Source organism: Ixodes scapularis, unplaced genomic scaffold (genome assembly GCF_016920785.2).
Source record: "Ixodes scapularis isolate PalLabHiFi unplaced genomic scaffold, ASM1692078v2 PGA_scaffold10__122_contigs__length_95168666, whole genome shotgun sequence".
Classification (NCBI taxonomy): domain Eukaryota; kingdom Metazoa; phylum Arthropoda; class Arachnida; order Ixodida; family Ixodidae; genus Ixodes; species Ixodes scapularis.
Window position 1 is genome coordinate 9941671 of NW_024609836.1, and position 288358 is coordinate 10230028.

The window sequence follows — 288358 nt, forward strand, 5'->3', positions numbered from 1 at the left end:
TCGCGGCCTCGGAAATGCAGGAGTGAGCCGACGTTAAAAAAGATACGTTTGAACTACGAGAGTGTCAGCAAGAGTCACGCAAATACCTGTTCACACTCGGAGCGGACGCGTGCGTTTGATCGAAGTGCTGGATTCAGACTGCGTTTCGGTAAGCGCTTCGGGACCGATCTTCTACGATTGCAACTCGATACTGACGTGACACTCGGCAAAGAAAGGTTGGACCGGCATCACGTAGCTCCCACAAACTGATACAGCTCGACAGTTAAAAATGGCATACTAATAACAAAGTGTACATACCGTGTTGCGAAGGTAATCCATACGGCGTTTATTTGGGCTCTATATCACACAAAACAAGGAGATAGAATCGAGGAGTCCCTTTTCGACCACAGCGTTCGTCACCGCTGCCTCGGAAAACAAGGTGATCGAGATGATAAGGGGAATCGGTTGATCTCTGAAATTTAGTTCAGCTATCAAACTATTCACACGGGGAGGGTCCACAAGGGTCGCGCGGGCATATTCCATTCAGCAAGCCAGCCGGTCGTGGGCAGACGGTCTTGGCCAAGGACCGTCTGAGCAATGCTGCGCCGGAACGGGTCGGAGTGCCTGCTATAGGCCTATATATTCTGCCGAGCTCGCTTGGTAGGTGGGATCGTCGCCTTTGTTGCCTTTTCCGGGTGTCTGGATCCAGCGTTCATGTTCGTCGTGGTCGGTTTCAAGTACTTCTTCATTTCTTTCTTGCTGCTTGAAGTCGGGACGCGCAAGAAGAGCAGGTAGAAAAATAAATGTCCGTTGGGTCGTCGCGACCGAGCAACCGAGCGACGTTGTCGGCCATGTTAATTTGATCGTAGAAAGTACGTAAGACAGCTTCGGAGCTGTCGTAGGATTTTGTCGTAACCTGCGCAAAAGTTACGACAATTTCGTTTCGAGAATACGGATTTTCTCTCAAATTTGTCGTACGCATTTTTTTCGTCGTAAGTTCGCTTTGAGAATCTGGCCTCTGGCCTCTGAGCCCTAGGAACGTGCCCCCGTAAGCCTCGTCGTCGGCGCCGCTCGGCGTGTACTACTGTGGTTCGACTGGAGCTTTTCGCGACGCAGAACAATTGCTAATGTGAAAAATTGTAGGTTTTCCTTTGCACTAATGCCTCTAGAGTGTATGCTATCCTCTACGTTTATTATTCGCGTGTTTTCGATGGAGATCATTTGATTAATATCGACCCCCCCCCCTTCCCAGTACTGACGGGTCGTTCAGCAACGCTACCACTTGGGCTGCGCGCTTAATAGCTGCGAAAGAAACCACGCGATACTGATATAAGAAGGAAAAATAGACAAATAAATCTAAATAAATCTTTCACTTTTTTAATGGTAAAGCAACAATAAACTGGTGTATTGTTTTTTGTCCTCGTGTTGCTGATGCGGGGACCAGCGTGGTGTAAGGTGCAAGGCCGAGCGCGTTTGGGAACGGCGCGAAGCAGTGTGTGTGTCTGTCCTTTTCCTTGCGTTTATGACCGAGACGGCAACGGAACGGGAACACTCCCGACCACTACACCACAAAGAAAAGTGATACGGTGAAACGTTCGGGAGAAGCGTACCGCCTCAGCTTCGTCGTCTTCTTCGCTCATCGCACATCTGCCATCGGCCACAAATTCTCCTAGGGCCCGGAACTCCAGCGCCACTCGCGGCATCTACGTCGGCCGTCTTCACGCTCTTGCCACTACATCCTCTACTATAGTACTCTACGGAACACAGTTATGAAACGAAAATCTAGAAGGCGTTTCAAACGACGGGAGGCGGACTTAAGTGAGTGAGGGGGTAGGGGGGTACCCACAACACTGAGGTATTCTAGTAACGTTGGGCAGGACCCGGCATGAGGTCATGCCCAGCGACACCGGAAAAAGAACCCAATCCCGGACTGCCTTGCGCACCGGCGAGTTCTCATCCAACCTGGCGTTTGGAGCGCGACGGGATCGGCTTTTCTGGAGCGCGCCTATTTCACAGGGCGATGGGGTACGAGACGGACGTGTTCCACTGGTCGTTTTTAATCAGCTCCCTCTCAAGATCTCGACCCAGATCCAAGAAAAGTCGCTCCGCGGATTTTGGCGGATTCAACCGTGACTTCCTTTCTCGCCTGGCATCTCGCCTAGGAAGAATAGACCTGTTGCAAAACGTACAGCACCACGATAGCAGGGAGTTACGGGAACCCTCGGTATAGATCACGCGCTTTCTCGGTGCGCCTCGGCAACTGCGCGCGCGTCGCAGCCATCCGCCATCCCGCCCATCCGCCGGAACGTCGTGCGTCGTTGGAGGCGTACCGTATCTGTGGCAGCGTAAAAGCATATCGAAATGTGATTTGAGTACATTATTCGTCGTAACTTACCTACACGTCTTGCAGTGTCCCAGAATCCACTTATTTTGCATCGCGACCGTGGCAGGGTTCAACTATACGTTCGACAAAGCGTTGGCGCAGCAGACGACAGAGGCGGTGCGGTACAAAGGGGAGGGATAAAAAAAAGGGGTAGACCCTCTCCTCCGTGCGCTCGTCGCTTGTCCGACGATCCGACCAACGGCCCGACTCGGCTGCACGGCTCAGGGGTGCTCGAACGTTGTTGCTATGGTGACCTGCGCCTGCTCGCGTATGCCATGTGGTATACTGGGAGGAAAGACGATGGGAGAGGCGTACCGAGTACTCCCATTATTCGTCGCGCGGCGCGCGCGGGCTTTTGGGATTTTTGCATAAGGTCTATCGCACTGGCCGCTCGCGAAGTGCCGCCCGCTTTACTAGGCATAATAGCTTTACTGCTGCTGCTACTTGGTGACTGTTCGCCGTCAAGTTTGCTCGAGCAGCTTCTCCAGCAGCAGCGGCTCGAGTAGCAGCGCCGAAGAGGATCGCTTGTATGTCCCGCATGAACTCGACTGCCTTTTCGGACGTCCGCGGAATAGGCCGAGAATCGAGACCTGTTTGGACACCGTTCACGAGTATTCCCATGAAGAGGCAAGTGGGCTACGCTGATGCACATAGCTTATCGACACACATCTTTCATATCGTGATTAACTTCGCTCATGCGTTAAACAGGTGTTGTTAGCGTCGCGATTGCGAAAAAAGCTCGAGGTACACCTAAGCACTTCTTATGAGTTGTGAATGCGAAAGCATGCAGGCCGCTCGTCCGCTCCCCTTTTCGTCTGCTGCGTACTTTTCGTCGCCGGTCAGCGCACATGCTCCCCTGTGGGCGCTGATGGACACGCAGCGCCTAGGAGTGACTGGTCGTGGGAACTGACGAGCGCAGCGGCCAATGGGAGCCCAGTCGACGCGCGCCAGCCAATGGAACTGAAGGCGAAATGCATCAGCTTTACTTCGCTCCTTTAGGATCGGGGAAACTAGGTGCCGTTTTCGCGGTTCAAACTGATGACGTCAGCTCGCTCCGTGGGGCAGTTAATGCTTTCGCATTAACGTGTGCTTGGAGATCCGGGACCGGGGAAGGGAATTCCCGGGAAGGTGATAACTGGAAGGCATCTGCCGATCCCGGAGGGGTGGGCATGTTCCTCTGGGATCCGGAGGCGGGGTGACTCCGTTCAGATCGCATACCCTCTACTGATCCCGGCGCTCCAAAACGACTACTGGAATTTGCCATGCATCCAACCGAGCTCCAATTGACTGGTCGCAGCTCGATCGACTGCGTTAGGTTGAGGCTACGTCTGCTCCGTGCCTGCGGTCTGCATCGTCTGCTCGCAGCACGATAGCTCGCTGTCGCGGCTGGCTTTCGATGCGATCAGCGCACCAAAAAAAAAAAAAAAGGTTTCGATGCGAACCCGGATTGTCATCACGACGGAAGGAAACCAACACCTTCTGAAAGCAGCGCTTGTACGGCTTTCTCAACCCGCGGTACCATTCTCAGCGTTCGTGCGAAGACGCTCGCTTCCCAAAACGGCGCTATGACGACTCGCTTCAACCGACGTTCCCGGCGCGGTGTCGAGAGCGTCCACTACGCGACGGCTTCCTACTGGTCAGGCAAGCGTTGGGATCCAAATCTCGCCTGTTCGACACCGATTCAGTGGACGCCGCCACGAAATTATGGGGCAAACAACCGCGTTGTCACAGCAATGTCGTGGCGCCCCCCTCTCATCCCCAGGGCCTACCTATAAATCCGCCCTTGGGCTTCCTAGGGATTTTCAAGGCCCTAAATTCTGAGACAAAACCCTTCTAGCCCAGAAAATGTTGGGAGATATTTTCTCCCCGACATCCAGTAGAGTTGAACGAAAACGTGTAAAAAAGTTTAGTTTAACCGTCATTGATAGAAAGCCATTTTGATCGCTACCGTTTTGTGTCTTTGTCGGAGCCAGGTGTGGGCCGGTGTCTTCGGCTCCATGATGGCTCTGAGTCTTCTAGTGGCCCTGATCGACGCTCGCCTCAAATGCTCGGCGCTGGGCTTGGCCTACTACCACGCCTTTCTGGACCTGTTCAGCATCTTTCTCATGGAGGGTAAGCCGCGTCCAAGAAGCGGTTGTCGCTTTCGCTCGGCGTGAGCACTGCATACCGGCGTGGATTTGGTGGGAGCAGTACGGTCGCTGACAGCTCGAAGTTGCGGTTCCTGCGCTAAGGCATCGCACAAAAGACAGTCTGCACACACAGCCTGAGGCGCGTGTCTTCTTCCTTGTATATAAAGGTCCTGCCACATTGGTTGTGCGAAAAAGGACATGTTCGAAAAATAGAACATGCTCCGAATGTTCTTGAAGCGGGTCCGCAGATACTCGTGTTGTCGTGTCTGCAGCGAAACCGTCCCCTACCTCGTTTCCTTTTTTCTTTTTTTTTTTTATGGAAAGAGGGACTATTTGTGCGTATTCGGGCCGCAGGCTTGTTCCCTGGAGGTTTCGGAAATCCTATACCCGCATCCTGTTTTCTTCAACTAAACCCCCGAGAAACCCGAATTGTTTTGTCCAATACCCACCAAAACTTTACACCTAAAACACTAAACCTTCGTAAAAACAAAAACAAATCGCAGGAAAAAAAACTTTGAAATACGCGGAACGGTATAAAATTCCCTGTCTATTTTTGTGGTCTCTTCCAAGCGTCCCCCCGAGTGACACGATCTTCAGTGAAGCGCTGGATCATCGGCACCTGGTGGCTGGCCGTGCTCGTGCTCACCTCGGGCTTCACGGGTCACATGAAGGCCAGTCTGACCATGAAAGACGAAGGCGGCCGCCTAGACACCGTCCACGACATCGTCGTCAGGCCCGACGTGGTCCCCGTCATCATCAAAGGCACTCTCTTCGTCGAGCTCTTTCGGGTAGGCAAGCTTTGACCAATGCTCGCGCTCAGAGGTTTTCTGGATGCCCAAATTCGAATAAAGGGCCGTTCACAGACTTACTTTTGCTTAGGACTTAGGTCTTGTAATCTCTCGCGACGAGAGAACACATTGGAACTCTGACCCCATCTGTCAGGTGGCCCTAAAACTACAATTTACTAGAGCGAATGTTTTGCAGCATTTGCGAGATCCAATGTACGTTCTTTTAATAAGAAATTGTCGTTTATAACATTGTCAATAGTTCATCAACCCAAGAGACAAAGAATCATAAGCGAACAAAATAGAAACTAGATAAATGAAAGAAAAAAAAAAGTTCGAGGTACATCTAAGCACTTCTTATGAGTTGTGAATGCGAAAGCATGCATGTCGTTCTTCCGCTCCCTTATTTCGTCTGCGGTGTACTTGCGTCGACGGCCGAGCGCGCGCGCTCCTCGCCGCGCTGACCTTGGGCGTGGAGCCGCTGCCTCGCTCGGCGGCCAGACGCTCCATGTTACCGGCGCGCTGGCGGCGCGGACCCGCAGCGCCATGGGGTGGCGGTCGTTGAAACAGACGCGCAGCGGCCAATGGGGACCTCGTTCCTTGAAACTACGACGCGCGCCAGCCGATGGGACCGAAGCCAAAATTCATCAGATTTCGCCTTCACTGCGCTCCATTGGGAGCGGGAAAACTAGGTGCCATTTGGCTAAGCTTTTCGCGCGGCTTCAAAGCTGGGAGCCATCAGATCTCGGATTCACGTGGAGAAAAAAGTTTAGGTGCCGTTTGGCGCGGCTTCAAAGCTAATGACGTCGGCTCGCTTCAAGGGACAGTTAATGCTCTCGCATTAATAAAACACGGAGAGGACGAAACCAACGTTATTAGATTAGCTCTGTTACGGAGCTGCTCATAGACGCTGCTTGCACAAACAGTACCCCCCGCTCACTCAACACGATTCGTCTCCCATCGTTCAACGCGACGGATGGCTGCTATGGTAACTGCAGTGTTCTATGTAATACGTACGTTTCGAAGCGCAGCGTCTACAGGGTGTCTCAAATAGCGGCCAGGCTTTTTAAGTCGGCCGCCAAATCGGTTTCTTCACCTATCGCGCTACGATTTTGTGCAGCGTTGCCCACAGGTTGTGCATTGTTTCTATAAAATTTGCAAAGTGCGAACTTATCCTGAGGAAATAAAAAAAAGAAAAGAAATCCCTGTAGCGCCGAATTAGAGCGCAGCTCTTGAGGAGCAGGAGCGGAGGGTACGGTGAGGAGGCTATGCCTCTCCTCCTCTCCTGCTCGCCTACCATTTAGGGATAAATTTTCCGTTAAATTTAGCGGGGAAATTTTTCCGCTAAATTTAGTGGGGAATTTTTTTCCGCCAAGTTTACCAGAGAAACTTTTTCCGCTAAATTTGACGGGGAAATTTTTCGGCAAATTTAGCGGGGAGTTTTTTCCGCTAAATTTGGCGGGAAAATTTTTCCGCTATATTTAGCGGGAAAGTTTTCCGCTAAATTTTGCGGGGAAATTTACCCATAATCCACGGCGCGGTTACACCGACGCCGACCCCGCTCAAGCCGGAAACGGGCGCCTAAGAGCTGCGCTCTAAAAAAAGAAAAAGGCTTATAGAGACGCAGCGAAGTCACCGGTCTTCAAACAATAGGGCACCGTTTGGCTCGGGAGCCAAGAGATAGCGCAAGTGGTCGCGACGCCAACTGCCGCCAACGAAAGACCATACGGCTCCGGGAGCCGGCTTCGGCGCGAGCCTTTTCGATGTCAGTTGCCAATGTATTACTTTATCATCCTTACTAATAAAACACATTTAATGGGCACATAATCGATTAGGAAATGGTTTGTCAGGTTATTTTGTCTGTTTTTACGGGGTACTTATGTTTTTACGGGGTACTTATGCTTTGCAGTTCCTGTTACTGCACCTGTTTCCTGTTACTGCACCTGCACCTTCCGCAGGCGGTGACTGTCACCGCCTGCGGAACGCGCGCCGCTTTTAGTCGCAACGGTCGTCGTGCTAATGACGCCGGCTCTCGGCGCCGTGTGCTCGTTCGGTGGCGGCAGTTGGCGTCACGACCGCCTGCGCCATCGCTTGTCTCCCGTGCCAAACGGCTCCCTATCGCTTGAAGACCGGTGGCAATTCTCTGCGTTTCTTTTTTACAGCGGAGCTGCTAAGGGCTAATTGCCCCAGTTTCGTGTCCGTGGACAAATATATCTCGACACAACCCTCTGGACAGCTAATGTCATCTATAAGCGACCGTCATTCATAGATGGCGGCACATAGTACAGCTCCGCTGTAGGGAGGCTCAAGTGAGGGTGGGTGCAACTGCTAAATGGGGGATCACGGGACATGGACGCCATTTAATTGCTAAATTTTGCTGGGAGTCTATGGGGCAAAGGGTCGTTTTATTTCCTAACTCAGGTCATAAGAGCCCATTAAGGTGCTTGAATAATTCACACAAGGCATAAATGATTACTTTTACATAGCCACCAGTTTCGTTGCGATAGGTTAAGTATTTTTTTAACGCGAAACATGGTAAATTCCGCCATCTAAAACGTTGCTGCTTGTCTGGCAACCCTGCTTTCTCCTCTCAACATTTGCCATTCTCGGAGCGAGAAGGAAGAGAGAGGCTGCGCCAAGGCGTTCGTTGCTTGCAATGGGAGGCGAGAGGAGGAAAGGCCCATGGAGCAACAGAATTGCAACAGAGCGGGCGTCTGCTCTCGTGCAGGCAACATTGGCGCACATCCTTTCCTGAATCGTTTCCCACCAACGATGCGATCTAGTCGCGCGATAACTTTCATCGCAAAAGCGACCATCGCGGGCAAAAGCGACGCGATTTGAGCAGTGGCTACTCGACCCGACTTTTTTGCGATGCGATCTAGTCGCGGAGCGGCTGAGCCAATCAACGGCGTTCGGAGCGAGAGTTTTTGAGAAACGACTCGCCAACGAAGGCGTTGGACTCGCTCATCGCGCACGCCGGTGTGACCATCTATATAGCTTTTTTTTTTGCGATGCGATCTAATCGCATCGCGCGACTGCTTACATCGCCGGTGGGAATGCGCTGCCCCGCCGTTAAATTGCAAACGCTCTCCAGGTTTTGAGTTGCATCCACCCTCACTAGAGCCTCCCTACTCCGCTGCTCTTCCTATCTCATCAGAGTGGAAAAAGCTGAACGTTTTTACATTTTCCTGAGGTAAGTTTGCTTTTTGAAAATAATATCGAAAAAATGCACCGCCCGTGGGCAACGCTGCACAAAATCGTAGCGCGATAGGTTACGAAACCGAATTTCGCGGTCGATTTAAAAAGCCTGGCCGCTATTTGGGACACCCTGTAGATGGCGTTCGACCGTACTCTGTGGAACACACAGTTATGAAACAAAATTCTAGATGGCGCTTCAAACGACGGGAGGCGGACTGAAAGGTGTGAGATGGGTACCCCCTCCGCGTGAGAAGTTCACAACTGAGGTAATCGTGTAACGTTGGACGGAACACCGACAGAAAGATTATACTCGTCTGCCTTTCGTCTTCTCCATGTTTTTTTTTTTCTTCTGTTATCTACTATACTTCACCACACGCTCATTGGGATTATAAATTAGATAATATGCGGAAAATGTCAAGTGTTCCACGGCCGATAGATGGCGCCGGTGTACTCTCTCGTCGTAAGAGATTCTAAAATGTTTCAAGGCACACGGTCGTAAGCATTCGCAAGTGCGTAAGCCAGCCGTAATTCGATTTGATTTCGTTGTTTTTATTATTGAAAGAAAACAACACAAAAATCCTACGGAAGCGTATATTGGGATTAGAGAGTTTCTAGCCTCTAAACTGTTACGACGCTGCGCAGCATCTTAAACATTTCTAAGCTTGCCTTCCGAACCTTCACTTGCGGGCCTATCCGCCCGCTACGTAATCGCTTGATAGGAAACACAATATGTAGACACATAGTACAACATACAGACGAACAAACAAATATACACAAATACATAAGCGGTTACGAACTCCGCAGTCATTGAAAGCAATTAATAGCGTATATTATAAAGCACTGATAACCTTGATCTAACGAATACTTAACTACAAGTTATTCCAAACCATTTGAGCAATACTACTGTGTACCAATTCTATTATTTGACGTACGTTAAAACAAAACAAAAAAACATAGTGTTTGACAAGCATCAGTTCTACGGTATAAGTTTGTAATTTTTCGAGCAGGATTCGATTTTTCCTAAATAAAATATAGAGTTCACAAAAACCTACTTCTCTCCATTCTTGTTTTTCTGTAGTACATGCTATGCATTTGTCTCAACGAAGACATTTTCTAAGAAAATCCTTAAATTAAAGGTATTTCTTGATGGCACTGAGGTTTTTATCGTGCCCTTATACCTTCCTGACACAAATTTTGCAGGTTTGTTTAGCATTCTTTTATTTTGATGAATAAACACACGATCGAGAAAATACACGGTTATTCATGGATTGGTCAGATATGGCTGCAATAAACGGTTATTCTCGAGGCTTGTTCACACACTTGCGACTGCTTATAAGTTATAACCGAGTGCGCCACAGCCTTTTGCAATATCTTACGACAAGAGTAGAAGAAATATATATAGTATATATAGAGTACGTACATTGGATTTTGCAAAAACTGCAAAACCTTTGATCTATTAAAATGCAGTTCCAGGGTCACCTTCTGGATGGAGCCGGCGTGTTGGTGTGTTTTCTCGTCGTAAGATGACACAAAAAGGGTCGTAATGCACTTTGTGGTAAGCAGTGGCAAGTGTGTTGACCAGCCTTTACATCCAGGTGGCAACTCTAAAATTACTTTTCAAAAATCCTAATTTTCGGGTAGCTCGAGAGGTACTGTGCTGAACTTGCGCGTTCTAGGAAAGGGTTTCAGCTAACAAGAATACTTTACTTATTTATTTACGTATTTATTTCAAAATACTGCGACCTCGATGAGGTCATCGCAGGAGTGGAGAGAAAACACAGATATACACTCAAAAAGGCCATCGATTAAAGATGTTCACACCCTACGAAACAAAACTTAGAAAACCGTCAAAAATGCAATATAAAAAAGAGTACAAAAACAATCACATACACTTCAATTACAGATTCCAGGCACCATGCCAGAACACCCACTGTATTTCTAATACAAACCTATCAAAATCGAGACAACGAACTGATCCATTTATGTTATTCCAGTTTTCTATCGTTCGAGGAAGAAAAGAATATTTAAAACGGTTAAAGTGGGCTCTATACGGTACAAGATTTAATTTCTGAAAGCTTCGAGTGCGTGATTCAGTAACAAAACCGACATATTTTTCCCCGATTAAGTGCACAGTTATTATTCGCTCGAGGTACTCAATCTGCTGGTTCACTATTTATAGTAGAAGTACTAATGAATGTTACCGCTTATTTGTAAACCGTACGTGGTGGCACCTTGTAACGTTCAACGTCCTTCCCCAGTCATCACACCAGCTAAGAAAAAGATGATGGTCATCCTGTAGAACGGTGCACTCTGAAATAACGTTAATATTGCGGTAAACTATCAGACATCGACGTATACGTGGCGGGTTCGAATCCCAACAGAGGTGCCCGCAACATGACGGAGGCTTATTGCGGAGAAGGCGCCGTGTAACCGAGCTTTCGGTTGCACGTCAAAAGATCCCCAGGTGGTCGAAATTAATCTTCAGTCCGTCGCTGTGGCGTGCCAGATGCCCGTCGTAGGTTTGGCACGCAAAACCCCCAATTTTGATTTTCATCGACGTATAGCCAGGTGTTCAAAAATACCATTCGGAAGATTATTAATAACGGTAAAAGTCAACAGGGATCCTAAAGCAGAACCCTGGAGAACGCCTGATGCGAGGTCTACTGTTTCTGACTATCGTCACAAACAGTAGACCGCCAGAAACGCTTTCACGTCCACCAGAATGGTTCAAACGGATTGCAACTTACTAAAATTGTATGGTTGAGGGAAAATATAATTTCCCTCAACCATACAACACATTTCTTTCGGGTGGTTGAGTTATCTTCCATCCAATGAAATATAGTAATTCGAGCAAGGTAAAGCATTTACAATATGTGCGAGAGAAATATGCACGAAACCACATCAAAAGCATTTCTAAAATCTAAAACAAACAAGAAATAATGCCATCCTATCGAATATCCGTGACAACGTCACCATCAGACTCTATGAGTCGGGTTAAGCTAGAGCCACGGAATAAGCTGCGCTTGAGTGTAACGACACCTCAGCCATTTCGGTGCTTAAAATCATTGTTGCCAGTTATTATGTAGCTTCATCTGAAACCGTCGGAAACATTTTTGCGTCCACTAGAATGATTCAAATAGGTCGCAACTTACTAGAAAGGTATCGCCCGAGTTTTCTGACAACGTATCTGAAGCTCGGGAAAGTCGCCTTTTTCAATTGTAACACTGTAAGTGTTGCCCGCTCTGCTCTAAGCACCACAATGGCGGCATTGCCTTCAATCAAATCAGGAAACAGAATGCTGATGTTCTAAGCGTATTTGATTTAATGACTCTAGGTTAGACTGATTACGAACTGGTAGCCAGCTAATATGCGTTGTGTCCCGCAGGGCACTCTAGACAAAGACCAGCAAGCTGTGTGGGCCCGCGCTAACCGCATGAAGAGCATCATCCCGCCCAAGCAGGTCTTTACACGGGAGACTTTTGACGACGTCCTTCTTGGCAAAAAGGTACGGTAGGCTTTTTTATTTCATTTTTTTTTCTTTCTAAATTGCACTTGATATAAGAAAACTGAAGGCCGCGTTGTAGTTAATCCGAGATTGTGGACATATATGTAATCTAGTATGTCCTCCGACAGGCGTAGGTGAGCGGCACTAAAGGCCTGTTCACACATCCACCACGATGCTATATTTCAGCGCTACTTGTTCACAAATACAGCACACCGCGAACTCAGCGCTTTCTACCAGCGCTGACTTTGCGCTACATCAGGTGAATATGAGCGCTGCGCTGCATGAGGCACGGACTTTTTCTGTTCGAACACACAGCGCAGAGCAGTAATGAGTGAGCTTCGAGACCAGCGTTAATGCCGTGGGAAGGCGCCTCTGACTGGTGTGCTTACTGCGTCATCAAATCCAGTCCCTTGCCGACGACGTCGTATAGAAGTGTCATGCTGTCCTCTACCGCTACCACAATCCTGGTGATGACAGAGCAGAGGAGGTGAATACAGCAGGCGCCTGTTCCGCTGCACGTCTGTCTCCAGGGCCCCTCTATGGTATACACGGCGAGACCAAGGGACCGCGGGACAACGCCGTCTGCTGCAATTGGTCAGCGCCGCGCCACTGACCAATCCCAGCAGACGGCGTTGTCCCGCGGTCCCTTGGTCTCGCTTGGTCCCACCGTGTATAGCATAGGGCCCCAGCTTGACAGTCCACCGAAGCTTGGGCAGCCAGGAGTTGGGACGTTCGCCGCGACGACAGCGCAATTCCGGAATGTTTGCGGAATTCCGCTGTCGTCGCGGAATTTTCGGGAATTTCCGGACAGCGGAACTTCCGGAATTTCTGCGACCATCCGACACGATCGCGACATCCAACAGGATAACACAGCGGCACATGTGAAGCAATTTCTTTTCACGTGAGGACAACTTTCAACGCTTGGTCGGTGAACGACGCTCAACACGCGCAAGCCATAAATTTCCTTGATAAGAACTGCACTATGTCCTTCCTACAAGTAACTTCATTCTTTGAAGCGCCGACCGCGTGATGGTACAGATGTTAGGAAGCAAATGGCGAGGCACAGCAGCAGAATGAAAGCAAAATGCTCTGACGAAATGATCAAACAACCGGTGAGCTAGTTTCAATTCATCTTCAAAAAAGCCTCGAGACTGTGTTTGAGACTGTGTGTTGTGTCTCTTTTTTGCTTTCCACGTTTCAAGGTTTTTCAGATGAAAAAAACAAACAAACTTCATTTTGACCCAGCAGGTTGAGCTTCATCATGTTTGTCGGTTGTCACTACTGCAAAAGCAAGTATCGATGGACTTTAGCCAGTCAAAGACGCGTTCGAGGCCAAGCAGTATTGCCGCTGAGAAACGTAGGCAACTCTAAACGAAAGGTGTAGAGTGGTTTGTGATAGCGGTCGCTTAAAGAGACGCTGCTAAAAAAAAAAAAAAAAAGTTTTTTTGTTTTTTTTAAGGGAATAGGTGGCACACGTATTTTTTTGATAATTTCTCCACGAACACATTTTTTTTTTCGCGCAATATTACGCCGTTAGAAGCAATTTAGGTGGAGGCTACAGCCCCCTGAAAGCCCTGCCCACAGAGCAGAGGGCTCGCCCATTACCACTGGACTGGCTTGGCTGCTCGACCGAGCAGGCCAACGAGCGAAGTGTCCACCTTTCGCCGTCATCCGGTGCGTCTAGTCTTTAAGTCACCGCTTCCGAAGGTGCGTACTTGCGGCGGTTGTTTGCTGCACACTACGTCGGTTGAGGAGATCTTCCTCTAAACCCCTCTGTGAACTCAAAACAGCTCGCATTCATAAAAATTGACAAGCTGAACGCTCGTTCACCACTCCGCAGACGCCGGCAGCCATGTTTGTTAACGTTTCAAATCGAAACGGGAGAAGCAATCTCAGAATATATTTGAAAACAATAATGACTCTATCTCGATTTTTGCGTCTCAAACATAAAAAAAATAGCTGATTAAAATACTATCGCAGCATGGAGATACAAATTTACAACGAGCCTTTCACGTGTCAATCATTCCTATAGCTAATGAGAGATGTAAACGCCTTGTAGCACGGGGCGGGGCAAACCGAGCTGTGACTTCCACCTTTTGCACCTCAGTTGCGTCTGACAACGTAAATATTGCTCAATAAATATTCGTTTCTAGGGAAACAATTATTTAAAAAATTAGTGTCGAAACTTTTCTCTTAATTTTTTTTCTTTGGAGTGTCTTTTTAATGGGAAGATCCGGTATCAATTTTAACGTTTTCAGCTAAACATATTCTTTTTAAAGACAGCGAGAAACTAAGCCGAGTGCAGGGAGGAAAGTTCCGCGAAAATTATTGAAAATTTTTTGATTGTAGAAACACGATAAAACCAAAACCGATGATGTCAGATGTTGTACGAAATCAGACGTGGGTAGCTTGAGCCTGTTTCGCCCAGCGTCAGAAGCAGTCAAAAGGCCGTCGCATTTGTCCGCGGAAAAAAAATAAATAGATAATAGGAAATAATATTCATCAAGCTTGTCTGAGTCAAGCAATGATCAGCAAATGGTGTAAGATTTTCAGCACGAGATTTCAGACGATTCACCGTTCGCACATGATTAACACCACCTAGATAAGCAGAAGGCCTCCTTACCGTCATTCTCAGGGGTAGATATCTAGAGCACAGCGAGAATGAAATAAAGGTCAGTGTTTCGCCGGAGCTCCCAGTTGCTACCAGGTAAGCAACTAGACAAAGAAGGGCCGTAGTACTTTGCAATGTGAAATAAAATGCGAAATTCCAAGCTAGCGAACTAACTGCAGGTGGTGTTTCTGGAGCCGTCGCTGTTCTACTACGCCGTGTCCAACCTGTACAAGAGCCTGCCCAAGGGCGAGTTCTACCTGGCCCGAGAGAGGATCACTAACATCACCATGAGCATGTGGATCAACAGGGGCCTGCCTTTCAAGCTACGCAAGGCACTGCATCAGCGGTAAAGGGACGCACCTACTCATTTAGAACAGCCTATATTCTCATCCCCACAGCCAAAGCTCCGATTCGATGGAGACAATAGAGAGTTTACGCACATCGTTTCCGCTCTCCCGCAACGCCCTCCCGCAACGCTCTTTGCAACGCGCTACGTTACCCGGAACTCTAGAGTCAAGGGCGTCGCGCGCAGGCGCAGTAGCGGCTTCTTCGTTGCGGAGGCCTTAGCGGAGGGGGAAACGCGGTCTACAGAAATACGGAGTTTTCCAAGATCGTGTTTCCCCCTCCGCAACGAAGAAGTCACTACTGCGCTTGCGCGCCGATGGCCTTGACTGCAGAGTTCCGGGTATCGTAGCGGGTTGCGGAGAGCGTTGCGGGACGGCGAAAACGATCTACGAAAACTCCCTAATCAGACAGCGCCAAACGTGCAGTCACCGCGATGATCGTCTTTGGGTGTTTACTATCACCGTCAAGACCAATGCCTATAAAACACTTGGCTCGACAATCATTGTGATTCATCCGATGAAAACGCGTTAATATTTCCATCGGATTCGATTCAATGAACGCGTGGCCTCGGTTTTTTTCCGACGCGCTCTTGGTGTCATCGCCGTAGCAGTAAATGAGCTGGGCCGCGTTCCAAAGCGGCACGGCGCCTGCTCGTCTTTGGCTCCGCGCCAGCTGTGCGACGCTCGTATTGGTCCGAAGCGCTGGCGTTAGCACGTGTCATATTCACGTGTCATCTCCCTCTCTCACTGCCGCCGCCCTCCTCACCAGCCCACTGTCTTCGCGACGTTATGCGTGGCGCTGACACACGGACTGACAGCGGCTGATTTTCGTGGAAACGAGCGTTCTAATGCAAACGCATTAAAAAAACGGGTAGGCTTTGTATACGACACAGCCGCAAGTCTTAGGCGTGACAGCGACTACGTGTCGAATCTAGCGAAATGAACCATATGTCGCGAGTGTAACATTTATTTTGATGTAACGGAATTGGTGGAATAAAACCGAAGTATGAAATGAAGCAGATATATTTGTTAGCCACCCCAAGTAGCACAAAGTGGGCTCCAAAGGGGGGGGGGGGGGGGGGGGGGGGGGGGCGGCGGGTGTCACACGTGGGTCCCACGTCGGGCAGCTCGGGCCCATGTCGGCCCCACCTTGGCTCTCCTCTTGAAACCCAAGGGGGTCTACTTGGGAAGTTCCCACGGGCCCTCCTCGTGAGAACCACGGGGGACTTGGGTGGATAGCTCACAATAGGTTGCTCCAGGAATCTCATTTCGTTCGGGGTCATTTCATAATTTCCCAGAGGTGTGGGTACTGCAGAGCATACACCATTGAGCATGCACCACTTTCCTCGTGTGCCTACTGGAACTATTATAATTTTGATAGATCAATAAAACGTTTGAGCAAGCTCATAAAAAATTGGGCATTTCAGGTGTACAAAATGGAAGAAAAAAAAACCCCGCAAATTTTCATATAGGCTTTTGTTGGACAGATAATCATCCCGATGATCTGTCCAACACGATCTTACATGAAAATTTGCAGCTTGAGCCGTCTACGCACACAAAATTTGAAAACAGATATGACATTCTGACAAGCGTACTTTGAATTCAACCTCAAATTCAATACTCTGCGTAAATCAGAGTAGCGATGTGGGCGAGTTGGTTCATGCTTAGAAATAATGGAAACAGCGCGCAAACGACAAGGACGGGAGGAAAAGGAGTACACAGGACGAGCGCTGAACTGACAACTGAATATTTATTGAAAAGGACCCAACGAAGAAAACACCCACAAAAAAAACACACTCGCATCAACACGTGTCCATGAAAGTAATCTCCTTCTTATGTAAATACACAGAAGTTTGACTCACGCAGTTCTGTTCCCCCTCCTTCTTTATTCCATACGCTTCTAAAATTTCCCTGGCTGTTTTATCTACTCCCCTCCCCATGATTGTGATCTTATTGAAATCAGGATGACATTTGCATGTTCCGCAGTGCAGGGGCAAATGCCCTCCTGCTGTTGAATGAAGCGACCAGTCATGTTCGCGTGCCCTTTCATTTATGCAACGGCCCGTCTGTCCGATGTAAACTCTTCCACAGCTTAACGGGATCCTGTACACCACTCCGATCGCACAATCCACGTACTTCTTTCTATGGTTTACAGTGCATTGGTTCCCACCCCCCCCCCCCCCCCCCTCCTCTCGGCTACTTTAGAACAAAGGTGTGCCAGCTTACGAAACGCCGAAAACACGACAGGGACATCAAACCTCCCCGCCACCTTTTTCAGGTTGTGGGAAATTCTGTGCTGATACGGGATAACCTGAGGTCTCTTGCTAGGTCTATCCAGCCGCTGATGAGGTCCCCCCTTAATCTTTCTTAACAGCGTTTCCGCTACCGCCAGCAAAACAGAAGAAGGGTATCCCCCTGCTGCAAGCCGCACTGTCTGCTGTTCAAAGCTCTCTGCCATAGAATGGGGACAGGACTTATCAGGGGCAGCCTGCATACACGAAGACGCTATGCTTCGTTTGACGAGCTTTGAGTGGGCGGAGTCGAAGGGCAGAAGTCCCTTTTTCGTACGAGGATGGTAGGCCCAACATACGTGACTTCCTGTGAACTGTAGTTTTAAATCTAAATACTGGAGGCAGAACCCATCTTGGAGTTCATGAGTAAACCTCAGTCCCCCAGAGTTTTTTGCAAAAACTTCCATCACCTTTTTTACAACCTGATCCTCGAGGACCCCCCCAGACGATTTAGTGAGCACGAGGTAATCGTCCACATATCTGAACACTTTCCTAACGCTGTTTCCGTCCAAATTTTCTACAATAGCTCGATCGCACATGGCCAAACACCTAGGTGCCCTGGAACTTTTTGACCCGTTTTTAGTGCGCAATTCACAGGCGGTTGTGGAGTTTCTTAGCAATGGCGTACGCGCAGATGCAGCAGCGTTTTCCATTGATGTCGAGGATTTGTTTTAGAGCGCAGCTCTTAGGGGCCCGTTCCCGGCTTGAGCGGCGTCGCCGTCGGCGTCGGCGTCGCCGTCGCCGTCGCCGTCGGCGTCGGCGTAACCGCAACCCTCGTAACCCTCGTGAGGGTTACGAGGGTTACGAGGGTTAATCTCATGAGGGTTACCCTCACGAGGATCACGAGGGCCACGAGGGTTACTTACCCTCGTAACCCTCACGAGGGTTACGAGGGTTAGTTACCCTCAAAAGGGTTACCTTCACGAGGGTTACCCTCACGAGGGTTACTTACCCTTGTAACCCTCACGAGGGTTACGAGGGTTAGTAACCCTCGTGAGGGTAACCCTCGTGAAGGTAACCCTTTTGAGGGTTACGAGGGTTAGTAACCCTCGTGAGGGTAACCTTCACGAGGGTTACCCTCACGAGGGTCACGAGGGTTATGAGAGTTACCCTCACGAGGGTTACTCACCCTCGTAACCCTCACGAGGGTTACGAGGGTTAGTTACCCTCACGAGGGTCACGAGGGTTATGAGAGTTACCCTTACGAGGGTCACGAGAGTTACCCTCACGAGGGTCACGAGAGTTGCCCTCACAAGGGTTGCTAGGGTTACCCTCACGAGGGTCACGATGGTTACCCAGGTCGTGACCCCCCCGGGGGTCACGTGACCTGGGGATACCCCCGAGGTCACGTGACCCCCCGTTGACGTCATAGGCACTGATGACGTCGTCAGTGACGTCACTGATGACGTCACCGGCATCCGCATCGTCATCGTCATCATCACTGATGACGTCATTAGTGACGTCACTGATGACGTCACCGGCATCCGCATCGTCATCATCATCACTGATGGCGTCATCAGTGACGCTACTGATGACGTCATCGGTATCGTCACCTGGCCCCAGGTCACGTGACCCCCCGACGTCACGTGACGCCCCAAGGTCACGTGACTCCCACAAGGTCACGTGACTCACAAGGTCACGTGACCCACAAGGTCACGTGACCCCCCGCCCCCCGAGGTAACTTGACCCACCCCCCAGTACCCTTCCCTCCTCCTCCTCAAGAGCTGCGCTCTAATTCGGCGTTACAGGGAGTTGTAAACGGCTTTCATTTTTATTCCGTACCCCATGAGCGCCTCTTTGCTTCGGTGCGTGAGTGTATCGATAGAAACGGGGTGATTCCATTTCAGAACGCAAGTGGGGTGGGGGTTGATGGCTTTCTGGAACTGTTGGAGTTTTATTTACAATCGACGTTTGTCCTGTTTGACGGTGGTTACTATTTGCAGAACGAAGGAATATGTATAGGCTCAAGTGTAGCGCCCATTCTCTGCGACATTTATTTGGCCATGTGCGATCAAGCTATTGTAGAAAATTTGGACGGAAACAGCGTTAGGAAAGTGTTCAGATATGTGGACGATTACCTCGTGCTCACTAAATCGTCTGGGGGGGTCCTCGAGGATCAGGTTGTCAAAAAGGTGATGGAAGTTTTTGCAAAAAACTCTGGGGGACTGAGGTTTACTCATGAACTCCAAGATGGGTTCTGCCTCCAGTATTTAGATTTAAAACTACAGTTCACAGGAAGTCACGTATGTTGGGCCTACCATCCTCGAACGAAAAAGGGACTTCTGCTCTTCGACTCCGCCCACTCAAAGCTCGTCAAACGAAGCATAGCGTCTTCGTGTATGCAGGCTGCCCTTGATAAGTCCTGTCCCCATTCTATGGCAGAGAGCTTTGAACAGTAGACAGTGCGGCTTGCAGCAGGGGGATACCCTTCTTCTGTTTTGCTGGCGGTAGCGGAAACGCTGTTAAGAAAGATTAAGGGGGGACCTCATCAGCGGCTGGATAGACCTAGCAAGAGACCTCATGTTATCCCGTATCAGCACAGAATTTCCCACAACCTGAAAAAGGTGGCGGGGAGGTTTGATGTCCCTGTCGTGTTTTCGGCGCCTCGTAAGCTGGCACACCTTTGTTCTAAAGTAGCCGAGAGGAGGGGGGGTCGGAACCAATGCACTGTAAGCCACAGAAAGAAGTGCGTGGATTGTGCGATCGGAGTGGTGTACAGGATCCCGTTAAGCTGTGAAAGAGTTTACATCGGGCAAACGGGCCGTTGCATAAATGAAAGGGCACGCGAACATGACTGGTCGCTTAGTTCAACAGCAGGAGGGCATTTGCCCCTGCACTGCGGAACATGCAAATGTCATCCTGATTTCAATAAGATCACAATCATGGGGAGGGGAGCAGATAAAACAGCCAGGGAAATTTTAGAAGCGTATGGAATAAAGAAGGAGGGGGAACAGAACTGCGTGAGTCAAACTTCTGTGTATTTACATAAGAAGGAGATTACTTTCATGGACACGTGTTGATGCGAGTGTGTTTTTTTGTGGGTGTTTTCTTCGTTGGGTCCTTTTCAATAAATATTCAGTTGTCAGTTCAGCGCTCGTCCTGTGTACTCCTTTTCCTCCCGTCCTTGTCGTTTGCGCGCTGTTTCCATTATTTCTCTGCGTAAAGTCCACCTCAAGGTAAAATGGCCTTCCCAAATACAGGTTCAGTAAGCTGGTAATGAAGTTTAGCAAGTCTAAAATGTTTTACTCACGCTTAGACTTACTTCGGTGATTCGGTATCAAATTAAGCCTGTCTCCTATGTTGAATTTCCCAGAACGTGCAGAACATATTCCTAATATTAGCTGAAAGTGCCGTTTCGGAAGTTGCACAGGTAGTCCAAGTTGGGCCCGCCCCGGTTTTGCCTCCATAGAGCCCACACATTTGCTAACTTAACCCCCGCGGAGCCAAGGTGGGTCCCACGGGGGTTTTACATGGGCAGCCCAAGTTGTGTATGCCCACGCTTTACCACGGTGGAGCCCGCAGCATTGATAACAGAGCCCCCGCAGAACCAAGGTGGGACCCATGGTTTTTTTTAGTTAGGTAGCCCAACTCGGGCACGCCCACGCTTCGCCGCCATGAAACCCTCATATCGCATTTGGTCCCCCTGGAGTCCACGTGGGTCCCACAAGTGTTTTACAGGAGCAGCCTAAGTCGGGCATGCCCACGCTTGACTGCCGTTGAGCCAACATCATCGCAACGTGACCCCCGCACTGCCTAGGTGGTACCCACGCCGACCGCGGGTATTGCACTTCCTCCGCGGTCGGCTACACAGTTTACAACTGCGGCGGAAGTCACCTCACGACAGAAGCAAAGGAATGAAAATTATATTATAGCGGAGATCGTTACAGATAATATCGTTTGAGTGATTAATTGAGCGTACATAGCCGAACACGCTTACATTAGGGAGAAACGCTGTCAGTGCGATGGCACCTCACCGCGATCTGCTGGTGGCTCATTTAGAGGGGGATTCGAAATTCCGAGCCGGAAGTGCGTCACGTGAGGCCGCCTGATAGCAACGCCACCTAGGATAATCGAAACACTAGAAGTTTGACGTCATCACAGTGAGCGAAGACTCAGATTGGATACGAGTGTTGCGTCAGTGCTCGACTGGGCCTCGTGTCCAATCAACGCGTCGAAGGACTCTCGACATCGGGCTCGTGTCCAGTGGCCAAGTTGGCGCCATCCGAGTGCGACGACGTTGTTTGGAGCAAGAGTGGGGCTTCCGGAGGCCCTCATTATTCTAGATAAGGGGTGGCCAAGCTGCGGCTAGCGAGCCGCATGCGGCCCTTCGCGTGCTAAAGTGCGGCTCGCGGCTCCCTCCCCCCCCCCCCTTCTTCCCCCCCGCTTCTTCCCACTCCCCCGCCTCTCTCCCGGTCACACGAGCACTTCCCCAAAAAAGAAAAATGGAACGCGTTTTAAATCGAAAGACAGGTTGCGGTTTGGTAGTCTTGTGCTACTGTTACCTTATGTACAGTTGGACTGCTTTTGACTCTGATAGATTGAAAGCACAGTTCGAGTTTCGTTTATTGCTCTGTACAGTCGAATTCATGCGGGACATACAAGCGATCCTCTTGGTCGCTGCTACTCGAGCCGCTGCTGCTGAAGAAGCTGCTCGAGCAAACTTGACGACGAACTGTCATCAAGCAGCAGCAGTAGTAAAGCGGGCGGAACTTTGCGAGCGGCCATCACAAATTTCTGCGAGATGCCCGGCCGCCTGGCGAGAAAGGAAGTTACGTGTGCGCGCCGAGGGCTGGCCAGGCTGTTTTCCGGTCGAATCCGCCAAAATCGACGGAGTGACTCTTCTCGGATTCGGTTCGAGATCTGTTGTGGGAGCACATCCAAAACGACGAGTGGAACGTGTCTGTCTCGATCCCGATCGCCCAGTGAAATAGGCGCACTCCAGAACAGTCGATCCCGGCGCGCTCCTAAATGGCCATTTGAATCCGCCATTACATTTGGCAGCAGGGGCCAAAAACAACAAAATCTCGGCTTGCTCAAAGGGCAATTTTTATGCCTTTTGTCTTCCATTGTTTCTGTAGGGAGTCGCCTTTTTCCCCGCTATGGCAAAAAGGTTTAGCGGAATTTGGGGAATGTACTTTAGAGTCGGGAGTTGTACTTTGCTTGGAAAGTACCAGAAAAAAATACTTTAAGTAAGGTTCAGGTACCAACCAAGAGAATGTACTTCAAGCAAAGTACAAGCTTTCTAAATCTACTTAAAGTAGTATATTAAGTACAATGTACTTAAAGTGCTTCTCAACACTGGTCCAAGCTATGCCCCGCGCTGGCCTCCGCTGAATGACGTAGAAAACCCAACACCCCTACGGCCTTGTTCCTATTAAAGTATTGGCTCTTCTTACCGAGGCAGATCAAATGGCGCGTAGGTTGACGTTCGTCTTTGCTATTGAGGATTGAAGCATTCGTTGCTGTCCCTAGAGCACGGGGTTAAGATCCTGTGCTCTACTATATCTGCTACTTGAGGACACACAGCATGGTGAACCCAGTGACGCAATCGACCAGATAAAGTCCTGTCGCGTGCCCGAGTAGCCTCAGCAGACAGCGTCTCCGCCGTCCAGCTGGCACGGCGCAACTGAGGAAAAAGGAAACAAACGGAACAAGAAAAGTGTCTCGTTCCGGGGGCGCGCTCTTCCCACTCGGAGAGTCTGCTCTGACCTTGACGGACTGAACACCGTGCTAGAGATGCCTCCTCTTCGACACGTTCATAAAACTTTTATTATAGGCACGAAACGAGGGTCAATGACGATGTAGTGTCTAAGTAACTCGCGTAGCGTAAATGGTACTTCATGACGTGGCGCACCCAGAAAACTACTTTAAAGGGATACTGAACCGAAATTTCGAGCTCACCAAACAAGGCCGGGCGGATAGGCGGGAAGCTGCAAAATTAAAAAAAATATCACTCATACGGCGATATATTTAACGGATCGCCGTATTTTTTTGGAAAAGAACTGCGCGATTGAACCCGGCCGACGCGACAAGGCACTCCACGATTCCCATTCTCTCCTCCTCCATTCTCTCTCCTCAAGCTGGTGAACCGAAGCGAGGAGGAGAGAAGCGAGGCCGCTTCTCCTCATTCTCAAATTCTCCCGGAGGACAGTTACGTCAAAGAACTCGCTTGATCGCGCCATTCTTTTCCAAAAGTACGGCCATCCGTTTGAGATACCGATGTACGCGTGATGTTTTGGAGTTCGTAGCGTCCCGTTCAACACTTCTGCAGCCTTACTTTTCGAAATCCAAATTTCGGTTCAGTGCCCTTAACAACAAGCGTGTCTCCTATGGGGAAGCATGGGAAACCGTGCCCGCGACAGGCTGCTATTAGCCGCATATCGAAGAGTCATCTGGTGGCGTCGCTTGCAACCAAGGTGAGGAGAGGACTCTTTTTGGCAGCTGCGGCGGGCGTAGTGTATGCAGACCTATAGGTACCTTTAGAGATACCTTTATACCCGTGTCCCACTAGAGCGACATACAGAAACGAACGACAGCGACAAACCTCAAACCAGTCTTTCGCGATTTGGGAGGCTTTGTAGAATAAAGGAGGCTACGCTCAAACACGAGCATCATGCACGCGAGGGTATCTTTGGCAGGCTAGCAATCGCTCGCGCTTACTTCACGAGCACCGAACGACTAAACGCCTGCCAAAGGTACCATCGCGAGCATGCAGCATGGGTTTGAGGCTTGTCGCTGTCTTTTGTTTCTGTCTGTCGCTATAGTGGGACACGGGCATTAGAGTATCGGAACTTCATTCCCCGATTTTGTAGTGGGTGCTGCCCTTCTGGTGCTTTGTGGAAACGGCCGCACTAGACCATTTTCAAAGGTCTGCGCCAACGCCTGTCCGCCATTGATTGGACACGAGGGCTGTGTCAGCGTTCGGCAGGGACTCTGGTCCAATCATGCGCTTCGTTTCCATGGATGGACGGATGGATGGATGATACTGGCTATGCTTTTTGTAACGGGCGGTAGCTTGCGCCACCTAGCCTTAGCAACGGCGACCGCCAATGTTGCTTGAGAGACATTTTAAAGGGGTCTATTGGCGATCGCTACAGTTCAAAAATCCGACTTCCTGAGCTTTGCATAGGCTGTCAGGAAGCCCGGACGATGTCGTTTTTGCTTTGTCGATTTCTCGAGGATACAAGACAGTTTCCTTTCAAATAAAAGCTCGAGATAACTGGTAACAAGGATTGTGAGCACCGTGTAGCGGAAGAACCGTTGTTCTGAATCTTATAGATTATTTTAATGGTCCTATAGCTGACCCTGCAATTTCCGGAGTGTCAAAAGTGTCTCGCTCATCTTCTTCGACTCCTCCGTGTTTTCACCCAGGACCCGGTGGATCATCGAGTCTGGCATGCCCGAAAAGTTTCGGCTGGACCTCATCGCCAAGTTGTCGCGCGGGACCGGTGGCGACCAGGAGTTGGGACCCGCGTTCAGCTTCCACGCCATCAAAGTGGAGGACGTCATGGGCCTGTTCTACCTCCTCCTCGTCGGCTTGGCCTTCCCTGTCTGTGCCTTCCTGGCCGAGCTAGTCGTCTACCGTCTCACTCGAAGGCACGCTACTCGTACGTCATACAGAAGACACGGAGTTTCTCCGCGGACATGACGTAGTTATCCGCGGACACGCCTCAGGCACGTTAGGAGCACGCTTGCTTCATGCGTATGTATGCTTTGAACCCGTCTGCTGACAGTCTCTGTATGACCAATGTGTTAAAGTCCAAAGAAGAAACACGCATTTGAAAGTGTCTTATTTTGTATGATGTGTTCGCAACATGAGCCTGTACCACTGATGTCTACTACAAGGGACGGCACGTCGCCGCTCTCAGAGCCGAGTGAAGCCATCCATAGTTGGATGCTTTTCTCAGAAGTCGTGCATCCACTGGGTTTCTTATAGTGTATTCAGTCGATGTTTTGGTCACGCTTTTTTCTCGTTTCTAGGTGGCTTTTAAGAATCCCCATTGGCATTATAGATCAGTGCTCAAAAACTTAGCCTTCAACAAAAAAAAAAAAAAAAAAAGAGAGAAAAAAAAATTACGCTCTCAAACGCAGGCTCTTGCGAAGAGAGGGGAGCTGCGCATAAAACAAGTTTTTTGCTGTTTACGGCACTCTTGGCTTCGGTGTTGTCTTTGCAGTTTCGTGACTGTGCATTTCTGACGTTATTGCACTGGGATACGCGAAATAGTTTCTAATAAACTGAGTTTTGCAGAAAGCGCAGCCTCCTACTGTGTAATGGCGTCATCATAAACAAACATGGCGGCGCCGGTGGAACGGCAAGCAAACACTGGTATATAAGAACTGAGAATTATGTATCTCAATGTGGGACATGTAAACTTGATCAACTAGAATCTCGAAACGCTCGCACATTAGACGGCCTCTTGAAAGACTTTTCAAATCAGCATGCGCTTTATTGCGCAACAAGGAGGTAAAAAGGCGAGGAAATTAGCGTGTCGGACCATGTTGGTGCCAACGCTCGGTGGTACAGCCAGTCAAACGACCTCTGGGACAAGCCATTTACTTCCGGTGGCTTCATACCTGCGTGCTTAAAGCGACATCTACAAATCTAAGTGGTGCGAACCGTTTCAATTATTTATAAAAGTAGTTTTTGTTCAGTATTTTAGACCAGAAAAGACACAAAACAAATGCAGTTTATAAAGCACGGAAACATCAAAAAACCCGTCGACATAACCCCCACCAAGCGGTGGAAAAGGCGGCGCGTATACTAGAAAGGTGTCGTGGGATCAGTCACCGACGAGCGCCGAGCGTAGAAAGGTCCCGGATGTACGCGGCGGCGCTGCGGTCGTGTACAAGCTCTAGGATCCAACCGGTTCCGAAGGCCTTCGGCAAATAGATTTGGCTTTTGGTTTGGACGTTTGGAGCTATGGCAGCGCAAAGTGGCTCCCGTTCTGAGCTGATCTTTACACCGTGTTTGCTGTCGTTTGTGGCCAATGAAGTGTTATGCCGTATTAGTCTTTAATGGCTCAGCAAATGCAGTGCGAGCCGCCCTGGCCGCTCGCTTCATACAGTCTATCCAGAACATGTTTTAGTGGCGCCCTCTCAAGCCGTCGACACTGAGCGCGGCAGCCGTGAGCGCTAGCTAAGCTCACTACCCCTCTAGTTCAGTCAAGGAACCAAGCACGTCATGAAGGAGGTTATGTTTTGCTTGTTTTTGTAGTTTTATTTTGCCTATAACTTTTAAAATAAAGCGAAATTCAAGAAAAGAAAAGTTTCATTAAGTTACCACGCTCAGTGCGCTCAAAGTCAGTGCAAATTAAAAACCAGTAAAAAAGTCCTTGCAGAGCCCCTTTTAAATTTCATAATGTTCTCCTGCATGCTTTTTATTTCGATTCATATTTTTTTATCAGGATTCCTTTACTTTGCATAACTTTGTTCTCGTTTATATAGACCTTTTCATCTCAGTAGTTGCCTGACCGGCGGGTAGAGGGCGCTGGCGCATTCGGCGCCATTAGGTTGCTTCAATTTGGTCGGTTTCGGTTACATCGTACACGCGATTGTGATGCTGTTTCATGCCACTTTCAATTTATTTCGCGATATGATTTTTTTTTTTGGTAGCCCACAGCGAATGAAACAATAGTATTGAGCCACTTGGCCAAACACGAAGTGGGTTCGAGCCTAAATTGCGATCTTTTTTTTACTAACACCATATGCGTCTGATTCCGTCCATCATTAATTTCGGCCAGGTTCGGCGGTGAAACAACTGCGCTGATGCACAGGGAAAAGTATCATTGTCCACGGCCGTACCCGCGGACACAAATTTCAAGAAAAAAAAATAAAGAGCAGGACAAGCTCCGCCTGCAGCGGTCGTCCGCTGCCTGCCGCCGTGCTTTGGCTGTGCGTGCACCGAGCGGTACGGAAGTAGATAGCTCGCGCTCAAGTCATATATTGAAGTGATCATCTTATATTGCAACAGACTATACTGCATGAGTGCTTAGTGAAAAATCAGGTCGACAGCATGATTAACAATCTCCTGAATCACCAAGAACAGGTGAACTGACGAGTTTACTGTTCGATGTTTGGTTTCCGTACACCAACCTTTTCTAACTTCGAGACTGGAAACGTCTTTTATAATGACTAGAAAAGTTTAATATAATCACGTAGATAATATAAAAAAGTGATAATGTCTCGGCCTGTTTTATTTGAAGAAATTGAGCGCTCGAAAGATATTTTGATAGACCAGCCTAGGCTGACTAGAAAATTTCTTTAACTAAAGTGCCCATTTACAGCATTTCAAAATATTGGCCTTATGAAATAAACTTTTTGTTATATGGACATTTGCTTACGACGTTCTCAAGGTATCAAAATGGTAAGATAAGTGAATGCCAGACTTCAAATAAAGTCTAATATTCATCTTCCGCAAAATTTGCTGAATGAAATTGAAGAGTGCAAAAGAAATTATCTCCGATAAGTTTGGCTGAAGTCGAACGCCAGGCGCCACTCTATGTAGAAAGCTGTTCACTGATTTGAAACAATGCGCTTTGCACATTTTGACGTCAACATCTCCTGAAACTAAATCCCTATTCGCCGTCGACAACCGGCTGCACTCCGGTGATTTTCATGCAGAAGGATTCTTTTCGGCGTCACATTTTATGAATCATAGGCACTATCAAGCTGTCTGTGGCAGTTTCTTACGCGGGGAGTTCAAATATTTGTGTTCAAATAAATTAATTGATACTGCATGATTATATTAAAAATGACTTAAGCAACTGAAAAACCATGGACATGGGACCAAGCGCGATACACAATTCCGTGGAATTCATAAATAAACCGACAAAGCGAATCACACATGCGATTAAGAACGTAAAACAAATATAGGTGTGATATTGTGAACAAACAAGTTGCCTAATGTTAAGGTACCATTATTTCTAGCATAAAAAATAATTCAAACTAAATGTTTGTTCCCGCGCCTTGTCCACTAGTTCCCTAGTGTAATCAAAAGAAACTGTTTTCGATATATTGGAACTACCATGTTTTCAGGAAAAACACGTGGCTAATTACGCTGAGTGTTTTCGTTTTCTTCCTTGACACCAATGCGCACTCATATATATAAAAACACTGGGCTTCCTATTGTAAATGTTCCGCCCTTATCAGCAACCAAACCTCAGTTCTCACAAGTTATTGGTATTTGAACCCTCGAGGCTCTCTTCAAGTCATATATGTATTCAATGTACGCAAGTGCTAACGCTGATTCCTGTTCCTATAAAGCCTTTCACACGTATCCCGCACGCCGACGGTAAAAAATATTCAAAACGTGTTACAAAATCAACTACAAAAGTTGCGCGCATATTGATGTAATGCAATTGCATGGTAAGTATAATATCGGACGACACTTTACGGAGTAAGGCAAGAGACGCGGTGCAACGTGACGAGAAACACGAATTCAACGCATCCGCCAAGGCGCGGACGGGAGAGCGGAGCAACAAGTTGAAGCAACCTAATGGCGGCCGCATCACGTGATTCCAAGATGGCAGCGCCCATGCGGCGGAGGGTGAAAAGGTCTATACAAAGTTGCTCCTTTGATTGATTTTTAAGGCGCTCAGTTCAAAGGAGTCGCAAATGTGTGAACGGGCCCCACCTTTTCGAGTCCCTTGGCCCATCATATACTTGATCCTGTTTTCACTAGCAGGGATGGGTTAGCCATACAAAGGAACTGCGGAGGAAGCCTTTTTTGTTTCGCTTCCGCAATATGCAAAAAGAGGTATTCTCCTCTTCTTACTTCGAAATAGTCACCCTGCTAAAACAGCTCTTTCTCCCTCCTTTGCCGCGACCTTGCGGTCTATTGTTCTGGAGCAAAAGTTGCAGACTTTTCCCTTATATAGCAGGCTATGGCAAATCGCATTTACGAGTTTCTAAAAAAAGTCGACAGGAAAAGTCAAAGGTCAATAGTCAAACAAGAAAGGTATTTGCATAATTTTTCCTCCTAATGGTGCCAATATAACTGGACTAAGCACGTCCTGGTATGTTTACATATGGTTTTTCTGTAATTTCGGTATATTTCTATCAGGTCGTTATATCATTAAATGATTATGACGTATGTTTTATGTTTCTCGCTGTCCCGTACAGGGGTTCATATTTATTGTCTATACAGATGCTTCATTGTGAAGAGCCGTAATGAGAACGTTATTTCGATTTTGTTATACTAGCTTGCTGATGTAATCTTCCTGCCCGTTTTACTCTAGACGTGTGCAGTAGTACAAAAAAAAACTAATTAAACATACGTTCATCACAATTAACCACCTGCTACTGTACCAACATCCACGATTTTCATTCTATCTATACACAAATTATCTCACGAATAAATGGGTCTCCCGTAAAATAACTATAATCCAAGCATCATTGTTCTGCTTCGCCAACTCTGTTAACCCTTTATCAATGAATAGGTTAAACATTTTTCCATATTGTGCTGTTACAGTAACTGTAATACTGACAAATTTGATGACGTTGCAACGCGCCATTTACGTTTCACTCTGTTACTAAAAATGCGAACCTTAATATTTCTCAAAACATTTTTTGTTTTGTTTTGGACACATTGGGGGGGGGGGGGGGGGGGGGGGTGGCATTTGACAATACCATTTAGCCCGAAAAAAAAATCCTTGGGTCATGGTCATCAAGACCTAATGCTGCCAAGGCTTTGCAGGCTCTCCTAGTTTTTCTCAGATGTAGTGGCTTGACTTCGGGGCTCTGAATAACATCCATTGCAGTGACCAAAGAGAAATCTGAACATCTATGCTCGTCACACAAAGAAAAAAAAAAGGTTCGCAAATTATTTGTGCGTTTTGCGAGACTTGGCTGTCGAAGAGAAACAATGAATGTCGTTTACAACTCCCTGTAACGCCGAATTAGAGCGCAGCTCTTGAGGAGGAGGAGGGAAGGGTACTGAGGTGAGGGTATACCCCTCCTCCCTCTCCTCCTCTCCTCATTCTTCAATCTCCTCCGCGGGGGGGTCGCCCAACACCTCCTAGAGAAGAAGGCCAGAGCGCTCGGAGAGGTTACGTCACAATGGCGGAGGAAGGAAGTCCATGGCGCAACTACGTGAGAATACGCTATCGACGTGAAAACAATGTCCCTTGACAAGCGGCGCGGTGGTGTTCGTTCATGCGCGTTTATCCGACATTAATATACGTTTTAAAGGCGCAGTCTTGTACAATTTATTATATATATAATATAAACGTATCATATAACGCGCTACCAAGGTTGAGAGTACCAAAATTATATTTATGAGTATTCCCGTAACCGCGGGACTACGTGCAGTTCCGCAGCACCCCACACTTTTCGAAAGGACCGGCTGCGATGCTGCTGATGCCACATGGCTCCGATTCTGGTAAATTTACGTTGTGTTGGAGCTGCTGACTGTCTGAAAAGGAACGCTGAGACATCTCAGAAGGGAAGCAAACCGAAAAGAAATCCAGTCGTTGTCGCAGGGAGCGCACACCAGCAAGAGAAGGGTCGACAACGTTAAGCCTTTCGTCGCCGCTGCTCTCGTGTGTGGTACTTTTGAGACTTGTTTCCCGTTGTATTTCTGTCATCACCGTAGTCTCGGGTAGTTGTTTTTTTTGTGTTCGCTTGATACTACGGCATTTACGTGCATTCGTGAAACAAGTCCTGCTACGGTTTAATTGTGACGTGTGACAACTAGCCAACGAAGGCTCTGGTCGACTAATCGATAGACCTCTCTCTCGACAAAGAGAGGCTTCTTGGAGTTCGTGTTCAAATGTGTTCGTCACGGATATTGTGGGACGTATGGATACGATCGACAGGTGAGAAACAGCTTATTTACGGGCTTTCTTGTTCATGTAGGACGCAAGTAAGATGCTGCAATCGTTTTTTTTTTTAATCGCATGATAAATTGCAATTTTGTTCCTTGTCATTATTCGTATGCAGTTGCGTCGACATTTGTAAATATGCCCGCTAATCTAGTTTTCACTGGAAGATGAAAATCAAGTTTGTGTGATTATTGAAAGTGAGTTGTTTGTGGTTCTGTGTTTATTTATACTAAAGTTATTTTATTGCCTTTTCCGCGTTTATACTAGAATCTTAACTGTATTAAGGTGATAGTATTATTATATACAAAATAAGTTATGCTTTGTTCTAAGGCAGCTCGAGCCCATAGGGAGAAGTAAATTAGTAGACTAAGTAGTAAGTTTAGTACCCCTGCCACAGGGAAACGTTAATATCTTTTCATTCAGTGATATAGGATTTAATCAGCTCGCGGTCTTGAGTGATTATACGAGCGCCGCAAGCGGATTTGTCTACCCTATAATGTCATTCGATCGAAATTACATTAATTTTGCCATGTGGCCGGGGTATGATGCAAGAATTCAGTGACTGCACGCGATAACGTCGCTTACATGATCATGAGAAACGCTTGTCGTGCCTTGTCCGCGTTGACTATGTCTACGTGATTTTTAACTGTTCTGTTTTGCTGTTTCAAAATCACTGCGTGTCTCGCCATTTTGTCGAAGTATTTCTGTATAAAATATGCATTCCTACAACAATAATTACATGACTCAATGTTTTCGACTTAACACAATCACATTTTTCGATAGACGTCTTGTACGCATACCTCGTGCGATTTCGTACCGATTCTTTAGCGGTGTAATATTTTGCTCGTGTAATAAAATGTTTTCTAGACCCGTTGCTATCTGCAGCTTTCATTTGAGCTAATTATGACACGCGTATGTGACTAAAAACGCGTTACGATGGTCGATCTACGCGCGTTGCATTCGCTTCGACGCGCGCCCCCGATGGCCTTCCTTTGCGACGTCACGAGAAGAGCACTACGGCCTTGTCTTCTAGGAGATGTTGGTCACGCCCGGCGTGACCCCTCCCTCCTGTCGGCCGGCGCTGTCGGCCGGCGCTGTCGGCCGGCGCTGTCGGCCGGCGCTGTCGGCCGGCGCTGTCGGCCGGCGCTGTCGGCCGGCGCTGTCGGCCGGCGCTGTCGGCCGGCGCTGTCGGCCGGCGCTGTCGGCCGGCGCTGTCGGCCGGCGCTGTCGGCCGGCGCTGTCGGCCGGCGCTGTCGGCCGGCGCTGTCGGCCGGCGCTGTCGGCCGGCGCTGTCGGCCGGCGCTGTCGGCCGGCGCTGTCGGCCGGCGCTGTCGGCCGGCGCTGTCGGCCGGCGCTGTCGGCCGGCGCTGTCGGCCGGCGCTGTCGGCCGGCGCTGTCGGCCGGCGCTGTCGGCCGGCGCTGTCGGCCGGCGCTGTCGGCCGGCGCTGTCGGCCGGCGCTGTCGGCCGGCGCTGTCGGCCGGCGCTGTCGGCCGGCGCTGTCGGCCGGCGCTGTCGGCCGGCGCTGTCGGCCGGCGCTGTCGGCCGGCGCTGTCGGCCGGCGCTGTCGGCCGGCGCTGTCGGCCGGCGCTGTCGGCCGGCGCTGTCGGCCGGCGCTGTCGGCCGGCGCTGTCGGCCGGCGCTGTCGGCCGGCGCTGTCGGCCGGCGCTGTCGGCCGGCGCTGTCGGCCGGCGCTGTCGGCCGGCGCTGTCGGCCGGCGCTGTCGGCCGGCGCTGTCGGCCGGCGCTGTCGGCCGGCGCTGTCGGCCGGCGCTGTCGGCCGGCGCTGTCGGCCGGCGCTGTCGGCCGGCGCTGTCGGCCGGCGCTGTCGGCCGGCGCTGTCGGCCGGCGCTGTCGGCCGGCGCTGTCGGCCGGCGCTGTCGGCCGGCGCTGTCGGCCGGCGCTGTCGGCCGGCGCTGTCGGCCGGCGCTGTCGGCCGGCGCTGTCGGCCGGCGCTGTCGGCCGGCGCTGTCGGCCGGCGCTGTCGGCCGGCGCTGTCGGCCGGCGCTGTCGGCCGGCGCTGTCGGCCGGCGCTGTCGGCCGGCGCTGTCGGCCGGCGCTGTCGGCCGGCGCTGTCGGCCGGCGCTGTCGGCCGGCGCTGTCGGCCGGCGCTGTCGGCCGGCGCTGTCGGCCGGCGCTGTCGGCCGGCGCTGTCGGCCGGCGCTGTCGGCCGGCGCTGTCGGCCGGCGCTGTCGGCCGGCGCTGTCGGCCGGCGCTGTCGGCCGGCGCTGTCGGCCGGCGCTGTCGGCCGGCGCTGTCGGCCGGCGCTGTCGGCCGGCCGGCGCTGTCGGCCGGCCGGCGCTGTCGGCCGGCCGGCGCTGTCGGCCGGCCGGCGCTGTCGGCCGGCCGGCGCTGTCGGCCGGCCGGCGCTGTCGGCCGGCCGGCGCTGTCGGCCCGCTGTCGGCCCGCTGTCGGCCCGCTGTCGGCCCGCTGTCGGCCCGCTGTCGGCCCGCTGTCGGCCCGCTGTCGGCCGGCCGGCGCTGTCGGCCGGCCGGCGCTGTCGGCCGGCCGGCGGTGTCGCCCGGCGGTGTCGCCCGGCGGTGTCGCCCGGCGGTGTCGCCCGGCGGTGTCGCCCGGCGGTGTCGCCCGGCGGTGTCGCCCGGCGGTGTCGCCCGGCGGTGTCGCCCGGCGGTGTCGCCCGGCGGTGTCGCCCGGCGGTGTCGCCCGGCGGTGTCGCCCGGCGGTGTCGCCCGGCGGTGTCGCCCGGCGGTGTCGCCCGGCGGTGTCGCCCGGCGGTGTCGCCCGGCGGTGTCGCCCGGCGGTGTCGCCCGGCGGTGTCGCCCGGCGGTGTCGCCCGGCGGTGTCGCCCGGCGGTGTCGCCCGGCGGTGTCGCCCGGCGGTGTCGCCCGGCGGTGTCGCCCGGCGGTGTCGCCCGGCGGTGTCGCCCGGCGGTGTCGCCCGGCGGTGTCGCCCGGCGGTGTCGCCCGGCGGTGTCGCCCGGCGGCGCCGTTCACTCTAGTGTGGTGAGGCCCTAAAAGGGCCCTGCAATCATATTTAAGCGACTACTTTTTTTGCGGTTTCCATGTCTCTTGGGGTTCGGGCAAGCCAGCGGGCACGGAGAGAGTAACTAAATATCAGTGCGTGATATTTTAACCGGACGACGCGGAAACCTCCTCCACCGACGAGGGCGACCCGCGGTACCGAAAGCGCGCGATATGTGACGTCTTTGGTCCTGGGCTTACTACTGGTCAGAGCCGCTAAAAGCTTCTTTTAGTCGAAATACAAAATATAAGTGGCGCGAACCGTTTCAATTATTTATAAAAGCAGTTTTTGTTCAATATTTTAGATAAAGAAAGAAACGAATGCAGTTCATAAAGTACGGAAACAAGAAATGACCCGTCGAGATACCCGCCACCAAGCGGTGAAAAAGGCGGCGCATACTAGAATGGAGTAGTGGGATCAGGGGCCGACACGGAAAGGTCCCGGATGTACGTGACGGCGCTGCGGTCGTGTGGGCAGGAGGATCCGACCGGCTCCGAGCGTTCCGAAGGCCTTCGGCGAGAAGCTTTGCTTTGCGGTTTGGCCGTTTCGCGGTATGGCAGCGCAAAGCAGCTCCCATTCTGAACTGATCTTTACGCCATGTTTTCTGTCGTTTGTGGCCAATGAAGTGTCATGCCGAATTAGTGTTTAACCACGCAGCAAATGCAATGAGAGCCGCTCTGGCTTCCCGCTGCATACAGCCTGTCCAGAACATGCTTTAGTGGCGCCCTCTCGCCCTGTCGACACGGAGTGCGGCAGCCGTGAGCGCTCGATGAGCTCACTATTTCTCCTTTAGTTCACGGCCACTCTCAAGCAACCAAGGACATCATGAGGAAGGTTATTTATTGCTTGTTTTTGTAATTTTAATTTGCCTATAACTTTTAAAATAAAGGGAATTTCGAGAAAAGAAAAGCTTCCCTAAGTTACTACGTTCAGTGCGCCCAGGTTCGGTGCAAATTAAAATAAGTAAAAAAGTCATTGCAGGCCCCTTTAAGAGCTGCGCTCTAAAAACGGTGCTTTGGCAGTTGAAACGGGTACGTCCTGATAAAATAGCATAAAGCTAACCTAAGATGCACGTACGTACATGCATCTTAAAGGGGTACGGAAATGAAATTTTAGCGCCGATCTTTCTGCATAAATATGGGCTAGGGACAGGCACCACCTCGGAAATATCAATAGCGCGCTGTAAAACACAGAACTAATTTTAAACCTAATTAAACGATTTCAAATTCACATCTGGTGGATGGTGGGAAAGTTCTCGTGACATCACTTGTGGCATGGGAGCAGCGCCGTTCTGGGCAATACGGCGCGCCGGCAGAATTAGCCTAGGCCTGAACGCGTTTGCAAAGCTTTGGCGGAGAAAGCCAAAGCGTAGTTCGCCACAGTGAGCTTGTTCTCGTTGCGGCTCTTTGCACGACACGACCCGAGCATGCTTCTGGCACGGCCGGTATTAGTTGCTGCGAGTTGCGAGCTGCGAGCCGACGTTAAAAAAGATATGTTTGAACTACGAGAGTGTCAGCAAGAGCCACGCAAATAGCTGTTCACACTCGGAGCGGACGCGCGTTTGATCGAAGTGCATTCGCTCTGTTAGACCGCGTTTCGGTAAGCGCTTCTGGACCGATCTTTTCCTCGGAAAACAAGGAGATCGAGATGACAAGGGAAAAAGATTGACCTCTGAAATTTAGTTCCCTGCAGGGATCAAACTATTCATCCGGGAAGGGTTCACAAGGGTCACGCGGGCATATTCCATTCAGCAGGCCAGCCGGTAATGGGCAGACGGTCTTGGCCATGGATCGCCGGAGCAACGGTGCGCCGAGTCGGTGTTGCTGCTAGGCCTACTATATTCTGCCGAGCTCGCTTGGTCGGTAGAACCGTGGCCCTTGTAGCTCTTCTCGGCTGTTTGTGGATCCTGCATTCTTGATCGTCGTGGTATGTTTCAAGCAGGGCCGTAACCAGGGGGGGGGGGGGGTTCTGACCCCCCCCCCCCCCCGAAATTTTTTTCTGGGTATGGCCCTGGACGGTGCACTTGCAGCCAGCCGATTTTAATCTCCACCTCCGCGCACGCGCAGTGGCACCGGTCGGCTACCGGGTACCAAACCGGGACCGGTTCTTCGGTTTGCTATAACTCTCCATTGTATGCCACCGATGCACATGATTCATAGGCAAAAATAAGACAATAGACATTTTCAAAATGGCCGCCGTTGTCCCCGAAAACCCCTCCCCCGAAATTTTTTTCTGGGTACGGCCCTGGTTTCAAGTACTCCTTCCTTTTTTCTTGCCGGTTGAAGTCGGGACGCACAAGAAGAGCAGGTAGAAAAATAAATGTCCGTTGGTCGTCGCTACCGATAACTGAGCGACGCTGTCGGCCATGTTGATTTGATCGTAAAAAGTGCGGAGCTGTCGCAGGATTCTGTCGTAACCTGCGCAAAAGTTACGAAAATTTCGTTTCGAGAATACGGGTTTTCTCTCAAATTTGTCGTACGCACTTTTTTTCGCCAAGTTCGCTTCGAGAATCCGGCCACAGAGCTGGTTTTGTCAGTGGTGCCGTGGTTGCCGACTTGCCGTGGTGCAGCGTGCGTGCAGCCCTTGCTCATCTCAAACGGCCACGTTGTCACAGGTCGTAAATCGTCGACGCGCCACCAAGTGGCAACGCTCGTAACCACAACATCCACGCCGTAGCCTTTCCCGTCTGGCACAAGTGACGTCACGAATGTGCCCAATATCCCAAGACCAAGGAGGTTAGAAGTACTAGGAGGGGGCACGTTGCAATATTGGTGAAGCCTAGTCATAAAAAGTTAAAACGATTTTGTGCCCAGCGTGACCGCAGATCTCTCTGGCGATTGGTACGCGTGACATGTCACGTGTGAGGTGGATGGTTGATTGTAGAAGGACTCCTTGCAGGCTTGCGCGCGCTCTGTCCGGTAGGTTTTATCAGATCGAAGGCTAGACTGTGGTGTATTCTAGTACCCCATAGCAACACGAAGGCTAGCTACGGTCACGTGATGTGGTCACGTTGGCATGGTAAGTGAGGAGAGTAGGGAGGAAAACGAGAAAGAGGCGAGGCGTCAGGGGAGCATGGCTTGTGAAGGCTACGCGGCCGACGTCATGCCCTCTCCTACCCTTCTATTCTCCATGCCCAAGACGCATCCCAGGTGCAAATCGGTCCACTTCCAGCTGGGTTATGGAACTGGTCCCAGCTGGAATCCAGCTAAACTGTTTATTTCCAGCTGGGACCAGTTCCATAATCCAGCTAGAAGTGGGCTGATTTTCGCCTGGGATCGCGCTCTCCGATGGCTGATTTTTGATCGCGCGCCCAATCGGGCCCCTCAGAGTGAAAAATATAGCCATCCGTCGAAAATACAAACGCGCGATTATGATTTAGGGATATCATTGATCATATTGAACCTATTAGTTGACATTCGTCTTCCATGTTTTTCGTTACGTGGATGATTACTTAGTCACTCACCCGATCTCAGTTGCTTCTGTAGTTCAAGCCTTTTCTTCTTCATCCTTAGGCCTCAGACAGCTCAGGCGATGGTCTCCAGTATCTCGATCTTCGTCTCCATCTTCTTCCGACCGGTATTTGTTGGGCCTTCCAACAACGATCTCGGAAACCTATTCCATTCGGCAGTTCCCATTCTAAACTGGTAAAACATGGAATCATCCGGTCTCTCCTCTCATCTTCTCGCACCAAATCCTGTTCTCACTTTGCAAGCTTCAGCATTGCCAAACAACAAGAACGTCTCCTCAAAGCTGGTTATCCGCAAGGTCTACTGAGCACCATTCTTGCTCAGTTAATTCTAGCCACCCAAAGGCCCCGTGCTCCAAGTAGTAAGTCTTCACGTGTTATCTGCATTCCATATGTGTACAACTCGGCGCACAGACTGAAGGGAATTGCACCGCGCTTCAACACTTCACTTGTCTCCTCGTGCAAGTTGCGGATGAAACAACTGTGCAGGCGCGTGAACGATAACGAATCCCTCAAAAGATGTTCCATCAAACATGCCAATCAGACCGTTCTTTGGGAAGAGGGGGTGGTATGCCCCATTCCTTTCTCATGTGGTGACCGACATATTGGACAGACAGGGCGTTGCCTAAACACCCGCCTACGAGAGCTTGTCCTCGAGGTCTCTCGTGCTTCGAGCGATTCTTTTCACCCAATAGAAAGTATTCACTGGACGCCATATTTGAGGGCGATGTTTAGAGCGCATGCTCAGAACGAGCTCACATTAATAGCCTGCTAAGACCGGCAACTTTGATGATGCTAAATGCATGCCCCAAAGGGACTGCGGAAGCTCGCCGTCAGCACGCGCTCAGCAGCAGCGCACACGGATGTGGCCGCCGCGGCGAGATGTTTTGGTGGCGCCCTCCTATGGTTCCCCCTTGTGACGTCATTACCTTGCGAACAACAAGTTCGATGGTGTTTGTAAATAGCATGGTGGAAGCCTGAAATCATTGCGCTCTCAAAGCAACACTACCAATACCGTCGAAATTAAACTTCTTTCATTCCTCTTATTTCCGTCGATGGTATACCCTTTCCGACGTCATAGTCAGCTTTTGGGCCAATCGTGGAGGCCGACCACAGCGACGCTTTCGGTCGCGCACGTCGCCAATAGTTGTGCATCCACGCCTCTGCACGAACTGTGAAGCCCGGTTCCAGGCTATGTTCCAGGACACCAGCACGATTGGCAGACACAAGAACAAGCTCGGCCGAGAGATCATTGAAGCATACAAGTTAGCCGATGATGATCACAACATCGCTGCTCCCTCTCTCGCGTTGTCCCGAGTTGAGGTGAACTACCTGAAGCCAGAGCTGGATTAGTCAAAGGGCCCTCTATCTGAATTTGTCAATAGTGTTCTTTTTCTTTCTTTCAGAATTTCTTTATCTTCTAGTGTATTGGGGGTGATTTTGTGGGGTTTTTTTCCGAGCGTATATAAATATATTATTTTACGCATCTTCCTCTTTAATCTCAAACGTTAGGAGGGAAATACTACTATTGTCACAAAGGACAAGTGATGAGGCGGCGAATAACGGAGTAAAATGAACGTCTAATCGGGCGAACTCATGCCCAAAAAGTAAAAGGAGAAAGAAAGATAACAACAGAGCGTCGCGGGCGTCGAAGGCGGCGAATTAGCAAGATCGAACGCTGATGCGAAAACTGACTCCGCTCGCCTTGCGGAATCCCTTATGTACCCTCGTGGGTTTCTGGATCGTTCGGCGTAGAAGGTTCGGCGCGTAGAACATTCTAACCTCGAATCCGTACAGTCCGTCGGGAGTGACGAAGGCAGTTTTCTCCCGGTCGCGTTCGTCGACTTCAATCTGCCAGTAGCCACTCTTCAGATCCATCGACGAAAAATATCGGGAGTGGCGCAGTCGGTCTAACGTATCGTCGATGCGGGGGAGTGGATAGACGTCCTTCTTCGTCACCGCGTTCAGTCGACGATAGTCCACGCAGAACCGCAGGGTTCCGTCCTTCTTCTTTACAAGGACGACTGGGGACGCCCATGGACTTCTTGAGGGTTGAATGATGTCGTCGTCGAGCATCTCTTGGACTTGATCCTGAATCACCTTCCTTTCCTTTAAGGAGACTCGATACGGCGACTGATGGACAGGGAGCGCGTCGTCGTCGGTAATAACGCGATGTTTCGCCATTGGCGTTTGGCGAACTTTCGACGACGTGGCAAAACAGTCACTGTATTCGGCGAGGAGATCAACCAGTTGCCGGCGCTTAGGAGCTGGGAGCTCGGGGTTGATGTCGATAGGCGGCGGCGGCGGCGTGCTGTTCTGTTGTAACGACGAAGTTTCTTCGGAGACTGCCGGGTGACCACGGCTGGCGCCTGAAACTCCTCAATGTGGCCTACAGTGGTACCCTTCGTTAGGTGCTGCGGCTCCTCTCGGAAGTTTGTCACAAGAACAGTTGTACGTCCTTCTTGGAGATCCGTTACGCCTCGTGCGACGCCAATTCGTTTCTCAAGGAGCAGTTGGACGCTGCCTTCCAGAAGAGCTTCACCGTGCATGGCTGAGTCGGTTATGACGGTGACGAAAACACTCGACCGCGGTGGTAAGTTCACATGGTCGGCGATAACTCGGATCGCGGTTGACGTTGTGTTGGTCTCCACCGGCGGTAAAACAGGCTTTCGCAGCGTCAGCTGGTTTACCCCAAGGTCGATGACGGCGCCATACTCGCAGAGAAAGTCCATTCCGAGGATAACGTCCCTCGAACAGTCTTGCAGAACGACGAACTTCACAGGGCACGTCTCACCGTGGATCGCGACGCGAGCAGTGCATCTCCCGACTGGTGTGATGAGGTGCCCTCCGGCGGTTCGTATTTGTGGTCCAACCCACGGCGTGGTGACTTTTCGAAGGCGGCGGGAGAGTCTCCCACTCAAGACCGAGTAGTCTGCTCCGGTGTCCACGAGTGCTGATGCGTCGTGGCCGTCAATGACGACGTTTAGGTTATTGGACACTGCTGCAGGGGCGTCGTTTCGGTCTCTGGTAGCGTTTGAGCGGGGGCCCTCCAACGTTCTTGGAGGATATTGGCGTCGGTCGTCTTCGGCAACTCCACTTCCAGGGGTTGCCGCGCCTAGTTTCCCCGGCGTGGAGCCAGGGGCGACAGGCTTTCACGTCGGGGTCGGTGCATCGGCGAAGCTGGACGTCGTGGCGAAGGCGACCAGAACTCCCGGCGGGACGCAGGCTCGGGGGACTGAGGTCGTCGCAGGTACTCGTCGATTTCCCGAGGCCGTTCACCATAACGGGGTCGCGGGTCGTTCGGGTGGAACCCGCGCAGCCCGAGTCGACGGTATGGGCATCGGCGGTAGGTGTGGTCTGCTTCCCCGCAGTGGAAGCACAGAGGGCGTCGGCCGGGCGTTCGCCACACATCGTTCTTCCGGGGTGCACGGGGCTCCTAGCTGACTGGCGTACTGGAGCTGGTCGTCGCGGCGTCGGTCGTGCTGCGGCGCAGGAGAGTGACGTCGGGCGAACTTATGCCCAAAAAGTAAAAGGAGAAAGAAAGATAACAACAGAGCGTCGCGGGCGTCGAAGGCGGCGAAGCAGCAAGATCGAACGCTGAGGCGAAAACTGACTCCGCTCGCCTTGCGGAATCCCTTATGTACCCTCGTGGGTTTCTGGATCGTTCGGCGTAGAAGGTTCGGCGCGTAGAACATTCTAACCTCGAATCAGCCCAAGACGGTTCTCGAATTTGCCAGAACATCAAATTACACTGTCAACAAAAATGTGTAGCCGCGGCCAGGAATCGAACCTGGCCTTCTGCGTTGGAGGCAAGCGCGACAACCGTTAGGCCACGTGCGCGCTGCCTACTTGGCCAGCTGCGCGCGCGGCACTATTGAAGGAGACACGAGTAAATGTGGGTTGCTAGTTGAAAGAACTGTGCTGTCTTGTCCCTAAGTGTTTTTATTCTTACTTTGACTCTTGTATATTTTTCGAGCTGAAATATACATTCATATAAACCAACGTTTTAAATTCTGACCAGTTAGAAAACTCTAATTTTGTTTGCATCAGTCCCCGCGGGGCTAAGGACCGCGAAATTTGACTGTTTCTGATAGAAGTTTACTCGTTCCGGAGTTAGGCTTGTTTGATCTACAACAAATTTCTGACTGGGCTAGTCGGAGTATAGCTTCATCTTAGACGCGCCGAAAAGGGAGGCACAATCAGACAGGGCGCCTTACAGTGCGTGATTTCTCGTCCGTGTTTTAGAGCGCAGCTTTTAGGGGCCCGTTTCCAGCTTGAGCGGCGTCGGCGTCGCCGTCGGCGTAACCGCGAGGTCACGTGACACCCCCCCCCGAGGTCACGTGACTCACCCAGGTCACGTGACCCCCTGAAGTCACGTGAATTCTGGGGGTCACGTGACCCACCCAGGTCACGTTACACCCCTAGGTCACGTGACCCCCTGAAGTCACGTGACCCCCTAAGGTCACGTGACTTCTGGGGGTCACGTGACCTAAGGTGGTCACGTGACACCCCTAGGTCACGTGACCCCCTAAGGTCATGTGACCCCTTCACGTCACGTGACCCCGAAAGGTCACGTGAGCCCCTGAGGTCACGTGACCCCCTGAAGTCACGTGACCCCCTTGAGGTCACGTAACCTCAAGGAGTCACCTATCCCTCAGTACGCTTCCATCTTCCTCCTCAAGAGCTGCGCTCTAACCGGCGTTGCAGGGAATTGTAAACGGCTTTCATTGTTTTTAGATAGGTCTAAATCCACCAATTATTTAGGTAATCTTTCCTTTTGTACATTTTTTTTTATTGAAAGGGTATGCTTTTATTACCCTCCGCGCGCCTTTACCTCATTGAGACCGGAGTGGCTAACGGCTACATCGACTACATCCGCAGTGGCTAACGGCAGTTGGACACTTACTTTAAGTGTCCAACTGCCGGCTAGCTGAACAAAGCGAGATGTCCGTTGTGCCAAAATCAGTCTACTCCGTTGGACCTTACGATGGGCCGCAGCTGGATTGACTGGGATCACTTGTAGCGTACGTTACGCTCTATGTGAGCAGCATGGACTCCTTTTTACCGAAAACCAACGCGTCTAAAGAGAACTTACAACCCTTCCACGCTTTCTAGAAACGTGAAGATGACATGTATTTCAGTCAATTAAGAAATATTTCCTTATGTTATCTGCGGAAATTGGTACAAATTCTACTATACAATGCAGCACACGAACAGTACATACATAAACGTATATAAATCACACAAGATCACACTGCAGTGCCAGCAATTTTTTTGCGGCTTATACGCGGGGCCATGGGCTAAAGGTGCACCTAGTATAACTACGCTCTCCGGTAAATATTATCGATTTTGCAGTATTACATAAGCTTTCGTCTGTAACAAAAATTTAAACTACGCTTGCAAGACTCATTTTTCAGAACAGGAAAATTGTCTAACTAGTTCTTCAGGGAAAAACAGGAGTCTCCAATGAAAACAATATTTGTTGTTTGCTACGATTTGATGAAATGCATTTATATGGTTTCCGCACGACCATACACCACTTTTGGACGGACACTTCCTCTCCTCCCCTTCTACCCCTTACCCTTTCTTGCGTGAAGGCAATTTTTTCTTTCATTAAAATACTTGAGATTAGGTGAAGATATGCGAGGAAGTCACGAATCACAAACACTCCAGCTAAAGCAGAAACCTAATACAAATGGCACTTTGGACAAGAGCTCATCAACGTTTTATTATGATTATTTACTACCTGGAAACTGTTATGGGGAGTAATCACTGGTGTCCATAGCCGTGTGCGAGACTGCTGAGCGCGTGCTGACGGCAAGCTTCCACAGTTCTTTTGATACGTGCACTCCGCACCATCAAGATTGCCGGTCTTATCAGCCTATTAATGTGAGCTCTTTCTGAGCATGCGCTCTCAACATCGTTTTCAAATATGGCGTCCAGTGAATACCCTATACTGCCTATACTGATAAGGCGAGTGCGTTCAGCGCGTGTACCCTATATGTTCTCATGCTACTTGGTGCTTGAGTAATTGGCACGTGCTTCATCATGCAAGAATTGGTACATTGCAGTGTTGTAGTAGAATAAGTAATCGTAGATGCACTCTTAGAAAAAAGGGTATGGATAGTCCTCCCTTAGGGGAGGAACGGTCTTGTAACCTATGTTTCTTTAGAAAGGGAGCAACTTTCGTCCCTGAAGCAGGGGAGCAACTACAGGTTTTCCCGCCCATATTGACCCAAGCGATGGAAAATTTAACCCAAGTGCCACCGAATTTAATCCAAGCGCCACATACTTTAATCCTTGTGCCATTCAATCTAATCCTGCAGAGTCAGTCAATTTAATCCACTATATATATATGCACTTACTGTCTTCGGTGTTCGTATTTTGCTTACACATTTGGTAACTTAGAATAATTGTTTATCCAACCAGACTTTTGGGGGGCAACTGATCATTTGATTCCTATTGTGATTACTTGGAGTTACTATTCCCACTATTGACGAGGCGTAATTGATATGTTGATCACTCTTTTTGCAATCTCGAGTTCTTGTGGCGTGCTCGAATTTATTTTAGCGAAATGGACGTTTTCAACCGTTCTTATTACTCGTGATTAGTTCAGATGACATAAGTACAATTACAATTTATGATTGCTGTTTTGATTACTTCGTGTTATTGTTGTTGCAACTGATCTATAATGAACTCAGTTGACACTATTATTCCTCTTTTGATTACTTCGAGATACTTTTGACAGATTGGCCATAAATTCGAATTAAATATCATTGTGATGACTCATTACTTATAGCTAATGTTCAACGAATTGAATTTTTATGTGATGATTATTGACATTATAATTACTCTTGATTACTTTGAGTTACTCTCAATTCAATTGACTTTAATTTGGCCTAAGTGGCATTTGGGAACTCTTGTTTACTTTGTTTTTATAGTGCCAATTTGTCGGTTGTGAGCTCAATCATACGCTATTATTAGTTTTGATTACTTCGGATTACTTTCGATCCAAAGGACTTTAATTCGGCCTCTGATATTGCGATGGCAGTTTTGATTTTTTGGACTAATATTTAACAAAATTATTTATGATTAGCTCAATTGACATCACAATTACTTGTTTGATTATTTTGAGCTACTATTGACCGAATAGACTTTAATTCGGCCGAATTGACATTTTGGCTACTCTTTTCATTATTTCGTATTATTATACCTCCAATTGATCTATAATGAACTCAGTTGAAATTATTATTACTCTTTTAATAACAATAACTTAAAAATAATAAGAACTTGTAGTTAGTTCTAACCCAGCGGACTTGAATTCGTCCGAAATGACATTGGGATGACTCTTTTGATTACTTTGAGCTTATCTTGATACAAACTTATTTATTGTGAGCCTAATGCAGTGATGGAAGTGCCATTTAACCTTCTGGAGCAAGCCTCGTAACCGGCAAAATGTTGTTTTGGAGCAGGTGGTGGCCCTTTAGGAGCAGGGTCCGTCATATGCTGGCATGTTACTTGAAAATGAAATAATGCTGCATTGCTATATAAAGGCCATCTCTATTATTGGAACACAGCGCCTGTCACCTTTTTAAGACAGGGTATATAAAATTCAACAAAGTAAACACAAAAAAAAATTAAATAAAGCTTATCTGCTCGTCAGATAAAAAAATGCAATTAAATATGTCACACTGAGTTCTGATGGTACAGGATATTTAGTTTTATCAGCCTGCACTTCTTTTAAGGTATCTGCAGCAGCATCTAACGACCCTCACTGTTGTGGAATGTTTTAGTTCAGATTAGAGTTGTCTTTCGGGCAGCAGCTTCAAATATTGCGGTATCTGATATTCGCTTCAAGAATTCCGATTCATTTTCGATGTGCTGGCGAAGTAACGATCGGATCACGGCGAGTTAACCCGTTGAGTGCGCTCCTTGGCATGCACCGACGCGCTGCAGAGAAGCGACATCCGCGGAGCAGATGTCGCGCGAGTCGCGCAGTGCTTTGGGCTCCGAAAAGGACGGTGAGGCTTTACCAGCACTACATCCAGAGTTCGGTGCAACTCAACTACACTTCGTTTCAGCTTCGGTGCGAGCGCAGCCGGAGCTACAAGCGCCCGCATGGAGCCCCTAGCGGTGCCCACACTGCACGAGCCCACGCGCGAGTCAGGAATGCAGAACATTGGGCTCGCGCTAGCTTTGACTTCGCTGGTAGCTAGCGCACGGGAACAGGGCGGGCCAACATTGAATTCTTTTTTTTTTTTTTAAATAGGCTGCTCAGTGGGATGGTTCTTCGCTTATGGTATATTCGAGCACTCCAATCATCCGAGTCGTAGCTACCAGGGCCCGTTTGCTCGAACAGCTAACCGCGGCTAAAGTTAGCCGCAGTACCTAGGAGAGGGATTTTTTAGTCACGTGACTGGCTCGGTAGGGATACGGGGAGCTACGCATTGCCCCGTCGCGTCGTTCGACAAAATGGCTGCGGCGTACGCAGTTTCCGCGGTCGGGATCGCATTGGTGTTTGTCTTCAGAGCGATGATTTAGGTTCCGTGTTCTAAGTTAAGAGTGTACAAGTATCCTACGTGCGCCTTAAAGAAACTGACATTTCGAGGGGACTGCGACTGAAGTCGACGGCAGCAGCCCGTCGACAAACAGTGGCTCAGAGTCACCGATTTGTAGAAGTACAGTGGCCCGGAGTCGCCGACTGTCGAAGCTTCGCATCGGCTTCATTGAAGCACGGCAAGAATCATGCATCGCAGCGCCGAAATGTGGGATGCGTTCCAAGGAACACGATAGCCGAGTACGACAAGCGTTTTACGGTGAGCACCAAAACATTTCGCGATAGGGTTGTGATGAGGCCAGCCTCATACTCACGTTATGTTGAGCGCTGTGAAACTAACTTCAAGCAGGAGCAGGATCAGAATACGTTTATTGAAAGGAAGCATTACGGAGAGTTGCCTTTTGAGTAGCGATTGCGGTTTATTGAAAGTAGTCACGCCGGGAAAATTTCTGTTCAGGGTGTCCATTTTGTACAAAATCCTCGTATTCTGCTTACAGTGCGACTGCAGCTGCAGCATCAACCGTTCTGCAGATAAACGGCGGACAGAGGCTCAACGGTCCAATGGATTTTAGCAGTGATGAGTAGCAGAACTTTCTCTGGGTTTAGTGAAATGCTACGTTGTCCATAAAAGACCAGTGACCTGCCGATCGTTCAATTCACTCGCCCTCCAAGAAAGCCGGTACATGCAGTTTTTCCGAATCAACTCCGTTGTGCCGTCTGCGAAAGTTGTAGAACCGAGAAATAAACAATACTGAAGTTGTTGGAAATGCACTTGTTTGTTATTTCGCGTTGCTTCTGAAAAAATATTTTACGGTTAGCAGGAATAATGTTGCAATTGTGTAGATAAACAAACCAAGGTAGCAGACGATCATGCTCCTTCTGCAAACGAAAATGAACCGAGCGACTACCTCAAAGGGGACCGCGCCGCTGCGTCAAAAGAATTGGACCCTAGATGAAAAATTGGAATTAGTCCGGGAAGTTGAGGCTCGAAAATACCAAATCCTGGGAAAATTCGGCCCTACCGTGACTACTAAAACCAAAAGACGCGCCTGGGACCAAGTCGCCAATTCCATGACCCGCCGCCACCAAGTTCCGCGTTCAGTGAAACAGCTTCAAGAAGCATGGAGAAAATTACTTAAAAAGTGCCGAACTTTGTACAGATTGTACAAAGAACATGACCAACGGACAGGTAAGTTCCAATATTTGCGCTACAAAAACAGAAAAAAGGGCGATATTTGTAAAATCTTTATTGGAAACTTTGGGTGCACTGTACAAATTTATTAGAGAGTGATATATTAGCCCCTCAAATTTTTGGGGCAAATATCTCAACCGAAGACCCCATTCAATGCGCGACAACTAACATCTCGCTCAATATCATGAGAGGGCAAGCCCAAAGATTAATTAGCTCTTACTCGCACAAGTTTCAACACAGTGGCACTAACACAGAAATAGCCCCAAAGCACCTTGGATCCTGTTCCATGCAGTGGGCCTGCGTAATTTCTCAAAATTAATGTCCAAATTTTGCTTGCCAAAAACATTGTCTTTAGCACTGTAAACAATGTAGACACTATTGTTCAACTAAACACAGAAGAAAAATGTATGTAGGCAAGTAGCGTGGGAACAAGGGCAGGGGGGCTTCAGACCCCCTTCCCCTTCCCCCCCCCCCCCCCCCCCCCCCCCCCTTGAAATTTCAGACAGCTGCGGTAAACAATGCTGCAAAAGGGGGCGGGGTTAAGCTCAGAGGCCCCGTCGCCCCTCCACGTTTCAAACACTTCCGACGCAACCGATTCAGGCGCAGAGTGGGCCAGGCTAGCCGGTAGCTGGCAACAGTGAGTTTGCTGTCAAACAAAAAAAAAAAAGAAATAAATTGCCCAACATCACATATTACCCGAGACCGGATAATAGGAACCTGAGGGTGAAAAAAAAAACGAAGGTAAGAAAACAATCTTATCATTATTGGCAATTACATGTTTACGCGTTTTCTGTTCATTCGCACATTGATACTATGTTGAATAATGAACACCCTGTCTCCCCTCCCCCACCTTTAATTGTGCTTACATCCTAGAAAACAAAATAAGTGTACTTCAATTCATAGGTGCTGGTCCCAACCCCCATCAGCTGACACCACTTGTCGAGACTGTTTTAAATGTGATCGGGGACGATTCCCCGATGATCTGTGGGATTGACGTCATCATCGGTGACACCGAAAAGTAGGTAACACTTTATAGGCCATGCTGTGTATGCTATGCTCCTGTTGATACTTTATACATTACAATACTAAAGTTGTAGGTATGAGCACGTGGCTTCGTCAATCACCTTACTTGTGCTAATTGAATGGCCCACCCTTACGCCTACAAGTTTGATATCGTTGCACACTGTATGTAGACTGTGACAATGGAGGCGATAGTACAGTGGAAGCTCTGCACCCAGTTACAGCTTACTAGCCCTGACAGCACAAGGATGCACAAGCAGCAGAAGAGAATGAGCACGCGCTGAAGGTGCATTCTTTTTCTGTTCTGCTCGTCACATTATGAGTACTTCCACAAGATGATAGTTATGAAACTGATGATAGGGATGTTCTGCTGTCACTGATGATAGGTATGAAACTGAGCACAGACACAAGGCATATCAAAAGTCACCAATTGTTGGCATGCTCCTAGAAAACATTGATGAGCATAGGGAACAGTTTGGATTGTCATAAAAGAATATATTGGTTTTCCATCTCAAAGTAGACATGTCAGTTGCATAACACTACTGCTGCGTGCCCTTACATAGAGACCAACTTCATGAAGCAAAACGACAATATTAGGAGCACGAGTCAAAACCTGTCCAGTAGAGAACAGAACACAGCACAAGGACACCACCTTCACATATTTAGCCATTTCTGCACTGCTGAAAAAGTGCCAATGAAACCATTTATTAGGGTAAATGCAGTAAAACTCACAGTTTGAAACTATTTGTACCACAAAATTACAAAGAAATATTTACATCATAATCAACAAAGCTATGGTAGTCTTTCTCTCAAGTTGAGATCACCTATTTTCTTCAAAGTCAGGTCACTCAATACCCAAATTTTTCCACTGTCAGTGGAAATGTTTTTGCATGATCTTCGTACATGCCTGCTAACGTAGCAAAAATCCATTCTTTTTTGGTAACGCTTATGAGATTAAGTTGAGAATGCACCAATGACTTATTCGATGCTGATCTGTGCCAACAAAATCTGAAAAAGTATCAATGTCCCAGTTAGCCGGACAGTGCTTGGGTACACAATAATCACATATGACGGCTGGTGTGAGTGTGCCACATCTACTTGTTTTAAATCTTGTACAAATGTCTATGTGGCGACTCTACCAACCGCCAATGAAACAAAGTTGCGGGGTTAGGCACTCCAGTCTGTTGTACCACCAACATATGTGGTAAAATTATGACAAGTGTTACTGTCACATCTGGATTAAGGTTGCCGCACGTTGCACTCAGTTCTCCCACACATATATGTACCCTGATCCAGGGTGACGTCAAAAATGTCATGCACTGCAGCCCTCATGCATCACTTGGAGAGATAGAGGACGGAGAGAATCATGTCACGGAGGACGTACGTGCACGAGTATGGTGTCTAGTCACAATCCTTTGCTTCAATGCTCTGAGCAGCTCTCTGGAGCTGTAGCCCTTGCAGTTTGCTAAGTTATGCTGAAATTTACAAGTTCACTCCTGCCCAACAATAGCCCTCTGTGAGCTGCCATTTTTCTCACTGCGCATGCTCGGAACACGTCCCGAGCATTAACTTTATGCAGGACAATATTGTACCTCGGGCTGCCATCCACAGCCAGTCAGTGACCTGGGTTTTTAAGTTTGCTGATAATCGTTGTAAAGGCTTATGCGTTAAAGGGATACCTCAACGAAATTAAAAATATACCCGTCGTGTTCAAAAATAGGTTGAATATGATCCACTGTATCCCTAAATGACAATCGCACGTTTGTATTTTGAACCTGGTGGCTATAGTTTTCGTTACAAACGGCCCACCCTGACAAGCGCTCGGAGAACAGCCAGCGGAGAGCATGTGACACCCAACGCAATCGTGACGTAGTTCGTCTCGGGACGAGCAAAGCTGCGACGAGGCTGACGTCGAGAGGATGGCCTAGTCGTTCCAGCCACCAAAGCGGCTGCTTTTGTACGAATTTTGAGTGAAGGGTTAATCTTTTATAATCTTGTAGGGGGACAATAGCAACTTCTGGGACATACAAAAAGGATTCTTTGGAAGAGGAGAGTTCCTCCTTCCCCTCTTCTATAGTGGTAGCCGGAGGCGAGACAGTTACCGTCACTAGCTGTCAAGGTTCTTAGACTGGCATTACAAACGAGGCGTTAGCGACATCCACCTGGTGCTCTTTGCCAATCGCTTAATTCGTTTTAAAATTCCTTTTCGTGACTTTTTTAACAAGATATTGTTGTGTTCGATGTGATACTGCTCCTTCGAACACATATAGACCAAAAAATGAAACCCGAAATTTTGTTGTAGTATCCCTTTAACCTCAAACAATTTCCTGGTCATGCGTGTCACTACAGCAGCTGCACGGGAAGGGTGACGACGCCGCCACCCTCGTCATCTGGCAGCAGTACAGTTGAAGACGACGCAGCACAGAGAACACTGGCCTCTCCTGTTGTGCAGCACAACCAGCGCTGGACCCGTGAGGCTGCACAGCAGTACCAGAGAAGGGCCGAGCGACAGCAGGATCTGGAGCATGAGAATATACTCCTTGAGAGAAAGTACACAAATGGGGCCATACAGGCTGCAAACGCAACCCTCGCTGCAGCAGATGCTGCACGGAGTTTCTATGCTATAGGGGAGGAAGTGCTCAGGGAGCAAAGAGAACTCATTAGACTTGAAACCACCCGAGCACAGCTGCAAATTGAACTGATAAAAAGACAATTAGGACAAGATTAACTCATGTAATGAGCTACTTGCATTGTTTGTCGCTGTGTTGTATACATATTTTGCGTTTTTTCTGACCTACATACTTGGTTGCACGATTATAACGCTCACATTTTTTTTGCCAAAATGGGTGCCTAAAATTAGATGCACTTACAATTGAAACCAAAACTCAAAAGAAAAACGCAAGGCAGCTAGCCCAATCGCCTTTGTGACCGTTTGTTTACATTAGATATTTTGGTATCCGTATCGCGCGTTCTTTCGCCTTTATGTCATCACACTGACGGGAAACGATAACCACGGAGCGACACTGCGTAGCCTCGCAATCCCAGCGACCCAATGAGCTCGCGAAGTGTTGTATGAAAAAAAAAAAGTGAAGGCCGTTTACAACTCTGTAACGCCGAATTAGAGCGCAGCTCTTGAGGAGGAGTAGGGAAGGGTACTGAGGGGGAGGGGGGTCACGTGACCTCGGCGGGGGGGGGTCACGTGACCCCCAGGTCACATGACCCCGCAGAGAAATTTTTCCGCTAGGTTTAGCGGACAAATTTTTCCGCTAGATTTAGCGGGGAATTTTTTCCGCTAGATTTAGCGGGGAAATTTTTTCACTAGATTTAGCGGAGAAATTTTTCCGCTAGATTTAGCAGAGAAATTTACCCATCATGCACCGGCGGTTACGACGGCGGCGACGGCGACGCCGCTCAAGCCGGAAACGAGCGCCTAAGAGCTGCACTTATGGGTGTTCAAAGTGCATTACTTTACCTGCGCGGTAGAATCGGCAGCAATTAAATTTTTCGATATCTGGGAGCTAAAATTGCCTGCATGTAAGTATCGGGGCCACGTTAGAATCGTGCAAACATGGTATGTTTGACACTTCATTTATTTTATGCATGCTATCTACAAGGGAAGCTTGCACACAATCTTTTCCATGTCGTTGACTATCCCTACACTAGACCAGCGTGGTTGTTCTGATCGCAATATTTTACGCTGTGGTTAAGTAAGCAACAGAATATCATACTGGCAGTATGGCACCCAGGCTTTCGACGCCCCAAAGGTGGCACATAATTTACATGGATACCTAAAATAAAAATATGGGTTAAGCTCAAAGGCAGATGTATAATTCCTTCTTTCCTATATCCCTTCACATGTTTCCCTTTCATAACGCGGCTCCCCGTCACAGCTCAAGAGAGGAGGTCGCCAAGACGATTAGCCTCCCGGCAGAAGACCAAGGTCGAGTTTCTGTGTTTTAAGAAAATGTTCGAGTAATCGATGAGTGGACCACAGACACTTTCTGACTTGCATCTGCAAATATTCCTTCTGCTTTTAAGATAAAGGTTTTTTCTGCCTGGATATGCTCCTGCGACCTATGGACTGTGTGCTGCTTATGTACGAAAAAGTTCATACTAAGAATATCCCGAAACTCAGGAACAGAAAAAGGGATCAAACACAACACTACATCATTTTGTTGCGTGTGTCACCTTTTGGGGCCCCGGGTCTTCAACTCTTATTACTTTGAATCGTCACCACTTACCTTGTTCTTTAAGTATTTATTTATTTATTTATTTATTTATTTTATTTAAAGAGTACCTTCATCGCCTCGAGGGCATTATTGTAGGAGGGGTGGGAAATAACACACATACATAAAAACACAAAGTGATCACTTGTCCGCACAGAATAGATATACAACCGAGAAAAAAATACACTGTTATCCAACACAACAGTTTTTTGGAGCTGAAATCTACTTGCTGCTTGTACGTAGGCTCGCGATAATTCGAACTCGGATATTTCGTACTTCCAGTTAATTCAAACAGGTTTAAAAATTTTGGTTGTCCCGCTAAGCTTTTTTATGTATTTATAAGCCACTTAATTCGAATGGCGTTTTCGCTTAATTCATAGTTTTTTGCTCTCGCGGCCCTGTTGAGTGCGCTTCTTTCCGAGCACCGGTGCACCGCAGAGAAGCAATACCTGCGGAGCTTGCTTTTGCGAGTGTTGCTTCTCCGCAGTGCACCAGTGCTCGGAAAGAAGCGCAGTCAACGGGGCCGCGAGAACAAAAAACTATGAATTAGCGAAAACGGCACACATGAACGGAAAACGGCGTTCAAATTATGTGCTTCAAGACTAGCAATGATGAGCAAGACGACAACGAGGACGAGGCACAGCTCACTGGCATCATGATTTCTGGCCTTGAAACACGTAATGTGAACGCCGTGCAGGCGAACTATATTAGTCTTGACGACGATGTGTGTGTTTGTCATGATGACTCATTAGAGGACATAATACGGAAAGTAATGCCAGCACAGTGCAGCAGTGAGAGTGAAGATGACGATGAAGAAATGGATGGCCCACTACGAACTGTCACAGCCGCAGAGGCCTTTGAGCACATCGCTCAGCTCCGGAAGTTTCTGTCTGCAAAGGAAAAGTCCCGTAAAGAGCTACTTGCGTTGGCTGGCATTGAAAATTTTGTTTTGAGATCTCATGTGCTGACTAAACAGTCCACAATTGACGACTTTTTTGCCGGATGAATAAACTTAGTCACGGTTCTTTCACAAATGTGTTATGCCTGTACTTGCTTATAGTTATGCATTAACTATAAGCAAGCTACTGTGCTATGTAGAGGAAACTGGCCAAAATCTGCTTTGTATATATCGCTATCCAAGTAACAAATCATAATGTTCTCTAGTATCATATATATCCAACTAAAATATGTGACTTTCTGGAGTTTGAATTAATGAGAGTGTAGTATGTACAATAAAGCTCCTCTCTGGACAATGCCCTACTAAAAATAAATGTTTTGCAAATGATGTTATCATGCCAGCCAGGATGAAGAAAATATGAACTAACCCTAGGAGGTTTGTGAAAAATAAGAGAAAAGCTTTGCAGGTTGGAAAAACCTGTGAAAGGTGTTATGACTCAACACTCAGAAGCGTACACTATGTAAATCCTATGAGCTAGTAACCATGAGTATACAGTGAAAAATGAACATTCTATGGGGTAGTATATATAATTTGTACTGATAGCTTTGAAATTGGTATCAAATGAACATTGTTTCACTATACTCTCCTATTCATGCTTCTGTACCCATTAAATAGTATCGGTTTGTAGATATTGAATGGGAAAATAACTGTCTTCTTCAGTTGCCTCATTATAAACTGTGCACACATAGTCTGTTATAGGGCTGACTTCAGCACTTCCCATAAAGCATCCGTCGGTGTGGGAAATGTATTACAAAAAATAATGACAGTATAAAAAGAGAGCTCCAGAGAGTGCGAAGAAGTGCACAAATTTGAAGAAGCATCCCTCGTGTCATTAGTTAGAAGTTTGAAAAGTGCATTGTTATGAACTCCGGAAATCAAATTCAAAATCTATTAGTTTAAGAGAGCCCGTGTGTGCCTATGCTTGTAGCTCTGCGAGAGTGCAGGAGTTGATGGGGAGGAGACCAAAGCAGTAACAAGCAGTTGAGCTGCAGCGTGCGATTGCAGGAGTGTTGGACATTGCACTGCACTCCCGTTTGACCAATAGCTTCGGCAGGGATTTTTTTCGAGCACACTCTTTCCAACGAGCTAATTATAAGTGCCTCAAATGACACATTTCGAGCTTTGTAACAATAATGCGGGAAGTAAGAAAATTTTTTTTCATTACTTATTTCGTCGCTCATGCTGCAATTTACACATACTGCTATGGAAGCAACAGGTATAAGGGGATGTCCATCAATCATTCTTTACATTTCTATCATCCAAATTTCGAAACTCTATGTGGGATATCTGCAAGCACTACCCGAATTGATCTGTGCAAGAGTGATATATGCATTGCTGGAATGTCATTGTCATGTTGATAACACACTTTCAGCATTGTCACATGTGTCACACTCCTTTATGGGTTATTTTGGGTAGAACTTATGATAATCTTACATCCAGTTAGATCATACAAAAAAAGCTTAAAATAAAATTAATCAATATCTCAAAGCTGTTGGCTTCTTGCTAACTGTGCAGCACGGTTGAGCCCCTAACTGTTGCAGTTTCCAAAAATACAATTGATGTTTAAGTAGCAAAACAATAAATATTATTTCAAGCAATTATTTGATCTAGTTAGACAACTGTCTGACATAATTTTCTTATAATTATCTGCAAAGCCTGATAAACAAAAGGCGAAAGCAATAGCCACGATCATAACAAAGCATCTTGCATTAGAAATGGACAGCCAGAAGATACCTATCCAGACACTTACACTTAGCCGAAGAAATGGTTGACAATAAAGTCTCGGGCCTCGTTGCTCTCAGCACGGTTGGCTGCTACGGGCTCAACGGGAACCTCAGCGGGGATGGCGGCCACGGGTGTCCTGCAGGGGTACCTCTTGGCCAGGTTGTGGAGGGCACTGCACGCGACAATGATGTCGCAGCACCGTTCTGGAGCCATTCGGAGCTCAGCGTGAAGGCAATGGAACCTCCGCTTGAGTTGGCCGATTGTCCTGTACAGAGCGCATGGATCAAAACCACATGTTATTCCTTCCCAGAAACCCAATAGCAAAATCGGACAACAGCGTGGAACGCAAATACTCAAGAGGATGACACGCAACAAGGACAAATTTACAGCTGAATTCGAATCGCAAATTGGCTGCCGTGCCCGATATCACACCTCCTAATTTTTCCAGCCCAAGCTCCAGCCCATTGCTCCAGGATATCGAAAGCTGGGCATTATGCATACCATTTTATTTTCCTTCCGAATTATTTTTACACTGCGTTCACATCCGGGGTCACCTGAGGTTAGCCTGTGCAATGTATTTTATAGAAAGCAACAAGCAAAGTGCAGCTTTATTCAAGCGCTATCCTCAAAGGGTTTCGTGGATATGCTTCCAACCAAACACCTGCATATGCACAGGCCAATATGTTAGAATTGTTTGCTACCTGATTGCTGCCAACGCTGTAAGAATTAACTTGTAACCAAGCTTTATACTGCAACAAATACAGTACCATCAAAATTTCATTCTACATGTTACTTGTGAGACAGAGTGAAAAGAGAAAGAGAGCCAGACTCTTGTCTTGTTGAGCCTTTTCCCTTCCACTCTCCAGGAATAGATGTTCGTGGTAGCGCAACCCATCTACTTTTGTCATTGATCAATAAGAATCCGTCTTGTAAGTCTGGGAGATGTAAAACGTAAAGCACTTGATATAACGCCTTATCCAAGTACTCCTACCCTTTGATTGTGCCGCTAGTGTTCCTATTAGTTAGTGGTCCACGCACCGCCATTTCTGACTCAAGTGGAAGCTCCTGGACGCATGCAGCCAAAGTTTTGGTAGAGGGTCTTATGGCGCTTTCACAACGGAATCCCAAGCAAGATTTGCCTGAACATTTGAGATTGCAGCGACTCATCATCAGTCGTGAATGACGTGTAAGATGGTGTCTAGAGACTATTTGTGGAAACTTGTTATTGCATGCTCAACTTCAACATTGTCCAAAATGATGCCTTGGCACTACTCTTAAATCCATCGATGAGAGCAGAATAGGTCATGCTAGGCATGTACTCTTGGCCAATCGGTCAAGACGGTCAGCAACACACAATTGTTTGCGACTTACACCGATGTGCCGCTATTTTTGGATCACACGCATCTTAGCACGCACGAGCTTAGCTGTACTTGTGCACTCAATATGAGTACATACATATCTAGCACGTTTAGTTAGTTTTCATTAAACAGCCCGAAACTGACATTTCAAAAAGTAGACATATGAAAGTGCCAAGGCACAGTGTTACTTCCACTGCTGTGTCTAGGAAAAAAATTCCATTGTCATTAATGCTTCTTTTTGTCCAATTAACAAAATATCAACTTCTGTCCGGGTCTTGCGTAGCACTGGCACCTGAGGTGAGTTTAGTGCTTTTCCCCATTATTGCCAGTCCTGGGGACCTAAGACATAACTGAGTTTCTGCATTTTCAGTCTCAAGCGATAAAACCCAATAAAGTGTGGTGAGGTAAGTTTCGAAAGTTTGATTTTAAACCTAAATGGTCAGTACTTTAGACCATTACAGGTGCATGTGACCGAGTAAACAGAGTATAGAAGCATGTGACCGAGTAGTCAACTATCTTATCTCCGTGCTTTCAAACTATTCTGTTGGAAGCACACTTTAGGAAGTATTTGGGTTTGTCATCGATGCAATTTGCGTTCCTTTGTCCATCAAGTTTGCTGTGGTCGTCTAGAGGGCGGATTTGGAGCGTTTTCATTGTTTGTCAAGCCATTTGGTCTTACTTTTGTTCTGGGAGGAATGGAATGTCATTCTGTTCCCATTGTAGGGAGCATAAGAAAAAAACCAAAGCTGTTTAAACAGCCTCTCTCAAGGTGCTATCTGGTTAGAGGAAAGCAGCTTTAATAGTCCTCCACATGTGAAGAACAAAGAAGCTTGCCAAGAATTACGTTTGCAAATTTTGCGATTAAGAATTTGTCGTCACAGCACATGTATAACCAAGGTTACGTTTGCCATGTCCGCAAGTGTTGCCGCTTGACGAATAACTCAGATATGAACCTAATCTACTGCATTCTCGACAAACCTGCTTGAAAAAAAACGTAACTGGTCAATAGATATCGACCGGAAAAAGGCAGTAAGCTTTCGACTAAAAATATTCATCGATAAAAACTGAAAATTTCATACTCACAATAACAACTGAAAAAAGTATGCCGATTCCAGAAAAATAAAAACTGAAACCGCAGAACCCTAGGCAGCTATTATAAGTTGTATTGATTCGTAATCTCAGGATACTACTTTCATCTTGCTTACATAAAACCACGGTATCTTATGCTTCGTTAGATTAATATAAAAATTTGTATGAATATTTTTATGCCATAAAGAATAGCAACAGACGTAAGGAGCATGCACGTGTTGCACATATTACGTCAAGACAGCTAGTCGTCTCGAAATGTCTTGCATGAATATCTCTGTGCCCTTCACAATATATGGCCTAGATTTACCGTTCAACAATGCTTCTTGTCGTCGTGTGTGCCGTATTGTATGCGACCTCGGCTGCTGATGACGGCGACAGGAATGGCGTCATCAGCCAAGGTTGACAGGAGTAGCCGCTGTCACCAAGCAGCAGGCCGTCGTACTCTCCACTGGCCAGCTTGACTGCCAAGGTGCTCTCCGTGAAGATCCGAGAGTCGTGGGTGCTTCCAGGCCACCTTGCAACCACGTTGCGAATCCGAGAAGAGGCGTCAACGACCACCTGTACGTTGATGGAATGGTATCCATGGCGGTTGACGTACGCCTCCTCGTGCACATGGGGTGCCTGGATCCGGACATGGGTACCGTCAACAGCACCCACGACCAAAGGAAAGCCGGCCATGTCGTAGAACTTGTGCTGCAAGGCTGCCCCCTCCGCAGCGTCAGGCCATCTGCGTCGTTGATCCCCTCAGCAATTAAACCACATATAGTAAACTTACAGCTACAATGCTTATGAATACCTTTTTAATGAGGAATGCTAAGGACTTTGGCTGTGCCCTTCAAGTTTGTGGTAGCAGTAAAGTGCCTCAGTAGCACCTGTTCAATAGTGAAGTTTGCATGTTTTCATAGGATCCCTTTTTATTTTTGTTCAGTTACCAAGACCTATAAAGTGACTGTGATTCGGTGCAAGTCCTTACCAAAAGTGCAAACGGGTCGCTTTCTGAGGTTTCTCAGAAAAATGGCGTGCCCGGGCCCTTTCCAATCGGGCAAGTAGGACGCTTACGGCCGTAATCATTTTTTTTTTCTATTGAAAAGGGGGGGGGGGGGGGGGGGGGGGAGGAGGGAGGGCTAGTTACCAGTAGGTAGAATATTACTGCCATAAAAAGGCAACCTACAAAACATCCCTATCACCAGCAATTCAGATATATTTTTAGTGTATTTACTTTACTTCAATACGGCTGGCAAACTACAATTAAAAGGAAAAAAAAAAGGACCCTTACCGTATGAAGTCTTGTGCTCGACGAGCCAGCGCTACGGTGACTTGCCTCACAGCCCGTGAAGCACTTGACACATGCACGCGGATGTAGTCGCCTGCAGTGATCAGAAAGTTCCCAGTTGCGTAGAACTGCAAGGCGATGATCACTTGCTGCTCCGCAGAGAGGGCGCGGCTACGACGTGTACGGCGCTCCAAGTCCGGACGCAGTGTGTCGGCGAGAAACATTATGCCCGCTCTTCCAAATCGGAACCGTTGCTGCAGCCCATCCTCGTCGAAATCCTCAAAGGGGTTCAGGCGGTCCCGCAGCACACGCTGTCGCCTCATCATTGCCGCTGCGTACTGCGCGTCCGTGCGGTCTCTTCTGTGTCGGCGATTCCTTGCGTTGGACATTCTGCCCGGTAGCAAAGTCGGAAATCGGTCCGCAAATCTTATCAGTCAGTCCGTGGCCGGTCGGAGGGTTTGTCGGTGGGTCGGTCGGTCGAAGGGCAGAATACAGACAGGAAAACTCAGATGATAACCGAAAACGAGAAACGCGCGTTGCGTGCAACGAGGCGAAACTGGTTGTATAAACAAACGCCGTGCACGCGACACGGCACCGGCGACTAGAGAAAACTTCGGCGCGCACTTTATTGGATGAAATTTGGTGACGTCACAACCAATAGGAGCACGGAAACAGACGCGGTCTCCTCAGTCTCCTCAACGCCCGGAGAAACATCGGAAACATCGTTCCTGACGAACCGTCGTCGAACGAAAGGTGAGTGGTTTGAGTTTTCCTGTGATGTGATCTCTATGTGTGTTCGTTCCACGCGTCCGAGCTGTTTCTTCGTTTCAGATCTATTTGGCGCCGCTGCCTACATTGTTTGAGCCTGCGTTCACGATTAAAACAACCATCGCAGAAAGCTGAAAGCCCGCCGAAGAACGGCTGACTTGCGAGCTAAACCTAATTCAACAAAACTATTTGATCCGACAGAATAATGTGCTTGATCTTACATTTCATGTCGACAAAGAACTGCGCTGCCTGTCTTCGTCCCTACATGTTTTATTCTTTCGTGTTTTTCAAGTCTTTACCAACCCGCGTCCAATCGAATGCCCCGATCACAACAAATAGTTGGTCGTGCTCCGATGGCCCTTATCATCAGCCGGTAAGGCAGTTACGTTTTTCGTTTCTATATTTTGACCCAAGTAACGTCATATTCTCAAACTGTGAAATTCTATCACCACCTCTAGTGTTACATTCTGGTGCACCGTGCACTTGCAGCTTCCTGCACCCCTGCGAGGTTTCCTGCGATCGTACCTTGTATATGATGGATTTCTCGCCGCACGCGAGTGCTCGAAGGCGTGCTATACACTCTGTAACATAGGTTGTGTGCAGAAAAGGCACAGGCCCGAGCACAAAAGCGCCCTTTTTGCACGAGCAGCCGTGCAAAAAGAACATTCTGCGGAGCTACGCCCTCGCACCCGTGCCTCTGCTGCACACAACTTATTAATAACCGAGCCGTTCTCGTTTTTGTTTTGCATATTACTGTGAAAGAAGTGTCATTGTTGTTTTCTTCTCAAACAAAACTCACACGCTAGACAAAAGCAAACAGATAGGAGTCTGCACATTCACACCCTTTTCTCCCTTGTGCGACAGGTTATAGCTGGTCGCGATTCAACACCGTTTCTTTTGAAGCTGATGGGCACCACAAGGCGTGAAAGAGGTGACTTGCAGCTTTGCCAAGGCAGCAGCAGGACACTACAAGCCTTCGCATTAACTGGCTAGCCAGTGCCGCTCTGTTCTGAACAGCACTGCGTGCCATGCAGAGGGTTTGTGCAAGCTCGCTGGGTGGCGACGCTAGCCACGGTAAGTGCATCCTATGCAGCTTTCTTTTAGGGATATATATGGCTTGCAGGCCATGTCGTGCCTGTGCCACCCGAGGGACAGCAGTGCCAGTGGCAAGGCTGTGCTGATGGTAATCACCACTGCACTGTGTTTTCATTCAATAACTACTGAAAAGGAACCAAGTACTTCCGAGAGGTTCTCGGTTGTGCTTTGATGAACTTCAGCTCGCTTATGAACAGGTGGATGGCACAGCTGGCCTTTCCTAATGGACTTGATTTCTGTGTTAACAATGCAACGAGACTTCTTTTTAGTTTGGGGCGTTGTTTCTGCTGCGGATGACTAGCGTTGCAGTAGAGAAATATGCAAAATAGTGTAATGCTGGCATTAGTTACCTAAATTAATGGCGGGAATGACTGACCTACATTTCCACCGACTGCATTTCTCAGAGGAATAGCCTGGACTAGGTAGCTCGCTGCACTATGTCCTTCCTCCTTAGCCTGTACAACTCGGCATCTTTTCCTGATTGTCTTATATGGCTGCTTCTGTGTTTGCCTAGGCACTCGGTTGAAATAGTGAAAGCTGTCTGCATTGCACATAACTGCCATGAAAGCCAGTGTGGACGTAGCTGGGGTAGCCCCCAATATGGCTTCTCTAGCTCGACACAAGTAATGTTCCTACCACTGTCGTGTATGATGCCAATCCAAGATTGAAATATACTTGTGCTTTTCATTGCTGTGACGTCACGCAGGCACATAGCCAGGATTTTGTTTTTGGGGGCGGGGGGCGGCAGCGGCGGGGCGGGCCGGGCCGGGCTCCATGAACCCCCTCTAGTTACGTGCTTGTGTCACAGGATGACGGGCTCACGGTTCGAGCGGCTGTGTAGAAATGAACTATGCCGAGCATTTGTTTCGTGCTGCTGGGTGGGATTTGGGGCGACCTTCCAAAGCGTTCTTTTCACACCATGAAACTGTTTGTGATCAGTTGTGAACAAAGTCTACAGCCCTAAGAGTGAACCTTTGCCTCCCCATGACGTCTCAATTTCAATGTTGCCAGTAGAGCTTTTCACTTTGAAAAACACAATGATGACCAAAATTGTAAATTCTGTGACTTTGCGAAAAAAAGCTATTTCGGCAAGATATTTCGGTTACTATTTCAGCGATGTTTGTTGATGTGTTTAGCAAGTTTTTAGGCAAATCGGGGACAATGAAGAAAATGCCGGAGTTCCCCTTTAAAACATAGAATGCACATAGTACACAATGGAGAAATTGCTTGCCAATCATTCTCTTAGGAGTGCGAGTCGAGCCCCTTCGAGGCAGTTTGCTGCTGCAGCGTGCACTTTAATCTGCCCGAGAAGAGAAAACGAGATGAATGACGAGTAGGATATCTTTGTTCCAAGGCTTCTTGAGACAGGAAAGGCTAGGGAACCAGTATTGTTGCTTCTTACTACCCGGTACGAGACTCAAACCCGACATGCAAGGAAGTCGAAAGGCCTCTTCATGTGCCCTTTTCTGCTTCCTTGTGCTTTGAGTTTTAGCTGTGTCTACAATTCACGCTCGCCTGCATGCCTACTCTTTTGGTCTCTTTTTTGTTCACTGTGTTACTGAAGTTTTCTGTCCTTGCTGTCCCAGAATAGCATTGTGGATGCACAGAAATACAAGGTGCTCGACGCCTGCGGCTCTTTAATATTGCTTTTCCCGGTACCACGGCATGAGGGAGGTGGCCTCTCTCCCTTCCAAGCAGCTGCGATATACTAGAAGCACTGGGTTACAACTGCAGCTAGCCCATGGGTACCGTTCTGCGTCCTGCACTGCATGTAGTTCTGAGAGCCATGTGAAAAGGCAGGTGTGACCTTTTTAGGCACTGTCACTTTGTTTTGTGCATTTTCTGCCGCTTTTTCGGGGCAACTTCTTTTTAAGATTCAAGTATTAGAAAACGGACTCAAGTGAGAGAGGGGGTTTTCTGAGAAGACTGGCTTCTTTGCTAAACCATTGGGACTGGTATTATATCTATAGAGTTCATGTACACCTTACATCATGTACTTTTTCTTTAGTTTTATTTTACTCGGTACTTATACCGTATTTATTCGAATATAAGGCTAGGTTTTTTTCCAAAATCCGTAGTTTTAAAGTCATACCCCGCCTTATATTCGAAGCTCAGTATAGCAATATGGCAATTTTTTTTTCTTTTTATTGGGTCCTTCAACTGGCCCCTCGCCTTATAATCGTGACCGCCTTATATTCGAATAAATACGGTACTTCGATGTTACACGACAGCCACTAAAAATGAGGAAAAAACAAAAAAAAAAAAAATGTTGACTTGTCGGTTTTCTTATTTTGTTTTTTTGCAATATGTTGGAAGAGTAAATGATGTGGTCGGTCATACATGTTATTTTTCCTACACGCACGTCCAGCTTATGTTTACATAAAGCCCCAATTGCCCCTTAGCAACGGAAATAATCTGTGCGACAGACTAGGCGGCAGCATTGTGGACGGAAACTGGCCTGATTATATCTGCCATGTTTAGAAACTACATTTGATGTCAGGTTATGAATTCATTAGCAAATTGTCCCCAAAAGAATCTACATCACTCTGCCAGTCAATCGCTGCCGTCAGTTGTCGTGACGTCACGTCCAGCAAAGAAACTACAAACTAGTATTCTTCTTTTTTTTTTTAATGGCAGGCCTCTGCTGTTGATGCCACATAGCACGTCAACACTCAAGCAATTCTTCCGCTCTTGACCTCTCCGGTTTCACCTTGCGAAGTCGTGACGGTGTCTGCTTTTGTTTGCGGCATTTCCCATGTGTCGACGTGAGAAGGCAGCGGTTGTATCGCCAAGGAAGTAGCAATCAATCTGTGGATTTGCTCCAGCGGCACAGTGTTACAAACAGGACTCTTTCACCAAAGGCAAAGTCTAACGACTCACCCTACAGTTGCCAGCATCGTGCAGCCGTGAATGCGTAACTTGTCCGAACGCTTTTATGCTTTCGTCTGTGTACAGTGACAAAATGACTCGCTGAATGCGAAATGCCGTACAGCAAACTACAGTAGAGTCTCATTAATTCAAACTCCAGGAAGTCACAGATTTTAGTTTGAATTATCAGAAATTCATCTAAATATGATACTAGATGGCATTATGATTTGTTACATGGATAGCTACTCAGACAAAGCAGATTTTTGCCAGTTTCCTCTACATAGGCCTAATTATAAGTACAGGCATAACACATTAGTGAAAGAACTGTGACATTAAGTTTATTCATCCGGCAAAAAATTTGTCGATTGTGGACTGTTTAGTCAGCACATACGATCTCAAAATAAAATTTTCAATACCAGCCAATGCAAGTAGCTCTTTACGGGACTCTTCCTTTGCAAACAGAAAGTTCCGGAGCTGAGCGATGTGCTCAAAGCTATGGCTGTGACAGTTGGTAGTGGGTCATCCCTTTCTTCATCGTCATCTTCACTCTCACTGCTGCACTCTGCTGGCATTACTTCCTGTACTATGTCCTCTAATGAGTCATCACGACAAACACACACATCATCGTCGAAACTAGCATATTCCGCCTGCTCGGCGTTCACATTATGTGCTTCAAGGCCAGAAATCATGATGCCAGTGAGCTGGTCCTCATCCTCGATGTCGTCTTGGTCATCATTGTTAGTCTTGAAGCACATAATGTGAGTGCTGTTTTCTGCTAATGTGTGCCCGCTTGAGCTCCGTTGAGTGTGCTTCTTTATGAGCACCGGTGCACTGCGGAGAAACAACACTCATGAAAGCACGCTCCGCAGGTATTGCTTCTCTGCAGTGCACCGGTGCTCGGAGAGAAGCATACTCATCAGGGCCGCGAGTACAAAAGTATGGATTAAAGGAGTCATGGAACGCTTTTCCAACTTTTTCCTGTTTAGCTTTCCTCTTCAACTCATAAATCGCGCATTCTACCAAACAGTTCAAGAAGATGGAAACGGGGCAGTCCCCTCTTGCTCGGACTCTCGTTTGAGTACCGGGACACAGCCATTGTCCCCCCAGAAGATTAGCCCGTCGCTCAAAATTCAGACAAAAGTTGCTTTCCCCACCTCAATTACCCCGAAGCTGACAGTGCTGCGGAAGCTACGTGCTCGTTGGGCCAGCCACACTTGCCACGTGATCACGCTCTCTCGCGCATACCCACGCGCAGAGAATGAGGTCAGGTGATGAAAGGGAGGCGGCTGATTGTCCGGCAAGCACAAAGCTTCCACCACAATGTCAGCTTAGGGGTGAAGGGATTAAGTGAGACGGGAAGGAAGCGCCGAAAGACAGGGACAAAAGAAGTAGGTAACGACGACACGTGGCGCACGTGTCGTCGTTACCTACTTCTCTTGTCCCTGTCTTTCGGCGCTTCCTTCCAGTCATGAACAACCAACTAGCCCAACTTCACATTCGGGTTAAGTGAGGTCCGGTGCCGTGTGACGTGCGTTTGGACCTGGTGACGCGCTGGGGGGGGGCTTTGCAACGCGCTACGGGGACCGCGGATGTATCACAGTGAAAAGGCAGAGAGCTTACGAAGGGAAGGAGTTACGAAATAGTTCCTTGTGTTTTCGAATTTTCGTACCGAAAGTCAGGCTTTTGACTTTCTACCTTTTTTCTTTTGGCCCACTGAACAATGTGTTATTAGTAAAATCCCAATATAAATTGATTTATTCCAGCCAAAATTTGTTTCATGGGCCCTTTAAGCGAAAACGCCGTTTGAATTAAGTGTCTTATAAATACATTAAAAACATAGCGGGACAACCAAAATTTTCAAGTCTGTTTGAATTAACCTGAAGTACGAAATATCAGTTTGAATTATCACAAACCTATTGTATCAATTACTTTCTGCAGCAACCTTGCGCTTAAAATAGCAATAAAGTGATTTTTAGGCTCATGACGTCATCATTCAATTTCGCTCCGAGAAGTAAAAACAAACAAAACGTGAGAATGATGTAGTCGTGCCTCTGACATAGTGGCTCATTGTCGGCTACTCGAACTCCGTGGCATTGACTGCGCTAATGATTGCGCCTCTCGCCGCATGCTAGAGTTGGCAGATTTCGGCCACTTGGCTCACTTGTAGGTTTGCTGGCCAGTTTAATAAATATATAGACGGAATTAGATTGTAATATTTGACATGGGGTCTTCCTATATGATACTGAAGAGGGCTACATAGTTTTCTAAATATCGAAAATGAAGCAGAGTTGCCCTTTAACACACGCACTAATACACATTACTCAGAAACCTTCACAGAACCCCCAACGATCGACGATTTGGAAGAATACGAAACTACACCGACAACACCTTACACTTAAAACGAATAACCTAGTCTGTGAAATACATGTCCGCTACTTGGACAAAAAGTTCCGCCTCGTATGGACGCCTGGCCACCAAGGTGTGGAGGGTAATGAGACAGCCCATCGTCTCACCCTCGAAAACTCCCCGGGTCCCGTCTCGTCATGGCCAGCTATCTACTCGGTAGGCGCAACAAGGAACGCTCGCAGAGCCCTGCGGAAGTCGAGGTTAAAAGAACAATGTGAAGAGCGGACCTTTTACCCTCACCCTCCAAAGACCATGTCTAGGCAACAATCCTCCCTTGTCAGGCATGCCCAGACCAACTCTCTTCCATCGCACTACATCTTCCACCACATCTAAAAACGACCCGACTCCCCCACCTGCCCAAAATGCGGAGAATACCCTTCCATCCCTCATACCTACTGGTCTCGTAACCCACCCACCCTTCCCCCAACCCTCTCGCACATCATTTCTTGGGAGGAATGGCTGGCTCTACCCATAGGCACCGACATACCCAACGCACTAGAAGCACTAATTAATCACTCCAGTCCCCTTGCGGAATCCATCCGCGAGACGTGCGCCGGACGGACCGTCCGGACCAGGACGTAGGCCCTTAAACAAAGTAAAGTTTTGCTTGCGGTGCAAAATAAGTGGATTCGGTGACGCTTCAGTTACGACGAATAATGTATTCAAATAAGCTCACCTGTCGCGATGCCTTTACGCTGTTACAGATACAGTACGCCGCCAATGACAAACGACTTGGCGGATGGGCAGGATGGCTGCAACGGCTGCTGGCAGTAGCTGCCGGGACACGTGGGCAGTCGCAAAGGTGCAACGAGAAAGCGTGTGATCTGTACCGAGGGTTCCCGAAATTCCCTGCCGTCGTGGCGCTGTACGTTTTGCAAGGGGTCTATTCTTCCGCTCTTGGCCTCTCCGGTTTTACCTTGCAAAGTCGTGACAGTGTCTGCTTTATTTTTTTGCGGTATTTCCCGTGTGTCGACGTGTGCGGTATTTCCCGTGTGCCGAAATATTTTTGAAACTGACGTTCGCTCAAGTGAGAGTTTACTGTATACTCGACTACTGTGCGTTGCCCCAGAGCCGTAAATGTAGAGAGCTTGGCCATTCGTTGGGAAGTATAGGAGACAAATGAGGAGGCGCCATTGGCCGAAAGCGGACTGGGCGTGTTCCAGGGCGTCTTCAGAAATTTGAATGTGACCAACCAGAAGCCGGAAATAATACCCTGGCGGTGGTCGCGAGAAACAAACCTTATAACTGCATTGGAGTAACTCTCAATGGCTGAAAATATGGTACACGTGATGTCTCAATCACGTTAATCCAAAAAGATGGTGGAAGAGTGCGACTAGCGGAGCGATCGACATAATCCTTACGCCGAGCACCCAGGGCCGGGAATCTGCCGTCCGAACGGTCACACTCTGTCCGCGCAAAACAGAGTTGCGCGGCGCATTCGTTTCTTACATCTTTCTGCATGATCATGATCAAAACAACACGTGCACCCTATTTTCAACCACGGAGAGTTACTACCACTTCACTCTTACACGCTTATTAAAACCATATACGAACATAGACTTTTGATCAAAACTGTTTGCCGCTACCACCGCTAGGGGATTCTTTTCGGCTTCTGGTCGGTCAAGAGAGCATGCCAAGCCCTCTTTCCGACTCTGCCGCACGCCCCGACTCTGCCAGCGCCTCCCATTGACCAAACTCTCTACATATACGGCTCTGCGTTGCCCTACATGTTTGGATAACGTACTGTTTCTGTTCACCTGGTAGGCACTTTCATTCTCTACATACACCGTAGGTTGAAAATGCCCTGAATTATAGATCAAGCCTTGCAAGATGGAACTTCTCTTTAGGCCCAGTGCCTGGATCAAGTCTTGTCCCCCATCCCCTCAGGTCTTTCTGTCATATAAATTGTTGGTATTTCTTAAGACAATGCGCATCGCCTGCCGACCACATCTTACAGTCGAATCTTGTTAGTTTGAACCCGAGGGGGACCAAAACATTGTACGAGTTTAAATTACCGGAAGTTTCCTTTCTAGAAACATATAGGATGGGACCTGCATGTTAGCTTGAATTATTTGCGAGTTTGAATTAAGAGGGCTTGAACTAATGAGATTCCACTGTACAAAAAGTGTGGTTAATCCAAGGTTCAGATTACTCTGAAATATGTCGGGTGATTACTGAAAGGTTAAGATACAAAAATTTTGGTAGAAAGGAAATGAATCTCCTCAGTTTTTAATTTTTCTCGCCACTTTAACTGCTAGGCACGCTATGTCTGAAGGTTTTCAGAAGATCATGGCATCGATCTCCGCCCATTTACACCTGGAAAGAAATGCTACTGGCAATAAGGGCTACAAAGTTTTCTTTGTGTTTGAAGTTATGTACACTAGTGTGTATCACTTGTTTCTCTTGTGCTACCTTTGCGCAAGCTTGCCCGGCGAGTGAGGAAGAGCTAAACTCAACTGTACGTGGTGTGCTATCTTTTACACAAACTCGATATTCCTATAGACCTTTTCATCTTGGCAGTTACCTGACTGGTGGACACGGGGCATTGACACACATGGTGCCATAGAATGGCTTTAGTTTGGTTGGTTTTTGGTTTCAGCGGGCTCGTGGCTGTGTTATGTGCGATAAGAGACAAACCCGCCAATCGAAGTCTTGTCTTCTAGTGTATAATTTGTGAAATAAAATTAAATCGTGCAAGAGAATTGGCCTCCAGCAAGCTTGGCTCGGTCAAATACCAGGTACCCCTTCATGGATTTGTGTAGACAGATGTTATTTGTTTGAACATGTACTAGTGATTCAAAACTATCAATAAATTGACTATCAATACTATTGATAGTTTTGCACCACTAGAGCGAACACAGATGCCACACCGCCGCTCACCTCCCTTCCTTCTCTCCGCCCAAACTCCCGTCTTCATCATCACTGAAAGTTGAACCAAGTTGGGATGGTAAGTGCTTGGGCTAGTTGGTGTCCCATTTGAAAAAGATAAAGCGAGAAAAAGAAGAGAGCGACGCAAACTACTAGTGTCGCAAGACTATCGATAGTAAACCGCTGACAGTACTATCGATAGGTTTACGATAGTCGACTATCGATAGTACTATCCATAGCTTTTCGACAGTCGACTATTGATAGTAGTGTCTAGTTTTTCGATAGTCGACTATCGATAGTTTTTTTGCTATCGTGTCAGATTTCTGGCTACTTTCGCTACTATTGATAGTTTTGCATCACTAACAGGTACACTCTTTCAGCGGCGTCGAGGGTAAATCTGGCATCGACATTGCTGCACCCGAGCGATTTCCATGATGATGGTCTCTTTTCAGCGTCGTGCATCATGTGCCTCGGGCACTTTTGCCAGGCACTCAAGTTTTTTTCGACACGTTTTTCACCCCAAGAGGCAACCCTGTGTGTCTAAATAAATTATTTGTAGTTTATTTAAATTCATAAATAGATCAAACAAATGTTTCTACTACAACCGTGATTCCCCCATATAATCAGAAGTAACTTTTGGATTCGTTATGAAGGCAGAGCACGATGCTCTCAAGAAACAGCGACTACTTGCATTGTCTATATTTGCAGTCTTCTTTAAGATCGTAAATGTGTAAATATACCTTGTGCTTCTTATTGCACGACTAACATTTAAGCAAATTTCCAGTGTCATAAATAATTGGCCTCTCGACCCTTGTCCGACTTGGGGACCTCTCCATACTCTATGTGCGCCAGTGCTAACGCTGATTCCTTTCCCCGACGGTGCATATATACAATAATGTGCAGAAGTTGCACGCATAATGATGGCATGCAGTTAGGTAGTAAATATAAGTATCAGACAACACTTCACAAAGCAAGACAAATTAAAAAGTTGGGGCTCCTATTCACACGGTAAAGACAGTTAGTTCGCCAGCGAAGCTGTGGTATCGCCTGCAACGATTGTCCACTGCACTATACCAAAACGTTTTTTGTAAAGACCCTTTTCTTTGCAAATGCCACCAGGCGGTGCTCCAGTTTGACGTCCCAGCAAACTTCCGATTCACAGAAAGAATGAACAAAACCCACCTTGACATAGCTGCCTGAAATGTCAATGAAATGTTTAACCACCAGTTCTTCAGGTGAACGCCAAAAAAAGAACAACGAAGAAATGGGAGATGCTGTAACCGACTTATTTTTTGCGGGCTCAATATTTCGCAATTCACGTTAAAGCTAAAGTTTTGGAATAATTCGCGGGTTCTAATTTTCGCGATGCGGTGGAATCTCAATATAGATTCCAATGTATTTACGTTTTACCAGAATCGTTCGCGTGACCTATTTTTTACGAAATGTAGGCGGTTTGCAAAATTTAAGTCCTTTACAGTATGTTAATAAGTTTCAAATATTTTGTAAACAAACTTTCCTCCTCCAAGACATTAAATTGTACAGCCGAATGCTCTCATTAAATCTTCAACCTTGTTGTCCGTGTAGCATTTATCCTTTCTAGCATGGGTGACATAAGCAAGCTCGACAGACTTGCAAAGACTGTGCGATCAGAAGTCGCTTGGGACGCAAGCAGCAATTCATGTTCGTAAACAGCGAAAGGGGCTATGTGAAAGACTGTATGGTGCCGTTACCACGGCAACTTATGAAACCACAATTTTTACCGAGAGACGCATGCGGGGAGCACTATGTGTTTCGCATTGTGCACGCCTAATTTATCATGTGGTTCCGACACTTGTGGTTTTCTTATTTGAAAACTACAAGTGTCAAAACTACACGATAGAAGACAAGGAGCGCACAATGCTTTTCTGTCCACTACTGTTCATTTGACAGACACAAAAGAAAACTTACCAACGAGTCAGATACAGCTTCGCTGTAAAATTGCGGTAAAACTCAACGAAAAAACAAATGCAACGTGTTCGCGAAGGGGAGGGAAGAGCGACGATTTGAAGCCACCTTATGGCGGCTATGTGACATGATTTCAAGATGGCAGCACCCATGTGACGGGGTGAAAAAAATATAAAATTTTAGAAATAAATTGAAGGGATGCCATAAAACCACTTGCAGGGGGGATTGAATAGCTTGGGAGCCCAAGCTACTGTTGCATTGGTAGGAGACTACATTTGGAAGATGGAGTGGCGGTAGCTGGCTTCAATCGCTGCGTTGGCATGTGCATCTGTTGACATTTGGTGACCATAGCAAGCAGTATTTATTGTCCAGGAGGAGACTGGTGTGGCGACATCAGGTGCATGCTTGTGCTCTTTTGCAGTGCTTTTCAATAAGGCCGCAGGACATGAACATAGAGTAGAGTTCTCAATAAGGACAATGTGGATGGCTGATATTTTCCAGCACCTAATATTTTGACAAGCCTTGCATGAAAAACATTTTTTTTTTTTTCTTACCTGGAACATGGTGTTGAAGTATCAAACTGCCTCTGATGCTGTGAATGAAAAAAGATGCCACCAGAACATCTCTGTGCTAATAGTCGCCGACAAGATGAGAAACGCAGGGCATCTCTTAGCGCCCAGCCTCCAGCAAGCACTTGTCGCCTTTTCTCATGCTCTGTCTGCGTGTGCGTTCTGGAGGCTCGCAAGATGCCAAAGCATTGCCGAATGTAGGCGGCTCCTCCCTGCAATTCTTGTTGTCCTACATTTAGTCCTCCAAGTCAGTACAAAAACATACAAGTCTATTCAACACCCGAACACGATTTGGGCGATATGTTAGATATAGTCCCTAACGGAATGAGAACGTCTGGGCATGTCTTACAAATGCTTGAAGCATTGCCAAAAGTAGGAAGCTTCTCCCCACCGTCCTCATCTTGCGAGTTGCTAGAGTTATTAAACCATTTTAAATGTGACAATGCTACACCATACAATAACGGTTTTTACAAAACCAATTTCTGGTTGATCTTGTCAAAAGCTTGCGATAAATCGAAATAAATATAGACTTGCTTCCAAGAAAGAAATGGCACCGTGCATTCAAGTGTGCAGAAACTAATTTCTAAATCTGGGGATATGCATGCTTCAGTGATGGGGCAAACAAAATCAATGCTGTTCTTAACAATAAAAGAAGATAAATCTGGACCCAAAAACAGCCTAGCTTTAATTTCTTTATTGCTTTCAACATTTCGGTGTCAACTTCCTTGATTGCTGAAATGTTAGTCAATATTACTGAAGAAAAAGATGTGCTTTTATTGACCAACGTGTGAACGCTGTAAAAACATTTTTAGCAAACAGCAGATCTCCAACAATATCTGGACCCGCTTGGCAATGGTAGCAATGTGTGTACATATGTTCTTAGATCTAGGTCAGTTGACAAGCTTCGGAAAACGCCCGACGCCTTTTTGCGGCGCACCCGCTTAATGGCACCTGCTACACGATCGGCCCGTCATATGGACAGATCCGGTGAAACGTTGAATGCACGTTACCTGCGGCGGAAAGTGACTTTATTACAATAACACAATACGTTACAATAAACATAAGGTCTTCACAATACTTAATGCAAAAAGAGCGTCATTCAAAAAATGTTCTCTGTTGACCATGGAGGCATTGACGCTGTGGTGCTAGGAATGTTATCTACCTATACCTGCTTGCGTGCCAGCAACAGAGAACTGTTTTCGAACGCTGCTTTTCTGTGGAGCTTGTCAACTGATAGATCTAAGAATGTTGGCATGTAGGGCCTGAGTGGAGGCACCTATTTTCTCAAGCACCAGTTTAGAAACCCCCATTTTATTGAATCCTTTCAAAAAGACAAACATTTAAAGGGATACTTCAACGAAATTTGAAATATTCCCGTTGTGTTCAAAAATAGGTTGAATATGATCCACAATATCCGTAAATGACAATCGCACGTTTGTATTTTGATCCTGGTGGCTGTATTTTTCGTTATAAACGGCCCACTCTGGCAAGCGCTCGGAGAAGGCCCAGCTTAGAGCACGTGACATCCAACGCAATCGCGACGTAGGTCGTCTCAAGACGAGCAAAGCTACGGCGAGGCTGACGTCGAGAGGATGGCCTAGTTGTTCCAGCCACCGAAGCGGCTGCTTTTGTACGAATTTTGAGTGACGGGTTAATCTTCTATAATCTTCTAGGGGGACAATAGCGACTTCTGCGACACACAAAAGGGATTCTCGGGAAGAGGGGAGTTCCTCCTTCCCCCCTTCTCTCGTCGTGGCCAGAGACGAGACAACCTCCGTCACTAGCTGTTAAGGTTCCTAGACGAGCATCACAAACGAGGCTTTAGCGACATCCACCAGGTGCTCTTTGCTAATCGTTTAATTCGTTCTAAAATTCCTTTTTGAGACTTTTTTAACAAGATATTGGTATGTTCCATGTGATACTGCTCTTTTGAACACATATAGACCAAAAAATGAGCGCCGAAATTTCGTTGTAGTATCCCTTTAAGAGAAAATGGCAACAAACTTGCTTTTCGCAAATTCAGGAAAACGCAATTCACCGAGCTCGACTGCTTGCTCTGCCTTGGCCGACGGTAAAGCCGAGCCAGTCAGCGAATCGCTCGCTTGGGCGGCCAGCACATTCAGAGTATGATAGACATGTTTTGTGCATGTCACAACCCTGCCGTTTTTGCAATTACATTCTGCCTGGTTTACAGCCTAAGAGAGAAGAGCGAGTGCTCTAAGCATAGGCAAACACGCCTCAGTGAATCGCGCTAGCATTTAGGGGCTTCCAGATTTGCTTATGCCAATTGAATAGATTCACTAAATGGTAATCCTTTTTCAATAACTGATGTTGCTGTAAACTGAGCTTCGATAAAATGGTCCCGTTCTCGAAAACATGCTTCTATGGAATTGTGTTCGGTCAACTGTCGTAGACCTCTGCACGAGTGAAACTGAGCAGTAGTTGTAGGTGCAGCACATTCTGTAAGCATAAAATAAAGGCACCAAACAAAGCACCTCAGTGATGCCTAGCACACCAAACAAATAAATATTTAACACGGGGTACTATTCTGTTTCATATCTCCAACATTACCGTCCCGCTTCGGTCGCTTCGTCCCGCTCGTCAATATACTTCGTTTCAGCTTCGGTCCAGAGGCAGCGAAAGCGACAAGCGCGAGCCCCGGGCTTTCAGCATCCCTGCCAAGCACGCGCGCTCGTGCAGTGCAAGCACTGTTCTGGGCCACATGCTCGCGCTTGTAGCATCGGCTGCGTCTGCACCGAAGCTGAAACGAAGTATAGATTGTTGACAGCTGCCCCGCAAGGATGCTTTCCGGACATGGGGAAACATCTCAACAGAAGCGCTATCCACCCCTGCTTAACCACATGTTCTTTACGAACATAACTCGACTTCCTAGCAATATTTTAGAACGCCATAAGTTAAAGAATATTTTCAAAACAGTAAAAGCCTATCTTGCAATTGCGCAACATAAACAGAACAGTGCAGGTAGAGGGGAGGCACTCACTTGATCGAATGACGTTTTAGCGAACGCCCACGTTTCATCGAACGACACTTTAGCGAAAAGTCGGACGCCGCGACGCGGCGTTTTCGGGTGGGCCAAGTGAGTTCATATTTTTGTAATGAGCTGCCGCAGACTGTCGCCGCGAAGCGGCGTAAAGCGCAGCGCGACGGATGGGTTAACGCGCGCCCCGTTATTCGCTAAAACGACCATTCGCTCAAATGTCGCCGTTCGCTAAAATGTCATTCGCTCTTGTGATATGGACCCGCAGGTAGAGCTGCATGGGCACTTTCTACTTGTCCGGATTCATACAAAATATGATTGTCGTTAGCAAACTTTTAGGTAATGAAAACAGGAAAATGAACAAGAGTGTGTGATGGGTTTGGAAGGGAAGGAAACGTGGACAAAAGGCAAACACAAGCAATTTAGAACAGACGAGACGACCCACCGTGCTAATGCTGAACAGACGAAACGACCCACCGAGCTAATGCTCTGTACGAACAATCTCAACCTTAAATACTACTTTCTGTACAAATACAAGATACCCACGATATTACGCGATAAATAGCCACCAAAATTAACGTACCGATTGGGCAGTGCTGTTCGTAAATCAAGTAAATCGCCGAAGTCACATACGTTCACGAAACAAAACGGCCATCTTGGAAAAATAAAAATAGTGATGGTGATAGCGATGTGTTCTGTAAAAACTCCGAGGACAAATGTAGTCAATGTTTTTTCTTTAAATTTATGTATGGCACCTGCAAACGCTCTGGAAAACATACTTCACCTAGCAAAACTTCATTAAAATCATGGTGACAAAATAGTCTGAAGTTTAGGCATTTAGACGTGTTGAAATCCACTTGGCAATGTCTATGTGGAGTGCAAGTTCGTCCGTTTCTTTTGCAGGGGTTGTGGTGATGTCAGAATGCAGAGCTCTGATTGAAGGATAGTAGGTAGACCTGAAGGCAGCTAGCATTGTGTACCCACCATCCTTCAATCAGAGCTTGGCATTTCAACGTCACTACAACCCCTGCAAAAAAAAGCAGAACCTGCACTCCGCATAAACCTTTTCTCAGTAATTAAATGCAAACAGAACAGACCTGGGAACCCTTCTTGCTGATAGCCTTTCCTTGAAAGTGTGAATGGTCAAAAGTCAATGCCATGATAAGCTGAAATACTTCGGACATAGCATGCTAAGGTGGCAAGAAAAATTAAACGGGGACAGCTATCTTCTTTTCATCAAACTTTTCGGAGCTTCATCTTTTGTATAATTACTGTCGTATAAAGAAGACAAAGTCTGGCGGCATGTGAGACGGTGAGCTGGCCGGGCCACGCGTGAGGGTCCGAGATGCGCATGACTGGCAGATACGCTGAAGGTTCGATAAAGGACTCACGGGTATTGGTTTGCGGCCCCGGGCTTTGACCTTTTTCTCGCCTCGGAACACGACATGGTGGCAGCAGTGGGATACTGAACAATCCTCCATCGTTTCTCGGGACCTGATAAGCCGCACCAAACTCTGCAGTTCGACCGAATGGCCAGCAAAGAAGATTCGAGCCGCTGCTAGATCTACGCCACGACTAGCAATGCAGACGGTTCGAGGGCTTCAATCTCCCAGGCCAGCGGAGGACCTTCCTTCTTCAACCCCTTTGCGGTCGAGCTACCGGAGAAGCTGGATTTCAGGAATCCGAGCGACTGGAAGGGATGGATCATTCAGTGGGACCGCTACCGGATCATCTCGGGGCTTCATCTCTGCGACGCTTCGACTCAGGTGAAAACCTTCATCTAAGCGATGGGCAGAGGATGTCCTTTCTTCGCTCGAGATGACACAAGAGGAGCTGAACGACTTCGACATAGTCAAAGCTAAGTTCGACAAGCACTTCATTCCGCAGGTGGACGTCATCTTTGAGAGAGCGAAGTTCAATTCTAGAAAGCAAGAGCTGGACGAGCCTGTAGAGGTCTTTATCACGGCATTGCACAGATGGGCGGATACCTGTGACTACGGCCCTTTACGGGACGAGCTCATATAGGACCGCATTGTCGTCGGACTCCTGGACAGGAAACTAAGTGAGAAACTCCAGCTCGATGCTAAGCTTACACTGCAGCGCGACTACGGCAGCTTGAACATCAGACGGTAAAGCGCCAACAGACTGAGCTACGCAGCACAAAGACAGACGGCGACATTCTTGAAGAACTCGGAAGACAGCCGAAAACAAAAAGCGAGAACAAGGACTTTGGACGTCCGAACATGTTGCCTCTCCAAGCCCTGTCCAATAATTCGCCATGGACGTGCCGATGGTGTGGCAGTTCACGGAAACATGCCAAGTCTCAATGTGCCGCAAAAGGCAAGAAGTGCAACGCCTGCAAAAAGCTAGGCCACTTTGAGAGCGTCTGTTTTTCCAAACACACTCGAGAAAATTTCAGTATACAAGAGCACAGACAAGGACTGAATGAAGTCTTCCTCGGCGAGTTCGTACATTCAAGCAACGGGCAATGTACCAGGGGAAGCCTGGTACATTACAGCCAAAGTAAACAACCAAGACATCACATTCAAGGTGGACACGGGGGCAAACGTCACAGCTATCCCTCCCAATATGTGCGACGCGACAACATTTGCAACTTTGCAGACAACAGGGACGGATCTTTATGGAGCAGGCCACACTCCGCTGAACACGCTAGGCAAGTTCACGGCGACGGTAACCTGGAATGGGCGCACTACTAAAGAAATCATCTATGTGTCCGACCAGCTAAAACACCCACTGCTGGGGCGGCCTGCAATTGAAGCCCTTCAGGTGCTACCTAGCTTGAACGAAGTCAAAGCCGAAAGCAAGCCGGAGTATGACCACCTCCGTAAAAAGTACCCCTTGCTTTTCCAAGTACAAGATCGCGCTTCACCCTGACGCGAGACCATTCGCAATCACATACCCGAGACGGGTACCTCTACCTCTGCTACCCAGCACTCAACAGGAATTGCAACGGATGCAAGACATGGACGTTATTGAAAAAGTCGACCATGCGGCAGCATGGTGCGCACCCATGGTGGTGGCTAAAAAGCAAGACAGTTCTCTTCGTATCTGCGTTGAATATACACAGCTAAACCCGCAACTGGTGCCGGAGCGGATTATCATGCCAACCGTAGAGGAGAGCTTGGCAAGACTCGCCAGGGTGACAGTATTCAGCAAACTAGATGCCAATGCCGACTACTGGCAAGCACCACTAGCCCCAGAGTCAAAGGAACTGACTTTTATCACACCAGTGGGACGGTTTCAATTCAAAAGACTCCCGTTTGGCATTGCGACAGCGCCCGAAGCCTATCAGCGGGAGATGCTAAGGATCCTAGAGGGAATCCCAGGTCAAGTATGTCATATGGATGACATCTTAGTTTTCAGTCGTGACAAAAGGGAACACAACATAAATCTTGAGTTGGTACACCGCCGCCTCCACGACTCTGGAGTGACCCTGAACACCTCAAAGTGCGAGTTCTCCAGAAAGAGCATCAGGTTTCTGGGCCACCTTCTGGACAGCAGGGGCATTGCGGCAGACCCTAAGAAAACGGAAGCGATCGTCCAGATGTCGGCACCTGGAAGCTTGGCAGACCTGCGATCATTCTTGGGGATGGTCAACCGCCTTGGGAAATTTCTTCCCGACATAGCCGAGAAACCTAATCTACTTCGAGATCTGCTACACAAGGATGCTAGCTGGCTCTGGAGCGAGCCTCAGGAAGAAGCATTCCTTAACATCAAAGATCTCCTATGCAAGACTCCTGTGCTCACACTCTATAAACCGGATGCACAACTTACATTGTCGGCAGATGCGTCTTCGTTTGCACCGGGGGCGGTTCTGCTCCAAAAGGAAAACGGCAAAAGACGCCCAGTAGTATACGCATCGAGAGCCACGACACAAATGGAGCAGAGATACGCCCAAATTGAAAAGGAGGCTTTGGCCATCGTATGGGCCTGTGAACATTTCCGGACCTACTTGGTAGGAAAGAGATTCCACATCGAAACAGACCACAAGCCTCTGGTGCCACTGTTCACAACGAAACGTCTTGACGAAATGACACCAAGGCTACAGCGTCTGAGGATGCGCATCTTTGAGTATGACTTTGCAATATCCCACGTACCGGGCAAAGAGATGTTCACCACGGATGTCTTCTCCAGGAAACCCCTACCGACCACACGCCGGTCTACAGACTCAAGGCACACCGTGGAGATCAGAGAAAACGTTGGTTCACGAGTATGAAATGCTAACATTGGAGCTCCTTCCAGCCTCTACCTCATTTTTGTCCAGACTGAAGGCAGAGCTTTCCAAAGACCCAACCACATCAAGGGTTATGGAATACAGAGAAAAACAATGGCCGGCAAGGAACAAACTTCCTCCTAACTTAAGCAAATTCGCGAGTCTCGCCGCAGACCTTTCGGTCGTGCAGGGATTACCAATGCGTAACGACCGGCTGGTGATCCCGCCTAGTCTGCAAGGAGAAGTCTTGGAGCGATTGCACAGCGGCCATCAGGGTGTTGTCCGATGCCGGGCAAGAGCCAGAGACTCCGTCTGGTGACCTGGCTTAAGCACGAAAATACATGACTATGTGAGTCGCCGTCCTACTTGTCGGCAATATAGACGACCACATACAGAACCCCTTCTTCAGACTCCACTACCCGATCGTCCCTGGCAGGAAATTGGAACGGACCTTTTCCAGTTCAGGGGGAAGAAGTATATAGTCATCGTCGACTACTACTCGAAGTTCTTCAAACTTGAAGAAATACCTCGAACAACCACAGAGGACATTATCAAGGTTTTCAGCCAGAACTTCACTAGACACAGTTGCCCAGAAGTCATCCGCTCCGACAACGGTCCCCAGTTTGGCTCAACCAAGTTCCGGTGATTCGCCAGAGAGTGGGGAGTCGAACTGGTTACTTCAAGCCCGTATTATCCCCAGAGTAACGGAGAAGCGGAGAGAGCGGTGCAGACTGCGAAGAAAACCTTGAATTCAGCACAAGCTCTTCTGGCCTACCGAACCATCCCTGGGCCCAAAGGGTTTTCCCCTGCCGAACTTTTGATGGGGCTCAAGTTACACTCCACTCTTCCAACGGCGCCCAGTACCTCTCTGGCAACACTCCAGGAGGTATCGGCAATGATACAGGAAACGGAAGACAAGAGAGGCGTCTAACTATAATAGGCGCCGCCGTACAAGAAATGGCAGGGAGCTACACCCACATGCAGCAGTGTGGATTCAGGCGGGAGCGGCCGGACCACCTTGGTCTTACCTTGTAGAAACCGACCAAGGAACGATACGACGCACACGGCACCATCTCCAGCCCGCGATTCCCGACAGCGACAGCCAGCCGGCCGGTTACTGGGAGAACGATCCTCAAGCAACCATAACACGAAGTGGGAGAATTTCACGACCACCGGAATGCTATGGACGATGAGGCTGAAAGGGGGAGGCGTCGTATAAAGAAGACGAAGTCTGGTGGCATGTGAGACGGTGAGCTGGCTGGGCCACGTGTGAGGGTCCGAGATGCGCGTGACTGGCAGATACGCTTAAGGTTCGATAAAGGACTCACGGGTATTGGTTTGCAGCTCCGGGCTTTGACCTTCCTCTCGCCTCGGAACACGACAATTACCTTCTCGCATGTTTCACAGTAATCTGTGGCATGGATTTACCACACTCTTTTTGTGACGTTTACCAGTAGGTGTGCACTGTCATGAGAAAAAAATACAATTTATTTAATTACGACAGGGAGCCACGAGAAGGGAAGATGGCAAGTCCCGATCCATCAAAAAGGACAGGGCATAAGAGTGAAGTCTTGCAAGGCTTGGTCCACGATTCAGGACGGTTTGAAACCTATGATGAATGAAGAGAACAAAGGAGTCCATCAGGTCAACAGGAACAACATCTGACCTAAACATGCAGGGCAATGAAGAGCAGGGGTGAATTTATAGGTCAGGCTGGGTGGGGTGGAGAGAGGAGAAGGGGTAGTTTGCAAGGAGATACTTATTTCACGGGCAAAATGCAGCCCAGATGTGTTTTGTTTACCTAATATTTGTTATGTCACCAAAAAACTAATAATTTCTTCCTAAGAAAAGCTGGGGTATGTTGATTTTTCATTAAGAAAAAGTTAACCTGAAAAAAAAAACAACTCCCCCTCCTTTAAAAAAAAAAAAAATCTGCTAATGATGCAGAGCATTTGAGTATGCACCAAAACACTGAGAGAGGGGGAGACGAGAATGTGTGTGGACGTCAGAACACAGAGCTCTGGTTGGAATGACTAGTGGGTAGACCTAAAGGTAGTATACGGCTAGCAGTTCAAGAGGAGGAAAAGAAAGAACTCTCCTCTTGCTCACAGTGCTTGGACCCTTATTTTTGTACCCGCACATCACCATTCTTCCCTTGGAAAATTAGCCCCTTGATGCTCTTCGCTAAACATTCGGACGAAATTTGCCAATCCCCCCCCCACTCCGGCCTGTGGCTTCTACAGTACTACGCACAAATATCCTCCGTGGACCCCTAAACTGACAGTGCTGTGGAAACTATGTGCTCCTTGGGCCAGTCGCGCTTGAGAATCTTTTGCCACATGATCATGCTCCCTCGCTTATAGCCACATTCGCAGAATGGGGTCAGGTGATGGACAGGGGGGCGGGCGAGGTTTGTCAACTAACGTCCCAACTTTTCACCCCCGCACGGATTGCGACAGAGATCTCGCGGTAGCTGACGTTTGTTTTGAACCTATCCTTATCCGCTGATGTAATTCAACGTCTGTCTGGCAACGAAATGACTAAAAACTTGCAAATGAAGCACAGGTTGTCGATTGCTTGCTTCACAGAATGAATAGCACAGCTCGCGTCCGATTTTGTTGCCCATGGGACGTGCTTTCTTTTTTTTTAGGTTCTCTCGTCTCTTATGGCGGAAAAACCCCAGTTGTCTGCTCTCGTTCCTCTCCTGAGTGCTGCATGACGGGAGTGCATTGTGGTGCACACTTGACTCTCAAGGTGCAGCGAGTGCATGGACGCGTGGAGTGGCAACGGCGAAATGAACTCGTGAAGTACACCGGGCACAAGCACTGGGCACAAGCATGTTGCTTCGTCTTGCATCTTGTTCGCGTGCAGAAGTTGCTTCGACAGTATTGCAGAAATTACACTATCCCTGACAATGAAGTACAAAAAGGTTTGTGTTGAGTCCAGACACTGCTGCAAGATTGCCAAGCCAGGAAACCTCAACCGAGCCACCACTAAATGTGTTCCGTTTCAAAATGGCCTAATTGGCAAGATTGAACTGCCACCAAATGTATTCCGTTGTACAGCACCAAAGTACATCACCAGACATGAGTGTCAAAAAATATACTTACAATGGCTAGCGACGCCTCATAAAAGTCACGCGATGACCCTCTGCTTGGCCAGTTAAGCCACACGCAGTGCCGTGCAGGGTACAGGACAGCAGCCATGAGCCGGCCGGTGCGTCGACCCAGGGTCCCGCCCATAGTGTTCCGCTGCTGCCTTGAACAAGATCATTGATGTCATGGTCCTCGGGACCTGTGGTGTGTAACCATTGTGTTTAAGTTTGATAGTCACCGACCAATATTTCGGACTCGATAGGGATAGCGCAAAACTCAGAATAATCGAGCAGTCCGAAAAAATGAATTCTGCCTAAAAATCACTTTATTGCAATTTTAAGCGCAAAGTTGCTACAGAAAGTGATTGATACAATAGGCTCACAATAATTGAAGCTTGGATATTTTGTACTTCCGGATAATTCAAACAGATTTGAAAAATTTGGTTGTCCCGCTATGTTTTTAATGTATTTATAAGCCGCTTAATCCGAATGGCGTTTACGCTTAATTCATATCTTTTTTTTGTTCTCGCGGCCCCGTTGAGTGCGCTTCTTTCCGAGCACCGGTGCACCACAGAGTAGCAATACCTGTGGAGCGTGCTTTCAGTGCACCGGTGCTCATAAAGAAGCACACTCAACGGGGCTCAAGCGGGCACACATTAGCGGAAAACAGCGTTCACATTATGTGCTTCAAGACTAACAATGATGACCAAGACGACATCGAGGATGAGGACCAGCTCACTGGCATCATGCTTTCTGGCCTTGAAGCACATAATGTGAACGCCGAGCAGGCGGAATATGCTAGTTTCGACGATGATGTGTGTGTTTGTCGTGATGACTCATTAGAGGACATAGTACAGGAAGTAATGCCAGCAGAGTGCAGCAGTGAGAGTGAAGATGACGATGAAGAAAGGGATGACCCACTACCAACTGTCACAGCCATAGCTTTGAGCACATCGCTCAGCTCCGGAACTTTCTGTTTGCAAAGGAAGAGTCCCGTAAAGAGCTACTTGCATTGGCTGGTATTGAAAATTTTATTTTGAGATCGTATGTGCTGACTAAACAGTCCACAATCGACAAATTTTTTGCCGGATGAATAAACTTAATGTCAGAGCTCTTTCACTAATGTGTTATGCCTGTACTTATAATTAGGCCTATGTAGAGGAAACTGGCAAAAATCTGCTTTGTCTGAGTAGCTATCCATGTAACAAATCATAATGCCATCTAGTATCATATTTAGATGAATTTCTGATAATTCAAACTAAAATCTGTGACTTCCTGGAGTTTGAATTAATGAGACTCTACTGTAGTTTGCTGTACGGCATTTCGCATTCAGCGAGTCATTTTGTCACTGTACACAGACGAAAGCATAAAAGCGTTCGGACAAGTTACGCATTCACGGCTGCACGATGCTGGCAACTGTAGGGAGAGTCGTTAGACTTTGCCTTTGGTGAAAGAGTCCTGTTTGTAACACTGTGCCGCTGGAGCAAATCCACAGATTGATTGCTACTTCCTTGGCGATACAACCGCTGCCTTCTCACGTCGACACATGGGAAATACCGCAAACAAAAGCAGACACCGTCACGACTTCGCAAGGTGAAACCGGAGAGGTCAAGAGCGGAAGAATTGCTTGAGTGTTGACGTGCTATGTGGCATCAACAGCAGAGGCCTGCCATTAAAAAAAAAAAGAATACTAGTTTGTAGTTTCTTTGCTGGACGTGACGTCACGACAACTGACGGCAGCGATTGACTGGCAGAGTGATGTAGATTCTTTTGGGGACAATTTGCCAATGAATTCATAACCTGACATCAAATGTAGTTTCTAAACATGGCAGATATAATCAGGCCAGTTTTTGTCCACAATGCTGTCGCCTAGTCTGTCGCACAGATTATTTCCGTTGCTAAGGGGCAATTGGGGCTTTATGTAAACATTGGCTGGACGTGCGTGTAGGAAAAATAACATGAATGACCGACCACATCATTTACTCTTCCAACATATTGCAAAAAAACAAAATAAGAAAACCGACAAGTCAACATTTTTTTTTGTTTTTTCCTCATTTTTAGTGGCTGTCGTGTAACATCGAAGTATACGGTAAGTACCAAGTAAAATAAAACTAAAGGAAAAGTACATAATGTAAGGTGTACATGAACTCTATAGATATAATACCAGTCCCAATGGTTTAGCAAAGAAGCCAGTCTTCTCAGAAAACCCCCTCTCTCACTTGAGTCCGTTTTCTAATACTTGAATCTTAAAAAGAAGTTGCCCCGAAAAAGCGGCAGAAAATGCACAAAACAAAGTGACAGTGCCTAAAAAGGTCACACCTGCCTTTTCACATGGCTCTCAGAACTACATGCAGTGCAGGACGCAGAACGGTACCCATGGGCTAGCTGCAGTTGTAACTAGGGATGCCGCGAACTTTTTTCGAATCGAAGTTTCGATGATCGAATCAAGCGGTTCGAAAGGTTCGAAAGTTTTCGATTTTTCGAATTGTCTATATCGTAAAATTCGACGGAGGTCGAATTTTCGAACTTGTTAAGCTAAGAACTTCGACGCTTTTCGAACCGTCGAACTTATTACGCTAAAAAAATTCGATCTTTTTCGAACTTATTGCGCTGCCAGGTTCGATGCTTGTCGAACTTTCGAACTTGACTGACCAAAAAATTCGACGAATTTCGAATTTTCGAAAAGTTTCGAACTTTCGAATTCTGAAATGTCAGAAGTTCGACGAACTTCGAACTTTTAGGGTAAAAGTTCGACATTTGTCGAACTTCGAAAGAACGGCGGACGGTTTCATTTGATTTCAAGTAGTGGGGTACATTCGTAATTTTTTTTTTTCTGGAACTTTTACACGCGGTGCTGCGTTCCTTACAAAAGACAATGTCGTTTATTTCAATGTTCTGGCATGCTTAGGTTTAAAGAAATAAATCCCTGAAGGGGCGAGGAAGGACGACGGGTTTTTGACGATTATCATTTGTGCCAGATTTGAAGCACGCTGCAGCCGGAGCTATTTATGGTATACTTTTTTAAGGATAATCTATGTATAGCCTAGGTAAGTGCCGTCTTAAGATGTGATGATTGTTATTCAACGTGAGTTTCGAAGAAATGTCCAAACATGTATCTGCATGCAATTATGACCTAAACTTGATATTTATTTTCGTCTAAGTTGTTTGAGGTATTGCATTTAAATTAACACCACAGACAGTACATATCTAATAGTGTTTAAGTTCAGCACGTCATTAAAAGAAAACTTTTTTTTTTTTTTTTCGCTTTACGTTCCTGGGACGTGTTTCTTCTAGCCTGTACACATTTTGGTAAAAGAAAATTGTTTCGAAGTTCTGAACCTCTGAATATGCAAGAATATAACACTTCCGACGAATTCTTGATAGTTTTTTTTTCTCCTGCTTTTTATTCCCGCATTTATTCTTTTTTTTTTTTTACTATCCGCACAGGTATTTAGGTCGAAAAGACAGCTTTGAACTTCCGAACCACTAAGCATGTGACGAGTAGTGCCTTCTGACAACAAGTTTCTAACAATGACCATCGACGCAACCTTTTATGCAGTGAAGAGCGACAGTAGCTACACATATGCATAAATAATTTCAGATTAAAATAAGCTCAACCACGCCCTCTTTCCCCGTATTGTTTTCTTTAACGGTCCGAAATACCTGCAAGGGAGAGAAGGAGGCTGAAGCCCCCCCCGTCCGCTACCCTCTTTCCCCCCGTTTTTCCTCTTCCGACACCACTTGTATGGTAGAACGCTCCTCGACCTCGAGTAGTGTCGGCTTTTGTGCTTTTTGCGAGGCGATTCCTCCGTCCCAGAAAATAAACCTCCAGGACAATTATAAACTTCACCGGATCGGATTACTACCAGCGTGCAAGGGGTGGCGAGCTAGTTTGCCAGGTCGCCTCAAGGTTCTTCTGAGCCTCAACCTCCTGCTCGCCCCTGGCCGTTTCGAACTGGATGAGTCTCGTAAAACAGTGTGTTCGTGTAATCACTACTGCGTGATGCAGGTTAAAGGGGTTATGACACGAAAATTAAACGGATAGATTATTCTTGAAATGGAATGCTCATAGGCTACTTAGTATATACACCAAGTTACGCAATTTTTAGAGCTCTGATAATTGCAATATTCAATTTACGAATTTTTATAATTTTCATCTGGCGACAAGGCAACACTGCTCAAGTTAGTCACACCATGGTGTCCATAAACCACGTGACCATGAACACTCTCCCATTCTAGGCGCCCCCATGATCACCCAAGCTCTTCTCGTCGCGGTACGAACAAAACCGCTCAAACAGCTCGGTAAACTGTAAACTATTCTCGCTCTCGCCCCCCGGCCGGTTGACCTTCCACCCTGCATGCGTCTGCGAGACATTCCCGGACGACGGTGACCACGGCGAACTCGTCGTCGCTGGAGCTCGTCGCCAACGGGTCGCAGTCAAAATGAACAGCTTCCAACATCTCTTGATAGCAATCACTCTCATCGCTGCTGCGATCAATGTTGAACACTTCGACAAGGCGATCGATGCCGTAGACGTAATCGTCACGGACCAGATGCTGGAAACGTGGAAGGTAAACGAGGAAGCTGAGGCTCAATATGCCAAGAGAGCCAAGTCTGTGAGTGCGTGCAATTAGACACCACGCTGGAGGCTGCCTACGTCATTAAACCTCCAGGTCCGCCCGGATCTGCCCCTCCGAGGGGCGCGCATATAAATAGATTTATCCACGAAATTATCGCGCCTTTTTCAAAACAAATTTAGCAGGATTATAGGAACATAAAATGGATCCTAGCAGTATAGTTATATAATATTTTATTTTTGGCGTGTCATAACCCCTTTAAAGACCCCCCCCCCCCCCCCCCCCCCCCCCCGGGGCTGGCGGTCACAATTCTGCACTGACAAATAAATATTCTATCACGCCCGGGGCACTCGTCGTCTCATTTAATTGCCTGACCAACTTCGCAGAATCTAGATATCACACCCTAACTTTTCTAAACTTGATATTGTGAAAACCAATGAGTCGTGAAAACATTATTTGAAACTGAAACTGTGGAAAAACTTGAGAATCGGACTTCGAACTTTGAAAACTTGGAATAAAAAAAAATTTTAAATCTTCTATTTTTTTTTTTTTTAATTTAGCGTTAGAAAAGAATAGGAACCTTCGAACTTTATACAGAAAGAAATTTGAAATCTTTGAATTGTTCGAACTTCATGTCTATAAAAATTCGAAGCGTTCGAAGTTTTCGAATTTTGTTTCCAAAGAATTTCGAAATTTTCGAATTTATCGAACCTGAAGTAAACAAATATTCGAAATATTCAAATTCGAAATTTTAGAAACCGTGAAAGCTTCGAAATTTTCGAATTCGAAACTCCGCTGTGGTCAAAAGTTGCGAATTTTTCGAATTCAAACCTCGGTCAATACGAAAATATCTAAAGTTTTCGAAATCGAACCTCAGTTCGCTTCGCAAATATCGAAACCTTTTGAAATCGAACCTAGGGTGGTTCGCGACATCCCTAGTTGTAACCCAGTGCTTGTAGTATATCGCAGCTGCTTGGAAGGGAGAGAGGCCACCTCCTTCATGCCGTGGTACCGGGAAAAGCAATATTAAAGAGCCGCAGGCGATTTCTGTGCATCCACAATGCTATTCTGGGACAGCAAGACAGAAAACTTCAGTAACACAGTGAACAAAAAAGAGACCAAAAGAGTAGGCATGCAGGCGAGCGTGAATTGTAGACACAGCTAAAACTCAAGGCACAAGGAAGCAGAAAGAGGGCACATGAAGAGGCCTTTCGACTTCCTTGCATGTCGGGTTTGAGTCTCGTACCGGGTAGTAAGAAGCAACAATACTGGTTCCCTAGCCTTGCCTGTCTCAAGAAGCCTTGGAACAAAGATATCCTACTCGTCATTCATCTCGTTTTCTCTTCTCGGGCAGATTAAAGTGCACGCTGCGGCAGCAAACTGCCTCAAAGGGGCTCGACTCACACTCCTAAGAGAATGATTGGCATGCAAATTCTCCATTGTGTACTATGTGCATTCTATGTTTTAAAAGGGAACTCCGGCATTTTCTTCATTGTCCCCGATTTGCCTAAAAACTTGCTAAACACATCAACAAACATCGCTGAAATAGTAACCGAAATATCTTGCCGAAATAGCTTTTTTTCGCAAAGTCACAGAATTTACAATTTTGGTCATCATTGTGTTTTTCAAAGCGAAAAGCTCTACTGGCAACATTGAAATTGAGACGTCATGGGAAGGCAAAGGTTCACTCTTAGGGCTGTAGACTTTGTTCACAACTGATCACAAAGTTTCATGGTGTGAAAAGAATGCTTTGGAAGGTCGCCCCAAATCCCACCCAGCAGCACGAAACAAATGCTCGGCATAGTTCATTTCTACACAGCCGCTCGAACCGTGAGCCCGTCATCCTGTGACACAAGCACGTAACTAGAGGGGGTTCATGGAGCCCGGCCTGGCCCGCCCCGCCGCTGCCGCCCCCCGCCCCCAAAAACAAATTCCTGGCTATGTGCCTGCGTGACGTCACGGCAATGAAAAGCACAAGTATATTTCAATCTTGGATTGGCATCATACACGACAGTGGTAGGAACATTACTTGTGTCGAGCTAGAGAAGCCATATTGGGGGCTACCCCAGCTACGTCCACACTGGCTTTCATGGCAGTTATGTGCAATGCAGACAGCTTTCACTATTTCAACCGAGTGCCTAGGCAAACACAGAAGCAGCCACATAAGACAATCAGGAAAAGACGCCGAGTTGTACAGGCTAAGGAGGAAGGACATAGTGCAGCGAGCTACCTAGTCCAGGCTATTCCTCTGAGAAAGGCAGTCGGTGGAAATGTAGGTCAGTCATTCCCGCCATTAATTTAGGTAACTAATGCCAGCATTACACTATTTTGCATATTTCTCTGCTGCAACGCTAGTCATCCGCAGCAGAAACAACGCCCCAAACTAAAAAGAAGTCTCGTTGCATTGTTAACACAGACATCAAGTCCATTAGGAAAGGCCAGCTGTGCCATCCACCTGTTCATAAGCGAGCTGGAGTTCATCAAAGCACAACCGAGAACCTCTCGGAAGTACTTGGTGCCTTTTCAGTCGTTATTGAATGAAAACACAGTGCAGTGGTGATTACCATCAGCACAGCCTTGCCACTGGCACTGCTGTCCCTCGGGTGGCACATGCACGACATGGCCTGCAAGCCATATATATCCCTAAAAGAAAGCTGCATAGGATGCACTTACCGTGGCTAGCGTCGCCACCCAGCGAGCTTGCACAAACCCTCTGCATGGCACGCAGTGCTGTTCAGAACAGAGCGGCACTGGCTAGCCAGTTAATGCGAAGGCTTGTAGTGTCCTGCTGCTGCCTTGGCAAAGCTGCAAGTCACCTCTTTCACGCCTTGTGGTGCCCATCAGCTTCAAAAGAAACGGTGTTGAATCGCGACCAGCTATAACCTGTCGCACAAGGGAGAAAAGGGTGTGAATGTGCAGACTCCTATCTGTTTGCTTTTGTCTAGCGTGTGAGTTTTGTTTGAGAAGAAAACAACAATGACACTTCTTTCACAGTAATATGCAAAACAAAAACGAGAACGGCTCGGTTATTAATAAGTTGTGTGCAGCAGAGGCACGGGTGCGAGGGCGTAGCTCCGCAGAATGTTCTTTTTGCACGGCTGCTCGTGCAAAAAGGGCGCTTTTGTGCTCGGGCCTGTGCCTTTTCTGCACACAACCTATGTTACAGAGTGTATAGCACGCCTTCGAGCACTCGCGTGCAGCGAGAAATCCATCATATACAAGGTACGATCGCAGGAAACCTCGCAGGGGTGCAGGAAGCTGCAAGTGCACGGTGCACCAGAATGTAACACTAGAGGTGGTGATAGAATTTCACAGTTTGAGAATATGACGTTACTTGGGTCAAAATATAGAAACGAAAAACGTAACTGCCTTACCGGCTGATGATAAGGGCCATCGGAGCACGACCAACTATTTGTTGTGATCGGGGCATTCGATTGGACGCGGGTTGGTAAAGACTTGAAAAACACGAAAGAATAAAACATGTAGGGACGAAGACAGGCAGCGCAGTTCTTTGTCGACATGAAATGTAAGATCAAGCACATTATTCTGTCGGATCAAATAGTTTTGTTGAATTAGGTTTAGCTCGCAAGTCAGCCGTTCTTCGGCGGGCTTTCAGCTTTCTGCGATGGTTGTTTTAATCGTGAACGCAGGCTCAAACAATGTAGGCAGCGGCGCCAAATAGATCTGAAACGAAGAAACAGCTCGGACGCGTGGAACGAACACACATAGAGATCACATCACAGGAAAACTCAAACCACTCACCTTTCGTTCGACGACGGTTCGTCAGGAACGATGTTTCCGATGTTTCTCCGGGCGTTGAGGAGACTGAGGAGACCGCGTCTGTTTCCGTGCTCCTATTGGTTGTGACGTCACCAAATTTCATCCAATAAAGTGCGCGCCGAAGTTCTCTCTAGTCGCCGGTGACACGGCACACACGGCGTTGCCAGACTTGGAAGCGACGGTCGACGCACTTGCTTTTTGCAAAACACGACAACAGAAAACTGCAAAGCACTTTGACTAGGTGTCTTGTCTACGCTTCCACACTTCGAAAGAAAGAATTTCGATGCAAAAAAGAAACTATCCTTTTTCTTTTCAATTGAGCAAACGTTTCTTGCAAGTTACAACTAGATTTAGCCGAAAACGGTTCCCATAAAGCAAACGTTGTATCATAAAAAAATAACGATTTATTTTTTTCAGCACAAGGTGGCGCAGGCTCCAGCCCAATAATAAAGGACGGATTTGTTTTATGTCCAGCCATTAAAGTTTCGTAGTAGGTACAACGTAGGTACAACTAGGTACTTTCGGTACCTACTAGGGACTTTGGCCAACGCTAACCGCGGTTAGCTCTTCGAGCAAACGGGCCCAGATCCTGGAGCGACTCCGCATCGGAGCAAGAGAATCGGCGCGCCCTGCCGAACGCTCTTCAACTTTTCAGAGCGGCAAGCCGAGCGGATAGAGGGTGGCGTGCGCCACTAGAGGACGGCGCGAGCCGCCCTCTAGCGGAACTTTTGCTCTTTGGATTCAAAGGGTTGAGTAGTATTCAGTAATCCATCCATCCGTAAATCCTTGAAAAATGGCAACCGTCAACGCGGACGCCACTGATTAGAGATCAGTGGCGGACGCTGATAAGGTCATCGCAAGCAAGGAGGATATAAGTACTAGGAGGGGGCACGTTGCAATATTGTTGAAGCCTAGTCATAAAAAATTTAAACGATTTTGTGCCCAGCGTGACCGCAGATCTGTCTGGCGATTGGTGCGCGTGACAGGTCACAAGTGAGATGGATGGTTGATTGTAGGACTCCTTGCAGGCTTGCGCGCGCTCCGTTCGGCAGGTTTTATCAGATCGAAGGCTAGACTGTGGTGTATTCTAGTACCCCATAGCAAGACGAAGGCTAGCTACGGTCACGTGATGTGGTCACGTTGGCATGGTAAGTGAGGAGAGTAAGGAGGAAAATGAGAAAGAGGCGAGGCGTCAAGCTATGGCGTCAAGGGAGCATGGCTTGTGGAGGCTACGTGGCCGATGTCATGCCCTCTCCTACCCTTCTATCCTCCTTGATCGCAAGCCAGCCGTGCCAAGCGGAAGTTCCTGCGAAACTATAAAAAAAGACAACATTACAGCTTGAAAACTCTCGTACTCTTGTTCTTACCGTTTTGTCCGAGTAGGTTCGCACTATAAAAACATAGGCCGTGACCTTGGGCACCGTACAAGGCAACGTTGGTAGAAGGCAACGTTAGGTACAAGGTGCGTCAAACAACTCGGCAAACTTCGCTTCGCAAACACGGTCCTCGTCGTCGTAGTCCGAGCTGCTGGTGTCTATATGGCTGGTGTTGTCGCTGTCTGCTAGCTTCGCCAGCAGCACTGACGGTGCCACCACTAACATTAAACGTCTTCGTTTCAACGACATTTCACCTAATTTCGGGGAGCACAACACAACGGTGGCGGCGTCGAGACTGACGGCTGTTTTTCGCAGCCCTCTTTTTGCGGAGTAGCTGCGTTCTCGCCGTTCGTTTCCGACACAAAAGCAAAATGGCGGAATGGCTGGAGTCACGTGACCGGTCGGCAGCCAGATCTCTCGCGCGCTCCCACTTGCAAGTCAGAGCGCCTCAAACCATATGGTGAATTCGAGTGGTCGCCTTTCTCCTCTGACCTCGATTCAGCAGAGCGCCCCCTCCTCGCAGCCAGAGCTACTCGGGATCCTTTTCAGCCGATCACAACTGCTGGCTTCGGAGCGCTCCGAGATTCTCACACCAGTCACGGAATTAATATTTCTTGACATTGGTAATGCGTTAAAAACAACGCGATCTTACAGCGTACGGTGGACGATTGAGCAAAATTTACGCTCGCAACCTAATGAAATAACGGTTTTGACGTAAATTGTTTTAGGCATCTGCATAGAAAAAAAAAAAAAAAAGAAGAAAACAGCAGTATGCGAATTGATTTTCGCAGAACGGAATGAAAGCCAACGCTTGGAAAGAGTTGTCAACTCATCGCGTTTTCGTCAGTGAATGCGCTGCGATAGCGGTCATGCGTACGACAGAACAGACAAATATAAAATGGTTAATAAACCGCATTTTTCTCACGGCGAAATATCGTGCAAGCGTCGCCATGTGACACAGATCACAGTGCATTATATTCGGCTGTCCCTTTATTTTACAACACAAACCTTTGAACGCACTTTTACCAAACCTGAAAATTTCTTGAAGCGACCACAAAACCCGGTAAAACAGCGGCGAGCTCTGCGACCCGTTTCTTCGTCGGTTAGGCTTAGCGGATTCACCGCCGTGAGATGAACGATCTCGTGAAAGCACTGGGAATACATCACACGTCGACTTTTCCTGTTACGGTCGCAAAGGAATGTCGTCCCGTCCGTCGTAATCCTCGCACCGTCAAATTCACAAGCACTTTGTAGAACCACATGTCAATCGCCGTCATGCCGTACCCCGCACACCACCACCGACCACTGCCGGCCATCGTCAACAAAACCACGTGATCCCCGTCCAAGTACCACGTGACGCCTGCGCCGCTCCGCACTCCGCCGGCTGCAGACAGAGTGCCAGGGAGCGCTCGGAGAGGGAGAGGCGCCCTCGGAATGAACCACCCGATCAGGCCACAGCACTCTCTTTCAACCACCCGATCTCGCGCTCTGCAAAGAGCGCTCGAGAGCGCGCGGAAAGAACCACGCGAATTCGCCAATAGAGTGTAGGCTAGAGGTTCAACTGGCGCAAGTCCGAAATTGACTTCCGGTAATGCATTTCTATGGGAAAAAGCGAGTGCGTTTTCTCTCTGCGCTCGATTACAAGGGAAAATATCACGAATAATTCGTAAGTACTAGGCCCATTGGAACATTTCTCAGTCACGCAGACAAAATAATTGGTCACTTACGGCGTTTTCTATTTTAAATTCGTGGCCTGAAAAACGGTGCTAAAACCGCTTCGTACGTGTATATATGTGCACTGTCGGACACTGTTAGCGCGAACACGGCGTCGGCGCTTTCTAGCATCGGGGATATACGTGTCAAACGAACGAAAGACATCTGGAAAACCAAGAGACGGCAAGAACTTTGCAGTAATACTAGATAAGTAACTCCTTGTGCATGCAGACGATCAAAATAAATTGAAAGCCACGTAATATAGTCCGATTTCCATTAAATAAGTACTGCTTTATTCTTTCTACTCATGTGCGAAGATGCTTGTTCTGGGTTCAAAGCATCACCCGCACGCTCCAAATCTTTCCGAATAGAGAGAAGCCAGAGAACAGGTGCCCGATAAAAGCTGCCCGACATAGGAAATAATAAAAATACACACCTTTTGTGGCCAACATACTTTATATTTTATGTTCAAATGTTTTTTAACCGATCGTAACGATGCGCACGACCGAGTCATTCTCATATAATGACAGGACGGGCATGTTAGCAATATATAAGCGCAACCGGAATGCTAGCGAAGCTTGAACACACTCTGCATTCCTTTCGATCGTTATTTTGCTTAGAATCGTCGCTTGTTTTTACATACCTGCCGTGGAACAGAGGTTTGGGCCTGAAATATAGCGAAGTTTAACATCGTTCAGCGGTAAAGAAAAATGCTGTAACTAAAGCAATTACACTTTCACAATACCTATAAAGGTACACACTATTCGGTACGAAAGCAATAACAAAACTTGTTCATGTTGTTTTCCGGCGAGGAGACAAAATGCATGTAATGCACAGGAGCACCGCAAAAGTAGACTGGTTGCTGTCTGCTTCAATTTGCCTCCCGGAAGTCGCATAGACACTAGCGCCAGTTGAACCTCTAGCGTACATTATAATAACTCTATGCCTCAAACCGCTCCGATTCGGAGGACGGCGAGAGTCGGAGCTTCGAGAGCGCTCCGAAAGAACCCGGCGAATATGCTTGGAGCGCGTGGCATCAACCAGTAGAATGCACACCGGCTTTTCAGAGCGCTCCAAGAGGCCGAAAAACGACCAGCCGAATATACCATTAGCCTCTGCGGCTTTGGTCTCAGATGTTGCTAACGTTGTTCCTTTCAATGATGATGATGATAATGCGTCCTCGCAGTTTCGGTTTCCGTAACAGTTGCGGCACGGAAAATACCGCGCGGTACCGCCACGCGCTCTGATAAGACTTAAATTTTTATTTGCTACATCTCATCTCGGCGCAGGCATGGCGCAATTCTTCAGTAAAATGACAATTTGGCGCTACATGCAGCAGGATTGCGTCCTTGGCGCGTTTTGGGCGCAGCACTTCCCGTCACTGCTAATGTATATTATGATTACTTTGAGTTTGCTTGACCCAATGGATTTGTCCTATTTCACAACTTGGTAACTCTTCCGATTACTTTGAGGTCACATTCAACCAATTGGTGTTTTAAGAGCTCGATTCACATTTTTATTACTCTTTTGTCCCAATTAATTTTAATTAGGCTTAATTGACATTGCAATGATGCTTGATTATTTTCTGCTAATTCTTAGACGGCCTCAATGACATCCTGGACGACCTCAAGGACAATGTCTGGGATTTCCAAAAACAATTGGCCATGGTCTCCGCCTTGATAGAGTTCCACGCGGTGGCGAGAATGTGAATTGCACTGAGAAGATCAATGGCGTATGGCTTTTCGCTGTTTAGACACAAAAGCATCCTCTCCACGATGTGCCTTTGGTACAAGGTCTTCAAGCTCTGGATGACACCAGTATCCATCGGCTGCAGCACTGACGTCCTGTTCTTTTGCAGGAACACCAAGCAAATCGCACGTAAGGCTTGGACATCGTAGTACACTGTGCAGTTGTCTACAAAGAGCAGAATACTCCAACCTTTCAAAGCAAATTTTCTATCAAATGCATGAAGCCAGTTTGAAAAAAAATTTCATGGTCATCAATGCCTTTTTGTTTGCAAAGCAATCGACGGGAAGGGTCCTCACACCTTTAAAGCAGCGAGGCTTAGTGTAGACCAGTATCGCTCCGTGCCTGTCGCGTTTGTACACACCATCACCGTAAGCCTTTCTTTGCTCCTTTTCCCACCGGCACAGTCGTCGCCTTGAAAAGTGATTGTTTTGTTCAGGAGCAATTTGCAATATACCGCCGTCTCGTCCATGTCAAACATGTCATTGAGCGAGTAGGACGTAAGTCAATCCTCCAGCTCCCCGGATAGCCACTCTTCACATGCGGATCTGTCCACGTCCGCCTTCTCGCCACAAACGGTCATGAAAGTAAGGCCGTGGCATTCCTTAAAACATGACAGCCACCCGTCCGATGATGAAAATTCTTCAATAGCCATCTGGCTTGCGAACTCCATCGCTTTGGCTGCGATATTATTGGCCCACTCAGTGGAAGGTTTCTGCTACGAACCTGCTTTATCCACATGACGAGAGTATCTTCAAGCTGGGGATGTGCTGATGTCCGCAGCCTCTTTCTGGAAGGTTTATGCTCCTTCTCATATCCAGCGAAGATGGCCTCCCTGTTCTTTATGTATGTTGATAGAGTACTCTTTGTGATGCTGTGTTTCTCCACTACTTCCGTCTTGGAAAGGGTGCCTTGGTCAACTTCTTGCTGTGTCTTTACCTTCGTCTTGAGGTCCTTTGGTGGGTGATACGTGCCCCGGCTCACCACGACGCTTGGAATTGGGATAACGTCAGTCGCGCGCCCACCGAAAACCCGCCGAACCGCAGCAACGAGCGAGTGCAAGGCAAAAAACGTAACTGTTGCGCTTTCGCCGAAAACACGCCGAAAAGCAGCGGCGCAGCACCGTCACCGTGCAAGAGAAAGAGAGAACGACAACACTGCCGCTGCCAGCACCGCACTGCTCATTGCAGCACTCAAGGTCACAACATGATCGGATGTCGTGGTTACTTGGAACTGGAGACGGGAGTAGCAGCTGGTGCACGGAATAGCGCGGCCACACTGCAGGGCCCGAGGCGCCACCTTGTGAGTTAGCCCGCTCCTGAGGGCATGCTAGGCAGCGCGGGATGTTCAAGTTAACCGGCGCAAACGCTTATTCGTTCGAATTACCGGGCTGTTTTTCAGATTGAAATACATATAGCGTAAACCGAACCACAGCGCGAGTTCGAATAAACCGGAAGTTCGAATGAAGCGTGTATGAATTAACGAGAACCGACTGTATGTGTGTTCGTATATGTTCGAGCATTCGACTGTGCTCTGACCTAAATGAAACAAACTATTCTATGAGAAGAGACACTGAAATACATATTTGAGCACTTTTCTTTTCCAACCAATAGGTAATAAAATATTTTTATTCTTTTGGTTCGGTTGAGCCAATGTGGGCAAAGATGTGGCACAATTCTCAGAAAATGTGACACTTTGGTGCAAGATGCAGCATACTTTCATTCGTGGCACAATTTGGTGCAAATGGCACAGCACTTCCAACTCAGGGAAAGAGGTAATGTGTCGGGAGGGGGGATCGGGAGGCATTTATTTTCTTTAGATAATAATATTATTATATGATTTTTAATTTACAATATGGGGAGCAAGAATGCAGTTAGTATCTGCACATCTCAGCAGGACACTGTTGGGAGCATGGGAAAGAACACGTGCGGGACTCGCTCGCAGCCTGGACGCACTCCCTAAAAAATAATGCAACTCAGAAAGTTGTATGTACACAAAATGTGAAAAAGTGTTTAACAAAACAAACTAGAAATAGAAAACTCAAATCCCGGTCGCCTCACGCTAGGCAGACTGCATCCCTGTCTGGCCAAACACAAAATACCCGGGGTGGAATGCCAACCGACAAAGCAAATAAAACGCGGATGTCAGCAAAACTTGCCCACTTGTTAACTATATTAACTGAAGTGAATACCAGTACTACACCCTGTTTTACACTAAGTCCGACCTCAGCAGATGCCGCGATCCGACAGCGTTGTTAAGGGGAAACACTGCCTAGGAATCGCGATTTTTTCAAAAAAGTCACATTTTTGGAAAATAGGCTGACCAGCTTTTACAACTCGTAAAGAATGCTGTCCAAAAATTTTATTCCTGCAAGTAAAGTATTTACTCCGAAATAAATTATTTTTGAAGTGCTGGCGGCCGCACGTGTGCGCCGACGACGCGGCCGATTACGAAAATGTGCCATTTTCAAAGCACGCTCCCTCCGCGTTTCTTAGGACTAGCATGGACAGGCCCCCCTCGTTGGAATGAGCGTCTCGCCCTCTTTCGTTCTGTTCGCAGCATTGTTCGCGATATCGTGCTCACAGACCGTAAAACCCCGTAGAAAACATAGCTGTGCACGCTCTTATTGGTCAAGCTGGTGAAAAAGAGCTCTGATTCGCTAGGACGAGCCACGCGACGTGGCTTGTCCTAGCGAATCAGGAAGCTCTGTTGGAAATGGGCATACAGCCAGGGAGCTACCAAGCGTCATACGGAGAGAGGGCTACCAAGATGAAGGTTGCGAAGGCCCAGGTGAAAGCGCTCGAGTCCTCCAAGATGTCCCACAAAAAAAGGAAGATGGAAGCTGTGGCCAAGGCACAGGACCGTGCACAGGAAGGAGTGACATATGCCCCTGGAGCATTTAGATGAAATAGCAAGCCCCATCCAAACTAAAATACTGTTCGAACTTTCAAACCCTTTTTTCTCAGCTTCATGTTTTCACCATTTTTTTCACAGCTCTAAAACTATCGTTCGATGAGTTAAGTGCCCCCAAGTCTAATGTATGGCTTTTTTGGCATAAAATTTACTGGAGAACTCGGCTATGCGCTTACCTTTTGAAAATTGTTATTTCTTCACACAAAAATGTTGACGTTTGTGAAACAAGAAAAAATTAAAAAATTCCTACCATTATTGAAAGTTAATTTTTACGTGAAATATGGCCTTAAAATTATTTCAAGCCTACTACCGATTAGTTTAGTCATTCAGCGTTATATCCCAACAAAGAAATATTGCCTTTTTATTCATATTTTGAAACGATAGTTTTTTTCCTTTGGTACTGCTACATGTACATTTTTTTCAACGAATAAAGCTGTAACTTGTCAAAAAATAAACCTTTTGGGTTGAAAGTTGGTGTAGCCTCCTAAGTTTTGACGTTTAAAATACCCTAAAAATTTCATTGACCTGGCACAAATACTTAAAAAGTAGACCCTCCAAGGGAGTGCCTCCCCTTAAGTGCATTGACGCGATGCTCCTTGTCTTTGTGGGCTTGCTATCACCAACTAGACCAGTCACGCAAAAAAAGAAAGAAAAAAGGAAGGAAGGACTGTGGCGTATTTACTCAGTGCGATTGGTTCGGTACGCGATAGCAAATGCACAAAGACGACGGGCGCCGTCAGGACGCACTTTTGGCACCGCTTGATTGGCTACATCGGAAAGTGGCGCCAGCCGCAGTAGGAAAAGTTAAATGGAGTATGTACTTGGTGTCGATTATCTCGCGCTACTGCGTCGTCGAAGCCAGTGCAGCTTCCACCAATGCTCCAACTCTGTCGAACCTAGTTGTGCCGGCACACGCAAAACGAAGACACCCGCTCGTGGAAGCTACACCGCAGAAGCTACGCTGGCCTCGTCGACGCGGCGTAAAATGGCGGACACGGAGTACAGTACAACCACTAATGGAACGCTGGGGTTTGGGAGGGGAACTTGACGAGACCGTGCCAGTGCAAGGACAAGGCGCGCTACATGTTTGAGACGTCCTTCGTGTCGAAGAAGGCAGCGCAGATTGCGTTCCCGTGCAGGCACAGTTCGTCCAGCTCCTCCGCGCCGTCCCGAACGTCTTCCAAGGGGCTTGGGACAGAACCGTGAACCATGCGCTTGGCCTCCCGTTTGAGGAGCTCCAGCACCGACGGAGGTCGCACCTCTTCAACGGCGACCGAATCCGAGGCGCTGCGGGAGATCCTGTCAAGGATCTGGCCGAGGTGAGCGAGGTCCACACCGCTCGCCTTGCGCACGATGTCAGCCTTCTGATTGGGGTGACCTGCGACGCAAAAAATACGTTGGACCCCGATTCTCCTCGTGGTCTCCAACGAGGTTGGGACGACGTGGTTCAGCTTGGGTTGTCCCGCCTCCGGTGCGAGCTTCCCATCTTCGACGACCCTTTAACATCTTACGCATTTTGTGTGCGTGCACGCCGTTAGGGCACGGTGGAAGGCGTGGCGTGCGTGCCGAAAACCGGGCATACGAAAGACGCACCCTGCCGTTCTCACACTCTACTACGGGAACCCAAAAAAATATAGGGAGACTCGAGACCGAGTTGTGGTGCGAGAAACATCTTGAAATTCTCTTTCGAAATAAGCGTTCAAATCCGTTTCGGTAGAGAATTGATTCATCTTTGAACTCACAAAAGTGCCACGAGATTCTGCTGGGTCGAAACTGCAGCTCAAGTCTGCTTTGCTCAACCGAAGCAATGAGATGGAAGAGAAAGTTGGGAGCACATCCTGCGGCAGCTCGAACTCCATTTTGTAGTGAAACCTTCGTAGCAACGCTTCAGCAAATCTGGATCATAAAATTCAGCCACTTGGGTAAAAAAGTAACCCAAATGATTCGTTAAGTCATGGAGCTCGACGTCCTCTTACAATTACTTTTTTCTCAGACAGAAATATTACGAAAGAGCAGCCTGGTAGATAAACTGAACAAAAGATATAGGCACAATAATTACCAAATAATTTCTTCATTCACGGCGATGCAAGCTAGGAAAAGGGAGAACAGACGTCTGTTTACCATTTTTTCTCTCTCACCGTTTTTAACCCTTTTCCATCCACCTCGGAGAGCATCGTCATGTTCGATATAGACCCAGTTTGACTGAACTTTAAGCATTTTTTCGTTAAGCATTCTTTGTTATCTGGAGACCAAAAATACGCATCAGCAATTTGAATACACTTGCCAGGAACCAGCCTCAGGTGGAATCCGTTGGATGTCAGCAGGGGGTCCACGACGTAGGAAAAGCCGGACTGGTCTCGCCTTTCTTGCTTGAGTCGCCAGAGTACGCTCCACAAAGCCGGATCTGGAAGCATGCTGTGGGAACGACGAGCATAGTTTGTGTTAGCTAGCAGTAAGCCATAGATTTTCTGGTGCTCACTTAAAAAGAAAATCGGCAAACACTTTTCAGCATTCGTTTATTCTAAAAAAAATTCGGGGTACTCCTGCAAACTGAATTGTAAGGACGCAGAAAACTGTAATTTAGAAAAAAGAAAAAAGTGCAAACGACCACACAAGGCGTGTTGCAATTGACGGTGGCAACCGTCGCATCGTCACAAAATATGCTTTTGGGAGATTTTCTTTTGGTCGATGCGCTTTTGCATTTTGGATACCAATGGATGTTTATTGGTGTTATTTGCTTAAAACTAAAAAGTCTACTGCCTAGCTATCTGCAACGAAATCCCTCGGAGGTTTCTACTTCCAGGTCTGCTTGTAACGTTCCTCGTTACAGTCTGTGGCAACACAAGAAGGTAAAGAGAACTCTTCTTTCACAAACCTCTCTAGTTTGCTATGTATTGAGCACTGTGGCAAAACAATATCGGACGTGGGCTGAAATTGTGATTGGCAACTATTTCACGTCGGAAGCGACTGACAACCTACGATTCCTTTGCAAATTTCAAACTTTGCTGCTGTTTGCAAGCCAACATCCACCAACAGACAAAGGAGCATATGGGACAAGCGTATCAGGGGCTGTAAGATCTCTCACCATTAGTATGTTGGTGAGACGTTCTTACAAAACAAATACCCAATCATAGACTCACTAATGGGACAGAGTTTTCTCGTTTGCCAATAAGCCCGCCCAGCAGAAAGCTGCGATGCCACGACCGAAAAAGATGTTGCTCTCACCAGTACCAGAATCGAACCCCAGAGCCGGCTTCCTGGTAAATGTGGGTTATCTTTCTCAGTGGTAAAATTAGCCACAGGAGGAATTTTTAGGTCACGTGATCGTCTCCGTGAGGAAGTACTACTTAGCGCTTTAGCCGACTGCGCTTGGCAGACGTAAGCTTTGCACTCATTTTCTTCCATTCTCCCTTAGCACGACCTTTCCCAGAAATAACTTTACATGCCACTCCAGAAGTATGGAAATGTGATTCGTTTCACTCCCATTTCGAGTCTGTTTACTCGAATAATCGTAGTGAGGACGGACCGACGGCAGCCATTTGCCTGGAACACCAGGTACGTTTGGTTTCTTGTCCTCACAAAGTCGGTCAGTGACCTCCAAATCCCTCTTGCAGCTATTTAGACCGCCAGGGGAGATAGCCGCATTCACCAGCAAACCAGCCAGGAGGGTTGGCGGCACTGACCGCCAGATTGAGCGCACCTTGCCGTGACGACGAGTGGCGGTCGAAGCTCTTCCGCCGGAACAATGTATGTTTGCTTCAACTTGCGGAAAAGGGCCGCCTCTCGAAGGCAGGTGATGTTGAGGGTGGCGAGCTTGCCCTTGTGGCAGACCAACCAGACTTCTTTCGGTGCGTCGGGAAGGCGTCCGATGATGAGCGTTGTCTCTCGGCTCAGCGGCTGTTGGCTGCGAGAAACGGACGTGCGGTTGCAGGCCTGCTTGCACTCTCGAGTGCCTCCGGAATGCTAGCATTTGTGCGTTTCAGTAAGAAAACAGGTTTTAGCGGTGTTGTTTCCTCGAGACGTTGTCAACATCTCACGAAAATCCAGCCCATCTTATCCTCCCCAAAACAATGCGGGAGAATCAATGTTTGGACTCGTAAATGGTGTTCTCTGCGCTGGGTCAATGCGCAGACAGTGCCGTTTTGTTGCGTGTGGTAGGACATGAACCTGCTTAGCGCCCGAGTTATACCCTTTATTGTGGAGTGACTATCATACGGTCAAACGCCCTTACAACGAAGTCCGCGGAACCTGCAAAATCTTTCTTGGTACAAGTAAATACGGTAGCACCAAATATAGTATGATTGACTTCAGATATGAGGTTTATTATGTTGACAATTGACTTATCAAAAGGGGGAACGGTGGCCGAGACTGCTGGCGCACCATACGTCGGAGCATGTGAGGCGAAAGCTCGCGCTACAGAATCCAAGTATCTTACTCTCTATAACCACTTCCTTTTTTTTTCTATATGAAAAGTGTATTGGCATGCATTTTTGTACCCACCACTAACATTCTTAGGTCTATCAGTTGACAAGCTCCACCGAGCAGCGGCGTCCAAGACGGTTCTTCTCTGCTGTTTGAAAGTGAGCAGGCACGGATGGTTAGCTTTCCCAGCACCACCAGCGACAGGGCCTCCACGGGCAACGGAGAAGAATTGTTCTCGAACGACGCTCTTCTAGATTAAGTATTATTATGAGTCAAAGAGGATAGTTGCATGCTTTTCTAGAAGGCGTGTAATTTTGAACTTTCCATATGGTACATACATTAGATTCCACCAATATTATTTCTGTTGAGGTCATCCAATGATCTAGAAATTTCATGGATACTGCGATTAATTTCAATGATCACATAACTGCAATTACAAATGCCTCCCAGAGTTCATGGAGCCATTACATGAATAACACACAGTTTTTCTAAACTGTTTTTTTTTTTACATTTTTTTTCTTCAATGGTGTGTAGTCGTGTCGAGTATGCCTCAATTGTATAGAAATGTATTGGAGTGACTAATTCCAATGTAATTGAGCATGTTCGATGTAAAACTTTTTTTGTGTATTGTTCGATCATTATTTTCATCCGAATTATTTCTATATTTACGAAAGGATTTGTGACCTCGTGGAACTGGACATGTTGCACAACAGGACGATCAGTGGATTGATGCGTCTGTATAAGATCGTAAATGGTATAATTGACCTACCTGCGCTACTAAGTAACGTCTACTTGCACGTTCCTCGTAAGTCTAGTAGACGTTATTCTTTTGTTTTATCCTTCTGATTTATATCATGCAGCACCCATGACACACCTTCAATTGACAAGCAAATAGTACCATTTAGAACAGATTTCTGGGAATGTTAGCTTAGACATTTTTGATGAAGAGCATAAATTTAGAAAGTGTATGCAGAGTGCAAGTTTGTGTGCTTCTGGCACAGGGGTTGCAATGATGTCAGAACGCCGAGCTCTTATTGGCTGATTGAAGGAAATAGTGGGCGGTCCTCAAAGGCATCTAGAATTGAGGTCTACCCACTATCCTTCCAGCCAAAGCCAATCGGAACTTGGTGACATTCTGATGTCACAGCAACCCCTGCGCAAGAAGCAGATGGCTTGCTCTCTACATTGCTCCCATTGTTTTGTCCGAACTTACACTTTTCTTTCATCGTGTTTGAATAATTTGAACACTATCTGACATTGATAAGTGCACCACTAAGGAGGCATCAAGCTGTCTGTAAGTCACTCAAAATAAAATAAATAAATAAAACCACAATAGGATTACTTTCCATCCCAGGCAATGTGCATCCAATGAGATCCACCAGTGCCAGCCATGGGGCAGGCTGATGGGGTAGTGAATGCCACTGAGTGGACGTGCCATGAAATGATGCCAGGTATTCTAGGAAGCTTGTCAACTGACTTTGGTCTAACAACGTTGCTCACCACTGCATTACGTAATTTAAAGACACGGGGCTAGTGGTCGTACCGCCAGCCTTGCCAATGGCAACATTCGTCATCTACAGCAGGGAGACCAGGCGCTTCTTGCTGCAGACTAAATTCTCGTTGTCCAAACTTACACACAACACACTTAAAGGGAAGCTGAAGCGGTCTTGAATATGATTAAAAAAAAACACTCGATTAGTTTTAACCCGACTCCAAGCATCCCGGATATCACAAAAAGTAGGCTATTTTATGCCTGCATCGCCTAGAAAGACGCCTTCGAAGTTGCATTAAATCCACGCCCCTCCGCGGCAGAGGGCCGTAAAAGGAGAAAACATGACAACACGGAAGGTTCCCCGCGCGCGTGCTCCTCGAATCAGAGCCAGCGTCTGCAATTCATGCTTCTGAAAGATGCCAGTGGAATGTAGGAAGACACACGAAGAGAGAGGGAGAAAAGAGGACAAACACACTGCTGGACTAGCAACCATTTACTCAAGGTCTTCTTCTTCCACGCCCATCATTGTAAAATCTTGAGAGATGCCCCACCCCAAAAGGTAACCCACACATATTTTCGGTTCGATTTAATATTTTCTTTTAAACACCGATAGATAGCCCAGTCCTAGTAATTGTAGTGTTGGAGTCAATGATGACCTTAGCGTAAATGCGTCTCGTGTGTGGAATATAAGCAAACATTGCTGACAGGGAAGTACAGTCATCTTTGCGTTGTTGCCCCTCGCCGCAACAAGTATGGTAAAAACGCATCTAAAAATTTTTTTCTTAAACTTTCTTTGATTGCATTTTGAAAATTAGCCGACTCCTTGTTTTCACCAAAGGGCATTTTCAGATAAGATTGAACAACCATGTCCAGTGACCATCTTTAAATTTGATAAAAAAATACATATATATTGCGCTGGCTCCATGCCCAGAATAGAACCAATACTTGTAATTGTAAAACAAAATTCGTCTTTGTGAAAAAAAATTGTAAGCACCCTCTGTCACATGCATGTTTTTCGCATCGTGCAATCTTGGCATTTTGGGCAGCTTCCTTAAGAAAATTGTTCTGGCTACGGGTCTAGAAATATTTACAGGCAAATCAGGCATATAGGAAGTATTGACAAAAAGTATTAACCACCGAGTATGAGGGTCGTTATTTTGAGAAACAAAATCGCAAATACAGCACATTGTGCAATATTGCTCTGCGTTAAAGATTTTGTTTCTCCGTATCTATAAAAGCTAAGGCTTTCAATTTTGCCAGGGTGTTGCTCTGCATATAGTGCATCTGTGCATGAAATATTGTTGTCCTTGTTAGCGGGAGAAATTTACAAGAATTGCTCACACAGGTGCATTTAGCTAAATATGCATTATCTTTAAAATCATAAAAAAAAGGCCATCTTTATTATTCTTTAAACTTCCCGAAATTAACGTTAATAATATGTACTAAGAGAATCTGCAAAAACATAATGCAATATTTGTGGCCTTATACAGTTGAACCTCGATTTAACGAAACCCGATTTTACGAATTTCCCGATTTAATGAACAAATTCGGATTCCCCGTGCAGCCTATGCGCGAGGTCTCCCTTCCTCGATTTTACGAAGTTCCCGATTTAACGAAATATATAGCAGGTCCCGGTGACTTCGTTAAATCGAGGTTCAACTGTAGTGATAAAGCGAGAAATATGGCCAAATTGATGCTAGTGCGGTTGCCATAAATGTGGTGTGCGCATACCCTTTCTTTACAATTTCATTATTAATAAGTGTAAAAATGCTATGGGGTGGTCAGGAAAATACAAACTGACAGCACAGATATGGCCTGTAGTTTTGAAGCGAAAATTCCTAACACATTTTCTTACAACCGACCAAAAAATGCCCATGGGCCGGAGCGATTAACATGCTTCGCGGTGCCTGTTTCAACAGCCGGTGTGTAAATTCGAGCCTGGTTACATCACACCCGGGTATTTCGAATTATTGTATATTTCAAACAGTGCAAATATCCCCTTGAAGATCACATGTAATAGTATACACAAACTCAACTCTCCTACGTCACGCCGTGGTGGTAGCGCGTCGGATGCACTTCCGGTCTGGGGCGGTGGGCAGAAGTTGCCGTGCGAGACATGCATTCTTGTGTTCTTTTCGGAGAAACCAAACAAAAAACCTGCGTTCTCGTCAAAATGCTGCGACGGGGGCTGTAACGAGAGAGTCTGGAAAGGTTTGAAGATCAGTAAACATGTGTTTCCGCCCGCTCCGTTCGTCCGAGTACGTGGATAGTAGCCGTGAAAAGGGTAAACCAGACGCTGTCGAACTATGATTGCTTGTGCGGGCAACGCTTTGTGGTCGCCAGATGTATTTGTTTTGTTCCAACATGAACGAGAAAAAACCGCCAAGTTGTCCGGGCCACCCCCGGGTTCAGTGCGTCTTTAAATTTACACGGCCGCCCGATTGTATGAACTTTCGTCTGCTCTTTTCGAACTTGTCTACTTTTTGTCGTCTGCTCGCTCAAACAAAAGCGGCCGATAGACCAAACTTTGACCCGGTTATTGCAGTAAGAAGTAATTGCAGGCCTCAAACGACTTAAGTAGGCTCGGTGTAAACAGTACATACAAGATGTTGATCATTGGTACCAGTGGCCATCACCGACTTGTTATGCTTGGTCTGTTTCCGCTTCCGAATTTCAGTATCGACGTCGATCATCGCTGCTACCTCCTACACTTTTGCAGCACGAGTGACGTCGCAACCGAAAATATCTAGAAGAATCTCATCGTGGTTTTGGCGTCCATTCTGTGGCGTTCACGCGAATGAATCGCCACACGTCAAATTATTTACACAAACTTTAGCAGTGTAACGAGCCTTGATAGTTTCGCACAGGCGATTAAAGTGGTAAGACATTTCTATGAGGATGTAGAATCAACAATTCCAACGCGAAAAAGAGTATGCAGACTTACACAGACGCCGACAACGTGACGTTCCAATAGTTTGTGGACGCGGGACGCGGTGCTTCTTGCCTGCACTCCATTTCGCATGCGTTCGAACTGTCGTCTACTTTTTCAAACTTGTCTGCTTTTTGTCGTCAGCGCGTTCAAACGACAGCGGCTCGTATACCCAACGTTGACCCGGTAATTGCGATAAGAACTAAGTGCAGGCCTCAAAACACTTTTGAAGGTTGGTTGGGGTAAGTAGGCTAAGTGTAAACAGTAGATACAAGACGTTGATCATTGTTACCAGTGGCCATCACCGATTTGTAATGCCCGATTCCGCTTGCGATTTTCAGTATCGACGTCCACCATCTCAGCTAACCATCTCAGCTAGGGTCCACGCTTTCGCAGCCCAAGGGACGTCGCGACTGAAAATAGTGAGCAGAATCTCATCGTAGGAGTCAGGCTTTAGCGCCCATTCTGCGGCGTCCACGTGAAGTAAATCGCCGCAAGTCACATGATTCACGCAAAGTTTTGCCTCAATAGTTTTGCTAAAGCCGCTCAAGTAGCCAGACATTGTTAGGAGGACGTAGAATCAACAATCCCAACGCGAAAAAGAGCACGGGGACTCCCACCGACGCCGACAACAACGCAATGCAATGGTTTGTTTATGGGCGATGGCGGGCTTCTTGCCCACTGCGCATGCGCGGCGCCGGTGGCATCCGCTAGGGGCGCTCCGGTTTGTTTGTAAACATGAGTTGGTATATAGGAGCGTTCTTTTTCTGTACCGAACTCCCATGACACGGCTAGCCAACTTATACCGAGCATTGAGCTCTTCTTGAGCTACATACTGTTTGCATAGAACGAACGCAAACGAACGAACACAGCACATTGAATCTCCTTCTCCTCTTCTTCTTCCCGCGCACGCACAATTAGCAGACTACGAGACCCTGGAGGCCATTTTTTGCTTTTGTAGTTTTGTTTTCTCCCCTGCCGCGATACCATGAAAATGACCTTGAGAGTATTGCGGACCGCCACGCCCGGGAAGTAACTTTTTAGAGCACACCTCTAAGGCGCCAGTTTCTGGCTTAAGCAGTGTCGCCGTCGGTGTAACCGTGCGGTGCATTATGGGCAAATTTCCCCCCGCTAAATCTAGCTGAAAAATTTCCCCGCTAAATCTAATGAAAAAATTTTCCTGCTAAACCTAGCGGAAAAATTTCCCCGTTAAATCTAGCGGTAAAATTTCTGTGGGGGCTCATGTGACACCCCCCGGTCACGTGACCCCCCCACGTGACCTTGGGGGGGGGGGGGGGGGGGGGGCGAGAAAATGTGACCATCAGTACCCTTTCCTCCTCCTCCTCAAGAGCTGCGCTCTAATTCGGAGTTACAGAAAGTTGTAAACAGCTTTCACTTTTTTTATCTTCTCTTTCTTTTTTTTTTGCGCACAAGAACTTTTTTTCCTTTTTTTCTTCTTTCGAAAGCGGACTTTGTGTTCGTTGTAACAGTATGATGCCTTGAAAAACTGTTGTCTTATCTGAACTAATTTAATGGGTAGGGCCTTGAATTCATATATTTTTTTAAAGTTAGTCGTTATAACCGATAGGTCTTTATATGCGGGATCGTTATAAGTGGGTTTGACTATATCACTTACCTATATCTTTGCGACCGTACAATCCAAGCAACCTACATTGGTATCGTTATGTACAGGAAAGGAGCCATTGCTCGATCATGCCTCTGTCACGTTCAGAGATGGCGCCATCGTCGTGCCACGCATGACGCAATCAATGCTATATGTATTCTCGTGCGCAGCATTCGCAGAGGTGTGGCTCGGCAGTACGTTTGCGCATCCGAGCGAAACAGGTCGCCGCTGAGAGAACTCACCCTGCCATTGTGGGTATAATTCATCAAACTCAAACCGGTGCTCATAGGGAGTTACGAGGCTTACGCTTCTGTAGTTTGTCGCAGAAATTTGACGGCTGTTCGGCTACGGGCATGTCGACCATGCAAGCTTTGTAATGCACGAATAAAGTAAGCTGTGTATTTGGTTACTCCACGCCTGTACCCTAGTGCCCATACACCCTCCACAGCACGCGCGAGACGTTTCACGTACTCCACAGCAGCTGCATCCTTGATACAGCCTACCTGATGTTTGCAATCCCCAACGTCTGCTGTGGCTAGCAGTTTGCTCCCGAAAAGAGCTTCTTTTCCTCTCAACCGCACTATTTGTAAGAGTTTTTGAGTCTTCGCAGAAACATCCGGTCTATATACGCGGGTGGGAAAAGCTCCAGGACTAACCGAGAAATGGGGCCGGTGCACAAGCGTGCCGACTTGCCACAAGCAGTTACGAAGGAACGCTATGCACTCGATCACTCCAAAACAGAAAGGTGTGAACCAGTCTTGAGTCGTACGCAGTACTGCACGGTCATTGCGTTAGACACGAACGCACTTGGAAAGCACTCCGCAGTGCCCATACCTGAGCTCGCAGTAGTCGCCAAGTTTCTCCCGGACCGACTTCATGCAGAACGGCAACTGGACAACGGCGCGGGTCGAAGTGGCCTCCTTGCGGCGGACGTCGGACCTCGGGCTTGGAACCACTGGCTGGGCCGGCCGAAGCTGGGTGCTCGTCGAACTTGTAGAAAAAAACAAAAAAACTTGGATATCTCGCTAAAAATTTATATACACATACAAGCTTTAAAATGGGCCATTTAGCTGCGTCACATAAGGTCATGTGTGGGATGTCACCAGACAAAGGAATATTCAAGTTGCTGTGAGGTCCTGGACATTACGACGTGACTGCAGTCAGACCAACACAAACAAGAAAGATCCGCAGAGGGTCCCCCATGAGATGCCATCACTTAAAAACGAATAGATGCAGAGACAAACGAGTGCCTCACAGATGTTAGACAACGAACGAAGAGTATGAGTGCCCGGGTAGACCGACTTTGAAAGGCAGACGGGCTTACCGTCGACTGTTCGGGGTTTCCACCACCTCACCTGTGGTTCCCTCGCGACCGCTTGGCTTTGTCCTCGTACTCCAGCCTCTGGTCGGGAGTCAGTGAGCTCCAGTCGTCTCGAAGGAGGTCGTCCAGCTCGTCTAGCGTCGTGTTTGGTGCCTGCGACAGGACTGTGCCGGGGACGAGGCGTGTCAAAACGTGGGCTTGCACGCACGTTTCGACCTGGGCCACCCTCTTGTGTTACGGTCGCAAGGGAAAAAACAAGTCGCTGGATCCCGGGAAAATAGCGACGCTGCCTCCCTGCCTGCTAGCAGGACACAAACACAAACTAATGTACAGACGACCAAAACCTCGCAAGGCGATCGGCTGATCAGTCTCTGTTGCCGTGGCTATCGCCCTTTTCGTTCTTTTAAATCTAAAGCTTCAAAAGAGTGGTTCTGAACTGGCCGCGCCAAGATCGCTATGGAGCGCCGCCGTGCCGAAAGCATTCCTCGCCAATATAAACACTGTTGATACTCTGTATGGAATCAACTTCTTGATAGTGCTCATCATTGCAGGCAGGGATGGGCAAAATACATGCCAATATGTATCGAAATACAAATACAAAATACTTCGTCAAAAATGTATATAGTTACAAATCTAATTACATTTTCAAAAAAGCATTTAAGTACAAGATACAAATACAACCAAATGTATTTGGTTTCCTCCAAATACTTTTCCAAATACATTCCTAAAAATTTGCGTCAGCGACTTCAGGGCACCTGCAACGGGTTTCTGGGTATCTCATTTTAATTTTGCATCGCACACTCGGGAGTTAGTGTAACGTAACAGAATTATAATCACAAAAAAAAAAAAAATGTAATCAGCTTGGATGTAATAGGTGGCAAAAGTACAGAGCTTCAGGCAGCTTTTTCTTGTCGATTACTTTTTGGTATAGAGCAACAAAAAACCGAGACGACCAAGACGCGCAGCGCTACCTAGAGAATGTTTTATAGTTGCAACTCGGATGTGGATGGAAATCAGGCCGGTAAGCATCACAAGTTGTCACAAGCACTTATTTAGCCAGTCTGCCTGTGAACGTCGATTTCGTCCCTATTCTTGCCCTGGACTAGCACCGTAATCACAAAGTCACTAAACGCTTGTGCTTGATTGAGAGGCACTGCATTCCGTGCAGAACGTAGTTTTCTTCCTGCTCTGGACAGTGTCAATAAATTTGAGAAATGTATTTTCGCCCTCAAAATTGTATTTAATTACAATTGTATTTGAAACACCCACATTTTAGTATTTAAATGCACACGTCAAATACATTATCCAATTTGTAATTAAATACAAATGCAAAATACACAAAGTATTTGAAATACATATTTCAAATACTTGTATTTGAAATACTGCCCATCTCTGATTGCAGGTCTGTCTTACCACAATACTATTTCTCTCACATCTATCTTACCACAATTTGTTTTTCTCGACGCCACCAAGCACCGACGCCACACGTGGTGGCAGTGCGAAGACATGAGCCTGTTTCGCCCGTGTGCAAATAACAAAGTCTCGGTATACGAGAAATGTCTTCATGAAGCAACTTGACACCCTGAATTTGGATTGGCTCAGCAAAAATGGAGAGGACGAGGAGAAATTGTCCCTTCCATAGACAGAAATGGCGACTGCACGGGGAGCTTGGTGCCACTTTCCCAGGATCCAGTGACCCCCCCCCCCCCCGAATTTTTTATTTTTTGCCAGGCGATTTATTATGGTGTCAGAAGACTACCCAATCAATATTTTGGTGCAGTGTAACATAGGTTTTTAAAGGGCAACTCCGCTCAATTCGGAAAAATTTAGGCTTCCTTGTGATTCACATTCACAAAGCACTACTAAACAACTCTACGTCTTCGGATTCGCGAAATGTGGAATATTATTTGTGTAATCCTAATTTAAACGTCAGCAGATACCGAAACCGAAACTTCGGTTGCGTCAGGCAACATCGGTCTCGGGTCGTCAAAGGCATGCGCGTCACGTCGAACCACGTGGTCTTGTGACGTTCGGGAGGGAGCGAGAAACAGGACACGCAAAGCGGGCAGGTTTTTTTTTGTTTTTTTTTTTTTATTGGACGCGGGAAGGTTGCATTGCGTGGCGTGGACGGTGATGGCCTGGGTGAGAGGGGGAAGGGAAAAGACGAAAGAGAAGTGGAGCGGAGAAACAGACCGATAAGCGCGCAGGGCAGCGCAAAGTAGCGCATCCGTGTTACGGTGATCACGTGAACGCCCGGTCAGCCAACACCGGGAGGAGAAACTCATGACGTCATCGTTGCATTTCGCTCTGAGAAATAAAAACAAGCAAAACGTGAGAATGACGTACATGCCTCTGACGTAGTGGCTCAACGTTGGCCGCTCCAACTCCGTGGCATTGACTGCGCTGATGATTGCGCCTCGCGCCGCACGCTAGAGTTGGCAGATTTCGGCGACTTGGCTCGCTTGAAGGTTTGCCGGCCAGTTTATTAAATAAATAAACGGAATTAGATCGTAATATTTGACGTGGGGTCTTCCTATATGATACTGAAGAGGGCTACATAGTTTTCTAAATATCAAAAATGAAGCGGAGTTGCCCTTTAATGAGTAAAAAAAAAAAACGAAATTGCTCGAAACCAAAATTTAAACTGGTCTAGGGAGGAAGAAGAAATATAGAAAAGAGAATTGCCAAAAGTCACGTAACTGTGCAACTTTTTTTTTTTTTTTTTTTCATTCAATCAACATATTTGCAGTTTTTTAAAAGCCAGAAAAAATGCGTATAATATTCTTTTTTATTTTTAATATTAAGTGTGTGCCTTTGATGACCCACAACTCCGATTATATTTGGAGTGTGTGCTCCACTTATATAGTTCACAAAGGGCGATCCGTGGACCCTTTGGGGCCCACGAAGGCATTCTAGGGGTCTGCGAAGCCTTGCCTCATCAGTCAAGCTTCGCAATAAAAGTTGTCTTTTTTCAGATTGACAAGAAACATTCCAAATTTCGAGTGACTTTTCTCGTATGTAAATAAAGATAAATCTACTTCACACAGACCTTAGTTATATCCATTTATGAAATGATTAACATTATAAATATATACTTTTCCCTTCCCCACAACACGAATGGGATCCTCCATCATTTCCGCCGACCCACAAAGAGTCTGTGAAACATCAATGGTTGAGAACCACTGGCCTAAATCATAGAAAACCGCGCATGACCGCGGAGAAGAGAGGGAGCATGGCTCAAACCGGCCAGTTCTCAATCGGCGGTTTTCGGGTGGAAGGGACACAAATTTCGAGCCGCCATTTGTGTTCTTGGCCAGTTGGTCTCTCGTACGTCATGTACCAATAAAAACCTTGGCGAGCATAAATACTCTGTCAGTGTCCCTTTAAGGCTGGTTCACACACCTGCGACTGCTTATGACCAAGTGCGTTACTGCCTCTTGTGACACTTTACAACGACAGAACACACCGGCATCCTGCCTTCCACTGGAGCAGAGGTTTTGCAGTATTTGTATGTTTGCAGTGTTGCAGAGGAGAGGCTTTGCAGTACCATCTAGGACAAGTGGTCGTTATAACATTGCCAAGTTTTTCAAACCACTAAAAAAAATGACGCACAAAAAAAAAACAAAGTTAGTCGGGAAATTGATTGAGTTTCCACGGCTACACCACAGAGGGTGCCGGTGGCCTCTCTCGTCGTAAGGTATTGGAAGAGGTTGTGACATACTTGGTTGTAAGCAGTAGCAAGTGCGCGAACGAACAAAAACTATTGATAGAGTCGCAGAACTATCGATAATCAACTATCCATAGTATTATCGATAGTTTTTTGATAGTCGACTATCGATAGTGCTACTGATAGTTTTCTTACTATCGATAGTCAGATTTCTGGCGACTATCGATAGTACTATCGATAGTTTTGCACTACTAGAGCGAACACAGTTGAGCATCGCCGCTCGCCTCCCTTCCTCCCCTCTTCGCCCAAACTCCCGTCTTCGTCATCACTGAAAGTTGAACCAAAGTTGGGATAGTAAGTGCTTGGGCTAGTTGATGTCCCATTTGAAAAAACAAAGTGCCCAACTATCAATAGTAAACCGTCGGCAGTACTATCGATAGGTTTACGACAGTCGACTATCGATAGTTTTCCCGATAGACAATTAACATTAATTTTCCGATATAGTCAACTATCGATAGTACTATCCATAGCTTTTCGATAGTCGACTATGGATAGTACTATCGATAGTCAGATTTCTAGCGACTCTTGACGCAATTGATAGTACTATTGATAGTTTTGCACAACTAGGGTTAACGCACACCAGCTCGGAGCACATGGAGCGAAAGTTTGCGTTGCAGAACCCAGGGATCCTGGGTTATATCCCCACTCTTGCCCGTTTCGATCTGGAAGAGATTCGTACTGGCGTGCGGCCGTGTATCGCTACTGCGTGATGCACAATAAAGACCCCAGGCTAGCGGCTGTATTGCATTGGCTAAATTTCTTATCTACAGTGGGTAAAAATGTCGCCATGCCTCTGGCAGACTAACCTCCAGCTGTATAAGCAAGGGACGACTAATTACATTTTACTTTCCTGGGCATGCAGCCCATGAGAGCCATGCGAAAGGACTTGTTTTCGCATTTGAGTGTACGTCCCTTGATAGACCGGTCGCCAAAGTGCTTGGCTCACAATTTCAAAATGTTAAATTCAAGTCCTGCTGGGGATTCTAGTCTTTTATATGGTTCCCCATAGGCACAACGCTTTTTGGTATCGGTCTTTAGCTAGAGCCAAATGAGAATCGGCTGATGGAACACACTCTGTGTTAGTATTATTCGGGAGACTGTTGCAGAAAAGAGGTTTCATCAGTTAATTGAGCTTACAGAACTGAATATGCCTGTGTATGTCACAGAAAAACACTGAAAGCGCAATGACCTACGTGTCAGCACACTCTAGGGGTGGCTCACTCAGAGTGGGGTTGAGGTTCCGACAACACTTTCGGCCACCAAACTCAAACCGTTGCAGGCTCAATTGGCAGCTCTCTGCCCCCTTGTCGATGCAAGCGCCACGTGTGATTGCGTACCAAGCTCTCTCGTAGCGTTACGAAAAAGTTTCATGACTGGTAAAACTAAGACAACGTTTGTCGGGCCATCCATGCAAATCGAATTCAGCTTCTTGGCGAATGCCTAAGAGTGTTAGTTATGTTGAATGTCCTCTCAAAGTCGCAAAGAAAAAATAGAGAGTAGGATGACAAAAAGAAAAGTTAGAGCATAGGTGCGAAAAACTTAAAGCAGTGCCCAAGATTGTGGCCCGTAAAGGCCCGTTCACACTCTTGCAACCGAGTACGACCGAGAGAGACCAGGCCGATTTTTAAGCCTCTTGCGACGTCTTAGGACAGGATACGCTGCAGCGGAGCTGGTCCTAATAAGTCGCAAGAGGCTTAAGAACTGGTGTGGTCTCTCTCGGTCTTACTCGATCGCAAGAGTGTGAACGGGCCTTAAACCCAGATGCTTGCACCATCTCCAAATTTGTACGACCCAAAGGTAAAAAATAGAAGAAAAAAAACAACCTTTTGCACAAATCTAGAAGGGTGATAGAGTGCCCCGCTTTGCTATACTAAAATGACAACACTGTCACGAGAAGTTGCATTGTCACATGATGTCATGGTGTCACATAGCGACTGTTGGGCTGATAACGTTGCATGAACGCCGTGATATCATTACTGAGGCTGTGTGCCACGAACCCGAAATCGCCAAGAGCTGTCTAAACCGCCTCAACTGCATAAATGCATTTAGAACATTCCATACCTTCCTTCTTGCGCTGCTCGCAGAAGAGTTCCCTGGCCGACTTAGGATGCTGCCCGAAGAGCAAATCCGTGAGCCGCCTCTGAGCTTTGGGGCATTTTGTCGGAGTAGTTTGTCTCTTGCTAGGCGTCCAGTTCTTCATCGGGCTGGTCAGCGGCCTCTTGGACGCCGGGCCGAGGACCTTGGTGGGCTCCTAGACCCGGAGAGAAACCACTTTCTTCATTCCTTTTATTTACTTATTACTACCGCGGACTAATCCATGTCAAAGCAGGAGTGTACATCGTAAAGAGACGCAAACAAAAAAGATTAAGAAAAGCGATTCAACAAGGCACGAAAATACAATATACAGTATAACATCGCTGCAGCAGATGTGGCAACGGCAAACATTCGGTTATACATAGCATATCGATTTGTGAAGTCCTGTTGGTCTTCTTATCTATGCCATTGAGCAAACTTTGCCTACTGTATATGGACCATATTAAGCAGACTCTTTAACAGCAAACATTATTTTGGAGATTAGGCGGGTTTGGTCCGATAGTGGTGGCGTCCATTTTGTGAACTGCTGTCATTGTGCCCGAAGCCTCGGAGCATCATGACCCAAGCACGCAGTGATGACGATCGTCAATACTGCCCAATAAAATGTTACTACCTTTTGAAGTTCAGACAAACTAGTTCTCTTCTAACATCCATTTACATTTCGTGGCTCTCACTGGTTAGAACAGACTCCAGTCATAATCCATATCAGTCTGCAATAAAAGTTTCTGCATTCTACATACTACTACTTTTAGAACAGACCAAAATCTTCATCACAATCAAGGTCTGTTATAATGAGATAAAACTGTACTATCACCTAGAAGAGATCAAGTTACCTAATTTAAAAAATTTTCACAAAGGCACAACTCTCAAGTTTGAAATTAATGTGTAGACTTTTGTACTGTCAACAGTGATTGTTGGCAAGTTAATCCAAGCAGTTGTTGTCCTGGGAAAATTTGCTTTTTAAATGTACAGTGGAACCCTGTTAATTTGAGCCCGATGGGGATCAAGTCTTTGTTTGAATAAAGCAAAGTTAGAAATACTGTGGGTTGTCTCCCAGAGAGACGCATAGGATGGGACCTACATGTTAGTTTGAATAAAGTTTGAGTTAACGAAATTCCACTGTATCATGATATGTGCGAAACTCCCGCACTGTTTCTCTGTCATTGAAATACGTGCTTGTTGACGACACTAAAGGTTATGCAAAGAGGGTGGTTTATTTGAATTGGATTGTTATTTATCATGTACAGAAAAATTTTAGCCTCTTTTCAGAGTGCTGAACGTGTCGTATGGCTGGGTCCTGGGGTCTGCTCTTGGTCAAGGCGAGAGCGAGAGTGTTTTCGGCCGCTGATTGGACACGGCACCATGGCTTGCATGCAATCAACCAACTAGATATTTTTGACCCAATTGCAAGTTCACGATCAAGAAATACTTTGATGAGAAAGTCTAACTAATATGCAAATAGCGAAAAAGGTCTTATGACCTTTAAAGTGCTTGTCGGTAGTACTCTTTCATCCTCCGATCGATGTCAGCTTTTGTACGGCGGCGGAACAAATTGAGATTTTTAAACAAGGCAGGAGTCGTCAATGGCTTTTGATGTGAAACGGCAGACGATCATACTCTGCCGCTGCACCCAATTTGCAGCAGACGATCAACAACATTTTTCTGGTATGTTAGCAGACGGCGTACGCTGATTTTTGGTTCTATTTCTGTCTGCAAATGGTGCTTTGTATCAGACAAACAACTTTCTTCACTTGCGTTAGCAGAAAAACCGTCTACTAATGTTATTTTCACTCACTCCGCAAGAGGCAAATTGGATCTTGCAGTGACCGAAACAGGATCCTGGCCGCTTCCGGTAACGGAAGAGTGCCACACTCACCTCAATGTGAGTCCCCTGGGAGCTTCGAAGCATGCCGAAAGACCACGGCAAGCTTCGTTTTGGAACGCTGGTGGTCCGAACGGGTTCCGCGGTGCCCACATCTTTCGGAGCTGGAGCTCGCGATTCGGGTTGGCCAAACTGGTAGGTTTGTCTCTCTGGTGGTATGCTGGCACCGGTGTTTGCGTTATTGTTGACCTCGAAAAATGCCGGCGTAGCTGCAATGCCGACGCTGTTGACGGCAGCCCCCCTATTTTCTTTGTTACTGCTCGACGAAGGTGAGACGTCGTCACACGATCCGCTCTCGATTTCTACGTCTTTGGTTCCGGAAACGGCGTCACTCTTGAATGCGTTCCTGAGGATGTTTCCTAAGGCTGCCAGGACTGCTTCCTAGAAGTAGAGAGGAAGAAAGATATAGTATTGCTTTTGGGTCTTTCTCAAGTAACAAAAAATTACACCATCTTCTTGAGGGGAACCATGGGGTGATGCGGAGCATCGTTCCATCACACTTCATCGGAAGAACGAAGTGAAGTGGAGTCAACAGCGGTGAACTGAACGCGCACAGAAATTGGTTTGCTCTTTATGTTTATACAGCCTTGATGGAGATGCGCCTCAACGGGTAATCGGTCTCTTAGCTGTAGATGAGAAATTTAGCCAGTGCAGTACAACCGCTAACCTGGGATTCTTAACGTGCATCATGCAGTAGTCATCAGACGAACGCGTGCCGGTACTAAACTCATCCAGATTGAAACGGGCGGGGGTGGCGGGGACTCGAACCCAGGAGGTTCCCAGCGCAAGCTTTCGCTCCACGCTCCGAGCTGGGACGCGTTAGTTCACTCGGCCACTTCCTCCCCTTGAACGCGCGCAGCGCGCTACCGCTGCTTATATTCAAACTTGAAGGAGAAGAAACTAGAGGAGGAGAGTTGCGCCTGCGCGCGCGGTGTGAGTAGAAGCGAACGCACGCGAAGTGCACGCAGCTGGTAGCTGCGTGCACTTCGCGAAGCTGTTGAAGAGAGAGAACGCACGCACAGCTGTTGGAGAGAGGGACGCAGCTGGTAGCTGCGTGCACTTCGCGCAGCTGTTGGAGAGAGAAAGAACGCACGTGCAGCGAGGAGAGTTGCGCATGCGTAGTGTGAGTGCGGACTACGACGCCGCGGGACATAGCCCGAGCAAGAGATGCTCCGCATCTAAAAGGGGCAATGCAACAGCTTTCGTACCTTCGGTAAATACTGCTTAGAATCATTCCTCGACATTTAGAGCCTGTAAAACATGCGTTAGTTCTTTCTTCCCACATGCAATGGCAGTTGTGAAAGAAATTCAAGAAAAACGAGCGGAGTTCATCCCGTCAACTCAATGCCAGGAGGCGATTATATGCCCCCAAAGTTTGACATGGCCACGCGCTGGGGTTGACGAAGCAAGGGGCATACGCCGAGTTCCTTGCATCATTAAGCTTTGGCTACTCCCGTTGTTGCAGCAATTGGGCATGATCCACTGCCAAAATGCAAGTCGAGGTGTTGATTGTCACGAGCACAAATCGAATGCTCACGCAATGGTCGTGTCCACCGTCAGAGTCGCATTTAAATATTGTCACTGCAGGAATCAATGGCGGTCTTTGAAGAGAGAACCCAAGGGGAAACCACGTGATCCCCCAGAGTACGTCACTTGAAAGGCGATGTTGAGAGTTGAGAGGCACCTTGACCTTCAATTTGTTTCATTTTTCTACATAAAAACTAGTGCTCGTAAGAAAATACGGTTTTCTGTTCTTTGATCCATGGGTGACAGATTAATTTCCGCAGTTAATTGGCCAAAGTCTGAAAATCGTTGCACCACCCCTTTAAATAAAAACCTACCTGAACTCGTGAGGTTATTCCCAAACTCCCACTTGCCCACTTCTAAAATAAGTTAATTTTAAGTTAGTACCTATATTTATAGGCTGTGAACTCAGAAAATTCAATGCCTAATTTGGGATGGCAAGTAAATGATGGCCTTAACATAAAAGTAAACTTATAAAGATGCCCCGCTATACCTAACTGAGGGAACTTATAAATTTTCTGGCTATAGTTTCTAGCCTGACGATAATTTTAAGTGTACTCTGTACGCCAAAAATTAATTAAACCTTTTTTTTTGTGGGGGAGAAGCACAGTTTTTCCCCGTACCAGCCATCCATAATCCGAACTGCGTAAGCAATGTAGGATCGTCTGCGGAAAGGTCGGCCAGAAAAACCTTTGTCCACAGGGTGGGACACGAGATGCCACACCCAGATGGTTTACTGCGAATCGCAGCTCACCTCTTTGGCAAACGCAACGGCCGTCTTGTCCGGCTCGAGGTTCACGTCGACGTCCGCCGGCGGAAGGTCGATGCGCACGACGCACACCGGATGCTTTGCTGATGTGTGCTGCGCACTGTCCACGGCCAGGGAGAACTCCCTCTGGAGGCACTGCGTGCACGGAGACCGCATCCGCCATTCAAAGGCACCGAAGCTACGTCTGTACCCCTCACTAATACCTACCCTAAAATGCCAGGGGAGCGCCAACCCCACTTTCCCTGAAAGCTGGATTCATCTAGACAAGGGCACTCGTCTGGTCAAATTGGGCACTTCACATGCAATTTGCTGCACAGTGCAATCCACTTATAACAATAACTAAATAACCCGAAAATTCAATTGTTATAACCGGTCATTGTTGTATCTGGACTAGAAGCTGAGCATTTTTAGTCTAGAAACTGTAGAAACTGATCGTCCGCTACTCCTAGCTATTGCCGTCCTGCATCTTGTAAGGCTTTTGGAAGACCGCCGGCTCTTTACGAACGATGACTGAAGGTCCGTTCGCGCGCTAGCAATTGCTCGCAACCTGGTTCTCACGATCTCTTATGACGACAGAAAGCACTGGCACGTTGGTGCCGTCTACGAGGTGACCCTGGAACTGCACTTCGCTAGAGTGAAGGCTTTGGGGTGTTTGCGTGACGAAATGCATGCACTACCTACGAGAAATGGACGTCTAATGTGTCATCGGAAGTTTTTCGAGCCAAAAAAGAAAGAATGATACACGAAGAATGTAGGAGACGTACGGAAACTGAGTGTGTTGCGCGGCTACCCGACATGTGGCACCGGCGCACTCTCCCGCTGTAAGAAATTGCGAGCGGTTTTAAGGTGCACTATCGTAATCAGTTGCAAGTATGCGAAACAGCTTACCCATCCAGAAAGGGGAGAGGAATCAGCTCTAACGGTTCTTTGATTCTAACAACTTGACATTCTAATGCTTAGTACGTCAACATGTTTATGTTGACATACTACTGTTGACATAGTAAGACATCATACTAAGCATGTTTATGAAAACATGCTTAGTACGAAGCATGGAGCTTCATCATATGCATGATCGCTCCCTCTCGCTACTCCTCCTCCCCTCCACTTGCATGCAGTATACAGGCACATAGTAACTCGAGTGCTTCTACAAGCAATTCAAGCAATACAAACAAGAGTCGTTTTACACCGATTCTTCTTTGGTGCATTCGTATCTTTACTATGGAATAATTTTCTACGGCATACCACATTTTTTTGGACTATAGTTCACTCCCTGCATATAATCTGCAAAAACAAATTTTGGCTGAAAAATTTTTTTTCTTTTTTCTCAGATAGTTTGCATTACATAATTTGCGCATAAAAAAATTCTGTTACGCGGCAAACATTAATAAAATGCCTCCTTTAAGGTGGGACTAGGGTACTTAAATATGTTTTTTTATTTATCGAGATACCTTGCTGAAAGTTGGCATGCATATGTATCACTGGATGGTGATTTCAAATCTGCAGTTGAATTTCAGATATCTCTTTTAGAACGAAAGATATGCAAAATATAAAATTCCAATAAGGTAATTTCTTACGGGTCGTTATGGTAATTTCACATCAAAACATTATATTTAAACAATATGCAGTGATTTCCAAGGGTTCACCATATATCCTAAAGCTAATTGAATGTTTATAAAGCCATTTTGTCTACCAGAAATAAATCATGGAATTTCAAAGCAAAAACTTGTCACTAGATAATCCACGTTTCAGCTAATTACTTTTGATCTATTGATTCTAGACGAAAAAGAAAAGCTTTAGGATACACCTCAGTTGTTACTGAAAACAATGATACCAAGCTTACTGAAATCCACCTATGCAAACATTATAAAAACTTCCGTAAGGCAACAGCTCTAGACAAAAAAGGACAAAGCTGAGAAAATCGCACTTGAAGTTTCTCCGATGTTGGCACTTTTACATATCAAGTCTAGAGAAAAAGAAAAGCTTTAGGGTGCAGTTCAGTTGTTGCTGAAAACAACAACACCAAATTTATTGCAATCGGCTTATGGAAACATAATCAAAACCTCCGTAAAAAATGGTACCTGACAAAAAAACAAACAAAAAAAACATGAAACCACAAAATCAGTTCAGTAGTATCCGATGTGCGCACACGGTCATAGCAGTCCTGGGCTGTAGTCCTGGGTCCTGGCAGGCTTGTGTCTCTTGGCCATCCTCTTCTTCACCTTTTCACTCTCAGAGTGAGCCTTGTTGGCCTTGCGAAGCCTCCGCCTGTCTTTCTCAAGACTCCTGCGAATCAGGCAGCTACCTGTGCTGTAGCCAAGCTGTGCTGCTACAGCCTTGCTCGTCTTTGCCATTCCCTGGTTGAAGCGTGACATGGCTTCAGCGACAGCCCTCTGCACTGACAGTAAAGAGTCATGTGTGTTCTTAGAGTTCTGGCCCCAAATCACAGAGTGTAGGCACTCTAAGCCGCTCTGCGTCATGCCATCACTGCAGCGCTTCAGGAGTGCCCGGTCGCCCAGCCTCTCAAAGACTGGCTCCAGCGCAGTGCGAATGAAGCCTGGCAGTGGGTTCTTGTGTGGTGGTGGCTCCTCGTGGTTGGCCAGTGCCCGGTGGTAGGAGCACCAGGAACTGTCCCCCTCGGGACAGTGGCTGTGGTCCGGAGCTTCATCTGTCGACGTCATGTGCAACAAAGTTGCTTGCACTGCCCTTTCCATCCCTGGCACATCATGCTTGTGGCTTCTCAAGGCGTACCCATAGTAGTTTGTTATTTTTTTTATCTTGTCCTGAGTCAGCTTTCCCTTTCCTCCGAGCGACTCTCCCTGTGCCTTCTTCTTCTCCACCAGGGTATGAAGAGCTGCTCCCATCCGCTTGTGTACAGGGTTCAGGCAGTCTTTTTTCTCAATGTCGAGGTATCCATAGACGCTGTCTTGTGTCAGGGCATGGAAGGTGCGGCTGTCACCATCGGAAAGGATGGTGGTGTAGCGCAGTCCATTCTTCGCCAGGGACCGCCTGAACAGAATGAGGGCTGCCTCGGCTTCCATTCGTCCTGCGTTGCAGTCTATGTTCTTCATACACTTGTGGTTGATCACCCAGTCCCCATAGCTGTCGTCATCTGGGTCAGGTGCACCCTGGCAGCCACGGCAGTACCTTGAGAGGACAACATGGTCCAGCACTAGGCCAGTGTACAGCTCGAGGATGCACCCCACTGCGACGTTAGAGTTGTGTCTGCGCGTCTTCAAAAATTATATCTACGTTTCCGGGAGGATTGAGGAAGCTCTCGTAGACGCCCTTCACCACCTCAACACTCGCTGCTTCTGTGGCTGTTGCTGCTGCCTGGCAAGCCTGCACCATGGTGTCCATCTGTCCCCTGAACGTCTTACGATGAAGCCCTCGGTGGGAGAGGTTCAAGGTTGCACAGAAGTCTGCAAGCGCAGTCGCCCCTTTTCCTATGCTCTGTATTCCCTTCATCGCCCTCAAGTTGATCTCGAAGGGCGTAATCTTGGCTTCCCCGGCGACTCGTGGAGAAGAAAATTGACTCTCAGCGAAATCGCAGCTCGAACACGTAAGGACCAACTTCACTGCCCGGCCGTATTGCCTCTCTTCGCGCTTCGAAAGTCCTACGGTAGCCATTCCGCACTTGCCGCATGCCGTGGACACAAAAGAGTTCTTGTAGCACTGTCATGTCCACGATGACGTACTCCGTGCCGCGGTCGGTGTCGTCACTCTCCATGCAGACGTCGAGGAGCTCAAACTTCCGTGAAGTCGCCGACTGATCTGCCAACGAAGCCTTTCTGTCGTCCGCACGTTGTTCGCGCTCCACGCACTCCTCCTCCGTGTAGAACACAGTGTCGATTCGATCCCTAGACGAACTTGGTCCAGCCACGTCCACGAGCGGAAAAGCGGCTTGAGGCATCGGCGAAGTTGTCGAACACAAACTCGGTCCAGTCGCGTCCACCAACGGTAGAGCGGCTTGCGCCATCGGCGAAGTCGAAGGTGTCGTTTTCCTCGATGCCGAGGTCTTCTTGTTCAAGGCACGTCTCCTCTTTGTGTTTAATCTTTGCGTGCTGGCCTTCAAACGGGCGTCCCCAGCCATCAGAACTCGAGGTGAACTCGAAGCGCGCAGACAGAACGAAACAAAGAACTACGACGCAGGAGGGCAAATATATACGAAAAGGGAAAGCTAAACAAAGTGGAGGTATCAAAATATTTACATGAACGATGCGAAGAAGACAGGGAACATACAAAAACACTGAAAATATTGATATAGAAAGTGGAGAAATGCGAAGGCAGCGTGCGTCTCGAACGGCGGAGCGAGCGAAAGCAGACGGCGCGGGAGCTTGCGGAGCGACCGGGACGACGCGCTGGGGAAGCCAGGAGAGGAGGCGCGCGTTTCGGCCAATGAGAGAGCTGCGCCTCGGAGAAGCGCGCGCTTTGCCCAATCAGCGTCTTTCCTAGCGCTGGTGACGGCCTTTTGTGCGGCATCGATGACGTCGTGGCCTTGAGCGGTACACCGCCTTGGAGCGCGGAAAAAATAAGCGCGGGAAACCAGCTTTCGAACAAGACCAAGATGGCTCCGATCGGACGAGCCGTTGCGGAGCTCCGACGGCTTGAAGTTTTAGAGTTTAGGCTTGAAGTCAGGTCTGTCAACGCTTACAAATTGTCATTAGTTTCATATTTAGAGATCGAATTGAGCATTTATATTTTGTGAGGACATACTCTGGACTATGTAGACCTCAAAATCGTGAACTTTGAAAAAAGAAATTTTTCGCGATTTTTTTATATTTTAAGACCCGCGTCCCCCCTTAATTGTACAGAAAAACCTTCTATCATACTGAAATTGCGCCAAACTTAATCAGTCGTTCACGAAACGCCAGCATGTCTCACCATAATGAATAATGCTGAAAAGAAAAAACCCCAAAAAACAACCCTGCACATTCCACACCCGTGTATAGTTCGTACCGTGTCAAATCTAAACTTTTTAACGAGCATAGTCCACGGGCTATAGACCTTTCCAGCGGCAGCCTCGAACGAAGCGATTTACAGCGCGCGTCCCTGGTTTTGAAAGTGTACGTCAGTGTTGCCCGACGGCGCTGAGCTGTGGAGTTTCTAGTCAGTGGGCTGTGGCAGCCTGCGTTGGCGGAATTCCGGACGCTGGTAGCGGCTGAATTGCCGCGTTTTCTTTTTTATTTTGTGTTCTGTGGCGAACATGATTTATAGAGGCATTTAAGAAAGCAGTGCTCTATTTTTGGGAACAAAAACAAAGAAATGAAAGTTGTTTTGGTGAGTCCGTGCACGACAGAACAAACGCAACTGGAATGTTTGTTTCATTTTATGTTCATCGTTTTACGGCACCATACACTCAGCCGTGTCAATCTATATAGGTCAAAATATTTGACCACACATGATATCCGAACTGCATGGATATTCCCCGCCCACAACATGAAATTCAATGAGTCTCATCAATCGAACAAGATATATTGTACGTACCCCACGGTGCCGCGTTATCCGAACAGGATTTGAGAAAGGTCTCAAATAACAGAGCATATCCAATATACAGTGTCGACGATGGTCACTTCACGACAATCGGACGGAATCCGGCGAGTTATGGGGAACATGCAGAAGAGAGGTGCTTTGTTCCACAGCTTCAAAGCAAATGACCCGACCCTATCAGCTATTTTTTGCGAAGAGCCGGAACACAGCCGGGTAGGCTTTTTGGAGATTATCTCAAAACGTCGAACTGCCTACGTCGCGGGCTGCTTGATGTTCGCTCTCTTCGTTCGTTTCCTGCGAAGGCCGAGCAGGCTACGAGCCCTGGTATTCTCTGGTTCTCACAGTGGAAGCTAACATACAAAGGGTAAGCATCCTAAACAGGCGAATAAAGTAAAAACTTCCAAGAAAAGCCGGCGAACTCCAAATGCAAAATGCACGCTGACTGGGTTTCCACAGCTCAGGCGGGAGCCAGACATTTCTGGCTGATAGGGGTCGCTCGATTCGCAAAATGGCGGTGGCCAGAGCGCTCTTTTTGAAAAGGTCTATAGTTCGGGAAATATGGTACTACTCATTTTTCGTTCGTATCTCCTACATTTGTATTTTTATTATGGTGTCAGTACCTCGAGTGGCTGTACCAGCATTATCAGGCTACAACCTTTTTTTTTTTTTTTACAGTAAAACGAAAGTTTTGGTAAGTGTGCAGTGCTCGTAGACGTGCAATACTGATTTAATCAGCTTTTTTTTTTTAAACTGACTTTACTATTGTTGAGAAGTTCTATAGACAGAAAGCAGACATAGCCATTCTTATTCCTTAACGAGGGCAATTAGTAATGTATGAGCAGGGTAAGCTTTTACAAAATTGCTTTTGGCAAAGCCCTGCTGGTGCCAATGCGACACGATTACGACCCTAACAACATACAAAAAGAAATAACGAATAAAAATAACCACAAAGAACCGACCTGCGATATCTTCTTCACGAAAACCGGACGCCCATTCACGAGGACAATGCTTTTGTCTGGGTCGCAAGCACACAGTCCCTTGGCCACACCCCTAGCCTCCACCTTCGGCAGGAAGCACTTTATCGTCATCTGTAAAAGGAAACAAGTCGGTTAAGAACTAACCAACGTAAAAATGCGGAGTGGCGTGATCTTAAACACCCTTGCTGTATGCCTAAGCACAAGGTGGCACCAACGGATCATACGCCGTAAAACTAGACGGAAAAGTGTACGCCTACACGTAGAAAGCTCAAACTTTCACCGAATGTGCTTTGAGGTGATGCAGCGTAGCCGATTAAATTTGAAGACATAGCTCTCTTTCTGCGAATATTAAGACCAAGAAACCTACCAGATTCAACGGCGGATGGGTTTGCAGACGACCAGGTCGGCGACGCTTGCGGTGCGTGGCGCCGTCTCCCGATGGGCGCAACAAATGGACGACGCAAGCTGTCGTCTGCTTGCCACGCTTGTCGGGAGATGGCGCCATGCGTTACAAGCATTGCTGATTTGGTCGGTCGCGAGCCCATCCGCTGCTGGCCCTGGCAAGTTTATTGATTGAATTTCTTGCAGAAAGGAAGCCACGCGCCTTGAAATTTGACCAGGTAATACAGTGAAACCCGTTTAGAACGAACCTATGTACAGCGAATTATTGTCAATATCAAACTCACGAAAAATTTAAATAAAAATACATGTAAAAAGTATTTTCTATATCGAACAACACATCGGCTATATCAAACTTTTTTCCCCCGGGAAGGCTTCCAAAATGCGCAAAAAATCGTCTTCTAGCCTGTCCCTTCCCCCAAAAAAGAAGTAGGAAAGAAAAAAAAACTCTGAAAGCACAAGTTGCGAACAAAATTGGGCGAAGAGAAGCAATTCAGAAAGGAAGAAAGTTAAAAAAAAACACTCTGCACGCACGCACAGAAAAAGAATTTCATCCCAAAGCGTTTGCCCACGATGAGAAGTGATGCAAAATGGCAGATAAATTAAAATAAAAACTCTGCACGCATGCAAAAAAAAAACATAGAGCGCGTTGTAAGGCGGGAGTGAAGAGATGAGAGAAAGAGAAGCTTTCGCCTTACAAGGAACTCATCGTGGAAGTTCGTTGTAAATGATTTTGCTATATCGAACTTCTTGCTATATCGAACTGATCGTAGCGTTTCCTGCAGTTCGTTATAAATGGGTTTGACTGTAGGCACCACCTCAAAGCACACTTACTGAAAGTTTGAACTTTCTATGAGCAGGCACTGATTTCTGCGGCTCATTTGATGGCGTAAGCTCTATGTTCATAGAGTAAAATCGCACTCGAGCAAATATTTCAGAATAACGAACTTGAAAAAAATCCCCGGCGGTTTTGCTATCCATTCTATGCAAAAATGTTTCAGTTAAACGAATTTCGAAATAGCAAATATTTCAGTTCAACAAACTTGATTGGTAAACCCAAAATTATTTTTGCAACCAGTTCAACAAAGTTTTGTGCTCTGCAGTGCTGGCATAGCCAATGCCCGCCGCCTCTGCAGCGGCGGCGTATTATCGCTGGCGTTTACAGCGTCGCCGAGGCAAAGCGGTGCTGCGGTAGACGAAAACAAACCATGTGGTGTGTCTGTTTTTCTTTGTCATCGCTTCCATTCGGCCATCTTAGTTTTGGGTAACAACGGCAGGACGGCAGTTTGTGCACCCACTTTCAGGGAACCCCGGAACTGGGGGAGGGGGAGGCAACGGCGGCTTGAGCACTCGCTGACATTTTCCGGGGGTGTTGGGCAGTATGCTGAACCCCCGTGCATTTGGCTTGTTAGGAGAGGCACGTAGTTGCATGCCTCGCCACAAGATGGCGCCACGGCGGCATCGCGAGGACGCCTTCCGCGGGACTCGGAGAGAGGGCGCGCGGGATGTGCGGCTGGGGGGGGGACATCGGGAGACGAAGGGGGAGCGGGACGATGAAGGACGGCGAGCGGTGCGCGCGGTGATGCCGCGAGTGCTTGGGAATAAAGGAGTTCCGGTTATGAGAGTCCCTTTGTTCTGAAACCGCAAGCGAGCTAACGTGGAAGCTCGCTGGGCCCTGACAAGTGGGGGCTCGTCCTCTGAACCCGAACTACCCTGCTAGACCAACGGCAAGTCCTGCGAGGCAGTTTTACATCCTCATCTCGCCAGCGCGCCGACATGAGCACGAACAACGTGGTCAGCGAACTGCTGGCCCAGACGGACGGCAGTGCCATGGACCGGGAGCGATTGTCTTCGTGTGTGCGTGACGTGCTCCTGAACACACCGTTACAACAGGACACCGAGGCGCGCACGCAGGAGCCGACGCCTTGGAAGTGCGGTAACATCCAGTTGCCGAAATTCATCGGCTATGAGGACAGGCAGAGCCCGATGGACTTCCTCGACAAGTTCGAGAATTTTTGCCTGGTTACGGGCGTTCCGGACAGCAAGCGCGTCCGGCAGATCCTCCCGGCCGCACTGGAGGGCACAGCGAAGCTTTGGTGGCGCTTTGCGGGAGGCTTTGAAGACTGGGAGACTTTCGTAAAGGAGTTCCACGCCGAGTTTGCGTCTGTCGATTACAAGCATCGGCTGAAGGAAGAACTCGACCGACGCACACAGCACCCGCAGGAAAACTTGCGCCACTTCATCCACGTCATTGCCGAATTCTACGACAGGATCGGCGAGACGGTGTCCGACGAAGAGAAGGTGAGACGTGTCAGGCGTCAGATGCACCGAAAATTTCAAGACTTGTGCGAAGGGCTCACGTTCGCGAATCTGCGCGAGTTTGCGAGGGAAGCCGGCGGCGTCATGGAGCGTGCATGGCACCGCCTCAAGTACGTTCCGCCGCCGCCAAGAACGGACCAAGTTGCCAAGGACCTCGCTTTTGCGGAGCTGCACCCCGCAGTGCCCAACCAGTGCCCTCCATCCACGCTCGCTGCCGTGAGTGCTGGGGTGGCCCCTCAGCCATGGTGGCCCCTGCATCCAGCAGCAGTGCAGTCATCCTACTGCAAGGACCAGATGTGGGTTCCAACCACAATGCCCTGCCAGCCAGCACCGCAACTGCCACCACAATGGGCAGTGCAGCAGCCCCAAACTTTGGCTACCTCATTTCAACCTATGCCGCAGCCAACACCACAGTGGGCAACACCGCAGTGTCCAACCTGGGCACCAGCTGTGCCACAACAGGGTCAACAGTGGCTTCAGACTGCACAGCAGGCCCTAAACCTGCAGCCTGCCTCCAACAGAGGACAAGTGTGTCAACGCTGTGGTGGGGTTGGACACTCTGCCCGATACTGCGCAACTGGCAGACAACGCAACCAGCAACGCTGCTACAGGTGCAACGAACGTGGACATCTGCAGGCTAACTGCCCGGGAAACGGGCGAGCGTAGAGGCTGACCCGGCCAGCATCTACGAGACTGCCTTGCAAGTTGCAGCAACAGCCGGAGGGAGGGAGCCCTTGCTCGAGCTCACCGTGGGTAACCAGGTATTCCTTGCCTTGTTGGACACTGGGTCCAGTGTTAGTTTAATGGGGGACCCAGCTGTGGTGGCTGCTCAGGCTACTGGTGCAGGACTCAAGCGGGAGACCCATTCCCTCAGGTTGGCAACAGGATGGTCAACCACAACTCAGTCCATCAGATGCCATATCCGTTGGTCGGGTAGATGCCGCAAACAATGATTCATCCACATGCCAGGACTGTGCCGTGACATTATCTTGGGCAGAGACTTCTTGATCGCAGCGGGTCTATCAATACATGTGGCCCTCGGAGGTTGGACCTTGGGGACGGAGATTCAGGAGCTGGTCCGCTTTGGCAAATCCTCGGAAGTTCCACCTGTGGCCCTGTCCGAGGAAGTGTACTCACTGGAGGAGCTGTTTGCAGCGCCGAGAGAGGTTGAGACCTGCCCGGAAGAAGCCATAGTCAAGGGGACTCCGGGAAAAAAGGCAGAAGGCGACCCGCGGATAGTGACAGTGCTCAATGACTACAAAGACACTTTCACAGTACGACCTGGACGCACCTCGCTAATCCAACACAGCATCGACACTGGTGATAGCCGACCCGTCCGTTGCAAGATGCGACCAGTAAATGCAGAGAAACGAGCCATAATAGATGAATGCATCAGGGATCTTCTAGATCAGGACTTAATTGAGCCAAGCACAAGCTCCTGGGCCAGCGCCCCTGTCCTGGTGGCCAAGAAAACTGGCGGCTACCGACTCGCAGTGGATTATAGACCACTCAACGCAAGGACTGATGTCCCAGTGCATCCGATGCCCCGAACGGACTGGATCCTTGCGCAACTTGGCAAAGCAAGGTGGTTTAGTAGCCTTGACCTGTCCCAAGGCTTCTTCCAAATTCCAGTGGCAACACGGGACATTCCGAAGACTGCGTTTCTGTGTCACCAGGGAACGTTCCAGTTCAAACGCATGCCATTTGGCGTAGCCGGAGGCCCAGCCACATTTCAGGCCTTAATGGACAAAGTGCTTGATGGAGTGAAACACAGGTACTGCATGGCGTTCCTAGACGATGTCTTGGTCTTTTCAGAGTCGTTTGAAGACCATGTAGTGCACTTACGGGATGTACTACACAGGATTGCAGAAGCGGGACTCACCATCAACCCCAGCAAAGTGCAACTCTGCAAGCAGTCACTTAAATTCCTAGGCCATGTCATCTCTCCGGGTAAATGCCAGCCGGATCCAGAAAAGGTTCGAGCAGTTGAAGAGTACCCCACCCCAACATCAGTCAAACAGTTGCAGGCGTTCTTGGGACTGGTGGGATACTACCGCACATTCGTTCCACGATTTTCCGACATCGCAAAACCTCTCACGACGCTGCTCAAGAAGAATGCACCTTGGAGGTGGGAGCAGCCACAGCAGGAAGCTTTCAAATCCTTAAAGTCTTGGCTTACAGAGGAGGCAGTGGTGGCCTTGCCCGCAGTGGCATTGGCATCGCTGCAGTCCTGCTGCAGGAGAATGATGGACATTTCAGGCCAGTGTCCTTTATAAGCCGAACGTTGACAGAAGCAGAGAGAAACTACACCGTACAGGAGTGGGAATGTCTGGCAGTTGTATGGGCACTGGACAAGTTTCGCCCATACATAGAGTTTGCCCACTTTGAAGTACACTGCGACCATGCATCACTCTCATGGATGTTCCACACGGAGCAAACCTCCAGCAGAGTGAAGAGATGGGTGCTCCGTCTGCAAGGCTTTACCGTATTTACCCGAAAATAGGTCGACCACGAAAATAGGTCGACCCCTATTTATTGAGCCCACCGAGAATAAAAAAAAATAATTCAAATATAGGTCGACCTTTCTTTTTTTTTCTTTTTTTTTTTTAAGGAACTGGGGAAAGTTAGGGCAAAAGAAACAAACCTTTATTTACAGCACTCTCAGCTAAATCACAGGGCGATGTCAAAAAAGCTTCGTCAGCTTGGTAGACATCCTCGCAAATTGGCAACAATACTTCACTGACAGCGTTGTAAAAGGAATGACGACAAGAAGAAACGAAAGAAGGTGGAGACGGGCGAGCGACGAAAGATCAAACGCAAAGACGCGAGCAACGCTGCCAGCCTCGTGAGCAACACGCGACCCGCCGAAAAAAACAAACTAAAGTACCTCCGTTTTTTTTGTTTTTTTTGTTTGCGCATTTGCGAGGAATGGAGCGCATAGGAGGGCAAAGTGCAAAGTGCATGGCGCATCGCGTTCCTCTCCCTCGCCTTCCCCCTTGCCGAGCGAGGGGAACGCTACAGGCGTGATGGCGAAACTCGACGCCCGAGGTATGTGCGCGAGAGCCGTAGTCGGCGGCCACGGGCTGTCGGCTGCTGCTGTTCGGTTGTTTTTGTGCATCAAAAGCTTTTTGAAACAAGAAGCCGCGCGGCTCTACCGGGACGCCGGCTAGGTGATTGATAGCTCCATACCCTCGGTAGGGTTTCAAATTTTGGTCGCGAGTTAGGTCGAAATTCTTTGGTCACGATTATAGGTCGACCCTTAATTTTTGACAACATTTCCGAAAAAAAAAGGTCGACCTATATTCGAATAAATACGGTAAGTGCACAGTCAAGCACAGGCGGGGCAAAGCTAACATCCCTGCTGATGCCCTAAGTCGCTGCCCAGTGTCTGCTCCAGAGCCTCCTTCACCGTCTACTGCGGAGGACTGGTTTCCAATCGAAGTGAGTGACCCCGTCCCTTCAATTCGATTTGAGGAGGTTGCCGCCTCAGAGTCTGTGGACATATCACTGCTGAGTGATGGCAAAAGGCTGGCTGCAGAACAACGAAAGGATGAGCTTCTGAGAACAGTAATTGACTTCATGGAAAACAACTCTTTACCCAGTGATATTAGGGAGTCGCGTAGAATGCAAGACCTGGCAGCAGATAGTGAGATTGACGACACAGGTCTCCTGCTGTATGTGGGCCAGAACAACAAGGTTCCGTGGCTACCGCTCCAACTGAGATCACTGGTGTTACAGGTGGAGCACGACCATCCGCTTAGTGCCCATGCAGGATACTTTAAGACGCTCCGACGGACGGAGAGGCGATTCCACTGGCTTGGAATGAGGGCAGATGTGTCTCGTTACGTTCGTGCCTGCAAGACATGCCAGGCCTTCAAGCCACGACAACAAAAACCGAAGGGCCTTATGGATAGTTCTTGGGCCACTGGCCCCATGGAGCACTTGAGTGTCGACCTCATCGGACCGCTTCCTGCCACAGCCAAACAGAACAAGTACATCCTGGTCATCCTGGACAAGTTCACGAAGTTCATTGAGCTCTGTCCTCTCCGGGCACCAACATCTAGAGCCATTGTGGAGCGGATGGTGGACATCTTCTGCCGACATGGGGTGCCCCAGAGCATCTCCAGTGATAACGGCCAACCATTTGTAAGCGGATTGTGGAAGGGAGTGCTCAAGCACTGGGGCATTGCAGAACGCCATACGGTACCCTACAGACCAGCAGGCCAGACAGTCGAGTGGCACAATGCCACAGTCAAGCAGGCTATTGCAGCCTACTGTGGCACCCACCGTGACTGGGACAGGCGCCTCCCAGAGGTGGCATTTGCCATGAGGACGTCGGAGAGTGTGGTGACCGGGTACACGCCAGCCTTCCTCTGCTACGGCCGAGAACTTCGAACCCCGTGGGAGTTTCGCCCACAGGGACACTCCGAGACCCAGCCGTCCACTTCTCACGTCTTCAGTGCAGAGCTGAGCCAACACCTTAAAGACGCCCTCGCCTTTGCGAGAGACCACCAACGCAAGGCGCAGGAAACACAGCGACGACACTACAACCGGAGGCGACAACAGTGCGAGTTTGCTGTGGGTGACTTCGTTCTGCGAGACTCGCACACACTGAGCAACGCCAGTCGGGGAATCACTGCCAAACTTGCTCCTCGACGCTCTGGACCCTTTGCCATTGCGGCCCGGACAGGGGAAAACGTGTACAGACTGAAGCACCCTACGACGGGCCGACGGTGTGGACTGGCCAATGTCGACCAGTTGGTGCGGTACTATGATTCATAGGCATTGCTATTCACATTATGCACAGATTAAGGAGGGGGGATCTGTTAGGAGAGGCACGTAGTTGCATGCCTCGCCACAAGATGGCGCCACGGCGGCATCGCGAGGACGCCTTCCGCGGGACTCGGAGAGAGGGCGCGCGGGATGCGCGGCTGTGGGGGGGACATCGGGAGACGAAGGGGGAGCGGGACGACGAAGGACGGCGAGCGGTGCACGCGGTGATGCCGCGAGTGCTCGGGAATAAAGGAGTTCCGGTTATGAGAGTCCCTTTGTTCTGAAACCGCAAGCAAGCTAGCGTGGAAGCTCGCTGGGCCCTGACAAGCTCAAGGCCTACTGAAAAATGCCCGCACCCCTCCCACCTGCCCTCTGTGTTCCAGTTGTTGCTCAGCTCCGCCAAGCCACGTACTTGGCTAAGGGCAAGCACGTGGTTCTGTTCTTGTTACGGCTGGTTGCCTACCAAATCAAGGTTCAACCTTTACCCACGAAATTCCAGAAAAAAATTACGAAGTAAAACAAAGGGCCAGTAAACCGTGGACGACGCAACAGCTTCAAGGAAATGAAGAGAAAAAACAAAACAAAAAGAAAACGGCGTTTGCGGCTTGCATGGCAGTCAGGGATATCCCCTCTCTTCACCTGCTTCATCGTTTTTCTGGGGCCTTCCCATACCGATGGTACAGTGTAGACCGCACATAACGTATGTCGCGGGAGTCGCGAAAATCCACACTATAAGCGGTACCGCGCTATAACCAAAACATAAATTTTTCAGGCCAAAATACATGCCATGAGACAACTTACCTTTGTAAAAGAATTTATTTTATGTTAGGTGAAAAAGAAAGCTTAGTTTGAGGAAAGTCTTTATTTCACCAGACTAGTACAGTTCTGTCTCAAGCGTGTCACACATTTTGAAAGAAATGAGCGGCTTTTGCCTGCGCAGCCTTTTAACGGCGTCGCGGGTTGCGAACTGACGTTGCGAGCGTTCAGGATTGCTAACCCTAATCACTTTTCTCCGGAGATGAAAACGCGTGAAAATTCGCATCCTTCATATGGTACGCGCCAGTAATACCTTGAAATTGAGCACACGCATGAAATGCGCCAAATAAGAAATCCGGGCGATATTCGAGGACACAAATGCTTAGAAATCACCACTGTAGTCGAAGTAAACAAATACGATGACACGGACGTTTCTGCCGTCTTGAGAGCGCCGCCACGACATCGCCACACGAGTAGGTGGATTTTCCCTTCTAGTACGTGCTGGGTTATCATAGCGACACACTACGAAAATTCACAGTCAAGGATAGCGCTTTTACGCGGAACGATGAGATGAACGCCGTCTACGAGGACAATCGCGATAGAAGCAGCCGGCCCGCGACCGGCACGCAACGTGCGCGAACACTTCTCCTCGATCTGCGATTGGTCCGTTGTTGCGGCTGTCTGTTTCCAACGCAGCGGACGAACGCACGCACGTGAACGACACGTGCGTGCGTTTCTCCGTCGCTATGGCAACTGAAGCCTCTCTCTTCGCTTCTCCCCGCTTTTTCGAGGAACCTCCTTGCCCCGCAAATGCCGCTTGCGGCTTGCGCCGTCAACGCCGTTATCTAGTGTCGCACAGGGAAGCGTGCTCGCTGCTCCGGTCGTCGGCGCGGTCGGCGGGCTGTGCCAGAAACCGCACTATAACCGGTATTTCCCTTCGCACGCCTGCATTTTAAGCGGTATGTAATTACATGGAGTTCTATGGGAGGCGAACCGGTGGTTTAAAAAAAAACGCGTTATACCCGGTCCTGCACTATAAGTGGTTACGTTGTAAGTGGTCTATACTGTAATCGGTTCATCAAACGACGTTTCATCCACAGATAGTTTTATCGACACGCAATGACTCATTGACATGCAGGGGAAGGTGCAGCGAACTGTTTCTGATCACCCAGCCAGCCGACTTCTCCGTTTTGCTTCTATTTCGAGCAGTTACGTTTCCCAAAAAAACAAAAAAATTCTTCTAGCTTTTTTTTTTTTTTTTTTTTTGCAACATTGTTTTTTTTTGGTGGTTTGAGCAATCACGAGGGTGAGGTAATTGTTTCTGTGGGGAGAGCGGAAGCGCGAGGCGGGGAGATGGTCTGCGCGAGAAGAAAGCCCTTCTTGAACGAGGGGACTGCCTGCAGATGTAGCAATAAAGGGAGAGAAGTGGGAGTTGGGAATAAGGTATCCCAACTCCCAAGGCAAGAGGAGATCTTAGCAGGCTACACAGGTTATCAAGGGAGAGATCGCAGTGCAGCCTTTGTCGATGCACCGCTATCACGGTGGTCGTCGGAGACATCAAAGAATCGCGGCATTCTCGCCTGCATTTCTGTGTCTTGTTTTCGAAACACCATGTGGTGCTTGGTGAGCCAGGCTGCTATGTTCAGGCGGGCACCCTATTATACACCCCAGACTGGTTTACCCTCTTTTCAAAGACGACCATAAAAACAGGAAACATGCAGAAATTAAAAAGGGCATCGCCAGTGAACGTTTACCGCCAAAGGACGACCGCATGCACCAATGGTAAACTTTTTCGGGAAATTTTCAAAAATGCATTGTTATAACTTTTCACAGGAACAGAACTGCACCGAAAACTTTTACAGAGATGAGTCCAAGATTAAAATACACCTTCATTTAAAATGTGAGCTTTATACCTACGTGCAGGCACCCGATTTTCCAGTGCATCCCACGTCGACACCATAGGTCGATGCCACTGTACAGCTGCGTACTACTATTGGATCAGATTGTGTCAACATTAAAAAGTAAAATCTTGGCAATGTTTTCTTGTTTTTTTTTTTAAATTTTAATTTAAATTTTCTTATTTTTCTCCTTCCCCTCCCTTTATTTCGATCTCTAGCCCCCCCCCCCCCCATATAAAATGCACTCCCAGGGTCGCTGCCCACTTTCGTAATGAGTATGACGAAACAGAAGCGGTTGTCTCTATCAGACGAGCTCAAAATTCTTCAGCGTCTCAACAACGGTCAAAGACAAGTGGACGTTGCGAAGGACTATGGGATTCCACCGTCGATGCTGTCAATGATGGTGAAGCAAAAGTTGAAGCTTGAAGGAGAAACTGCGTTCAATCCCAACAGGAAACGACACTGCATGGGACATTTTGAGCTAGTGGACGATGGCTTTGCAGTATGGCTTCATCACAGCAACAAGATGTGCCAGAGGAAGTGCACAAAAACATAGACTCTCTGGACAGCTTTTGTTACTTCATGCACCTCAAGAGCGCCGATGCAAATGAAAATTACAGATTTTTTATTCAAAATGAGAAAGGCAGCAACGCAACTGTTATGAATTTTGTATATATCGACGTACATGACTCCATAAATTGCACTTCACACTTTAGACTCTATGTACCCATGCTGTGCCCTATGCTGTTCCATATATATAGTGAACATTCAGTTACGTGAACTATTTCCTTAAGGCCCTTGAAGTTTGCTCAAGTGAGAGTTTGCTGTAGACTCCAATTTGAGAGTTTTAGGCTAAATTGAGACATGACAAATGCGGGTCGGTCAGATGCGAGCAAGTCCAGCACCACAATCTGCCTTTCAGGGCAGCTCGCTTCGTTGCTGCGCTTTCACCCGCTTCCACAAACCATGCAGGGTATGCAACATGTGCATTAATTGGCACGTTTGTTTCTACTTGTGAAACAAATGCAAACACACGAAGGCGCTCTATGATCGGATGGTCGCCTACACTATTTAATGAACAATCCTTCAAAACACTTTGCTCCTGCCTCATAATTCTCAGGTATGTGCACCACTCCCTTACAGCGCCCCTTTGTGAGCACAACCCCTTTTGCAATACACCCTTTCATCTTGTCCAGCATACATAAAAACACCGTGCTCTAACGTCTGACGAGGCTGGCTTGACAAGAACAGGGCATTCGGGGTTCTGCCATGCCCCTACAGTACTGCTCCTACACTGCTCCGTCAGAATCGAGCAAAGGCCTACCCTACCACGTGACCCCACTGCTTTCCCGCTCGAGGACCATAAAGAGCACCCATCCCCATTTTTACGTAGCCATCTATAACTTTTCGGCGGGTGCTTGCTGCAGTAGCTTATGGTAGGTCTCTTTGAACGACAGCTTTTCTACCGAGGCGGTTTGTCCAGCCACACTGCTCTAGCGTGAATGCATTTTAGATTCTTAGTTTCTGGATTTGTTTCGCCCAACTCGTATACTACGAGCCAGCCAGCTATCATCTAAGCTATGGTGCCTGAAATGTGCCTCTGATTGGCGTGTTCTACGTGCCATTACACCCACGCGTCCAAAGTGGTTCCCGGGTAATTTCACTGGATGTCAAGGCCTCAGCAGTTGGTTGTAGTAGTTCCGGCAGAAAAAAAGAATGGTCGCAAGTGTCAAAGTCGTTGCAGCTTCTTGTAGCTACCGAAGCATCTGTAGATCGTCAAGCTGGAAAACGACCCCCAGTGGAACGGACCTTTGCCACCACCACCTCCGTCACTGTGGTACCACCCGGATCATGGCGGGTGATAGCACGGCGCAAGTGCGACGTTGTTGGGGGAAACTCAAAGGGCCACGAATGAAGACGAGGCAAACGCACCAGCCTGAGACGAGTGCCAGGCTCCATATAGCACAGACACGGCTGCCCAAAGTTCTCGGGAGTAAAGTCGCCGGATCCTGGGAAAGTAGCGCCATCGCCTTCCCCGCCTGCTATCGCGACACAAACATACACTAACATACAGACAGCCAAAACATCACGAGGTGATTAGCTAATCGATCTCTGTTGCCATAACAATCGCTGATTCGGTTCCTTCGAAGCTTCGAGGGGGTCATTCTGAACCAGCTGCTCCGAAACTTCTACGGAGTGCCATCGTACTGAAAGAGATCCTCGCCGATGCAAACGCCTTTGGCAATGCATGTACACTTAACTAGTCAATAACGCTTACCTCTGCAGGTCTCCTACGACATTGTTATCCTCGCATATTTCGAGACGGGAGAGTTCTTTTTAGATGTTGCCAAGCATTGAAGCTACACGTGCTGGCAGAGAAAAGTTGTTCAGCCGATGTGCGGATAGCAAAACCTCGGTGCGCAAGAAATGTGTCTTCCATAAAACAACCTTCCACAGCAAATTTGGATCAGCTCATCAAGAACAGAGAGACCAAGGAGAGACATGCTCATTCCACGAACCAAAATAATGACCGTACGAGAAGTTTGGCGCTACTTTCCCAGGATTGAGCGATTAGACGGGAAGAAAAAAGGACGGCATACCGTTCCACTTTCGTCGCGGAACTCCGCATAGTCCATTGACTGCAGAACGGGAATTCCAAACACTTGGCAGACGGCCTCCCTGAGTGTCTTGGCTGGGGTCTTTGTCCAGATGACGCTTCCATTGTGATGGAGACTGATGCCCACACCTTAGACAAAATGAAAAGATTAACAGTTTTACATTTTTTTTTTGACTACTGTAGTCCACACATGGTACATGGTCAGCATAATAAAAAATTGTCATGCACAGCACCTTTTAAAGAATGTTTGCTTTATTAGTGCACAGCAAAGTATCATACAAAAATTGTCCATAAATTGTTATTTCAAACTCCACCTAAAGATTTCTTCATAATTTGGAGCGCTTGTATACCCACTTCTGTTTTCATGGCAGCATTTTATGAAACATCTTGAAACATTCTCTGTCATGGAACGTTATGAGTGTATATTTTGGTTGCCTTATTTTCTGGTATTTTCAAAACTGCGAGTGTTAGTGATGTTCTAGGATGCTACATGCTATCTTCATCAATGTGAGTGTCTTTGTTCTTGTTTTTTAAGGCTACTGTTTTGTCCGATCGACAAACAACTCTCGCGTGATGACCCTAATAATGGCAAACAGTCAATCGAAATAAATAAAAATATAAATATAAATTAACATTATAGCTTATTCATAAAATCTGTCGCGTCTAACCATATTGAACGATCCAGAAAAAAAGAAATCCTCCTATATTACGGACCGTGAAAAATTTCAACTTTAAAACATGTATACAATCTGTGGACCAGAGTGTGAAAAATACGGTAGGTATCTGATGTGGCACACAAGCTTGGGTACCACCCGAGTTTGGGTATCGCATTGCTGCACTCAGTCGTGCTCGGCGCCACGTGACAAATTGGTTGCTCCCGCTGCCCCAAAGCTAGCACTCCGCGGAAAGAAAAAAAATGCAGTCGCGCACTTCAGTTTGGTTACAGCGTTCACAACCTAGTGGTTTTAGTGTTTTCTAGAGGGAGGAGTTGCGTTTTGCGGATGGCAACCTGGGTGTGCTCCAGTTTGCTTTCAGTTTCGGTTTCCCCCTGCAACACCCAACTGGGCAATCAATTCTTTTTTTATGCGAATCGTCAGGTACGAGTGAGCAATGATAACAATGTTTCATCTTGTTGTAGTATCACTTTTAGATGGCATGTAATCTTCTTTGTTTAGGTAACTTCTAGTTTTGTATCATCCTTCGTCATACAATATGGCAAATCTATGTCGTTCAACCTTATGCTTTATGGCGTGCTTCAACTTAAAAAAAAAAGTTATGGTTAAAAAAAGAAAAAAAAATGAGTAAGTTTGTTTAGAAGAGTGATCTAAGGGTGTGAAATGGAGGCACCATTGCATATTACCGTGCCTCCATAAGAATAACATTAAAAAGTTGTCTTAGGTCCTAGCTTGGAGGCATTTAGACATTTCCCCTATAGAACTATGTGTCTTAAATAAACATTCTTCTGACTTTCTTTGCGTCGTTCACACACAAATGCTTGTCAGAAATTCTAATATTCCCATCTGCACAAACAGCTGAGTCAACTGACGTAGTTAACCTTCTCTATCGTTGGCCCGTGAAGCGTTCCCTAGAAACACATTGTGACCATCAGCACCCCATCCAAGGTGGCACAACACCATGCAGACCAAGTACGGAAACAACGGTCATCTCCGGTTTATCTTCATTTGTGTGCAAATCACGTGAAAAAGACTCAAGGTACACCTAAGCACTTCTTACGAGTTGTGAATGTGAAAACATGCATGCCGTTGCTCCGCTCCCTTATTTCGTCTGTGACGTACTTGCGTTGACGGTCGAGCGCGCGCCCTCTGCTTGCCGCGCTGACTCTGGGCGTGGAGCAGTAAAGCCGCTGCCTCGCAGACACGCAGTGCCATGGGGTGGCGCTAATTGAAACTGACGCACAGCGGCTTCATATCACTGCCATTTTGTGTGGCTTTCTCCGTGGTTTCAAAGCTGGGATGCCTCAGCGCGCGGCTTCGGGAATTTATCTGCCATTTGGCGCGGTTGATGATGTTGGCTCACTCCATGGAACCAGTTAATGCTTTCGCATTAAAAAAAAGAAGATTGCAGCATTCTCAATGTGAAATATGTCTCCATATTGTCTCATCTTCTCCAGGGTTTCACTTTACAACAAAAAGCATGTTAGTGTTACTAAAACCAAAATTTGCACTTGGCATGCAAAAAAAAGAAATGCGCGCACGATCACGTGATGTTATGCGAATGGACGGCGTCAGCAGGTGTGGTATTCCAATAAAATTGCGCGGTGACGCTTCACGTTCACGTACAGCAAAATCTTGACGTCGAATGCATTCCATCTTAACGTCCAGAGTGTGACCGCCGGTGCCTAAACGTTAATGAAGTTCTCTGTCACGGGCGCATTTACGTCACAAAGCAGCCAGTTGCTCCGACGTATGCTTCGGCCGCCACGTCCTTGCACAAAAGGCTTAGAGCGCCGTGCGGGTATCAAATGTTCGCCCACGACATCTAATTGAGGCTAACCCTCTGGTGTGGGCGGGTATGCATACCTGCAGCACGTGGCAAGGGTCAAAATATTGCCAACAGAAACACTGTGTAGGCACGCGGCACACAGCTTGGAGGTAGTCAGCTCACTGTCCGGGTATGACGACCGAAGAACCTCAAGACAAGCCGCTGGCAAACACACCAGGCCTCGCGTAATCACAATCGATCACACACAGAACAGCTAATGCGTTCCATCCTAATAGTCAAAGTGGGACCGAGCAATCGAGCAAACGGGCATTTGAAAACGAGAAAGAGCAAGTGGCACCCTCTCCCGACGCCAAAGCCAACTGTGGTGAGCGCTCGCATGCACCGTTCGTTTTTAACACGAGACTCATCCAGTACGAGCCTGATACAGCTAGCGCTGTAAAAAAACCTGACACTCAAAGGGTTTGCTGACCTGGACAAGCAATGGCCAGTGCCTGAAGCAGGCTTTGCACCTTCTTCAGCTCTGCAGCCTTGGCCTTGACATTGTTCATGTGCTTTCTCCGGACTGGCACCATCTTGAATAACTCTTCGACTGTCACCCTCGTCCCTGGAAAGAAGAACAATGGAGTCCATTTGGAGTCACAACGAGTGCATCATGCGGTAGGTTTGTACAGAGGCTCCTGATTTGGCTTGAGCAAATAGCTTTCTTTACCAGGTAAAGTACCAGGTAAAGTACCAGGTACTGATCCAATGAGACAAGGATGTCTAGAACTTGACAGCAACAGCAGTTTGTCAAAGCTAAAGGGGCCGTGTAACAATGTTTGGACTTCTAGTTGTTCCTTGTTACGTCTGAATTGGAGAACTGGAAACCAATTTTGTCTGTGCGTGTTAGTTCTTTTAAAAAGAATTTCAAACAATGGACATTTTTCGAGTAACAAGATTTTGCCGTCTGGAGAGTTGACTGCGATGTCAAACAATGGACCTTTTTCGAGTAAAGAGATTTTGTCGGCTGGGGAGTTGGTTGTAAACTACAAATTTGCCATCTGGGGAGTTGAATGTGAACTACAAATAAAGGGCTGCCCAACAGGATTCCACTCCTCAAAACACATTGACATTGCGCCATTGTATCAGTTTTCATTGCTTTTTGTTTCCCACGCTACCGATACCCAGCAAAAGAATCGTCAAAAAAGAATAAATACGGGGAAAGATAGGTACTGTGTTGGTCATGCGGGATGGTGCCCTCCAAAAACGGACACAGCGGGAGAAAGGCCAGGGGAGAAGCTGCGCACATGTGCAGAAGCTTACTGGAAAAATGTCCACCGACGTTTTGAGTGCCTCCAAATTACTCTGAACTCTTACATCGCGTTCCGAGTCACATGCCCGGTGACGTGTTCTCGGGTGCATGTGAGTCTGGTGTGAGAATCCAATCGGGTTCTCTTTCAGAGCCTCCAGCGTGCGCGGCACCTGCCTGCGATTCACATGGCAACCCTGAAGGTAGGTCTAAGCAATGTGGAGAGGGGAAAAGAGGGGGGGAAGGGGTGCGAAGCGCTTGCCTTGCCGAGAGGAAGTTGGACTGACGTAGTAGCAATGGGGTGAGGCTCAAGGCAGGAATAGTTGTTTTCACCTCGGGCAGATGGCGCTACTAAAACTGAATATAGCAACAACTTTGTCAATGATATGAGGTTTTTGACACATTCACTCGTGTTTAAATGACAATATGTACTTATAAATTACAGCATTAGATTATGCACATAATGGCACACCTTGCCAACTTATTACATTGCATCCAGGCGTGCGCCACGCCTCGGTTCCCGTGGCCACCATTCCACAGCTGCAAACTGCGAAATATTCCTGTTCTTTGCTTTGCTCCACGGCTGTCGAATACTGAATTCGTTAGCAATTTCTTAATCTCAGTGCTCACCATGAAGTGCAAAGCAGAACAGCATAGATCCACCATTCTGTAACAATGAAGGAGTGCTAAACCGGAAGCCATATAAACAAAACAAAATTACTAGAAGCCATCCCAAACTGACACCACAAGATAGAACATTGTTTTCATTGCTTGCTCGTATGTGTCTCTCCCAGTAAACAAAATCGACAGCTCAGTTGGGAGGGGCAGGGAGCAAACCGAAACTGAAACCCCACATACCACGCACGAGTACACGGCGAGTGATGAGGCGTTCATTTCTACCTACGGAGCGGACACGTGTGTTAGTGTCCCGTCCGTGGCTTTGGCGGATAACGAAGTGTCTTTCATCAAGAAATTCGGCAGATTTGTTTAAGTGCTCAAGCGTGCCTCAAGGGGGTCGACTATGTTTTATCTACCTTGCATCCTTTATGTTTTCCTTTCTGTTCCTTGCAGGAATAAACTTCAGTTGCCAGTCAGCGTTGTGTCCGTTCAATTCTCGTTCTTGTCCCTTGTTTTTTTCGTGCTGTTTCCAAGTTTGCACTATGAACCAACTAGCCCGACTTCACGCCTTGTTGCACGAGTACACTCTGGCACCGGTACTCGAAGGGTCAAAACTTTTTTCCGAATGGTAACATATGTACTCACTAAGAAATGAGGGGGCCAGGTTCTTTACACAAGCACATCAAAGAGAGGGTGCCAGGAAGTTAGCACTACAAATGGTCTGGAATTAGATAATTGTTCTAAGCGCAGTGTTTCGAGGAGGGAGCCTCGTGCACAGTGACTTGTAACGCGTCACCAAGACAGACACGTGTGGACACGCGCAATCGGTTTGCAGTGCAGGAGTTTGGGTAGCTGGCCAACTGCTACAACTTTCCTAGCTTCCACTGCGCCAGGCCACAACACACGATGGACGCGGGCAAACTCTGAGGCAAGAATGGAATTCGGTGTGAATACGATACGGACAGCGTCGAAGACTCCCACATGCCTTGGTCCCAGGGAAGCACTTTACGGGACACGATGTTGCCCCGGTGGTCGTAGACCAGCGACAACCCCAACTCCTGGTCCTTGGTGCCGCTTGCGACTGTCACCCGGGCCACGGCGAGGATGGCGGCAAGTGCCTGGCCTCGGAAGCCGTACGTCCGCAGCGACCGGAGGTCTTCCTCGCTGGCCAACTTGGAGGTGTAGCCAGGCAGAACGAGCAGCGGGAGGTCGTCCTGGGCAACTCCACGACCGTTGTCCAGGACATCGATCCGCTCCAGCCCATAGTCTACCTGCCGAAATCAGCGTCCCACGTGGACGTGGGCCCAAGACATAAAGAGTAATTGTATGTTAAGTGCAGCGGCTCTCAACCACTGATGTTTTGGGCATCCTTCTGGATCGACAGAAGTGATGGGGGACCCTACCCATTGGGGGGAGGGGTATTGGACGATTGCAGAAACAAAAGGTTAAACGTAAAAAAAACCCAAAAAACTAAAGGCATGCACAATTCAATTTTTGAAGCTCTGGAATAGAGATTAGCTAACCCTGGTCACTCAATGTGCAGGGTTTGTTCTATTTTTCTTTGTAGAACAGCCAGCATCAATGAACAAAAGTTTTATTGCTTGGCTTGACTGACGATCAAGGGGACCCCATGGTAGCCTCAGGGACCCCAAAGGACCCACGGTCCCCACTTTGAGAACCCCTGGTTTAGAGGATTATTGCAAGCTGTGGCGCCACATCAAATCAGCAGCCGAGAGTGCTCTCTTGCTCTCCCCTTGACCAAAATCGCACTCCAGGTCTGTATGTTTCTCTGACTTGAACCTCATCTTTTTTGCGCTGATCCGATCTCACTCAGCATGTGGTCTCCACTGTGGATCAGGAATTTAGCCAGTGCAGTACGGTCACTAGTCTGGGATCCTTATTGTGCATCAGAGAGTAGCGGGGTGGAGATTAAAAATCAAGATGAATTAAATTATGATTTAGATCATGATTTAAATCGTGACTTTAATCAGACCAGGATTGTTTTAAATCAGACTATAATGATTTAAAGCAATCCTTTCCCGCAAAAAATAATTCAGAAAAAAAAGTATTTATTTATCATTTGTTTTTGATGCTTTCAATGTGCTTTTGTTTTGTACTAAAATTTTTAAAAAATATTAGAGCAAAAAATATTTATATTATGCTGAACACCAGCGAAATGCATTGCTTTTTAGAGAAAATCAGATTATTAAGCTTTTTTTCCACCTTCCACCTCAGAACAAATCAGAATGTGAAAGAAAGAAAATCTAGAAAAGTAATCTTATTGCAAGCTAATCAAAGTGTGAAAAAAAGCTAAGTAAAAAATCAAGCTTGCTTTTGTTCTAGTATGGCTGGGGTTAGATCAATAAATATTACATAATTGAAGTTTTTTAAATTTACAATAAATATTTCTTCTGCACCGTTATCAGTGATTGGATGGATTTATTGATCAATCAATCTGCAATGTTTAAAAATACATGTGGCAACAAAGACTCACCGCTTTGTAACACAATGATTTAAACTAAACTACCATAAAATACCAGGCAAGCGCCCAGTCAAACTTTGGAGATAATCACAAAAAAAAATGGGCGATGGGCCCTTCTCCGGTCATCAATTTTACATATACATGTACTGTGTGAATTTTCGCAAATCCTACAAATTTGGGAATGGGCGCTTAGTGTGGTGTGGGCGGATGCACGGTATTCCACGATAATGTGATTTAAAACAAAAGTCTGATTTAAATAAAATCAACATAATAACATAATATAAAAAATCTGTTTTTTTTTGCACGGTTGAGATACACGATTGTTTGCCAGTTCAATGCTAAATCGAATCGAAACGGGCAAAGGTGGGGATCAGACCCAGGACCCCTGGCTGCATGAGCGCAAGATTTCACGCCACATACTCCGCTGGGGTGCATTAGCAGACTGAGCCACTGACCTCCCTGTTTGAGACGCCTAATCTGCACTATAAAGGGAACAAGAATAAACTGCCCTCAAATATTCTTTTTTCTGCAATTTGTTGTAAAACAATCAGAGCATCTTGCTGAATGCCTCTGTTCTGTTACACATGTGTTAGCGTCAGCATTAGCATGATGGACATCACACCTTTTTTTCTGAGTATCCGCCATATTGTGTTTATCGAGAACATTGAGGCGGTCGGATGGGCATCCGTCTCGCACCCAAGTTTCAAAGTTTGTACCAATGTATGTTTTAATAACTGTTTTCAAATAAACCATCCAGTTTTTCTATTACACATGTATTCCGAGAAGAGTCATTCAATGTGTGGCAAAGGGTATTGTGGGGTCGTTCCTAACTGCCCAACTCTCGGGACGACTCGGACGCTGCATATAACCTGAGAGCAGTGCGATTCGCTATGTCGCATCATTCCACATTCAGAACGGACAATAAGGTGTCAAGAAGAGGGTGGAAGCACTATATACAAAGTGTTTTTTCTAGGCTTTAAAGGGACACTGACAGGGTATTTTTGCTCGCCGAGGTTTTTAGTAATGCCCATCTACCCGGAACAGAATTTGCGACTCGAAATTTGTTTTCTTTCCGCCTGAAAACCGCCGATAGAGAACCATAGTGGTTTGAGTAGCACTCACTCTCTTCTCTGTGGTCACGTGCCGTCTTCTATGGTTTAGACACAACCACCAAAGATAATCAAAGTCGTGGGTCATGGAAGGCACACCCTCATTATTAAAAATAGACGTTAATAAGATACCCTCTTTTAGTGGCTTCTAAGAAACTGCAAATACGTTGACTGAAAAAAAAAAAAGGTGCACAGCCACGTGATTTCCGGTAACTTTCTCCTCTATATTTCTTCTTCCTCCCCAGCCCAGCTTTGTTTTCCAGGAGTTGCGTTTTTTGACTTCATTAGAAATATATGTGGCACTGTAGCAAAATATTGATTGGGTAGTCTTTTGACACCATAATAAATCATTAAAATCATCTGGTGGGCTAGTTGGATAAAGTTTGTGCTGCACAGCAAAGTTATACTGAGAGTGGGAAGAAGAGGCAGAAGAAGAAACAAAATAAATGGAGTCTGCGCTTTCACATGTACGTCGTGTCCTTTTCTGTCAACCATATTGCCCCCGTAACCTATAGTATACGTGTATGTTAAAGGGATGGTGAACCGAAATTTGGATTTCAAGAAAACAATGCAGGAGATGTAGGCGGGACGCTATAATCCCTACAACACAACTCGTAAGGTGATATCTCGAATGGACGGCCGTATTTTTGGAAAAAGTGGTTGAGATTGAACCAGGCCGACGAGGCGAGTGACGTGGAGATATCTCGTTTCCTCCTCTCTTTGCTTTGCCCCCTCAAGGCGGCGAGGCAGAGAAGACGCGAGGCCGTTCCCTCTCCTTCTTGGAGAAACATGATATAAACATTTCTGTCAAATGCGCCTCCTTTTTTTTAGAAAATATGATCATCCATTAGAGATACCGCTGTATGAGTGATGTTTCGGTGTTTGTACCATCCCGTTGCACGCTTTTGCGTGTGTTTTGTGAAATCCAGATTTCGGTTCAGCATCCCTTTAAGTGTAACTTTGCAGTGCAGCATACCTCATAAGGTTAGCTACACACTGGTGAAGAGCGTGATGGCTAAAATGGTGTCCCTGAACCCCAGGGCGCAAGTCACAATTCCTCGTAGAATGTCACACATTAACCCACACTTATTCTCGTTTGCTTTTGTTTCCTATTTCAACCCACAGAATTGAACTATACGAGTTGGATAGAGAATCAAGACGAGCAACATAGTGACGAATTTAGCATGCCGAAGAGCCCCGAGCCTTTTAAACATGTAAGCTCATGGCACTTTCACGTGTCTGGGTTGTGGCATGGATGATGACATTATGCTTTTCACGTCACGGTCGACACTATTAGGTTAGCACAATTGTGGAACTTCCGCGGAGGGTGGTACCGCCACTCAGCCCCATCGGTCCGCCTCCCGTTGCTCGAGGTGCCATCTAGATTTTCGCTTAAAAACTGTCTGTTCCATAGAGCACAGAGAAACACCATCTAGACGCTGTGCTTCAAAACACACATATTCCATCTATGGGAAGTTCCGTAACTGACCTACTTTAGTAAAGTGCCATGGTGTTCACGTGACAAGCGTGACTGTCGTCGCGACACTTGTGGCGTCACATGACATTGTGACATCACAAAACAACATGATGCCACACGACACTGTGAGGTCGCGGTGTCGACCTGACGTAGATGACGCACCATGGCGTCACAGAGTACCTACGCACCAAAAGCGCCCGCGGTTTTGAGCGATTTTCCGCGACAAGCAGCAAGACGTGACATAAGCGGGGAGATGCGCAGCTCAGATTTCATACGCACCCGCTTGGGTTTTAGAAGCGACGTGACCTTACCAGCTTCACGACGACGTTGCTAGCTCCGGCGTCGAGCGAGTTTTCGACGATTTCTTTGACGACTCCGTGTACCGATGAGACGGACTGCGTGCTGTGAAGCAGGCGAGCGGTCCCAGGATCCAGTTTTTTCAGATTTCGCGTCATTGTCGACCAAATGCTAAGAGTCCAAGACAGAAAAAAACCACAACTGATCAGGCGCTTGAAAGTATGAAAGATCTTACAAAAGGAAACAGATGTGGAGCGTTGGTGACCGTCTGCTATTATCGAGCGAGTTTCAAGTAGCAGACAAAACAGCTCATAAAAGGGGGGGGATGAATTGGGGATTGCACTTCTAGACACTTTATAATAAATGCATACCTAGTTCTAAGGTCTTAATGCGCCTAGCCGTCATGAAAAATGCACTTATGAACTTTTCGCGCCTCAAAGGTTCCAAAACAACGCTAGATTCGGCTGGATGGCTGGAGGGCTGCAAAGGAGGGCTGGAGCACAGTGGGCTGGAGCGGTAGGCTCTGGTGGTAGGGCACGACGCCAGGCGGCCAGGTCGCCAGGATACGCTTTAACATCTTTCTCGTGCTATCCCACTTGCTATCCCATGACCAACGAGGTTTGCCCATGGTATTGCTTCCTTTAATTCTCTAGAAGCTTAGGATGGAAGCAAATAATGTAATCTTAATGTAAACTACATATAGCTTGAGTAAAAACGTGTTTAAACACATTCTCTGATCGGACGCTCTCAATACTAACTAGGTGGCGCGAAATGCCGACTGATTTAAGGTGTTCAGCCGCATGCATTTATCCATATGAAATTAGTGGGTTTTGCACTAAACGTGATGAACGCCGACGCGCCACCGCTGCTCTGCCGTTGCCCGCGTAAAGATGAGTGCCAGTGCGAAAGAATGGTTTAGAAACGAGGTACGGTGCCATTTATCTCATATTGAAGTCTCTAAGCGCATCCACGAAATTAAGAGATCTTAGGACGTTCGCGAAAGCAGTCCTATCTCCCGTTCTTGTGTTGGGTTGGGACCAGTGGTTGGGACTCGCTTTGCGGGTCGTTGCGATGAAGACCACCGACCGCATGTCAGATCACCGTCTTTTTCAGGTTTATTTTTGGAGGTGCCTTCATTTCGCCAAGAATCTGCTGCTTCTTCAGGCGCTGCTAACTCCCGTGGCGCTCATCGTGCTCCAGTTCAGCGTGTGGCACCCCCTCCAAGGCCCATATCGTGAGCGTGCTGTCTCGATCCGAAGGTTCAGTCGGCCGTTTCGAAACACCGTGCCATCGGTGAAACCATTTCGCCGGCTGCTCTTTCATCTAAACCTGCTTGAATTATTTTTCGTCAATTACCTTTTTGCCGCGTTTGGTCAACTTGAAGCGACCCAAGTTCATTACTGCTGGGTTCACCCTACACTGTCGCTTCTTGAAGCGAGCTCGTAAAACGGCCACAGGAGCATCCCCTCCGCCGACGAATTGAACACTCTGCTAGTATACTCAATTTCGTAGTAGAAGTAGTGGTACCAGTCGTAGCAGGGGCCTGTCAACAATCTTCACAGTGGAAATGTCTCAGCAAATTTCTGCAAAGGAAAAACAAAAAGGCTGACAGCCTTTTCACGCAGGCTTCCAGTACTGCCTGCTGCACCCTGTAGAATTCACTGCCTTATATAGGGGTGGTGCATGAAAGCACCTGATGTCAAGAGCCCCGTGTTAAATACCCGCGGCAAACACCCTGTTTTTTTTTTCCCCCGCTTTCAAAAGTCTCAGTTTCAGAAGCCCATGACACGAATCCCCCGTGTCAGGTGGTCGGGTCCTCAACATGGCGGCGGAGCATTCTGCTTTTAACTAAGAGATAGTGTGCACGCTAGCTTGTGTGACGTAATCATGAGGTACCGGGGACTCAAGTAATGCGTTACTGGATAAAGCTTCCGTTCTTCTGGCGTGCACTAAACACATGCGTCTTACGACGTTAGAAGTGAAAGCATGCAGACAATATCATTCACTGGCAAAACGTTTGATGTTACAGATATTTTCAAATGGCATTGAATTGAAGCTTTCGTCGACTTTCAAGCACTAGGGATTCACAGTTCCAACGAATTGGTTTCTGTCAAAACTGTTAAACTGCAGCTTATAGCGCCATATTTATCACAGCACCAAACACCAGTTTCATTCTTACGTCGTTCTAAAAAGATACTTCTACTCAGCTAGGTAAATAAAGTTCATAACTCTGCGTCCGAGTAACCTTCTATGACAGCGGAGTGCATCGCAGGGGATGCAGATTTACGCAATTGGCCACTTGTACGTCAACCTAAGTTTTTCGGCAATTGAAGTTAACCTTATTTTGTTTTTTCTTTCAATTACAAGACCCTTAGTAGGCACTCAACAGATTAAGTTAAGACATGGAACAATGCTGGTTGAATCGCGAAGAGGGTGGTACATAGGTGGTACAGGGTAGTGAGCACTGGGCTTTTGAAACGCGGGGCTTTTGGCACGCGGGGAATGCGGGACAGGGCAATTGAACACGGGGTTTTCGAAACGTGGGGCTAATGAAGCGGGGCTTTTGTGACGGGGATTCTGCACACGGGGCAATCGTGCTACACCCCTTATATAGGTTTTGATTTTATGGTCTACACGGATTTCTTTAGCCACCACGAGCTTGTATCTTGCCTATGTAGAAGTTCACGGGTAGTGGATGGTTTTCCCAAAGCTACTTGACTGTGCTTACCACTTATCTAGACTGCTGATCAAAACACTGATGTGCCGGACTTTTGTCACAGCACCGAGGGGGTCAAGAAATGAATTTTTCGAAAAGAAACAGATGATGCTGGTTTCATACTCACATCTACATTTCATTGCTTTTTCAGAATGGCTAACATCCTACATGACAGCCTCCACCCTTTGGTACCACCTTCTGTCCATCATGGCCACACTGGTACTTTCACTGTACCACATTGCCAATGTTGAAGGTGAGTATAGTCCCTGCCCTGGTGGCTTGTGGTGTTTCATTATTTATTTTCTTTTCTTATTTATTTATTTATCCTCAAGGCCTGAGGCATTATAGAAGGGAGTGGATTACATAAGATAGTACAACATTGTGCAGTTATATGAGAGGCTCCTAGTCATACAATAATAGCTAGGCGTTCTTGAAAAGATTGTGATTTTCAATGGCTGCCATCGGTGCGGGAAGGCGATTCCACTCATCTGATGTGCATGGCAAAAAGGACAGAAAAAAAGCTTTAGTTTTGCAGAGTGGAATTCCAACCTTCAGAGCATGATCCAACCTGAATAAGATATGTGGAGGAGGTAAAATAAAATTGTGGCACAGATATGGGTGATGAAAGAGCTTGTGAAATAGACATAGTTGAAATAATTTACGGCGAGATGCTAGAGTCTGTAGGTTGAGGCTAGATTTTATTGAGCTTACGCTAAGAGTTCTGTTATAGTTAGATAGGATAAAATGAACTGTAATGAACGAGATTATTTTGAACCATATCAAGTGAACCTATTAAGTTTTCTTGGTAAGGATCCCCCACAGATGAAGCAGATTCATGTTTTTAATGGTTTAGTGTTTTCAAATAATTAATTAACTTGATCAAATCAACTCGATATTAGTTTTATTCAAACAACCGACAGGTCGTACAGTTGTCGGCCCTTTCCCGGTGGGGCATTAGACAGAGGGGGATATTGCAAAAATCATTTGAATAATTACACAAAATATATCGATACAAATATAAGAAAAAGGATCACTCTAAACCTATTATCGAAAGATAAATTTACAATAAATAATCGCAGCACCAACATTCACACACACATTGGAAAAAAGCATGAAAGAAAGATCGCGAGTGATGGTGCCAGGCGAGCGATAAGCATGCTTATGAGTTGCGAGTCATTGTGAGTTACGTAGCAGCGACATAAAGGTATTGGGATCTCTGGGTAGAGCTATTTCACTTGCCAACTCATTCCAGTCAGTCGTTGCCAGAATAATAGAAAGGAATGTAAACTTTGCTATGGGGATCACGAACCTTGAGTCAAAACATTGATTTTCTGCTAAGGACACTCGAAGAAAAGTAAATAGGAACTGTTGGATTTTATACTTTCGATAAAGTTAAAGGTCGATAGGGGTAAAATGTATTTCAGGTAAAAGGCACATCAGAGGTGGCCGTGCTTTCAATGCAACTTTTCTCACGTCGTTTAACACTCGAGACTGCGGTGCAGAAAGGGGAAATACTTTTAGTCGAAGGAACAGACGCAGAAGGGAACCTCAAGGTAGACCTCGAGGCAGCTTGCTTCGATGTCTACCCCCTATCCTTAAATCAGAGCCAATTGGAGCTCGGCGTTCTGACGTCGCCCCAACCCCCACAAAAGAAGCAGATGAACTTGCACTCTGCATAGTCACTGACAAGGGGAGAAGGGCAGGGAGGAGCTTCTATTGTCCCACCTCCAGCGCGAGCTTCCTACCTTCAACATGCTTCGGCGTCGTGTGAACCTTGAGCACGACCGCACAGCCGAAGCATGGCAGAAGGCATGGAGCGCACGCTGGAGGCAGGGCGTTCAAAGGACACGTGCCCTACTGCTCTCGTTCTGTCAGTTACTATAGCTGGCGTCGTCTGCGTTGTAGTTCAATGGCGTCAACTGCTAATGTATGCGGTATTGCACGTCTCTGCCTCGGGAAGGGGACACAAAAAAAACAATGAACCACAACAAAATTTTTTTTACAATTTATAAAAATTAATTTTTTTATAATTCCAATGTTTTGCTTGTTTTTCGCTTGAATTCTGAACTATAAAGTGAACACCTCTTTTTATTTTTAAACTGAGTGCTTTTGCAATGTGTTCTATGTTGCCATAGTCTAAAATTCAAAATTTTCTATTTGCTTTTAGAAAATAATGTATTTTTTCAAACTTAGTTCGTCTTTTTAGACAAACTGCATATAAGCGAGGAGTACTATGTATTTTTAGACCGAATCCTTTAGTTTTTTTGCTTTGAAAACTGGGTATTTTATAATATTTTTTATGCTGGTGATGAATAATAGTTAAACAAAAAATTGTTTTTTCACCTTTAAGAAATAGTAGATTTTTCTGACTTTGCTCGTTTGTTGCGTAGAATCCAGCATTGTGGCTTTGCTGTCTAGCAGGTGTTGCATATGAGCAATGTCTCTCTCCCTGTGCAAGTTTGAGTAGGCGAATTGTGCGAAGTATCGCCTAACTATGGTTGGCGCAGCAACCAGGCCGTGACAAAAAAAAACTTTGTTACAGGATTTTAGCTAAGCTAGTCGGCACGTAGTGGTGAATGGTTGGCTTGATCTTACAGAAACGAATGAAGAAAGGATGCAACGGGACAAAATGGCCGACCAACGGATTTGCTTTAGCACACTTCTTCTTTGTACTCGTAATCAGTATCTGCTGCGTGGGATGCAGCAAATACAGTGTTTTTCATTGTGCCAGACCAGATAACTCAAATAACATGCGGATGAATGCATTAACACCTTGTTCATTACCATACTCGCTAAAAAAAAGACAACAGTGTTTGCGGTGTGTCACGTCCGGATAACTTGTAGGATAAATTTCGGTAACATTAAATTTTTTAATTTCCTCGCGTAAATGTTTTTTGGAACTAATAGTAGTTGTTCTTTTGTGTATATATGAACAGCCTCTAATGAAGAAGGGGATAGACCCTTTCCGGAATTCAGTCTGGCCACTTTGATCACTATCATCATCATCTGAAAACGGCATATGTGCTATACTAATGGCGGCCTTCTGTTTACTGATGAAGGAAGAAGTTGAAGATGCTCCTGAGCAGATGATTCGAGGCCTATACATTCGAGGTGTTAGCGCGACGTGAAGCAGGAATCGGAAGCAAGAACTGCGTAAGCGTTCATTTATAACTCAGTCCCAGTCAATCTGTTAGTCGCAGTCAATCGGCTTCAAAGCCTCTTGATATATAGGACTCTATCAATGCGTCTATGTCGGTTGGCGCTTCGTTCCGACTGGCTGCATTTGTTTCGCCATCGACACTAAAAGAGATTGAAAAATAATTGTAGTGAAGTGAACATTCTCGTTTACCGTTGACCTTTAAGTGACGGTGCCCCATTAAATACTGCAGACCACAGGCTCATTGCCGCCATTAGTATAGTAAAAAATAAACTGCCTTTTGAGTCACCAGATGGCACTGAATTCCGGAAAGGGTCTATTACACATGTGAAGAAGTGTACTGAAGCAAAGTTGTTAGTCAGCTGTTTTGTCCTCTTCCCTCCTTACTTCGTTCGTTTCTGTAAGTTCAAGCCGACCCTTCACCGAAATAGAAAGGTTTGGAACTTGCGAGATGTAATTTGAAAATCGCACGAGCTCGCTCGTTGCGTCTGAGCCACGGCACTCTCTTCTCTCGGCGTGAGCGGTTTCTCGACGCCCGCTCTTGCGTGCGGGATGTCTGTCCAGTTGCCCTGACGGTCCACGCCAGCCGGCTGAGGCAGCTCTGGCAGTACGCCAACCCCAGGAGCCTGGCCCACGCGGTGCTTCACGCTTTCCTCGGCGGAGTCGCGGTCCGGGCCCTTCTGGGGCTGTCTCAGGGACGCTACTCTGAACTGGTCGTTGGCTGCGGCGGCGCCGAGAGGTACGGACCGTTTCAAGAAGTCCCCAGTTCTGGAGGTTCTGGTACAAAAATACGAAAGCATCTGCTCAAAACTGGCATGCACTCCTTCGACCAAGGAGGTCCGGTCCTGCTGGCTGTGTTAATCTGAAGTGACAACATGTGAACTAACGCTTTTAAGGCACTTTAGATGGCCTGCGAAAATTGGTTTCTCAACGTATAGTGCTGCGATTTACTACAGAGGTGCAAGCAGGTGGTGGAAGTTTACAGTAAAATAAATACCGTATTTATTTAATCTAGGCTGGCCCCGATTCTAAGCCGACCCAGAAAGTCCGAAGCCAGGAAAAAAAAGAAACTTGCCTCGAATGTAGGCCGAACGAAAAGGCGAGGACTGCGTTCACAAAATGAAGATATTTATTGAACATGAAGATGCCGTGCTCATTCTGAGTCATCATCGCTGCTAGCCTAGTCGCTGACTTGTTTATCACTGTCATCATCAAACAGTGCGCTATCCTCAGTACCATCAAGCGCATTTGATATGCTGCACTTTTTGATGGAGCGAACGATCGAAGTTCCAGGGATGTCGTCTCACGCTGCAGCTACCCAGCCCGCCATCCTTGTTGCGGCGCCCGCAAATATCCTCTCCCGTTGCCTCCTCCAACGATGGACATTTTTTTCATCCACGCTGAAGTCCCACCCGGCTTGAGCGTTCGATGACAACTCTGCAGCTAAAGCAACTTTTCTTTTAAAAGCGTAGCTATAGTGGCACCGCCTGTTTGGTGCAATTGTGCTGTTGATAAAAAGAAAACGCCACGCCGCACGCAGGCCACTACCAACGCAGGTCAAAATGGTGGCACCGCCCGTGTACTTAAGTGGCTACTGGCTCGGCTAGTAATGGCTACAATACTTTCTTTCTAGGTGGCACTAGCTGCGCGCCACTTTCTTTAATTTTACTTGGAAATTGGCGCGTATTTCAAAATCCTCGAATCTAAGCCATCCCTAGTGTTTGATGTATCGGTATTTAAAAAACCTTTCGGCCTAGATTCGAATAAATACGGTAAAAGTAAATTTACCTCAGTAAAAAATAAACAGAAACCTGTTCTGGGCAATCTACGCCTGCACTTCGCAGACGATGTGCATAGTGGGAAGTGCAGCCGACAGCTGGCGTACGCCGCATCGAGGGAGCACCTGCCGATTCGGGTTATGATAGCAGACGATCCCGCAAAAGAACCCGAATCGGTCGGTGCTCCCTCGACGCGGCGTACGCCATCTGTCGGCTGCACTTCCCACTGCGCGTGCATCGTCTGCGAAGTGGCGGCGTAGATTGCCCAGAACAGGTTTCTGTTTTTCTTTCTTCTGAACGAGGTAAGTTCATTCTTTGATATTTTTCACGGTAAACTTTCACCACCTGCGTGCACCTTTCTAGTAAATTGCAACACAATAAATTGAAAAACAGATTTTTGCGGGCCATCTAAAGTGCCTCAAATGCCTTAACTTACATTGCTGTAGATTTTGCTCCCCCAAAGTTTCTCTTGTGCCTATTGTGGCTCACCTTTTTACACTCAAGGTCCAAGATGTTTCTTTCTAATCGGCGCATTATTTTGTCCCCGGAATCCTCGAATCCCAAGTTTCTGCCAGATGGTATTTCTAAAATGGTGGATTCCGCGCAAATCTGCAGTGGTATGGTGCCTGAAGCACGTCCCCAACTGGTGCGTCGACTGCGTCCTCAAACGTGGTTCCTTGATTTTCGCCCGACGGCGTCACAAAAGTGCCGTGCCGTTGCTCGCCCTAACTCGGCAGTGTGTACCGTAATGTTCCCGTCCACCTTCAAGGCAGCTGGCACTGTTTTTATGGCTCTATTGGTTATATCAAATTCTTTTGCCGTCCCATTGACTTCGTTATAACGAGGGATTACTGTAGTCGTATCTTGCGGCAGCGTTTTTTTAAATTTCGAATTAGCTCAATGGAGTTGCAAGAAAACACGTGCACACAATGAATCAGGTACATTATCATGCATATACTACATATGTGTGATGGCATGTTATAAAATAACCTTTTTTTTCTCGTGCTGAGAATGTCAAATATTATAGATACATTGTTTGATGTATGAATGTGCGGATTATTTCTTTATCATTCATTTTCCTTCTCCTTAACTCAGCTACTGGCATGTATTGTGTTTAAAATTGAATATATAAATTTTAAGATGGTGTGCATTTCATAACTTATGTATTCAGCAAAATATTTTCTTTTCTCTACGTCCAATTTGCATCAAGTACAAACGATTGACTAACTCTGCCTCAAAATTTGCCTGGTACCATTTTGTCTGGGTTTGTCGTAAGAGATCACAAAATGTTGTAATGCTGTCAATAGTGAAGAGTCGCATGTGCGGCAGCAAGCATTAACAATGATGGGAAATAAACGCGAGGAAAAAGCTAGGGGTAATCGGGAGGGGAATTCCCGGTATATTGGTCCTTTTTTCTGCAGGCATCGGTGTCTGAACGAAGGGCACACATTCCTGGTCCTGCACGGCGTGTTCACGGGGGTCTTGCTCCACCTCCGCCGCCTCTCCGGCAGACAACACTGCCTCTTGTTCCCCGTCATCCAGGTGAGGCTGTCTCTCGGAGATTTCCTTGAGGTCTGTCCTTGGCTACTGTCTACGAGAAGGGTGTTCATGAAGGGCACTGGAGTACAGTCTTTGAGAACAGTGCTTGCGTCCTGGTCTTCATAACTTCCCTCGAGAAAAGCCCTTGAAAACGGCCTATGATGACTGTATTTGAAAGCGGTTCTTGAGAACGATCCCTGAGAACAGTGTTTGAGAACCATCTTTGAAAATGGTGTTCATCTTTGAGAAAAGTGCTTGAGAACTGGTCCTGATAACTGCCCTGGAGAAACATTCTTCAAAACGGTCTTTAAAAACAGTCTTTGAAAGTACTCTTTGAGAACGGTCCCTGAGAACAGTGCTTGAGAACTGGTCATGATAACCTCCCCCGAGAAAAGTTCTTGATAACAGCCCATGAGAACGGTCTTTGGCAGCAGTTTTACAGAGCTGTGCTTGAGAGTAGTGCTTCAAAACTGTTCTTGAGAACAGTGTTCATACATTGCCCCAGAGAACAGTCTTGAGAACTGTTCTAGATAACTGCCTTTTATAATAGTTCTTGAAAACAGCCTGAGAACAATCCCTGAATTCAGTTTTTAAAAACAGTGCCCGAGAATGGTGTTTGGGAAATGCCGTGGGGCCATAACTCGTAAAATACAAAGTTGCAGCCGAACGTTCATGGAGCGCGCCGATTGGACACCGGCGACATAAGAGCGAAATTGTCGTGATAGTCCACTCGGTGCGGTCCATGAACTTTGGTCCCAACTTTGTGTCTAACGAGTTTAGAGCCCCTGGAGAACAATCTTGAAAACTAAAACTGTTCTTGATAATTGCTCTTGAGAATAGTTTTTGAAAACAGTCTTTGGGAACAATCTCTGGAAGCAGTTTCTGAGATCAGTCTCAGAATAGTGATTGAGAACCATCCCTAAGAATTGCCCTGGGGAACTCTCTTTGAGAAGAGTAGCCAAGAACTGTTCTTATGGACTTTCTTTAAAGGGAGGCTGAAGACGTCCTCGAATTTGTAGAAACCTGTGAAAGTTTTCATGTAGGCCCCTTTGAAGTTATCTGTCTTAAAGGGATACTGAAATTAAAATTGAAATACACCTCTCACAATCAGAAATGAGTTAAACATGATAAAAAAAATTGTCTAATGACGATTGCTCCTTTGTATTTTGAACGTATGGCCATATTGTCACGGGTGGTGAGTCGTGACCAATAAACAAGAAATAAACAGAAATAAATAAACGTTTAATGTGGCGAACTTGTGCCAAAAATAAAGAAGGAAACAGAAGAAAGCAGAGCGTCGCGGGCGTCGAAGTCGGCGTGTCAGCAGAATCGAGCGCTGGGGCGAGACTGACTCGACAAGGTCGCGGGCGGCCTCTTATCTAGAGTGCGTCGCTATCTCGAAGATTCGGCGAAAGCGGCTCGAGCGTCGCGTGATCGGGCGAGAATGAACACGCACTTTCTAGAAAACAAAAGCAGGAATAAATGATAGAAGTTACATGCGGTACATGAATAAACGAGAACTTTCTGGAGGTCCGTGACCGAGCGTTGCTTTCTCAGCCCTGGGCGCGGCAATATTTTTCGTTCCAAACGGCCGATTTTAGCGAGCATGGAAGAGCAGCCGTCGGAGAGCTCAACGTGTCTCGGAATATCCAGCACCTCCAGCGCATTCGTGATGTCGCATTTACCTTTACGGGCAAAGCTACAGGAAAGCTGGTGTGGTTGTGCTTTTCGCCACTTGGTGGCGTCGATGCATTCTAGCCTGGCCGTTCAAGATGCCCCCTCCCCGCAGGAGTTGCATAAACGTGGGAGAGAAGGGAAATCTGGTTCGGCCAGGTTCGACAAAACTCGAGTGCACGCAGCTTGTTGCTGTATTCCCGCGGAGCAGCGCTGCCTTTATGGGTAGTTTGAAGTAACAACATTTGGTTAATTCGTTTAAAAAAAAGTCTTTTCGAGTAAAAACGTGGTTGACATTAGACAATAAAATAGGTGCTAGAATTTTTTTCCAGTACCCCTTTAAGTTGGCTCTCGATCTCGCTAGTATGAGTGTCGTAATTGTTAAATAAAATTTCTACATAGGCCTGCCCGTTGCGGTGTGCCAAGCACAGGAGGGCGCGAGAGCCGAGACAGAAACTAGCAAAAGTGACGTTATCGGTGGGGTCAGATGACCCTTGCTCGCCACTAAGCTGGGTTGGGGATGCCGACAATGACGTCACGACGCTTTAGATAAATAGTATCAGGCGGCAGAGATGCTCGCCGCATCCCCTGCTGCAATCGCTGGACATATTTTTTGAAATAAATGCGCTTTACGTTTACTTCTGTCCAAGTTATGTGCCATAACTGAATTAACGGGACAAAAAGCTACAGAAGTCCACTCCTAACCCAGATTTTTTAAAAGTGCCTCAGCTTCTTTTTAAGTGCCTTGCTCTTTCAGTGACCTAGGAGAATTGACTCACTGGCATTGGAAAAGTAAATGTGTCACCTTTGATGGCTGCTGTTCATCCTAAATTAAGTTTGAATATCTAACCTGCCTAATCGAAGGGAACTTTACCAAAATCATAAAAATGACCAAATTAAAATATTCAGAGTAATATTTTGGTCCATCGCTTTGGTATCATAAAGCCATTATACCATTAGATTTACCTTGCTGTATAAAGGTATGTTTAAGTCGACAAAACTTCGTTGTGTTAACTCAGGAGCAAAGTAAAAAAGTAATATTTTGTGCATTTTGGATTGTTGCTTTTGTATGTAGTATGTATTGCTAGTACACGGGTTATCTTTGAGATTTGTTGACAAATTTAAGTCATGTTTTATTTACAAATTATTCCTCAATCTACGGAGCAAGAGGTGGAACTACCACTGTGTTGACGTGCGGCATTTAGTTGTTATTCAGTGCAAAGTTTTGGTATAAACCAAGACAGTGACTCCTTATAAACTTCTATATATCTTGTCTTTTTTGGTGCATTTAAAATATATCCAAAGAGTTCCATCCCAGAGACCAGGGATGGGCAAAATACATGCAAATGTGTATCGAAATACAAATACAAAATACTTGGTCAAAAATGTATTTAATTACAAATCTAAATACATTTCCAGAAAAGCATTTAAGTACAAGATACAAATACAACCAACTGTATTTGGTCTCCTTCAAATACTTTTTCAAATACATTCCTCAGAATTTGCATCAGCGACTTCAGGGCACCTGCAACGGGTTTCTGGGTATCTCATTTTAATTTTGCATCGCACACTCGGGGGTTAGTGTGCGAGACTCCAGTAACGTGATAGAAATATAATTACAAAAAAAATGTAATTAGCTTGGGCGCAATAGGTGAAAAAACTACAGAGCTTCAAGCAGCTTTTTTTGTCAATTACATTTTGGTATAGACCAACAAAGAACCGAGACGACCAAGACGCGCAGCACTAGCTGGAGAATTTTTCATTGTTGCAACTCGCACCAGTTACAAAAATCTGGACGACCCGCGCATTTAGAATGTTCTAGGCAAAAATATGGATGGGAATCAGGCTGGAAAGCATCCCAAGTTGTCACAGGCACTTATTTAGCCAGTCTGCCTGTGAACGTCGATTTCATCACTATTCTTGCCCTGGACTAGCACCGTAATCACAAAGTCACTAAGCGCTTGTGCTTGAGTGATACACTGCATTCGGTGCAGAAAGTAGTTTTCTTCCTGCTCTGGACAGTGCCTTTAAAATAAAGCCGGAGGAAAAGAAAAAAGAAAAGAAAAAAGCCCCGTGGCCGAATAAAGGATGGAGACTATATCTTACAACCACATGCATAAAAACAAGAATTGTAATTAAAAGTTTAAAACAGCGCAAAAAACGACGGACAGGGTAAAGAAGGACACAGACGGAGCGCTGACTCGCAACTAAATTTTTATTGGACCCAACGGTGCAACACGTATGCACAATTGCTGTGTCTGCGTCCTTCTTTACCCTGTCCGTCGTTTTTTTGCGCTATTTTAACCTTTTAAAGTATGTCATACCAACTCGCCCAGGCTTCAACTTTAGCGAGAATTGTAACTTTGGTAATAATATTTATTTAACGTAGTAGAAGCAAGTGCCGCGGGCGCCCGGCGTGCTGGGGCGCCCGCGATGAGCGAGACGCGAACTGCCGCAGGACTGGTGTATGAAGTGGTGAAGAGTTTCTTGGTTGTCGTTGCCGTTGGCGTTGAGATGAAGAAAGAGCAGCTTTGGACACCTCTTCGGATGAGCAAAATGAGTCGTGACAATAAATTTGAGGGATGTATTTTCGACCACAAAATTGTATTTAATTACAGTTGTATTTGAAATACCCATGTTTAGTATTTAAATACACACGTCAAATACATTACCCAATTTGTAATTAAATACAAATGCAAAATACACGAAGTACTTGAAATACGTATTTCAAATACTTGTATTTGAAATACTGCCCATCCCTGCCAGAGACACATCGCGCCTGTAAGTGATGACGTCACAACATGGTGTTTTGCTCCAGACAAATGGTTGCTAGGGCCGTTGCTATGGACAAACGCACGGGGGCTTGACACAAGCTTAAAATTTGTCCGATAAAGAAGGGAAATATTTTTTGTTAGCATTGTGTCTTCTCAATATATAGTCAAGAAGTCTGGGGTCTTATTGAAAACGAAAGATTCGGCAGGATTATTTCTTTGTGTGATGTTCACAACCAGATATGAAACACACACCCATATTGCGAGCCTGAAAAATTAGGTTTGGAGTCTCGAACCGACCACGTTGGAGCCAAAAATAATTGCTCCCACAAAAAAGAGGGCCATAAGTGTGACCGTTTTTTGTCAGTTTGCGTCCCATGTCCCACTCAAATACAATTTGTTTTTATAAACCTGATGAGTTTTCTTAGAACTGCCATGCTCCCAATTAACACAAGATCAAAATCGTATCATTATGTTGACGATTCCAAATGTCACAGACGGCATACGTCAGTCATTCTGCATGCGTTTGTCGTCTGCAGCATTCATTTCGATAAGTATCGGTGACCGGAAGATCGTTGTCGCAAATATTTTAGAAACGGCCGATTCTCTGCAAACTTCTGTTGCGGTAAGTGTGAAATCTAGGCTTCCTATACCTATTCTTTTTAGATGTTTAAATTCCACGTCTGATTTCTGATTGAAGGTTGTTTCAGGCTGAAATCCAGTCCCATATATTTGTCCATAGCAACATCCCTAGCGACAGTTTGTTTGGAGCAGTTGCATCACAGATTCGGGGTTACTCATGGAGCAACATACATCAAGTTCTCGTTTCTAACGTGATATGTTGCGAGGTCTGGCACGAGTTTACACCAACTAAAACGACTGACAAACCTTTGTAACTTAAGAGCGAAGAGCATGAGGTGCTTGTTTGGAAAGCAAAATGGAAATCATGGGCAAATGTTATTTGCTAAATGCAAAACTGGCAGTGTTTGTGACAGAAGCCTAGTCTCCACTGACCTGATGATCTTACTGTTCCCTTTCCTCCTTTCCCATTGGCTGTGGGCAAGTATGCAATTTCTAAGCACTTTTCCTTGAAGCTATCTGAATGTGGTTTCCATGCTTACTGTGAAATTACCTCTTTCCCTGACAGAGACCCAGGTAGTACGCCAGAGAAACCCCTAAATTGGCACAAGCTTGGCAATCCTAGAGCCTAGCTCGGGTCTTCTACGGTTTTGCTCTAAAGTGGTTTTAGGGCTTTTCTCCGGCTCACCATGCAATTACCAAAGTAGCAGACTTGAGCCTAATATGCCTCGTATGAGCCGAAGAACGAGCAGTGAAGTAAAAATCTGGCACTTGCTGGAAAATTTAGGCCCAAAGTTGCCAAAAGAAAACTGAATAACCAAACGTGAAGCCTAACTTTGGCACTGATAAGGCAATTGAGGTCTAAACTTGTCAGATGACAGCCAAACTATCAGCAGGGAAGCCTAACTTTGGCACTTGTTTGTTCGAACTAGGGCCGAGATACGCAGACTCTGGCCGAAGAAGGTTAAGTTTTGCTCTACCTTAGCTTCTTCGGGCTTTTATAAGACCCTACATTCCCAGACAAAAACCAAATCTTGGCCGAAAGAACTATGCTGCCTGGGAAGAGAAAGAAAGACATTTAGCACTGTTGAAGGGATTCTTAGAAGTCGACCTTTGACACGCCCCAAGCTGTAAAGGTGCTACAGCTCTGAGTCAGTGACGCATTGACCCATGTTGTAAACTTACCGGCGGTCAGGATTTTCGTTTCGACCGGTTCTGATTCAAGGTCGTCTGTCCCAGGACGGTTGTCTCCCCTTTTGCTCACGTTGCTGCCACGTTCCTCTCCAGCTCAAGTTTGCAAACGCCCGCTCGCAAGTGAATCTGGTGTTCCGCAAGGCCGTGCTGGACTGCCTCAAGAGCTGCTACGTTTTCTACGGACTGTACTACCTCCTCGGTGAGAACCCTCCCTGCCTTTGAGAGAGCAACGGTTTTCTCTGGGTGCAATGGGGCAAAGTTCAGTTCTTTAATGAGAGGGATCCACTCACTGAATATGCTTAGAGCTTGGTGTAAGATACTCTTTAGCGAGGACACGTAGCCTGGTGAACGCTGCGACGCGATCGACCAGATAAGGTTCTACTCGCGCACGCTAGACTAGCCTATGCCGACAGTGTTTCCGCTGGCCAGATGGTGCAACAGAAGAAAAAACAAATAAAACAAAAAAAGCATTTTATTGCCATGACACCCAGTCATGTCAGCTTTCCGCTCAGCTTGTCTACTCGAACCTTGACGAACTCTGTCTCAAACACCGTATCAGTGATCTCTCCACTCCTTGAGGTCGTCGTAGACGACGTCTAGGGTGACCTCAAGGACGAACTCGAGGACAACGTCTAGGACGACCTCAAAGATGACTTCTAAAATGACCTCAAAGACAACCTTTCGGACAAACTGAAGGATGACGTCTGGGACGACCTCAAGGACAGCGTCTAGGACGGCCTAGAGGATGACTTCTAGGATGACGCCTAGAGAAATTCAGCCTTTCCACTTTGGTGAAAACCAGAGTGGAAAGGCTGGAAAGGTTGCCGCCATCTATGAGTGACGGCTGCAACAAGACAACCGGCAAGCTGGTTGGTTGTCTGGTTACCGCCGTTGGTCATAGATGGCGGTAGCTGTCCAGAGTTTTGTGTCGACAGTTATTTGGTGACGGACACGAAACCAGGGAAACTAGCCCTTAACAGCTCCGCTGTAAGATTGTACAAGTATGAATTTCGCGGCATCTCTACTCACCGTATACAGTGTAAGCTCATTACAACAAACTTGGTTACAACGGACATCTGGATATAACATACTGATTCGTGAAGTTCAATTGGTTTTCCTCTATATACCACTGACTCAAATTCATATGTATATGTGCCATTATTCTTTGAGTGATCACAAATATGAGAGCTACAAGGATCATCTGATTTGGTGTCTGATGGTGTTTCTTTCATATTCACCGAAAAAAAAAAACGGTAAACTTTTTTGGAAATATATATAAAAAAACAATAATTTAATTTTAAAATAAACACCGAAAAAAGTATGCCGAATTTTGAAACAATAAAAACCGAAAACGTGGAACCCTAGCCATAGCTCAGGAACTTTGGAGTCATAAGCAGTCGTAAGCAGTCACAAGCCACGCTGCGGTCCACTATCGTGGCTTGTCACACAGAACCGTAACTTTGTATCTTTTTTGCGCGACGTGAGTTATGAACCACGGGCCTTGCTTAGAAGTAGTACAGTATGTGTTTTGCCGATTTGACGCAAAGCTTTCCTCCTCGTTTTTTTTGCTCGGAAGGATCGATCCCAAAGGGCTGGATTTCCTACAATCTGGGACTGGATATGTGGTAAGTAAGCTTGCTTCCCCAGTCTGCGTGCATAACTTTCTCCGTACTGCTGCCTCTACCGGAATAAGTTTGCGGCTTCATCGAATGAGGCTCGAGTGTCTGCCTTTCTAGACCATGCGCGCGGCAAGTTGTCGCGGTTTACAAAGAGGGGAGTGCAGCGGGCGAACGACGCGAAGATGCCACTTTCGGCACCATGGCAGCGAGCGCAGCACAGGACCTGACCCGCCCGGAACTTCGCTAGGGTTGCAATTGTGAGAATGGCCGCTCAACGTGTGTGAAGCTTGTGACCGCTTACAACGAAGAGCGACGTGCAGCCTTTTTGATCTTTTGCGACGAGGGAACACGCTGTCACACTAACGCCATCTACGAGGTGGCCCTGGAACTGCATTTCACTAGAGCCAAGGCTTTGCGGAATTTGTAAGATAAAATATACATACTTTTTAGGAGTAACGGTCATTTAAAACATTCGCAAAAGTTTTTCGGGCTGACAGTGAAAGAATGATTCGCAAAAAAAAGGCAGGTCTAAGCAAATTACGAGGTTCCACAGCTACTCCATAAATGGCACTGGTCTGTTCTCGTAAGAGATTGCTAGAGGTTGTAATGCCCCCAATCGTAAGCTGTCGCAAGCGTGCGAGCTGGCCTCAATAATTTAATGGAAAGAATTGCCATTAAACCCTTAATAATAATAATCTGGGTCTCGCCATTTGCTCATCTTACTCCATCCGGCAAAGGCTAAATGAGGAAGACTGCAGCCACGGCGGTGCCACCCTCTGCAAAGAAGTCTGCAAGTTCTTAGTTTCCCAAAGGTTCCTTTCGAGAATGCCTTTTGCATTTTCGTCTGCTTGCGTTTACCAATTACAAACTGTGAATGACCGACTGCCATGCGGGTGAAAACCAGCTTCTCTGCTTGACAGCACCCCCTTAGTGGACAACGCTTGCCCGGCACGAGCCCGTGCGGATGGCGCTTGCGGAAAGCATTTGACCAGTCGGCCGACACTTGGTCGGTCCGGCGATTACGTAGCTACTGCACCACTGCCGGCTTAGCAGTCGGCAAGCTATAGCGCCGCATGTCCCCCACCAAAAATAGTCGCTGTGTTTTTTCACCGCACCGCAAAAATGATGCATGCATCGCCGAATGCTCTGTTTCAGACCAAACGGTTCGGTTATTCGAAAGTTTTAAGTGATTTTCTGAAATTTTCAATGGGAAAATGGGGTTCGTTCGTGTTAGTTTGCAATGTTCAACGTATGTACTCGTGGGCTTTGTGGGCCACCATTTTACCGTTAAAAATTTCAGAAAACGGCTTATAACTTTTTGCTAAGAAAGCGCTTCGTTCTGAAACTGGCACCTGGTTCAGACCGACAACGTTACATTTGGGCTGAGAGCGAGCGGTCGACGATGCGGTGTTTATTTTTAAAATAAAAAACAAAATTTTTTGGGGCAGAATGTTTTATAGAGGCATCCCACCATATGCATAAGCACTTTGAGAAAGCAGTCATGCGAATTAGTGAAAAATTATTTGCGCAAATAGAATACGGCCGGTGTTTCCTTTAATCCAGTTGATAGGGTAAACTTCGAGATATTTTTGTTTTATCACTGGATGAGTGGATGGGTGCAGCCATAACTGGCATTTCAGTGAAGACTTTCGGGAACAAACTGCCAACCACGGCAGACGTTGGAGGTTGCAAGAAAGCATACTAATTAGCTAGATAATGAACTAAAATTTAGTAATTAACTTTTTAATTGGAGAAAGTAAACATATGGTTTTTATTAGAAACTTGCCGAGCGACATCGAAAACCCCTAAATTAGTCAATTCTAGGATGACCAGAAGCATGTGGCAAGAGTGATGGTGCTCGAGGACACCTAAGCACTTCTTATGAGTTGTGAATGCGAAAGCGCAGAAGTCCCTTTGACGATGTGAATGCTAGAGGCGGCGCCATGTTCGTCGGTGGCGAGACGAGCAGAAGCACCGTCGAAGATGTGGATGATGGAGGCGACGGAATGTTGGTCGGCGCGAGACTCGGCAGCGAGACGAGCAGAAGCCTCGGAGCACGCGCCAACGTGTCCGTTTTAACTGGCACGGGGCCCATAGTGGCATGGGCTTGCGGTGGTTAGTTTTATCGGCACGCAGGCGGCATGGACACGCAGCGCCACATGGCGGCGGTTGTTGAAACTGATGCGCGCAGTGGCCAATGGGAGCCTCGTCGCCGCACGCCAGCCAATGGGACCTTTGGGATCAGGATAACTAGGTGCTGTTTTCGCACTTCAAACTGATGATGTCGGCTCGCTCTATGGGACCAGTTAATGCTTTCGCATTAAAACATTGATAATATTCTTATCTTCGTTTTTGCATTGGCAGCCTTGTGGCAGCTGCACAAGTAGGGAACTTCAGCGCACTCCCACCTTTCACACATGTCTTAAGTCTTCCAAAAATTGACTGATTTAGGGGTTTTCAATGTCTCTGAGCAAGTTTCTAGTTCGAGCCATACGCTTATTTTTTAGTCATTTGCGAATAGTGAACTTTGAGTTTGAAGTGAATAGTGGTTTTGGTTTCAAATTGAATATTGAATAGTTTCTCTAAGCCTTTCACTTACTGCAACATGCTCAAACGAACACCTAATTGAACTCATGAAAGTTGTTACCAAGCTTCCACTTGTCCACTTCTAAGCAAATTCTAATTTAACTATATTGACTGTGGCTTCCGAAAATTCAATGCCTACATTGAAATGTTGAGTAAACGGTGCATTTGTCGTAAATTTATACCTATAGAGATGCCCAGCTATACCTAATCAAGGGGACTTATAAATATCCTCGCTGTATGCAAATATATTTTCTGCAATCACGTACGATTAAATCAGGTTGTCAGGACATCTGTGCTTAACATATTGTCACGGGTGGTGACCAAAAGAAACAATAAATACACAGAAAGAAATAGACGTTTAATGTGGCGAACTTGTGCCAAAAATAAAAGGAAATAGAAAAATAACAACAGAGCGTCGCGGGCGTCGAAGGCGGCGAAGCAGCAAGGTCGAACGCTGAGGCGAAACTGACTCGACAAGGTCGCGGGCGGCCTCTTATCTAGAGTGCGTCGCTATCTCGAAGATTCGGCGAAAGCGGCTCGAGCGTCGCGTGATCGGGCGAGAATGAACACGCACTTTCTAGAAAACAAAAGCAGGAATAAATGAGAGAAGTTACATGCGGTACATGAATAAACGAGAACTTTCTGGAGGTCCGTGACTGAGCGTTGCTTTCTCAGCCCTGGGCGCGGCATTATCCCCCCCTTTAAAAGTGCATCGTCCCGATGCAGCACAAAAACGGAAAACGAAAAAAACAAAAGGACAGCAGAATTGCTAGCCGGAGTTCACAGTCCACAGTTCACTCGTCGACGAGAGTGGAGAGTCCTATCGTTCGTAATACGGCTTCAGCCGGACGACGTGCACTACCTCGGGTCGCGGCTGACTTCTTGCAGATGGGCGGGTTCCGTCGGGAAGGACTTCGTAGTTTAAGTCCCCGAGACGGCGAAGCACCTTGTAGGGTCCAAAGTAGCGCTTGAGAAGCTTCTCGCTGAGACCGCGGCTCCGTATTGGTGTCCACACCCATACCCGGTCTCCGGGTTGATAGTGGGCGTCACGCCGGCGAAGATTGTATCGGCCGGCGTCGACATGTTGCTGGTCTTGAATTCGTAGTCTTGCCAGTTGGCGGACCTCTTCTGCCCGTTGAGCAACCACCTGGGCGTCATCGCTTCCGTCGTCGACTGGATCGTGCGGCAACATAGAGTCTAGCATAGTCGTCACCTTCCGGCCATACACCAGCTGGAAGGGCGTCACTCTTGTGGTCTCTTGTACGGCCGTATTGTAGGCAAATGTGACGTATGGCAATACCTCGTCCCATGTCTTGTGCTCCACGTCGACGTACATGGAGATCATGTCGGCGATGGTCTTGTTGAGCCGCTCCGTCAACCCGTTTGTCTGCGGATGGTATGCAGTTGTCCGACGGTGGTCCATCTGGCTTAGACGAAGGATCTCCTGGGTTAACTGCGCCATGAACGATGACCCTCGGTCTGTGATCAGGACTTTGGGGGCGCCATGCCGGAGGACGATGGACTCGATGAAGAACTTCGCGACTTCGACAGCAGTCCCCGAAGGAAGGGCTTTCGCCTCGGCGTAACGCGTAAGATAATCTGTGGCGACGATTATCCAGCGGTTTCCCAGGGTCGACGGTGGAAAAGGGCCCAGCAAATCCATTCCAATTTGCTGGAACGGTTTGGTTGGAGGGGGAATCGGCTGAAGGCGACCTGCTGGCTTTGACGGCGGTTTCTTGCGTCGCTGGCACTCATGGCACGATCGCGTGTAGAGATGGACGGTTTTCGGCAGCTTGGGCCAGTAGTATTTTTCACGTATTCGGGCTAGTGTTCGGCTGTAACCGAGGTGTCCTGAAGTTGGGTCGTCGTGGCAGGCTTGAAGAATCTCTTCTCGAAGGCTGGTGGGGACTACCAGAAGCCACGACGAATTACTGGTTCCAAAATTTTTCTTATAAAGTACACCTCTTCGAATAGCGAAGGTCGGCAGGACTCGTGAAAAGACACGAGAAACGGTACTTCCTCGTCCTTCTAGATGCTCAATCAGGGCGCGGAGCTCCGGATCGTCTCGTTGAAGTCCTGCCATGTCGTTGGTGTCCACGGCACCTAGGAAACACTCGTCATCATCCACGTCGGTACAGTCTGGCGTTTCGACGGGGGCTCTGGACAAGCAGTCGGCGTCGCTATGTTTCCGTCCTGACTTGTAGACTACGGTCATGTCAAATTCTTGCAGTCGAAGACTCCATCGAGCCAGGCGTCCTGAAGGGTCTTTGAGGTTTGCAAGCCAACAGAGCGAGTGGTGGTCTGTGACCACCCGGAACGGGTTCCCATATATGTACGGACGAAACTTTGTGATCGCCCATACAACCGCGAGACATTCTTTTTCCGTCGTGGAGTAATTTTTCTCCGCTTTTGACAGTGTCCGACTTGCGTAGGCAATAACTCGCTCCGTGCCTTCCTGTAGCTGTACCAATACCGCACCAAGGCCGGAGTTACTTGCGTCCGTGTGAATTTCGGTTTCGGCGTGCTGGTCGAAATGTCCGAGGATCGGAGGTGTCTGAAGTCTTTGTTTCAGTTCGTCGAACGCCCGTTCTTGTTCTTCTGCCCAGTGAAACTTCACGGCGTCTTTCGTAAGATGTGTGAGGGGCGCCGAAATTTTTGCGAAATCTTGAACGAAGCGCCTGTAGTACGCGCACAGCCCCAGGAATCTGCGGATGGCCTTCTTGTCCGATGGTCGAGGGAATTCGGCTACGGCGGATGTCTTCGCGGGGTCAGGGCGTACTCCTTCGCTACTAACGACATGACCAAGGAACTTAAGTTCGGCGTAGGCGAAGCGGCACTTCGTTGGCTTGAGTGTGAGCCCTGCGGTCTTGATGGCTTGGAGCACGGCCCTAAGCCGTTTCAAGTGCTCGTCGAAGTCGTGCGAAAAAACGACGACGTCATCCAGGTAAACGAGGCAGCTCTGCCACTTCAGTCCCGTTAGTACAGTATCCATGACCCGCTGGAAAGTCGCCGGCGCCGTACAGAGTCCGAAGGGCATCACCTTGAACTCGTAAAGTCCATCGGGCGTGACAAAGGCAGTCTTCTCGCGGTCCCGTTCATCGACCTCAATCTGCCAGTAGCCACTCTTCAAGTCCATCGACGAAAAGTACCGGGTGTGGCGTAAACGGTCGAGGGTGTCATCTATGCGGGGAAGCGGATAGACATCTTTCTTTGTAACAGCGTTCAGCCGCCTGTAGTCCACGCAGAACCTAAGGGTTCCGTCTTTCTTCTTCACCAGCACGACTGGAGAGGCCCACGGACTGCTTGAAGGCTGAATAATATCGTCGTCGAGCATTTCTTGAACTTGTTTCTGGATGGTTTCCCTCTCCTTCACCGAAACTCGGTACGGCGACTGATGAATAGGGGGCACGTCATCGTCAGTAACAATTCGATGCTTCGCAACCGCTGTTTGGCGTAGCCTTGACGATGTGGCGAAGCACTCACTGAACTCAGCGAGAACGTCAGTCAGCTGTCGTCGTTGTGGGCCTGGGAGGGATGGGTCGATGTCGAGCTTTGACGGCGTGGTTCCCTTGTGGTGCGTCGGAGAGGCGTCTTCTGAGATCACGGCGATGGCGGCCGAGTCCTGAATTTCCTCGACGTAGCCCACAGCTGTACCCTTTGTAAGGTGCTGCGACTCTTGCCGGAAGTTGGTGACAAGGGCTACGGTACGCCCGTCCTGGAGTTCGGTTACGCCTCTTGCAATACCAATCCCTCGTCCAAGGAGAAGTTGGACGCTTCCTTCCAACAGTGCTATCCCGCAGGTGGCTTCGTCGGTCCCGACGGGGACAAAGACACTGGACTGCGGCGGCAGGTTTACGTGGCTGGTAAGGACTCGCACTGCAGCTAACGTCGCTTTGGGATCTTCCGCCGAGGGAACAGGTTTCCGAAGCGTCAGCTTGTTCTCCCCAAGGTCGATGATGGCGCCGTATTCACACAAAAAGTCCATTCCGAACGTCTCTCGAACAGTCTTGCAGAACGACGAACTTGACAGGGCAGGTTTCACCATGGATCTCAACGCGAGCAGTGCACCTGCCGACAGGCGTAATGAGGTGTCCGCCGGCGGTTCGTATCTGTGGTCCATCCCACGACGTCGTAACTTTCCGAAGGCGACGAGAGAGTCTCCCACTCAAAACGGAGTAATCCGCTCCGGTGTCGACGAGTGCTGTCGCGTCGTGGCCGTCGATGATAACGTTGAGGTTGTTCGACACTGTTACAGAAACGTCGTTTCGGGGCGTTGCGGCGTTAGAGTGGGAGAGCTCCGACGATCTTGGAGGATCTTGGCATCGTTCGTCTTCGGCAACACCACCTCCCGGCATTGCCGCGCCTAGTTTTCCCGACGGGACGCAATGGGTGACAGGCTGTCTCGGCGAGACCGGCGGAAGGGCGATGGCGAGCGTCGGGGAGATGGCGAACGGAATACTCGGCGGGGAGACGACTCAGGAGTTGAAGAGCGGCGGAGGTAGTCCTCGATGTCCCGAGGTCGCTCTCCAAGACGTGGTCGAGGGTCATTGGGCGCGAACCCTCGTAGGCCGAGCTGGCGGTAGGGGCATCGTCGGTAGATATGGTCGGCTTCCCCGCAGTGGTAGCACAACGGGCGTCGATCAGCCGTCCTCCACACGTCGGTCTTCCTTGGCGCAACTTGTTCTGGACGAACGTGTGCCCGATCTTCCTGGCGTCGGGAATGCTGCGGCTCTGGAAGCACACGTCCGGGAGGCGCCATGTACGGACGCGGTGCTGATGGTGCTCGGCGGAGCATTTCGGCGTAGCTTACGGCTGGCTCCTGCTGTGCTGCTGCGGTGACGGCAACCTCGGGATGGAAAGCTCGGTGAACTTCCTCTCGGACGACGTCGGCGAGTGAGAGTGAGGCTGGGCGATCTGCAGCAGGTAGAATCTTCCGGAGCTCTTCCCGGACGATATCCCGGACGATATCCCGAAGGCTGTCGACACCGGTGGTGCTCAGGTCCGGAAGTGTAGCTGCGACGGTTGGAGAAGTAGGCGCGCCGGCGAGTCGGTGGTAGTGGCTTGCTCGGGCCGTCAGTGCGCGCTCGATGTTCGTGGCTTCACTCACAAATGCATCGACGGTCGTCGGGGGATTGCGAACCAGGCCTCCAAAAATTTCTGCCTTGACGCCTCGCATGAGGATTCGAAGTTTCTTTTCCTCAGCGGCCTCCGGGTCTGCTCGGGCACTTAGACGCAGAACATCCTCTACAAAGCTGGTCAGGCTTTCATTGGGGCCCTGCACCCTTGTTTGAAGCAGGTCCTCTGCTCGCTGGCGACGATGGTGGTTAATGAATGTTCGTTTGAGTTCGGCGACGCAGGACTCCCATGTGGGGAAGGAGGCTTCGTGGTTTTCGAACCAGTGCCTCGCAGTGCCTTCAAGCGAGAAGTAAAGGTTGTGGAGGCACTGCTCAGTCGTCCATCCGTTGTGGCGGGCTACACGTTCGTAGTGTCGCAGCCAGTCTTCGATGTCTTCGTGGATCTCCCCGTGGAAAGGCGTCGGAGTCCGGGGTGCGACGGGCAGGACGACGACGCTGGCGGTGGACGGGTTCTGCGACGACTGGCTGTCCATCGTTGGTCTCGTTGGCTGCTTAGTCTTGGGCGGCAGAGGTCCGAATTCCGGGTGTAGGCCTTGGGTGCGACGACTGAACCGGATCTCGGAAGTGCTTTCGTTGGTTCTTCGTGGACTAGGCGTCGGACTTGGACTGCGGGCCCTCGGAGGGGTACGCGGCAGGGGCATGCGGTACCCCGCACCTCCACCAAAATGTCACGGGTGGTGACCAAAAGAAACAATAAATACACAGAAAGAAATAGACGTTTAATGTGGCGAACTTGTGCCAAAAATAAAAGGAAATAGAAAAATAACAACAGAGCGTCGCGGGCGTCGAAGGCGGCGAAGCAGCAAGGTCGAACGCTGAGGCGAAACTGACTCGACAAGGTCGCGGGCGGCCTCTTATCTAGAGTGCGTCGCTATCTCGAAGATTCGGCGAAAGCGGCTCGAGCGTCGCGTGATCGGGCGAGAATGAACACGCACTTTCTAGAAAACAAAAGCAGGAATAAATGAGAGAAGTTACATGCGGTACATGAATAAACGAGAACTTTCTGGAGGTCCGTGACTGAGCGTTGCTTTCTCAGCCCTGGGCGCGGCAATATGCTCATGCATGCCAGTTTAATTTTTTCAAGTTTACTGCAATGTAGATATTAACATTCACCAAGTCACTGTTTTTATTTAAATGCACCAAGCTCGCATGTCCACCATCCCGCTTTGGAAATTAGCTTTTCTCCTATGCATGCGGCGGCAATATTTGTACTTTTCGAAGTGTAGACGCAGTGCATCGGTGCTCAGTAAGAAGCGTGCTAAACCGGGCTCACCTGCCACGATTTAAACTTTGCAAAATATGAATACCGCAGTTAATTATGACCGGAATATTGATTAGCGTATTGTTCAAAACTACTATTCGAGTATTCTCAGAACACTAATATTCTTATTCATTAAAAAGTTGATTATTAAATTTTTGTTAAAGGGGCCCTGCAATGACTTTTTGACTGGTTTTTTATTGCACCAAACCTGAGCGCACTGAACGTAGTAACTTAATCAAACTTTTCTTTTCTCAAATTTCGCTTTATTTTAAAAGTTATAGGCGAATTAGAATTACAAAAACAAGCAAAAAATAACCTCCTTCATGACGTAGTAGGTCCTGGCTTGAGTGGCCGTGAACTAGCGGAGGGGTAGTGAGCTTATCGAGCGTTCACGGTTGCCGCACTCCGGGTCAACGGCTCGAGAGGGCGCCACTAAAGCATATGTTGGATAGGCTTTATGAAGCGGGCGGCCGGGGCGGCTTGCAATGCATTTGCTGCGCGGTTAAAGACTATTTCGGCATAACACTTCATTGGCCACAAACAACAGCAAACACGGGGTAAAGATCAGTTCAGAACGAGAGCCACTTCGCGCTGCCATGCCGCCAAATGACCTAATCGCCAGCAGGGCCCGCGCCGAAGGCCTTTGGAACGCTCGGAACCGGTCGGATCGTTGAGCCGGTATACGACCGCAGCGCCGCCGCGTACATCCGGGGCTTTTCTACGCTGGCCGTTCGTCGTAGCCTCATCCCACTAGTTCTTTCTAGTATGCGCCGTTTTTTCCGCCGCTTGGTGGCGGGTATGTCGACGGGTCTTCTCTTGTTTCCGTACTTTATAAACTGCATTTGTTTCTTTTCTGATCTGAAATACTGAAGAAAAACTTCTTTTATAAATAATTGAAACGGTTCGCGGCCACTTATATTTTGTATTTCGACTACAAAAAATCTTTTAGCGGCTCTGACCAGTAATAAGCCTAGGACCAAACACGTCACATTTTGCGCGCTTTCGGTACCGAGGGTCGCCCTCGTCGGTGGAGGTAGTTTCCGCGTCATCCGGTTAAAATATGACGCACTGATATTTAGTTACTCTCTCCGTGCCCGCTGGCTTGCCCGAACCCCAAGAGACGTGGAAACCGCAAAAAAGGTAGTTGCTTAAATATGATTGCAGGGCCCCTTTAAGTATTTAGCGAAATAGTATGCCTTTTTTCAGTCCCTGATGTTCGCTGTGGCTGCCTGTTTGTTTGTACCTGAAAAGAGTTGCTTTTTTCTCACCCACCCTGTTGGTAGGAAATTTTTTTTAAATCTTTGCTGAAACACTCGGTACTCTTTGTATTGGGCAGTACCTTGTGCGACCTTGAGGCCACTTCATTTGGTAGTCGAGGGGTTGTTGACCACTTGCCGTGACCCATTCGACTGCACTTTCGAGAAACGCAGGGTGCATTGCCATAGACCCTGTTTGAAATTCAGTCTGGCAACTTTGATCACTATCATCATCTCGGTGCATTGCATCTGAGCCAAACTATTGGCAACCCTTCTTGAGGCTGATTAAAGGTGAAGTTGAAGATTCTACCAACTGGAGGATACATCGGGTCCATGCGTTCGCATTGTCAGTACAACAGGACGTTTGAATTAGATGCAACGACTGCGTAAGCGTTTACTTTGGAGTGTGGCCTGGTCAATCTCCTCGTGCAAGTTTGTTCTCCTCGTGCAAGTCAGTTCTCATCTGTCACTGATGTGCGAAAGGAACAGTGCCTGAGGAAATACGGTTTCACGATCGTTGTTAGTTTGCCGAAAGGGAAACTGGTTTTCGAGCCACCAGACTGCACCAAATTTTGAAGAGGGTCCATTTCGATCATAATGGAGAAAACCTGAGACTGTGGTAAAAGCAGGGAAACGGTGTCGGAGAAGAAAGACAGAGGAAAAGAATGTCTCAAACTCAGCTACTGCGTTTATTTCCACAATGTCTTATATACCCACAATCTAACCACCGACCACCCACGTCACAAGGTCAACTTTTGTTATCTATACAGTACTACTATACAGTACTACCCACTTATAGATAACAAAAGTTGACCTTGTGACGTCGGTGGTCGGTGGTTAGTTTGTGGGTATATAAGACATTGTGGAAATAAACGCAGTAGCTGAGTTTGAGACGTTCTTTTCCTCTGTCTTTCTTCTCCGGCACCGTTTCCCTGCTTTTACCACAGTCTCGGGTTTTCTCCATTATGATGAACATCCACCAGCTCGCCTGCGCACTCACAGTTAGTCCATTTCGGGTGGCAGGGCTGAGGGGAGCCTTCAGTCCCTGGGCGTCCTCTTGGACCTGGGCCTGCTGTGGGCCGTCGTGTGCACCGGCGCCACCTTGAGGGCTGTCGAGGAACTGGCCCTGTACCTGCGAGACGTCTGCTTCACGGAGGTGCGTAGCACCACGCTCCGTGGTTCTCCCGACACGTGCTGCTACGGGAATTCAATGTATTGTATAGTGGAGACACTCATTTTTACGAAGATGTTTTCTCGAAAACCTGGCTGGTTGTACGAATTACTTTTTGAATGCACCCTAATATGGCTGGCTCCTACCAGTTTCCGGTTTTGCACTTCTGTCATGGCGGAGCATTGCCTGAGCGCCGTGTCGGCGTTTGGCTGGAACTGTTGCCCTCGCCGAACGTAACACAAGTCTCGGCCGATCGTCGATGCGGCTCTGGTGTCTGACCTTTGCCTCTTGGTCTGCATGTAGGCATACGGTTAATGTAATCATCTAAAGGGAAAGGTCTGGATGCATTTCGGCCGCTTTAAAACGGCAGAGCGTGGACACCGGTGGTTCTGATGAGACCACATGGCTGGCAATTCTTTGATATACTTAAAGAAGCAGGAAAGCACTTGCATGGTCTGTATTTAGTGTTTTTCTAGATTCGTTTAGGAGGAAAATAGCATTATGCATTGTATGAAAATTAGTCAGGGTGTCTAGCGACCGGGAAAACCGGTAATTGTCAGGGAAATTTGAATTACTGGGAATTGTCAGGGATATTGTCAAAAAGTGAGCCCAGTCAGGAAAAATGAGCCGAAAATGCCATCGAGTGCCCTGAGTAAAGACTTGGGGACAGAGAAATAGGCAATAAATTCTGCTTAGAGTGGACTGCTGTCTCTTCACCTGATATAGAGTGTGCTGCCCGACGCAAAGGGAACAGCCGACAAATCCGGTCCAAGCCATGCATTGCATTGGATTGGATTGGATGGGATTGAGGGTGTGAAACTACGCTAGATCCAGTTAAAGCCACTAGATTTAGTAGCAAATGGGAAAGCCGCAGACCCCAATCCAATCCATGCCTTAAGCCAAAAGTATCTGAAAGTGTGCATCTGGTGGCCATGCTGCCATTCTGTTATTGACGTGTATGTTTGAGCATCGTGTTTTCAGTGTGTTTCCGGAAGTGGCCTCTTCACTGACGATGTGGGCGGCAAGAAAGTGCTCGTTTAAGTCGGACTGGACGAACCCGAATATTTCGGAATACAGTAAACTTTCGTTAGTTCGACCTCGGTTAATTCAACTTTTCGTTCAATTCGATCATGTTCAAAAGTCCCGGCGAGCGCCTTTACATTTCTATGGAAGGAAACGTTCGATAGTTCGAACTCGGGAAGACTCCGCATTGGATAATTCCACTGATCTCTATGACAATTGCTGGATCGTGTTTGCCCGCTCCGCAAATACGGCCACTGGCGGCCATCTTTTTGGTAGAGCTATATTACCTCTAGCCAATGTAAGCTGCTGCAGCCACTATCATCCATCCATGGCAGACAGCATTGTGGTAGTTGTGGTGGCAGGCTGTTATGAAAATAGCGTGCGTGATATTTCGTGCTTGATTGAAATTGTTTGACGAAACATATTTTTGAAACCCGGCGTGAGCGGTAGCCCGATCTTTGAGGACCCAGTGAAAGTTTCACGAAATCGCAGCACCGGGGAAAAGCAGCACAGCACGCATCAAAAGTCGCATCGAAAGAAGCATCGAAAGCATTGAAAGCAGACGCCGGTACGGAGTCTGTTTTCGATGGGAGCTGCGCTGCTTTCCCCCGGTGCTGCGCTTTCGTAGAACTTTCGCCAGGTCCTCAAAGATGAGGCTACCGTTCACGCCGGGTTTCAAGGATCTGCTTCGTTTAACAACTTTACTCGAGCACAAAATATCAGCCACGGTACAGTGTACTAGATCTATGGCTATTTTATGGTAGCCTGCCGCCATTGCGCTGTCCGCCATATTACTATGATGGCTAGAGATGATATAACTCTACCAAAAAGATGGCCGACCGTGGCCGCATTCCCGTCCATAGGTGGAGCTGGTCAAACGCGATCCAGCAAATAGACATAGAGATCAGTGGATAATTCGTCCCGAGCGAATGCGCGCGGACTCACACTGCACTCCACCACGGCAGAAAAACCACCAACGTACAGCGAAACACGGGCCCTCTGCTGTAAAGCCAAACGTGCGCAAGTATGCGCCTGCTCTTCTACACTGTTGAGATGGATCGTAGCGAATGACACTAGCCAGCGCAACCAATCTGGCGTGGTGTAGCGCAAAGAACATAGCACGTGATCGGGCGTGGAGACAGCGCGCGCTCTGAAAGCGCTTTTCTGTAGTATCGTGTGCGGTCTACCTTGCACGCCAAAAAACGCAAATTCTATTTTCGTTTTCTTTTTTTTGTTGCGACGGTTTGGTTGTTTGGCGCCAAAGTCGGCTAGTAAAGCTTTCTCAGCGCGCGCTCTCAAAGCGTTTTTCTGTAGCATCGTGTCCAGTCCATCTTGTGCGTCAAAAAGCACGGGTTTTCTTTTCCCTTTTTTTTTTGTTGTTATTTTTCTTTGTCGCTGATGGTCAAGCTGCCGGCGCCGAAGTCGGCTCGTAAAACTTACTTTTTCTTTCTTTTCTTTTTTTTATGCTCCATTTTGTGGGGTCTTGACGTTTAGTTACGTTGCTCTCTGGAGCATGCCTTTGGACGTCCGTTTTAAGCGCAGACGGCAGCAGACCATCTGTGAGTACTTTGGACAATAAAAGAAAGTTTAATTTTAACCGTTTTTCTGTCCTTTTTTTAATTCGATCATTCGGATAATTTGACCAAACTTCAAGGCCCCGTCGAGGTCGAATTAACGGAAGTTTACTGTATACAAGTTGGATTAAGCGAGTGCAAAATGATCCTCAAAGTGCTCAATGCCTTGTGTTGATTATTGTGTTCTTTCTTTCTTCGCTTCTCTATGACTCCCCCATTTTCTTTCTTTCTCTCTCTCTCATTCTCTCTAATGTCGGCACTTAATATTTGTCGCTTTCTGCTCTCGTCTTCACCTCTCCCTGCCAGTAGATAACCTAAGAAAGTCCAGCACTACGGCATTGTTAAAGCACTTGCGCAGCAAAGGTCGACTACATTGCATTGATTGTGCTCTCAATCTTACTCAGGGGATCCAAGTTATTTCCACGGGTCTCCCACGAATGACGAGGTGACGAAACAAAGAATGACTGAGGAAATTGAAATGTTTAATGGGGCAAACTTGTGCCCAAAACAGAAAGGAAGCAGAAGATAACAATAGAGCATCGCGGGCATCGAAGGGGGGAGACTGACTGCGGCTTGCCATGCGGAGCCCCTTTTGTAGCCGCGTGGGTATCTCAAACATTCGGACTAGAACGCTCGGCGCGTAGAACATTCGTAACTCAAACCGATGAGAAAGTTCTCAGATTTGCAAGAATGCCAAGTAGAAAGAATAAATAAAAGAACATTCCGCTGACTGGAATCGACCCCAGATCCTCCGCGCGACAACCAAGCACGGTAACCGTTCGGCCACGTACACGCTCGCTCAGCGATGTGCATGACAGTACGACGTGACAACACAGATGGAAGGATGCTGGACGCCACTGGTTTAAACGCTTTTGTACAGTGTGTCCCCCCAAAATATTTACCGTTTTTTTCACTGCGAAAGTGAAGTGTGCATTGCCGAATGCTCAGTCTCCGGCCAAGTGCATTGCTAGCGGTCCAGACCAGGTGGCAAAGTTTCAGAACTAACTGTTATCTCATTCAAAAGTTATAAGTGATTTTCTAAAACTTTTAAGAAGTAAAGGGGTCCGGTTTTCGGTAGTTTGCGCCATTCAGCCCCACAAAAGTGCTCGCTGGCAAAATTTCTGAAATTTGCTCGTAACTTTTGAATAAGATAACGGTTTGCTCTGAAACTTTGGCATCTGGTTTCTATCGCTAGCATTCCATTTGGGTGGAAACGGAGCGTTCGACGATGCATAGGTAGTTTCATTTTGCAATTAATAAAGACCACGGAACAGTTTTTATAGGTGACACCCTGTACAAAGCCTTTACTCTGTAGCAAGACAGAATACATTTTGGAACGCGGTCCGTGCCGTCGGCTTTCGTTCGTTGAAGGCCGCCCAAAGAATCAAGCTTCCTCACTTCCTTCGTACGACGTCCTTCAGCGCCTGCAGTTCCCTGTTGGGGTGCAGTATGAGGCAGAGAGGGTGAAGCAGCTGGTCCAGGCCATGGGTTCCCAGGACTGCCCTCTCCTGCACGTGAGTAGTCGTCCCTACCCTCCGGCACCCTCTCGTCAGTACTCCCCTTTGCTTATGACAGACCGCGGCAGATGCTGCGAGCCGATCCTAGCCAATCCGGCGCCGGGAATGTATTCATAAGAATACAAATAGCATGGCAATGTGGAACCAAAAAAAAATGTTCCACGAAACAACCATCTGCCTAAAATTTTAATGATAAAAATTAATTTTCATCATACGGGTGAAGTCGGTATGCACTGAAAGCGCTTTCACAGCATTTTTTTTTATAAAGTTTGTCGCAGTCTTTGCAGTTTTTTTCATCTTTTCTGGTTACACTGATAGAACCTGAGGGAGAGGAGGAGCCAAGATCGCGTGGAGACGTCGGTGCGGCGAGCTCTGGTCAGAATGATTCCTGGGTAGCTGCAAGAAGCTCGCTGCTTTCGTCTCTACTCACTGTTCTAGCACGTACGAAAAGCAAGTCTAGACAAAGGTTTTGCATTTGCTTACTAATCATTGCAACAGAAGATTGACCACCTCGATGTTGCCAGTCTTGGCTTTTTTTATACCGGACACATAGTCTGGAACGTTCTGAGTGGGAAAGAGCGATACGTTACCAGATTCTACTAGAACGTTCTAGAAGAGTCGCGAAAGATAAAATGAAGAACTAGGCTAGTGGGGTTCAAACCCCATGGCTTTGCCTGGGAGTTGCACGCATCCCTTGTTGCTGTACTCGTCCCCAAAGTGGCGCGACAGTCAAGCAGCATTGGATTGGCTTTGACGGCTTGTGGCATCCCCTGCCGTTGGTTGAAGGCGAAACGGAGCACAGTTATGCCGCCACTCATGCTGTTGAGTCTTTGTTGATCCGTGATAGCAGTTTCTAATGTGTGGCGTTGCATTCGGTCCTACGAAGTGGACCGACAAGTCTATGAAGCAGCAGTGACGTTTGTTCTCTTTGACCTAGTACTAATTTTCCAAGCTCGCAACGAAAGCTTGAACGTGTTGTTACTAGATTGGTTGTTTAACTGATAAAGTTCCATGCTTGTAAATGTCCTAGCTGGCCGCTCTGTACTTGGGTTAGCCCGGTACATTCTCTAACTACTGTAAAACTTTTAATGTTCGCGAGCCCTTAATTTTTCACAAATTCTGCGAATTGAAAGATTAAAAATTTAGGGGCATGCGAAAATTTAGTCATTTAAGGGTTTCAATGCAGGCGTCTGGAATTCGCAAAATTGAGTGGCCGTGATTACGTATGTCGTCTGTGACTGATTCGTGAAAAATAGGGGACGTGAAATTAAAGAGTTTTACAGTATATGGGGTATGAGCCGAGCAATGATAGAGAGTGTTTGGAAGTATTTCTTTCCAATTTCTAGGGTTGTGCGAATATTCTAAATTTCGAATAGTAGTTCTGAATAATACACTATTCGATATTCGCTTCGAGAAGAACTGCACTATTCGCGTTTTTCGAAGTGTTGGTAGCGGCGGGTTATCCCCGTTGAGTGCGCTTCTTACCAAGCACCGGTGCGCTGCGAAGAAGCAATACCCGAGGGCGAGAGCTCTGCAGGTGTTGCTTCTCCGCAGCGCACTAAGCTCGGTAAGAAGCGCACTCAACGGGGTAACCCGCCGCGATAAACGCTTGGAAACGTATGAATATCGTAATTGCGTGCTTGGAAGTAAGGCATACATTCAAAGCGGGATGGTGCACCTGTGCCGATTGTATTTGAAAATAAATTAAAACTTTGTGAATGTGTATATCTACATTGCAGTAAAAGTTTTAAAATTAAACTGTTATGCAAGACTATACTATGTTAGGTAGAGGTGCCCTTACAACCTGCATTCATCATGCACGATTCATTCTTTTTTAATTAACTCGAGATTAAAGGAAGACTATTTTATAAAGCAAGATTTGTAAATTCACTCAGTTGGGCCATCTCTATAGGATTCATTTTATGTCAAATCCATCGTTTACTTGCCATCGCAAGACAACAGACCTTCTGAGGTCACAGTTCATAAATATAGAAAGATTAAACTTAGCTTATAAATTAGCAAGTGGAACAACCTTCACAAGTTTAGCTGGATTTTCGTCTAAGCATTATACAATGGTAGTGAAAGGCGTAGAAAAACTATTCGGTATTCGAATCGAAAATATTCGGCCGAAACCACTATTCGCTTCGAACTCAGAATCCACTATTCGCACAAGACTGCCAATTTCTTATAATCATTACTTTGGTCGCACCATCTGCTACGAATATACGAGCCTTTTAGAACAAAGCAAATGTTCTACTTTGAGTCCAAGACAATGTGACTAAAATTTCATAATTTTGTATAAATGCCTTCGTGAATTAATTTAGTGCCCCGGTCTCATGTCACTCAATCATGTTTGCGTTCTTGAACAAATTTTATGTCCTACTCATTAGGTTTTTTGTTAATCAAATAGTCCCATTCAGTCCCATGACCTGCGCACAACATTTGGTAGTTTGATTTTTTAGCCCTATGTTCCAAGAAAAACAACTGGTCGCCGGATAACTTGAAAAACATGCTTTTCGTGTAAGACTTATCAAAATATTGGGCACTGGATAAAATCAGCAGTTTGCATTAGGTCCTTATTTCAAACTCTTTGTTCACATTCTGCCCATTGAAAAGCATGACGAAAAACTTTTAGCCTTTCCACTCTCGTGAAGAAGGAAGACCTGCGAAGCTGTATTATGGTAGAAATGAAGTATTTATAAATGTAAGGATTAAGGTGTGGTTGGGTAATTGGTTGTGACAACCGTACTGTCCCTGGTTGTCTTTGTTATACCACATCAACCGCCGAACGCTCATGAACAGGAGTCGAGGCGCCACTAGTCGTTCCTCCAACACGTTCAACCTCGGTAGGTGCTTCGATACAAGTGGGTACTTGTAGCCGTTCACAGTCGCGAACAGGGGCACCGCGCCTTTGAGCGGACAATCTCGGCACGTTCTGCACACCGCTTTTTTGTAGACGTCCGCTGACTTCATACACTGCTGCAACGCACACGCGCTCGTTTCCCGATTCTTCTTGTCCGACACGCCGCCTATCATGGATACGTCTACGGCGAACCAGAGTCGGTCGCACACGGCGCACGTGACGCCAAACGGGTTCTCCACGAACTCCCTCCGGGACCTCGCCATCGCACCCGGGAACTGTTCAGCCGGCGTGGAGTGCTGTCGTCGCCGGGCCTCGCGCTTGCGCTTGGCTTTCGTGGCCCGCCGGCGCCGTTTTCATTGCTGGTTCTGTTCTCGGTGGCGGCTTTCCAGGCAAGCGATGTGCTCTTTTTTCGCAAGGGGTCTGAAGCGGTGGACGCAGTGGAAGTCGAGGCGACAGCAGTTTCGCATCGGTTGCGGACTCATTCGCGCTGCTGCGTACGTCGCCGCCAGTCTTCTTTTCCCGAAAGGGCACGCGCCCGACCCAAACTGCAAATATATCATCTATGCAGATGACACTAGCATATTGTTTTTAGACAGTTGTGAGCAGAGCCTAAGAAATAAAGCTAATGCATTTCTTTTAAAGTTGAAGGCATGGTCAGAATTAAATTGGTTAAACATTAATGTGTCAAAAACAAAAGCAGTCATGTGCCGACCTCGTGGTTCGGGTGAGAGACTTTCTACACCCCTCAACTTTGGATCTTTAAGTATTGAGTTTGTACACAGTATAAAAACGCTTGGAATTATTTTTTCTGAAACCTTGCTATGGAATGATCACATTAAATATCTTTGTGCTAAACTTGGAAAGGTAGTAGGAATTATGAATAAACATAGACATGTTCTTCCCACGAGTGTAAAAAGGGTGCTATACAATTCATTATTCTATTCCCATTTATGCTATTGTAACTTTGTGTGGGGCAATACATCGATGTCAAATTTAAATGCGATACATTTACTCCAGAAAAACGTCGTAAGAATAATTGCAAACGTTCCTTACATACATCCAACACAACCATTGTTTAAAATTTACAAATTCTTAACATACGTCAAATGCATGATTATCGACTGACACTCTCGTATAAGTATGCGGCACATGGACGTAACGATATAATTTTTGAACTCGCTGATTTAAAAGAAAAAAGTTACTATTACTCATCTAGACATCGCCAGCCTTGGCAGATTCCGAAATGCAGAACCAATTATGGTAAGCAGAAAATGAGCTACACGTTACCTATGTTATTAAATGATTATTTTATTCGGAATATAGATGTTATTCAGCTTTCGAAGAATAATATCCTCAAATTGTTTTTTCTTATATCTTGATCGTACATATGTTACTTATGATCATATACAAATGCTCAAAAAATGAAATGTTCATTGTAAATACATTTATGTGTCGTGTCGCAGCTGCTGAATGGGGGGTCTGGAGCCTTCCTCAAGCTGCGTTCATGCAGCTTTTTCTCTGGCCTCCCATTCACCACATGTATCTGTGGTGATGAATAAAGTTATTATTATTATCCTGAGTCTAAACCAAAACTGATGCTCGTCACGTGCATTTTTTCATCGTCCTCGTCTGTTTTTCGCACTGTTTCTTGCGATGAATTCCCACCAACATGCCCAACTATCCATTCTTTTTGATAGCTGGAAAAGTCGCCGCCATCTACGAGCGATGGCTGCAACCAGTCTGGTTCTGTGCTTGCCGCTGTCGCTTATAGATGGTGGTAGCTGTCCAGAGGTTTGTGTAGGTTTATGTCGACAAGTGTTTGGTACCAGACACGATCCTGAGGAACCTAGCCCTTAACAGCTCTGCTGTAAAAGCCCAAGCATTCACCTGGTTTCTCCACACCGCATCTCCTCCCACACAACAAAGTCCATCTGCTATGGTCACCGTCACTGCGGCAATGAAGCATCTGCTGGATAGACCCGCACATAAACTCGGCATATGAAGCCAGCAATAGCTGACGGCATTTGCCGAATGCCGTCTGCTAACCGACAATGGGTAAGAGGTTGGCGGAGTCTCTCCTTGGTGGTTCAAGCTAGGCCTAGAAATATACCTTGCTACGCACTGTCACCCCTTGCTTTGCTCCGCTCCGCTCAAGGAAAATTGATGATATTATCGGGCCCGAGCTTGCACCAAGCCTCATCAGAACCACTAAGGGTTTGTCAGACGACTGCTTCTCGCTCTCGGCGTCACCCCTGCACCGGTACGTTTGGCTTTGGCTTGCATCACCACGATCACTCTAGCAGACAATATTCTTAGAATGTTGTCTGCTTGCTGGCTTCAGTGTCTGCATTTACATGTACAGTAATCCCTCGTTATAATGAAGTGACGGCAAAAAAATTTGATAAAAACGGTAATTCGATAAAAACGTGAGAGCCCTAAAAAGCGTAACAGTAACCTTGAAAGTCCACAGCAGCAATGTGGAAGGCTTAAAGCAAATATGTTTTCACTGAAACAAACCTTGCTGATGATCCAGGCTTACAGAGGCATGAGAAAAGATAAGAGATCAGTTTGCCCGGCGTTTTTGCCAGGCATTAGAAAAGCCTCCTCCAATTGCCTCAAGCACCGCATAAGGCTGTCATCGCCGCTGCCGCACTCCACCTTGTTGCTAAGAAGACGAAGCATGTTTCGCATTTTTCCAGTCGTGGGTACCTCTTGGGGTTCCTCATCCAACGGCTCTTCGTCTTTGTCCTGGCCACACAAGGTCCACGATCTCCGCATCTGTGACGGGAGAGACAACAAAGATGTCCGCACCCCCCAGGCGCGAACGAGTCGAAGCCGTCTTCGAGAGTTGCACTGGTGATCTCGTGCACGGTTCTGTAAAGGTCGTTGCAGATCTCTGTGTCATCCGCTAGTACATCAAACATGCGCGTGGGAAAAGCCGTCGACAGCGTCGATGCCGGGATGTTGGAATTCTTTCGCAATTGCCAATATCTTCAGTTGACCACCTTTCTCCAGTTCTCAGATCAGCTTGACTTTCCCAGGGTCAAACACTTCTGCGCGGGCTTTGGGGGCGCCATCAGCGGTGAAGCAGGTTGATTGCAGCTACCGTACACGTGGCAGACGGGCTGTGCTGCCTTCGCAATGCAGAATACAATAACAAAGGCGCTGCCTCGACGCGCATGCGATTCGTAAATGCAGCATCGACTCAAGCTGGCAAACATGTGCATCGTGTGCGTCGCGACCAAGTCAACCGCAGTACAGCCAAAGTTACAGGGGAGAGGCCTCCATTCTCGTTCCTCCTTTCTCTCCTCTTGAACAGGTTGGCATGCACTCTCTCCCTTTAACTTCGGCTGTACTAAACGATTTTAAGTAAATGAAAGAAAACTTTTTTTTTTTTTTTTTGTAATAACTTGGGATGGCGTTTCCAAAGAGGTGGGTGCCGGCAGGGGATGCGCTTCCCTGGCTTGATTCCGACAAGCGCCGGGCCGCGGGCACCACGGGCACCGTGTGAAGTGTCGCAACTGTCGCTCGACACGCTGCGGACGCTGTACGCTGTCGCATTCCTCTGTGTGCACAGTGCTCCCGAAGGGGCGATCTCCCACCTTCTCTGCTCCCGTGACTCAACAAGTCGGAATCGCATAGATGGGCGCCAAGCAACAGGCAGGTGCGTCGAGGCTTGGTGGGTGCAACTGTCACTTCGCGTCCGAGGCATATGCTCTGCGCTCCTCGCGCATTTATAGCGGCAAAAGACTATATACCTTTCGCAGCTAATGGCTTTTTGCGCACCTCTTCGAAGTGTTGTGCTGGTTTACATGCTGTGCTTTCACCGGATCGTCTTTCATAATAAGCATGTCCGACCGTCAATACACTTCGAATAATCCGATTCAAAATGCATGCATTGCGATCGGGACCGCTTCAAACTTCGAAAAATGCGATAATTTGAAGGATCGTCCTTTGTAATAAGCATATCCGGCTGTCAATACACTTCGGATAATCCGGTTCGAAATGCATGCGTTGCGATCAAACTTGGAAAAATGTGATTATTCGTAAAAAGCGATTTCGTCATAATGAGGGATTACTGTATGTATATCCAAAAGATGCTTCGTTACCATGGCGACAGTGAGCATTGCTGACGGACTTCATTGTGCGGAAGGAGACGGCGGTCTGGCGAGATAAGCTGCATGCTTGGGCTTTTTCGCCATGCTTTCTGGCGAGTGGAACATGAACAAAAAGAGTTTGCAATAATGGCTAAATGCAGATGACTGATTTTTTTCTAGAAAGGTTTTGATGAGCCCGATGTGGAAAGCATGTTTTTCGCTCGGAGCTAGGATTAAGCTATCTTTATAGCAACATGAGGATAAACTACGATTCTGCCCAACATTGTATAACATCCTCGAAGTAGTGGATATCAAAATGTGAACACGAAGTGTGTGTCGTTAGCTTAGTGCCTGCGGTTACTAGCCGGCACTAAGCACTTGGCCGTGCTCAGTGCCCGCTGTGAAGCCTTCTCAAGCAGCTCAAGTGTCCTATGAACACTCACAGGACATCCCTAGTATGTCAGAGCTAAGTGTGACGCTAGGAATAATACTGGTCTAGGTGTTTGAAATACACTGATGTAGTGGATTGTTTTCCTGTAAGGACCGGCTTTATGACAAAGGTTTTACTCTACAAAATGTTGAAATTTGTCCAGACTATCGTCAAGAACGTTGGAAGCCAAGATTGGTGAATCACTGAATTTGCAGTTATTTATTTATTTATTCCCGTACCCTCAGGGTCCACGGGAATTAAAGAAAATAGATGGTAACTAAACATATAAAAGTAGACAAAAATATTAGTAAAGCACAGTCACGGGACACTTAGGCAAAAATAATGATCAACAGCACTTTTAAACAAATCTAATGTGGGTAATAACAATAATGACACAAGCAGGTGGTTCCACTCTAACGATGTTCTATGTATGAAGAAATCATTATAGGCTAGGTGTAATGATTAATGCGTAAAGAACTGCTGATTGATGCATGAAAAAAAAATAGAAAGGGTCAAAAAGGAGTTTTATTTTTCTTTTTTAACAGGATTAAGAATATGATCATGTAAAGAAAGTCAAAACTAGGTGATTTCCTCATTTTCTTTTCTTAGCGTACGTGTTTTGTTTTTGTTTTTGCAGTGTCTGGCCTTCCTGGACTTGCGACATCTTGCCGAGTACTCTCCCAAGAGAAGGGCCCAGGTGTTTGCAATCAGTACGCCCGGTGAGTTTTTATTTGGGAAACACACAAAGGGCTTTCACGTTATGAACCTAAGCCTGTTACGCAACACGTCACGCATCTTGCTTGGTGCATTTCTGGTTTCCACTTCTCGCCTCGCCATTCGCCGACCTCTTTGGCTTCTCCTGTGTCGTGCACGAAAGTTGAATTGTGGACTATTTTTTGGTAAGAAAACATTGACCTACATTTTGAAAAGATGCCATGTTGGCGGGTGCAAATTGGATGGACGGATGAATGTTAACGGCTGCACCCTTCATAACGGGCAGTGGCTCGCGCCACCTAACCTAACAACTAAAACGAAAACAAAATTTTTTTCTTCCCCCTTTTGAGTTATTTTTCCTCCCCTCTGCAGTTTTGTAATTATCACCAGGTGGTGTGGGATATCACCAGGATGACCTTTGGAGGATTGGGCAAAAAAAGAATATAAACGCACACCCCCCACTTCCTTCCCCCGGCGAGCGACTCGACCATTTCTCTCTGGTCATTTTCATTTTTCTCTGGTCGAACCTCGTCGGCGTCGCCCCGACACCAGACCCACCAGGGGACAGGGTCGTGAGCCAGGCAGGAGGGAGTCCCGATTTTCCTCTGTCCAGCCGATCCTTCAGCTACGATGGTTGTGTTTGCATGCATTGCTATCGAATGTTCCTGGCACATGCTTGGCTGGCGGAGACTGGCAGAATGTGCCTCAGACTAAAAATATCCATTTGTCCAGATCTTTTCTACGGCCTGTCGCGGGTTAAGAAAAGCGGGACAAGCCCCTTGTACAAAGTTCTCTGCTCGTCGTGGTTGGCGGTTTTGTTTTCTTCACTCCTCTCCAGCGTTTGCTCCGCCAAAGAAACACTGCCTGGCCAAAGTAGAAAGAGGGGAAAGCTTTTTGGGAGAAGCCTGTCCCACTGTTCTTAAAAGGGAGCTGCATCAGTTTCTTTAAAACACACTGAAAAGAAAAACAAAATACTGCAGATTGGGCGAGTTGGTAAGACATCATTACAAACCAGCGCACAAGTAGACAGTTATTCAAAATCCAAACACACAAAAAATACACTCACACAGCGCTGAACTATCAGCTGATTTGTATTTCAAACTTCCTCTTCTTCAACCCCAAGGAATAGGTTGCCAAGGAAGAAAAGGGGAAAGACAAGGCAAAGGGGGGAAGGCGAAAAAAAAAAAAAAAAAAGGAAAATGTTTGAGTGATGCAAAAAGTCCAAGAGTTACAAAAATTAGTTGTTAAATAATATCCGATGTAAACAAAAACCAGTGGTTATGCTGGCTTACTGTCTTAAACACATTCTGTCTAAATATTGCTGTTCTTTCTCCGATAAAGCGAAGGACGGAGTGCTAACGCACTGAGCTTCTCGTCTTGCAATGTTCTCCGCTTCTATAATTTCTCGGGTGAGCTGGTTTTTACTCCTGCCTAACACAGCACAGTTGTCCAGTCGCGCAAAACAGCCACAATCCCTACAGTGAATACCTAGGTGACCGGAGTTGGCATTGGCAATGTTGTTGTTGTGCTCTCGCAGGCGGTCGTTTAAACACCGCCCCGTCTGTCCATTGTACTCTTTTCCACAGGGAAGGGGAAACGAACAGACTACCCCTTCAACACATGGGACAAAGTTGGATCTGTGTATCTTTGCGCAGCTGACGGTGCTGATTGAGGAGGTGTTTACTTTTTTTGCAGAGGCTGTGAAGTTTTGTGAAGTTGTGAAGTATAACCACTGGTTTTTGTTTACCTCTGATATTATTTAACAACTAATTTTTGTAACTCTTGGACTTTTTGCATCACTCAAACGTTTTCCTTTTCTTTTTCTTTCGCCTTCCCCCCTTTGCCTTGTCTTTCCCCTTTTCTTCCTTGGCAACCTATTCCTTGGGGTCGAAGAAGAGGAAGTTTGAAGTACAATTCAGTTGATAGTTCAGCGCTGAGTGAGTGTATTTTTTGTGTGTTTGGATTTCGAATAACTGTCTACGTGTGCGCTGGTTCGTATTGAAGAAAAACAAAAACTTTTTAAGCAGTCTGGTTAAAGGCCGACGTACACATTGCGCTTTCCACTTTAGCCCTCCTCCTCCTTTCCTATATCCTCTCCACTCTTTACCTTGCCCCAACTTAAATCCCCTTGCAGCTTAGGAGAGGGGGAGCACTAAGAGGATTATCTTCCTTGCAGAAAACCGAGGTTGTACGTCGGCCTTTAAGGCACGCATGCCAAGAAATAAATTTTATGTGAAAAATTCTCTTTTTGTAGAGCAACATTGACAGCGCAAGATTTATTTTCAATTTTGCGCTCAAACTTCATGACGTCACGGAGTGGTCATACACTCTTTCCACCTCAACAAGATGGTCATGCGATCTCTACACCTCATCATGATGGCCAAGCTAATCCACCTCTCCTCTACACGCCCAAAATGCCAAAAGAGAAAACAAGTGGAAAGGAGGTGACTACTGACTAAATCGCATCTCGTGCTATCAATATTACTATAAAATTTTTTTTGCATAAAATGCAAAATTTTTTGCATAAGCTGTTATGCACTAGGATCTGGGAAAAAAAATTTGTCGGCGGATGTTGACAGAAGATTCCCCATTGATCGTGGCAAGTATGAATAAATAAAAATAAAAAGGGGGCAACCAGCGTGGGTCAGGCTTCCTTGGCATTATTAGATAGTGAGGTCCTGATCCCTTGTTATCATCCCTAGGCATCGTCCTCAAGGTCGTCCTAGAAGTCATCCTAGGCATCGTTGTCGAAATCCTCCTAGAAGTCGTTCTTGAGGTCGTCCTAGACGTCCTCAAGGTCGTAGCCGAGAGGTCGTCCTAGAAGTTTTCCTTGAAGTTGTCCGAGAGGTCATCCTAGGCGTCGTCCTTAGGCCGTCCTAGAAGTCGTCCTTGAGGTCGTCCTAGACGTCGTTTTCTAGGAGTCGTCCTCGAGGTCATCCTCTAGGCGTTGTCCTCGAGGATGTCCTAGAAGTCCTTGAGGTCGTCCTAGACATCATTCTCTAGGCATCGTCCTAGATGTCGTAAAAATAACAGCTTCACTGGTCCTCCATCTTCATGTGAAGTGGAAGAGCTCTGCAATTTTTTTTGACACGCATGTCCAAACCAGAGTGTTTGAAGGAGCATTTTTTTACTTTTCAGTGGCTCTTTAAGTTACCCAAACTAGAAACATGTTCGGGATATCCGGGTCTTACTATTGAGAAAACGGCAAATGGAAGTTACGCAATAGCCACCACCAAAAATTCCTGTGCTCTTTAGCATGCGACGTCGCACGTTGTACAACTTATGAGTCGAGCAGACAGCCTAAAAAGCTCAGCATTTTGCACATATCTTTTTGTTTTGCTGGCATGACCTTGACTGGCATTTGTTTCACACCGTCAAACTTCTTGTAACCCGTTTAAAACAAGCTGTACTGGCTTGTAATGCCTCGTATTACAGCACCTGACGTCACATTTTCAATCTTGCCAGTACAACCTCTCAGACCAAAGTTGTAACTTCAGTAACTTTGCAAAGAAGATAAATATTATTGTGACTTATAATTGGGGTTACTAGTGTTGATGTGGCTGTTAATGTGTTACCATGTTTGCTCGCATTATGAACGCACCCCCCACAACGGGTACTAATATTTTGACTTTTTTTTTTCCCTCTCATAATGAACGCACCTCCGATTTTCGGTTCCCCAAGTCTTGAATCGCATCCAACTCTGCTAACCACCGAGCCCGCCAATCCAATTTTCTTTTGCCGCCAAGCGGTCAGGCCAAGTCAAGCCAAGCCAAGCTTCTCTTAATGGCTGCAAGTCTGTAGTTGTGGAAGTGATCAAATGTGAAACCGAGCGGCATGCACATTTGCTGAAGCCTGGGTCGAGGAATTTCCCAGCCCCAAAAATTCTTTGCATATCACATGCATTGATGTCAACAAACATGCCGTCGTCTGTGGTCCGCTTTCCGGCAGTGTAAACTGCGGGACACCCGGTGGCGATGATTGTGGGAGTGGCTGAGTCCCTTATTAAGGTGTTCGGAGGTAGAACCAGTCCTAAGGCGAGGCAAAAACCGACAACCAGACCAGTGGTGGTGCCCTACATTCACGCCCTCTCACATCAAGTCAAGCGCGTGGCCAACAAGTATAAGGTGCCTGTGGTGTTTTCGGCGCCCCGGAAGTTATCTCGACTATGCTCCGCCGTTAACCGAGGGTTGACCAGGGATAACCACTGTGATGTTAAACACCGCGATCCGTTTGTCTCATGCGCAGTAGGGGTCGTATACCAGATCCCCTTCACATGTGGTCGGGTTTACATTGGACAGACAGGGAGGTGTGTGAACGTGAGGGCGAGGGAGCATTCCCTTGCTCTCCGTTCCTCACCCTCTGGCCACCTTGCGGTACATTGTAGTAGGTGCGGCTGCGTTCCCCTGTTCAATGAGGTGACGATCTTGGCGCGCAACAAAAACAAGACTGCCCGGGAGATTGATGAGGCCTTTTATATTTTATCAAGGGGGGAGAAAGAATGCGTCAGTGCTCCGTCGGTTAACTTGGGGGCTGACAAAGTGTTTTTTATCAAGAACTGTGGCAGACGTGTGTGATAGTGATATTGCGTGGTAGTGTCTTGTTTTATCGGGTTCTTTCCTTTTTTTGGCTTCTGTGTTTTTTCCTCTCCACACCCAGTGTTTACTTTCTGGTTCGCTTGAAAATAAACATTCAGTTGTTAGTCAGCGCTGTGTCTGTGCACTTCTTCTACTCGTCCTTCGTCGGTTTTTCCTGCGCTGTTCCCACCTATTAAGAAATTGTGAAAGTGGTTAGGCCTAAGAACGGTCGCGCTGCTCTCTGTTCTGAGTGAGCTTCGTAGGGCGCTTTTCCTTTGGCAAAATGCACGCCGAAAGTGCCCTAAAAAGGTTTAAAATTCATAAAGCACGGTTACTGTGGCGTGCCCTTGACCAGCAGTGGGTGCACCTCCATTAGTGGAGACGTGCTACAGTACCTTGCTGTGTCATATTGGCGCCTAATATGACATTTGCACAAAGTATGTACATGCAACAATTTTATCCCGCATAATGAACGTGCCCCTCCCCCCCCCTTCAAATATGTGTCAATTTTTCGGGGAAAAAAAGTGTGTTCATTATGCGTGTAAATACGATAATTCCAAACCTCCACCAGCCGTACGCACCTCTGTAGTAAATCGCAGCGCGATACATTGAGAAGCCAATTTTTGCAGCGTTATCGTACGTGCTCCACAGTGTGAGAGAAGGGAAGACGATGAAAAATCAATTGTTTTTGTAGGTTTGTCGGCACTTCAGAAGAAAATATAATTTTGCATCGCATGTTTTTTTACCCCATTGAGGTGGCCACCCCCTGCATTGGAATGCCCTCTGCGAGACGTGCCTGGGATTGGTGCGCAGCTTCTCGAAGGCGCTCAGCGACACAGAGGCACCGCCCCCTCTGAAAGCCACGCCCACCTTCGCAACACAGCGTAAGCCATTCAAGCCTGTGGCTATACTTTTGAGTCCTAGTGCTCGTTTATGGGTCTCTGGTTTGGACAGGGTATGAATCGTTCCCATGAAAAAAGGAACTGGGACAGCTCGGTGAGCTGTGCTAAGAAAAATCTCAGATCGGCAAAAAGAAGTTCATCATCATCATCATCATGTTTTTATTCAACAGTTGTCTATAATGAGGCACAACGTGCTGAAATGAATTAAATGCATATATAATCATTGTAAGTGCAATTCACTTATGATGATACCACATATAATGATCAGTTTCTAGAGTTTCTGGACTAGAAATGCTCTGTTTCTAGTTCAGATACAACAATAATTTGTTAGGACGACTGAATTTTTGCGTTTTCTCATTATTGCTATAAGTGGATGTACCATATAAAAGGAAACTGGGAAGCAGACAAAAGTAAAATTTAATGTTTAAGAAAAATTAGGTATCTCATTCATCTGCCTCTTAAAATTAGCATGACTGTCAAAAATATCAAGGTCTGCATGCCCAAAGTTATGTACACGCATCTGAATTCGCGTTATCGGCGATGACATACATTGATCGCGAAGGTAAAACGTAAGAGCATTGCTATAGTCCAGCTCCAAACATCCCTGCTTGCAGCATTACGCGCTTTGCGTCATGGTACCCCTCTGGCCATGGAGAGGAGCGGCACAGTTTTTGTTGCAATCGCCCTGCTTCCGAAGTGGTACGTCTCAGCACTTCTGAAGTAGTACGTCTCAGCAGTTCCGAAGTGGTACATCTCGGCACTTCTGAAGTAGCACATCTCAGCACCATAGCACAAAAATAAAGACGGCGCCTGCTTACATTGCACCTGTTCATCTTCGTGAGAGCCAGCATTGACACACGAACCTCCAGCGGCCGTGAGGACCTGCCCAGGCTAAGCGAGGAGTGAAAGTACAGCCGGCCGCGTCCCATACCCTTCTGGCGGCCTGGCTAGCGGTCAAGTGTGAAGCGTGACCCTTCCGTCAAATGGACAGTATAAGAAGCCCATTGAGGAGATTGAACAGAATGACTGGACCAGATTGTTCTTCTTCCATACGTGCCTTTGTAGTCCTGTCATCACGTGCACAAACTCTGCATTTTACTCATATTGGTGGGCAACTCCTACATGTTAATATAAATCTGAGGAAAGTCGCATATTCCAAAATGCAAGCACTGTGTTTGATCGTAACGGGGATGTCGTGAAGTGAGATTGGCAAATCGAAAGCGAACCTGTGGGCAGGAGGTGCTTCGCAAAGCAAGATGCTTCGCATGGCACTGTGCCGCTAGGATCACTTCGATTTTGCAAGATGTCTGTTCACACTGTAAGGAATGTGAGGAGTGTGTGGCGCCGGCGACAACCGGAACCGTGCGGGGACACTCCTTCCCTAGGGTGGATTCCTAGGGACAACACTTGTCCCCGCTCCCGCGAGTCGCGGGAAGGAGCGAGGGACGGCGGGGAGTGAAGGATGGCACTGGAGGAATAAAGGAGTGTAGCACGTATGTGAAAGTGTCCGCTCAGCCGAGCCAATCGTGACAAGTGGGGGCTCGTCCGGGATTGCACCATGGACTCCTTCACAGTGCCAGAGGGGCTAGTTCAGCAGCTCCTTCGACAGACCGACGGATCAGCGCTGCAACGTGAGCACGCTGGAGCACAATTGCGGCAAGCCGTAATGGCGGCTCCGATGCTGACCGGCGCCGAAGTGCCCGTGTGCGACTGTGGCCACAGTCCATCCCTCCGGTGGCCCTGTGCCCAGGATCGCGGCCCAGCTGCCGAAGTTCTCGGGCTTCAGCGATCTTCAGTCGCCCGAGGAATTTCTGGAGCGGCTCGAGAACTTTTGTTTGGTGACGGGAGTCGCCGCCGACAAACGACTGAGCCAGGTCGTGCCAGCCGCACTGGAGGGCAGTGCGAAATTGTGGTGGCGCTTTGTGGGCGACTTCGCCAGCTGGGATAACTTCACGTCCGCGTTCCGTGCGGAGTTCGCCTCCATCGACGCGAAGCGTCGCCTCAAGGATGAGCTGCGACTCCGTACACAGCACCCGGAAGAGAACTTGAAGGAGTTCATTTACACGATTGCGGCATACTACGACCGAATCGGAGAAGAGGTGCCGGACTCGGAGAAAGTGGACCGGGTCCTCCGGCAAATGCATCCGCAGCTGCAGGACTTGGCAGAGGGGGCGCAGTTCGCGAACCTGGCAAAGCTGGCGAAGGCGGCCGACGGCCTCATGCAGCGCGCTTGGCGACGGCTGCAGTACGTGCCGCCGCCTCCCCAAACCAACCAAGTGGCCAGAGACCTCGCCTTCAGGCCTGCAGCTGGTGCTCCGGGCCTTCCCAGACCGCAACCGGCGATGACGGCAGCTGCAACGTTTGCTTCCCCGGCCGCAGTTACGCAGTCGACATACCCCTGGCCACTTCACCCGGCAGCGATCCAGCCATCCTACCACTGGGACCAGTTTTACGGCCCAGCTTTACTGATGCTGCCCCCAGCCTCCTTCGCGCTGCCGGCAACCCAGTGGCAGCAGCCTAACGGAGGACAGGCTCACTGCCAGCGCTGCGGAGGAATCGGCCACGCCGCTCGTCACTGCGCCACCGGTCGGCGGGCTGCGTCAACACCCGCTGCGTCTCTTCTCTGCTTCCGATGCCAGCAGCCGGGCCACTTCCAAGCGCAGTGCCCGGGAAACGGGAACTGGTAGATGCTGCCCCGGCGGGCATCTACGACAGCGCGTTGCAGGTGGCGACAACTGCCGATGGGAAAGAACCCCTCTTGGACGTGCGGATTGGTTCGACGACCTTCCAGGCACTGCTCGACACGGGCTCCAGCGTTAGTCTGCTGGGACTCCCGGCGATGACAGCTGCCCAAGCTACAGGAGCCAGTCACAAGAGGGAAGTCCGCACGCTGCGCCTCGCAACAGGCTGGTCTCAGTCCTCCACATCGCTCAGGTGCAAAATCCAATGGGCGGCCGGTTCCAGGAGGCAGCGCTTCCTGTTTGTGCCCGACCTTTGCCGAGACATTGTCCTGGGGAGAGATTTTTTGACGATCACCGGCATTTCAGTGCACGTGGCACTTGGGGGGTGGACGATTGGCACAGAACCCCAGTGCATTGTTCCGTTTGCTAAGGGTGAAAAGAGGCCAACTGAGGAGCCTCTGGCCGGGGAGGATTCCTACTGCCTCCAGGGCATCTTCACGGAGGAAGAACCTGCCTGCGCCAGCTCCTCTGACCAGACCACCTCCAGAGGTGATCGGCCTCAGAGTCATGCACCGGAAGTGGACACTTGCATGGAGAATGTGCTGGTGGACTTTCGGCCGATGTTTACCACAGCTCCGGGCTGCACCACCCTCGCTCATCATCAGATAGACACGGGAAAGAGTCCGCCCGTGCGCTGCAAGCTGCGCCCTGTCAACGCCAAAAAGCAGAAGATCATTGACGGCTGTGTGCAGGACTTGTTGGAACAAGGACTCGTCCGCCGAAGCTACAGCCAGTGGACAAGCGCACCAGTGTTGGTGGCAAAAAAGTCAGGTGGCTTCAGGCTTGCCATCGATTATCGGCCACTCAACGCATGTACCAGGGTACCAGTCTACCCCATACCCAGGACGGACTGGCTGCTGGCACAATTGGGTCGAGCAGAGTGGTTTTCGAGTTTCGACCTGTCTCAGGGTTTTTTTTCAAATTCCTGTGTGCAAAGAGGACATTCCCAAGACCGCCTTCATCTGCCACCTGGGAACCTTCGAGTTCACACGGATGCCATTTGGAGTGGCAGGGGGCCCAGCCACCTTCCAAACCTTGATGGACAAGGTTCTGGACGGCATAAATCACCAATTCACCATGGCATTTATGAACGACGTCCTCGTGTATTCGGATACTCTGGAGAGCCACGTCACGCATGTGCGGGAGGTGTTGCAGCGCATCAGGTCAGCGGGACTCACCATCAATCCAGACAAGGTCCAAGTCTGCCGTCGGTCTCTGAAGTTCCTGGGCATCGTGATCTCCCCAGGGGAATGCAGACCCGACGATGAGAAGGTGCTTGCTGTGTTGGACTACCCTCGGCCCAGCACACTCAAGCAACTGCAGGCCTTCCTGGGGTTATCCGGCTACTACTGGAGCTTTATTCCTCAATTTTCCATTGTTGCCCGACCACTCACAGACCTCTTGAGGAAGGACCATAAATGGCACTGGACTCATCGTCAGGAGCAAGCATTTGCCGCACTCAAGGAGTCCCTGGCCCACGACGTGGTTGTGAGTCTTCCCGACCTGAATCAGCCCTTCGTCGTCGAGACTGATGCCAGTGGAGTTGGCATTGCGGCAGTGCTGCTGCAGAGGGGCCCAGACCAGCTACAGCCAATGTCGTTTATCAGTAGAGTGCTGACTGAGTCGGAGCAGAACTACACCGTTCAGGAGTGGGAGTGTCTCGCGGTGGTTTGGGCTGTGGACAAATTCCGACCCTACCTGGAGTTCACAGAGTTCGAGATCCACTGCGATCACTCCTCACTGGCCTGGATGTTTAGTACAGACCAAGCCTCACCAAGAGTCAAGCGATGGGTTCTTCGGCTTCAGGGCTTCAACTGCTAGATCAAGCACCGGAGGGGGCTTGCAAATGTCCCAGCCGACGCCCTCAGCAGAGCTCCGCTTCAGTGTATGGACACCCCTGGACACAGCCTGCCAGAGACGCTTTTCCCCATTGCTGCCCCGGAGACTGAGTGCCAAATCAGTTTTGAACCAGCTGCGACAGTGTCCATGATGGACGATGCCACAGCCCTGAGTGACCCGGGAAGCCTGGTCCACGAGCAGCATCAAGACGCCCTTTTGTCCAAGCTCAGAATGGTGATGCAGGGAACGAAGCTCCCAGACGACAGTACAGACCAACGCCTGCTGGACGACCTGGCTGAGACGACAGAGCTGGAGGCCAATGGGTTGCTCGTTCAGCACAGAGGTAACAAGAAGGTACCCTGGCTCCCGGACCAACTTCGCCAGTTAGTGCTCAAGATGGCACACGACCACCCCACTGGAGCTCACGCAGGGTTTTTCAAAACCCTCAAACGTGTTTCTGAACGCTTCGTGTGGCTGGGCATGCGAGCCGATGTATCCAAGTACGTCTGGTGCTGCCAGGTATGCCAGCGGACAAAGGCCCGCTGCCAGAGGCCCGAAGGGCTTATGAGCAGTCAGTGGGCCACTTCGCCCATGGAGGAGCTCAGTGTAGACATCGTGGGACCTCTGCCATCAACGCCTCGACGCCACAAGTACCTGCTCGTGGTAATTGACAAGTTTACCAAGTTTATCGAACTTTTCCCGCTGCGCGCGGCAACAAGCAGCAACATTGTGGAGTGTATGGTGCAGGTGTTCTGCCGTCATGGCACACCTGCGACAATATCCAGTGACAATGGAAAGCCCTTTGTGAGCACCGTATGGCAAGGTCTCCTTTAAGGGCAACTACGGTCCATACTTTCGATTTTGGGATTATGGCTTTTTTTTAGTGCAGTTAGCGCCCCTGAGTTGCAAGGTGTAATTTTTTTCTCGTTATTGTGCGTAGTTTTAAAGATATCGACGTCTCAAGGTTTTGTTTGGGCGCGGCCAACAAAACCGAAACTAGCCGCTCGAGGTTCCGGCAACACTGGAAATCAGCAGCTATCAAGAGCGGCACGGAGGGTCGACGCAAAGACTGCAATGGGAAGAGACGAAATCCCCATGTCACTTATTCAGGGTCTGGGACCTAGAATGCGAGCCTTGGTGGCAGAAAACCTCACAGAGATCCTCGCGGATGCCCAAGTACCGGAGACATGGAAAGAAACAAGAATGAAGCTCTTGTACAAGGGAAAAGGCGAAAAGGCTGATCTTGGTAACTACCGGCCGATTAGCATCACATCAGTGCTTTACAGAATGTGCACTCAGATTATCAGAACGAGACTGCAGAAATGGGCCGAGGAAACGGAAGTGCTGGGAGAGCTGCAAAACGGTTTTCGAACAGGAAGATGCATAGAAGACAACCTATTTGTGGTAACACAATGCATCGAAGTGGCAGTCCAGGAGGGCAGACCACTTTACGCAGCTTTCCTGGACATTTCCAAGGCATACGACACGGTGGACCGGAACATACTCTGGAGTCGACTTCGAGGGCTAGGAATAAACGAGGCAGATGTGAATCTGCTGCAGGCACTGTATGCTGGGGTCTCAGTGCGGATTGAGTGGGAGGGCCACATGACCAGGCGTCTACCAGTACCCAGGGGCCTGAGGCAAGGATGTCCACTATCCCCCTTGCTATTTATGTTGTATGTGGCACCGTTGGAGAAAGCGCTGGAGCAGTCGGGTGTGGGCTTCGACCTATCATACAGAGTGGAGGGAGCCTGGAAGTGGCAGAGAATACCGGCCCTCATTTACGCCGATGATGTGGTGCTCCTTGCCGGCTCGCCTGAGGAACTCCAGGTGCTTCTGGACATATGCGGGGAGCTCGCCACGCATTTTAGACTCCGTTTCAACCAGAGGAAGAGTGCGGTCCTAGCCTGGGGAGACCGAGATGGACCGAATCGGGAACCAGAGGAACAACGGTGGCACCTGCAGGGAGGGAGGTTGACAAGACAAAACACAGTCAAATACTTGGGAGTGACCCTGACTGCGGAGCCCGACTACCTGAAGTTCCATGAACGGGAGAAGAGATTGGGAGCGATAAGGGGGAAAGGAGTCCTGGCGAAGAAGAGCACCTGGACGTTCAACAGGTTCGAGGTGGTGAGGGGTCTATGGAAGATGGCCATCGTTCCGGGACTCACGTACGCAAATGGCGTACTCGTCCTCTCATTGCAAACAAGGGTCTTCCTGGAGAGAAGACAGAGGGATGCGGGAAGAATGGCCTTGGCAGTTTCAAGAACAGCGCCCAACGAGGGTGTCCAGGGGGACTTGGGCTGGTCGTCCTTCGAGGCCAGAGAAGCCAGCGCCAAGACACTGTACGAGAGGAGAGTGCACAGACTCCCGGATGGGAATTGGGCCCACCGCACCCTGCGCTACATGATATACCAGGGAAGAGGCACCAAATGGATGCACCGCCTCCGAAGGCTGCGGGACCGCTATGGTTTCGAACCGATCTGTCTGGAGTCGGCGGGCGAGAGCCGGGAGGGCCCAGCGGCAATCAGAAAGGGCATCCGAGCGGTGGAGACGGAGAGATGGAGAGCGGGAGTGGCGGCGAAGCCGTCCCTCGCGATGTACTACGCGAAGAAGGAGGCCATAGGGAAAGAGCCCTTGTACGACAACTCGACAGGCAGTGGACTCCTCGCAGAGGCCCGCATGGGCACATTACGGACCCGGGTGTGGAGGGCCAGGTTCACGGAGGGACAGGAGAGGACGTGCTCACTCTGCGGGCAGACCGACGAGACGATGGAGCACCTAGTGCTGCAGTGCCGGCACATTGTACCGGTCCCAAGTACAAAGGTGCTACCTGTAGCACTCGGTTTCCGAATCGGTGCAGAACAAGGAGAGGAAGAACAAAAGAACGTTCGATCGGCGGTAGACGTGACGAAGAGGCGGCTGGAGGTCTGGTGGAGGGAGACGCATCGGCGGAGGGAGTGCAACCGATCAGCGGAACATCAAGCGGAAGCGCAAGTCGCGGGAGGCACGACAGACTAGATCCAGTATCCGTTACTGTTGATCACCCGATACAAAGGGAAGAGCCGCAGACTCCAATCCAAATAAATCCCATGGACGTGACGCCAAGATCGTTCTCGTTCAGCGAGTACGCAGTCCAAGCGGTACCTACCTCTGTTGCGCTAGTCGTCTAAAGATATAAGGTAAACTGATTTTGTTTTAATTCTGTATATGTAATAGTTATCCAGCATATGTAGCAAGAGTTAGTGCGTATACCCAAAAGCTAGCGACTGGAAAACCCGTCAACTCGTTCGGTGGCGTACTCGGCGGCCGCCGCCACGCGTGCGCTATGCCGTGCCGTATTCGTCGCTTGTATACCCAAAAGCTAGCGACTGGAAAACGAGTGAACTCGTTCGGTGCCGTACTCGGCAGCTGTCGGCGTGCGTGTGGTCTCCCGCACTCGGTGTTAGGCCTAAATTGTCATCGGGGCTCCGTGAATGGAGCGGCGTTGCTCTACGCCGCGCTGCCAGTGACGTACAGTGCTGGCGCTTTCGCGCAGCGGGTCAGTCCCAAACACAAAGCTTTGAGGCTCTCCGGCGCGTTCCAACAACCGAACAGACGTGTGTCAAGGTGTACACGTCTGTTTTTTCGTTATTTTTTCCTCAGGCGCGTAAAAGCCGAATTTGTAAGCCACGACATTAATTCACCACATAAGTTCGTCCAGGTAGTGAATCTTTGTAGAAATAAAAAAACACTTCCCGCACTAAAAAAAAAAAAAAGTTCTTTGGGCAGTCATTTTCTTCTCAAAGCTAGCAAAAGTTTTTGTGGGTGATAAAGGAAAACGGAGAACGTTAGCAAGGTGAGAACACTTTCTTTCCCTTCCGCATTCCCACCCCCACCCACAACAATTTTTTTTTTATTAGAATACATGGGATTTTAAGTTTTCCTTCGTAACTTTTGACTAAGGCAAGTGTTTTTTTTTTTCATTTTTAAATATTTTATTTACCTCCAGCCGAACTCGGGCAAATTAGAGAGTTGTAACTTACAAATCCGAACTTTCGTGATTTCTTTAAAGTCCCTTGTGGTATTCACAAGCGCAATGTTAATTAATACTGCTGCGTAACGGGTTGGAACGATTGGGAGGCGAATGTTTATATCGCATGAGCTTCACGCGCCGGCTCTTTGCTAGTAGTCGTTACGGACCTGAATACTACGCACGAGATTGCGTAGTAAACAAGCAGTGACGCAAGGCACAACATTGTTTTCGTTTTCATTACAAACTTCAGTGTTTGGAGCTAGTTAGTGGTTGTACTCTACATGCCCACCATTCCCCATTCAACAGACATTCAATGGAGCATGAATGCTCAATCTTCAACACTGCACTTGACAATGACTGTTTTATTTATTGATCAGGATACTTTTATCATGTTTACCTTTTCTGTACATGTACGATGGGCAAAGTGCGACGGCACGGCATTCTTTTTAAGCCTCGACCCCTTCGCTGAGCCACAAGCAACCAACACCCGAAGGTTTCGTTCGTAACTCTCCGGCGAAAAATGATCGGAGCCGAGCTTCGATCTGGGAGTCGACGTCCAAGGCTTTCCAAAGTCCACTCGTCGAACAGCGTTCGCCCACACCTTCTCCAATTTCCGATCCGTTGGAAACTTGTGAAAAAGCACCTCCGGGTTGCGCAGCGGCTTGTTTGAGCAGCCCACAGCGCTTTAAAGGGGCCATGAAACGAATTTTGGGCTGGGATGAATGATTTTAAATTAGGACTTTACTAATCGCATATCGTTTAATTGGCCAAAAGAAAGAGGGTAGTAAGTCAAAAGCCAGCTTTTCGGTAGGAGCATTTGAAAATATAGCGGACTATTTTGTACCCTCTTGCCTTCGAAAGCTCTCCGCCTTTTCACTATGATACATCCGCGGTTCCAAAATCGCGTCACCGGCGCCAAACCGACGTCAGCAGAGCCCAGCTCACGCATTGGACACGAGAACTGCGTCACTCGGACGTATGCGCTCGTCAACAATCAATCCGTCGACGAATATTTGGATTCGCGTTCGTGGCCAACGAGTACCCTGACAGAACTTATTGCCACTGGGGAATGACAAGTTCTATGGTGTGCATAAAAAGCACGGTGGAAGCTAGGAGTCATCGCACCGGCGCCGAAGAATGTTACGACGACGTGATTTCACAATTCGCATTTGAGTTGAGGATTAAAGCTAAGGAGGAAGAAGTAGGAAAATCGTTTCATGACCCCTTTAAGTTATACTCGGCATCTTTCGAGGAACAGCTGGGCAGTCTTGGGCGCACCGAGTCGCTCGCTAAAACGAGTCTAGGAGACCTCACAAGCAAATAAACAAAAGGCTATACCGAAGCTACACGGGCTACAGGTAAAAGCAACGGCTAAACACGCAATTACAAGCCGAAGTTGCGGTAGTAGCGGCACAAAGAAGCGCGCGCGACGACTGCGCCGTGCTCCCGTCTGGCACGGAGGAAAAAAAGAGAACGATGTTGACATCACGGCCCAATGTTGCTTTAGCGATCGGCAGCCCGCTGGCCGCCCGCTAAGGAGCAGTGGCTCGCGGCGGGTCGCGTTTTTATTATCGGCACTAGTTGAGAATGCGGCGTCCCACGGACGTGAAATTTTGGCTGGGGTCGTATTTTATGTCACTAAAGCGATACCGGTAATTTAATTCATTTTGAGTTTTGGCCGGAGTTGCCCTTTAAGCACCGGGGCATCAAGGACCGCCATACGGTGCCTTATCGACCGGCAGGACAAATGGTGGAGCGCCACAACGGCACAGTGAAGGAGTGCCTCCGAGCCTACTGCTCCGACCACAAAGACTGGGACCGTCACATCCCCGAAATCGCCTTTGCCACGCGCACGGCTGAGAGCGTAGTGACGGGATACACGCCGGCGTTCCTGTGCTACGGTCGGGAACTGCGCACCCCGTGGGTGCAGCCAGGAAGCAAAGACGACACTGAACCGCCTGCAACGGCTTGCCATGCCTTTGCTGCTGAGGTCACCAGGTGCCTTCAGGATGCTCTCAGCTTTGCAAGAGAGCACCAGGAGGCAGCAAGGCAAACCCAAAAGGCCATCTACGACCGGCACAGGAAGCCTACAACAATAAAACAGGGTGACCTCGTCCTACTGGATAGCCACACCCTGAGTAATGCGGCCAAGGGCATCACGGCCAAGCTTGCACCGCGGCGCTCTGGGCCCTTCCGGGTGGCACATTGCTTGGGCGAGAATGACTTCCTACTGAGGGACCCAACTACCGGACGTCGCCGCGGAGTGGCTCACGCAGACCAGTTGACAGCCTATCACGAAGATGGACCAGATGCCACTCCTGCAATTTCACGAATGAAGGGGGGGAGACCTGTAAGGAATGTGAGGAGTGTGTGGCGCCGGCGACAACCGGGACCGTGCGGGGACACTCCTTCCCTACGGTGGATTCCTAGGGACAACACTTGTCCCCGCTCCCGCGAGTCGCGGGAAGGAGCGAGGGACGGCGGGGAGTGAAGGATGGCGCTGGAAGAATAAAGGAGTGTAGCACGGATGTGAAAGTGTCCGCTCAGCCGAGCCAATCGTGACAACACGAGCAACTTGATCTGTGAATAACATTTTTAAAAATAAACTTGCAACGTAAATAATTTTTGTTGTATTTCTAAGTTTTATTTTTTACGACAAGAAAATGACTTAGTACATGTCCCTTGGAGTAGAGAGTCGTAACACAAGTACACAGACGTCCTTTGTGCCTGTGTTCAAAAGAGATATTTTTAAATAATATGCTATTAAATACAGTGTAGACCGCATATAACGTATGTCGCGGGAGTCGCCAAAATCCGCACTATAAGCGGTACCGCGTTATAACCAAACATCAATTTTTCAGGCCAAAATACATGCCATGAGACTACTTACCTTTGTAAAAGAATTTACTTTATGTTAGGTGAAAAATAAAGCTTAGTTTGAGGAAAGTCTTTATTTCACCAGACTAGAACAGTTCTGTCTCAAGTGTGTCACACATTTTGAAAGAAATGAGCGACTTTTGCCTGGAGCAGCCTTTTAACAGCGTCGCGGGTTGCGGACGGACGTTGCGAGCGTTCAGGATTGCTAACCCTAATCACTTTTCTCCGGCGACGAAAATGCGTGAAAATTCGCATCCTTTATACGGTACGCGCCAGTAATACCTTCAACTTGAGCACAGGCATGAAATGCTCCAAATAAGAAATCCAGGCGATGTTCGAAAACACAGAAAGCACCACTCTAGTCGAAGTAAACAAACACGACGACACGGGCGTTTCTGCCGTCTTGGGAGTGCCGCCACGACATCGCCGCACGAGTAGGTGGATCTTCCCTTCTAGTACGTGCTGGGTTATCATAACAACACACAACGAAAATTCACAGTCAAGGGTAGCGCTTTTACGCGGAACGATGAGCCTGATGAGCCTCCATCACGCAATCTACGTCGACGATCAAAACCAACGCCATGTTTGCGGATAGTCGCAGCCGGCCCGCGACCGGAGAGGAGGAGAAGCGTTGTAATAGAGGTTGGGGGGAAAGGAGAGAGCCAATAGTGTGTACGCACTGCTGGCATGCAACGCGCGCGAACACTTCTCCTCGACCTGCGATTGGTCTGTCGTTGCGGTTGTTTCCAACCATCGCAGCGGAGGGACGCGCGCACGAGAGCGACACGTGCATGCGTCCCTCCGTCGCTATGGCAACTGCAGCCTCTCTTTTCGCATCTCCCGGTTTCTTCGAGCAACCTCCTTGCCCCGCGAGTGCCGCTCGTGGCTCGCGCCGTTATCTAGCGCCGCAAAGGGAAGCGTGCTCGCTGCGCCGGTCAGTGGGCACGGCCGCCAGGCTCTTCCAGAAACCGCACTATAACCGGTATTTCCCTTCGCGCGCCTGCATTTTAAGCGGTATGTAAATACATGGAGTTCTATGGGAGGCGAACCGGTGGTTTAAAAAAGCCGCGTTATACCCGGTCCTGCACTATAAGCGGTTACGTTGTAAGTGGTCTATACTGTATTTAGTTAGAAAAATGAGTCTCAAAAGAATGTTTGCTTAAAGGGTGATTTTGTTTTGGGCAGGGGGGGGGGTTAGCTAAATTAAACAAATTTTCGAAATACCCAGGCTTTACAGCATGCCGTTCATTATCTCTAAATTTAAAATAGCTATTGAGAAAACGAGAAGTGAAGGGGGTGCCGAAATTGCCATTCAAATTTTTCTGCGCTCTCTGCCGGGACGACGTCGCACGTTGTATAACTTGCGAGTCGAGCAGGGTGTCTAAAAAGGTTGGCATCTAGTGCGTCTGTTGTTGCTTTTTGGTGCGAGCTTCAATAGCATTGATTCCACGCCGTTAAACTTCCTGCGGCTCGTCAAGAACAAGCTGTACTGCCCCCCCATTAGAATATTCAACGTCACCTTCTTGGTGTTGCCAGTACAGCCTCCCAACTCCTCAGGCTAAATTTGAAACCTCAATAACTTTGAGAAGGATTATCACGGCTGGCAATTTTGCTTACCGGTGCAAATGCATCTATTGATGCGTCAAACCTATTTTGAGACGAATCGATGACTAGAGATTTTGTCAGAGCTTTCCCCTCTAGACGAATTGTTTAAGCCTCATACTGACCATGGGTTTTCTGTGGTCATGTTGCTGCTGCATGAGCATTCAGTTTGCGATGTTGTTACTCTATTATGGTTTGTCTTCCTCAGCTGCATTGCCGTCGGCACCGAACGAGTCATTGGCACGGATGCGCAAGCTGGTTCCAGAACGTCGTGAGTAAAACTTGCACTTGCTGCGACGCGATGGCTTTGTGGAAGCGCGGGTTTTGTCGAGTCGCCAGAGCGACCCGCACGAGAAGTCCGATAGTAGTAAAGGCGTATTCGCACAATGGATTTCTTTCTCCAAAGGGAGGATTGAACGTCGCCGAGTTTTAACACGGAACGTGTTTTGTGGATCTTTTTCTGCAAGAAAATCATTGTAAACGTGCGTCGTGTACGAACGTCGGAAATGGGCAACGGGAACTGTTGTCGTGGACGACCGACACGCTGGGAGCGTCGCGCAACATTAGGGTTGTGCGTAAAGTTTACGAAGGCCCACATAAAATCATTGAAGAAAGGCGCTGCAGCGGAGCTCAAATTCGGGGCGGTGCGGTGTCAGTCGGACACTGTGGCCACTGAGCTGCGTATGAACGCTGCGCTAATAGGGTAAATGATTTTATTTTGATGCAAACGTGCCAGCAAGAGCGGCACATTTTTATTAGAAACATAAATAAAAATTACAATTAAATAAAAAGTAGACAGAAAGAAATGTAGCACAAATGGCACACAGATTGTGGCTTGGTGGGACACATTCTGTGATCCCTGGTCATTGTTGGCATGATTGAGCTTGAACATTTTTATGTTCAGGCTCAATCATGGGTCGGGAAGCTCGACGTCGATTGGCTAGTGGAAAGGTCACGGGATCAGTGCTGATTGCCTGATTCTAGCTAGTATGGTAGGTTCGGGAAACTACCAGGCTTTAAAACCCAACCAGCGCCAGCATCTTTTTTCCGAAGAGTGCCATCAAGTTTATATGCAACGTGTTAAATTATTCGATGAAGAGCGCCGCGAGTGCAGGCGCTGGGCTCGACATCATTCCAGAGCGATGCCTGAATGTTTTACGGGTAACGTGATTGCCCAGAAATTTGCTACGCTATTTTTATTATTAGCCGTTTTGGACGGTTCGGCTACAGCCTAGAGTAACTAAATGGCGGAGGCAGAGCATCGCCCGCCTTTTCCTTTCAGCACCAACTCCTTATAGGCGGAAAAGGTGTTGTACGCACTTGTGGGGAGACATCCTTACGGGGAGGCGTCCCTATGGAGTGCTGGGTTTGGAGCGCGGTGTTCTAGGTCACGCTTGTCGCGTCACGGATGTTCTCTAATCCCCGGAGCCTGTGGGGCGCCACGGAGAATTCGTGACCGGCCCTCAGAATGTCCGCCGTCTTGTCGGAGCTTTGAGTCCCTTTCCTTTTGGGGAAGTTTTACGGTCGGCGATGTCGGGCTGCGGGGTGCCTTCTTTTCTTTCTCTTTCGCTGCCTTTTGTTTGATGAGCACCCAAGGTCGCACACACGCTTGCGAAAAGAAAGACTTTGCCGAGTCAACTACGCGCGACTCTGTCATGCAAACGCTTGTTCAGATTTTTTGCGCCGCCTTCTGCTCGCAGAGCTATGACATGTTTTTCTCTGGAGCCAAAAATCTGTTGTGCAAATACGTCACAAGGCACCGTTTGCTCGGCCGGCATAGCACAAGGCACCGCCTGCTGTAATTTCTTGAGGATAATAATTTTAGGGCACAAACTTTCCCTTCATGTGCGAGTTACCCGACCTATTGGCCCATCTTACGTCACAAAAAGAAACACTCAGGGCCACAGTGGCCAGGGAGTAAAACAAGTCGAGGAGATTGTCCTCCATCCCGGTGCTATGCTCATTCGCAAGTTTCTGATTTAATCAATAGGAGCTGTTTGTCAAGGGTTTTACAAAAACATGCATGGATCTGTCCCATTCCATCGAGGCTTGACGAACCGTCCATTCCCATCGGTAATTCTCACTGATATATTGATTTTTAGGGGAATATGTATGCGCAAATAAATTTACTTCCCCCTGTAAGTCAGTGTGACTCGCACCCCTTAGGCAACTGGTGGCCGCTGCAAAAATCCGCTTGGTCTAGGATTTCGTTCCAGGGACCTCCGAAACTAGCGGAGCATTTTTGATTGTGGCCACTGCAGGGTATAATGATTTTTAGGGGAAGTCCCCAAGGTGGAGAAGCTACGCTTTAGGATAAATGAACTTCAACCTGGAATCCTTAAGTCAGTCACTAACGTCCAATCTCATTGCTTCAGGGATTATGATGAAGACTGGTAGCAGCCGTTAACATCCGTTTGCTCTACTCACTGCCAGCTCCTGGTTAGCCGAGTTGGTAGAGCACTCCGCTACTCTTGCAGAGGTCTCAGAACCGAATCTCGCACTAGGCAGATTATTCTAGTGGCCACCGGTCGGCATTAGGGCGCGAGTGGCGCTTCATTTCAGGTGGAAGTCAATTTCTTTTTTAAGTAATTCTGGCTTTCATCCTTTCACTTCGTAGTTGCTGCTCTGAAATTTTCGCTGCACTATGCGGTTTTTCTGGCGACAGTGGCGGGATTGAGTCGCGGGTGTTGTTGCATTTCAGAGCCTCCAGGGACAATGATGAGCCCTCTGTCGCCAGGTGCCCCGAAGCCACCGGTGGTCGAGCCCCCCCTTCTTGTCAAGGTGACGGTTACAAGTGTACCATACTGATGTCGTTCACGCGACCGTGGTGACCATGTTAACCTTTTGAGTGCCACGCCCAAGCATACTGGGGCGCGTTCCTGTGCATTTTCAGTTTCGGTTTGCTCCCTGCCCCTCTCGAGTTGGCTGTCATTTCTTTCTCGCGTGTAGTGGCATGCATGAGCGAGCGACGAAAACAATGGGCTCATTCGATTGAACTGCGCCTCCTGCACCAGCGGCACTCAATGCACGCCGCCACATTCCATTTACGGGCGCAGCCTGTATCAAAACACAACCGGAAGTGCACTCCCCTGCCTTTTTCTGTACCGATGCGGGCGGATGCAGGTAAATGGAACGAGCCCAGTGTTGTGCCCTGTAATGTCACTTTTTGATGGCATGTAATTTTTTTTATTTTTAGGCGACTTCTGTTTTGGTATGCTCCTTCTTTGACTGAATGGTGAATCTATGTCGTTCAACCTCGCGCTTCGTGGCAAACACTGAGGTCTAGAAATGACTAATAAACTCGATATTCGACGACTAAAAAGAATCAGCTGGATGTTTGGTCATTCTGCCAAATGCGTTTAAATATGTTAGCTTTATAGGATGATGGGAGGCACTCTTAGTTTGGCTGGTGTTTAGGGCAGGATGGCTCTTAGTCTTCCATTGCCTGGGGTGGGTGGTGCTCTGAGCTTAGGTGACAATTAGGGCAGTGTTTGTATGGAAACATTACGTCACACCATTGTCTTTTTGTAGAGCTCTGTGCTCTTCCCTTTAGCATCACTTGGATACAAAACCCTTGCACTCATTTTTCTGGGTCAATAAGAGGGAAGTGCGTTTTCCTGCCCTTTCCGCTCCTCATTCCATTGGCTCTTTCTCACACCACTTTTTTCTGCTCCTCCCGTTCCTGCACGCTGGATCTGTAGCTAAGTCAGCAGCGCGCTTGGCTTCCATGCCGGTGACCGGGTTTCAGTCCCTGGCACCAGTTGCTGTTTTCTTCAAGATCGTTTAGCAATTACGGGCTGACTGCGTACACATTTTCTTGTGCAGCTTCTGAGGTTGGTTGGCCCTATAAAGCTACCGCTTTAAAACAAGAAAGTTACTGTTACGAATAAACTAAGGCCGAAAAGGCCGCTCAACATAGTGACTTCAGAGTGTGAAGTTGAGGTGCCACTGAATAACACAGTGCCTCGAAAAGTTCAACACAAGAAATATGTCGTAGGTTGAAGGCATGCAGGCATCAATGATCTCTTTGCCCATAAAGTCTGTCTTATGAATAAATATTCTTCACAGAGCATGCTACAGTGTTACCGAGACTTAAATTTGTGTTTGGCATGTGGGGAAAACAACTGCAACACTCAAAGGGCTAATGCCTGCCTCTGATAGTGTTCATTTGTACCCCATCCCCTAGCCAAACTGGCTGCAAGGGATAATTGACAGACAGGCATTATTGAAGTGATCGTTGAAAATAATTGTCTTGTTGTCTTGGGCAGCAGGGTTGTTGTTTTCAACATGTTTTGTACCATACTTGGTTTTGTTTACAAAGGTTGACAAAGTTAGTTTATGTAGAGAGGAAGTGCGGTACTTGAGATGTCTACTTAGGGAATGAAGGTGCCAGTCTTTAATCGGGAACCCTGGTCTAAAAAAATAAAAATTCCCAGACTATTTTTTTTTTTTTTTATGTTATACAGGCAATAAATGTTCTTATCACTACATTTGAAAAGTGCAGATTTATTTAGTTGATCCAAATTTTCATATCGAGACTGTTTACAAGCAAGTTCGGCATATCTTTTCCGATTTTCTCAGAATTTGCTTTTTGATTACCATAAAAAGATTTGCCCATGATATCTTTGAATCTAGAATTTTGATCTGAATACTTTTTTTCGGGATCATATATGCCTTATTTATCCGAGAGTGCAAAAAGACTAGGATTTTTGCAAAACAATAGCTACAAGAATTTTCAGTTGGCAAAAGCTTTGTTTATGCATTTCTAATTTTCAATGAATAAATTTGAAACATGCAATAACTCTTTCTAGAATGCTTCTAAAATTATAAGAATGGTTTTGTTGCACTTTGTACAGTTTGTGAAACTTGCAGACATAAATTGTGCCATAGATTTTGATTGGGGTATTGTAAAAAGGTTAGGCAGAAACTTATGTGATGAAGTTGTAATTTTCTTGAAAACTATAACAGATAGAAAAGGATCGACTTAATAGGATATAATATAATAATGGTTTATCATTCTGTTCCTCTGAACAACAAAAGTCTTGATATGAGGCATATTCATAATTATACAACTTACACAACACACAGATAGAAAAATATGGTATGTTTGTGCTTAGCACAACATATGTAGTAATAGAATTTAATATACATTTCTCTTAAAAGGGCACGAAGCGGTTTTTTGAGATGGTCTTTTTATGGCACAAACTCAATTTGTGCCACACCACCCAAGAAGGTCAACTTTTGAACCTATGGCTTTATATGAATGAAAATAGCAGTATATACTGGCAGTTGCAGGGCAGAATGCAGTGCAAAGTTTCATCTGGGTACATGAATTGTAGAATAAATTGTAGTTGGTTTTATTAGGAACGCACCGACTTTGTTTTAGGAAAACTATCATTAGAAAACTAATGTAATACCAAACATTTTTCTACTCTAGATCTGCAGCAGAATGCCTGGAGAGTGGAACTGTGAAAACAAAATTTCCATAAAATAGTTTTATGTTAACATCGCAGGGAAAAATCAAATAAATGTTTTGCCTTTTATGTTAATAATACTGCTGACTGGGCAAGTTGGTAGTTCTTGTCGAATAACGTAACAGCGCACAACTAGAGTTTGTCCTGAGTTTGCGAGTGTTTCTCTAGTTGTGCGCTGTTACGTTATTCAACCTTTTATGTTGTCGACAAAATCTTAACATTTTTAATAAGACACTTCCACAAAGTAAAAAAAACAACAGTTTCATTGCCCATAAAATTTAAGTTAGGAAAAACAATGAGTGGGTCTTTTCTCTTGTCTCATTATCATACAATAGTTTTCCTAAGGTGAAATTTCTGCCAAAAAGTTGAACAAGGAAAAATGTGTTCAAAGTGCCCCATACCCTACTTTTTTTTTTTGCTTCAGTGGACCGGGAATAATTTATAAAAAATTAACTACGCAGTGTAAACTGATGAAGCTTTTCTTGAAATACTCTCTAGATGTTGGTGAATGTAAATATGGCATTTTTCAAAATCAACTTTTTTTGCAAAAACTTTTTTTCTGGAACTTTTTTTTGCGTGAAATATTACAAATTCCTGTGACCTTTTTTTCTGTTAAAAGAAAACAAAAAACATCGTGATGCACCTTTCTTTTTCTAAATATTTCTGAGAAAGGGAGGGTCACAATGTTGGGTTGCATTTTTAAGAGAAAAAAAGCCAGGCTTGATAGTAATTTTGGGGTTTCTAGAATGCTTAGGGCGCTTAGACTGACTAGGACAGGATTGAAGAAAGAATAAACAAATAAGAGAAGGACAACACAACCACATCTTCCAAATGAAAGATGTGGTTGTGTTGTCATTGTCTTGTTTATTCTTTCTTCAACCCTGACCCGCACCAAGACGCTCTTCGGCCATCAATAGCATAGTCTGAGTTTATGCCATAGAAAAACAATTTCTAAATCCACTTTAATGTCACTTTAATGGGAGGCGATCATGGGACGCACGCCTAGTATATCAAGTTTTTCTCAGTTCACGGTTTTTATTGTCGCCCTCCCCTTCCTCTTTGTCTACGGTATGGCCTAGGCAGTGGAGGCGCTGAAGAAGAAGCCGATCGTGGCCTACTTTGTGGCAGAGCTTCCGGAAGTGAAGAGCCGGACGTTGTTCGCCCAGTGCCAGCCCCTTATCTGGGCCATCGAAGGTACGCAATTTTTCGCTTCTTCAACGTTGAGTTTGGCTATCGCATTAATTTTGTCAGGGAAGTCTACTTACCCGAGTATGGTACAACTTTTAAAAGGAAGGAGCCTGGGCAGTTTGATACTTCGGTGTTCTTAAACTCTTTGATCTCGAAGAATCCCTCAGCTGCCTTGAATGGCAGCTGAGGAACCCCTCCCAGCCTCGGCATTGATCCAGTAAAGCGGTTCACAAGCTTACAGGCCTAGTAAAGACCAGTGTACTGACCATGGAGTGTTTAACTTATAGCACAGTGTAAGATATGTATGGGTCTGGACACCGCACGCGTTGCAGCTGCCAGATACGGTAGAAGCTTGTTATTACGGAGATGAAGATTTCGGTCTGTTGTAAGAGGAGGGTATATGCAAAACACAGATACTCTTGCTACAGACTTTGACAGAAATGGCAACTTCGCGAAATTCGAAGAAAGCGCTTCACGCTGAGAGTGTGCTTCTAATTGTTTTCCGCAAAGACAATATTTTTTTTTTTGTAAAAGAGATTTTGGTTTTGTTCTGATGGGCATTGAGTTTACAAAATATATTAATTTCGTAAAAATTAAAAATGGTCGCCGGACATGGTTGGTCAAACTTCTCTGAAAACACCCTCTAGACAAAAGTAAGCGAACAAATCTCTGGTCTCATGGCGCAGTGCATGCTGCTTGGGTGGAATTAAACTGCGCGAAGTCCCCACACGTTCGATTTATTGAATTTCTTCCTCTGTACAAATGTATTGGTGCCCGCTGGGATTTTGGAGCACAGTCAAATTAAATTGTGAGTCGAGTTAACGCATGTTTACCGTACCTGTCGCCGGAATTGTCTAAGGTGCCTAGCAGACAGGAAGGCACAAATAATGTTGAGACTCGGAGATGCAATTGTGCCCCACTTGCCTTCAACTTATAGCCAAAGAACCCGTCTCGGTTATGATGCAATAAATAAGCATGGGAGCCTATAGACCTTGTGAACAATAATCCAGACGCTAAAGCATGTTCAGTGTATAAAAAAAAATTGCACACTTGTGTTTAGATAGCGTAAGGTTGGTCTGCCTTTGACGTTACTGCGACACTGGTTTACACCGTAGACAAGAAATTTAGCCGGTGCAGTACTACCGCCAGCCTCGGGTCATTAACGCTCACCACGCAGTGCTTATGCATGACCGCACACCTGTGCGATGCTCATCCACATCGAAGTATGCACTGGTGGGTTTGGCGTATGCTTGCATCAGTGAGTGGCCCGGATTGACTGAAACAGTGCTTAAACTGGGAAAACACATTGTTCCAGGCTAGGGACGATTGGGGAAAGCTTGGGGAACTCTCGAGGGTACTCTGGGGAGACACCGGGGTCCTGGGAACCCGGCTTGGGAGCCCGTGTGGTACAGATTGGAAAGTAGTCACCGGGCGCCATTCAAGACTGCCGATGTGGTGGCTGTGCATTTGTCGTTTCAAACTGTGGTGAACACAATTTTTTTCTCATAGACAAGTGACTCTATCTTCCGAGTTTCGTGCAGTGCCATCAGAGCTACAAGGGGAGAGAGGAAATCCTCTTTTGTGTCAGAAATTTGAGTGGCGGGCTAATCTCCGAAGGGGTGTGATGTGCAATGTCCAGAAAAAAGGGTGAGAGAGGGGCTCCTTCCCCTCCTTTTCTAACTGCTGACGTTACACCCTCGCCCTTTTACCTTTGGTGATGCTGCGCAAAAACCAGTGAGATACAGTACACCCGCTTTGCCAGACGAAAAATGAGGATGCATCTATGGCCGAAATGTCGTCTGTCTCCCGTGTGTTGCAGGGCTGTGCCTGCTGGTGTGTGCTTCCTACAAGGAGGACAAGTATGGGGTGGTGCAGGCCACGCTCCCCGACATCCTGGCCACACTTTTGGACACGGAGCAGGCAAGGACCCTTTCTCGTGTTCCGTTGACGTCTGCGTCGGTGCGACTCTCGGCCGCGCAGCGAGTGACAGGGAAGTCGGCTTTATAAAAATTATACACTGGTGTTTTTACTATACCCACTACCATAAAATTTTCTCAATGTACGGAACAAGAGAATAAGTAGTTCTGTACTCCTTCGGTATCAAAGGTGCACGAAACCACTTTCTGCGATAGTCTATTTATGGTCCTAGCTCAATCTACAAGCACTAAGCACCCTAAGACACCAAACATTGCATTCAATCATGACCGGTTTCTTAATTTAAATCAATGACAAAAGATTAATTACGTTAGGACTATTGCCGACACCAGGTGGCGCCATTGCACAAGGAAGAGGAGGTTTCTGTGCTCCTTGTTTGATGGCGCCATCTGGTGTCAGTTTTTTTATACAGATTTTAATAGAAATTGGTCATGCGTGCATGTAATGCTTGGCTTTTTAGGGTGCTTGGAACCCATAGATTGGGTTATGAGTACTGACGGGCCAAACTTTTGCCAAATCGAAAATTCGGCACCAAATCTTGGGATTCGGCAAAACCGAGCTTTTGCCAAAATTTTTTAAAGATTTAGCAAAAATACATTGTTACCAGACTTAACATCAATATTTAATTCTTTTTTGGCGAAAAAATGTTTTCTCTTTTTCTTAGCATAAATACAACACGTAATGCGTATTGACACAGTTATTACTAAATAAGGGGACATTCTACAAAATAATTGTAGCGGTGTCGTTTTTGTGTGTTTACTGGCAATTTTAGCAACTTCTTGCAGAAGTGGCACGACAACGAGATTGGGTTGTGGCGGACACAGTCACGAATCATGCTACGAGAGTTGCAGTTTTGAGGCCTCATCAGCGCAAGCCTGCAAGTGTGTGTGCATTGCTAAAATAAAGGTTATAGCACTGCGTTCCTACTTTCTCTAGGAACCGCCATTTCGTGCGCGAAAATGAATGCTATGGTTGCTGAGCGTTCACCATAAGAAATAACAATATTATTGTAGTATGCATGTTTTTAAATTTGAATCACTTAAAGTCAGCTTTGCATGACAATGCGCGTCCCATATTCGCAAGGTCTCGTTTTGAACCTCTAAAATGCCGGTTTCTGGTGTTAGGACACGCATGGACGTTTAGGAAGATGGAAAGAGTTAGAAATGTTGGATGTGTAACGTCAAGCAAGAGAGCTGTGTGTTTAGTTTTACAAAGTAGACCGCATATAATGTATGTCGCGGGAGTTTCGAAAATCCGCACTATAAGCGGTACCGTGCTATAACCAAAACATCAATTTTTCAGGCCAAAATGCATGCCATCAGACACCTTTGTAAAAGAATTTATTATGTGTTAGATGAAAAATAAAGCTTAGCTTGAGGAAAGTCCATTTCACCAGATTAGTACACTTATCTCTCAAACACATTTTGAAAGAAATGAGCGACTTTTGCCTGGCGCAGCCTTTTAACGGCGTCGCGGGTTGCGGACGGACGTTGCAAGCGTTCAGGATTGCTAACCAGAATCACTTTTCTCCGGCGATGAAAACGCGTAAAAATTCGCATCCTTTATACGGCACGCGTCAGTAATACCTTCAACTTGAGCACAGGCATGAAATGCTCCAAATAAGAAATCCGGGCGATGTTCGAAAACACAAATGCTTAAAAAGCACCACTGTAGTCGAAGTAAACAAACACTACGACTCAGGCGTTTCTGCCTTCTTGAGAGTGTCGCCACAACATCGCCGCACGAGTAGGTGGATCTTCCCTTCTAGTACGTGCTGGGTTATCATAGCGACACACAACGAAAATTCACAGTCAAGGATAGCACTTTTATGCGGAACAATGAGCTTCTACCACGCCGTCTACGTCGACGATCAAAACCGACGCCATGTTTGCGGATAGAAGCAGCCGGCCGGCCGGCCCGCGACCGGTATGCAACGCGCGCGAACACTTCTCCTCAACCTGCGATTGGTCTGTCGTTGCGATTGTTTCCAACCAACGCAGCGGAGGGACGCACGCACTTGTCGTTCACGTGCGTGCGTCCCTCCTTCGCTATGGCAACTGAAGCCTCTCTCCGCTTCTCCCCGCTTCTTCAAGCAACCTGCTTGCCCCGCGAGTGCCGCTTGCAGCTCGCGCCGTTATCTAGTGTCGCACAGGGAAGCGTGCTCTCTGCGTCGGTCAGTCGGCGCGGTCGCCGGGCTGTTCCGAAAACCGCACTATAACCGGTATTTCCCTTCGCGCGTCTGCATTTTAAGTGGTATGTAATTACATGGAGTTCTATGGGAGGTGAACCTGTGGTTTAAAAAAGCTGCGTTATACCCGGTCCTGCACTATAAGCAGTTGCGTTGTAAGTGGTCTGTACTGTATTACAGTTTTATGGAGATACATGGAGAACTGCGAAATAACGTTAGTTAAGAAGCAATATTATTTTGTTTTGTCACAAACTACTTGTGAGCCGAAAAGAGGATCGTTATTATTGCAAGGAGTGCTTTAAAGTAATGGTCAGTCAATGTTTCAACTACCTCGTTGCATCACTGGAAAGATAAAATCAAAATCACTTTATGGAGAATGTACCGCATCATTTTGTCACTTCTGCAGCGGACTGCGTAAATTGCTGGTCGATCTTCTGTTCTTGAGGCAGAAAATGTTGAAGGGAACCACTCTCGCAAAGGCTCACGAACGTACAGTTACTGTGTTACGTAATCCACACATCGCCGTAACCGCTGGTTGTACTACACTATACGATGTACGATAGTAACCACACGGCATCCATTTGCGATCCATGGCCCCGGCACGTTCTCGCGTGTGCACAGATATTTGCCCAATTTTCACCTAACTTTTTTCAGAAGTTCGGCATGTGCTGAACTTCGGTGAATCTGAAGTTCAGCAGATTCGGTCCATCACTAGCTATGACCATAAATAGAATGTTGCAAAAACGGGTTTAGTGCTTTTTTTAAAGGAAAAAAAAACATTTTTTTTAACATCTTGGTTGGGAAAAGGTCATAAAACGAATTTACAATGAAAAAGGAAAACATTTTAGAGCTATATTTACGGCGCGATACGAATTTGTATTTGGCGCCTGCGGGTGCCGCAGATAAGTGGTCTTTATTGTTCACGTGACATGTCTGTATTTGTCACGTGGTGCTTGTGCTTTTTTGGAAGTTTCCTATGGCCTCTAAAAGTAACTTATTCATCTTTGTTTGAAGTATAACAAAAAACAAATGTTAATAAGTAACTTTTAGAGCCCAAAGGAAACTCCTGCAAAAGCGCAAGCACACGTGATAGACCTGTGCGCCGATCACGAAGCAGACGAACTTGAGCGGCGGTGGCGGTGGCGATGTTGAGAAACGCGTTGAACCGGTGTCGTACCACGCTCAGCGTGCGGCGGCGGCATGACTTTGCGGCGGCGGTGCACAGGCCTACCACGTGACCACCGCGGACACCAACTGCAAATTTGTTCTGCACCATAAATTTTATTCTTCGTTGTACATTTGTTTTATAATATTCTTTTTTTATCTAGCCTGTTTAAAAAAAGTTTTTTTTCTTTGCATCTGTCCTTTAAGAGAAAATACAAATAGAAAAATGGCAGTATTTTGCAAAAAAGATTTGATTTTAGGTTTTATGGTGTTTTATTATCTTTGAATTTTCATACTTTGTGTATAAAAATAAGAAGTGCCAGTTATGATCCAGGCAACCCAGTTAGGCATAAGTTTGAGCCTTTTTTTGTGCGCAGTTCTTCAAATTGTGACGTCGCCCGCCATCACATCTATGTTGAGTGTGTCCATCATTTAATTAATTGTCAGTTGCTTATCGTGTATTGGCAGGTGTTGGAGAAGCACCTGAAGCGCTGTGCCAGTTTACGGCGAACAGCCAACGCTGGTACGAGTCGCGAAGTGTTGCTGCGAAGGTCGCTGGCAGCGTCATTGTCTTCGGGGCTCTACCAGATCGCATGCACGTTCAACAAGCATCTGGGGTAAGGGTGCGACTGTAATGTGTGCTTGTAAGACTTTGCACTACACATTCACATTCCAAGTACAGTATTTACCCGATTGTAAGTCAGCCTCCCCCCCCCCTTTATTAAACACCTCGAATGTCGTGCAGGTACGTCAATATGCGGTAGCACGAATTCGGTTTGGTGCGATTGATTTTTCGTGCTCAACTAGTACAACGAAGTTACATGTACAACAAAAATTTTCACTGGTTCCAAAAATCTTGTTATACAGTCAAACCCGTTTATATCGAATTCGCAAGAGAACGTCTACCAGTTCGATATAGCGGTTAATTCGATATAAAAGTTTTAATGAATGTGATTCTCAAAAATACACTTTCTGCTGACATATTACACAATGAAATAGACTTGCATTGTCTGCTTCTTCTTCATTGCATCCGTCATAAGGATATTTTTCTACGCTATCGACGGACTCGAAAATGCTGAGGCCACTGCTTTCTATATTAGCGCTGAACTATACTGGGAGCACGGTTCACGCCCGAGCAGGAGCACATTATCCTGGAGAGCGCCGTTTTGCTCTGCAAGTTGGCTTTTCCCCAACGCCAGTGGCAGCATTGGGGGAAAACCAGCTTTTAGGGGCGGTTGCGGTAATTGTTTGATAAAATTCTCTCTTGCGGACGGAGCGGGGAGAGGGAGCACGGAGCACCCTCTCCCCGCTCCCTCCGCAAAAGATTTTTTTTTTTTCTTCCGGGCAATCGACGCGGCTGCCCGGGAAAAAAAGAAAAGCCAGCGTGCTCTGCAAGCTGGTTTTCTCCCAATGCGCCCGTGCGCGTTGGGGGAAGCCAACTTGCAGAGCGAAACGGCGCTCTTGGCAGTTCGATATATCGGTAGCGGCTGCTATTTTTGTTCGATGCAACCATTGTTTTTGCTGTATATTATCACTGTAACGTTACTGTGCACAAGGATTATTCGATATAAGAATAATTCTATGGAAATGGGTTCGATATAGTCTGGTTTGACTGCACAGGCATTTGACCGTGTAGACCTGGGGTTCTCAAACTGAGTTCCGCTGAACACGGGTTCCGCGAGCTTGTCTCATGGGTTGTGCGAGTATTGAAATTGCAGTGGCCCCCCTCCTCCCCTAGTTTAACCTTCTACGGACTGAGCCATGGATCAAGCTCGCGTTGCATGCAAAGCACCCTCACCCTTCGCACTAATATATTTCGCATTGTGCCCCAGGTTAACCCCTCTGCCTTCTCATTTTGTTTGTAGTCCTCCATTTTGTGTTACTCTATTGTTCACTATCTAAATGTGTTTATTGCCCGGCATTTTCGGTTGGCAACGAAGGGAGGGGGTGGGGGTACCTTAGGACCTTTTGAGGCTTCCTGGGGTTCCCTGGGACAAAAAAAGTTTGAGCACCCCTGGTGTAGATCATTAATCGTCCGCGCTGGTGCTGTCGTGCTGTCATTCCCCCAGTTGTCATCACCACTACGTTCCCTAAGCACGTCGTCGGCACCGTCTCCAACGAAACTTCGTACTTCGCAAACGGCTGCATCGACCGCACCTTCCTCAGTTGCTCAGTGATCGCGAACCGATCGCACATTTTTGCGACGTACGTAGCAAGCTTGGCCTTTAACTCCAGAAAGCATCCGATCCCATCCACACTTTAGTCTCCAGAAACCTCTTCGTATCCATTGCAGTTAGAAGGTCCCTTGCTGCCGCAGATGCCATTGACGCACCACCCGCTCCGACAGGTCAGACTTCTGTCCAACAGCGCAGCTGTCGATTTCTCTCCGACAAAGAACGGCCGTAAACGAGCACCAAAAACCTGGACTGCCCGAACCACGCACGTCAATGTAGACAAACCTAGTTGTCCCTTTAGCACGATTATTGCGATCAACTTCTAACTCGGTTATTCTTGGAAAACTGACGCGGTAGCAAGAGAACTATGATTTGTGGACAGTTAGGTGTGTGGTTGGTGCTGCATAAGGCTGTTCTAAAGCACCGCACTCACTCTTTCGTTCCTCAACGTCTTTCCAGGGGCTTGAATCTTGCCGAGGAGCAGAGGAGGAGGCTCAAGCAGTTTGTCGACTTCAACCGATAGCATCAGTTGCCACTGCGATCGTTGCAGTTGCTGTTTTTGTGTTCATCATTGTCACTTTCAAATGGCATTGTTTTAGAGTGAATGAAGTCACCTCAATCATTTGTCTCTTGAGTGATGTTGAAGCAGTTTGTATGTGTGTTTGTGGAACCCAGAATAAATGTGTTCTGTATGTGGTTGAATGTTTTCCATGTTTGTTACATTCTGTCAATGTAGTTAGTGTGTAATATACTTGATTCCGTAAATGCGATAATAGTGTGTAATATGCTACTATACTTATTTTTACTTCAAGAAAAAAAAGCAAGTTTTGTGCATTGTTCATATGCCTTTTCAAGTAGTTATTACAAGATTTTATTGTCTGAGAAAGAAGGCATGTTTGAAGCCTGTACTTCTTTATAAGATAACTCATCTAATCTAAAATGCACCTACATACATCTTAACTCCACACACAGGGGAAAATTAGTAATGCTCTGCGAGGAGTCAAACTTTTTTAACTATAATTCTTGTACAGGTAAGACACATTGCACATGCCTGGCAGAGTTGCCAACACATGCACCTGCCATGCAAACGAACAGGGTTCGGCCCCCATTGAACCCGCTGCTTTTATAATTTTGTACCGTTTTGAAAAGCCCCAGCTCATTGAAGGGGGACGGGCCTAAATTTAAGATTTCTTGAAAAATTTTTTTTTTTTTTTAATTTGAGATTTTTGGTTTTAAAAATAATTATACTCCCTTGCACTGAATTTGATAACTATTTGCCAAATAGTGACGTTCATATAATTTATTTTCAACACATTGTTAAATTTTTCTCAGTTCCACTTTTTGCTGGAAATTTGATCTGAAGGAATAGTGAAGATGTTCTTCAAGATTGTGCCGGGACTCGACGACGGAGGCAGCTGATAGTCGCTGATGGAAAAGTAAAAGAGCCAGGACTGCAGATAAGGGAAAGGAAAAGGCGTCTATTTACAAGCGAAGCTATTTTCCGAATCCTTGCAAAAGGTCACCACACATGCTCTCCTTTCCTCTTCATCATTTCTAAAATGTCCTTGCGCCAGCCTGCGCGAGCGCCGCCAGTCCATCAACACACAGGGGCACACGTGCAAACGCAAACATGCAAAGAAAAGAAAACGAAACTTGGTCCCGTTTCCGCATCCATTCACGGCGATGGCGGGGCCGATTCTCACAGAAATCTTGTTTGAAGGTCTGATACTACAGTCAAGATGTTTCTGAACTGAAATTTGCTGAAAAAGAACAGGCTATTTACACTTTTTTTTTTTTAAAGTTTAGGTTTTCGGGGAAAAACTTTTCAAAAATTTACGTACCGTAGAATACCGTACATCTGCCCCTTCCACACTAAGCGCACACCCCCGAAATGTGAAACGCCTGAAAAAAAATATGCGAAGTACATATATATGTGAATTGATGACCTCACATGGGTGCCCATCCCCTATTTTTTCGTGATTATCTTCAAATTTTGAGTGGGCGCTTGCTTGGTATCTTACGGTAGGACAGATATGCATTTCATATTTCGAGGTAATAACTTCCAGAAATATTTACATTTCAGTTATAAAAAAAGATTTAGGTACACCTAAGCATTCCTTACGAGTTTTGAATGCGAAAGCATGCAAGCCTCTCGTCCACACATTTTTACAGCGGAGCTGTTAAGGGCTAGTTTTCCCAGGATCGTGTCGCCCGCAAAGAAATGTCGACGCAAAATTGGACAGCTATCGCTATCTATGAGTGACGGCGGCAACCAGACAATCGGCTTGCCTGCCTTGCTCATAGATTGCGGCAACCTTTCCCGCCTTTCACTCTAGTTTTCACCAGAGTGGAAGGGTGTATCTCAAAAAGTCCCATTCGCATTTGAACCTTGCACATTTCATCTCATTCTCATTTGGTCCTCGCTTAAACCTTCTCACAAGATCCGAATCGTGTTTTCGCAATTGGGCCCATTCTCATTTTTCCCATTATCTGAAAACGTCCCATTCACATTTTGACCGTGCACATTTCGTCCCATTTTTATTTGGTCCGCCTTGTTTGAACCTTCTCATAAGATCCAAATTGTATTTTTCGCAACTGGACCCATTCTCATTTCGCCCGTTCGCGCTACGACTAGTTCGGCGTGCTTGTAACGTTATGCCTTCGCGGCTTTGTTGATGAGCCTTACCTGGCTTGGGCCTCGCATATCACCAGATATATGTTATGTGTAGAGGTATGCGCTGAGAATCGTACAATGATGCCTGCTTCCCTTTCTCTAAGCAAACAAAAAAGCGCTGAATATTTAATTTGGAAACTTCGTTTGAACAGAAATAGTATATATAATAGCAGTGGTTTTTAACCACTGATGTTTCGCGAACCCCTTGTAGAAAGGCGGAGATGATGGAGGACCCCGTTCGGGGTGAGGGGAATAGAAAGGTATAGGCTATCATGATAATGATTTAATTAATGAAGAAAGACAACTAATATTGCCGTGCTTGACTGGGCTTTGCGGACCCCTAGGATGCCTTCGCAGACCCCCATTTGCCCCAAGTCGAGAGACCTCAAACAACGTGACATCTCGGAATATGGTCTGGCTGCGATAAATAGTTTGTCTGTTTTAATGTCAGCTAGTAGCGTTTCACGATGATCTCGACGCACTGCTAAAATCCTTAGCAGAGAGAGTATGCCTGTAGCGTGGCACACACACATGCAAGCACAAAATATATCAATGTACCGTATTTACTCGCAGAATGAACGCACTTTTTTTCGAAAAATCGATGCAAAGTTGGGGGCGTTCATTACGCGAAGTAAAAGTTTTGCGTCCGTATTTACTCGCATAATGAACGGACCTTTTATCCTGAAAAATCAAAGTAACTTCTTATCTCTTTGCGCGCGCGCCCGACCCCGTAACCAAACTAAGCTGTGCAAAAAAACGCTGTTTTCTTGTTCTCTTAGTTCCTTGGTTTTTTTTTTCTTTTTTTGCCGCCTTTCGCAAGCTGTTTTGTTTGCCTAGGGGTTGCTTAGCCAAGGGCTCTCCGCTAATCTTTCTTATCTCCTTGCGCGCGACGCACGACTCCCCGACGCCCCGGAACCAAACTGCGCTGTGCAAAAAGAAAAAAAAAAAAAAAAACTCCTCTTTTTCTTTTCTTTTTTTTTTCAGTTCCATGGGTTGTTCTTTTTTTTTTTCTTTTTGTCGCCTTTCGCAAGCTGTTTCGTTTGCTTAGAGGGCTTCTCCGCTCCTCTTTCTTACCTCCTTGCGCGCGGCGCGCGACCCCCGCAACCAAACTGCGCTGTTAAAAAAAAAAAAAAAGAAAAAAAAGCTTTTTTTTGTTTTCTCTTGGTTCCGTGTTTTTTTTTTGTTTTTTTTCTTTTTGCCGCCTTTCCCAAGCTGTTTCGTTCGCTTAGAGCAGTTCTCCGCTTCTCTTTCTTACCTCCTTGCGCGCGGCAACGTGCGAAAACCAAGTCCAGACTGCGCTGTGCAAAAAACAAAAACAAAAAAAAAAAGCTCCATGTTTTTTTTTGCTTTTGTCGGATCTTTGTGAGTTTTTTTAACGCCTCTTGCAAGGCGTTTTGTTCGCCCAGGCTGCCCATGCATTCGCGACCTCGCTGCACTAGGATGAAAAGTGCGTTCATTTCGCGCGTGTGGGGGGCATACCTCGGCAAACCTCACTCATGAGGGCCCTCACTCACCCTCACTCACCCTCACCTTCACAGGTGAGGTGAGGGTGAGTGAGTTTCTGAACCAGGAAAATTCATGAGTGTGAGGGTGAGTGAGGGCCGTGGGGGCGGTGATGGCGGTGAGGGTCGTGAGGGCCATGAGGGCGGTGAGGGCGGTAAAGGGTATGAGGGCCATGAGTGCGTGAGGGGCGTGAGGGCGGTGAGTGGAGTGAGGGCCATGAGTGCGTGAGTGGTGTGAGGGCGGTGAGTGCGTGAGGGGTGTGAGGGCCATGAGTGCGTGAGGGCAGTGAGTGGCATGAGAGGCGTGAGGGCGGTGAGTGCATGAGGTGGTGTGAGGGCGGTGAGTGCGTGAGGCCCCCTTCAGATCGAGCATCTTTCTCGGCAATTTTGGTGTTCATGGCGGGTTGTTCTCTCGCTTCCCCTAAATCGACACCAATTGTTGAGATCGGGTCCGGCTCGAAATAAGCAAGCAACTCGGAGCAATTCGAATACGTTTGAAGCGGCTGCATCTAATCAGGGACGCAAAATTTTAACGTGATACCTCGTGCCGGTGATGATGACACCGAAAGACTTGGTTCTCGTTTGAAATCGATCGTTTTTTTGGAAATAAACTGTTTCAGAAAGGTGCATTAGTATTCTTAACGAGATTTAAATGCATAAAAACACGTTTATAACGCGTAATTGTGTCTAAATAGTGCAAGAAAAATAAAATTTTATGATGACGATGGCAAATTGCAGGAATTGGTTGCTGCGTGTGATCGTGGGCGGCGTGTGTTGCTGGTGTTGCGACGTAAAGTTTCTGGGCGAAATTGCCCCATCTGAAGCTGGCCTGAGTGGCGTGAGGGCCATGAGTGCGTGAGGGCGGTGAGTGGCGTGAGGGCGGTGAGTGGCGTAAGGGCGGTGAGGGCTATGAGTGCGTGAGGGCCGTGAGGGCGGTGAGTGGCGTGAGGGCGGTGAGTGGCATGAGGGCCATGAGTGAGTGAGGGCGGTGACGGGCGTGAGGTTCAGTGAGGGTGAGTGAAGTGCTGAAGGTGAGTGTGACTGTGAGGGTGAGGGTGAGTGAGGGGCTGAAGGTGAGTGTAGCTCTGAGGGTGAGGGTGAGTGAGGGGCTTAGGTGAGTGTGGCTGTGAGGGTGAGGGTGTGTGAGGGTGACCTGAAATGTCGACCTCTGGTGGGGGGAGGGCGGCAAAATTTTGACGTCCGAGTTGGGGGTGCGTTTATTACGCGAGTGAAAAAAAAGTCGAAATTTTTGAGAGCCGACTTGGGGGGTGCGTTGATTACGCGAGTGTGTTCATTGTGCGAGTAAATACGGTATTTATTAATAGTACCGCCCCCCCCTCCCAAAAAAAAGATTTTGGTATGGAAAGAGTTAAGTGCGACAGGTCAAAGCGAGATATTTTTGAGGATGGCTGTCTTCAAAAGGACCAGGTGAGAAGGGCAACACGAGAACGGGCCCAAATAAGGAGGTTTGGAATGCGAAAGACGAAACGGGAAAGTGCCAAATGCGACGGGTCAAAGCGAGATCTTTTTGAGAATGGTTGTTTTGAGAAGGTCCAACTGAGAAGGGCGAAACGAGAACGGGCTCAAATGATAACCACCCGAGTGGAAAGGCTGAATTTCTCTAGGCGTTGTCCTAGATGTCGTCCTCAAGGTCGTCCTTGGAGTCGTCCTAGAAGTAATTCTTGAGATCGTCCTTGAGGCCGTCCTAGATGTCTTTGAAATCGTCCTAGACGTCCCGCAGGTCATCCTAGGCGTCGTCCTTTGGTTTGTCCAGATGTCGTCCCTGAGGTCGTCCTTTAGGTGTTATCGAGGTCGTCTTAGAAGTCGTCCTTGAGGTCGTTGAAAAAGTCGTCCTTGAGGTTGTCTGACCGTAGTACAGCTTTGCTGGTCTTCCTTCCACCCGAGTGGAAAGGCCGAACATTTTTTTGGTCTGCTGCATACTTTTCGTCGCCGGTCAGCATATGTGTGCCTCTGGGCATGGTGACCTTGGACGCTCTGCGTTAACGCCGCGCTGATGGACACGCAGCGCCATGGGGTGATCGGTCATGGAAATTGACGAGCGCAGTGGCCAATGGGAGCCCCGTCGACGTGTGCCAGCCAATGGAACCGAAGGAAACTAGGTGCCGTTTTCGCACTTCAAACTGATGGCATCAGCTCGCTTCATAAGACAGTTAATGCTTTCGCATTAATAATAGATAGCCCGAAGTGCCACCCCCCCCTATATTGAAGCAGTCAAAATGGTGCTTAATAGCTTCATTATCATATCATAGATTTCTTAACCAAGATTGACACATCTTATGGAGGTATGTAAAATTGTCCTAGAGTGCTGAAAGTTTGCACAATACACATACATCTTATGATCATGCTAACACTCCCCTGCAAAATTTCATTCCGATTACTTGAGTAGTTCAGTAGGTAAATCTAGCCAGTGTCCCCCTTAAAACTGTCTTCGTGTGTTCTGGTTCAGAAAATTCCCCAAGTTACCGCGTGTATAAAAGCAGCGGTAACTGGCTACTTCGCGGTGGTTGCATCGGCAACTCAAAATACTGGTACCTTTGAATTCATTTTTTTAATGTTTGTTGGCACAAGTTTGCCTCATTATACGTTTATTTTCAGTTTTTCACTCGTCCGCTAGTTTTACTCGTGACAATATATACTTGTCAGGTGCCTAAAGGCCCGTTCACACTCTTGCGACCGAGAGAGACCAGGCCGGTTTTAAAGCCTTTTGGACCAGCTCCGCTGCGGCGCATCCGGTCCTAAGACGTGGCAAGAGGCTTAAAAAACAATCTGGTCTCTCTCGGTCGCATATATGTGAACGGCGCTGTACAGATAGGCAAGAAGACACTTTGTGATGGTTGCTGGTACCAACAGACTGATGCAACATTAATTAGTGTAAAACTATGCTCGCTTGGTTCTTAACGGGGTACTGAATCGAAATTTAAAATATACAGAAAGCGTCAAAAAATAAGTGGAATAGGATCAGCTGAACTTGTAAATGATAATTGCATGCTTGTATTCGAACGAATGACTATTTTTCGTTCCAAATCTTTGACTCTGGCGAGCACTTCGAAATCGGCTGTCGAAGAGCGCAGTGCACTTCGGAATGTCTGTTGCTCCTGTCACTTGCCCACGACATCATCGGCTTCCGAAGGGCCAAGCATCCCACCAGACTTGTACGTAGTTCAACTACTCTACTCAAATTACTGTAGTTTAAAGGGGCACTGACACATCAAAATCATATTTTTTTTTATTATCCGAAATGATTGAAAACGATGCCGGGACATTACCCTCAAAATCCGAAACTTGAGAATTCAGTATTTGTGAAGTAAAAAAACAATTTCCAAAGGCCGAATTCAAAGTTCCTGCGCAATCCGCGTCAGTGCGTTGACGTCAAATATTGCAGAGTCCTGTGAGTCCACATTCTTTCACGACTCCGTGCTCCAACTTGTTACCTCGACCCGAAGCGAGGAGGAGAGGACCGGGAGATAAGGGCGCCGGCGGATCGGAAAAAAGCGGTTTTATTCCGTGCGAGTGGTGCCGCCTGCACAGGCGGCATGTTTTCCGATGGAGGAAACAAATCCAGGGGGCGGCATCTCACCGGACTCCGATTTTTGGCATTTCAAAAAGAAGGGCCGTAGTGCGTTCGCAATTGCGTTAAAAAGTTTTACGACTGCCGTTATTAAATGTTACAAACATGTTGCCTAAAAGCTTCTAAATTTCATGATTTTTGACGTCACAGATCAAAAGAAGCGAGGAAGTAAAAAGCGGGAAAGAAAGGCGCGCGCGCGCGTAGGAAGTTTTTTTTCCGCGATGCGGTATATTTTTGCGTGTCTGTGACTACAACTTGCATCGTTTTAGTCAATAAAAAAAATGCGACCCTTGGGGTGTCAGTGCCCCTTTAACTACTTTTCTAGGCAGTTAAGTAACTTTCAATTAGATTTTTATTTCGATAATTAGTAGTTTACTTTAATTACTTTTTCCGGGTAACTTCCACTTAAATTACAAATTACTTTCGAATTTAGTGGTACGTTGTTTATCAACATACACTCCTGCACAAAAAGAAATACGATGTTGCAAGATCAGTTTATATTTTCAGAGCGGGAAGCATGCTGAAAGATATGTTTGGGCTAGTTTGTTATTGAGCACATTGGTTTAAAACAGCGCGACAAGACAAGGACAAAGCGTGTGGCGTAGGCAGTGGTAGCAGCTTGGCGGTTCCGAAACCCCCTCAAATTTTCACGAGCCCCCCCCACTGCCACAACACTGCTACGAGGCGCGGGGAGTGGAGATTTTGCAAGTGAGGCCTGCTGGATTAGCGCCGACGACCGACCTTTCTTGGCGTCCCGAAGCTTAAAGGAGTCATGAAACGCTTTTCCTAGGGTGCCTTCATGTGCGCTTTGCTCACATGAAGGCACCCTAGCTTTTCCAACTTTTTCCTGTTTAGCTTTCCTCCTCAACTCATAAATCGCGCATTCTACCAAGCAGTTCAAGAACACGGAAAGGGTGGAGTCCCCTTTTGCTCGTAATCTCGTTTCTGTACTCGGGCACAGCCATTCTCCCCCAAGAAGATTAGCCCGTCCCTCAAAATTCAGACAAAAGTTGCTTTCCCCACCTCGTTCACCCCGAAGCTGAGAGTGTTGTGGAAGCTACGTGCTTGTTGGGCCAGCCACACTTTTGCCACGTGATCACGCTCTCTCGCGTATACCCGCGTGCAGAGAATGAGGTAAGGTGATGAAAGGGAGGCGGCTGATTGGTCCGGCAAGCGCGTAGCTTTCACTACAATGTCAGCTTAGGAGCGAAGGAATTATTAAGTGAGGCCCGGTGCCGTGTGACGTGCGTTTGGGCCCGGTGACGCGCTGAGAGGTCCGCGGATGTGTCACTGTGAAAAGGCAGAGAGCTTACTAAGGGGAGGAGGTACGAAATAGTCCGCTGTGTTTTCAAACTTTCGTACCGAAGGTCAGGCTTTTGACTTCGTACTTTTTTTGTTTTGGCCCTCTGAACGATGTGCTATTAGTAAAATCCCAATATAAAGTGATTTATTCCCAGCCCAAAATTCGTTTCATGGGCCCTTTAAGGAGACTTGACGCATTTGAAGAAGGGGCTTATCCTCACTTCTCCCCAACATATGAACTTTCGCCCACTACAGGAAGTGTACGCATTGCTTCCTCACTCAAAGGAAGTAACCAAATGCTGCACCCGCTCTGAAGCACATGCGGTGCTCCCAGTTAAAGTCTCCCGTAAGTTGAGGGCACTGCCTACGGGAAGGAAAGGGGGGGGGGGGGGGGGGGGGGGGGGGGAGGTTTTGACGAGATGTACTGGATGCTAGATGCACATAAAGAAAAAAAAAAAAAAACACTGCTGACTCTACCCACGCTGTATCTGCAACCCCCAAATGTCACATCCCTGAAAACAAGCTATTTTATTGCAATATATGATTTTGATTTCACTAATGTTGGGGCTGTGGAGGAGGGTCCCAGACCATCCTTTAAACTCACTAGGGGGTCCGAGGCCCCCTGAGACCCTCCCCCCCCCCCCCCCCTCCCCCCGACTTAAGCGCTGGGTGCTCCTGTAGTTTGTGCTGTATACCTTGAAGATTCGCGTACTAAACGGCAAAGCAAAGGTGACCTCTTTGCGTTGTCTTTCCTCCAAAGACTCGGAATATGAAGGTCTCCCAGATTCGGAGATTGTTAAAAAAATTTTATTAATTCCCCCAACGTGTTTACATAAAAATAATAATAAACAAGCAGTTTTGGGAACATGATACTTAAAGTACTACTTTAAGAGCTAGTGTTTAGAATACTCGTACTTTACTTAAAGTACATTCTCTGAGCATGTAGTACTTTACAAATATTTTTCCCGTATTTTCTGAGGACAGTACAATCCCCGATTTCAAACTACATTCCCCAAATTTGAAAAGAAATAAAATGGCGTGTCGTCACACGAGGGGAGGAAGTTTCCTTTCCTCCCTTTGTAGGGGAGCAACTTTTCCTCCTTAGCCGAAAATAGGTGGCAACTGTCGTCCCTTTTTAGCGGAGGAACTTTTCCTCTCCTTTTGGGGGAGCAACGTTCCCCTGTCCGTTTTGCTTGGTGTCTCTCAGACACTCTTGAAAAAAGTCTAGAGTGGTTCTCAGGAACCAAAAGTAAAGCATAAACAAAGGCCTCAGAGGTTTCACATAATTTAGAAAAAAAGTGGCTAACCGGTTCAATATGCCAATGTTTTTTTCGGCGCCTCGCAAATTAGCACAACTTTGCCCGCGCGTAAACCAGGCAAACAGTAACAAGAGGTCATGTACGGTTAAACATGTCAACAAGTTCGTGGATTGCGTGGTAGGTGTCATCAACAAAATCCCATTGTCATGCGGCCGGGTTTAAATAGGACAATAGGGACGCTGCGTCAGTGAGAGAATGCGTGAACATGCCCTTTCCCTGCGGTCAATGACAGGAGGACACTTATGCGTACACTGCAGAGACTGCTTGTGTCACCCCGTCTTCAAAGATACCATTATCATTGGCAGGGGGCGAGCAAAAGTGCGGAGAGGTGCTGGAGGCGCATGCTATCGAAAAAGCTGGCTCGGGGCACTGCGTCAGCCAGCCTTCGGTTTATCTTCACAAAAAAGAGATCGATTTTATAGATGCACGGTGAGCGACACGCCATTGGCTGTTTCGGCGTTGGTTGGCTTTGTGGTGTTTTCTTGTTTGAGCCGTTTTTAATAAAACTTCAGTTGATAGTCAGCGCTTGTCCTGTGCTCTACTCTCGTTGTCCTCGTCTTTTTTGCGCGCTGTTCCCAATTTTTCAAGTCTAAAGGAACATACGTGACACGGGCGTTCCTCCTCTAAAAAAAAAAATACTACTCCTTTTTTTTTTTAGAGTGTATCGGATTCAGTTTTAAACACGAACCCTAACCATAGGAGTGCAACTTCCTATTCACGTCTCCAGCTCGACGCTCGCCCTCCCGCGGCGGAAACGGGAAGCGCTCTAGTGAGGGTCCCCCGATTCTCCTGCTCAGCGGGCATGGCGGAACTGCTCACGATCATGGCTGGCGAAATGTCATTCCTGAATGCAAACAACACTCTTCACCGTCCCTAAGTAGTGCTGCAGCCGGTATGGGATTTTACCTTACTGGACAGTTTTAGTATTGCGCATTGAAGCAAACGAAAGCGTTGTGCGTTTGCGTTAGATTTGTGCCTCACGTTATGCGTGCGCCTCATCGCCATGCGCCATCCAGACCGCGATTTTGGGCTCCGCGCACGTGCAGTGTCGAACACGCAAAGCTATGGCAAATACACAGCGCTTGCATTCGCTCGTATACGCAATACTAAAACTCACTACTGTTTCACCGGCTTGCAACGGCAACGGAACGTGCTGCAGTGAGCAGACGTGCAAGCAGGCAGATGGAAGGGAAAAAGACTCAACAGGAAGCTAAGGGCAAGAATAGCCAGGCTAAACATCAAGATAGAAACTCACTGCCAGCATCTCAGCAGCCAAAAATGGCACCAAACATGTAGCCGGGTAGAAAGCAATCTGCATACCGCTAGCGCATGGAGGCTACCCAAGCATCTACTAAACCCGGAGAAGACCAAAACAGAACAACACACCAGGCTCACAACACTAGTAAACGAAGCACTTAAAGAAATAGGGGAAGAGGAACTCGTGCTGAAATGCGCAAAAACGTATCTAGGAACAGAAAGAACATGCCAAGAACGGAGGTATTTTGGGAACAGGAACAGACTTAGAAAGCGAATTCTCTACCTTTGAAGTGCGAACGGTACTGGTGAATCTCAACACGCGATCAGCAGCAGGGCCCGATAAAATCTCCAACAAAACACTCAAAAACTTAGTCGACAATTCGGTCCAAGCGATCACGGAGCTCTTCAACAAACACTGGAGGGAAGGAACGATACCAAAACGATGGAAGACCTCCAACACGATACTAATACCCAAACCAGGCAAGGAGCTAAGTCTCAATAACTTGCGCCCGATACCACTTCGTGCTTAGGAAAAGTGATGGAGCATGCTATTCTAAACAGACTAAACAGATATCTGAAAGAAAAAGAATATTATCTCATGGGCATGATCGGATACAGAAGCAAGCTCTCCACCATAGATGCCCTAAGGCAAATCAAGGAACAGATGATAGACTATAAAAGCAAAAACAAATGCAGAGCTATACTACCACTGGACTTAGCTGGAGCCTTTGACAACATAACATACGATTTCATACTCGACTCCATAAGCGCACTGAACCTGGGCGAGAAACTGCATAAGTTTGCATGCAGCTTTCTTTCTAACAGAGAAGCCACATTGAAGGTAGGCGAACTTTCAACCGAAGGCATAAAACTAGGAAACAAAGGCACACCACAGGGTTCAGTAATCTCGCCGGTCCCTTTTAACATTTCTATGATAAGACTGGCGAGAGAACTTGAACAGGTGGAAGGTATTAGTTTTAGTATATACGCAGATGATATCACTATATGGACGGAACAAGAGAGCGAAGAAGATGTAAGGAAGGCACTTCAAACCGCTATGATCGCCACATAAAGGTACCTCAAACCATCGGGGCTCAAGTGCGCGCCAAACAAATCCGAGCTTGTGATTCTTAAAAACAGCAGGAATTGGAAAAAGGAGGAACAGGAAACTGTAAAGGTTAAAATATACACAGAAGACGGAACCCAAGTACCTGCAGTGCCAAAAGTCAAAATCCTAGGAATGCACATCCAGCGCGACAGAGGAAACAAGACCATGCTAGAAACTCTCCTTAGCAGAGTCAGCAACGCACATAGAATGATCAAAAGAATCGCAAACAAACACGCAGGGATGAAAGAGGAAAATCTCTTGAAACTCGTGCATGCATGCATTCGTCATCTCACACTCAAAATACTTGACTCCATTAGCTAAATAGAAAAAAAAACGAACTGGAAAGACCAAATGCCAAAGTGCGAGCAATATATAGATCAACACTAGGATTACCCAAAACTACGAGTTTTGGGTATTCCTAGATCAACACTAGGAATACCCAAAACTACTGAACCGCCTAGGAATACACAACCATGTTGAGGAAAGAATTCAGGCACAGAAGCGAGCTCAATACAACAGACTAGCATGGACCAAAACCGGAAGGGATATCCTAAAAGAACTAGGACTAACAGCTAAAGATGGTCAATGCGAGAAAGAGACGCTGCCGAAAAATGCATATGAGAGAATCAAGATACTGCCAATTCCAAAGGACATGGACCCGAATCATGACGAGGAACGAAGAAAAGCTAGAGCCAGAGCTCTGCTAAAGAGCTACGGTAAAAGAAAAGATGTACTCTTTGTAGATGCTGCTTGTTACGACAATAAAAAGCTCGGACACAAAGTAGCAGTACCAATAGATACAGAAGGCAACGCTATAAGTGCCATTAGTGTTAGAAACGCCTCAATAGAAGAAGCAGAGGAGAAGGGCATCGCCATAGCAGCGAACTGCAAAAACTGCAGCCACATCTTCTGCGACTCGAAAACGGCTATTAGCAACTATATAAAAAAACTACGTACACAAAAGAACGACTAAAATCCTTAGGAAAACAAGCGGGAACTCGGAACGAATAACCATACATTGGTTCCCAGCACACATTGATCTGAACGAGGACGAAAACCTGCTTAACCTTAACGTGCGCGCAGACAAAACCGCGAGGAAACTGAGCCGCGGAATAAGTCAGGCGTCTACAGGGGAAGGGGTAGAAGAAAGCGAAACTCCACAAACTTTTCAAGAAATCGCTAGAGGCTTCAAATTAAATAGGAGAGTCTACGCTCCACCACATAAAACTCTCAGTAGAAGAGAAGGCGTTTTACTCAGAATGTTACAGACTAAAACAATCCCAACACCCAAAATGATGAACATCATTAGACCAGAGTTTCAAAAGGAACATATATATGCAACGCATGCAAAGTGAAAGTAGGAACTTTCAAACATATAATGTTCGAGTGTATAAAATCCAGGAAAAAATATCCGCTGACCACTGAGGGGGAGATGCTGGCTGCCTTTGCCCAACCTGACGAGCGAGTCCAAAAGTGGGCCATCCAGTATGCGGCTGACACACTTGCCCAGCAAGGCCTGGACGGGAGTCAGCCGCACATGCACTGAATAAGTGCAACAACTGGTTTCCAATAAAGTTTTTCTTCGAACTGGAAAGGCTGAGATTCGCAAAACGACGGAGCGTGAAAATGAAAGTAACTAAATGTTATGAAAAGATTAATAATTAAAAAGTGTTTTATTTTTTTATTTGTATTGTTTTTTTTTTGTTTTTTTTTTCACTTTTGGGCATTTAGTTTGGAAGGATATTCGCAACGACTTTGGACGTTTCCCCGATTGTCAGAAGTCACGACTTTGATAGCAAAATATACTTTACACACAATTAATGTAATTTTACATAGATTTTTCACTCTAGCTAGAATGTTTTCATTGATTTTAGACTATTTTATTTTATAACTTTGTAATTAAAAATGTTGCAATTGGCACCAGTGATGAGAATTAGCACACTTTTGATTGTCATATTTGTTCGCGCGTTTGAAATTAGACCATAAGTAACAAATTATATTAGAGCTTGAAAAATTACGTACTAAAATATCCGAATTTAATATTATTATTATTAATAGAAATCGCGGCAATGTATGCCCTCAATTTTGTTTTCTTTTTAGCAAATGAAAACCTCTGACATCGCTATCAAGATAACAAACAGTCAAACACTGGATGTAATATAAAGTCATATGCGTCACGCATACTATAAAAAAACACACACACACACACAGACTTCAGTTGTCTGACTCGGATTCCATCTTTGAATTGTTAATTATTCATTCATAATTTATACGTTTTGTGGACATATTGTCAAAATTGGATTTATTCTCTTATTCTTGTGCTGGGAATAATGTTAAAGCAATTAATCATCTAAATACCCCAAAACCCACTAAAAGGTCCGTAGTTCATTATTTCCCATGACAATTATCTGAGCAAGAGAAGGCATCGAGAACGCACAAATATCAGCACTGATGTTTTCAACAACAACAAATATCAGCCTGGATCGAACATGTATGTCACAAAATAATGTTTTCGCGAACAACTTCGCTAACTAAATAATTGTGATGTGAGACACATCTTGAGTTATGAAAGAATCCGAAATTAAGACCTATATTGAGAGGTTAAATCCAAAAAAGAGGTTAGTTTCAGTTTCGCTCCGGAATTAAAACGCGCATCCTTGCGTAAATATTACGCTAAACACCGTTCTTGTTTTCAGGGTAAAGAGGTGACCTGCGCTCATAACATCCTAGCTTTATCGTATAACTAGAAATAATGTGTGTAGCTCAGTGAGGCCAGCACACTAGACAGGCTCAACAGCGGCACGCATCTCCGACCCTCACTATAACCGCCATTTTGGAAAATGAGTGGCGCCACCTATAGTTAGTTGAGTCGCGAATACCGCCCATGAAACGCGAATCGGTAAACCCTGGAAGTCCGCAGCGCGATTTGAATTCCCTGTATCCGTAGGGCTGTACGAAAATCAACGTGGCGGCACAGCGAAACCAAAGCCGAAACCGCACGGCAGCGCCATTGTGCTTGGATGGATGGCTGGTACCTTGCGTCACCTCGAATCAAAAAATAAATATTGTAGTTTTTTTTGTTTTTTTTTTTGCCTGGTTGTTGTGTTGTTTTGCTAGGCTTCTGCTGCTTTTCGTCTGGTTTTCGCGTTTTAATGCTGGTTAATGTGCGTTGAAACGCACACAAGCCAGCACTGAAACGCGAGACCAGTAGCAAAGCAGCAGAAACCCAGCAAAGCAACAAAAGTGACTCATACACACAAAAAATATGCAATGCTTGTTCTTTTGCGTTCGTTTTTATTCAACAGGCAGTAGAAAATACAGAAGAAATTTCTCACTATTTCGCACACAAGAATCACAGAAATGAACAACAAAACAGCATAAAACGTTAAGGTTACGTGCGACGAAGGTGATGATATGCGTCCTTGCAAAAACACTTCGCTAAATTTACATAAACTCTTTGTAGGCTCGTGATCATTTTCGAGCTTCTTGGCGTATACTCACAAGCCTTGCGCCGTTCAGCCACAGACGAGGAGCCTAGGAAAAAAACAGTTGAATTACTTGATTGGCCTTTACGTGCCTGACATGGTGATATAAAAACAGCGAGCATATTCTGTACCTCCTCTCAAAAAAACGGCACTTAAGTTCAACACAGCGACATTAAATACCCGTGTCTCCTCCGTTTTTCTTCTCCTTGATCTAAATGCCTCCACGCAAAATTGACAATTAATCATTTCGATTTTGATTATATAGGTAAGTGTAAGTAAAGACCGACGACTGTGTCTTGCAACTAGAGGAAACTAAGCAATGAGGTTAAGAAAAAAGCCGTTTACAACACCCTGCAACGCCGAATTGAAGCGCAGCTCTTGAGGAGGAGGAGGGAAGGGTACTGAGGGGAGGGTAGATCCCTCCTCCTTCTCCTCCTCCTCCCCTCATTCTTTAATATGCTTCGGGGGGGGTCACCTGACCTCGGGGGGAGGAGGTCACGTGACCTCGGGGAGGGGGTCACGTGACCTTGGGGAGTAACGTGGCGGTCACCTTAGGGGTCACGTAACCTTGAGGTGACATTGGAAGGGGTCACGTGACCCTGGGGGTCACGTGATCTTGAGGTGACCTTGGGAGGGGTTACGTGGCTTTGGGGGTCACATTACCTTGGGGTGACCTTGGGGTGACCTTGGTTACTGTTATGTATCCCGGGCGAAGCTCAAGCCACGACACCGAGGAGCGTCCAGATGTGCTTTTAATGGCGCCTGGAATTGCAATGCCCGAGCACCCGTCCCGTGCCCAGGTACGTGCTCTTGAAAAGCGCGGGATAAGCGCGTGTGCCCGGTGACGCCATCTCTTGGCCGCCAGCTGATACATGACACTTCCCCCTCACTTGGCTGAGAAACCGAATCTTTCTTGCGGCCGTCGCACGCGAGTGCTGGTGCGTATGATCGGCTGGGTGGAACATGAAGGTCCTGTAGGTTGTGTAGGAGTAGTAGCCGGCCCTTGAGGGGTGATTGATACCTCGCAAGGCTCCATGGCCAAGTCCCACACAGGTGAAGGTGTAGTAGTCGTTCTGCGCGGTGGCATGGAACTTCTAGGTCGTATATGTTCCATGTGTCGCCTTGTCTGCCCCTGATCGGTGTCGATCATCCACAACCGAGGGCCCAGGCGTCTAGTGATAGTACCCGCCATCCATTTGCATCCACTTGGAAACTTGCGAATCCACACTGCTTGTCCCACCAAAAATGCTTCCGAGACTGTCGAACTCGTGGGTTCATAGTTGGGTCCGTGGAGGAGTCTCTCGAGCGGAGACGGCAACTCTCGGCCAAGTAGCGTCCATGCGGGAGTTTTTCCCGTCGCTGTGTGTACGATAGTGTGCTGCTTGTATAAAAAGCGTGCCAACGTACAGACCAACGTGCCTTTTTCGCCCTTCGCCAACGCCTTCTTTAACTGCTGGACCATTCGTTCAGCTTGGCCATTAGTTGCGGGGTGATAAGGGGCGCTGGTGACCGCTGCGATGCCGTGGGAGGAGTAAAAGCTCTTAATTTCTTCCGATACAAAGGTGGTCCCGTTGTCGGACATTACTTTCCGTAGTATGCCAAAGGTTGCAAACACGCTGCGCAGTTCTGAAATAACCGTCGACGACGCCATATTCCGAACTGCGCGAACTTCTAGCCATTTCGAATACGCGTCAACAATTATAAGGTAGACTTGCCCCTCGATCGGCCCGGCAAAATCTAGATGGATGGTGTCCCATGGTGCCGTAGGTCTTTCCCAGGTTAGGTTTTCGGCCTTTGATAGTGCTCTCTGGTTCACTTGGCACGTGTCACATTGAGCTACACAGAGTTGAATCTCTTTGCCGATCCCAGGCCACCACAAGTAGCTCCGAGCGTATGCTTTCATGGCAACGATGCCCCGGTGCCCCGCATGTAGAAGTGCTATGGCCTCAGATCTCATTGACGCGGGCATTACCACGCGCGATCTCCAGATGAGACAACCACGATGAACTGACAATTCTGCTGCCTTGAGCTTGTATGCGACGAAGCGATCACCGTCCAGCTTTCTCACTTCGCCGTGTTTGACCGCTTCGAACACCTTAGCAAGTACGGGATCCTTTGCTGTGTTGTCCGCCAGTTCTGTTGCAGTCATGGGAGGTTTCGTGAGCGCTTCCAACGTCAAGACATCGCCTGGAGGATGTTGCTCGTCGTCAGTTTCCGGCAATGGCAGTCTGCTTAAGGCATCGGCGTTTTGATTCCGTTTTCCTGCCCTGTAGATCAGATTATAATCGTAAGCGGTCAGCTTAACACACCAGCGTGTCATCCGTGGCGAAAGCACAGTTGGTACTGGAGATTTTTGGCCCATGATCCCCAACAGCGGTTGATGGTCTGTTGTAATCGTCACGTGACGTCCCGCGACGTAGCGATGAAAACGGTCCATGGCGAAAACAATTGCCAGTCCCTCACGATCCAACTGTGAGTAATTCTTTTCGGCTTTGCCGAGCGTTCTCGAGGTGAAAACGATTGGAGCTTCGTTGCCATCGGCATCGAGTTGAGCTAATACCGCTCCCACGGCGTAGGGTGATGCGTCACATGACACAATCAGGCTTTTGTTCTCGTCGTAATGCGCGAGAACAGTTCGCTGTGCGATGGCATGCTTCAACTGTCGAAAAGCTTGCCGGTGCTTTTCTTGCCATGTCCAAGGGACGTCCTTCTCCAGCATTGCATAGAGGTCCTTTGCAATTGTTGCCCGGTTTGCAAAAAACCGGTCGTAAAAGGCTAAAAGTCCCAGAAACGATTGTAGCGTTGTTCGGCATGTTGGCTCGGGCCTTTCCTTGATGGCTTTCAGTTTTTCATCTGTCGGGTGTATTCCAGCAACATCAATGGTGTGGCCGAGGTATTCTACTCGTTCAACTGCAAAACGACGCTTACATCTCTTGAGTCGAAGTCCAGCCTGAGCGAGTCGCGTTAGTACTGTGTCCAGTCGAGTCAGGTGTTCGGCTGCGGTCGCACCGCTGATGATCACGTCATCGAGGTATACCCCGATCCCCGGAATTCCAGCAAGTACTGTTTCCATGAATCGCTGGGAAATCTCTGGTGCCGCGGCGATCCCAAACGGCATCGTCTTGACTCTGTATAGGCCTTTTATAGTGTTAATGGTTAACAGATCAGCTGTATCTCTTGTCAACCGTAGCTGCTGGTACGCTTGCGTGAGGTCTAGAGTAGAAAATACCAATCCTCCTTGCCAATTGGTTAGGATTTCTGGAATTGTTGGCATAGGATACACGGTTGTTTTCGCTTCCTTGTTTACTGTACTTCGATAGTCACCGCATAGTCGAATGGTCCCGTCTTTCTTCCGGACCACCACCACAGGTGTAGCCCACTCGGAATGCTGTGTTGGTTCTAAAATACCTTGGCCCTCGAGACTTTTCAATTCGGCCTCTACCGCCGGACGTAGTGCGAACGGCACGGGTCGTGATTTGAGGAAATGAGGAGTAGCGCCCTCTTTTAGTTCCAGGTTTACTGGTGGACCACTATGCCCCCTGATGTTGGCGTCAAAAACATCCTCATGAGCCTTCAAAATATTCGCAACGCTGTCCTTGGTGCCTAGATGGTGAATTCCACTGACCCGAATCTTGAGGTCTTGAAACCAGTTTCTTCCCAGAAGACTGCAGCCTGTTCCGCGGGTGACGACCAATGGCAAGATGTAGTCTTTAGATTTATGTCTGACATGCACGTTCGCCGTTCCAAGGACTTGTAAACCCTCGCCTGACCAAGTATGAAGGGTCAGCCCGTCCTGGTTCAACGTTGGAGGGTTCTTGGGCCACAACCGACGGTACGTGGCTTCGCTAATGATTGAGCAAGCAGCTCCCGAGTCAACCTCCAATTCCAGCTCGCGGTTGTTGATCTTCAGGGTGACCATGAACTTTGGCAGCGTGCTGGATGCCCGTACTGCATTCAGCTCGTGCAGGTTCCATGACTTGTCCGAAAGATCATCATCAGAATGCAGAGTTTCCTCGTGTTGTTCCACGTGGTGTGTCGTCTGCGATTGGTAATGCACCCTTGACTTCTTGAAACAAGCCTTTTCGACATGCCCCTTCTTGTGGCAGAAGTTACATCGTGCATTTCGGGACTGGCACGAGACGGCCGAATGCTGTTCTAGGCATCGGTAACATGTCAGTGGTTTTGACTGTCTTTTCTCCTCCTGTTCCAGGTACGCAGGGGGTAATTGTGCTTTTTTAGCTGCGTAAATTTCCGATTTTCGGGCTTTCATGTCCCTTTGATGTTGTGCCGCACCTTCTGTCCTCACAGCCATGTCGTATGCTTTTTTTAAACGTTAGGTTGGTTTCCGCAAAGAGACGTTGCTGTAGGTGCTCATCCATTATGCCACACACGAACCGATCCCTGAGCATTACGTCCAGAGGCAGCATGGTAGGGTTGGGTACTGGTGGACTCACGGTGACCGGAGTTCCAGGGGCGTCCGCACTGGCGGGGTCGGCGGTCGTTCCAGTAGCGGCCGAAGCCACGCCGGTGGAGCTGGGCGATGGCGCAGCCGTCTGTGTCGCCAGTATCACGAAATTGCAGTCAGCGGCTAACTTCTTTAGAGCTGCCGCGTAGGTTGCAATGGACTCCCTGGGCTGCTGGTCTCTCCGCTGGAACTTCGTTCTGCTGAAGAGCTCTGACGGCCGGGGGTCGAAGTGCTTCTGCAGCATCTCCATGAGTTCGTCGAAAGGGACGCTTCCTGGTGTCCTCGGTGCAACGAGTGCTCGCACTACTTCGTATGTCTGTGCTCCGCAAAGCGTAAGCAGTAGAGCCCTCTTCTTTGAAGGCTCAGCTATCTCGTTTGTCTCGCAGTAGAAACCAAAACGATCGGCCGCTGTCAGGTTGAATTCTTCCAGCTTGCCTTGGGTGGTCATTGTTCCCGCTGTAGTTCTTGTATGTTGACCGACTCGTCGCCAAAAAAACGTCGGCGTCGCCGACGCCGCTCAAGCCGGAAACGGGCGCCTAAGAGCTGCGCTCTAAAACAGAAGCTCAGCTCTTTGGTATCGAGTCTTCATCGATAAGCTGCACTAGTTTTAGAGCGCAGCTCTTAGGCGCCTGTTTCGGGCTTGAGCGGCGTCGCCGTTGGTGTCGGCGTCGCCGTCGGCGTAACCATGAAGTCACGTGGCATCCCCAGGTCACGTGACATCCCCCAGGTCACGTGACCCCCAGGTCTCGTGACCCTTGGTCACGTGACCCCCCAGATCACGTGATCATCGGCCTCCGTCATGTGACCCCAGGTCACGTGACCTGGGGATCACAGGACGGATGCCGATGACGTCATCAGTGACGTCACTGATGATGTCATCAGCGTCCGCTTCGCCAGCGTCATCGTCACTGATGACGTCATCGGCATCCGCATCGTCATCGGCATCGTCACTGATGACGTCATCGGTGACGTCACTGATGACGTCATCGGTGACGTCACTGATGACGTCATCGTCATGTGTCCTCATAGGGGTCACGTGACCCCCGTGAGGTCACGTGACTTCGGTGACGTCACGTGAGGCCGTGAGGTCACGTGACCCTCGTGAGGCAACGGCGACGCCGCTCAGAGGGAGGAGTAGCAGACAGGATGAGGTGAGGAGGAGGGAGGAAGGACATACTTTCCCCTTGGTACCATTCCCTCCTCCTCCTCAAGAGCTGCGCTCTAATTCGGCGTTACACGGAGTTGTAAACGGCTTCCATTTTTTTTAATATTATCACTTGAATTTAGGAATGCGTCACTACTAAACGAAACGGGAAACCAGTACGGATCGCTCCATCGCTCATCCTCAGTTAATCGAAAAATATTTAGGCTCGTTTTCACTCCTCGCGAACAGACGCGTGAATCGCTGACAACAATCCCAAATAAACAGCTCACTGCAAAAGGTTTACCATTTCTTGAAGTGAGCATATGTGCTCGATCTTGATATTACATAGAAGTCGCTAGTTATTTGACAATGACATATTTCTCGCGGTGAGTGAAAAGGGGAATCCTAAACGATTATAGGATTTGGATTGTGATTTGAAACCACCGCAGCTATTGCCAAAATCAAACAATTAATACATGGGTTGCACATGGCATCATTCAAAGAGCGCTGCAATGACCACCAGAAAAGAGGAAAAGAAGAAGCTCCCCTATTACCAGGATCCTCTTTTGTGCCTCCCGAAATTGCACAGACGTCGCTATTCTCCGCCCAGAAGATTATAGAAGATTAACCCGTCACTCAAAGTTCTTACAAAAGCAGCTTCCCTCTCCTCCTCTTACATGGTGGTCAAAAGTATGCGATGAAACGTCAGTGCAACCCATGTATACTCACTACATGTGCGACAGTTAGGCTCTGTTGCAAACATTTAATCAGAAACTTAAGCAAGTTGAGAAGAGTAAAAGAGCGTACCTCACGTCCATTGGAATTCGAAACCCCGAAACCATTGGTGTCCCGGCTTTCGGCAGTAATTGTTTCCCCACTTGGCACAGCAGGTGGTGTGGTGATGACAAAAATCCATGCTTGACCACATTACAAAAACGAGTTTCCTCGAAAAAAGAAAAGAAAGCCGCGCGCACACGAACGCGGCACGAATTTCGCGCTGCGACGTACTGACGACTCCCAGAAGCGAAGCAGCTCGCGGGCTCGCGTCTCCCGCGCGTTCTAACGGCCCACTGACTTCACGGCGCCAGTGGCCAGCGCATCTCGACTCCTCGAGGCGCGAGGTGCGGGTTCGAAGAGAGAGAAAGCGCGCCCAGACACGTTGAACGAGTGAAAGAGAAAGTTACAATAACAAGCTTCAAAGCTAGTCATACCTTCAAAATAACTTCATCGTTATTTAGCATTATAAATTATATGAATCATATTTATTTAAAACAAAATAACGCCCGCCCACACCCGATGGGAGCGCGGCAATCGGAAGAAGTTCGCCGGACCGACGTACGTCATAAATATGCGCGGCCGGACGGAGGTAGCAGAGAGCTTAATCCGCCTGTTCTAACTGCGTGCTCGGAACCATATAATTTAAAACGACTCGGTGCCAACTGTCGAAAAGCAAACGCGCGCACGTACGCAACGCTTCACTTGTCAAGGTTGCTGTTAGAAGAAACTTAATATCGTCAACATGGACGGATTTAGACTTATTTACCTCTGTTAAAATAATACCCGCTAATGTGAAGACTCTCTCTGTTGATGCACTTGATGCTGGGAAGGCACGCCACGCAGGATCTGCGCTTCGAGAAGGTGCCGGAACTCGTGCTGGCGCGAGTTCCACCGCTCGAAATAATCAAATTCACGTTGTGGCAGCCTGGAGCTGAGCCAGTTGGTTTGACATGCTTTCTTGAATACCAGCTGAACATATAAGTTCAGCTGGTATTCAAGAAAGCAGATCAAAATCAGTCTCCTCGATCTACTTCTAGGCGAAGAAGCCACTTGCAGGCTCGTACTTTCTCGTATCTTGTGCAATTTGGGTTTTCTTTGCACAAAGGATGTTTTCCACCCTTTCCGTGCCAAACAAGAACACACTTTCTCGGGACTACTGATGCTCCTGCATTCTTTGCTGTTTGTAGGGACAGTATTTTGGCGAGATGGAACGTCCTAAAGCGATCTGCGGTAAGGATCAAATCTTTCTTGACGTAAAGAACAATTTTCTCCCCGATTTGAACCTTTTCATCTAAGGGAGTAGTTTGCTTCCGCAATACATTTGGTGATGCACTTCATATTACTCGTCCACTTTACACTGAGGTCTCGCACGTTTATGGGCCGCCTCGGCAAAAATGTAGATCCGGACCTGCGGATATCCGGTCCCCATCCGCAGCCCCTGGCATCCGATCCACGATCCACCAAATCTGATTCATTTTTATCCTCATCCGCCAGTTTATTGCGGATGTCTGCGAATAGGCAGGGCTCTACCTGTCTGTGACAAGCATGGCCACGATGAGTGAGCAGGTCTGGAAAATGTCCAGAAACCTTCTGAGGCCCTGTAACTCCATATGATGGCTTCTACCAGTTTCGTTGCTCGGAACTGAAATGTGGAATAGCAGAGGTGGGCTCCTTCCTTCCAGTTTATTATGCGCCACAAGTGAGTTAAAGGGATAATGAACCGAAATTTAGATTTCAAAAAAGCAATGCTGGAGATGTAGGCGGGACGCCACAATCTCTACAACACTACTAGTAAGGTGATATCTCAACTGGACGGCCGTATTTTCGGAAAAAGAAGGCGAGATTGAACCAGGGCAACGAGGCGCGTGACCGTCAAGATACCTAGTTTCCTCCTCTCTTCGCTTCGCTCCCTCAAGGCCGCGAGGCGGAGAAGACGCGAGGCCGTTCCCTCTCCTTCTCGGAGAAACATGACGTCAACATTCCTGCCAAATGTGCCTCTTTTTTTGAAAAAATACGGTCATCCGTTCGAGATATCGCTGTATGAGTGATGTTTTGGTGTTTGTAGCATCTCGTTGCACGCTTTTGCCGCGTGTTTTGTTAAGTCCAGATTTCGGTTCAGCATCCGTTTAAACGGGCCCTGCAATCATATTTAAGCGTCTACCTTTTTTGCGGTTTCCACGTCTTTTGAGGTTCGGGCAAACCAGCGGGCACGGAGAGAGCAACTAAATATCAGTGCGTCATATTTTAACCGGACGACGCGGAAACCTCCTCCACCGATGGGGGCGACCCGCGGTACGGAAAACGCTCGAAATGTGAGGTATTTGGTCCTGGGCTTACTACTGGTCAGAACAGCTATAAGCTTCTTTTTAGATGAAATACAAAATATAAGGGGCGCGAACCGTTTCGATAATTTATAAAAGTAGTTTTTGTTCATTATTTTAGATCAGAAAAGAAACTAATGCAGTTTATAAAGTACTGAAACAAGAAATGACCCGTCGACATACTCGCCACCAAGCGGTGGAAGCGGCGGCGAATACTAGAAAGGAGTAGTGGGATCCAGAGCCGTATATGTAGACATATGTAGGCGCCATTGGCCGAAAGCGAGCTGGGCGTGTTCCAGGGCGTCTTGAGAAATTCGAATGTGACCAACCAGAAGCCGGAAATAATACCCTGGTGGTGGTCGCGAGAAACAAACCTGATAACTGCTTGGAGTAACTCTCGATAACTGAAAATATGGTACACGTGATGTTTCAATCACGCTCATCCAAAATGATGGTGACAGAGTGCGACTAGCGGAACGATCGACATAATCCGTGCGCCAAGCGCCGAGGGCCGGGAATCTGCCGTCCGAGTGGTCAGACTCTGTCCGAGCCAAGGGGGGGGGGGGGGGGGGGGGGGGGGGGGGGGGGGGGGAGTGGGGAGTGGGTGAGGAGGAGTGGCGAATCTCGTGCGCCGACATCCGGGGTCCCGAGTGAAAGATCGCGATTGACTCTAATTTTCCCCCCGAATTCCACTTCAACGCTTACAACAACAACGCGAAAGAAAGCGACAGAACACCAGAGAAAGAAAGCAACGTTGCCAGCTGATGGACGACAGTCGCAATGGTAATCGCGAAGACTGAAAACTCTCAGCAATATAAACAGTGATAATTTAACGTTGTAAGCTAAATTATGAGCTATTCTAAGGTTTATAAAGAGCAGCATACTCATTACGCTGCATTAACTTTCCTTCTGTTGAAATCTCGGAAATCTGGTGTTTGCGCGGTTTCGTATTCCTCGGCCGCGCCCACTCGCGCCCTACCCGCGAAGTCGGTTATCTGGTTTAGTTTAGCGTTGACAGGAGGCTGTACATCTGCGCGCTATGCAAAAAGAAAACTTCGAAAAGAATGCAAATATCTTTCCACCGGTACGTTCGTGGATTGTTGAAGTTATGACACTGCTCTGATGATATAATTATATTCGCGAAATCGAAGACAGTTGGTAACCATGTGTAGGACCCCGAAGGTCTGCCTGCATGCTCCGCCGCTTGCGGCAGCCAGAATGCATGGGAAAATGGCGGACCTTTTTTTTTAGAGTTAGTATGTATGATCTCTATGGTCCTAGCAAAACAGAGTTGAGCGGTGCATTCGTTTCTTACATCCTTCTGCATGATCACGATCAAAACAACACGTGCACCCTACTTTCAACCACAAAGAGTTACTACACTTCAGTCTTACGCGCTTATTAAAACCATTTACGAACATAGACCTTTGATCAGAACTGCTTCCCGCTACCACCGCTAGGGGATTCTTTTCGGCCTCTGGTTGGTCAAGAGAGCATGCCAAGCCCTCTTTCCGAGTCTGCCGCACGCCCTGGCTCTGCCCGCGCCTTGCAAGTCCGGCAGGACACCGCCATCTTGCTTGGCTGGGGTGCGCTTGTACGAGCCATAATTCGATTACGAAGCCTTGCTGAGGCGTCGTAATTGGATTATGGCCGCGCCCAAGAGCGCACCCCACTGAGGAAGAAGGCGACGCTTTGAGACCGAACTTGCAAACGTGTATACGGCTCTGGTGGGATCAGGCGCCGGCACGGAAAGGTCCCGGAGGTACGCGGCGGCGCTGCGGTCGTATCGACTGGAGGGTCCGACCGGCTCCGAGCGTTCCGAAGGCCCTCGGCGACAAGCTTTGTCTTGCGGTTTGGCAGTTTCGCGGTATGGCAGCGCGAAGTGGCTCCCATTCTGAGCTGATATTTACCTCGTGTTTGCTGTCGTTTGTGGCCAATGAAGTATCATGCCGAACTAGTGTTCAATCGCGCAGCAAATGCAATGAGAGCCGCTCTGGCTGCCCGCTGCATACAGCCTATCCCACTGATCTCTATGTCTATTTGCTGGATCGCGTTTGACCAGCTCCGCCTATGGACCGAAATGCGGTCACTGGCGGCCATCTTTAGGTAGAGTTATATCATCTCTAGCCATCATAGTAATATGGCGGACAGCACAATGGCGGCAGGGTGCCATAAAATAGCCGTGGATCTAGTACACTGTACTGTGGGAGATATTTCGTGCTTGATTGAAGTTGTTCGACGACGCAGATTCTTGAAACCCGGCGTGAACGGTAGCCTCATATTTGAGGGCCCGGATAAAGTTCTACGAAAGCGCAGCACCGGGGGAAAGCAGCGCAGCTCGCATCGAAAGCAGACTCCGTACCGGCGTCTGCTTTCAATGCTAATTTTGATGCGACTTTCGATGCGAGCTGTACCGCTTTTCCCCCGGTGCTGCGATTTAGTGAAACTTTCACCGGGTGCTCAAAGATCGGGCTACCGTTCACGCTGGGTTTCGAAAACATGTTTCGTCAAACAATTTCAATCAAGCACGAAATATCATCCACCCTATTTTGACGGCAGCCTGCCACCACACCTGCCAAAACGCTGTCTGCCATGGATGGATGACAGTGGCTGCAGGAACTGTATCTTGGCTAGAGGTAATATAACTCTACCTAAAGATGGCCGCCAGTGACCGCATTCACAGAGCGGGCAAACGCGATCCAGCAATTGTCATTGAGATCAGTGAGCCTATCCCAGGGGGGTAAAGGTGGGTGAGGAGGAGTGGCAAATCCTGTGCGCGGACACCCGGGGTCCCGAGTGAACGAACGCAAAAGAGAGCGACAGAACACGAGAGAAAGAAAGCAACGTTGCCATGGTAAACGCGAAGAGTGAAAACTCTCAGCTATATAAACAGTGATAATTTAACGTTGTAAACTAAATTATGAGCTATTCTAACGATTATAAAAAGCCATAAAGTCGTTACGCTGCGTTAACTTCCCTTCTGTCGAAATCTCGGAAATCTGGTGGTTGCGCAGTTTCGTATTCCTCAACCGCGCCCAGCCGCGCCCCACCGGCGAAGCCGGGTATATGGTTTAGTTTAGCGTAAACGCGAGGCCTTACATCTGCGCGCTATGCAAAAAGAAAGCTTCGAAAGGAACGCGAATATCTTTCCACCGGTAAGTTCGTGGATTGTTGAAGTTCACGAAACTGCTCTGATGATGTAACCGTGTTTGGGACCCCGAGGGTCTGCCTGCATGCTCCGCCGCTTGCGGCAGCCAGAATGTATGGGAAAATGGCGGACCTTTTCCTCTAGAGTTAGTATGTATGATCTCTATGGCCTATCCAGAATATGCTTTAGTGGCGCCATCTCGCGCCGTGAACACGGAGTGCGGCAGCCGGGCCCGTGAGCGCTCGCTGAGCTCACTACCCCTCCTCTAGTTCACGGCCACTCGAGCAACCAAGGATGTCATGAAGGAGGTTATTTTTTTCTTTTTTTTTTGTAATTTTAATTTGCCCATAACTTTTAAAATAAAACGAAATTCGAGAAAAGAAAAGTTTCATTAAGTTACCACGTTCAGTGCGCTCAGGTTCGGTGCAAATTAAAAACCAGTAAAAAATTCCTTGCAGGGCCGCTTTAAAGGAACGGCAGTATAACCTGACACAGCAGGTGCTGAGACTGCAGCAGCCTTGGTGTATGCTGAAGGCACTTTATGCATCATATTTTACCTTTTGGCTGGCAGTAAGCTGTGCCAGCTCATATTGTCACGGGTGGTGACCAAATGAACAAGAAACAAACAGGCAAAAATAAACGTTTCATGGGGGCGAACTTGTGCCTAAAACGAAATAAAGGCTCTTTTATACTCCGGTGTAACGTGCGCGGCAGCGAACGCTGGCCGAAGTCGGCTACGTCACATCAGTCACGCCGCGCGCGTCAAAAATCCGGGCGACTCCCGCGGCTCGCGTCGGTGGGCCGCCAGCGCGGCGCATGCGTAGAATCTGACTACGAGGGCGCGTTTCCTGCGAGAGTGCGTCATTTTCGGCTACTTTTCGTTTTGAATAGCAGACGGGAATTCTCGCGCTTCTTGAGCGCCAAGTTTGAGCGATGGCGTGGACGCATCTTGCACGACGAAAACTCGCGCTTGCACTGTTGGTGCAAGTGCGAGTTTCCAATCAATGTACATACGGTACATCTTTGACAAGCGCACGGACTATGGGGAATACCACCGCCCCGTTCAGGAGCTGCGAGAGAGGGGCCCCAAATACCACTTCAAGTATTTCAGATAGCTGAATGCACGCTCTAAAGCATATTAAACTTAGGCGATTTTGGTGTCATGAAAGCGTAAAAAAATGATCCAGTTTGCGGAGTACTGTTTGGGAGCGCGAGCTTCCTTGCGCAAATAACACTGCACGTTGCTTGCCGTATTATTTTTGCAAAGCTGATGAAAGCAAGCTAGCTGTTCCGTTTAAAGCTGATGAAGGCAAGCTGAGAAAGTACGTATAGTTGATCAAGCCAAGCTTAGCTTCATAAGTTAGACGTACCGTCGTCAAATCCGGGCTGATGCGCGTTACGGCCAACAATTGTGCTCGAGGGACAGTGTGGAGAGCCGTTTCGTTGCAGTGGAGTGGCTTACAAGAGTGCTTTCTTCAGTGTCACGAGCTTGCTACATTAAGATCTAACAGTGTCACCAGTGATGACGAGCTTGCTACATTGAAATCTTGTAAAAAAATATTAGGGCTGTTTATAGTTGCCGTGTAAGCTGCCACGCTCAATCAGACAGCTGTCCTAGGGAACTTTCTGTCGCTTCCATAAAAAATATAAAATAGGAGGAAACTCTGATATGATGTGTTTAAGCTGGTATGCTGCCTAAAGCCGTATTTCAAAGTGTCGTTCATGAAAGCCTGTGCAGAGGAATACCTGTTCTGTTCATGTGGGGTTGCTGTGTCTTTGGGTTCATGCAGGATGACCAAGGCATCATTTGATCGGCTGTTGAGCCTTGTGTATCACCGAATCCTCCACGCACCAACACGCAGGAGGCTAATCTTCCCTGGAGAAAGGCTCGCAGTTACGTTGAGGTAAATGCGATCTGTTCGCCTTTCAGACAAAATTTTTATTTTTGCAATACTTTATATATTATTTTTAATACTTTACTCTAATCACTGTTCATTCCCTTGCGAATAAACCTGAGGGGACAGCAAAAGGCCTCCCACAAGCTGTGCTCCGTCTGTGAATGTATAACGTTCACATTCAACATCATGATAGAAAAATATGTTTCGCTTCACTGGCTTCACAACAGTCCTTAAATTTGTTTTCAACACAGTGTTATAGAACATGCCTCACTTCTATCACAAAGCACGTCAGGTCGTGGTTAATATGTGAATATTATTTTTTGTAGATTCCTGGCTACCGGAGGGGATTAATGCAGGACTTGGCCATGAGCTACCGAATGCACGCCTCGACTGTTTCAGGGACTCTGAGAGAAACCTTGCCGGCCAACTGGGACTGCCTGTCTCCTGTGGTACTGAGAAAGCCTACCACGTCGAAGAGGGAAAAAATACGGCGTGCGTTTTGTGCGAAGTTGAATTTCCCGAATGCCATCGGGAGCATTGACGGGAAGCACTTTTCTATTAAGTGCCCAGACAACAATGGGTCAAATTGTTATAATTATAAAGGGTTATATTCCTTGCTCCTGCTCGCTGTCGCAAACGCCAGCTACAGGTTTACTTTAGTCGATGCAGAGGCGCAGGGACGCATGTCAGATGGCTCTTTCTTTAGGAAAAGTGCCATCAGACGTTACTTTGAAGCCAACACTCTCGGGCTGCCCTCGGGTGTGTCTCGGTGGCTCGTCTGTTTACTCGGCAACGCTGCCTTTCCATTGCGCACGTACTTAACGCGCCCATACCCTCGAAGGAGTCTGGATGACAACAAAAAGGTGTTCAATTACCGTCTTTCCAGGGCGCGCCGATGTGTTGAGAACGTTTTTGGCATTTCAGTCTCCAGGTGGCGTTCGTTCCTTGGAACTGTTGAAGGTGACGTCGAGCTTGTCACTGACATAATAAAGGCTCTCCACAACTTTCTCATGGCTGACAAAACATATTGTCCCAATAATTACGGTGACAGGCCACAGGGGCGGACAGTGCAGGAAGGTCAGTGGAGGCAGACTGTATCGCAAATCGGCACTTGCAATGCAGCGGCCGGCAAGCGCCCTGTTCAAGCAGCCAGAGGCATGAGGGATGAGATCACGGACTATTTCATGTCTGCAGAAGGCTCTCTGCCATGGCAGTTGGAGGTTGTCAGGCGTAGCTAATACGTGAGCCTGTTTTACCACATTTCTTCGCAAATAAAATATAACAGAATTTTCCGCTTGCCTGCTCTAGACTGCTCTATTTGGGCATATTACACTGCATGTGCCAATCTTGTTAACTATTTGAGAGCCACTTGTGCGTGTCCAAATTTTTTTGCTTGGCTATTTCTGTTATCCTTGTTTTGTGTGCTAGAAGTGTTCATTCTTGAACCTGATTTGTTTATTGTTTTCGCAAGTATTTTTCTGCTGCAGTGGTTAAAAGCTAAAAGACATTCCGTGTCAGCCATTTGTCTTCTAGCTTAATAGGGAGGCGCTACATTACTTCTGTGTAAAGTTCTTACTGTCCTTAAAAAACGATAAATTTATAAAAACACAATTCTTACTGACTGGATACTACAGGCATGTCTCAACAAATAAATGGTCTTTGGAAAAATATTTTTTGCGCCATATTTATGCCACAAGAGGCATTTCTTTCTGTATCTCCACCAAAACTATTCCATTACAATGATGATTAGGAGTGTACTCTATATCCGCCTCCCCTCCGAGGCGTCTCTCTTCTCCCCGCGCTCCGAGAAGACGTGAGACGAAAGAGAGGAGTCGGAAATAGGGTACAATCCTAATCATCATCATTTGAATACCTCATAGTTTTACCATCGCCCTCAAAACAAAAGTTGCCCATTGCAACGTAAATAGCAAGCGCAAATTTTTTTCTTTCTTTTTTTTTTTTTTAGACGAGCGCGCGAGTTGTTGAACGAATGTCTCGGCATAATTTCAAAAATTGGAACGATACAAGGACTGAGTGTGGCTTTTTTCTTAAAAGTCCCATTCATGACGTAGCTCCAGGTTCAGTCGGAGCTGCTCGAAGTACTTGACCGAATTGAACATGCCGGTCCTATCCGGGCACTAAAAATGCTTTCTTGTAAGTTCAATGACCCTATATGATTTATTTGAGCTAGTTATTGCTTCGATGCCAGCCATTTGAAGGACAAGTCTCTAAGATGTTGCCGGCTTTTGGTATTGTTCGTGCGTCAGTCTGCAGCAACAATTGATCACTTGTATTACCTTTGATAGACTCACACAAGCTTGTGAAAGCTTAATTGTTATAAATAAGAAAAATTGCCATTCACTCTGTGTTATCTGTGATGCTTTTTAAAAGATTTATTTCGCATTGGATTCTGTGTTGTTTTATTCACTGTTCTGAGGCATCTATAGTAAAAAGTTGCGTTCCCACTTAAGTTTTTGTGCTTAGGCAGACATTCTCTTGAGGCTAGTAGGATTAAAAGTTTTTATAGTAGTGTTTCCACTTGTGTGGCACAAGGTGTTAAGACGCTAAAAGTATTACGCAGATCTTTTTAAAAAAAAAATAATTTGTTTATAAATTATTTTATCACAGTTTGAGTCACATGTCACTGCAGGTAGCATCATTAACAATAATAAAAAAAACAGCAGTAGCCTCTTCTTTTGTTATAAAAACACACAGTAATGGAAGTAATAGCAGCATTTGTCAACTAATTAGTTGTCATAATCTGCAATTACCTCCACTCTTCGTGCCTTGCACTTTGCTGCTGCAGGCCTGGACAACCTGTACAGGCTCATATCAATGGACATGCCAAAAGCCTCATTTTTCGTCATTTTCTCGTCCAGCTGGCAGAGCAGCTGCTGCTCAAATGCGTCACTTTTCTTACGCTTTTTTCGGTGCGTTTGATGGCACCTCCGTCGTCGCACGCAGAGCAGGCTCATCGCCATCATTATTTAGCTGTGATTGTCCCCATTCCATCTACTCCAAATCGACGCAGTTGTCCTCGGAAGGCGACGGTGCGCAACTTTGCATCAAATGAAAGAGGTCCTCTGCCACGACATCCCGTCCGCGTCCACTGCTATGGTCTCGTGTCCAGGCATCATGCCGTTCTTCAGGAACAGAAACATGATCCACTTAGAAAGCAAAACCATTATCACATGAACAAAATGCTTCAAATATATTTCATATTTCGAAAGGAATATAAAATTTCTCAATAATTTCATCAGGTTAGTAAGTTTCATTTCTGAATCACCGCGAAATTAGAGCTAGGCTATACCGCCCTGAATAAAAAGGGTATACACCAGAACAAACTAAATATTGCGCTTATCGACGCCATTTTATCTGGTTTTGTGGAGGGAAGGGAAGAAACGAACGCACATAAACGTTCTCATGACGGTGGTTTGTCCGCTTTAAAGTACGACTGAAGTTATTCTGTAGAACATCCGACCATATGCCTCAATTGGGAAATACGCGGTTTCACATGTGTATAAGCTTGGCTCCTGACCAATTAATCGGGGATAAATACTAACCAGTATTAAGCGTGTTCATCAATTAACTCACAATGGTACGCATTGTTCTGCATGCACAGCGTGCCAAGCTTGCTTGCAGGCATGGGAACTATTTTCACCCTTGTTTTGTTCGCTATTTTGGTTATCTGTGGTGATACCGGTGAACATACAAAGAAGGCAATGAAGGCGGACAGTTTTTTTTTATCTTCTTTACACAGTCAAACAAAACTGTCAGCAGTGCTGGGGAGCTCCCTCAATGAAAGGCCCACCTGTCTCAGCCACGTTTCACACAGACGCGGCTGCGTCCAACATGAACAAATAACTCCATCCACTATTCCATCCAAGAGGTCATTGGTGTCGAACTTTTTCTACTGCTATTATGCCCTCTGTGTGCAATCGAAAGAAAGAAAGCGGCATTCCAGAACGTTTTTGCCATTTCACTGTCGGTTCCGCAACTCTCGTCAGGCCTGTATGTATAATTCCCGAGAACAGGATTGTGACCAAAATGAGTAACTCAAACTAAAACACGCGTCTGTTTCAACGCTTGAATTTCTCATACCACGCTTCACAATGTTTCAAAAACTCACTTTTTAGGACGGTCACAGTTTTTATAAAATTCCATGGCCTGCATGAATTGAGTGCCTGGCGACGAACCCGCTTCCGCTTCACTTCGTGGGTTCTATCGGGCCCTGGTTTCGCGCGTGTAGCGGTCACGCAGCCTCTTCTACAGTTTTTGACAGGCTCCGACTGAAAATAAAAACAAATTGTCTGGCTTTGGGCAATCTGTCAAAAGATCAACTAAGGTGCGAAAGGTGCACGTCCAAGCCGGGCCCAATCGCCGTTCGCCAGCCGCCACTTACGCGCACGCTTTCCTTCATCACTACACATTTTCTTTGGGGCACATTGCATTTTGTTTACAAACTATATAAATACAAGTCGATCGCGCAAAGTCGCTGCCCGTGCTCACCCAGCCCTCAACTACCGCGACGCATTATCCCTAGCGAAGAAACTCCGTTGCGAACCCGCTCTCTTTTTATCCGGCCACGACCGCCACTGGAGGGTTTTCTTATAAAGCTTGCCCTTTAAAGCAAATTGCAAAACATGATCGCGTCTGCTGCAGCAGCGGAACTCAGCACTCCAATAAGCACAGACGTTACGTGCGGAGCAACGAAATAGTTTACCTGTGGGGAGACCGTATAGCTCCAGAATTGCCTTTCCTGTCCGTGTCACGGTTAAGCTTCCTCGTGTCGTAGACACAGGTAAAAACGAATTCCCTCGATCAGATTCTCGACGACCGAGTCCGGTTGTTCAAACATGACGCCACACGGAGTGGTGCTCCCGTCGTGCCGGGAGCCAGCGCGTGATGCACCCTGGTCCGGCGTCGCTGGCGCGGCCGGCGCGGAGTACGGCATGCTCCATTTTGACGTCGAGGCGGTCACACAGCGTCGAACGCCGACGGTCGCGCCGGTTAGGCCCGGCGCCGGAAAGTTTTCGCCGACATGACGTCGCGGTGACACGCTCGCACGCGCGCACGCGTTACCTTGGAGTATAACAGGGCCTGAAGAATAATAACAGGCGTCGTAGGCGAGCTCCGATGTCGGCGTAGTACCAGGAACGAGCGCTGGCAAAGAACCGCTTTGTAAAGCCACGCGGAGCACCTTTTGTTGACACACGGGTTTTGCGAACATTCTAACTAGAATGTTCGGCCTTCGAGCATTCTAAACGAGAAGCTTCTCGGATGTCGTAGAAACTATTACAACAACCCAATATTGAAATTTGCGCGGCCCTCAGGAATCGAACCTGGGGCCTCTGCGTGCGAGTCGGGTGTCATTACTCCCCCTTTTAAAACATGCATTTATTTTTATCACCTTGTAACCTCAATTTATTTTTTATCACCTTGTTAACTCTAGTTTGAGCACTAGAGAGTGGACTCGGGGCTAGACAAGAGGCTGGTGTTCCGCTGGAACCCCGCGCCGTCCTTGTCAAAACGGAAGAGCGGTCGAGATCCAGGTATGGGATACAAACCTAGACTTTCTTACTAATAACCTAAAATCAGTTCAAAATCGCAGTGCGCGTTTCATTTTTCATAAGTACCATCGTGCATCAAGTGTTTCATTAAGGAAAGCTACTTTAAACCTTCATCGTCTCGCTCTACGCAGAAAAGTGTCTAGACCAGGGTGGCCAGATGCGGCCGAGCGAACAAGCAGATAGTCGTCCCCAAACAAGCCCAAAAAAGCGGCGTGACCTTCGTGAAGAATCCCAAAACAAGCGGAAGTTCAATAAATGTACACATTCTTGAGAATAGTTCAATAATAATAAAATGGGAAAGAGAACTCGCTCAAATACGAAGGTGAATATTCAGCGTGCCATGCCACTATCCAAAGAGCGGATAGTGGCATGGCACGCTGAGTAACATGCCAGCTTGAGCTCCAGTTCTGGTATCGTTCTTGAAGGGGTACGGAAACCAAATTCTACGGCCCGTCTCTTTGCTTGAACATAAAGAGGGTTAAAATAGGACTTCACCAATACCAATATTCCGTAGGATAACGCGAGAAAACGAATTTTAAACTGAATAAAACGATAACCAAAAACCACCTCGTGGATGTCTGTGAAGCTTGATGGAATGTCGTGACGACAACATGCCCGTAAGAGCAGCGCCACAACGGGAAGTACGGTCACTCATAGGCATTACTTAGGCCTGAACGTAGTACCGAGGCGCTTTGGTGAAGAAAGCAACAACAGAGTTGGCCACCGTTCGTTTTAGTATCGGGTGGTCTTTCCGGCAACGCTTCTTTGGGCTGGTTTGGAGATTGTGTACGTGCGATGTAATATTCACGCTACGAAATGTCTGCTTAAAACGGGCCCGCATGCCCACCTTTCCTGATTACGAGATAGCTGCCTTCGTCGACCGCAACTGCTAACGAACTCGATCGCTCAGAAGTCAACACAACTACCATCGTTGCTAAAAGGAAACGGCCCGTACGGCTCTGCAGAGCGGCGCGCATGTAAACAAATCTCTGCGGCGCTTTTCGGGGATGCGGGAGAGAGCCAACGTCCAGGAAGATAAGTTTGGAGTAAAAGAGTGTCAGCGTTCTTGGTCGCCGCTTCGGGAACGGTCTTTTACAACCGATTTTATGAACCGCTGGGCCTCTAGACAATCGCAACTCGATGCTGACGAGACGCTCGGCAGAGAAAGATTGGACCGGCATTGAGTCGCTCCCAAAAACTCCTCTAACTCGACATGTGTTGGCGTATCATGTCGAAATAAAATGGACATCTAAAAAAAGTGTACGTACTCAAGTTGCGAAGGCAATCCATATGGCTTTTATTTGAGCTCTATAACACACACAGAAAAAAAGGAGATTGAATCGAGGAGAGTGTCCCTCCTCGACGAGATCGTTCGTCACCGCTGCACCTGAAAACAAGCTAGGTACGACGAGGGGAAAGACTGGCCTTCTTACCCCAAATTATAGGTCAGGGTTCAAACTATTCATACGAGGAGGGTCCACAGAGGTCGCGTGGGCGTATTCCATTCATCAAGCCAGCCGATCGTGTGCAGATGGTCTTGCCCCGGGTCGTCGAAGTGTTTTGCTAAGCCTAGCGTCTGTGGTGGTAGCTTGGTCGATGGGTCCTTGTCGTTGTAGCTTTTTCAGGTATCCGTGGTTCTAGCGTTTGTCTCCGCCGCGGCGTTCAGTTTCAATAACTTTTTTTTTCTTCTTTTCTCTCGTTGGGACGCGCACAGAGAGCACATAGAAATGTACGTTGGTCGTTGCGACGACGTAAGCGAGCGATGCAGCCGGCAATGTAAATTTGATCATAAAAAGTGCGTAAAGCTTTGTGGCTGTCGTAGGCGTGGTCGTAGGATCTCATCGTGCGAAAAACTTGCGATAATTTTGCTTCGTGAATACGGCACGTTTCTTAGGTTTTGCTGTAAGATCGTTATGTGAATAAGCTATGTTACCTGTTGCGGACGACGAAGACAACAGAGACGGGTCGCACAAATACGACTCTAGGCAGAATCGCTTCTCGGCCATCATGGCCTGGTGATGTAGCGGCGTGGCGGCATCTTCGTCCTTATTAATGTCATCTACCCACCGCTCTCGTATAACGTTGGTCGGCGACTATTTCACTCGAAGCCGCTCCGCCGGCTCCGCAATATGCTACTACAGCCGTCGGGTACTTCGACTATGCGACGGATGGATGGATGGATGGATGGATGGATGAATATGGCTGAGCCCTTTGGATCGGGCGGTAGCTTACGCCACCTAGCCATTTTGTTTGCGACATTGTAACACGCTGACGCCACCAAGTGGCAAGACTCGTAACTACGGTACGCTTGGCCCTCCGAGGCATGATGACGTCAAGACCGCGCCGGATCTCCCGAGATGCATCGCGCTCTTCGACGGCTGATTTTGAAGCGCTCGCCGAAATCCAGGCATTTAGAACGAAAAATACAGCCATCCGCTTGAAATATGACTATGCGATTACCAATTACAGGTTAATCTGATTCCACTTGACTTATCTCTAGGTGTTTCCTGTATATTTTAAGTTTCGATTCAGTATCCCTTTAAAGGCGACGACTTGGTGAAGCCCATGGTAGTCAAACGTGCACTGGAAAGTGGCCAAAAATTCCTCACGTGTTTTTTTTTTTTTTTTCCCCTGTGCTGAACGAGGTCGGCATGATGAACACGGATCTCGCACTTGCAGTACTTGCACGCTGCTTTTTTATCGTCTCCGGTGACTGGTCGTAGCCAGTCCTTAAGCTGTGTTTCCTTTTCCCACTCTTTACAATATCTTTTGCCATACTTCGACCACTTCGAAGCCATTTTGCGCAAAATACAATGGCAACTAGACACGACGACTGCAACTGCCGACTGACAAGATGGGCAAGGGGGCAAGGTGCCAAAACATTTGTGAATGGATGGTATTAGTTTTGCACGTTGTGACAGACGGTAGCTTGTGCCACCTAAGCGCTGCGCCAAACGGTCATGCTGTTTTTCGCGTTTTTGACAACAAATGAGCTGTCAGTGAGCACGACGAGCACTAAAATTACTATATTTGCAGGAAAAACGCGAATAAGCCCAAAAAACGCGACAAGCGACTGGAAAAATTTACCAGCGACTCAGTGAAGAAAGAAGCCAAAATCCACTTATAATTATAATAATAATAATAATAATAATAATAATAATGATAATAATAATAATAATAATAATAATATTAAGTTTATTTCGACATGCATATGTCAGGGAGGCTGCGGCAAAAGAAGACGCGAACTCCTCTGACCTGGCCACCAGCCCCCATTACAGCACTCGGCACGTACTTCTAAGGATACCGAACCGAAGGAATAAGCGGAACTGACCACCCTGGTCTAGACTAGCCCTTTATCATAAGATTTATCATCAAAATCATCCACTGAAAAGCGAGCTGCATTTAGAACCATCATACTCGTTATCCCGTATGATGTCATAAAGTAGGTGTTCCTCACTGTCGCACTAACATATACTCACGACCCGTATAACATATAAGGGTCGTGACCACCACCTAAATTGCATCTAGCAACGTAAATATTGGACAAAAAAAAATTAGGTCCTCGGAAAAAAAATTAATTTCAGTGTTTAGAGGGCTCCTGCGCATATTGGGACTAGCCCGGTCGTCCAGGTCGTCACGACACTGCGTCGACCGTGCTCAAGGTCTTGTCGATGGGCGCAGACAATACACGACTAGCTCGGCCAAAAAGGCCAAGGTCGTGGCGGCCAAGCTGTCAAGGAGGAGGTAGAAGAGGCCCATGACGTCCTCCGATTTTATGGTGTGGAAGCTGAACGCAGATTCTGACTCCTCGCCGCCGGTGCTCCCGCGCATCAACTTGTCGATGATGCTCGGCCGAAACTTCTCAGGCAGACCGGACTCGATGATCCAAAAATCCTGGATGAAAAAAAAAAAAAGAGTAAGCCAAAATTAAGATAATATATAAGGACTGCACTTATCGCGAGACAAATTTGGCAAAACGTTTTCCCGATATCAAACAAGGAAGCAATCAACAAGCCGGGTTTGGTTATCAATCTAGTCTAGATGATGTGATCAGATAGACTAAGCTATAATCAAGATAGTACATCATTACTGCGGTATCACCAGGATGAATCTGGCACAATGTTTTCCTGATATAAATCAATAAACACGCCAAAAGAAAGATACTATATCATAATTGCCATATAATTATTGAAATTCTGGCAAAGCGTTTTTCTAATATCAGTTAATCAAACAATCAATCAATTGTATATTTTTTAATGGGCAGAACACTCATTAAATGGTTCATTGATATGAAAGGCAAGACATGTCGCCTGAACAAGTACCAAAGGCCAACATTGGTGGTGAGATCTAGCAGCCCACATGCACACTAAACAAAAGATACAAAAACGTCTGCGCATACATAATTAAGAACAGCAATATCACAACACCATGAGAACATAAACAAAATAAAAAAACACAAAATAGCACAGCACACGAATTTAAACATTAACCATAGGAAACACAAAAGGAACACCGCCCAGATAAACCTTCGAAGAGATGTTCAATAAAACTGTCCCGGTTAAAAAATAGTACAAAATGCATAACATACAAATACGTAAAGCAATACAATATTGAAGAAGAAAAAGAAATGTAACTTAAAATTATAATTATCCACAAAAACTGAATATAGTAGGAGTCATCAACGAGTTAGCAAAAAGGAAGAAGAAGACGTGCTTCGAATAGGTCTGTGCTCTTTTCGTCTCTCATATTTCTGGCTATATTTTAATAGTATCAACCTTCTACACGTTTTTCTTTGAGCCTATACAAGTGCGAAGCCTGCCTCCAACTGCATGCGGGCAGGTGTGACGGTCGGCTGGGGATTATTCCTCGGCTTTCCTGAAACGACTCCGCTATGTCCACCAGAACTCCCTCACTAACGGCAAGTCAAAGAGCTGCAACCGACCGATACAGCGTGAGTTCCTCGATATGCGGTACATCTCTTGCAAAATCGGAGTACGAAGCTTCCGCTGCTGACTTGGCAGAAGACCTCGCAGCTGGTCAACATTCAAATATCAACGTATTGAATGCCGAAGAGTCACAACTCTGTGACATGGAGCTCAACGACGACGAAGAAGGCTGGCAGACCAAAGGAACTAAAAAACGCAAGAAGACTGACTCAAACTCAAGCAAAAGCACAGATACAGTTACCCACTCGCCGAAAGTGACAGAGGGGCTGACTGTCATCTTTGTATCAACGGTTGAAAATCAGCTCATCGCAACACTCAGCAGCCTTAAACTGTCAATTGCTTTGGAACAAATGTGCCCGGAGTGCATTCTTGAGGTTCGTCCTAACAAAAGACTCAACCTAATTGTAGTAGACACGCGCAATGGCCAGACGACTCGAACGCTCCTTGCCTGCTCCGAGCTTTGTGGAATGAAGGTCAGAGCATATGAGCCGGTTCCGCGACACTACGCCGTCGGAGTCATCACAGACGTTGATCCTGCGCTTTCTGAAGTAGAGATCGAACAGAACGTGAGATCTCCGGAAGGTCGAGTGGCAAGATTGCGACGACTTGGCAAGAGCACAGCAGTGAAGCTGTCCTTCTCTACAACGACACTGCCAAGCTATGTTTACCTCGGCCATGTCCGTCACCCAGTCTCTCTATTCAAGGAACGCCCCATACAGTGCCGTAAGTGTTGCGCGTACGGACACCGAGAAGCGACTTGCAAGCGACCTCCTATTTGTAGCCGCTGCGGAGATTTACATGAGAGCAACACCGAGTGTTCGGCGCAAGAAAAGTGTGTCAACTGTGGACAACCTCACGCTGCCACTTCTTCATCCTGCCCCAAATGGAAGAAAGAAAGCGAGACTCGCAACTACGCACGTCAACATGCCGTTGATTTTCGTGCTGCAAGGACAGCTGTCCGGCAGTATAAGACACCCAACGCAAATCAAAGTGGTCAGCCCCCTCCAAGCCCACCGAAAAAAGGGAATGATCCCATCAAGGAGCCTAATGTCAGTGCTGTAAATTACGCTGCAGCACTTCGGCGAAAAGGCAAAACGACGCAGGGAGCTTCTGAATTGAACAACCACCACACCTGCACTGTGGAATCGAAAGCCGACACTGTCAGACCAGCACTGAATGTGACGCCTGCACTGAAGCCGCAGCCTCCTCCCAGCCCGAATGCTGAACCTACAGCTAAATCTGCATGGGAAAGCTGGATTCCACTTCTTCAGAAGGCAACCCGCATGGCTCACGCTTTTCTATCTACTGTGGATGCGCAGTGGGCACGACTTCTCCTCTCATTCCTTAACATGATTCTTCCTCTTATGGAGTCATAGTAAAGGGAGGGAAAGCCAACAGGCCGTGTCAACGAAACCGGAACCCCAAATTCCCATCCATTCTCCAATGGAACGTGAACGGCCTTCGTACACGCATTCCTGAACTTCGGCAAATTCTACAGCAGAGAACCATAGATGTAGTTGCACTCCAAGAAACCAACATCCTACAAGGTGTTTTCTACAATTCTACTACAATTGACTCAAATACTAGGTCTCGAGTTTCACTTTTGGTGAGATCAAGCCTCCATCAAAGCGTCCTGGACCTTTCAGATCTCTGCTCATTAACGGCAGAGTATGCGGGAGTCATAGTAAGGCTCGGCACGCAAGACACCACAATAGTTTCCATTTACGTAGCCCCTGGGGGCACATGGGACCCAGATGTGTTGCACCAAATTCAACAGAGAGCTAAAGGTGAACTTTTATTGGCTGGAGATTTCAACGCGCACAACATGAACTGGGGTGATAGCCGAACCAACAGAAGGGGAAGACGCCTGGAAGACACCATTGCGGCCCTGAACCTCACAACTCTAAACAGCGGAGCGCCCACATTTATCCGTAAAGGGGTCAGAAAAAGCGTCCTTGATCTCACATTTGCATCGCCTGCGATTAAAGTATCGTGGGCAATACAACCAGACACATGGGGTAGCGACCATGTTCCCATCATTATAGCCTCGCCGAACGCAAGTGCAGTCGCCACCAGAACATGCAAAGTAGTCAACTGGGACCTTTACCGTGAATATATGGCAGCATCAGTAACTGCGGCTGACGCTACAGATCTACCTGCCATCATTGAAAACTGCATTCGACGAGCGACCCGACTAGTGAAGGTTCCCATCACGCGACCTGTCCCGGACCTAGAGTTTCTCAACCTCCGAGCGGCACGGAGACAAGCCCAACGACGGGCTATGCACACAGATACAGAATACGACTGGGCACGTTACAAAAAAATAGATGCGGCGTTCAGGAGGCACACGAAAAAATTGCAGCGCTATCAGTGGGCTCAAAAATGTATTTCCTTCGGGAATCCGAGGGGAGCCGCGCAAGCTTGGCGGTTAGTTGGCGCCTTGGCAGCTGCGAAGGTCCCTTGTCACCCAATTGCAGCACTCGCCATCAGGAACAACAAAACCATGACTGAAACGGCAGAACTGCTAGCTGATGAATTTGCGTGCCCCCTTCCTCCACCAGCCGTGGCTTTACCCCAAGAGCTGATAGGCCCTTCCATTTCTGAAGCATCCACAGCAGATGACGACTTCACCATCTTTGAACTGCAATATGTGCTCCGACACTGTAAACGCCGAAGTGCACCCGGGCCAGATGGAATCACGTATCAAGCATTGAAAAACATAGACCACGCTTATCATCCACAACTTTTAGAGACACTCAACTCAATATGGAGAACAGGCATTCTGCCTATGACCTGGCTAGAATCAATCGTAATTCCGGTATTGAAATGCGGTAAGCCGAGCCACTCCTCCTCATCCTATAGACCTGTGTCCCTGACAAGCTGCCTGGGAAAGATACTTGAGCGCCTGGTCTTGAGACGCCTGACATGGCACCTAGAGCAATCACATGCGCTGCCACACCAGCTGTCAGGATTTCGTGCGAAGAGGTGTACAGCAGACGCAATGGGCGACTTGGCATCTGCACTCGAAGAGGCAAAAGCACGCCGCAACATGCTTCACTGTGTGTTTTTAGACATAAAGCGGGCATTTGATACACTTCCGCATATTGTTATCCTCCAGCGCCTCAGACATCTCGGAGTAAAAGGGAAAATGCTTGAATATATTAAGGCATCTCTCTGGTAGAACGATTCGGGTCAGAGTCCCGGGAGCACTTAGCAGTCCACGTACTGTGACTCAGGGCGTTCCACAGGGAAGTGTCCTTAGTCCTTTACTTTTCAATGTGGCCATGGCAACGCTTCCAAGCTCACTTCGCCAGCAGGGACCGTTCCTTGTACAGATATCCATCTATGCGGATGATGTGGCTCTTTGGTGCGCTGGCCCAACTCGAAGGGCAAGGAAGATTCGTTGTCAACTCCAAAAAGCACTCGATACAATCTGCATTGCCATCGAAAAACTCGGACTGACACTTTCCCCTGAGAAAACAGCAGCGCTGCTTTACCGTCCGAGAGGACGCCCCCCCGAACGAGCGCTGCAACTCAAGATGGCTGGGATGCCAGTCAAGAGAGTGAGGACACATAGGTATCTTGGATTGTTGTTGGATGATCGGGTAACCTGGAGACCGGAAGTCCGCAAAGTTCTCTCCAAGTGCCGCAGCCTTCTCGGAGTTCTACGGTGCCTCCGCGGCCATGCCTGGGGAACACCACAACACGCCCTCCTTCAGTTATATAAAGGTTTAATCCTTTCCCGCCTACATTATACTTTGCCACTTCTCAACATCGGACCAGCACAACAACGTGATGTTGAAACATTTCACCGTGTGGCACTAAGGATGTGCGTCGGACTGCCGCGATACGCGGGAAACGTTGCCACACTCGTTGCTGCCGAGGAATGGCCTGTTTTTCTCCGGGCTGATGAGCGCGCCTGCCGTCACCTTGCGAGAATTCATGGTGTGTCCTCTGGGAGTTCACTAGTCTCACACATCCTTGACCGCCCCAACTCCCGCTTTGGCTATTTGGCTAGACAGTTCGAAGATCTTATAGGACCGCCCGGACACATCCCTCCACCCCCGCAGCCCCATCTAGAAGTACCACTGACGATAAGTGAAACTCTCCCTTACATGCATAGCAAGGCGAGTGTTTCTGGGACAATTTCTCGCCTTTTGACCCAGGAACTACTCTACACAGAGTATATTGGATGGCTGCAAGTATACACCGACGGCTCCACTAGTCCGGCGACAGGAACTACCACGACAGCAGTCTTCATCCCAACTCACAACGTCTGCATTGCAGACAGACTAAACTTCGCCACAGCCTCTACTACTGCGGAGCTGGTGGCTATTTGGCGGGCTTTGGAGCTCCTAGTGCGAAGTGGAACGCCAGGGAGAGCAGTCATCCTCACAGATTCGAAATCTGCTCTTCATCTTCTCCGGAACCCCGAGACAGGCACTCCATTAACTGCAACAACTGTAGCATCTGCCAGGTCGGCTGAAAGAAAGGGTTGGCAACTTGCTTTTCAGTGGTGTCCTGCGCACACTGGAATTGCGGGAAATGAGAAGGCGGATGCCCTCGCTACTGAGGCCCATGGACTTGAGACCCCAACCGTTTCCCTTCGCCGGTACAACGAAGCATGGCGATTTATACGAAATTTCTACCAGAAGCGCCACCCACACCGAGAGACGGCTGAAGGACGGCCCCCTCCAGCAATCCCCCGCAAGCTGTCAAGAGAACAAGCGTCAATGTTACATCGGCTGAGGGCAAACTGCGCAAACACAAGGTCAACTCTGCACAAACTTAAACGAGTCAATAGTCCTGATTGCCTACACTGTGGAGCCCTAGAGGACATTGAACACGTGCTACTAGTATGCACAGAATACGAAGAAGAGCGTAAAACCTTGTTTCAACGCTACACTTTCAATGGACTTCCTTCCTCCAACACTCGGGAACTCCTCATCCCAGAAGCCCCACGTCGGCTTGTCCAGAGGGCTTACAAAGACCTCTTGGATTTTTTGAGTGAGACTGGTTTGGCAGACCGCCTTTGATCAAATACCAGACACCGCAAACAGCAAGGTTGTTAAATTGAAACCCACACTTGTGCCAAACCCCCATCACATTATTGGACTGGTTTCCAAATTTCCACACTATCTCTTTTAGCCACCTACGGCTCCTCCCCCTTCCCCAAGCCGGGTAGCGACTCGCCCCGTACAGGAGGCCAACATCTCTCCCGGCTTTCCCTTTCCTTCTCTGGACCTCACAACAACAAGAAGAAGAAGAAGAACGAGTTAGCATATTTCACCAATAATGAGGAAACCCGGAGTTCTAATTCCGGCGTCGCCGAATTAGTCCCTCGGTGGCTTTCTAGCCTTTATTCTCACTCTAGCGTACGATACATATATATGCAACTTTAGAGCTTCATTAAAAGGCAAATCTGGTCAAATTTCGATGTTGAGAAAGCAACGCAGTCCTACGTCGTACCATCTGAAAATCACTTTAATTAGTGTAATTTACCGTTCCCCTCAAAAATAACAATAATGCCAAAGCTACCCCGGGGGGCGGGGGGGGGGGGGGGGGACGGGGGGGGGGGGGGGTTAGCTTTGGCATTTCGGGAGGGGTTTTGACCCCCCAAACCCCCACTCTGCCTACGCCACTGACTACACTGTTTCTTTTACGAGAACAACCTGCTATCAGACTCACAATATGGTTATTTAAAGTCAAATCGACTAAACTAGCCCTACTGAACATGACTAAAAATCAAAACAAGATTGAAATGAAGCTTGTTACAATGGGTATATTCGATTACCTAACAAAAGGTTTTGACTTACTAAACCACGCCATGTCACTGAAATAATTAGTGTAGTTCAGCAGCAATTAAACACTGACAGGCGTGGATTATTTTTTCAGAAAATAAAAATTGTTCTAATAATGGCAACCTATCATGTGTCACTGGTGCTTTCTTTGCTACACATTTTACTCCTAAAATGTCCAACACAGGAAAGTATGAATGAAGCCCCCACCCAATATTTGAAAATCTTGCATGTGGATTGGACATCTTCAACCTGAAAGAGAAATGAGGTTTTTTTATAAATCCATTCAACTGAAAATTGTCATAAGAATTCGGCTAAAATTATGTGCAGTCGTATGCATAGCAGACATTTATGCTGGAGATTTAGTCTAGGCTAGCCTCTTTTCATTTTCAACTGTTTTGCCCCTCTTTCTGACAGAATCTCGCGGCACATTATTGTTCAAACTCGCAGAAAAAGTACCATTAATCAGCAGGAGCAGGTCTCAGTAACTGCAACCTACTGCCTCGGTGAAGCGGAACAAAACTACCTGGTAATAAATCTACGAGGCCTTTGTTCAGGTCGTGCCCTGGCGTTTTAGTTCCCTACTGCTGAGGCAGGCTAATGCAAGAAGCGTGCCCAGCAATACTAATAAAATTAAGATCGTCGGCACAATGCTCGCACCGGTCCGCGACTCCAGCCCAGCGAGGACCTGTAGTCGCAACTGTACGCGGGGGTCCTATCGCTTCCCGGAATTATCAGCCTCTGCCCGCACGATCCCCGACCCGTTAGTATTTCTTTGACGTGGACGAGCCTGAAAAGCTACCCCACTCGTAGCCTCTAGTGCGAGAGCGTAGTCTGCCGGTGGTTCAACGATCCAAAAATAGTATCCCAACTTCGTGCACCAGACGCAGAAAGTGGGCTAGACATGCTCCCTTGGCCAACCAGAAGCCTAAAATCCCCTAGCGGTGGTAGCCAGAAACTGTTTTGGTCCAAGGTGTATGTTGGTTTAAGGTCTTCATAAGCGTGTAAGAGTGAAATGTAGTAACCCTTTATGGTTCAAAAAGGGTGCACGTGATGTTTCGATCATGATCATGCAGAAAGATGTAAGAAGTGAATGCGCCGCCCAACTCTGTTTTGCTCGGATAGTGTGTGACCGCTCGGACGGCAGATTCCCGACCCCCGGCGCTTGGCGTACAGATTATGTTAATCGTTTCGCTAGTCACACTCTTCCACCATGATTTTGGAAGACCATGATTGAAAAATAACGTGCACCATATTTTCACTCACCGAGAGTTACTCCGACGCACTTGTAAGGTTTGTTTCTCGCGACCACCGCCAAGGTATTATTTCCGGCTTCTGGTTGGCCACATTCGAATTTCTGAAGACGCCTTGGAACATTCCCAACCCGCTGTTTGCGGATGGCGCCTCCTCATTTGTCTCATTTACTTCCCAACGAATAGCCAAACTCTCTACATATACGGTCCTGGGTTACAGGTGCGGTCCTCTCGGCCAGTGAACAGGGCCAGCTCTGGTTGTGTCCCCAACTGGCAGCCGCCGCCAGAAAAGTCAAGTGTCATGCTTTTGCCTGCACTCAAATTTCTGCCCAAGATCACGGGCACCACAAATTCGCAGTGCTGATTTTGTTCCTGTTAAGCTGCATTTGCGGCATCCCGGCTCCTCCAGGTGAGGATGCTGTGCCAGAGGATAATTGCAAGCGTGTACACATATTGAGGCTTACCTCTTTCGCTTTCGGGAGTTTAAAGCAAAGTCTCCTGTGAGAGAAATAATGGCCTCACCACACAAAAGCATGACATAAGGACACCGAGTAAAGAAATTGTCACAGGAGGTTCAGTGATCTTACTATTTGGCTAGATTCGGCATACCAAATCGGATCAGTGTCACTGCTTCACTGCTCCCAGGGACGGTAACGGCCACAGGTCACTGGCTGTTTGGGTTCAGCGTCTCTGCTGGTTTCTTTGGCCATCCGTCGCCACGGCGTTCCACCTTTGCTTGTTTGTAGGTTCTGCCAGTCACCGCATTTGATGATGGTCAGGCTGCTCACACTCGTGGCAGTGGTCCAACGACAGGGGCCTGCCTAGGTTTTCCCGTACCAAGGTTTCCTTTGGACCGCCTCGCACCTGAAGTTGCTCTCTGCTGTGAGTGCAGATAACAAAGAAGCCATCAGGATCGCTAGGTTGGACATTTGAAAAAAGGTACATGGAAGTGACGTAACGCAAAGGAGGAGCGTATCCTAGCAACACTCACGTGGCGGCTCTGCCCACTTTGACGCCGCTACGTCATCGCAAACTTGACACCCGTCACCCGTTTCAGCGACGTCCGGAGCCAACCACCGACGAGCGGAAGTTGCTACGCATTCCCTGAGGCGTCCCTACGCGCGGGATACGGGGTAGGATTTACTACTACGCGGGGAGCAGTTCCTGCGTTTAGCGAAGGAACGGCAACCAATCCTGTGCGTCGCTGGCCGTCGCATCTGTTCTAGTACAGGTAAAGGTATTGAAAAACAATCAAAACCTTTTGGGCGTTGTTAAAACAAACCGCTTTTTTGTACCCTTTTGCAATAAATTTAAGAATTAATTGGAGAGAAAGTTGTTCCAATATTATGCGGGATGTGCGCTACGCGCCTTCTTCAAACCAAAATGTCGAACCACGAGGAGCCGGGTGTGCCGGGGGCAGCGGAGGGGTCGGCGGAACCAGAGCCTTTTATACTGGGAGAGTTCGGCGGGTGGGAGGGGCTTACGGCCCGCTAGGTCTAGCGGACTCAGCGGGCGCCGCTTCCGCCATGATGTGCCTCCCGGCGAGTGGGTCCCCATTGACATGCGATGTATACGCGTGTAGGTTTTGCCGTTTGCACTTTTGTTGGCGTAAGGAGAAAGTCAAAATATCAAGCATTTTGTTACGTTAATCATACGTTAATCATAAACTTACCTCGCACTATCGAGAATTCGGCTTCCAGTCAGCCCTTCTTGGTTTGGTTTCCCCGATCTTGTGCCTTGCGCGGTTTTCTTTTCCTTGCGGGAACCGGCACATCCTAAACCCGTTTTTCGCGTTGTTCGAGCACCCAACGGCACTGCAGCCCCCCATTTCTTTTTCATCTAACGTCTGGCAGAGCGCAGCGCAGAACGATCATTTTCATCGTCGTCTCTCGCTCCATGGACTCTAGCGAGCCGACTGCCGGCCCGAGTCAGTAGGGCAAACGGGTTTTATCAGCCGCCACCAGCCTTACACCAAACAAGGGTGAAGCTTGCAATTTAAGGTTATAATTATAATGCAATTAAATGCAAAGGTACAATCAAGCTAGACGGCAAGGCACATCATGGCGGATGCGCACAGTTGCCAGACTGTCTGATCAGTGCTGCCAGACTGGCGGCTGGATCAAGGAACCGCCGAACTCTCCCAGTATAAAAGGCTCTGGGCGGAACCAACGGGGAGCGCGCGAGTGACGGCTGCTTTAGTCAGAAACAATTTTTTTATCTTTCGAGAACTTGCTATTGCTGTGCTCAAATAAGAATGTTTGGCGCAACATCTGTGATAATTTTTTCAAAGTGGTCCAGTGTTTATATGGTGGTATGCTAGTCAGAGAATATATATATTTTTTTTTCCTTTCGAAATTTAACTATTGTGCTCAAATAAGACCAGAGTGTTCAACAAGATATATGTGATATATACTTAAGATTGCCCAATTGCTTACATGGTTCCAGTCGATGCTCAGTTTTACTTCCAAGAATGAAATATTACATTCCATGTTATCACACTTTTATTCATGAAGTCACAGGTTTTTCTTTAAAAAATAAAGCAATTTTCAAAACAAACTACATCTGCACTGTCTTGAGATAACACAATCACCTAACTTTGATGAAGTACCATAAAAGAGATAATAAAATGGAGCAGAAGGCAAGACGCTTTGAAGCATTTGTAAAATGAAACAATGTCCATGACAACAATATCCCTGGTTCAATCAGCAACTAAGAAAGCAATCTCTGCAAAAGCAAGCATTTCTTTCTAGAGGCAGTCTAAATTACTTCTGAGTTCTTTGCAGGGGCAATCCAGATGACCTGTTGGTCTGGCAACTAAACCTCCGAACCTTTTCTGTCACTGTCGACTGCGTCTCGTGCCTTCTGCTCATAAAAATAAAAAAAAAAGGCTGTATCGATTTCACCGCGATGCACTCGACACGTATCCGGAGGCAGCACGCTGGCTGTGCGACGAACTTCACAAGGTGTAGGAGCTGAAGAGAGTATGCAGCTTGTGGACGGCCATGACTGTGGAGCAGGAAGCGAGCTGTGCACTTTACGGCTTCCACGGGGAGGGCTTCACTGAGGGCAAGAATGTGACGGGGTCCTTGGTGGTCAGGACCTCAGTCGTGGTGGCGAGAGGTTCCCTGTCGCTGGCGGCGTCCGTGCTGGGCACCACCGCAGCGAGGGCGCTGGGGGGCTTCCCGACGGAGTCCCTGGTGGTCGGGACTACCGTCGTGGCGGCGGACCCCTTGCGTGTGGCGCTCCGCACGGGCACGTCTGCGGCGGGTTCCGAACCGGGCGACAAGGCGCTGCCTCAGAGGCTTCCCCCTGTCCGAGAGGCCGACCGGAAGGCCGACCGGAGGGCCGGCAGGAGCCAGCCTCTCGGGAGCCGACGCTGACCTCTCCGAGCTCGGCTCAGACTCCAACTCTGACTCTTCAGGGTCGGAGTCTGACTCCGGTTCTGGCTCGCTCGATGCAAGGCAGATGTTGTGGAGCACTGCACATGCCGAAATAATGGCGGTGGCTGTTGAAGGGTGGTAATACAGAGCCCGGTGCCTTTGCAGAAACCGGAATCTGTTTTTCAACAGCCCGATGCAGCGCTCCACAACAGACCTGATCGAGGAATGCGCCTTATTAAACCGGCCGCAAGCGGTGGAGGTCGCGTGGTTCCCGGGGACAGGGGTGATGAGCCAAGGCTCCAAGGGGTAGCCGCTGTCACCTGCACATGTAGAGGATGGAACATATTACATTCTTTACTTTTTAAAATAAAAGGCAAGAAAACAGCTGTGTGCAACTATGTCAATTATAATGTAACTTAAGTGTGTTAATATTTCTGCACTACAGTATCAGTTTACATTATGATTAGTTAGCACCAGCTTGCCTGCAAACTCCCTGTTATTTCATATAACTATGTGTTTTCCTGGTGGGTTGTATGGGATGTGTGCACGATTCCTTAGGGGTGCTGTGTTGTATGCAAGTTCATTATTAGGCCCTTGCATCCGACAGATAAAAGCTCTGTTGCTTTTGGGAGTGTGGCCGTGATCTTAGGCACGGGCAGAGCAGAACACGCTGGCCTTGTCTTTGGCAAGCAAGGGGATAAGGCGCCAGTTCGACGAACCTCTTTCCTAATCCTCAGTGGAGTTGGAGATGGGGAAAAAAAAGGGGGTGGTTAGGTTGGAAAGGAGTCAGGTCCTGTTGGGACACGGAGGGTCTAATAGGAGGAGCTATATAGGCAGACCGAAGAAGAAGGGTCAAGGAAAAGAACCCAGTGTGTGGGACAGAGACGACCCGACGACAGATTTGGCGAGCCCCAAGTGGCCAAGGAGGAATTGATCCCATTCCGTACAAACTGACGACCGCCAAAGCGACCAGGCGAGCCCCCAGGGATCAGCGAAAGAGCTCCAACTTCATGCAAAAACCAACCAGCAAGAGGGTACAGGCAGACAGTAACAGTGAGTGGGCCGAACCGGACAGCGACTCGCACTGCGGTCGCATTCCTTGCATAGTCTATCACTGTCGTGAGATTGGTGTAGTGTGGCTTTCGTAGCCTGCAGAGTGTGAGAGTTATGTGGACATAAACAGAGATTAATGGCCAAACTTTGGGTGTTGTCTCACTTCAAGGAGTTCCAGCAACTGTGTCTGTGTGCCTCACAACAAGCACAGTACGTGTGGTACTGTGGCTTTCAAGCAGTGGGAGCCACCGTGTGCGTAAGGAAGGAATTAATATGCTCACCAAGCAGGAACCGGCCGTCGCGTGGCACCTGCCCTTGCTCGAGTTGGTTTCGGAGCCAAGAAAATTGCCACACGAAGGAGTCGTGCACCGACCCGGGATACCGTGGGTCGATGCACATTATCCGGCAGTCGGCGTCACACACCTGAAAGTGAGAGAGATATTGACATGTAATTACCTGAATCCACAAGTAGTAGATTGTACTTATGGTTCACAAAGCAGTCGCAATTTCAGAACCTTTTAAGTTATTTTGTCCGACACATGCATGTCAACACACCTTCCTGGATGCAAGGTACAACTAACTACCCTGAAACAAAAATAATGTGTGTGTGTTTTTTTTTTTACGGAGGCTTGCACGTTTTAGCAGACAAGTATTATTTTTGGGAGAAGAGTCTCACGGCTCACATGCTACGTAGAGCACACGCTCGCGCAATCGTGAGACCCCACAGCCCGCAGTCATAAAACGGCATACTTAAACGGTATCGGCAATACGTTTTTTTTTTTCTACAGATTTGGGGCGCGTTTTGACAACGTAACATGAGTGTACTTACCACCATCACGTTGAGGGCGTAGAAGTACTTGCGGCACCAGTACGCCGCCTTCGTGACGGTGGGGTCGTTCTTGGACGGGCCGACAATGGAGACCATGGTCCCGTCCACGCAACCGATGACGCCGGGTATCCTGCCGAGCAGCCTGAAGCCCTTCTCCGCGTCGAACCTCTCGCTCGGCGTCTCGGGGAAGTGGATCCAGCCACGCTGGACCCCGAGACGACGCACGATAGCGACGGACACGGCGCGCACCGCAACGCTGACTGTCTTTTGGTCCCGCGCTACGTGTTCGTCGCTCGCCACCATGCCTTGGAAGCTCCCCGTGCCGTAGAAGTGCAGTGCACACAACACGTGAAGCTCCACAGTCATGACCGTCCACGAGGTACGCACTCCCCTCACCTCCGGTTCCTCGCGAAGTTCGTCGCACAACCACCGCACCACGATCTTGGGCAGGCGGTATTGCTTACAAAAGATCTCCTCCGCGAGCTCGAATGCATCGCGGTGTTCCCGATACAGCCTTTCTGGCGAAAAAAAAAGCTCTATTAAAGAAAAAGACGAATTGACGAGACGGCGACGCCTCGCCGCCGAACACATGCTGCCAATGACACCTAGTTCCGAGCAAGTACCTTTTGAAACGTACTCGGTACAAAACGAAACGTCATTTTGTTGTCACGTCCGGTAGCCGACTCCGCCCAGTTTTGCCGACTCCGCCCACATTTTTCTAGGGAAATTACGTCACTTTTGTTTCCAACCAATCAGACGTGATGACGTCACTTCCGTGTACTAAAAAAAGGTACATGTACAATGTCGAACCTAGCTATCCAGGTCGACGAGAGCACTACGAGACGCAAAGACGCAAGGCAGCGTACGACACTTGAGCAACGAAAGGGAAGTCGGCGGCTGAATTCACTGAACCGCGTGTGCTAAAAGTGCGAGCTAGTGCAATTGCTTAGGATCACGTGGTACGAGCGCTCCTGCAGCGGGTGCTCCAGACATGGCAACGAAGGTTACTCGCTCACCGCTTGAATGGCCTTCGCAGCTTTTCTATGCAAGGGTGATAATCTGTCGTATTACGCACAGGAACAGCTCCAGAAAAGTGCGTACAAAAATTACTGCGGCTGGGCTCTGTCGCCTCCGGTACACGTAATCTTCGTTTGCAACAGGAGTGACGTTAAAGCAAGGGTGCAGGCGAGCTGGTTGAATATAAACATTTCAACCTTGGAGAGTGGGGACAAGAGGGACAACACGACACAGATCTCCAAACCAACTCCGAGCTACATAATCCTTTTCTCACATCACGCACAGCTCTAAAATCATGACTATTAGTCCTAAACGAACTGTCAACAATGGCACTCAACCTTTTCACAGATTGGTCTATAAAGGCTGACCTTTCATCGCCAGAGGAGATTTTGTGTGCTACCTCATAAATATTTGCTACCATGTCTATTCTTGAGGGTTTTGCGTTTAAACAAAACTTGGGGCTTTTTTTCTAATACACGGGAACCCGAGACAGACAAGGGTACATCCCAAGGATTACAAATATGACTCCTTTTGAAATCCGGTGCGCTTCGAAATGCTCCAATGAGGCTGTTCGCTGAAGATGCAGAACGAAGGTCTGAAGGTTGCGTACCTTAGCTCCGGGAAACTTTGAACAGTTGGGTTCTTTTCGACAACCAAAGGCGATGATAGGAGTCTTGTTTCAGTCGATACCAAGCCTTGAAGTCCAGCGAGGAGGTGAAGTTCTCTCCGTGGACAGCAATCCACAGCTTAGTTGACACTTCATGAACGAACTTAAAGTGATCACACTTAAAGGGGCCCTGCAATCATATTTAAACGTCTACCTTTTTTGCGGTTTCCACGTCTCTTGGGGTTGGGGCAAGCCAGCGGGCACGGAGAGAGTAACTAAATATCAGTGCGTCATATTTTAACCGGACGACGCGGAAACCTCCTCCACCGACGAGGGCGACCCGCGGTACCGAAAGCGCGCGAAATGTGACGTCTTTGGTCCTGGGTTTGCCACTGGTCAAAGCCGCTAAGAGCTTTTTTTTTTTTAGTCGAGATACAAAATATAAGTGTCGGGAACCGTTTCAATTATGTATGAAAGTAGTTTTCGTTCACTATTTTAAATCAGAAAAGAAACAAATGCAGTTTAGAAAGTACGGAAACGAGAAATGACCCGTCGACATACCCGCCACCAAGCGGCGGAAAAAAACGGCGCATACTAAAAAAGGCTAGTGGGATGAGGCTACGACAAACGAGGAGCGCAGAAAGGTCCCGGATGTACGCGGCGGCGCTGTGGTCGTATACCGGCTCAAGAATCCGACCGGTTCCGAGCGTTCCGAAGGCCTTCGGCGCGGGCCTTGCTGGCGATTTGGCCGTTTAGCGGTGCGTCAGCGCGAAGTGGCTCCCGTTCTGAACTGATCTTTACCCCGTATTTGCTGTCGTTTGTGGCCAATGAAATGTTATGCCGAATTAGTGTTTAGTCGTGCTGCAAATGAAATATGAGCTGCCCTGGCCGCCCGCTTCATACAGCCTATCCAACACGTGCTTTAGTGGCGCCCTCTCGAGCCCTTAACTCGGAGTGCGGCAGCCGTGTGCGCTCGATGAGCTCACTACTCCTCCTCCAGTTCACGGCCACTCAAGGCAGGACCTAAGACGTCATGAAGGAGGTTATTTTTTGCTTGTTTTTGTAATTCTAATTTGCCTATAACTTTTAAAATAAAGCGAAATTTGAGAAAAGGAAAGTTGGATTAGGTTACTACGTTCAGTACGCTCAGGTTCAGTGCAAATTAAAAAAAATAGTCAAAAAGTCATTGCAGGGCCCCTTTAAGGATTCTTCTCCTAAACGCCACTGAAGGGTTGCAGAAGTCAGATATCTGAAGTCAGAACCTCCACCACATCGTTTCCGTAGTGCAAGGGTGAAGTAGCTTGCGTTCGACTCCAAGTCCTCAGCACAATGACCAAGCTGACATAAAACAAAAAGCTCATGCAACTCGAGGTCTCTCCGATTCATTAGAAAAGAACAGAAGTAGGTATTGGGACAATGTCTGCGTTAGGTAGAAGTAGTGAAGTTAAAGCAAGGGTGCAGGCGAGCTGCTGAATACAAACATTTTAACCCTGGAGAGTAGGGAGAAGGAGGGCAACACGACACAGATCTCCTACAAACCAACTCCGAGCTACATAATTCTTTTCTCGGCACCGGGCGAAATTCGAAAATGAAAAACGCTTACCCACTGATGTTCCTGCGAACGCGACGAGCTCAGACTGCATGTCGAAAACACACACCAGTGCGGTACAGACACCGCCGAATCGCCGAGCGCCCGACCGACGTTGCTGACGTTTCAAAATGCTACTGCGTGATGCACTGGCTAAATTTCTCATCTACAGCCACTGCAGCTAAGAGACCGATCACCCGTTGAGGCGTACCAACATCAAGGTTGTATAAACATGCAAAGCACGCCTTTGTTTTGTTTTGTTTTTCTCAGAAAAAAACAAACAAACAAGAAATATAAACCATTTTGGCGTCACGGACGTCAAAATAACAAAGGACCCACCAAATAACGTTATTTCGACGTCCGTGACGTCATGGGCCACGCCCCCTGCATCTCAAATCCGTGCCGAAAATACGCAGCCCTCTACCTCGTTAGCTATCTCCAACTGAATGGACGGATGGACGTTAACCAGAGCCGTGTATATAGAGAGTTTGGTCAATGGGAGGCGCAGGCAGGGCCAGGGCGTGCAGCAGACTCGGAAAGCGGGCTTGGCTTGCTCCACCAGAAGCCGACCAGAAGCGGAAAATAATCGCCTAGCGGTGGTAGCGAGAAACAGTTCTGATCGAAGGTATATGTTCGTATATGGTTTCGATAAGCGCGTAAGAGTGAAGTGTAGTAACTCTTTGTTGTTGAAAATAGGGTGCACGTGTTGTTTTGATCATGATCATGTAGAAAGATCTAAGAAACGAATGCGCCGCTCAACTCTGTTTTCCTCGGACAGAGTGTGACCGCGCGGACGCCAGATTCGCGGCCCTCGGCGCTTGGCGTATGGCATATGTCGATCTTTCCGCTAGTCGCACTCTTCCACCATTATTTTGGATGAGCGCGATTGAAACATCACGTGTACCGTATTTTCAATCATCGATAGTTACTCCAATGCAGTTATCAGGTTTGTTTCTCGCTACCACCGCCAGGGTATTATTTCCGGCTTCTGGTTGGTCACATTCGAATTTCTGAAGACGCCCTGGAACACGCCCAGCCAGCTTTCGGCCAATGGCGCCTCCTCATTTGTCTCCTATACTTAACAACGAATGGCCAAACCATCTACATATACGGCTCTGACGTTAACGGCAGTACTCTTTATGTCGGGTGGTAGCTTGCGCCACCTCCTAGAACTGAACGAATCACGCGCAGGCTATACGCCTTGGTCCTCTCTGTGATTGGTTTAGCGCGGGATAGCCAACCCTACAAAGACAACGAGCGCCGTGACAATGCATTTTTTTCTTCAAAACATGCGTTTGAGATACCGCTCATCCAGGGCCCCTAAACTCGTCAAACACAAAGTTGGGGCCGAAGTTAACGGAGCGGACCGATTGGTCTATCACGACAATGACTTCGCGCTTTTTTCCCCGACGTCCAATCAGCGCGCTCTGCGAACTTTCGGCTACAACTTTGTGTTTGACGAGTTTAGGGCCCCAGATGTTCTAATCTGGGCACTCGGCGAAAACGTCTGGGAGGAATTCAACCGCCGTGATTGGACGGCCCCGAGCTCAAGCGCGGCGCCGGCCAATCACGGCCGCCTGATTCCTTAGAGACCTTTTCGGCGAGTGGTAGACGAGATCCACCAACCAGCAGATAGGTGGAGCTGTTGACGGTTATGACGACGTGAAAGTATAAATCATTCCATTTAGCGCTCTCAGGGTGGCGCCATTTTATTCAACCGCAGAGCTCTCTTTCCGCACCCGAAAAGTTCAGCAGGTTCGGCGGGGTAAAACCAGAGAGAGGCACGCGCCCGATTCCGCTGGCAGACGACAAACCGGTAGGCAATTGCCGTTCTCCATCGTTGGGTTGTACCGGCGGGCTGTGCTGAACATCGAACTCTCGCTCGTGGCTGCCGTTGTGAAGTAATTTCCGTTCTTAGAATATTTATGGCTACTCCGAAATGAGCATATAGCGGTCTGTTATTTTATTTCAGTAAATGATCAACCATCTTTGTTCCGTTACTTCAATAGCGCTGGAGTCAGCCGGCAGTACTACCCTCAACTACTGCGTATATTGTGGCAGGAGAGTACGTTTTTATTTATTATTGTAGATTTCCACTCATTGCAGCCAAAGGCTTACAGCAGTACTAACTGTGTATAATTAAGAAAGCTACGGCAATTGGATTAAGTTTTCGCCGGAGAGACCGGCCACTCTTACACACCTTTTCTATTTTTTTTTTATTTGCACGCAGGTAACAGTTCAATGAGACCCGGTTAGTCTTTTTATCGAGCATAGCATTACACGATAACTTGCATATATTGAAATCCGCTCATCTGCGCTAGAAAGTTCCAAAAGGGCGCGATTTTAAACCGAGTTTGAACGCAGCGGGATGTTAGATACAGCCCACTCGGCGGAGCAGACGATGCACGCGGTCAGGGGGGGGGGGGGGGGGGGGGGGGGGAGGGGAGCGCATTTTCTCTCTACGCTCTTGCTAGTGGAACGGTGTATAGTTTAAAATCGAGGGCCGTTTTAAATTGTTAGCCATTAGCAAAGATGTCCCGAGATGTAACGTAGTTTTATACGGCGTGCTCATGGAAGAACTCGCCTCCAAGTCGAAAGCGTTGATGTAGCTGAAGACGTTGGTGACAAACTTGTTCAGAGAGCCTCCGCAGTGGCCCGCTTCGGCCACAAAGTAATGCGGCTGAGGCCCCGGGCAGAGGGTCTGCCCAGAGTAGGTGGTACGGTTCCCACGAGCAGGTCGCATTCCTGTGCCGATTTCGATCAAGGGTGAGAGATAAAGTTTGTGTGCCAATGAGAGTTACGTATTATCTGTCGAAGTACAAAGGGATTTTCAGCTCATTTTTGATTCCGTTCCCAATTTCCTCCTTCCTTTTTTTTTTTTGTGGTACTCTCTCCTTACCTTGTGCGTTCCACGAACCACTATACTAGTCCGGCAGCTAATCTGCGCAATTACAACGCAGTTTTATCATATCTTTGAAACAGAAAAAAATCGAGGAGCTGCGTCGGCATTGGAATAGACCCTTTTACGAATTCAGCGCCATATACCGGAACGGTTGCAAAGCTTCGCAGGTGGGCGTGGCGCGGCGTGCGTCCGCCATAAGCATGTTTGGTCGCATCGGCGCTTGCTCAACGTGCGCTACACCACCGACACCACTGCCACCACTGCGGCCACAAAAGGTGTTGCGCGGCCGATACTTCGCCACATGCTGCTTCTGCGATGCTTTTTCATTGCTGTGTGCCGCTGTGTAAGCAAAAAGGACTCAAGGCAACACCACCTGGACAGAAGGCCTCCACACGCGTCATCATAGTCAGATCGATCGAGGCGAGAGATTGGGCACGAGTGCTGCGTCAGTGTTCGGCTGCGGCTCGTGGCCAATCAGCGCGTCGAAGGTCGGACTCGGGTCCAATAGCTGACCGAGCGCGATCCGACTGTGATGACGTTTCATAGAGGAAGAGGAAACCATGCGGAGGCCTTCTGTTTAGGTGGTGTTGCTCAAGGATGCCTCTGGCTCGCGGTTGGGCGGTGCACGCACGCGACCGCTGCGACAATCGAAACGGAAGAGATCCCGCCAGATTAGTAGCATGGAATGATATAAGCCGTCTCGTGCTGCTTCTCAAGCGCTAGCGTGACAGAAGGGAGCATGCACCTGCACCACGGTGGAAGAAATACTCTTTGTCTCGCGCGCCGACTACATTATGTTCGGTGCACCGAGCGCGCTTCACTCGCACGGGGATAGACAGCGCGCAAGTATAGAGGGGCTTGTGAAGGCTTGTTTATAGGGCTTGTGAAGGAAATTATGCATTCCTTACTCGGTCCCTGTGTACAGTGTGGGGAAATTATGGATTTATGTTGGAGCATTAGCACTGACTGCCTATCCCCCCGTGCGGTTGCTGTTTTTTTAAACGAGAACATTCCGATGATGACTCAACGTGACAAAAATATTCGTATAAATATATAACTTCCCGACGCAATCTACTGGGCTTTCAATAATTTAGAGTAATTTAAAAAAAATTCGTTTAACAGCCTGTCTTGTCTGTTTGTCTTCAATGTTCCTCTTTCCTTATCGTAAGCTGGGTCGTGCATGCTTGTTTTGTCTGACAGCATGTTTGGTAACAGTTCCGTAAATTGTTTACACACATTGCGTGCTTTATAGGAGGTCGGGGGATTTTTCCACCTTGCTCCTGCCTTCTAATTGAAGAAATAAATTTGAATAATGTTACATAGCGGGGCCTAAATAATTATTTACTTGCGCAGAAAGGTATTAGCATTACAAATGTTTTATACATACGATGTCGACTGGTACTGTGGTACATACAAGCCATGAGAGCAGAAAACATTTTTATTTATGATAACATAGTGACTGAAATGATGACACAGTATGATGACATACTGACAGCATGGAGGAGAACTCTCCCACCGAACTCCGCATGATACCATTTCGATATCAGTTCGTCGGGGAAATGCTTGGCACAAACATGATCAGTAGGTAGTAACTTGCGATCGGCCCTTGGGATTCCACGACGCCACTGCTCCAGGCGTGCGTCATTCGATGGAGCTTTAAACAAGGACACTCGCTTTGTACAGTTCCCAGACCCCGAAATGCAGTTGGGAACGAAGCACGTCTTTCCCATCCTTATAGCATAACTTCTTCTTCTTCGGGTTGAAGCTTACCCTCGTGCACGATGGTGGCACCTGCGATCGACACAGCACCAAAGCAAAGCACGAGGCCAGCAACTGGCCGCACGCGACCACCACACCGCGAAAAATGGAGCACGTTACGCCGCCTACACCGTGGCCGCCGAGGAGGGACCTCATACGCGCGGTGCTTATAGCTCAGCGCCCTCCGCGGCGGCACGGAACTAACTACTCCTGGTTCGAGGCTAGGTCCGAACACAATCTGGTCGCTCGCTCCCCATGGAAAGAGCGGCCAGAGTCATCACCTAAATGTATTTCTTCCACCGTGACCTGCACCCTTTTCTTTTTGTAAACAGAAGCGATGTTGCTGGGCTTGGGGTATCTAGGGTGCCTACATGACCTTCTGTTTAGAGTGATGCCACCCTTTGTAGTACCCGATGCCGACAGCACGCGCTCATAGGGAAAATACAAAGAAATCGACGAAAACAAAATGTCGCCATAGCACAGTCAGCGCCACAGACGCGCGCAGGGGCAGGCTCTTTCACGCGCTTCTGAACAAAAAATAAATGTAAAAGTGGGAACAAAATGGCCAGATGTCTCCACCCTAAGCAAAGCGCACATGAAGGCACCCTAGGGGTATCGAGATAACGTTAACATTCGGGCATTTCGTGTGACCTCTCGCGAATTTGTATACTTTTTTCTTTACAGGTAGCTTTGTTCGCCATCCCATCCGACCCCGCTCTTTGAAAAAAATGGTTTGTTGCAATAAAACGTGACGAAGGCAAGCACTTCTCTATTACGAAGTACACTAAGATTTGCTCAGGACACTTTCGAGAGGGTCACTACATTCCGAACGTCGCTAGTAAACGTCACTACCTCAGACAGGAAGCAGTGCCGAGCATCTTCGCTTTCAACGTCGCGAAAAGGCCGCCCAGAAAGAAACCATAAGTACGACAGGCGCCGCCGTCAACGCCGAAGTTTTCCGCCGCTGATTCCGGAGTCACGAATGACGCAATCGCCGATTCGAGCAGTCAAGACGCGGTGAGCGAACCCGCTAGTGAAGAGGCAAGCTACGCCTTCGCCGATCTGACCGGTGGACACGCAGCACCTGGGGCGTCGAGCCAGAAGAATGCAAGCGGCGAAATCGTCACTGTCAACGCTATGGAAGACTTCACCGCTGACTTCATGTGCCACGCAGTCGCAACTGAAGACAGCGCAGTGAACGATTGTAACATCGACGACTGCGTTAATGCTGCCAAAGGCGCAGTCCTCGACCGCGCTGAAAGTCTGAAATGGGCGACAAGCGTCTGGTCCACGAGACTGTTAGACTGCCAGCAGCAGCAGAGCTCGTACTCGCGATGCCGTACATGCTCATGGCGGCGTTGGCGGCGTCTCCCTCGTACAATGTGGCCAGCCACACTTTTGAGCAGTGTCAAGATGACGGTGATGATAGCTATTGAAGTGGCTAGACTGAATTTCGGAAGGGGTCTATAATCGTGCTGTAGTAATGGAGAAGGTTGCCACTTTCTGTTTCGCTGCTTGCCCCTGCTCGTTTTTAGATGCGTACCATTTATAGGCCTAGCTTTAGGGCTTTTGTGTCGGTGGCAGGTGACTTCCATTACGTCAAGTGACTTCATGACTGACACCATTAGGTCACGTGACGTCGTGGTGGCACCGTGACGCCAGGGGAAACTTCGTTCATGTGGAACGAAACAAAATACAAATCTTTTAAAGTTAACATCATTGGGAACAACATAAAAGTAAAAAATAAATAAAAAAATTGCCCTTTTTTTAATAACGCGGGCTCAACTTATTGCTAAACTTATTTTCTGATGAAATTTAAAACTTTGTAAAATGGGCTTTGTAAAAATAAAATAAACTATGTGGTACCGGTCGATAGCACATACACACCGGCGCTCGGCGGGCTCTGCTTACGAACACCACAGGAGAGTTAAGCATGCGCAGGAGGGGTGTGGACGAAAACGACCTCTCTCGCCACGCTTTCCCCTTGCGACGCGGGCTGTACTTTCGCGAACCGAAGCTGCTGCGGCGGTTCTAGCTTTTTGTTGGTTTGTTCGTTTATGTGTGTGCGTGTGTGTGTGTGTGTGTGGTATTTTGTTGTTTGTTATGTCTGATCATTGGCGCTCGTGGCCAGAGTCCGAGCAGCAGCGGTACAGAGAGAAACTGTACGTCGGCGGCGTTGCCTTCAAGGGTTCCTACGCCGTGAGCAAGGAGCGCTGGCGCTCCGACTCCAAATTGGTTAAGTTGCTGCCGCCAACCTCGGTGGCGCACGTTGCCGTCTGCCCGGTCTTTTCGCTGATCTAATTTACGGCCGACACGGTGCAACCGTACGAGTCTCTCGAGGCACACAATCACTTTGAGTATGGTAAGAACTGGTAGAGCGCTATGCGTGTAAATATATCGGGAGTCGTTCGCGCCGGAAATGGAACCGCACTTTTTTACGCCCCGAGCTTGGCACGAGACTACAAGCTCTGGACGCCCTCGAGGTGATGCCGTCGCAGCGGGCACCTGGTGTACCTTGCAATGTCTGGGTGTAGCAGCGAGGAACCGAGGAACTCTTGGGCGGCCGCTTGTGTGCAAAAACATTGTAGTAACGAAGTCCGGGTGGTCGGGTTCAGGTGACATCCCTACGCATAGGACTGCCTCAGTGCAGGGAACAACGATTGCAGTGGAAGCTACGTACTTATCTTCAATGAAGGCTTAGCAAACAAAAACTCGTTTGTGCAAACAAGAATCGTTTTTTTCTCGATCCACGAAGGTTATTTCTTTTCTGCGTCTGTCAGCGTCTGGCTGGAACTTGTGGAAGCTTATTCTGCTACTTTTGCAGTAAATTTCGGCACAACCAAAAGCCACGCAGCTTTGCGGCGGGCCGAATTGCCGCGTCGCGTGTGGTGCAAAGCGCCCGCTGTTTTGCCCACACCTCGCCCGCCTGGCAGATCTGGCGCGATCGTAGCGCCGCCGCAGCTCAGTGACGTCCATCCCGCGCGTCGGTGCGAATAGGCCTACAGACATATAGTATGTAATGAGCAAAGTGTGGAATGAACCCCGAGAAACAAGGTTACAGACATGACATCCTAACGTCAAGGATGCAATGTTTGGCTCTTATTTTTTATTTCTGGCATTAAATACGCCAAAGCGCTTTAGCTAAAAAAAAAAAGAGGTGATGCGTTGTACATTTACAAGGAAAATTAGTTTGAATATTTTCGTTTTTACCCATTTATAACACCTGACAGCACTGGGCACAAATATCAAGCAGACTTAATAGAAAATTTCACCTAGCTCCACATTAAAAAATATTTGGTTAAGAAAATAATAAAAAAAAAAGATGTTTAGAAAGCGTGTTTCTTCACTACGGAAAGGGGGCTATAATATTTAATTTTTTTTTAGGCAAATCAGATACCCACCCCGACACGCCTGTTCGCTTTCAAATGAAACCACATGTATAGTATGTGTATTTAAAACAACCGGCTTCGTTAGATGCCATTAATTCTATATGTGTATAAAACAGAGGCGTCAAGATTGCGAAGTTTGTTAGTCTGCTAAAGTAATAATTTGAAAATGGGCAGAAGGCCTCGTCCACTTCTTTTAATATCGTTGGCGGTTTCAGGCTTTATTTAAATACTTTACTGTGATTCAATTATCCGTTCAGTAAATTGGGAGGTGTAATCACCTGAAACATAAAATGTTGCCGTATTTGAAATAAAATGATTAATCGAAAGCGAGACGCATGCATTTGCACAATTCCGTGGATATAAATTATACCAAGAGCTGTGTAGCAAATTTTGAAAACCTTATATATATATATATATATATATATATATATATATATATATATAAGTCAGAGATCCGTACTTGCGGAGTTGCTATGCTAGGAGTTTATTGCATGTATTTCGACAGTTTCGCCGAGAGGCTCGGCTTCGTCAGGAGATGGCATACATGTGAGGGCATCAGACTGTGCAAAGCAGTAAGTGGCCAATGGGGCGAGGAGGACGTGACGTTACAAAAAATAAAAGTAAAAAAACGAGTAAAAAAAATAAAAACTTAAACTCCCGAAAAAAAACGAAAAAAAGAAAAAAAAGTTTTATTTGAGCGCGTTCCCACGTTAGGGCGGCAGGTTTCAAAGCTAAAGAGGCGTATATGAGATCTCCGACACTGCGGTGGGTACAATAGGTCATAAACGGACGGCACAGGCTCTGGAACGACATCTTCGGTACTAATTGTCCGTAAGGCTAAGCCGATGTGGGCGTCCGTCTCCGCGACGGTCACCCCCCTTCCCCTCGGGCGCCGCACGCCGCGGAAGAGAGGGGAGAGGGGAGCAAGGAGCAGATCGCGGGGCAGGGGGGGGGGGCGCAGGGGAGGGTGGGGCTAATGCCCCCGGATAGTTGCAAAGCCGTCGTCGTACCGGACAGAGAATTAAAAGTACAAATTTAAAAGATAAAACATTAAAGTAAAACTTAAATTAAATACAAATACATACGCATGCCTGGGTCAAGACCGAGTAACATTGTGTGCAGCAGGACAGCATTGCGCGGAAGGCGCAGATTTGCTTCACCTTTCAATGAAAAGAAAAGAAAATTGAATATTAGCGGATCTCGCATATGAGTGGGTAGACCAATGAAAAAGGACGCAATGTGCACAGAAGCGCGTGTGGAAGGCTCACTGTTTCGCACACACAGACACAAACAAAATAATAGTCCAATTCCACCAGCGAATACAGTGCCATTTGGTCAGGGTGAGAATGGTGATCCCTGTTAATTCTTAGACAACGTTTTAATCGCTGCAAGTGTTCCTGGATTTTCATTTATTCCTTTATCGATCGTGTTGAATCGGTATATGAGATACGATTCGCGTTGCTCCCGTTCGCGGTCTGACTTGAATCCGGTTTCAAGGATCGTTACCGAAAGTTTCCCGAACGAATGATGTGGGAGGCTAAAGTGTTTTGAAAGAGGTAGGATTGGGAGCGATTTTGAATGAGATTTGTGATTATTAAAGCGTTCCCTGAATGCTCTCTTCGTTTTCCCTATGTATTGCATTTTGCAGACAGTGCACTCAAGCAAATAAACCACTACGAAAATTAAAAAGCGCAAAAGACAAGGACAAGAGGGAGACAACACAGGACAAGCGCTTACTCGCAACTGATGGTTTAATTCGGAAGATGAGGAAGATGAAGGACCCTAACGTTAAATGTAGAAATAATAATGAGAAAGGAGTGAAAGGATCTGAAAAGACTGAGAATTGAAAAAGAAAAAGAAAAAAGAAAAAAAGAAAAAAAGAATGTGTAAAACCAATGGGAAATGGTGGGCATGATTAAAGTAGCAGTGAAAGAAATGACAGTGAATATATTAAGAAAAAGAAAGAGGAAGGTAAATCAAATTAAGAATATCTAAGGGAAATATTTCATATACTCTAATTCTTTTGATGACAAAGTCACCGAAGGAGCACTGATGCAGGCGTCTCCTTTGATCGCAATCACTTCAGCCTCAAGAATTTCTCGAGTTCGCTTGTCTGGACACCTCTTCAGGATCCTTGTGCTGGACAGTAGCGGGGCGCATCTACAGTCCCTCACATGTAGAGCGAGATGCCCCGACGGAGAGGATTTTAAAGATAGCGCATGTTCTCTAAGCCTTACGTTGATGCATCTTCCCGACTGTCCTACATATACCTTCCCACAAGTGAACGTAATCAAATACACTACCCCGCTGCAACAGTTGACGTATTTGTTGCCGTGCCTGACATTGCATTTGTCAGGCTTTGTGCGCAGG

General features: G+C 47.6%; 4 protein-coding genes and 1 long non-coding RNA gene across 5 annotated transcripts; 2 read left to right on the forward strand and 3 right to left on the reverse strand.

Annotated features, from left to right (window-relative positions):
- The first annotated feature begins 4362 nt into the window (after positions 1–4362).
- On the forward strand, positions 4363–25218 carry LOC115321649. Its single transcript, XM_042288792.1, has 5 exons — positions 4363–4474; positions 5062–5279; positions 11860–11979; positions 14770–14936; positions 24597–25218. The coding sequence occupies exons 1-5, from the start codon at positions 4363–4365 to the stop codon at positions 24871–24873; spliced, it is 894 nt and encodes a 297-aa protein (XP_042144726.1). The 3' UTR covers positions 24874–25218.
- A 25284-nt stretch (positions 25219–50502) lies between these two features.
- Positions 50503–59473, reverse strand: LOC121833764 (putative nuclease HARBI1). Its single transcript, XM_042287365.1, has 4 exons — positions 58892–59473; positions 57923–58342; positions 55194–55433; positions 50503–50777 (listed from the first exon to the last, which is right to left on the reverse strand). The coding sequence occupies exons 1-3, from the start codon at positions 59275–59277 to the stop codon at positions 55196–55198; spliced, it is 1044 nt and encodes a 347-aa protein (XP_042143299.1). The 5' UTR covers positions 59278–59473; the 3' UTR covers positions 50503–50777; positions 55194–55195.
- A 20632-nt stretch (positions 59474–80105) lies between these two features.
- On the reverse strand, positions 80106–81804 carry LOC121834848. Its single transcript, XR_006077354.1, has 2 exons — positions 81749–81804; positions 80106–80247 (listed from the first exon to the last, which is right to left on the reverse strand). It is a non-coding gene; the product is annotated as an uncharacterized LOC121834848 (long non-coding RNA).
- A 14705-nt stretch (positions 81805–96509) lies between these two features.
- Positions 96510–148809, reverse strand: LOC8041835 (PMS1 protein homolog 1). Its single transcript, XM_029981859.3, has 13 exons — positions 148597–148809; positions 144203–144488; positions 141781–141915; positions 138832–138977; positions 126069–126197; positions 119608–119757; positions 117324–117710; positions 115415–115604; positions 109661–109790; positions 109140–109295; positions 101539–101742; positions 100123–100253; positions 96510–99216 (listed from the first exon to the last, which is right to left on the reverse strand). The coding sequence occupies exons 1-13, from the start codon at positions 148738–148740 to the stop codon at positions 98918–98920; spliced, it is 2487 nt and encodes an 828-aa protein (XP_029837719.3). The 5' UTR covers positions 148741–148809; the 3' UTR covers positions 96510–98917.
- A 595-nt stretch (positions 148810–149404) lies between these two features.
- On the forward strand, positions 149405–222611 carry LOC8032453 (nucleoporin NDC1). Its single transcript, XM_040205425.3, has 17 exons — positions 149405–149508; positions 149696–149816; positions 151450–151551; positions 155020–155194; positions 157655–157775; positions 164084–164189; positions 165567–165615; positions 176871–177003; positions 181037–181129; positions 189160–189241; positions 194566–194694; positions 207995–208057; positions 210488–210567; positions 214340–214454; positions 216268–216368; positions 220204–220352; positions 222369–222611. Exons 1-17 carry the CDS (start codon positions 149473–149475, stop codon positions 222430–222432), a joined length of 1719 nt encoding a protein of 572 aa, XP_040061359.1. The 5' UTR covers positions 149405–149472; the 3' UTR covers positions 222433–222611.
- Positions 222612–288358: the final 65747 nt, after the last annotated feature.

What these genes read in the sequence shown, in the direction of transcription:
- LOC115321649 (XM_042288792.1), top strand. Translation starts at nt 4,363, where the DNA reads ATGGCTCTGAGTCTTCTAGTGGCCCTGATCGACGCTCGCCTCAAATGC. An exon ending in CAGCATCTTTCTCATGGAGG is followed by an intron (nt 4,475 to 5,061) that starts GTAAGCCGCGTC and finishes GTCTCTTCCAAG; the next exon opens with CGTCCCCCCGAGTGACACGA. An exon ending in ACGTCCTTCTTGGCAAAAAG is followed by an intron (nt 11,980 to 14,769) that starts GTACGGTAGGCT and finishes AACTAACTGCAG; the next exon opens with GTGGTGTTTCTGGAGCCGTC.
- LOC121833764 (XM_042287365.1), bottom strand. Translation starts at nt 59,277, where the DNA reads ATGTCCAACGCAAGGAATCGCCGACACAGAAGAGACCGCACGGACGCG. An exon ending in CGAGCACAAGACTTCATACG is followed by an intron (nt 58,343 to 58,891) that starts GTAAGGGTCCTT and finishes TCAACGACGCAG; the next exon opens with ATGGCCTGACGCTGCGGAGG. An exon ending in ACAAGAAGCATTGTTGAACG is followed by an intron (nt 55,434 to 57,922) that starts GTAAATCTAGGC and finishes CGCTCTGTACAG; the next exon opens with GACAATCGGCCAACTCAAGC.
- LOC8041835 (XM_029981859.3), bottom strand. Translation starts at nt 148,740, where the DNA reads ATGACGCGAAATCTGAAAAAACTGGATCCTGGGACCGCTCGCCTGCTT. An exon ending in AGTGCTTCCCTGGGACCAAG is followed by an intron (nt 141,916 to 144,202) that starts GCATGTGGGAGT and finishes TCTTCTTTCCAG; the next exon opens with GGACGAGGGTGACAGTCGAA. An exon ending in TCGTGAAGAAGATATCGCAG is followed by an intron (nt 119,758 to 126,068) that starts GTCGGTTCTTTG and finishes CCGTGCACGCAG; the next exon opens with TGCCTCCAGAGGGAGTTCTC.
- LOC8032453 (XM_040205425.3), top strand. Translation starts at nt 149,473, where the DNA reads ATGAGTGCCAGTGCGAAAGAATGGTTTAGAAACGAG. An exon ending in GCCCACCTTCGCAACACAGC is followed by an intron (nt 194,695 to 207,994) that starts GTAAGCCATTCA and finishes TGTCTTCCTCAG; the next exon opens with CTGCATTGCCGTCGGCACCG. An exon ending in AGCCCCCCCTTCTTGTCAAG is followed by an intron (nt 210,568 to 214,339) that starts GTGACGGTTACA and finishes GGTATGGCCTAG; the next exon opens with GCAGTGGAGGCGCTGAAGAA.